The sequence below is a fragment of the Pseudorasbora parva genome, chromosome 20, assembly GCF_024679245.1.
Source record: "Pseudorasbora parva isolate DD20220531a chromosome 20, ASM2467924v1, whole genome shotgun sequence".
NCBI classification, from domain to species: domain Eukaryota; kingdom Metazoa; phylum Chordata; class Actinopteri; order Cypriniformes; family Gobionidae; genus Pseudorasbora; species Pseudorasbora parva.
This window is the reverse complement of record NC_090191.1, coordinates 18694200-18969401: the sequence shown is the minus strand read 5'-3', so window position 1 is coordinate 18969401 and position 275202 is coordinate 18694200. Positions and strand designations below refer to the sequence as shown.

The following is a 275202-nucleotide window of genomic DNA, read 5'->3' as shown; positions in this document are numbered from 1 at the left end:
AGAATAAACTAATTTCATCGATGCTTGCCAAATGAAGCTGAGATGAGCTCTTCTAGATAACTGGTTGATCATTGGTTGACGCAGACATTTACATTTCCCTTCATTAATGAAATTCAAAATTCACCAGTCAATGTAAAAAAATAAAATAATAATAATGTCTCCAATTGAACATTTTCTAGTGACTGATCACATATAAATTTTGCAGTTGGCCGAAATGAAATTCTGTGAATTGATGCACTGATTATCACTTCATCATGGCACCTGTTAGTGGGTGGGATATATTAGGCAGCAAGTGAACATTTTGTGCTCAAATGTGATGTGAAAAAAAGGAAAATGGGCATGTGTAAGGTTTTAAATGAGTTTGATAAGGGCCAGATTATGATGGCTAGATGACCGAGTCAGAGCATCTCCAAACCTGCAGCTCTTTTGGGCTGTTCCTGGTCTGCAGTGGACTATTAAAACTGGTCCAAGGACGGAACTGTGATGAATCTGTGACAGGGTCATGGGTGGCCAAAGCTCATTGATGCACGTGGGGAGCGAAGGCTGTCATGCAAGGAAGATTGTATGTAGAACCTGTCCATACATTGATATTGTATCAGTTTATTACTAACATGAGCATTTTCTGTCAGAAACTGGGTAAAACTGTCATAAGATGCATTTGCTGTAGTTATTTTATGATTCATGTGATTCTGTATTACTCTGTGAAATTCCCTTCTAAAGCCTATAGCTGACTGAAGTGCTGCGATACATAGCAACGGGTTCTTCATTGTGATCCTTCGAGAGCTTTTTACACATTTGTTGAATATATGTTAATTGCACAGTGGCAATGAATGGAAAGATGTTTTGCAGAAATCAAGAAAAGCAAACAGCACTAAATGATCTGAAGGGTTCTGCACTTAAACAACGGCTGCAATCATAACTAACATTACATTTTTATTTACATTTAAAATTACTGACATAATTAATAATTATATTAAGTGAGTGTTATGTAGTTCAAACAAGTGTCATTAATGACTGTGAGGACTGCTCAACTCTATGCTGTGTTATTTTCCTTGTTTTAACATAAAATGTCAATTGTGGTCAATATCCTGACCACTCTTTTCCATATTATGAAAGTCAATGAGGACTGTGGTTGTGAAGCTCCAAAACAGGCAAAAAAACAAAACAAAACAAAAAACACTTTAGAAATGTAATAGAATTAGTCCATGTGAGCCATGGGGTACTTTCCAAATATTTAGAACATATTTGATTGCTATGTAAGGAAGTTATTTGGATGTTATATAGATATAGAAATGAATAGGGTCCAATACAAATTAATGGCCAAAGAACATATAGGGGAGGCAAGGGTTAGTTGTCATACTGGTAAATGCACCATAATGGAGTATTTAACTACACAGTACAAACAAAATAAAAATAAAATAAAAAAATATTCATGTCTTCATTTGAAAATGGGGAACTGATTTTTATTATATATTAATTATAGTTATGATGTTATGATAGTTGTGAACGCAGCTTAAGCTCTGTAGCATAAGGAAATGTAAAAGGCGGCTGCTGTAGGTGTGGAGGTATGGAAGGTGTGTATAAGCTGACAGGGAGAATGCAATTCAGACCGAATGCAATGATTGGACAAATATTTTTTGGTCCTGAGACATCCACAGAATATATACATGTTTTAACATTTTGACTATTTCTATTATTGATTGCTATAAGGATGTGAATGGAGTTTCAACAAGTATAACAGCAGTGTTTATAAAACAAACATGTTACTTTTTGTTGTTGTTGTTGTTGTTGTTTTGTTTGTTTTTTCTTTTTATTATTTTTATTGTGCTGACTTGCCATTACAGAAATATTGTTTTATTGGAACATTGGCTCATTGGGAAATCATGTCTCCAAAAATGCTATTAATTTTCTAGTTTCTAATTTCTAGTTGAAATGAAAAAAGGCAGTAAAAAAGCAACAGCTTTCATTCCTTTTTACAAAAATTCTGATTACAGGGTTGTATTAAAGGCTTAAAACACTTTACCATACAGCATGATTTATAAACAGATATATTTTGACCTTTTCATCACATAACCAGCTCCATTTTATATCCTCTTATGATGCAGAACAGCCATGGCAATGCTTGGTTTAATTAAAATGGCATATAATAATATATATAATAAACATATATAATAATATAATAAACAGAAGAATACCATGTTGGTGTGGACACTATACAGTTAAAGTTATAGTTATCTTTATTTTTATCGCTTTTAGTGTGAATGGGCATTTAACCAATTAGTGCACTAAAACGGAACAAACCTAAAGTAGGAATGGGGTGTTTGCCTATACACACACCAAATTGGAATTCATTGAAAGTTTAGTTATTTATATTTAATTCACAAAACCTTCCAGTTTAAGACAGTATTGGAGTTATTCCAAACCAACATAAAAATTCACTGCTAAAGAAAACAAACTTTTTTTATTACTAAACTGTTACTGGAAACCTTTGTGAAAACTTCCTCATGTACAACAAACATTTCACTATAGATTACACGTAGCGAATGTGGATTTAAAAATAATTTAGTGTATTCTAGCTGTGTGTAGTTTGTCTCAATGTGCAGTGTGTGATAAAAGAAAGGAAAACACATCAGTTCATTATATCTTGTTGAACACCCCCATGCTTTTTGTCGAGTTTCTCAGCTGTTGCCATAGGGTAGACCTGAAAGCAATATCTCACAATATCATTTCAGCAGCAAATTAATTGTGCTCATCTCTTCATAGCGAGTCTGGATGTCATTGTTTTCTGAAACTGAGACGGAAGAGCAAAAATCTGACGTATCAGACAGATGTACTACATAAACGGATTGCACTGCACCACGTGCTCTTGGTGTCAGGCTGTGTTCAGCAAAACCACCACACCAGACTGTGTTCAGCTGACCACAAATAATTTGAAGTTTAGTCATGATGAAATTGTACAGTGCAAGCTGATAGGTTCTTTATCTTGTATGTAGCCTGTCAATAAGCTGTCTTGTGTTCTTCATAGTGTAAGCTGACACACTGAGAAAGATATTTGACTGTTAACATGGATAGGTGAATTCTTACAAAGCCCCTAAAGGGGCACGGCAATGTAAAAAGATGAGATGGTAAGTGGAAAATGTGATGATTTTGCGTTCTCTCAAATGTGTTTTGTGTTCCCTCGAGAAGCTTTGCATTCACTCACAAAACTTTTGAGTACTTTGCGAGTGAATGCAACATTTCTTGGGGGAACACAAATATTTTCCTAGTGGAATGGAAAGTTTCTCAGGGAACCCTTTTGCGAAAGAAAGCAAATGCATTGAAATATATTTTGTCCTCCCATCTCTTATTTATTACATCACCATGTCTCTTTAGGGGCTCAAATAACTTGCTACATCACACAGTCTGCAAGCTGGAGTGGAATGTGGAAGAATTCAGCTTTATACATCTAACAATTAAATAGTCTTCCTTCAGTGATTTACTGTAAGCCATCAGTTTTCTCCTCCTCAGATCCACCTTTCTACATCAGTTTACATGATTGTTGCAGCATGTCTGTGTATGTCTTAGCAGAAATATTTATACTTGCTCCTGTTATGTAAGCAGTATAAGCAGATCAAATCCACCAAGACCAGTCCTATGAACTGTCAAAAGCTTTAACATGCTAAATGTTTATCCCGACAGTTGTCATGACTGAACTACTCTAAGAGCCCAATATTGAGTATCAAGAACAGCAAGTACAGCCACCTTAAACATTAGTTTCACGAGTTTGCCCGGCCAACCAGTATTAATAGTTAATGGAAAACGAATTTGGCTTGCAGTCCTCAAAAGAGGCTCAAACCCAAGGCTCGAGTTCTGAGCTCAACCCCCATGTAATGGTATCTCGTACATAGAGGGAGAATGAGAGAAATAGAGGAGATGGGGAAAATGAGCGATGCCGGAGGAATTGTTTCTGCAGACAGTAGTGAAGTATCTTTATACTACTAAAGATACATTTTTACTGTGTACTTATTTTAAAAGTACATGTTTCAAGTATAAGTACTTTATTCGTTTTTTTTTATTTTTTACTTTTTACTTCACTACAGGGCCCCACTTTAAATTAGGTGGCCTTAAGTACTATGCACTTACATTAAAAACTAAGTACAATGTACTTACTGTGTTCAAATTGTAATGCAAAACACCTTTGCTGATATTGAGGTGGGATATGGGTAGAGTTAGGGAGAGGTGGTGGTGATATGGGTAAGTTTAAGGGTAGGGTTAGGTGTAAGGGAAGTGCCAACTTTGTAATTACTATACAGAAATTAATTACAGACGTAATTACATGCAGGCATTTTTTCAAATGTGAGTACAATGTAAAAACTTGTATGTACACAATATGTGCTTTGTATCAAATTAAAAATTACAATGTTAGTACATAGTAGTTAAGGCCATCTAATATAAAGTGGGTCCCACTACTGTAACAGTTCATTGTGTTTGGATCTGGTTTTTTGTTTTCACCCTGTCTGAGTTAGCTCGTTTATTTCTTAGCATGGTTTCTGATTGGATTAGTCATTGTTTTCAGTTGTTGCCTAATTCGTTCTCTTTGTTTTCTCCTGCCTGTGTTTCAGTCTTCTATGGTTGGTTCTTGTTAATGTTAGTTCTGAGTTTGGTCTGGGTATTCTTTGTATTAATAAAGTTTGTTTGAATTGATCTTCTTCTCCTTGCCTTCTGCCTGTACCATGCTGAGAAAATGTGACAACTACTTTCAAAAAGAATAATTTATATTATAATTTATAAAATAATAATTTCAGAATAATTAAGTATTAAATTATATTGAATATGAAATGTAGTTAAGTAAAAAATATATCTTTGGAATGTTCTGAAGTAAAAGTTTTTCAAAGAAAAACATTAATAACATTTTTGATAAAAAAAAGTTACTTAAAGGTGCAGTCCGTAACTTTTTGCACTCTGCATGCATCTTGCGGAAGAACATTGCAGCCGAAGCTACTTCTTTCTCAATCAATCAATCAACTTTATTTATATAGCGCTTTTACAATCACGATTGTGTCAAAGCAGCTTCACATTGTCAAACAGGATAATATAGCGACAAAATTAGATTTGGCTGTACAGTCGTACTGGAGAAAACAGTGATGTTATCAGCTTCTTTTAATTTATCATATAGCGACAATGTTGGCAGATCAGTATTATAGTTTATAGAATTAAATAAGACCTAATTCATACATTTTATTTGTATAATAAGTTGAATAACTTTAATCATATTTTTAGTGTCCCCAACTGAGCAAGCCAAGCCAAAGGCGACAGTGGCAAGGAAGCAAAACTCCATCGGGGCATGATGGAGAAAAATAAACCTTGGGAGAAACCAGACTCAGTCGGGGTGCCAGTTCTCCTCTGGCCTATTAACACACCATGTAAGATTATTATTCTGGCAACCTTAAAGGTCAGAAATCATATTAGATTGGAATATTCAAAATTTCAGGGTATCACGGAAGAGACGGATTTATTTAGGATGGGCCGTCGATTACACAAGAGTATGAATACATAAAAGATCGTAATTATTGCGCCGAAGACGGGTTTTGAGCATGTCGTGCCAGTGAGGCAAATTCGGAGGAGACACCATTTGACACGGCTCAGCAGACACTCCATGATGCGTTGGTCATGTCCAGGCAGGTCCACCATCCGATCCGGACAGGGCCCAGATCCGGGATAAACCTCGGGATAAACAGAGAGACAACATTAGCGTAGATGCCACTCTTTTTATGATGTAACGAGTACATTGGGTGTTATGGGAAGTGTTCCCGGTTCCGGCTGACCTAGTTACTGCAGCCTAACAATCAGTCAATTGATTTGAATAATGAAAGTAAAAAATGTTCTATGTGTATGCCATAGTAAAGAGATGTGTTTTTAGTCTAGATTTAAACTGACAGAGTGTGTCTGCTTCCCGAACAATGCTAGGAAGACTATTCCAGAGTTTAGGAGCTAAATAGGAAAATGATCGACCGCCTGCAGTTGATTTAGATATTCTAGGTATTATCAACTGGCCAGAGTTTTGAGACCGCAATAGACGTGATGGAGTATAATGTGTTAAAAGCTCGCTTAAGTACCGGGGAGCTAATCTATTTAGTGCTTTGTAAGTAATAAGCAAGATTTTAAAATGTATGCGATGTTTAATAGGGAGCCAGTGCAGTGTTGACAGAACTGGACTAATATCATACTTCCTGGTTCTAGTAAGAACTCTAGCTGCTGCATTTTGGACTAGCTGGAGTTTGTTTATTAAGCGAGCAGGGCAACCACCCAGTAGAGCATTACAATAATCTAGCCTTGAGCTCATGAACGCATGTACTAACTGTTCAGCATTTTGCATTGAAAGCATGTGCCGCAATTTAGATATATTTTTAAGATGATAGAATGCGGTTTTACAGATGCTAGAAACGTGGCTTTCAAATGAAAGATTGGTATCAAAGAGCACACCCAGGTTCCTCACTGACGATGAGGGCTTGACAGAGCAGTCATCAAGTGTTAGACAGTATTCTCGGATACTACTTGTGGAGCTTTTCTCTCCAATAACTAAAAATTCAGTTTTATCTGAATTAAGTTGCAGGAAATTACTATTCATCCAATTTTTTATATCAGCTATGCATTTCGTTAATCTTGTGAATTGGTAGGTTTCGTCAGGGCGTGAGGAAATATAGAGCTGAGTATCGTCAGCAAAACAATGAAAACTAACGCCATGCTTCCTAATGATATCTCCCAGTGGTAGCATATACAGGGTGAAGAGCAGTGGTCCTAACACTGAGCCTTGCGGTACCCCATACTGAACTTGTGATCGGTGTTACATCTCTTCATTCACTGCTACAAACTGATAACGGTCAGATAAATACGATTTAAACCATGCCAAAGCAGTTCCACTAATGCCAACATAATTTTCGATTCTATTCAGAAGAATATTGTGATCGATAGTATCGAATGCAGCGCTAAGATCGAGTAACACTAATAGAGAGATACAACCACGATCAGATGATAAGAGTAAATAATTTGTAACTCTAATTAGAGCAGTCTCGGTACTATGATACGGTCTAAATCCTGACTGGAAATCCTCACATATACCATTTCTTTCTAAAAAGGAACATAATTGTGAAGACACAGCCTTTTCTAGTACTTTTGATAGAAACGGTAGATTCGAGCTTGGCCTGTAATTGACTAATTCTTTAGGATCAAGGGTCCTTTTTTTAATAAGTGGTTTAATTATAGCCAACTTAAAAGTTTTCGGTACATATCCTAATGTCAAGGATGAATTAATGATATTAAGCAGAGGATATATGACCTCTGGAAGTATCTCTTTTAATAGCCTAGTCGGTATAGGGTCAAGCATACATGTTGTTGATTTTGATGATTTAACAAGTTTAGCCAATTCTTCTCCTCCTATAGTAGTGAATGAGTGTATTTTTTCCTCAGTGACACTACAATGCTCTGTCTGAAGTGATACTGTAATAGACGGCTGCATGGTTATAATTTTATTCCTTATATTATCAATCTTACTAGTAAAGAAGTTCATAAAGTCATTACTGCTGTGTTGTTTACAAACGTCAGAAGCTGAAGCTTTATTTTTTGATAATTTAGCCACTGTATCGAATAAATACTTAGGGTTGTGTTTGTTTTCTTCTAAAAGAGTTGAGAAATAAGCAGATCTAGCAGTTTTTATGGCGTTCTATATGCCATCATGCTCTCTTTCCACAAATTGCGAAAAACCTCCAGTTTTGTTTTCTTCCAGCTCTCTATATAAATAATCTCCATTTTTCTGGCTGCTGTTTTAAGGGCCCGAGTGTGCTCGTTGTACCACGGCGTTGGATTATTTGCTTTAATCTTCTTTAAGCGCCGGGGAGCAACTATGTCTAAAGTGCTAGTAAAGAGAGAGTCAATAGTTTCTGTTGCAGCATCAAGTTCCTCTTGGCTATCTGTAATGCTGAGGAGATGGAACTGGTGAGGAAGATTATGTACAAAGCAATCTTTAGTCGCAGCGGTTATCGTCCTGCCATATTTGAAGCGAGGGTATGGCTTTGCAGCCTTAGGTAAATTAAGTATACATGATATTAGGTAATGATCTGAGATGTCATCGCTCTGCTGCAGAATTTTAACAGTATCAACATTTATTCCATGTGACATTATTAGATCTAAAGTATGATTAAGGCGATGAGTGGGTCCCGATACGTGTTGTCTAACTCCAATAGAGTTTAGAATGTCTCTAAATGCCAATCCCAATGGGTCTTTTTCATTGTCTACGTGGATATTAAAATCACCAACAATTAGTACTTTATCTACAGCTAATACTAACTCTGATACAAAACCAGCAAATTCTTTGATAAAGTCTTTATTGTGCCCTGGTGGCCTGTATACAGTAGCCAACACAAATGTCAAACGGGATTTATCATGTACACTACACAGCGTTACATAAAGCACCAAAACTTCAAAGGAATTATATTTGTAGACTATATTAGACTTCTGAGTAATACTGAAAATATTATTATAAATTACAGCAACACCTCCCCCTTTACCTTTCAGACGTGGCTCATGTTTGGAACAATAATCTCGGGGGGTGCACTCATTTAAAGTAATGTAATCGTCAGGTTTTAGCCAGGTTTCTGTCAAACACAGCACATCTAAGTTATGATCTATAATCATATCATTGACAACAAGCGTTTTTGGCAAAAGGGATCGAATATTCAGCAACCCAAGCTTTATAAATTGTTCATCCATATTATATCTGTTGTTTATTTGTTGGACATCAATTAAATTTTTACTGTTGAATGGTTTTGATGTTTTTTTGTATTTACTAATTCAGGGAACATACACAGTCTCTATATGATAATATCTAGGTGAAAGAGTCTCTATGTGCTGGGATTTAGCTGACTTTTGTGACGTGAGACAGCTAGCAGATGGTTGGTTTAGCCAGTTTATCTGCTTCCTGACCTGGGCCCCAGTGAGTCAAGGTTTAGCTTTAAGACTATGTGCCAAATTACTAGAGAGAAGAGCAGCACCAGCCCAGGAGGGATGAATGCCGTCTATCTTCAACAGGTCAGGTCTGCCCCAAAAACTTTTCCAATTGTCTATGAAACCTATGTTATTTTGCAGACACCACTTAGACAACCAGCCATTGAGTGATGATAATCTGCTAACTATTTCATTACTCCTTTTCGCAGGGAGAGGACCAGAGAAAAATACGGCCTTTGACATCGTACTTGCAAGTTTACACACCTCTTTAATGTTAATTTTGGTGATCTCCGACTGGCGAAGTCGAACATCATTAGTGAATAATAATCTTAGAGAATTTACAATTAGCTTTAGCCAGCACTTTTAAATTTGCTTTGATGTCAGGCTCTGGCTCCCGAGTAAACATGTGACTATGGTGGCTGGTGTCTCTATTTTCACATTCCGTGTAATAGAATCGCCAATAACTAGGGCACTTTCAACAGGATCCTCAGTGGGTGCGTCACTGAGTGGGGAGAACCTGTTTGATGTTCTAATCGGAACGGAAGAGTGTTTTTTTGATCCGCAACTATGCTTTCTCATCGTCACCCAGCTCTGCTGCGCGGGCTCAGCCGGAACCAAACAATGAGTGTTCACTAAGCTAGTCGCATCCAAAGCAGTATCTAAAGCTGTTACATTCTTACTACTCTCACATAAAGCTTGGATGCGTGTCTCTAAATCTGAAATCTTCTCCGTCAGCCTGATTAATTCCTTACATTTATCACATGTGAAGCCCTGTTCGCCAACGGAGATAGATATGCTAAACAGGAGAAGAAGACATGGCTTACCATATTTGTTGATGAATCCAAAACTTACCACAGTTCTCTGATGGAGTCTTTTTAATAATCCAACTCACCACAGTTGTCTAAAGAACTCAGAAAACAGGAGACTCGGATGCTGGGATGGAAAGCTACCAGGCTAGCGAAAAGCTAACGTGTGGTAGTGATTTAGATTAAAAGCTAGTAATGTCGAATTTAAATTGATAGGCTATATTAAACACTATATGGTGAAGAGTAAGTTATATTTAGCAGTGTAAATCACAAAGAAAATATATCAAATAGAGATTCAAACATTTCTGTTTATGTCTATGGCGGATCACGCAGAGACTGCGCTCCTCCGCAGCGGTACCTACCAGTCTGGCCTGAAATAGTCCCAATATCAATACTTATTATAAGTGTACCATAATAAGATTCAGGGTAAGACAAAAACACTTTATTTTGATAGTCCACTTTTGACATTCTACTAACTATAAGTAACTTTGCAACTACATGTCAACTAACTGTCATTAGAGTATTTGTAGACTGTCTGATTAATATTTAGTAAAACTTTATTTTGTCGGTCCCCCAACATGCATTCTACTGACTATAAGCAACTTGGCAACTACAATTCAACGTATTCTACTAACCCGAACCCTAACACCTAAACATAACCTACCAGTCCACTGACAGTCTACTAATACTCTAATGAGAGTTAGCTGACATGTAGTTGCAAAGTTACTTATATTTAGTAGAATGTCTAAAGTGGACTATCAAAATAAAGTGTAACCAAAACTGGGTTTGGAAAATGGATTCATGTTGTACATTTTCATTATATGATTTTTGTGAATCTTGAACATAAAAAACGTTACGGACAGCAGCTTTAAGCAAAGTCAAAATACTTCACTATTGTTCGCCTCAATGGCTGCTGCTTTTATACATCCGTAATAGGAGTGTAATGGTACACATATTTGTAAATCACTGTTTAATAAAAATAAATAAAAACACATTTTGTAAAACTGCTGTAACGAACCGTACCAAAACGTGACTTCAATTGAGGGATAAAATGCTTCGGCCCAATAATGGCCCAAATCCAGCATGCCAAAAGAAATGACTATGTACTGAGCCGGTACTGCCGGTACTGGGCCAAATCTGGGTACTAATACTGTGCTGACATTGACATATCTCGCCCCAAATCAGACCAGCCCTTATGGTCCATAATTGGGCCGAATGTGGCTAAATGTGCCGTTTCTCAGTGAAACTTGGGCCAAATCCGCACATCCAAAGCCTAGCCAAATCTGGCAACCCTTACTGGGCCAGAGCTGGCTTTTGGTGAGCCACTGCCAGATACAGCCGAAAGAGCCAACACTCAGCCAAAATTGGCCCGAGTGCGCTGGTTACCTGGGGTGTTACAACTTGCGCCTGGTGTTTTAATCCATCTCTTTTGTCCACTTTCAACCACTTCTGTCCTGATTTCTTTGAAGGGAGGGTCTATGGGTGGGTAAATATATGTGTTTTTTAAGATCTTTCTGGAGACAATGGAAAAACATAAGGAAAGCATGTTCTTTTGTTTCTGCTCTGATAGCACGCATTGAGTGCATGTTAGAAATCAGGATTTTCTTTTTACTTCAAACCAAAGTTGTGTCTTCAGTCAACAAAGTTTAAATCATATCTGGCTAGAGCACTTGCCACATTTTTAATGCATCAGCTCAGTACATTTTTTTTATTTGAATGGAGAACCAGTGGAGAACAGACTTTTTACGTAACAGTGTAGTATCTACAGCATCAGCAAGGGGCTAACTGTCAACACTAAGCACCCAGAAAAAGAAAAATCCACATCCCTAAAAAGTGCAGCAGTCAATCATTGTCAATCAGTGCAATCACTCTCATTTTTCCATTTTTCAAAATTAACAAAATTTTGGTTTGTACTCTAGAGGCTCAACATTTTATAGCAGCAGATGAGAATACTAACAGCAGTAAGTGTTTACCAAAGAGCATACCATTTTTTAGAAGCTCAACATGAGATTCATTACCTTCAGAGAGGAGCTTTTGGCATCAGTCCATTCTAATCAGCCTATTAATCAACATCCCCTGTAAACTGCAATCATCAATCATACACATCCAAAAAACAAACTCTCTAAAACCAGCACGCCTGCCTTGATTCAAAGCTCTTTATTGTTTCACAGACTCTGATTAAATAAAGGAGAGATGGTTCTATTGTTGCCTCAGATTTACAGTCTTTGCATTACTTTGTCAGAGTTGAATAGAGAAAAACTTGTCACCTTTCTTCTGTCTATCAATTTGCTGAAGTTTATTAATGCTGTTAAAAAAGGATCGGCTGGTGACGGATAAGGGCCTTTGTGAGGTATAACTCACATACAGGATTATATTCACTGTATTAATAATTCAACATTTTGAGTACCTTTGAGTGCCTTCATAGTAAACATTTAGTATGTAATAAGATTAAAGACGTATTGTTTTTTTGGGCCTGAATTAAATTTACATTGTTATTTTTATTATATTAATTTTATTTTTACATTTAAAATTATATATATATATATATATATATATATATATATATATATATATATATATATATATATACAGATCAAAACGATCTTAAAGTCGCTATGAAATAAAAATGAACAATTCTTATTTGCTTATGGAACGACATATCTTATCTTTGATGACATGTTCATTCATTGCAGGACAATAACCTCTCCCCTCCATCAACCTGTCACTCACATGAGATTGCAGAAATAGCAAACAACAATGATCCAATGAGATTATCAATTCCAGATCGGCAAAATCAAGTCCCACCTTACATACAATAGGGAATAAAAGACAATCGCAAGTTTCATGCTGACTTTAAACTCAGCAAACTCGCTCATTAAACCTCAGGCAGTATGGGTTAGAGAATAGAATGGCTTATTGGGTTGGGCTGAGAGTATTCTTTATCTGTTTGTTTTTCTGTTCCTTTTCCTTTTTGTTTTCAACATGAAAATTATGTGTATGTGTGTCATTGTCTTTGTTCATGGTTATTTGGGCTGGTGTGATGTTTTCCCAGTGCCATCAGCCCCTCCACACATAATTAAAAGCCAGAAGCGTCTTCATTTCCTGTGCCATCAACAGCCGCTAACCAGTAGATCTATAGTTAGCAGAAAGCATCAGATGACCTTTTAAAGATATTTGCCTTGAATTCTCACAAGATGACAGTTCTTTGAGTTCCTGAGACCATTTATTCCCAATGTTTCTGATATTGCAGTAATGCATTATAATACATAATTTTTTGCTGTTTCTGTGTGTAATCAGTGCTGATGCATCCTTCACAGTTCAATTCCTTTATTCAAGGGGAATAAATAATGGGAAGAACCAAACCACAGCAGAGAAAACATCCCTAGATGGCTCATGCATATATTTGTTAATCATTTAAATTTAAATTTAAATGTTATAAATAATTATGATGTTTATAATTCTAATATGTCAGTTTATATATGTATATATATATATATATATATATATATATATATATATATATATATATATATATATATATATATATATATATATATATATATATATATACATCTAAGGGATTATTAGGAACACCATAATACTGTGTTTGACCCCCTTTCGTCTTTAGAAATGTTGGCCCATATAATAATAGGATGGCATCTTGCAGTTGATGGAGATTTGTGGGATGCACAAAGCTCCCGTTTGTGTCCAGGGCACAAAGCTCCCGTTCCACTAGATCCCAAAAACGCTCTATTGGGTTGAGATCTGATGAATGTGGGGGCCATTTTAGTACAGTTAACTCATTGTCATGTTCAAGAAACCAATTATTCAATCTTTGTGACATGGTGCATTTTCCTGCTGGAAGTAGCCATCAGAGGATGGGTACATGGTGGTCAGAAAGGGATGGACATGGTCAGAAACAATGCTCAGGTAGGCCGTGGATTTAAATGATGGCCAATTGGCACTAAGGGGCCTAAAGTGTGCCAAGAAAATATCCCCCACACCATTACACCACCACAAGGCATGATGAATCCATGCTCTAATTTTGTTCACGCCAAATTCTGACTCTACCATCTGAATGTCTCAACAGAAATCGAGACTCATCAGACCAGGCAACATTTTTCCAGTGTTCAACTGTCCATTTTTGGCGTGCTTGTGCAAATTGTAGCCTCTTTTTCCTATTTGTAGTGGGGATGAGCGGTACCCAGTGGGGTCTTCTGCTGCTGTAGCCCATCCACCTCAAGGTTGTACATTTTGTGGCTTCACAAATGCTTTGCTGCTTACCTTAGTTGTAACGAGTGGTTATTTCTGTCAAGTTGCTCTTCTGCCAGCTTGAATCAGTCGGCACATTCTCCTCTGACCTCTAGCATCAACAAGGCATTATCACCCACAGGACCGCCGCATACTGGATGTTTTTCCCTTTTACACCATTCTTTGTAAACCCTAAAAATGGTTGTGCATGAAAATCCCAGTAACTGAGCAGATTGTGAAATACTCAGACCGGCCCGTCTGGCACCAACAATTATGCCACACTCAAAATTACTTAAATCACCTTTCTTTCTCATTCTGACATTCAGTTTGAGGTTCAGGAGATTGTCTTTACCAGGACCACACCCCTAAATGCATTAAAGCAACTGCCATGTGATTGGTTGATTAGATAATTGCATTAATAAGAAATTGAACAGGTTTTCCTAATAAGGTGAATATATATATATATATATATATATATATATATATATATATATATATATATATATATATATATATATATATATATATATATATATATATATATATATATATATATATATATTAGGGGTGTAACGGTTCACAAAATTCATGGTTCGGTTCAAAACGATACACTGGTGTCACGGTTCGGTTTAGTTTGTTTTAGATACAGCAAAAAGAAAAAAATGGCAGATAAATTACCTTTTTTATTATTTTTTTAATTAAAACTAACAAAGTATGATTTTTTTTTTTTTTTTTTTTACATTGAACAATGATGGAGCTATACTTTACCCATCTTCTGGGTATACTTTAACCATTCAGGAATAAGATAGCTCTTTACATTATCGTGTGCGGTGCGTGTTGCATTGCGGGTGCGTTGCAGGAGCCCCATACCCTGTAGTGCTTTCACATATGCTGCGTTTGCAGTCCACAACTGATCCGCTGTTGCACACCACAAACACAGCATTTATTCATTATTTTTTATTTAAAATCCAAAAGTTTTTACTGAACATGCCTCGTCAGAATTCCAATTCTCTTTGTTTACTCTTTAATAGAAGTCAGGTTACGCAGCCTACTACATTTAAACAACATTTTATTAAATTCATTTATTCATATTTATATACTTTAGATTTAGCTCACACAAGTGGCAAAACATTTAAACAAAGTTTATAGCCTTAAATCACAAACATTTTAAATTAGAAACTTACAATAGTCTATTCAAAAACAGCCGACTCTCGTCTTTTCTTTCGTTTTTACTCTCTTTTAAAAGAAATCCTGCAGGTCAAAAAGAACTTTGCTTTTCACCTCCAAGAAAGTACGAGTGCTATCCATTATGGCTCTTTTTTTACCTAAATGCCAGGTAAGGTGTCGTTTTGTTGCTTTACTTGAGAAAAAAAGCCATGTCTTTGAAACAAGAGTATATTTTAAATTATATGCATCTGTGGTGAAATTACTAGATTTTCGCGTGAGTACATGTTTATTTTAATGCGAACAATGTTCTGTCGCTTTAATGCAGCAACGCAGCGCAGCAAAAAATAGACTTGGTACGAAAACGATCCATGCACTGCTGCAGTTGCAACGCTCCTGGAACGGACTGACGGACAGCATCCGCGTGCAGTGTGAAAGCTGTCATCCGTTAACATGGGTACGAAAAAAATCCGCACCGCACATGCACTGCAGACGGAGTATGTGTGAAACGGGCGTTAGGTCTCATATCCGCGGCTATAAATGGACCACTCGCCGCGGTGATGTCTTTTGCCATTTGAATAAGTTGGAAATGTCTGTCTAAATGCTGCGGGGATAGTTTGTGGGATAGTTTGTGGCTGTTTCTCCTTTTTATCGTCTTGTTGTCGGCGTAAATGAGTTGATTGACATGCATGAACTATTCCCGCTGCTGTACCATCAGCAAATGCGACATACCGTTGTTTTTTAATCCATCACTCTTGCCAACACCATTATAGCTTACAAAGAATCCAAAGTTCACCCAAACACCAGACATGTTGGTTATTGGAGGATCTTCTATTTCTGGTTTCTTAAACGCAATAGCCATTTTGCCACGAGCATTCAGCGCGTAGCCTACTGAGTAAGCGAGCACCTGACTGAGCAGCCTAAAACATATTTGGTGGGGGGTTTTTTCACTTCGGCGGTGTCAGGGGCATTGCCTGTTATGTCGTTTTGGTTATTGGGCTTCCTTGTTGAACGCATATTACTATATTTCACACACTTTTTTTATTTTCCAAATCTAATTAATTAGTCCAAGAACCGTTTGCTACATAATGCGTAGCGCGTACCGAACCAAAAGCCTCGTACCGAACAGTTCAATACGAATACGCGTATCGTTACACCCCTAATATATATATATATATATATATATATATATATATATATATATATATATATATATATATATATATATATATATATATATACATATATATATATATATATATATATATATATATATATATATATATATATATATATATACATATATATATATATATATATATATATATATATTAACCAAGTTCTCCCACTTCTAACCCACTTCTAGCCAAATAACCTTAATTTGGGTTACATATTATTATGCTAAATATGATGGTGTTTTTTTCCAAAATATCTTGTGAGATGTATAATATCATCATGTAAGCAAAGTCAACAGTGAATACAAGGTGTTTGGTTTAATTTCTTTGACATGTTCATGTTCTAGATGACTAGTCTATTCTTCGGCTGTGGTTAGACATCTATTACATTTCCACTGATTACATTTTGCCTTGTTTTAGTCAAGATGTCAGGGCTGTGTTTGGATGGATATTAGACGTCTTTTAAACACAAAATTGCTTGATGGGTAGTGGCAGTAAAACACCTCCCTTTTCCACATTCATTTCCTTTCACGCAAATTATGATTACAGGTGCAGGTTGATTAATGAAGACTTATTTTGCATGGCTTCTTGCACGATGTAATGAGCATAAAATGTACATGTGCATGATTTGAATTAATACATTTTTATGTTTGCGTCACCTTTTAGTGGCATTCACCAGACATTTTATTTCCCAAACTTTTACAATACCTCATACTACATTACAATGAGTCACCCAAACTTACAAGATATCATTTTGCAGAAATATCACCATAGGCACGTTTCCCCAATGAGCCTGCATTGGTTGCAAGGTAAACAGACTGGTAGGTTAAACATGTTGTGCTTACTGTCTTTTGGAAAAGCTCAGGTAAGTCCACAAATCTAGGTTAGTTAATATGTAGTATACATTACTAAGAAGTAAAGATGCAATTGTGTGGTGGAGGTAAATAGTTGGTTGTGCTCTATATACTGTGATTGACAAGACTAAATTAAAACAAAACAAAAACTTCTACAACTTGTACAAGTCTACAGACATGTTTAGAAAAGTTGTTTGTTGTTTTCAATTAATAATAATAATAATTTGTTGATTTATATAGTGCTTTTCAAGGCACTCAAAGTGCTTTACATTGAAGGGGGGAATCTCCTCAACCACCACCAATGTGCAGCATCCACCTGGATGATGCGACAGCCGCCATATTGCACCAGAATGCTCACCACACACCAGCTGATTGGTGGAGAGGAGACCGAGTGATTAAGCCAATCAGGAGAGGGGCTTATTAAAAGCAATTAAGCTTTAAGATCAATCTGGCTTGTTAAGGCTTTACATGTACGTCTTATCTTATGAATGTTGTCAGTACTGTGAAATAATGAACACATAATCTTAGTTAATTCATTTAAAATAAAGTTAAACAGAGGAACTACATTCCCTTTCCAAGGGAACTAATAGGGATCATTCTAGGGATCCAGGGATCCAATGCTTTGGGGTAAATCTCAGTGTGACAGGTGTCTGAAACTACTATCAAATCATGGCAATCCTATTGACCGGCAACCGCCCATGATGTCATCAGTGTGCAACCCAGAAGTATGTAAGGGCGCCTTGCAAACATAACTTTCATCTTTTCGTCTTCAGGGATTGTTCTGTCTGAAGCACTTTAAATTAAGATAATACAAATTCAATATGAAATGCACAGAGACCAAGTGTGTTTCCAAAAGTGTCCTAGATATTTGTCTCCTCTCTAAAAAAAGCATTGGAGGGAATACGTAAATTAGAGACTATGCTAGAGTATCAGTTAGATATTATGTCTGGCCCATAGGGCCTTTGACATTGTTTTGCCTGTGTTTTGTTTTGAGTGACTCTCTTTTTCTCCTGAGGCTGCTTCTCCTCTGAGCCTCATGTAAAGATCTATGCTTATAGGCTGGCCCTCACCAGGGTCACCTCGGTAGCTGGCCTATGCTATACTAGGAATGATGGAGGCACTTTGCTAAAGCATTGCTGCCGCTGACTCTTGACTGCATGATTGTAGTGCTTTCTAGCATCCCAAATGTCTGCCTCCTCTAATGATGAGAGTCCTTCAGCCAAGGCCCACCCCCTTTCTTCATTCTGGGGTGAGATGAGTCATGCAGGTTGGTGTAGGTGTTGGTGTTACAAAATTTGTAAGCGACCGAGCAGTGGTCATGGGGCAGGTTTAGGCCGTCTTTTAGACTGTTTGGTTTGTTTGACCCTGCCCCTCAGAGCTAGTTTCATGGATGTAGGGCGCCAGGTAGGCTCAACTCAGCTCACTGGTCTAATAAAGATCAAGGGACAGGTTTGATATGGTTGGTTTTTGAGAAGAAACCCACTCCCCTCGGCTCGATGCACATACTGTATAATTTCTGTCACAACTAGAGCCACTGGTAGGCCCTCACTCTGTAAAGTTCAGGGTTGTGTTGTTAGTAAACCAGGGTGTTTCTGAGTACTCCACTCTCAGCTCTGTATCATTCTGCTTTTCACCACTAGAACTTCATGCTGGTTCTAGAAGTACGCTCCCTTGAATTAAGAGCATTGCCATGAGCTGATACCCATGCATGCAGATGGTAGGCCCCTGAATTCAGGGCCCCCATTGAGGCATGGTGGCGTAAGTTGTACTCCCCTTGCTTAAAGGGTTTATTGTGTTTTGCTGAGTTTACTGCCATTGGAAATGTAGTTAGGTGTCAGGTCTATATATCAGGTCAGGTTAGGTATTAGCTGTTTAGAAGCAGATCTCCTAGAAGTGGTAAACTACTCACTCCTCTGTGGGACTTTTCCAACCGCCCTTAAAACTGCAATAGTTAAGCCTCTTCTGAAAAAGAGAAATCTGGATAACTCCATACTGAGCAACTACAGACCAATCTCAAATCTCCCCTTCATAGGCAAAATCATTGAAAAAGTTGTTTTCAATCAGTTGAACAAATTCTTACGCTCAAATGGATACTTTGACAATTTTCAATCTGGTTTCCGTCCACATCACAGCACAGAGACAGCGCTCATAAAGATTATAAATTATATTCGCTTAAACACTGATACAGGCAAAACATCAATTCTGGTACAACTGGACCTCAGTGCTGCATTCGACACTGTTGACCACACCATACTTCTAGACAGGCTGGAAAACTGGGTTGGGCTTTCTGGAATGGTCCTCAAATGGTTCAGGTCATACTTAGAAGGGAGAGGTTATTATGTGAGTATAGGAGACCATAAGTCTGAGTGGACATCCATGACATGTGGAGTCCCACAAGGGTCCATTCTTGCACCACTCCTGTTTAACCTGTATATGCTGCCACTGAGTCAAATAATGAAAAAGAACAATATATCTTACCACAGCTATGCTGACGACACCCAGCTCTACTTAGCACTATCACCTAATGACTACAGCCCCATTGACTCCCTGTGCAAATGCATTGATGAAGTTAACAACTGGATGTGCCGAAACTATCTTCAGTTAAACAAAGACAAAACCGAAATCACTACATTTGGAAACAAAGATGAAATTGTCAAGGTGAACGCATATCTTGAGGCTAAAGGCCTGATAACAAAAAATCAAGTCAGGATTCTTGGAGTGATTTTAGAGTCAGACTTGAGTTTCAGTAGTCATGTCAAAGCAATAACTAAATCAGCAGACTATCACCTGAAAAATATTGCAAGGATGTTTTGTCTCCAGGCAAGACTTAGAGAAACTCGTTCTTGCTTTCATCACCAGTAGGGTGGACTATTGTAATGGCCTTCTCACCGGCCTTCCCAAAAAGACCATTAGACAGCTGCAGCTCATACAGAACGCTGCTGCCAGGATTCTGAGCAGAACCAGAAAATATGACCATATCACACCAGTCCTCAGGTCTTTACACTGGCTTCCAGTTACATTTAGGATCGATTTTAAAGTACTATTACTTGTTTATAAATCACTCAATGAGCTAGGACCTCAATACATCGCAGACATGCTGATTAAAAACAAACCCAACAGATCACTCAGATCAGCAGGATCAAGTCAGATAGAAATACCAAGAGTTCACTCAAAGCAAGGAGCTTTAGCTATTATGCCAGCCGCAGTTGGAACCAGCTTCCTGAACAGATCAGATTTGCTCCAACAGTAGCCACATTCAAATCCAGACTCAAAACACATCTGTTCAGCTGCGCATTTACTGAATGAGCTCCGAGCACTGTATGTCCGACTCATTGCACCCTATCTTATCTCTTTATTCTTTTTATAATTGTTTTAGTTTACATTTGTTCTTATCTTTGGTTATTGTTTATTTTATATGTTCTTTCGAGTTAAATATGATGAGTGAAAACTGGGTTTGATGGAAATAGTAAGTTTGACAATAAGGTTTGAGTATGTGTAAATCTGTGGAGGGTATGATGAGTGAGAATGGGTTTAACAAGAAGGTTCCTGAGTAAAAATCAGGGAATAGTGATCAAAATGGATGTTATGAACGTGTTTGAGAAAGAAATGAATGAGAGGTGTTCTAATCAAGATGGTACATGTATGTAGGCTGTAAACTGAAGAATGTTTTATTTTTATATCAGACCATTATTGTGGATCTGACCATTTTATTTTATCTTTTTTTTTATTTTTTTTATTACTATTATTATCTTTACGAACTATGCTTGTTTTTAATTTTTTATTCGTCCATATGGTATTCTTTTTTTTCTCATGCATTTGTTACCACTGTTTAAATTAATTTCTATGTAAAGCACTTTGAATTGCCATTGGGTATGAAATGTGCTATACAAATAAACTTGCCTTGCCTTGCCTTGCCTATAGGTAATGCCAGCAAATTACCTATAGGCATTTGAAAAGCCACGTTTCTAGCATTTCATTTGAAAGCCACGTTTCTAGCATCTGTAAAACCGCATTCTATCATCTTAAAAATATATCTAAATTACGGCACATGCTTTCAATGCAAAATGCTGAACAGTTAGTACATGCGTTCATGAGCTCAAGGCTAGATTATTGTAATGCTCTACTGGGTGGTTGCCCTGCTCGCTTAATAAACAAACTCCAGCTAGTCCAAAATGCAGCAGCTAGAGTTCTTACTAGAACCAGGAAGTATGATCATATTAGTCCAGTTCTGTCAACACTGCACTGGCTCCCTATTAAACATCGCATACATTTTAAAATCTTGCTTATTACTTACAAAGCACTAAATAGTTTAGCTCCCCGGTACTTAAGCGAGCTCTTAACGCATTATACCCCATCACGTCGATTGCGGTCTCAAAACTCTGGCCAGTTGATAATACCTAGAATATCTAAATCAACTGCAGGCGGTCGATCATTTTCCTATTTAGCTCCTAAATTGTGGAATAGTCTTCCTAGCATTGTTCGGGAAGCAGACACACTCTGTCAGTTTAAATCTAGACTAAAAACACATCTCTTTACTATGGCATACACATAGAACATTTTTAACTTTCATTATTCAATTCAATTGACTGATTGTTAGGCTGCATTAACTAGGTCAGCCGGAACCGGGAACACTTCCCATAACACCTGATGTACTCGTTACATCATAAGTAGAGTGGCATCTACGCTAATGTTAGTCTCTCTGTTTATCCCGAGGTTTATCCCGGATCTGGGCCCTGTCCGGATCGGATGGTGGACCTGCCTGGACATGACCAGCTCATCCTGGAGTGTCTGCTGAGCCGTGTCAAATGGTGTCTCCTCCGAATTTGCCTCACTGGCACGACATGCTCAAAACCCGTCTTCGGCGCAATAATTCCGATCTTTCATGTATTCATACTCTTGTGTAATTGACGCCCCATCCTAAATAAATCTGTCTCTTCCGTGATACCCTGAAAATTATGAATAATCCGATCTAATATGATTTCCGACCTGTAAGGTTGCCAGAATAATAATCTTACACGGTGTGTTAATAGGCCAGAGGAGAACTGGCACCCCGACTGAGTCTGGTTTCTCCCAAGGTTTATTTTTCTCCATCATGCCCCGATGGAGTTTTGGTTCCTTGCCACTGTCGCCTTTGGCTTGGCTTGCTCAGTTGGGGACACTAAAAATATGATTAAAGTTATTCAACTTATTATACAAATAAAATATATGAATTAGGTCTTATTTAATTCTATAAACTATAATACTGATCTGCCAACATTGTCGCTATATGATAAATTAAAATAAGCTGATAACATCACTGTTTTCTCCAGTACGGCTGTACAGCCAAATCTAATTTTGTCGCAATATTACCCTGTTTGACACTGTGAAGCTGCTTTGACACAATCGTGATTGTAAAAGCGCTATATAAATAAAGTTGATTGATTGATTGAATGCAAAGACCGCGCTGTCACATAGTAGGCCTCAGCAGGGCTCCATGATGGCTGGCCCCAGAAGGGCTTGTTAGGCCAGCTTGCCACATGTGGTTGGCCTTGGCAGTCTGGGCAGTAGACTTGCTGACAAGTAGCAGGCCATAGAAGGCCTCTATGGAAGAGAGTCCCGACACTAGGGGGACATGCATGGCAGCTGTGACCAGGTAGCTAGCTTTGGGAGGCCTCCTCTGGGTGGCCCGATTTATTTATTGGTGTGGTATGCTTCCCAATGATGTTGGTATTTGTAGTAGAAAATTGTTATCAGATAGTAGTATCCGCTCATTCTACCAGGTCTCCCTGAGAATGAATCCCCAGTAGTGTCAGAATTCATTTTGTCAGCCAGCAGACGTACTCTCAGGTGGTTGTCCTTATCAGGCCATCCTGAGACTAATCTCCAGAGAGTCTCGGTTTATGGCAGCCAGTTTTAACTTGCTATCAGGTAGTAGGCCTCACCAGGCCTCCCTGAAGGCAAGTTCCCCAGTTTGGATGCTCTGGCAGCTAGCATGAAATTAGCTATCAGGTAGTAGGCCTCACCAGGCCTCACTGAAGATAAGTTTCCCGAGATTGGGCACTAAACTTTTCTGCTACTGGTTCCACCATAAAGGAACCTATTGATTTCTAGCATAAAGTATGGGTTACCTAAAGCATGGTCAGCCTCAGTGCTCCTCTCACTGAGGGTCACTTGTGATTACTCAGCCTCCTGATTGTGGTCAGATTCCTGTGAATCCTCTCAGTTAGATCAGTCCATAGGCCTGCCCGACTTCCTTAGTGCCTTAAAATAGAGGAGCTTTGTAGATCTTTGGATCGAACAGATAGACTACCCTCACTAGCAAGGGTTGTAAAGCACTGCCCTGAGTATTGTTCTCCAGGATACCAGTCTCTGAGATCCAGTCTGAGTTGTTTACTGGACGTTTCGCAGTCCCTCTGTCTGGAGGCATGTGTCCAGAGTCTCTGTTTCTAAACAGACAGGTTGTTGGCCAGACTGAAGTGTCCATTGACAGTGACACAAGGCCTACCTCCCTGCTGGCTTTCGGGTGAATATGTTCCCCGAGCAGTAATTGCACATTCCCTTAAATCAATCAATCAATGAATTTTATTTATATAGCACTTTTATAATTACGATTATTTCAAAGTAGCTTCACAGTGTTAAACAATAAAAAATATTGCAGTCGTTATGCAGAAAACAGTGATGATATCAGCTTATTTTAATTTATCAAATAGCGACAATGTTGGCAGATCAGTATTATAGTTTATAGAATTAAATTAGACCTACTTCATTAATTTTATTTATATATTAAGTTGAATAACTTGGATCATAATTTTAGTGAGCAAGCCAAGCCAAAGGTGACAAGTGGCGAGGAACCAAAACTCCATCAGGGCATGATGGAGAAAAATAAACCTTGGGAGAAACCAGACTCAGTTGGGGCACCAGTTCTCCTCTGGCCTATTATCAAAGAGTGTAAAGGGACCCCTTGTAATAAAAAGTATTAAAGGGACCCATTCTGTTGAAGTGGTTGGTTCTAGGCCTTTGAGCAGATTGAGCAGTCCTCTTGATGCTTGTAGCTTGGGCTATGACCGTAGGTAATGCTGTCACTGACAGCCCAGTGTGACTCGAGGGAGAGTGGTTCTGACATTTCAGTTGAGTTTGCTGGTTCTGACAGTTGTCACTGTTACAGGAATTAACTCTCCTCAGCATGGTGGCATGGGTATGTCGTTCCCCAAATTGTTATAGGACACAGTGCGAGTTCCCTCTGAGAACAGGGAACGAGACACTGCATCCTAGAATGCTTTGGGGAAAGTCTCAGGGGTCAGAAACTACTATTGAATTACGTCAATCCTATTGACCGGCGACAGCCAATGATGTCATCAGTGTGTGACCCGGAAGTATATATGATTGCCTTGCAAACATGACATTCACCTTATTGTTTGGACTGTTTGGTAGGCAGACCCTGAGGCATGACATGAGATGCAGTGTCTCTTTTCCTGTTCTATATAGTTTACATATGTAACCTGAGACATTTTATATGGCACGTTGACAGTATTAACTCCAAGATGATTGTTATATTGGACAGCACTATGTAAACAAAATGATTTTTATCTGTGATGCTACATGTAACATCACCTTGAAACAAAATACAGTACCTGAGTTCTACAAGATGTCAGAGAAACGCTACATGATATTTCATATGGGCTCACATTATTGATGTTCAGTGTTTAATCTACTGTGAGAGAGTACATTTGTAAGCAGTCACAAATTCAATACAAGTCTGATGTGATATAGTATAGCTCCACTCTAGGGATACATCAGTGTTCAAGAAGGTGGCCAAGAGTTCCCCTGAGATCCCACAAAAATGGCTCTCCACAGCACACTTGGGAGTTAGTGTGTGAACTGTAGCACCACTGTGATAACCAGTTATCAGGTAAAGTTAATATAAGTAGGTATTAACTGTCAAAATGTTTATAGATGTGAGGCTTTCTCCATAAGTTAGAATGCTACATGGGCATTAAAACAGACATAGACATTGCCTGTTGTAAAGTGTGTTATTGTAGCTCAAATGTTGGAGCATGGTGCTAACAATGCCACAATCCGTTTCTGGGATATATGGCAACCGAGCACTGGATACATATTGGACAGAAAACATGCTGAATTAACCCATTTGCTGGGATGTTTTTTGAAAGTGCTGGGTCACCCAATTTAATGTGAAATATTTTATTTTATTTTAAATAATAAAAGTGCAATATGAAATCTGTTTTAGCACAGGGAGAGGACATGTACAAATTTTCTTTAATATTATTATTACTATTCAATGGCGTCAGTCTTTTACAGTCATACAATACTTAAAAACATTTAATAAATCTTTTACAAAATGAAAGAAGCATCAATAGCAGCCAATGGGAATCTGTGGGTAGAAAACTGCTATCAGTAAGCTTTTCCAGTTCATTAAATGACAAGCTTATATATTGATTTTTGAAAAGTTACATTAAAAAAACAGCTTTACCTTGTGCCATCTCGTCGGTGAGACATTAATGTTTCAACCCATCAAACGCATAGCACTAGGGCACTAGCGCTCCTATTATAGTGAAGCACACCACAGCTTAAGACAGCGATGCCACGCCGTGCTTCAGCCCTGGTTGTGAATTTGTTTGGCGGGAGGTGAATCTTCCTGGTGGTGCTGGCACGTTGTTCGACTAGCGTTCCCAGCAGATGTTAATTGTAACTTACATGGTAACAGAAAAGTTAAACTGTGTGACTACAGATATTTTCCTCATTGTACAGTAATATTTTGATAGGAATACAATGTAATACAAACCTTAATTTTATTCAGGAATTTCTCCTGTTTTCTCTTAGAGCAGAACCGGCTTGTCACAGACTATCCAACATTGGGTTACAATGACCTAGTGGTGGGTAGGTATGTGATGACCCAGCAGCTGAGTTACAAAAAAACTGCACAGCACTGAGTAAAAATTATTAAAAATAACCCAATAAAATGACCCTGCAGGCTGAACCCAACATTTGGATTTAAAAATAATAGAAATAATAATAACCCAGAGAGAGCAGGATTAGAGGTTTGATACCCTGGAAATGCATGATAAATTGTGTTTCTTGAATGCAAATGTCTGCCCAATGTAATGTGATTGAAGCTGAGCTTCATCTAGCATGTTTGCACATAACTTGAACTACATTTGGACCTGCTGTTTTGCACCTGCTCTAAAAGAAAAAGTGATTTGCAATATGTATTTAATTTAATTGTATTAACTGCAAAGAAAGACTATCTGAGCTATATGGATAGTATAGCTCAGATAATTTGTTCTTTGAAGAATTTGATGAAAACGTTTGAGGAAAAACATCTGAAAAGACCTTTGGGGGAAAAAGAGACTTCAGCAACCATCTGCAAATATATGTTTAACACTCATTGCTGTCTTAGTAAAACAATTGAACTTTTATCTCATGTGTGATGTTATTGCACTGTTCCTGTATGTCGCCTGTTTTGAAATCAATTGCAACCAAGTCTCCTGTGTGCTCATATGAGATGAGTTCCTGCCTATAATGATATTGTCACGTGTGCTAAAACTGCTGTTTTTAAAAACAGCACCATGTTTTATGTGTTGTATAAGCATTGTATTTGTTGTGCATTGTTGGAAAAGTTTAGTAGATCTTCTATATTAAAAAAAGAAGAAACAACTCAGTTCATCTGTCAACATCCCTCCACCTTGAAGGAGAGACTATCTTAGGTGTTAAATTTAGCATCTGCACCCCGTGCCCTGGATCTTTTCAAGTTGCTCTGCTCTTAGCACAGTGAAAGCACAAAAAGACTTGAGCTTAAAAGGATCTGTCACAATAAAGGTCATCGCATACAGGTGCTAACAAGATTAAAAATGTACAGCCAGCCGCTGTGGATCTTTTCATCCTCTAAAGAAGCACCGTTTCAGACTTGCCTTTGACTCTTGCTGCCCCCTGACCTCACAAGCCCATTGCTGTACATTCCAGAGTCTTCCTGTGGCCGGCCTTTCTACTCCGCCTGCAGAGCTAGAACATTCAGCATGGGTTGTAATTGGATCTTTTCCTCAGAGTCTCTTTCAGTCTGTTGTCAAAGAGGGATAACTGACACAAGGTGAGTAAAACCAGCATAATAAGCTTACCCTGAGCGCTGGGAACAGTTCATAATACGCAATGATGACTTCATTCTCAAAAAACGCAGCTAGTGCCTGCTTTATGAATGTGAACAGATATGTATGTGTGTGCATTTCTCTCTTTCTGAGAAAAGTAGCTTTTAAAACTGTCATTTCTTTTACATCACAGAGGAGGGTGGTGTAACAAAAATGCTCACATCACACTCAGTTGTTTTATATCATGGTAAGTTACATATTATGAAATCATCAAATATTGTGTCTATTAAATGACATTGTGCTAATGTTATTTTTTTTTATTTAAACAAGAGTATGAAATACATTACGATAAAAGCTATTATTTTTTATTTTTTATTTTTTTTGGAACCTGTGGAGCCTCTATAAAATGACATGACTTTAGAGTGCTTTCATAGCTCTAGTTCGGTTCATTTGGTCCGAACCAAGGGCAAACAATTATACATTATTGCATTTTTCAGCTTTTTTGGTTCCCTTTCACATCACACTCATTGCTTTGGTCTGAACCAGTTGAAACAAACCATAACGCAGGCACGTAACAACATCCACATCACTCATTGGCCATGGCGTATTTCCTAAACTGCTTGTCGATTGGTCAGAATTTACGCGTGGGAAAATTCCAACAGAAGAGGAATAACAAAGCAAACTATAACACTATGGAGAAACCACTACACGGGCTGGTTTTGTCCCTCTACTACATTGTGTATATTTACCACGGTATGCAAACAATACATTTCTATAATGAAGTGCGGATGCGACGTGAAGACAACGTTTTAATGCATTGCAAACGATGAGCGCGCATCGCTCGTCACTTCAAGCGAAGGCGTGCATTATTATTATTCTTAACTCTGACATGCTCATCTTCCAAAAATATTGCCAATGATCTATCAGGTAATAATTTAATGCACATAATGTCAGCGCAGTTGACTACGGCAGCTGGTTAAGTTCAGAAATCATCAGTACTTTTGCAGTTGGTTCTGTTCGAGGTTGGATCATGTTCTCACCACAAACTAACCGCTCCAGAGTTCGTTTGAACGCGTACCGAGACCACCTCTTCAAGGAGGTCTCGGTACGCTTGTTTGGTCCTCTTTTGGTGCGCACCCAAGTGCGATTGCTACTTTCAAACCTGACCAAACGAACTGCACCAAAGAGGGAAACAAACTCTAGTACAATTCATCCGAATTAAATGAGGCAGGTGTGAAAGCACCCTAAGTATAAAGAAAAACGGTCAGTGCTGTACTCAAGGAGTTGGCATTATATTCTCAGATTCAAAATTCCTGAATCAATAACTTGTGAGCTAAACAATGTTATAACACAAATAACACCTCTTTCCAATCATAGTACGGCATAAGACAACATTTTCTTCAAAACAAGCCATATATTAACATATAAATTGATCTACATGAGCATGTGGCTGAGGGACAAGTCAAAAAAGCGTTAATCATTAACTTCAAAATCACACACTGTAGTGTCACCAAATTCAGTTTACACATCAATGATACTGGTCATACTACAACAGTTAAGTTTGATCAAGTGTGCTTTTGCAGAATGCCTTACAAACAACCTTATACTATGTTGTATCATCTGACAAATAATCATAACAACAGTTACAATACATTATTACCAATCATAACTTTTAAGTACAATGCATGCACTGTTAAACCATCACATATAGTAAGCAATTAGCATGCAAAAGCTATGGTTGTAACCAGTATGTTAGCCTGTATAACCAACAGAAGAGCAGTGATGTGAGAACTAAATTTGGTGACAATACAGTGTGTAATATTTAAGTTAATGATTAACACTTTTCGGTTTTTACACTTTGTAGACGGTCCCTTCGGACTTCGGACTAAAATATAAATTAATTAATATTAGAAGGCTCATTTTGAGAGAAAAAAGTTATTTTTAGCTTGTTGTCTACATTACTATGATTGAAAAGAGTTGTGTTTTAACAACATTTAGATCACAAGTTGTTGAACCGGGAAGTTCGAATCTGTGAATTTTGGCAACTTTACTTAACTCTGAAGGTCTGACTGCCAGTGGGACAATACACGGGAAATGTTTGTCCAAACAAACAACAGGCTTTGGAAAAGAATGCAAAAGTAAAAAAAAAAACAATTAAAAAAAACATGGATGTCCCTTTAGGGGGATATGCTATGCTATGCTCCGTATAGCATACAGCCATTATTTGTACATACTATGTGAAGGCACATCAATTACAAACAACTCAAAGCAGAGTTTAACAACACCCCTCAATAATAAGTTCTTCATTTTCTTCAGTTGATTGGAACACATCACATTCTGTATTGTATATTCATTACTCCATGTTTCTTCAGTTCTCTGACAGGTAAATAATGTAAAACAGTCCAATCCACTGACAGCCCAGCGAATAGATAAAACATATTTCAAATTCTCCCAAGCACCGTATATGAACTGTCATGCCACCCAGCTTTATATCATGGCATTGTTGAATTCTGAATGGTTGACACTGATTCATTTCTTGTAACTGCATGACTATATAATGCAATACAGTGCAGAATCACTTTGTTACTTTTCAGAATTTATAAGACTTTTTTGAACAATTAAATGCTGCTTTACACATGAGAACATTTACATTAAAATTTTAGAGAAGAAAATGTCTGGAGACAGGGTCCAAAACCAATCATACCCAGTGGGCGATTGATGTTGAAAATAAATCAAATTGACATCAAATATTGATGACAAAAAAAACAACAAAAACAAAACGGTAAAATATATACAAATTTAAACTGCTGTCAAAAACTTGTGATGTCGTATTCTCAACCAAAATAACAACATAAAGTAAAAGAATGAGAACATGAGAATATAGTTGAGTCTGATGCCTTAGGTTATTCTTACACGCTTCCTCTGCCAAAACCCAGGATTGAACCAGGAATCTTTAGATCTTCAATCCAATGCTTTCCCAACTGAGCTATTTTAGTCAAGCCAGCGTTTGACCTTGACGTGTCAAATGCATATATATATATATATATATATATATATATATATATATATATATATATATATATATATATATATATATATATATATATATATATATATATATATATATATATATATATATATATTGTAATGACAGGAAATGTACGGTAATTATATAGAGTATTATGGTATCACTGTGAATAATAATTAAAAAAGGATAATATACAATACATTATGTTAGGTTAGGTTACAGCAAAATTGCTGTTTGTCATTTTTTAAATTGTAATAATGAAATACAGTTAAATGTAGTAAAGCAGTATCATTTTTGGTGAATGTAATAATCACTCGACTGCTTCCATTTCAATATGGTAATGTAAATAAAATTACAAATCAGACTGAAATGTTGTTGTGTTTTTTTTTACTACTGAAGGTAAAGTCCATCCACAGCAGTTTGTTACAGTTAGGCACATGCACACATCCAACAGCTAAACACGTTTTAGAAGGATATGTGCCAAATAGATGCATTTGAAGCCTCAGTTAAGAAAAAATGCTGTACAAACCTAATGAAGCTGACAACGTACATGAAACACACTAATCATTGATGTCAATTTGACATCTAAAACATGACATTGATTTGATGTAATTTGAACGTCAAACATATTGGCCTAAACCAATATCTGTGTGGGATTAACTTCCTATATTCACCTGATTACCACTAGAAGAAATTGCCATCCAAGCTGAATTTAAAATGATGTAGCATTGATCAAGTCTTGACTAATATTTGATGTCAAATTGATGTCAATGCTCCTGCTGGGTTTGCTGGGTTGGTAGGCGCCACTAAATGCAAATGTTTATGGTGAGTAAATAAATGTCACAGGCCAGTTAATATGCTTGAAAAAAATAATGATTTAAAGTTTATTTATTTATTTATTTATTTATTTATTTATTTATTTATTTATTTATTTATTTATTTATTTATTTATTTTGTTTATTTATTTATTTAACACTTTATATGAAGCATTTATTTATAATGCATTTTAAGAGAATTTGTAATGCATTATAAATGTCTTACAAACAACCGTATACTAAGTTGTATCATCTGACAAATAATCATAACAATTACAATACTTCATTATACTTACCTATTATAACTTTTAGGAGTACAATGCATTATAAAACCAAATACACCCTGCATTTATAATGCATCATAATGGTATTCGTATTGTATAATACCTTTTAAACAACCTTTTAAACGTGTTGTATCATTTCCTGAATAATTGTAAAAGTAATAAAACGTCTCGGGTTATGAATATAACCCATGTTCCCTGAGAGGGAACGAGACACTGCGTCATCGTAGATGACACATCGGGGAACACCCTCGGCGTGACGCTGCTGAGTTCATATCAAAAAAGTCCAATCTTGATTGGTGTTGCGTAATGACGTAACGAGTGACGGCATACCCGGAGGTATAAAGGGACGCCGGCACAAGCAAACGCAGCTTACTGCTATGAAGCGGGCCGCTCTGTAGATAGGCGGGGCTACGAGACGCAGTGTCTCGTTCCCTCTCAGGGAACATGGGTTATATTCATAACCCGAGACGTTCCCTTTATCGAGGGAACTCGCACTGCGTCATCGTAGATGACACATCGGGGAACGAGTACCCACTAGTCCTCGCCTATCTTGCACCCCATGACATGAACCGGAGTGCATAATCAGGGGGCGAGCACCCTAGCGCCTGGCGTCGCCGGGAGGTGCAGACTATAATACCTCACGAAGGTATGCGGTGTGGCCCACCCAGCCGCCTCGCAAATCTCTTGCAAAGAAGCTCCGGAAAGGAGGGCTACCGAGGAGGCCATGCCCCTGGTAGAATGAGCCCTCACGGCTATAGGTGAAGGCAAGTTGCGCACCTGATAGGCCGTGGCTATTGCTTGGACAATCCAGTTACTAATTGTCTGTTTCGCTACAGGCAGCCCTTTCCTAGGTGGACCAAAGCACACTAACAACTGGTCTGACTTCCTCCACTGGGCAGACCTCTCCAAATAAATCCTCAATGCCCGCACCGGGCAGAGGAGGTGAAGCCTGCCCTCATCTGCCGTCACATGAGGCGGGGGATGAAAAGCCTGGAGAACCACCGACCGTACCGCATTAGACGGTACCTTGGGGACGTATCCCGGGGTCGGCCGCAAGATAGCTTTCACGTTGCCTGGGGCAAACTCCAAGCAATTGGGTGTTACTGCCAATGCCTGAAGGTCCCCCACCCTCCTCAGAGAGGTGATGGCTAAGAGAAAAGCTACCTTAAGCGTGAGGTTCTTGGCCTCAGCCAACTCCAGTGGTTCGAAGGGGGCCTCAACCAACCCTTCGAGAACCACTGCCAGATCCCACGCAGGGATCCTAGAACGAGCCACAGGTCTCATCCTCCGCGCTCCTCGGAGGAACCGTACAACCAGATGGTGCCTCCCCAGAGGTCCCTCACCTAATGGTGCGTGGAAAGCTCCTATCGCTGCCACATACACCTTAAGTGTGGACGGGGTAAGCCCGGCGGAAAACCGATCTTGCAGAAACTCCAGTACTGAAGCCACAGCGCAGTTCACTGGGTCTACTTCACGGTCTCTACACCATATGGAGAAAACTCTCCACTTCAAGCTGTACAGCTTCCTGGTGGAAGGAGCCCTGGAGCTAAGTATAGTCTCCACGACACCTGCTGACAACCCTTCCTCTATGAGCTCTGCCCCCTCAGGGGCCAAGCCCACAGGTTCCATAACTCTGGCTGGGGGTGAAATATCGAGCCCCCCGCCTGAGTCAACAGATCCCTCCTCAGAGGAATCTGCCATGGAAGGTCGTCTAGCAGGTCCATAATGTCGGAGAACCATACCCTGGTTGGCCACCGGGGTGCTATCAGAAGCAGGCGAATGCCTTCCCGGCGAACCCGCTCCAGAACTCCCGGGAGCAGAGCAATCGGGGGAAATGCGTACAGACGTAGCCTCGGCCACGCCTGTGACATGGCATCCAGGCCCAACGGAGCCGGATGCCTGAGGGAGAACCAAAGTGGACAGTGGGTCGTCTCTCGAGACGCAAACAAATCCACTTCCATTCGGCCAAACCTCTCGCATATTGCCTCCACCACCTCTGGATGGAGACGCCATTCCCCGGGCCTCAGCCCCTGCCTCGACAGGATGTCTGCTCCCTGGTTCTGGTCCCCCGGGATATAAACTGCCCTGAGAGAAGACAGTTTCCCGTGGGACCACAGGAGGACCTGATGCGCCAGTCTGTACAGAGGGCGCGATCTCAGACCCCCCTGATGATTTAGATACGATACCACGGCAGTGTTGTCGGATCGTATCAGGACATGGTGGCCGCGAAGGTCCTCGAGAAAACTCCTCAGAGCTTTCCAGACAGCCAGCATCTCTAGGCAGTTGATGTGCCATGAAGCATGCTGGGCTGTCCAAGGACCTCTCGCCCCTCGGCCTTCCATGACCGCGCCCCAACCAGTAAGGGATGCATCTGTTGAAACGGTTTTCCGGCAACACGATGCTCCCAATACTAGCCCCAGGGACAGAAACCAAGGTTTCTTCCATATAACCAGGGAACGAATGCATTTGCGCGTTACCCTGATCATACGAAAGGGATTCCCCTTCGGAGAAAACCCCTTGGTTCTCAGCCACCACTGTAGCGGTCTCATGTGGAGCAGGCCGAGCGGAATCACACTGGACGCTGCTGCCATGAGACCCACCAGTCTCTGGAACTGTTTGACAGTGATGCTGTGGCCCAACCTTATACTTGAGACCTCCGCCCGTATGGTCTCGATACGTGCGGGTGACATGTGTGCCCGCATCGTTACCGAGTCCCACACTATTCCCAGGAACGTAATTCTCTGGGAGGGCGTCAACGTGCTCTTTTTTACGTTGAGTCTCAACCCCAAACACCTCATGTGTGCTAGAACAGCATCTCGATGCTGAACTGCCATATCGTACGACCTGGCCATGATCAACCAGTCGTCGATATAATTCAGTACCCGGATGCCCTGGAGTCTTAGCGGAGCCAGGGCTGCATCCATGCACTTCGTGAAGGTGCGAGGTGACAAGGCTAGGCCAAAGGGAAGGACCCGATATTGGAACGCTTTGCCCCCGAAAGCGAACCTCAGGAACTTCCTGTGACTGGGAAGGATGGAAATATGGAAGTAAGCGTCCTTTAGATCTATCGTGACGAACCAGTCCTCGAACTGGATCTGACTCACGATAACAGGAATGGTTAGCATCCTGAACCTGTATCTCCTCAGAGACCGATTCAGAAGCCTGAGATCTAATATTGGACGCAACCCCCCATCCTTCTTGGGGACTATGAAGTACCGGCTGTAGAACCCGACCTCCCTTTCTGGCGGGGGGACCCTTTCTATCGCCCCTTTTTCCAGCAGAGAGCGTACTTCCTGCCCCATTACCCCCACTTGCTCGGGACCGACCACTGTCCAGACTATCCCCCCAAATTTCGGGGGGGGAACTCTGAACTGCAGTCTGTATCCCCGTTCTACAGTGCGCAGGGCCCACACAGAGATATTCGGAAGGCATGACCATGCGCCGAGATACTCTGATAAGGGGACCAGCCTCTCGAGGCTGGTCTGGGGTATCAACCGAACCTCTGCCTCGACCCCCTGAAGCGGATAACCGGCAGGGACTAATCGAGGCAGATTTTCGGTGTGTGAACGCAGTCGCTGCTCTGCCGCAGATTTTATATGTGCTGGCCAGAGCCGCGCGCGAACATGGGGAAACGACGTGGTCCGGAGCCCTTTTGACTGCGAGAGCACAACATCGATTTCCCGAGAGCCTCGGGGGGAGAACGACCTCGGTCGCTCCTCCCCGTGGGGGACAGCTCTCAGCGGTCCTGCCGCAGCTAGGACCGCTTGGAAGCCTTCTTGGCCTGAATAACCTCCCTCAGGTCGGTCTTCGGCTTTGAAGACTTCCCGCGAGAGCGTCGCTTCTTCTGCCAAGCTCCCTCAGGAGGGGCACGAGAAGCGACGCTCTGCTTCTGCACCTCACGGTGCGAGGAGCCCTCTGCTGGCCGAGACTGCCCGCTCGAGGCAGCCTTGCTGGAGGAGCCCCAGCGGCGAGGGATGAACTGGCTGAGAGCGGCAGCCTGCTTTTTCACCTCCTGAAACCTCTCGACGACGGTGCTCACAGCGCCGCCGAAAAGGCCAGAAGGCGAAACCGGGGAATCAAGGAGAAAGTGTCTGTCTCTCTCCCTGATCCCCGACAGGTTCGGCCAGTGATGCCTCTCCGCGCACACCAAACCCGCCATGGAGCGGCCGATATCACGGGGCCCCTTGTTTGGTGACACGAAGAGACAAATCCGCTGCCTTCCTCAGCTCAGTCACATCCTCCGGAGAGGGACCCTCGCCCTCATCGAGCTCCTTCAGCAAGTCCGCTTGGTAGGCCTGCAGAACCGCAAGAGTGTGCAGGCACCCACCAGCGCGACCAGCCGCACTATATGCCCTCGCCACCAGCTTCGAAGTCTCTCGGCATGGTTTCGAGGGCAATGCCGGGGTCTTCAATGAAGCTGCTGTCTCGGGAGAGAGGTGGCCCGCGAGCGCCTCTTCTACCCTCGGCAGCGCAACATATCCCTTCTCAGACGCCCCCAGCACGTTAGCGAAGTCAAGTGCAGGGGGCGTAGTCAAGCGTGCTGAGAAGGGTTTCTCCCACGCCCTGCACAGCTCACTGTGCAGGTCGGGGAAAAACGGCAGACCCCGGCGTGGAGGCTGGGCTCGACGCTTGAAGAAGCGCTCGTCCAGCTTGCTTGGCGGCTGGACGTGCACTTCCTCTTGTGGCCAATCTAAGCTCAGCTTGGCCACAGCGCGAGTCAAGACCTCCACAAGCTCCTCCATAGCCTGCGAGTGGGGTGGCGACTGCCCCACTGCGCCTGCTTCGGTGCTCATTGTCAACGATCCCTCGGAATCGGACAGCATGAGCACCTGATCCTCCGCCTCGCGGGAAGAAGCCGCAGCGCGGGCTTCCACACGTGGCGGAAGATCCTCTGAATCGTCAGAGGAAGAGAGAGATGCCTCAACATTCCCTAATCCCGCTGACAGATCCAGCTGCGAGCCCCACGACCTGCGGCGCCGCTCTGCCTCGGCAACAGCGGGCCCAGAACCGCGAGGCTCGCGAGGCTGACCGGCCTCGTCAAAGACCGCCAGCCGCGAGCGCAGTACTCTCAGCGGCAGCTTATCACATTCGCCGCAAGCCGCTCCCTCGAGAGCGGCCCGGGCGTGCTGCACGCCGAGACACTGCACACAGAGCTGGTGTGTGTCCGTGCCCGAAATAAAGCGCGGACAGGGAGGCACACACCGTCTGAACTGCTCGCTCGCCATATCTAATGATATAATAAGCCCTTACGGGACAAACAACACCAAATAGACAGACAGAACACAGAGCGCGACCGCTGAAAGCAGGAAGCTGCGTTTGCTTGTGCCGGCGTCCCTTTATACCTCCGGGTATGCCGTCACTCGTTACGTCATTACGCAACACCAATCAAGATTGGACTTTTTTGATATGAACTCAGCAGCGTCACGCCGAGGGCGTTCCCCGATGTGTCATCTACGATGACGCAGTGTCGAGTTCCCTCGATAAAGGGAACTTACCTATTTGTAGTTATAAGTATTAAGAGCATGATGATTTATAACCCAAAATGAACACAATCGTATCCACTTAAATTATAATAGATTAGATATTCCATCGTTTTATACCTTTTACTTTCCGAAGTCTCATGTCTTGTTTTTTTCCTGCTTTAAGTAAAGCCATACTATATCATTAAGTGGTTATGATCTACTTTCCCTTAAGGTAAAATCAAAGCTGTGTGGAAAAGTACAAATGAACAATACATTCACAATGCAATTCATGCCTTATTCATAAAAAAAACTGTTAAATTACAAAGTTTTACCTATTATAATACCTGTAGTAATGTAGGCAAAAGCATGTAGATTGAATATGTCACTTAATTTATATATACAAAAATAAACCAAATATCACAAACATGTTCAATGTATATTTACAAGTGCGATATATACTTGAGTATATGTGCAATGGGTTATTTTTGTTCTTGTCCTGAAAATGATAAGGAAAGGTACATTTATATATACAATATAAGTTTGTGGTGCACTAAAGTATTTTCTTTTACAGTCTTGTTAACCACATTCATTAAGTGGCATTTTCTAATGTCTAGAAATAAGGCAGCCGATAATGGTAGTACTGGCAAGCTTATAATTAAAATGATGTGTTCATAGACATAGACTGAGAATGATGAGTGTAAATGAAGAGATCTGAAGACATGTGTGCACTCAACAACCTGGTCATTGGAGGTAGTCTTTCCACACCATCGGATCCAAAAGACTACCGGGGTATCTCCACGATGAAGATTCAGATAAATCACGTCTCTCTATTAGCAAGATTAGGAGATCTCTGCAGGACATCAGGAGTATGTCAGGAAGTACTCAGAGTTAGAAAACAGCAGATTGAAATAGTCTGTAGATTACAGCAGAGACCTTTACCAAGCTAGAAGATGGGAAGAACAATCTGCAATTGGCAGGTGTGGTGAAAAGTTAATTGTCAACTGTGGTAGAAATGCAATAATTGACACCAGATCACTAAATTATTGAAATCTGTCATGGAGTTCATAAGTTCGCCTGTCCATTTAGTCTTGACGTATAGTAAAATTAACTTGGCTTGCTGTCCGCGGAGAAGGCTTGAACCCGAAGCTCAGCTCGAGCTAAAGTAAAAAAATAAAATAAAATAAAAACACTATGGAACTGTGCTTAGAAGGAAAGAGGGAATTAGGGAGGATAATGGGGTGTTTTGCCAGAAGAAAAAAAATTGCAATGGGATGACAAAGTGTTTGCCGCTTATATAGTAGGTAATGATGAGTGACAGGACTGGATGTTTAGGCTCCTCCCAAACCTACATTTGGAACTTCATAAAAATTGCATGACAGGTGTGCTTTAATTTTTTCTAAATTTAGTGTTCTACTGTCAATTATTCCTTGGTGTTCTATAATAATCTCTGAAGTAATCTCAACATGGCTCTTTTCTATAAATTTGGCATGGCCACAATTTTTTCAGTAGGCCTTGCCAAACACCCAAACATCTCTTGGATTCTTAAAAAAACTCTTCTGTTTTACATGTGGAACTAAGTGTGTGCCATCTGGTGACCTAACTGCTACCAGTTCTCTCCCGTTGAGGCAGTGCGTGCATGAACGCTTCACCGGGCATTCGCGGAGAAAGCACCAGCCAAAGAATAATTGAATATAGTACAGTCAATTTCTCTCTCCTTCTTGTTACACATTCAATGTATTCCAGCGCCAGTTGTGCAAATATTGCAAACATATTATGGCCTTACCCTATCTTGACAGTTCACCTCCTCCCCAAGCGCTCACTGCAGGGCATTTTATTATCTTAATGGATACAGACAGCAGTGGGCCGGAACCAATGCTGTAAACCAATTGCGATAGGAATCCACGGGGATACGAATTCATGTCCCCTCGCCTGTGACGGTATGTGTGTGTAGTGCATTCTTGGCTTTCATTTGTTAAAATGAATGAGCTAAATACTGTTGTCTTGGGTGAAGACTGTATCAAGGCATCAGAAAATCAAAACAGTGAAACAACATGGTCAGGTTTCAGGTAAAGGAATGTGGCGAGGACTCAGAAATGCAGAGTAATGGGCTTTTTTTAACAAAACATGACAACAGGAAAGCACATGGCTGATACATGAACCACGTGCTACACAGAATACAACACACAGAGACAGAAGATGGCGCATTTCGGAACAGGTCAAACTAACAGTAAAAGCTTCTCGGTTACGTATGGTAACCCTCGTTCCCTAAAGGAGGGAATGGAGACGTACAACGGACGTCACAGTTGAATTGGGATCACTTCTGGGAGCCCCTATCAGCTTCGAGATTAAAGAGAACAGGCCAACCCCGCAGCAGGGGTATAAAGTGGAAGCGACCGCCATGTACTACTGTTTTTCACTGAGGAGCCGAACTAGCGACTCGTCCTGGAGTGATGGTACAGCTACCACAAGTTCCACCAATGCCTACAAGCGGTAAACCTGGGTTGCGGAGAGCTCGACAGGGTTCGCCTGCTTAAGGGGAACTCTGCTGGAGCAGACAAGCACACGCATCCATTCGATGACATTTATAGTAATATACATTGCTAAGAACTTCATTTGGACAAATTTAAAGGCGATTTTCTCAAAATTTAGATTTTTTAGCACCCTCAGACTACAGATTTTCAAATAGTTTTATCGGTTTAGTATTGTTCTATCCTAAGAAACAATACATCAATGGGAAGCTTATTCAGATATTGAGATGGTCTATATATTTCAGTCTGTATATATACAGTATATGCTATTTTAAAGTTTCTTAATTTAGTTTTGGAGGTCTTCGACAAGAAGTTGTATCAATGGTCAAAAACACTTTCTTCTACTTAGAATATACATTGCAAATCCCCACATTGTTCAATGGTTCTCCAACAACTTGTCGGATGAGTCAGTCTCTCTAAATCCATCCTTTCCATGAGCCTGCTCTGCTCTGATTGACCAGACAGCTCAATCTGTTACGATTGGTCTACCGCATACAGCACATTTTGGCCTTGAAAGTTAATGTCCATTACCACGTACGTACGTCAGCACAGGAGGATTCCTCAATCCTCAGCAATATCAATCTGAGCATGAGTCCAGTGATTAAACATTGGAAGAACATCCGTCGAATTGAGCAAGGACATTTGTGTCCATCAACTAACCCATGTGTGTATTTCTAATTTGTTGCAGTGCACAACTGTATCATTAACTGATCAGTAACAGCATGTACCCAGCACTAACGTGATTAACTGTAACATTAAAGTTTGCAAAATAAATCTTTCCATAACCTTTATCTTTACAACTGATTTGCTGTAGCATTTCAATAAGAAATATTATCCAAAGTATTTAATATTATATAATATTAAATAGTATTACCAGTTATCCGGACACCTACACAATATAAAACACAGTAATACATATTTTGAACACCTGGTGACTACATACATCAGTATCTATATACCATTACATTACCCATGTGATTCTGAGGAGCAAGCTGGTCCAAATAAACAGGGTATTGACCCATCTTTCCAGAGCAAGCATTTTGCAAATCCAGTGTTGAACTCTGAGATTTGAGAGGCGGTCGTCAGTAAAATTATGTGTTTGTGGGTGTCTCAAGTTGTTGGATGACGTACAACATTGGTGAATGTGAATGTCTTTTCTAGGGATGTAGGATTCGAAACACAATTGATTTGTATAGATCTTTCAGAGTTGATTATTTATACAATAACTTTATTCATCATGCACTTTCGACTTTACAACGTTTACATTCACAAACAGCTATATTACACGCTGCATGAAAGAGAATATTAGAAAAAAAAAACATTATAGGGGTCACTTTAAAGGCCACATGCTATTATTTAAATGCAATGTTAATGTTTAAATGGGGTAATAAAATAATGAATAATGTTTAGTAAAATATAGCTGTGGTTATTTTTCTGGTATTGGTATTGACTACTGAAATCCTTATAAGATACCATGTCTGTATATGTGCATGTGTTTTAGTTTATAATTAGTGCAGTTGCAATAAGGTGAAGTCCTAATTGAGTTTAATACCTTGGTTTGAAGGTGTGTAAATGTTTATTAAAATAAAATCCATTTGTCATTCTTTTTTGCATGATAAATATTACATTGTTTTGGTTTTTGTTATTTCCCATCATACATTTGTGTGGCCTAATGTTTCCTGGCGTGTGAACGACAATGTTGCTGTGGGTAAACACGTTAACTTACCTGGACATTGATATTCCTGATCATATAGTAAGGTGTCCACAGAGAGGCTGAGAACATCTAATGCATAAAGAAATAAATGCTATTCAGAGTATCAAACACTTGACAACGTGTCAGTGAGTCGAAGGAAACGGGTCTTCTGAAGACAGGAAGTCTCACAGGAGCGCTGCATCCCTGGTGAGGTGTCAGCATCATCTCTCCCACTGCTTGAGTCGAAGGATAAAAGCTTGTGCAGTAAAGCATTTGTCAAATGGTCCACACACTCTTGTGATTTCCTCGTCATGGTGTTCTGAGGTGGTTACTTACATTTGATATTCTGACTGAAATATAATACATAAAGCGTGTTAGGGTTGATTTTAAAAAAGAAAGAAAAATTGATGAGGCAAGACTGATTGATAACATTTCTGAGTTTGACAAACCTAACACACTGCAGCTGTAAAGTTGTAACCTGCAATTGTTTGCTACATCAATTGTCTATTTTTACTTGATACTTGACTAACAGGATTTAGCCACTCTTCATTTTTGTCGCCTTTGGCTTGGCTTGCTCAGTTGGGAACACTAAAATTTCGATCTAAGTTTTACACTAAATGAAATTACTTATTTAAGTCTTAATTAATAAATACTATAATATAGATCTGACAACATTGTCGCTATATTAAAAATAAAAATAAGCTGTTAACATTACCGTTTTCTCCAGAACAACTGTACAGCTGAATCAAATTTTGTTGCAACATTGTCCTGTTTAACACTGTGATGCTGGTTTGAAACAATCTTCATTGTAAAAGCGCTATATAAATAAAGTTGACTTGACTCTTGTTGGTGTAACTTTACTATTGCCTTTCCTTTTTGAGTAAGCTTAAATGTTATTGGCTAGCTCTATTTCAACACGCTTCCTGAATTATTTTAAGTCTTAACGAATTAGTGGATAATTTGTTCAAATTTGTATCACCCCATTTATACATTTTTCATGTTTCATTCACCCCACTGACAGTTACTAGAGTGGGATTACGAGTGGACCATCGTTATATTTAGGCATTACATTTAACCTTACATTTCCACACAAATCACATTGTACCATTCATACATAATCGCCACCTCATTATTTTATTTTTCATTTTTTTCATGAGATCAGATTGTCAAATTGTGGATTAAATGAGCTGTGCTTGTTCGATAGTTTCTTCCCCTATGCTGTCAAAATAAGCTTAAATTGGTATGTTCACATGTCACATTTTAAAAGTTTTAGAATGTTATATCTATAATCATATTTTGATGCAAATGGTGTATGCAGTTGTTTGAAACACCAACCAGAATGCTAACTCAGACACTATTAGACATAATGAATGTGTCTGGGATTTAACACTCTTCTGGGGAATATCACGCTGACTTACATTACATAAAGCACAGACTGTCAGCGCTGAACTAGAGCTCTATTAACGCTGTGTAAGCTGTGTGTGTAAGAGGGATATTGTGTAGAATCATATCTGACACGGTGCAGTTGTATGAGAAGTCTAAAAGAGGACTAGCTTCACATTTTCAGGGGCACTTTACAGTCGTACTGAATTTCCAGCCATTTCTCCAGTTAAATTGTGGCTGTGGGCTACGCTCAGCCAAGGATCTTCACTCTGCTCGGTAGATGAAAGGCTAATTTCTCAGCGGGTTTCCTTATTGCCTCATCCTCGTTTATTAAAGTTACTCTAATTTCATTTATTAGGCAGAACGCAATCACATGCTTCCAACTACGCGTTCTATTTTATTTCTTTCCTCTCGCCTCACCAAATGCTCAACTAGCAGCATTTGTACATTTTTTTTTGTAAAAGGGATCTTATTTTCTAAACCGATTTAAAAAAAAAAAAAAAAAAACAATGTTAAGTTTGTAAGTTTTTGCTTCAGCCGATGTTTTTCACTTTTGATTACTTTTTTTTTTTTTTTTGATGGTCCACTTTAGACATTCTACTAACTGTAAGATTGTAACTACATGTAAACTATCTCTCATTAGAGTATTCATATCTGCTAACACTTTATTTGGTCCCACATTATATTAGGTGCCCTAAACTACTATGTATTAACCTTTAAATTAACAATTTGATACAATGCACCTTACATTCCTGTTTTTGCATTGGACTTCCATTTATGAAAAATACCTGCATGTAATTAAATCTGTAATTTATTTCTGTAGTTACATTTATAATTACACTGTTGACACTTCCCTTAAACCAAACACTACTATCACACATGTCCTTAACTTTACCCATATCCCATCTCGACATGAGCAAAAGTGTTTTGCAATACAATATTTAATGTATTTTATGTAATGTAAAAGTATCTTGTACTTATTTTAGATGTAAGTACATTGTAATTAAGGCCACCCAATGGGACCCTTTATTTTGATTGTCCCCCAACAGACATTCTACTGACTATAAGTATATTTGCAATTGCATGTCAACTTATCCTACTAACCCTAACACCTAATCCTGATAAAACAGTCTACTAATACTCTAATGCAAGTTAGTTGACACTGACAAAGATATTTATTCTGATATTCATACTGCTCCTGTTTCATGAATGAGACAAGAGGCACATGTAAAACAGGCTACATCTGATTATATATACATGTATTTGTTCAGAACACACTTAAAGAGATTTGCACACGTTCAAAGGGCTATGTTCCAAATATTTTATCAGTATGATGTGTGCTTGTTATCCAAACCCTTGACCTTCACCTTGCTAGAGCAAAGCTTTACCACTTGAGCTAGAAGGGAAATAGAATAATATATGATTGCATCCAAATGAATGCATAACATAACAAATACATAAATATCCCAGATGCCCTTGACTGTGCACTATTAAATAAAACATTTGGCCAAGAGAATATGGACAAAGCCCTAGAGACATTGTGGGCAAACGCATAAAGAGGAGAGCATTATGGATATAGAAAGCCTGTAAGTTCTTGGCAGCATTTCTTAGGATATACAGAAGTGTGCATTTGTCAAAAGGGATCAAGTCTATATATGCCCGACCTTCCTCTAACTCCCTGAATCATTGTGGTATAATATGGTGGTCTAAAGAGAGATCAGAATCATGTAACTGCCATTTGCTGTATGTATACAGATGCACGCGTCCACAGTGAGACGCCCAGGCAGACCATGCACTTAAGATGTGGTATTACAGCTCACTGCAGAGAGGACAATAATGGCCCCATCCATCAAACACAGTCACCAGGCATGGCACACCCTTCCTTAAAGCAGAGAGAGAGATAGAGAGACAGGTCATCATAGCTCTGTTCCAAAACCTAGTGAACTGTCTACTTCCCGCATGGACAGCAGCCTTCTAAGGCAGCGTCCTTACTGAAATGGAACCTCATAACACCGTGTCCTAACCAGATCCAAATAGTTTTCAGTGACAAGCAATTTATCTGGACTGAACACGAAACCGCTGCATGCCTGACAGTAACACTTTATTTTGATGGCCCCTTTTGGACATTACTCTGTAAGTAATGTCGCAACTTTGTCAACTGTCTCTAATTAGAGTATTAGTAAACTCTTTAGTCATCGTCCTCCAAAAGACTACTGACTATAAATAACTACATGTCAGCTTATTACCATACCCGTCTATTATGCCTACTGCATTTATTTGATAAAAATAAAAAACTGAAATATTGTGAAATATTATTACAATTTAAAATTGCTGTTTCATATTGTATTTTAAAATGTAATGTATTCCCAAATCATTATTCCAGTCTTCAGTGTCACACAACCCTTCAGAAATCATTCTAATATGCTAATGTGGTACTCAATTATTAAAAATTATTCTTTGTATTATTAAGGCTGAAAATATTCACTGTAAAAAAAAAAAAAAAAAAAAAAAATCAAGTCTCCAACTGAAAATTTTCTAGTACCAAGTATTAAATTGTACCAATTCACTGAAAAATGTAGATATGATCAGTCACTAGAAAATGTTCTGACATTTTTTACAGTGTTGCTACTTTTTGCTGCTTACTTTTTTTGTGCTGTTGTTTGTATAATTCAAGAGACCTTCTTCTTCTTCTTCTTCTTCTTCTTCTTCTTCTTCTTCTTCTTCTTCTTCTTCTTCTTCTTCTTCTTCTTCTTCTTCTTCTTCTTCTTCTTCTTCAATAACATCTAAATTAAGTGAAGTTTTATGTTTTGAACAGTGATGTAAATTGCATTACTTACCCTTTGGACATGCCTTCATGTTGGAATTGTGTCTCATGTTTCCACCAAACAGATTTTGATTTATTTTTTTATTTTTATGTAAATTCTGAATTTGTGCCACAGAAAAAAAAACAAAAAACAAACAAAAAAAAAAAACATTTTCAAATATAATTGGGAATTTTTAACTCACAACTATGCGTTTACATGTCACAATTCTGATTGTGTGATATTTACATGATATATAGAGACTTTATAATTCACAATTATGACTTCTTTTCTCAGAATTTTGAGATAAAAAAGTTATAGTCCAATTTTGAGGGGACATTTTTTTCTCAGAATTGCAAGTTTATATCTCACAGTTCTTACTTTATATCTCGTAATTGTGTGTTATTGTCAGAATTGTGAGATATAAACTTACAATTGCGACTTTATATCACACAATTCTGACTTTATAGATCGCAATTACATTGTTATTAAGCAATTTTGACTTTATAGCTCACAATTAACGACTTAATATCACGCAATACTTAATAGCTCGTAATTCTGACTTTATAGCTATAAAAAGTTTTTTTTTTTTTTTTTTTTTTTTTTTTTTTTTTTTTTTTTTTTTGTGGTGGAAACAAGCTTCCATACTGAAGAGCTTCAGAACAAAACTTAGAAAATAGGTAATTTACTTGATCCTTGACACACCATAAAGTTGGGCAACCTCAAAATAATGTGTATAATATTGTTATTGGAAATGCACAATGTTTGCTCAGTCAGTTCTTAGTCAGATTTTCAACAATTTAACGAAAAAATAATTGTGCTACATTTGAAATGGAAACCTAGCACATGCTGTCTTATTTCACTTAGTTTTGGAACTTTGCCACATACACAAACTGTTTGTGGCGTTACGTGTCAGACTGTCCCGTCCTGATTAATTGAGGCAGGATAAACTGCAATGTGGACCAGACTTTATGCCAAAAGTGATAAGGCTGGCTGTGCAACGAGTTATAGACTTGCAATTAATAATATATAAAATATATAATATATAAAACCAAATCCAGACTCTCTCAATATTCCTGATGGCAGACCTTTCAATTTCTCTCCTTCTGCCTTTCTTCCTTACTCTTCTTCGCCAGCAGGGATATCACATGCTAGATGATATACAAATAAATGGTGGGATTAGTGGGCCTTTGGTGGATGGGAGCAGATGTCTTTCGCAGATGTCACTTGCGGGTGCTTGGCTGCAACACTTCTGCCTGCTCTCCTGACTTGATGTGGCACAGACGCCAATTGAGCACCTGATTGGCAGCTAAGAATGCTCTGAAGAGACAGAGGGTAGCCTTGAATGCCCAAAATCACTCTGGAGACCCACTGAGAGTCTGTGGCAGGACAGGCTCACATCATCTCTACCAGTACCTGCTGACGTGTTTTTCTGAACAAACAGACCAAAATAAATACTCTAACTTCATTAAGGTAAACAAGATCGTTTGTGGTACATGATTGCCACCACCCAGTTTATGAAAATAATATTTCTTAATGTTTTATGAATGTTCAAAATGTCAAATAAATGCAAATGGCATGATCTGACACCTAATGCCCCATTCTATTTTTGATCTACTCCATGGAATTTTGCTACTTCCGACAACAGGACAAGTGGATTCAGCACTTTTTCTTTGGGCAAAGTGTTAAAAGCATAGTTCACCCAACAATGAAAATTACTTACCCTCATGTGTATAGGTGTATATGATATGCCTCTTTCAGACTAATACAATTAGAATTATATTAAAACATGTGCTGGCGTTCCATCATTTGACATGATTAAGTTCCGGTGACAAATGCAGAAGCACAGAGGATAGAGGATAACAATGACAAAACATGGTTCTCGTGAGAACTAGCATATAGCATGAGTGTCCTATGTCATACACTGGAAGGCCTGTCTCTCGCGAACGTGCGTACAACAGTTGGCGCAAGTTACAGATTACAGTTTGTAAAGTATAATAGTGTAATAGAGTAATGGTAAAGCATACCTTTGCTACTTACTAGTTATGCTTTTCTTTGCAAATTCAACTAAACAATAAAAGTCCCCCCAAAAAGTTCACAGTAAAACCAAGGGTGTTTTGTCTTTAAAAAAAATCATATGCTAATATTTGAGTGGTTAGATTAACATATTAAGTGTACATAAAACATAGTTTGAAATAATTTATTTCAGGGATTAATTGAGTCAGCAGGAGGGCAAGATGTAATGAACACTTAATCAAGCTCAAAACTGCTGAGCATAAAGGACAGAATGTCCTTAACTGTCAAACAAATCAATGTTGATTTAATGAAGAGTTGTGTATTCTGGAAAAAGAAAAAGAAAACAAAAAACAAACAATAACAAAAAACCAAGCTACTTTTATATCAGCCATTTTTATATCAGTACACTCTAAAAATGCTGGGTTAAAAACAACCCAAGTTTGAATAGGTCCATTCACTGGGTTCAAACAACCCAATTTCTGGGTTTGTCAATTTTCAACCCAACTTGGGTTGTTTTCAACCCAGCATTTTTTTAGAGTGTCCACTGTAAAAAAAATATTTAAAAAAAATAAATTACCTGGTTGCCTTAACATTTTGAGATAATTGAAATTAAAAATTAGATTTAATTCAATGACATTTTGTGAGAATAGACAACGTTTATTCAAATATTATTAAAATATTTTGTAAGCATATTGCGTAATTGTGTGTTTTATTTGTGATGACCCAGTGGAACATGCCAAATGCTTATATATATATATATATATATATATATATATATATATATATATATATATATATATATATATATATATATATATATATATATATATATATATATATATATATATATATTTTCTTTTTTTTTTTTTTTTTTTTTTTTTTTTACTGTGTAGATAATCAAATACATTAATTTGCTCTCATTACAGTGTGTCAGTTATTGTGTACAGCAGACAAATATTTCCAAACTTCACTCTAGGACAGAGAGGTGTAATGTTCTATCTAGAATAAATGTCTGTCTGTCTTTTGTATCGGTGTTAGAACAGCTGCACACTCCACTCTCTCTCTGATTGACAGTGCTGGAAGGGAGAGGCAGAGAGGGTGTTAGTGATGGATGAGAGAGAAGAAAAGCTAGTGAAGAAGAGTTCTGGAGTTGCACAGGAATGATAGATTTTACTTTGTAGTGCTGACAAGACTGTACAAGCATCAATGGCTGGATCACTAACAGGCAGGGCAGTGTAGAGCCAGAAACATTTTTGATAGGAGGGAAAAATTAAAAATAAATACAGTATACAGTGCATCCGGAAAGTATTCGCAACGCTTTACTTTTTCCACATTTTGTTATGTTACAGCCTTATTCCAAAAAGGATTAAATTCATTATTTTCCAAAAAATTCTACAAACAATTCCCCATAATGACAATATTAAAAGAAGTTTGTTTAAAATCTTTGCAAATGTATTCAAAAAAAAAAAAAAAAAAAATCACATGTACATAAGTATTCAAAGCCTTTGCCATCAAAATTGAGCTCAGGTGCAATAAGGAATTGTGTATAGACCTCCGAGACAAGACTGTATTGACGCACAGATCTGTACAGAAATATTTCTGCAGGACTGAAGGTCCCAATGAGCACATTGGCCTCCATCATCTGTAAATGGAAGAAGTTTGGAACCACCAGAACTATTCCTAGAGCTGCAAATTGAGCGATCGGGGTAGAAGGGCCTTCAAGGTGGTGTTTGCCAAAAGGCTCCTGAAGGACTCTCAGACCATGAGAAACAAAATTGACAATGTGTGTGTGTGTGTGTGTGTGTGTGTATATGTATTGCTAACAATTACGACAAACTTCTAATTGTGTTGATATAATGCCTCTATATTTCTGACAATATCCAACAACTGAACATGCTTGAGTCACACACAGAGTTCAACATTCAGCATACAAAACGTCTCGGTTACGTATGGTAACCCTCGTTCCCTGAAGGAGGGAATGGAGACGTACGTTGTACCAACGAATTGGGATCCCTTCTGGGAGCCCCTATCAGCTTCGAGATATAGAAAACGGGCCAATGAACATTGGCATGTGTGCTTTGCATATCGCACCCCGCCCCGCTGCATGGGTATGAAGCGGACGCAGTGATGGTACAGCAACTGTGGCGACGGGACTTATGTCTCCGTTCCCTCCTTCAGGAAACGAGGCTTACCATACGTAACCGAGACGTTCCCTTTCAGTCGGTCACTACGACATACGTTGTACCGACGAATTGGGATACCTATGGAAAACGCCACAGTTACTACCACTTCCAGCACCCTCCCGGGGTACCTCGGACCCCATCTAAGCAGGCGGGGAATTTCCTGCAGGGAGAGTCACACTAACATCCCACAAGACCCAACCAGTGGACTATTGGATAACGCTGGGAAAGCGTGCCCCTGGAGGCCGCTGCGGAAGCCACACTATCCCGAAAGGGCATACCATGTGGAAATTACACGTATAGACTGGCCGTGGGCAGTGCAAGATATGGGAGTCCCAGGGGTGGCCCGGCCCTCTTGGGCGGGGGACAGTCACCACACCGAGGGAAAGACACAGGCTCACCGTAGGGAGCCATACCGTGGAGAATCCACATATGGGACCGCCGTGGGGGTCACTACATATGGAACCCAGCCTAACACAAGTTCCACAATGCATACAAGTGTTAGACCTGGCGTCAGACGCTCCGCCACGTCTGACTGCCGCGGGTTGCGGAGGACTCGACAGGGTTCGCCATACTGGGTCATATAAGCGCACGTATCCGTTCCGTGAGGAAGGGAGTGGCGCAGCAAGCCGACACTAGAACGGGGAAGATACTGGCTCTACACGTAGGCTTTAAAATCTAGCGAATATATTGGGTGTTGCCCAGCCCGCAGCTCTACAAATGTCTGTCAGCAAGGCGCCCAGGATGAGGCTACACCCCTGGTGGAGTGGGCTCTAATCCCGAGCGGGCAGGGCACGTCTTGGTATTCTTATGGCAAGACAATGGCATCCACTATCCAGTGGGCCATCCTCTGCTTGGAGACAGCCTTTCCCTTCTGCTGTCCTCTGTAAAAGACAAAGAGCTGTTCTGAGGTCCTAAAGCTTTGCGTTCTGTCCACATAAGTCCGAAGAGCTCAGACAGGACAGAGAAAAGCCAGGGCTGGGTCTGCCTCCTTCAAAGGCAGCGCTTGCAGGCTCACCACCTGATCCCGGAAGGGAGTGGTGGGAACCTTGGGCACGTATCCAGACCAGGGTTTCAGGATTACGTGAGAGTCGTCCGGCCCGAATTCCAGGCACGATTCGCTGCCTAAAAATGCCTGCAGGTCCCCTACCCTCTTGATAGAGGCCAATGCAGTCAGGAGTACTGTCTTTAGAGACAGAATTTTTAACTCCAATGACTGCAAAGGTTCAAAGGGAGGTCTCTAAAGTGCACTCGGTACCAGAGACAGGTCCCAAGAGGGTATAGAGGGGGAGCGAGGCAGATTTAATCTCCTCGCGCGCCTCAGGAACCTGACGATCAGGTCGTGCTTCCCTAAAGACTTACCTTCTACTAGTTCCTGATTGGCAGCGATTGCGGCCACAAACACCTTGAGGGTGGAGGTAGACAGCCTTCTCTCCAACCCATCATGTAGATTGGAAAGCACGGCCCGATCAAACATCTTCGGGGGTCTTCTCGATGAGAAGAGCACCAGTCGACGAAAAGGTTCCACTTCAACGCATAGAGGTGCCTCATAGAGGGGATGGAGTCTCCACTCTCCCGGAAACACTGGCTGTCGTGAGAGCTCGTCGGCCGCACGATTGAGCAGGCCCGGAATGTGAGTGGCACGAAGGGACCTCAGATACTTCTGACTCCATAACAGGAGGTGGCGGGCGAGTTGTGACATGCGACGGGAGCGTAGACCACCCTGTTTGTTGATGTACACTACGGCCGCAGTGCTGTCTGTACGGACCAGAACGTGCTTGCCCTGGAGCAGCGTCTTGAAGCGGCTCAGGGCAAGATGAACTGCTAACAACTCTAGGCAGTTGATGTGCCATTGCCATCCGTGGAGACGATTTGCATGCCTGGATACTTGTTCTAGGGGCACCCCCGGCCGTAGAAACACAGGGTCCGACCACGGGCTGAAGGTTTGGCGGCACCTCGGTGTGACTAAGACATGGAGGGAACCGCTGTGCCACGCCCCCCTCGGGACTCGGTCGTGTAGCCAGCGTTGAAGTGGTCTCATATGGAGCAACCCGAGCGGCGTGACCGCAGCTACGGATGCCATATGCCCCATTGTTTCAGTGGGACTGCTGTCCTGCGTTTGAATGAATTCAAGCAGTTCAACACCGACTGGATGCGCTCCTCTGTGAGGCACGCTGTCAAGGAGACCAAATCCAACTCCATACTGAGAAAAGAGATCCTCTGTGTCGGGCAGAGTTTGCTCTTCTACTAGTTGACCCGAAGCCCCAACTGGCACTTGGTGCTGAACACCATGTGTTTGCACAACTGCTCTCATGACTGAGCTAGGTAGTTGAGAACACCACGCTCTCTCATGGGAGCAATGGCCACCTCCGCGACTTTCGTGAAGACACAGGGCGACAGGGAAAGCCCGAAGGGTAGGACCTTATACTGATATGCTCGTCCGTCCAACGCAAAGTGTAGAAAAGGTCTGTGTCGAGGGAGAATCGAGACATGAAAGTACACGTCCTTCAGGTCGATCGCTGCAAACCAATCTTGGGGACGAATGGACCTGAAGATGCGCTTCTGCGTTAACACTCTGAACGGTAGCCTGTGAAGAGACCGGTTGAAGAACCGCAGATCCAAGATCGGCCTTAACCCGCCGCTTTTCTTGGGTACAGTGAAGTACGGGCTGTAAAAGCAGGTCTTCATATCGGCTGGAGGGACCGGCTCGATCGCGTCCTTTGCCAGTAGCACTGCGATAACCGCCTGAAGCACCGGGGCGCCCTCCTTCGACACAGAGGTGAAGTGAACGCCCCTGAACTTGGGGGGACGCCAGGCGAACTGAATTGCATAGCCGAGTCTGATGGTGCGGCTGAGCCAGCGGGACGGGCTGGGGAGCGCTAGCCAGGCCCCCATCGACTGCACCAGCAGGACCAACGGCACCACAGACGTACCCACAAGGGGCAGCACAGCGGCATGTAGGGACCCGACCTGGACAGCGCGGAGGCGGCCCGTGGTGGAGTCTGCGTGCGCGTGGCAACACTAACCTGCTTCCGCTGAAGCCCACAGGCGGCCTCCACACTGTACCGCACCCTGCTGGCGGTTGGAGAGGCGCCTGAGGGTGACAGGGCATGGGGGCGTCGAACAACGCCAAGCTCGCTCTCTTGGCAACAAAGAGATTTTGGAAACTGCTCTTTTTGTGAAGTTTTGGGTACCACTGGCCGTGGGCCAGTGTAGACAGACAGGGGACAGATGTAAATGTCACAAGGGAGCCCCCCGGCCCTCCTCCGGGGGGAGGAAGTGGTGTTGCTGCCACTTCCTGTCGAGCACTTCCTGTCCTTTATCTCTAGGTCTCTTATGACGACGTTTGCCACCTGGCTTGGCAACGGTAGCCTGCCTGAGCGGGCTGGGCGTCCTTCCCGCGGCCGGCTCCATGCCTAAGCCCGGGTGGAGGCTGCTGCTGGGCTGCGGTGGCAGGATGTGCCGGATGGCCTCCGTCTGCTTCTGGGCGGCCGAGAACTGCTGGGCAAAGCTCTCAACCATGTCGCCAAACAACCCAGCCGACGAAATAGGGGAGTCCAGGAACCGGGTCTTATCGGTCTCCCTCATATCGGCCAGGTTGAGCCAGAGATGCCGCTCCTGGGAGCTCTGGGCCAGGACTACCCTCGTGCATGTCCATGAGTGCCTGTGCTTGGTACACCTGAAGCAACACCATGGCATGCAGGGCGGACGCGGCCTGGCCACAGGACCTGTAGGCCTTCGCGGTCAGACCGGAAGAGAATCTACAGGTCCTGGACGGGAGCTTTGGTCCCTGTGCCAGTTGGAGGCAGACGCCAGACACATTTGCATCGCGACGACTCGCTCCACCGGCGGGAGGCCCTCATACCCCCTGGCCTGCCCACCATCAAGGGTAGTGAGGAGGTGAGGAGCCACTAGGTCGACCGCGGGCGCTAAACATTGCTTTCCACGACCTATTCAGCTCCTCATGCACCTCCGGGAAGAAAGGCACCGGGGTGGGACGCTGAGAACCAGTGCCGCCCGACCTGAGAAACCAATCATCCAACCTAGAAGGTTTGGGACGTGGTGGAGGGTTCCACTTAAGCCCAACCTTTTTGGCTGCCCGGGAAAGCATAGCGGTCAACTCTGGGTCTGACTCAACCTTTGCCACTCTCCCAGAGGGAGGCAGTACAGCCGAATCTTCATCCCCAGAGGACTGAAACTCCCCCTCTGATGCAGCAATCGACATCTGCTCGTCTGCGGGTGCCCCAAAGGACACCGTCGGCCACCTATGAGAGGAACCAACGAGATCCTCCGGAAGCACCACCGGTTGCAGCGCTTGTGAGGGATTAGGGTCCTTCAGAGGCTCACTCGATGGGTTTGCCCTAACCGTGATCCTCAGGTCACCCCGGCCATCCGTCAAAGTTGGTCTGTTTTGCTGGGCAGGAATAGACCTAAATTGAGCTATGGGTAGGGGGACTCCACCCTCCTGAAGGTAGGTGAGTCTCGACCTAAGCGCCGAGATAGTCATGTTCCCGCACTGAGAACACGAGCTATCCACAAACGCCGCCTCAGCGTGCTCTAAGCCCAGGCACGTGATACAGCGCTACAGGCGAGCGACAGGGAAAGACCACATACAGAAATGGGTGGAAAGACATCCTGAAAAGGATGGCACATCACCCGTGTAGCTCTTTTGTGAGGAAAATTTGCTCTTTTAGTGCTGAAGCACCCAGGGATCGACCACGGCAGAATGACAGGTTTGGTGTGCAGACTGTTTCTGCTCTCACCAGAAAAGGAACACGCCCACCGAACCAACTGTGTGTGGTGTGTGTGTAATGCAATTTGCTCAGTTTCTCAAGTTTGCTGTGAAAACAGCAGCTCTCTCAGCAGCAGTGAGATTGCGGTCGCGCTGTCTTGTGCCGTCTGGCCAACACAAGAGCAATTTCCCCCGGCACACGCTCTCTCACTCTCTCTCTCTCTCTCTCTCTCTCTCTCTCTCTCTCTCTCTCTCTCTCTCTCTCTCTCTCTCTCTCTCTCTCTCTCTCTCTTTTTCTCGCTACATAGAAGGCAGTCAGATGCTTCATCAACGCCGATCGGCTCCGAAGTGAATGATAACAGTGCGTGGTGATAGCTTCTGCTTTATACCCGCGCAGCAGGGCGGGGTGCGATATGCAAAGTACGCAAGCCAATGTTCATTGGCCCGTTTTCTATATCTCGAAGCTGATAGGGGCTCCCAGAAGTGATCCCAATTCGTCGGTACAACGTACGTCGTAGTGACCGACTGAAAGGGAACAAAACAATGGTGAAAAATTGTTTTGTTTTACACTTAATAAACCTTTACAAGTTCATTTGATGTTATTATTGCACTGAAAAAAATTTGGAGTGACATTTACTTAAAAAAAGCTAGGAAACTTTTTCCACACAGAAAGTGCTTGTAATCTTTACTCGGGCTATTCTAAGTAATATTTACTTACTAGAACCACTTATTTTTTATGTAAAATACACAAGTAAATTGCACTGGCAATACTCATCTATAGATTGTAACTTTCACTCAGATTACCATTGCATCCAATTACAAACCCAAGTGAATATTGCTGATATTTCTTAGTTTTGCATGATGCTCCCAGAATGCATTGTGGCATGAAGCATGTCACCATTGTTGAGATTCTTAGGCTGAATCTTGATATCTGTGTGTGAGAAAAGCTTACAGGAGTTCAAAGTGCTTAGTGTACAGTCTGTTATAAAATGTATTCAACTTTTTCTGGTTAAAACTGTGCTGGATCTTTTCTAGAATAAAACAAGGTTAATAGTATATTGCTCATATTCACGTATAAGATTGGTGAATTAAGCCACTACACAATGATCATATTCTGATCATCAAGCGGCCAAAAGCATCTGATCATGTTTTCTCTGCTTTTCTTGCCATAGCAAACTCAGTCACAGCAGTGAGAGAAACATTAACATTAAAAAGTCGCCAAACTGCCCAACTAAAGAAAACACTAATCGCCATAATGGTGACATAAAAAAACTCTATTAATTCTCAATAAGAACTTGTAGCGTTGGCTACCGTTATTGTGATTAAAACTCATGTTCAGTGAAAAGTTAAAACTTATTGAGAATAAGTCAGCCACATAAAAGCAACATCCCAAAATGACCGTCTCTGCCACCACTGAACAAGTGGGATCTTTGCGAAAAATCTGTGCGCATTTTCAAATACACTTTGCTTTTCAGATTAAAATTTACTTAATATTTTAGGTGAATGTGCTGTGACTATAAAACATTAAATATTATTTGTAAATATATGATAAAATTTACTCTTTTTTCTCAGTTAATTTATTACATGAATAGACTGTGTACATTTTACTTAAGATATATAGTTCCAACTTAAACTTGATTTTACAATGTAATAATTACATGAATTAATGTAATAGATTTTACCATACCACAAAGTCATTTTTTTCAGTGTGGGGTTATACTGACAAAAGATCTTTGGATCGTAAGGGGTTAAGTATACTTCATTAGTTTTGCAATAGTTTTGGACTTCAAGTTTTGCCAACTACAAAATAATACGCTACTTTACTGAAATTTTTTAAGGCAATCAGTTTCCACACTTTTTCTTAGTAAAGTCAACTTTTTACATTTTACAGTGTGGTCAGGGTCAAGTTAAGACATATTTGATGAAAACCTGCTCCAGAGCGCTCTGGACCTCAGACTGAGGTGAAGGTTTACAACTCTACGCACACAGCCAAGATAACAAAGAAGTGGCTATGGAACAATTCTGTGAATGTCCCAGCCTTAGGATTGAACAGCTGATTGAACATCTCTGGAGAGATCTGAAAATGGCTGTGCACTGACACTCCCCATCCAACTTGACGGAACTTGAGAGGTCCTGCAGTTGAGAGGTCCTTGAGAGGTCCTGCAGTTTCTCCAAGGTCTGGGAGAAACTGCCCACAAATAGGTGTGCCGAGACTTGAGGCTATGATTGGTGCTAAATGTGCTTCCAAAAAATAAAAAAATAAAAATAAAAAAAATAATATATATATATATATATATATATATATATATATATATATATATATATATATATATATATATATATATATATATATATATATATATATATATATTAGGGCCGGGACTTTAACGCGTTAATTAAGATTAATTAACTACGGGACTTTAACGCGTTAATTAATTACGCAAAAAAAAAAAAAAAAAATTTAATCGCACTTATTTTTGCCCCGCGGAACGTTTTTCAATGAATGAGTTTTGACGGACCGATTATACTGGAACACCAACTAGCGCTCATGAGTCACGACTCACGACAACAACCATGAAAACAACAAACCATAGTGAACATGAACGAAGAAGCTGATGAGACCGCTTTGCTTGGCCCCGTGGATGGGAAATTTAGTTTTAAAAAACGAAATGATGGAAGCGTCGACAAGAGCATGGTTGTGTGCAAGCTATACAACAGGGGTATCCAAAGTCGGTCCTGGAGGGCCACTGACGTCCTGCAGAGTTTAACTCCAGCTTGCCTCAATACACTGCTAAAGTTTCTAGTATGCCTAATAAGACCTTAATGAGCTGGTACAGGTGTGTTTAATTGGGGTTAGAGCTAAACTCAGCAGAACAGTGGCCCTCCAGGGGCCTGTACCATGAAGCTGGTTTAGCTGGCTAGCCAGATTTGTTTAAGCTTAGTTTGTGCCAATCCTGGGTTTTAGGTACCATTAAAGTGGTTTGGCTTTTAGCTGTGTTCATCGCTATAGTAACTTACTCTCCACAGCTAACCTGATCTGGGGCAGGTTATGTTCTGGATAAGAGATCTCAAACTGACACTGGGCCAATCAGCTGTGAGTAAAGGGACACACCTCTGATGCAATAAAGTCACTCCCCCTGTTTCTGCTCCAAATTAAAGGTAACTGCATAGCAAATGGTTTTAAAAGACTAAAGCGTCTGGCTTTTAACAATGCTTATTTATAAAAAAAAATAATAATTTTGAATGATTTAGATATAATTTATGTAATTATTATACCTCTAATCAATTACACATTTACACTTTAGTTGATCAATCATTAATACTTTGTTTAAATTAATACATAAGTCATATAAATAACATCACCTGCATAAAGTCATATGAATAAGCTTTAAAAAAAGAAGCTTACTGAGCTTAAATGTTCAATGTTCTCTATATCAACTAAACTAACTTCATAACTTTTTCCTGCATTGACGTATTCTATTTTTTCTTTAAGTTGTCCTCTTTCATAGACAGCTTTTCTTCTTGCAGTGTTTTTATTTTATTTTTAATTCTTAATATTTTCAATCATGCAATATTCTGCAGAAGAGAGAAATTAATCTCACTGCTTGTCTCGCGAGAAGTGAATCTCAGTTCCACAGCGTCTGATTGGCTGTTCACTGCTGATGTCACAGCTAAACTCCTGAACTCAGGATCAAAGCCTGAGTTGACAAAGAAAGCTGATGATCAGCATCATGGGACCAACAAAGCCTTAAAACAATGGTTTGGTTTTGTCAACTCGAAACTAATCCTTTAACCCTGAGTTTGTTAAACTACCATCATGGTACAGGCCCCAGGAGCAGGATTGGACACCCCTGCTATACAACAAGGAATTAGCGTATCACCGCAGCACATCGAGCCTCAAATATCACAAATATGCTTTTGCTACACTTAATGGCAAACATTGCACTGGTCTGCTGGACTGAAATAAATAAACAATATTTTGTTGATTAAGCTTATGTATTCAGTCATTATTCAATGGTATACTAAAAATACATGTGAAAAATTACTTCTCATTGTTCTCAGGTAAAATATTTATATGCGATTAAAATGCGATTAATTTCGATTAATTAATTACAAAGCCTCTGATTAATTAGATTAATTTTTTTAATCGAGTCCCAGCCCTAATATATATATATATATATATATATATATATATATATATATATATATATATATATATATATATATATATATATATATATATATATATATATATATATATATATATATATATATATATATATTGGATTAAGCAATGGCTGTGAATATTTTTCTCTTTTTTTATAAATGTGCAGAGATTTGAAAACTAAATTCTTTCACGTTGTCATTTCACCTTTATTTTCATTTTAATTAGTGTTCCTATTGACACCACCATTGTCGTCATTTAAGTTCAATTACTTGACTTGACATTCACACCGATTTGAGAATTTTGTAGAATTTTGAGGAAAATAATAAATTGAAACCTGCTGTGAATACAGATGCACTGTAGGTAACAATAGTAAAAGTCGGAAATAGTATCAAACTTTATAAACCCTAAACTCTAAGAATTATGGCTGTCAAAATGACCATGTTAATGCCTGTTTTAATTAAAAATATTTATTTATTTATTTATTTATTTATTTATTTATTTATTTATTTATTTATTTATTTATTTATTTATTTATTTATTTATTTATTTATTTATTTATTTATTTATTTATTTATTTATTCATTCATTCATTCATTCATTCATTCATTTATTTATTTATTTATTTATTTTTAAACTTATATGTATATTATAAATGATTCTGCTCCATGTGAATTCTTTGAACTCACTTCGATGTACAGAGCTGATTGAAACTGATGGCTTTCCCATAGCACGTAGAACATTGGTCAGATGTAAACGACACTTATTCTCTATGACATGTTTCCACAAATCATTGTTATCTAAATAGCATTTCTAAATGAATGAGAGCCTCTGAGAATTTCAAAGCCCATTACATACAACTTATTTATATTTTCCAGGTTTGTTAATAGTTTATTAAGTGCAACTTGGTACTATATTATTAATTCATTCTGAACATTGCAAAGTTGTTTCAACAAATAAAAAATCTGATGTAAAAATCAAATTTAAAACAAAACCACATGGTATCACTGAAACAGTGGTGTGTGGTTGTGTTAAATGTAAATGTAGTAAGTTTATTTTTAAACTAATGTTCAGCTTTTATTTGTATTAATCAACATATTTTCAGCAGTCATGAAGCTTGCAAACACTGACATAGACACAAAGATGTACCTTTAATTTCCTTTAAAAAGCTGATTGCTTACTAAAACCCTCAAAGTCCTAATGTTTTCAGGCCATTTCAAGTTTTATTTTGGCATGACATAAAAAGGTGATATGTAAGTGGCTGAGTTATTTTTTATCAAAAAAAAAAAAAAAAAAATCAGTGTGTACTTACGATGGGGGATTCTTTAATTTGGACTTCTCTGTGTATGCTCTTTGAGGTGGTGACCATACAGTAGACCTGCATTATGTGAGGCACAGACAAGAACGGTTTGACCTAAAATTATCAAAATTGAAACTACTGGGGAAACAAATACTCCTACATCTCGGATGCCCATGAGGTAAGCTAAAACATATCAAAATGTAGTTTCAAAGTGAACTAGCCCTTTAAGTCGCTGACTTGACATTTAGGCCTGATTTTGAGAATGCACACAAAATCAAGAGGTGGGATTTATCACGTGAACCAATCTTATCCATTCATATCATGATTTTGTTTTAAATATTTGCATTGCTTTATTTATTTTTATAATATCAAATGTTTTCTCATCTAGCTATTTTTTTTTTCATTACCATATTTACACTTTCCAGACAACAGCTTTATATTAGTTTATAACTTTCAATAGATCAGGCCAGTGTGGCAATATTATCATAATAACCCTGTGTATAAAGTTATAAATAGTTACGTATGTAGTTACATAGTAATAACATAATTATAACATCATTATACAAGTACATAATGTTAATAAACTTATGTGCATTCATATGATTTAAAACATTGAGTATCTTTGAGAAAATTAAGGGTTTTCATACCAATTGTTATCTAAATAGGATTATAAACGGATTATTTGGTACATAGCTATTGTTTATCTTAACATTTATTCCATTGCAGTGTCTTGCCCATGGACATCAAATCTAGGTTTACAACTATATAAGGTTTTTTTTTTTTTTTTTTTTTTTTTTTTGCAATTAGGGGGGACAAGACCAGAAGTAGTAAACCACATGCCACAAATAATGTCCAAGCTTAATGTGTACTAAGCCTGAAACATTCATTTAATTTTCGAAAACGATCTGCTTCACTAAAAATTGTTCTACAAAACAGCTTCAGCAAATCACTCACCATACCTGAAGGTGTCACAGAAAAAAAGAAAGAAAATACCTATATATTTTGAAATGTTATGCACCAACTTCCTAAAATCCATTCAAGAGGAGCCCATGAGCATTCATCAGAAAACCACTTCACAGTCATATTGTAAATCATTGTTGAAATTAAGGTTAGGAAGATTTGCACTTTGATGGACTGGGGTCTCGGGCAGGAGTCATGACATTAGAGTCACTTGGCGTTCCAGGAACAGGGCCTTTCTTGACCATCAGCTATTTTCTGAACAGAAAGTGACATGCGGCTAAAGTAATGTATCATTTTCTCTTCTCTTGCCTCTGAATAAAAAGCAATGTCAACTCAGCAGTGGTGGTTGGTAGTAGACAGTAGAATCAATACTTTTGAAGGGCCCCCCTAAATGGGAAGAGTTTGTTTTGTTTTGTTTTGTTTATTCGAAAATCTGGTCCTTGGCAGGTCAGAAATTTTGGAAATATATATAGAGCACACTGTGTCATTATTTATATAATATAAAATAAACCCAAAATTGAAAAGCCATGGGTGAAAAAAGGACACCCTATAATTCAAGTGCTTGTAGATTCACTTTTAGCAGCAATAACTTGAAGTAATCATTTTCTGTATGACTTTATCTCACATCATTCTGGAGGAATTTTGGCCCACACTTCTTTATAATGCTGCTAAATTTTATTGAGGTTTGTGGGAATTTGTAAATGCACACAGCTCTTGCCACAGCATACCAGTCAGGATGAGGTCTGGACTTCGACTGTGGAACACATTGATTCTTTTAAATCACCTCAGCCATTCTGTTGTAGATTTACTGGTGTTCTTGGGATCATTGTCCGGTTGCATGACCCGATTTTTGGCAAGCATTATCTGTCGGACGGATGGTCTCACACTAAAATAGTTTGGTATACACGACACATCATGGTCAACTCAGTGATTGTGAGGTGCCCATGTCCTGTGGCTGCAAAACAAGTCCAAATCATTTCCCTATATGCTTGACCTTGTCTTATGGTTTGTTCAGATGCAACTTTGCAACCCTAAGTTATACTGTCATGTTCTTTTTAATAACAATAATTTGTTACATTTATATAGTGCTTTTCTGGGTACTCAATGCGTTTTACAAATAGAAGGGGAGATCTCTAGCCTAGAAATCTAGATGCAGCCTAGCGACAGCAAATCTAATCGGCCCACGAGTGTCATCTAGCAACTCTCAATACCCTTCTGAGCTGTAATCGCCAAACTCTTGCCGGGCCAATCACATCGTTTAGAGAGTCGGTGGGCGGGGCCATAATGACGACGGCCGAGTTGCGTTTGTGTGCTTCTGTGTCTTTCGAATCAGCTTTGGCCTCAACTCTGGAAGACTTGGAGTTAAGCTTTTCTTTGAGAAAAGAACAAAGAATGGCACTGAAGTCATTCTTAAGAAGGGAAGATGTGTTTTGCCGACCGGATACAGTGAATGTTTAATCTATCAACAAGCTCTGTTTCACCTTCGTTGCTCTGGTTGGTTGTAGCAATATCCTATCACGTGCAGAGGGAGTTTGAAAGACAACCATTTATCCCGCCCCTCGGATTGAGCCCTGTCAATGGTGAGTTTCCAGACCAAACATCTTGTCAGGCTAGGAGATCTCCTCAACCAACACCAATGTGCAGCATCCACCTGGATGATGCGACGGCAGCCATATTGCGCCAGAATGCCCACCACACCACCAGCTTATTAAATATGGGGAATATTAGCAGGCCCTGGTGGACAGAGGCCTATAGGCAAACTTGGTCAGGATGCTAGGGTTACACCCCTACACTTTTTCCAAAGGACACCCTGGGATTTGTTAGTGACCACAGTGAGTCAGGAACTCAGTTTAACATCTCATCCAAAGCACAGATTTTTTTTTTTTTTTTTTTTATAGAATAGGACCCAGAATGACAACAGGGTGAGCACCCCCAGCTGGCCTCACTAACACCTCTAACAGCAGCAACTTGTTTTCCCAGGGGGTCTCACATCCCGGTACTGACCAGGCTTTGCCCTGCTTAGCTTCAGTGGGAAACCAGTCTTGGGTTACAGGGTGATATGGCCACTTAGAGTGGAGAGGCTTCCTCCTGGCAACCCTTCCAAACAATCAATCAATCAATCAACTTTATTTATATAGCGCTTTTACAATCACGATTGTGTCAAAGCCGCTTCACAGTGTCAAACATGATAATATTGCGACAAAATTAGATTTGGCTGTACAGTCGTACTGGAGAAAACAGTGATGTTATCAGCTTATTTTAATTTATCATACAGAGACAATGTTGGCAGATCAGTATTATAGTTTATAGAATTAAATAAGACCTAATTCATATATTTATTTGTATAATAAGTTGAATAACTTTAATCATATTTTTAGTGACATACTTATCTGGTCTTTTTTTGTACTCTCATGTTTAGGTCTTTGGTTGTTTGCAGTTTCTCTGAGCATTCCACAGTCTGATCTTGGGATGAATTTGCTGGGATGTCAACTGATAGGAAGATTGTTGTCTATTTTTATTGTCTTCTACTTGTGATTAATATTCCTCGCTGTAGAATTTTGGACTTCAAATTGTTTGGAAATGGCCATATTAGCCTTCTCAGATTGATGGCAGAAACAGTTGCTTCTGTAAGATAATTGCAAATGTCTATTCACCTTGACATTGTGTTAACATACACCTGAATGTGCCATACCAGCACACTACCAAAACTTCTGCTTTTATAGAGTTGGTCACATTTGCTGCTGATTACTAGTTTTGAGACACCTGCCTTTACATGCACATGAACTTTAATAACATCCAATTTTAATCCATAGGGTTTAATAAGGAGTTGGCCAACCATTTACAGCTACAACAGCTTCAAATTTTCTGGGAAGGCTTTCCAAAAGGTTTAGGGGTGTGATTATGGGAATTTTTGACCATTCTTCTAGAAGCACATTTGTGAGGTCAGGCACTGATGTTGGACAAGAAGGGTTGGCTTGCAGTCTTTGCCGTAATTCATCTCAAAGGTGTTCTATAGGGTTGAGGTCAGGACTCTGTGCAGGCCCCTAAAGTTCCTCCACACAAAACTCATACCTTGCTTTGTGCATTGCTGCACAGTTATGCTGGAACCACTATACACTCTCAGAAAAAAGATACAGTGCTGTCACTGGGGTGGTACACAAAGGTACAAAAGTGAAAAGGTACATCTTTGTACCTTACTAACCCCTAAATGGTACAGTATTCTAAAATCAGTATTTTAAGAGTGCGTATTAGTACCTTAAAGGTACATATTAGTACCTTTTCGGTTTTGTACCTTAGGGTAAATCACCAGTGACAGAAATTTACCTTTTTATCTGACAGTGTATGTTGGATACCACTAAAAGTTGACCGTGGAATATTAAGTAGTAATTAAATTTTATGAATGGACTTATTGCACAGGTGGCAACTTGTGGTCTGATTGGTTGAAGGACTATCCAATTGCATACAGAGTCATTTGAAATATGCACATTTATAACGCCTCTTGTGCAGTAGAAAATACATAACAAATTGTTCAGAACAAAGTTCAATCTTAAATTGAGCTTGGTCTGGTGATAGCCAGACAAGCCATTTGTGTATTTTCATATGAATATCAAACATATTTTGGCTATGACAAAATGCCCCCTTGCCAAATTAGGGAAGTGACAGGCAAGGAGTTAATAAATGGTGTATGCATAATTTCACCTTAAATGTAACTTATTGTGTGTATTTAAAAACTGAATTGTGTGTATTAAATAGTTTTATCTATTGACAGCTATATATATATATATATATATATATATATATATATATATATATATATATATATATATATATATATATATACACTGTAACATGTGATCCACTGAAGAGGCGAGGTTGAGAACCCAAGTGCAGTTTATTGAAACTTAAAAACTTAACATAAATCAAAATCATAAAACAAAGACTTGGCAAAAACAAACAAAAGACTTGACTAAACTTGACTTGACTGGAACATGACTTGACAAACAAACACTCACTACCACCAGAAGGTTACATTGACAAGACAGACCAAGACTATGGCAAACAAGAGGGCTTAAATACAAAGGGCTAAAGACAAAAAAAGGGACACCTGTGAACAATGATTAACCCATAAACCAATGACAACATGACACAGGAACACATGATAGGCTTGTTCGACTTCACCTAGCGATGCGCAGACCGATCCGAGGCTGACTTAAATCAGTGCATGCCGGTTAGAAATTTTGTCCGACTTGAGACAGCGCAGACGGCACGTGACTGTGACGTATGTCAACAAAGTACCACGAGAGCGATTCGAGAGCAGCCGGCTGATGCAGCCGCTGCAGATTCTCAAGGGGGACTGCAGGAGGCTGCACAAGCTCTGATGACGACACAGCTGATCCACGATTGGCCGATTTGCTGTATGACAGTGATCATGTGCGTTTCGTGTTTATTCTAAAAACGTATGTCACGCTAATGCTCACAAATCATTTATTTATAACAGTAAAACCTCTTTTCATGTAGTCGCAATGTTATATTGTCATGTTTATCAAACTGATAAAAACCGTTGACACCACTTCATTGATAGTGTAGTTTTATATGTTGAACTTTAATCTTGTCCAAAGAGACGCTTTATTAAGCAGTATATAAAGTATTGGATGAAAATATAAATTGAAACATTGGTGTATTTGAGAAATATTGCTTTTATTTAACTTCAGCTGTGATAAAGTGTGCAGCTCCTCCCCGCCTGTACTCGGCTACTCTCGCCGATCGCATACATCCAGCCACAGCCGATGTCGAACACACCTGATGGCATAGAGTCACATGACAAGGGAACACATGACAAAACCAGGAAGTGCATGACAAAACATGACAGTGAACATGAAAACCTAAAAACATGAAACATGAACCTTCACCAAAACACCCTGTGACATATACACACAAATGTTTTATTAGATAAAGTGTGTGTAAACCAAGGTTTCTACAGGTGTCACTAAATTCAAACATTTCAGCATCTGTCGAAACATACAAATATATAAATTTTTGTAAGGGTTATACAAATACCTACATATATAGTATATCAAACTATCAGGGTATTTGAGTATAACAAAGCAATCAGGCTGGTTGGTTGAAGCTTCTGCAGAGGGTGTTATACTTTGAAGCTGCTTGTAAGGGCAATACAATTAATGTTTTACACATCTCCACTTATACATAAAGGAGGTTGTAATCACTGCAAACCCATGAACGTCCTGCTCGTAATTTTCCAGCCAGAGCAGAAACCCATCCAGGGACCATTTCAGATCCCAATGAAATATATTCATTACCATGTAAATTGGTTTGGGAATCGTTGACTAAAAGCATTCAACATACTTTATTTGAAAGTACGTAAAGGCAATTAATGGGACCATATTCAGAAGAAGCGAATTTGCCTGCAGATAATTGTTATTGTCTGGATCCCATTAAAAGTTTTTTTTCCCCCTTCTTAATTCCTAAAGAAAACATTTCTGCGCAGAAAGCCACTCTGTCATGTTTTTGTTGACACAGACTTCATTATACGATAATAATCCGCTTTTCATGTGGAGTGAATAATGCAATATTAACAACAGTGTTCGTAGAAATGATTTCTAAGAAGCCTGTTCATTTTCCGTCCACTGTACAATCAATGCAAACATCTGAAACAAATGCTGCTGAAGATATTTGCACGCATGTATACCTAGCAGCTTGTGAAATGAAACACAATATGTGAAAGAATTGATTGGTATCAGAAAGTAATGCTTGGTTGCACCTTTGGCTTGCGTGCAACATCCAAACCCTTGGCTATGGAAAACCTCATTTTGTTTTTGCTTTTGGCAGGATGTTTCTAGCAATAATTTAAGCTTTCGTAATGGAGCTGTTGCTGAAATTACTGTCTGAATTCCACCCAAGTAAACAAGTCAATAATCATTGCATTTCCGAGTCATGTAAAGGCTGCAGGCAGGATTCGATATTAAATGGATGTTAATAGTAAGTCCACAGAACTAATGATCAACTTGCTTGTTAGTCCAGTGTGAGAATGTTTCAATTGTAGTACCAATTACTCTGATTTCCCCACACTTTTTTGGCCTATGATTGGTGAAGAGGTACTAATCCACTACAAGTCATGTTTGCTAGATTCTGTGCTATTGCAATCGAGAATTATTTCAGCCCAAATCTCAGAGAACATGCTCTCATGTTGATAATGTGCTTCCATTAGAACTGGAAATGGCAATGCTTTTTCATACCACAGGCAGATATATCCTATTTCCACAACTCACACTATGGCCCTTGGAACAAGTCACATGCTGGAGAAGAAATTACTTTAGAGGGAAACTATCACAACCACTATAAAACAATGTAAAGAAATTGGCATTCTGGATGTTTTCTTATTCTGTGAATGAGAATGAACAAAACGTGGATTGACTGTTGATTCCTCTTGGACCTGACATGATCAAACTAATTGGGGGTCTTCCAGGGCAAAATTGATGGGTTAGGATTACCTCTTCTTGTACAGGATTAACCCTTATTTTACTATTCTACTGCCAATGTACATCAGAGCACCAATGAATGTATGTCTCAACAGATTATTGTTAAAAGGATAAATCCCCCTAAAAATCTAATTGTCTCCTCATATACTCACCCACAAGCCATTCCAAACATGTATGGATTTCTTTCTTGCTGAAAACAAAGGAAGATACTTGGAAGAATGTTTGTAACCAAGCAGATCTTTCCAGGAATTGGAATATTCCAATTATACTCCTTCTGTGTGATTTATAAGCTGTTTTCCTCATGGGGACCTAAAAATGTCCCTACAAGGACAAGGCTTTCGGATATTGCCATCTTTGTGGGGACATTTTGTCCCCATCACGTAGGGATTACCAGGTCGTACATACACACACACACACACACACACACACACACACACACACACACATGCTCTATAATAGTCAATGGCTGGCGAGATCTGCTTGGTTACAAACATTCTTCTAAATATATTGATATTTGAACAAATAAATGTATACAGGTTTACAACAACCTAAGGGTGAGTACATGTGTTTGTTTGTTTTTTTCTTGGGGGGCTGAACTTTCCATTCAAGTGACCCATAAAATGTTTACATCTTTTTTTTTTCTTTTTTTTTTTTAATGACGTAAACAGTAGCCTACTAATTACTTTAGGAAATTTCACAGTTTTTTCTTAAACATCAACATTTACTAAAGCGTTTTTTTTGTTGTTGTTTTTTTGAATGCCAGTCAACACCATTTTAACCCCAAGCTTGGAAACCATTCAGGAGTGAAATTCTTTGAACTGTGACATCTATGAAATTCCTTCTTCCTCAGAGTAGAAAAATACAAGCCAGTGGCACGTAGTCCAGGTTAGTTTAGGGATGGTAAACAAGCCAAAAACATACCTCCTTGTCATCATTTTTGTTATTTTAGTTCTTGAAACATATTGGTTATTATTATTTTGGTTATTTTCTCCACCCATAAACTTAGCTTTTCAACTGAAAAGTGGAGTATTTTTTATTTTATTTTTTTAAGAAGCAGAGAAGGTTCTTATATTTTTTTGAAAGAGTTTATCCGGTAATAAAAAATCATGCATTGTGAACCTGCATGGTTTGTTTTCCTCTGTAACACACAAAAAAAGATATTAGTCATAAAAGTTTCACTGTCTCTGTGGAGCCTTTGTCATTTCATTGTATGAATTCTTTTATTAAACATATGTTCTAGGTAACAAAGAAAATCATACCGGTTTGGATATGATTAAATAATAAGAGAATTTCTATTTTTGTGGTCAACTATAACATAAACACACACTGGTAATAAGATTTCCAAAAGTCCTTACTGCAGTCTCAGCTTTGCTCACAGTAATCTAGCTTTGTGTCTTTGTGATTTGGGACATTACAGTAAATAAAAGAGAAAAGACATAAGAGGAAAAGGCTCCATGCTGGAGTTCAAAGACAAATCTCCAGTCTGATACAGGGGAAGTAGAGTGTGGAAAGATCAAAAGAAGAGTGATGTGAAAGGTCAACGCTCAGTCGATCACAAGCGACTACATAAAGAGGCGTTCCTGCTAAGTAGTGCAATGCACAACCACAGAGAGCCAGAGCAGTGCAGACTCCTGAAAGGGACTTATAGTGGAATGAAAACGCACACTTTGAAGAGACTAGGGAAGGGTGAAACACCTCAAAGCACCTGAATGGTGTGTCGTTGCCTAATGGGAAAAAAGCAATGGATCTATTACAATATAATTGTAAATTCAGATCATGCCTCCACTAGGAAATTATTCTTATGCTGTGTATCTCTTTTAGAGAGTTTCAGTGGGTACTCTTACCATTATTTATGCGCTAATTAGAAAGAAAAGCAATTGTTTTGCCAACGTGTTCAGTTGATACTGATTTCATGTTATGTTTCGGGTCTCAGAGAGCCTTAAAATGCTGTATGTAAAAGTAGTATTACTAATTTTAAAATGGATATCTTACATCTCTCTCAAATTATTTTGAAGCAGATTATTTAACCAGCTGAACAAATGAGGATCAGACAGGTTTTCCCAATATATTCAAATTGTATTATTTCTTATTTCATCATTTTCTGGCATGTTCATAATAGAACATTATGCTGTCAAGTCACCTTTAATTTATATAGAGCTTTTTACAATCTCGATTGTTTAAAAGCAGCTTCGCAGTGTTAACAGGAAAATAATGCAACAGAACTTGATTTGGCTGTACAGCTGCTCTGGTGAAAACATCATTGTGATGGCATGATTTAAATGATCATATAGTGACAATGCGGGCTGATCAGTAATATAGTTGAAATTTCAGTGCTCTCTCTCTCTCTCTCTCTCTCTCTCTCTCTCTCTCTCTCACACACACACACACACACACACACACACACACACACACACACACACACACACACACACACACACACACGTGCATAGAAAAACTAGAACAGGTTTAAAGGTTTAACGATTTCAGAGAGTATCAGCACCAAAATGGACAGCTCCCACTATTGTACCATAATTCTAATAAGATCATATAAGGTCATATAAAGAATATACTGGTATGTCTACCTCATCTGACATGTAAAATATTTTAATTGGTGTAACACCAATGAAATACCCCAGTTTAATGTTTCATCATTTCCCCAAAAAGGAATAATAAAAGTTACATCCTATCCTATTCTAGGACAGTGACCAACCCATTTCAACCTTAATATTGTTAAGGTATATTACCAAAACTAATTTGTATGGGTTAAATCCGGTAGAAATACCCCTTTACTGTGACTGCTTTTAGTGTATATTTATTCATCTGTAATTGAAGCTTGCATTGGAAGCTTGTTATTGCAAGCTTGTTATTTTCACTTCAAAGGGTTAGTTCACCCAAAATTACAACTATTTCATAATTTACTCAATTTTGTTTTCTTCTGAATTCAAAAGAAGATATTTTGAATATCTGGAATATCTGGAATATGGATACAGTTGATGGACCCAACTGACATTCATAGTAGTCAGTGGGGTCCATCAACTGTTTTGTGTCTGAAGTTTTTCTTCCAAAAGAATAATAATAATAAAATAAAAAAATAATAAATTATATATATATATATATATATATATATATATATATATATATATATATATATATATATATATATATATATATATATATATATATATATATATATATATATATATATATACACACACACACACTGACCTAAAGGATTATTTGGAACACCTGTTCGATTTTTCATTAATGCAATTATCTAATCAACCAATTATATGGCAGTTGCTTCAATGCATTTAGGGGTGTGGTCATGGTCAAGGCAATCTCCTGAACTCCAAACTGAATGTCAGAATGAGAAAGAAAGGTGATTTAAGTAATTTTGAGCGTGGCATGGTTGTTGGTGCCAGACGGGCCGGTCTGAGTATTTCACAATCTGCTCAGTTACTGGGATTTTCATGCACAACCATTTCTAGGATTTACAAAGAATGGTGTAAAAGGGAAAAACATCCAGTATGCGGTAGTCCTGTGGGCGAAAATGCATTGTTGATGCTAGAGATCAGAGGAGAATGGGCCGACTGATTCAAGCTGATAGAAGAGAACTTTGACTGAAATAACCCCTCGTTGCAACCGAGGTATGCAACAAAGCATTTGTGAAGCCACAACACGCACATCCTTGAGGCAGATGGGCTACAACAGCAGAAGACCTCCTGAGTACTATTCATCTCCACTACAAATAGGAAAAAGGGGCTACAATTTGCTCACCAAAATTGGACAGCTGAAGACTGGAAAAATGTTGCCTGGTCTGATGAGTCTTGATTTCTGTTGAGACATTCAAATGGTAGAGTCAGACTTTGGCTTTAACAGAATGAAAACATGGATCCATCATACCTTGTTACCACTGTGCAGGCTGGTGGTGTAATGGTGTGGGGGATGTTTTTTTTGGCACACTTTAGGCACCTTAATGCCAATTGGGCATCGTTTAAATACCACGGCCTACCTGAGCATTGTTTCTGACCATGTCCATCCCTTTCTCAGCACCATGTATGCATCCTCTGATGGCTACTTCCAGCAGAATAATGCACCATGTCACAAAGCTTGAATCATTTCAAATTGGTTTCTTGAACATGACAATGAGTTCACTGTACTAAAATGGCCCCCACAGTCACCAGATCTTAACCCAATAGAGCATATTTGGGATGTGGTGGAATGAGAGCTTCGTGCCCTGGATGTGCGTCCCACAAATCTCCATCAACTGCAAATATCAAACCCTTGCAACTAATCCAGAATGCAGCGGCGAGAGTGGTCTTTAATGAGCCGAAGAGAGTGCATGTTACGCCTCTCTTCATCAGACTGCACTGGTTGCCAATGGCCGCTCACATCAAATTCAAGGCACTGGTTCTCGCCTACAAAGCAACCACTGGCTCTGCACCAATATACCTAGAATTGCTTGTTCAGACTTACACCCCCCCCAGAAGCTTGCGTTCTGCACAACCTGTCCTCCAAAAAAATACGACTCTATAGGTCGTTTTTTCAAGCACCTTATTACGACCTATATTTACATTTTAAAGTCATGCACCCTCTAGCTGGCGTAAAAATAATGACAGTGTCTCGTTACATCTGACGTCAGGAAATGACGTATGACTATCTTAACCAATCAAAATGCGTCTTTATTTTAATGCAATGTGTGGACTTTTTACCACCATTTGTCATATTTCCATTTAGCAAAAATATTGTTTTTAATTTACAACTACACCCACCCCACCCCTAAACTTGCTGTTTGTAAGTCTGTAGCCACTTTTAAAAATCATCATTAAGACACATCTTTTCCAATTGCACCTGACCAATAAAGACTAGCCCTTAACTATCCAATAAAATTTTCTGTTTTTTAAACTATCCAATTAAATTTTCTGTTCGTCAATATATATATATATATATATATATATATATATATATATATATATATATATATATATATATATATATATATATATAAATATATATATATATATATATATATATATATATATATATATATATATATATATATATATATATATATATATATATATATATTTTTTTTTTTTTTTTTTTTTTTTTTTATAATAATAATTGTTTGTGTACTGTGCACGATTAACTGAGACTTCTCTTACAGGTTGTTGGCCTTGTTTGTTTCGTTGCTTTTATTGTTCTCCCCTTTTTGTAAGTCGCTTTGGATAAAAGCGTCCGCTAAATGATCAAATGTAAAATGTAAATGTAAGATGCTATCCTATCAATATGGCCCAACATTTCTAAAGAATGCTTTCAGCACCTTGTTGAATCAATGCCACATAGAATTAAGGCAGTTCTGAAGGTGAAAGTGAGTCAAACACAGTATTAGTATGGTGAATCCTTTAGGTGAATGATATATATTCAGCCCATTCAGAAGTACTGGTACTTAGGTAGAAACCTATACCTGGAAGTCTGACAAAATGCTTATTTTAAAGAAAAACATTCGGAAGGACTTACAAACAGACGGATATAGAGGCTTTTGCATCTGAACTCTTCATATATATATATATATATATATATATATATATATATATATATATATATATATATATATATATATATATATATATATATATATATATATATATATAATAATATCTGAATGAAAAATTTCCATGTCATTTTTTTTAGGTCGAATTTAGTAGGCTATTTGATAAAACTGAATCAACATTATAGAGTAAGATATTGGAAAAGATAGTAATTAATACATTCCCAGGAAGAAATATAAGATATTTTATTGCTGTCATAATAATTAGAGCAAGAGTTAGATAAGGTAAACATTGCTCCATCTTGTAAATAAAATAAATAAAATAAAACATTGTCATTTTTACAGCATTGCAAGTGACTTAGATTCCTCATAGGGTCACTTGCGAATGGCAATAGTTTGAGTGTGAGCTGTCCACATCAAGCAGTTCTGAAATGCTAAATAGTTTGAGTAGGAGCTGTCCACATCGTGTGGTGCTGAACTGCTCAATAGTTTGAGTGGGAGCTGTCCACAACGTGTGTGCTGAAATGCTTCTTTGAAGCTTTGACCTGTCCTCTGAGTTCCTGCTCTAAGCTTTGCTGTTTGTCCAGAATTCTTTAAAAAATGTTGTAACAGTTTTATTTAAACACACGTCTATTAGCTGCACATCAAGAATAAATGCAGCAAATGAGACAGATGGATATAATATAAGAAAGAAAATAGAAAGGTAAAACGACCTGTATGCCAAATTAAAAACAGCATACTCCAACTTGATGAGACGCTTCAAAAGTAGAAGGTTCAGTTGTAAGATGTCTGCACTGCACTCGTAAACCGGTTCCTTAATCATAACGGGAGAGTGCTATTTTTTTTTTTTTTTTTTCCGCGTCGCTCGCATGCAGTGCAAGTAAAAGTTGAGGCGGCACGAAGTTTCAGTTCATGTTTCGGTCTGCGCAGCTTCTGAGCTCTCTAGATCTTTCCATTTCATCTGCTCACACCTCTTTATGATCCTCATCGTCTTTTGATCGAGACTTCGATTGCCTCTTAGCGAATATTTGGCAAATCCAGACGGTTTGCGATGGGATTTTTTCTCTGGGGGTCTGGGAGGAATCAAACACATCCTCGCAGACCAACTGAGCTGCTATTCCGATAGTTTTCACGGCGTTGCGACATAGTTTAATCTTTATCGTTGTTTTTTTTTTTTTTTTTTTTCTACTCGGAGGTTTGACGTGGAGGAAACCGTGCCGTCGACAGTTTGATATTTATGAAAGAGAGAGCGAGAGAGAGAGAGAGAGAAAAAATCTGAATTCACGTGCCTGTTTTGGATTATCCGTTTCCCAGGATACCGAACACTGAATCGATCACGCGTCAACTAGAGACTTTATTTTCGATTCCCTGGACTTAAAGACTGCTGAAGGGCTTTGGAAATGAGCGGTCCGTTTTCAAAATGTCCTTTTTAAGAATCACTCGTGGAGAGAGACGTTTCCTCAGAGGACGGGAGGGTTTGTAACGCTGAATTTATCGCCGATTTCACGACACGCGTTTCCATGGCTCCGGCGGTCAGATCGATTAAGCGTAAGGATGCGATTAACTGGCCGAGGATGTCGACAACTTTCTGGGCTGTGCTGCTGTTGACGGCGCTTCTGATCGTGTACTGCGGTGAGTTTGCGGTGTGTGCGATGCGTCTTACGTGTGTAAGGATGTGTAACACTTCATTGATGTGACCTTAAGGATAATGCATAGTGCCTGTCGTGTCACTCACAAATACACACATAAAAACAAAGTGGATCATCCAGACTCATGGAAACGGAAATGTCAAAGCATGTCCTAGACGTGACCATCAATATACATATATTTTAACTTGTGCCTCATGGACAGGATATATATATATATATATATATATATATATATATATATATATATATATATATATATATATATATATATATATATATATATATATATATATATATATATATATATATATATATATATATACTGGATAATACAGTATTATCCTTAACAAGAACAAATAATCCCTTCTAATTGCAAATATACAGGATATTAATTAACAAGCAGTCAAATATTAATTAACACTGCAATACTCAAACACAGAGATATGCAAAGGCAACTCATACAACCCCTATCAGAGAGAAATCAGTTCTGGCCATGAAGTTTATTCACCAAAATACTCAAAAGGAAAGTTGTGTGAAACAATTATACGATAATATATTGTCTATAAGATTATCACAAATGTAACAGACCCTTATTGACATTTACTATTAAACAACTTAATATTCAAGTAAAAGCTTAGTTGATTCATTACTTTATCTAATAATAATCTGAATGAAGCTTTCACTATCTCTTTTAAGACTGCAATAGAAGTCTGCACTAAAACCCACACATGACAGGTAATATTAATGAAATGCATGACTATGACACACACATCTGAATCAATTAATTGTACATCTAGAAATGTAGAATTATTGTTCTGTCCCAGGCCTGGCTGTGTGTGGCGGTATATTTGAGAGGTTGTTTAACCTGTGCCACTTTACCTGCTTTTCTTATTCAAGGAAATATGGAAATATGAATGCAAATATGTGCATAGATGTTTCTGCATTCGCTCAATTGATCTCCTGCGACGCTGTGATTTATTCTCTGCTTGGCTACAATCAATGTTCTGGATGTTTGTTGTGGTTAGCAGTCGATTCTTTTTTATTTGGGTGTCTGTTTCCCCATGTCTCTCTGAGCAAATCAGCTCCTGCAGCTCTGCCCCGACCCGCTTGTTGTCTGTGATATTAATCTTCATCTAGATGGGCTGCCCACCGCACGACATCTATGTCTGAGTTGCTGTCAAGACCCCAGACTGGCACCTTTCGCAGCTCGAGCTGGTATTACTCGCAGAGGAGATTGAAAACAAACGCAGGGACACAAACCGAGTTCTGATGGTTGATTTGTTTATTTATAGCTAGTCTTGTGCGATGCATGCACAAACACAACAGAAATTAGGTCTGCATTCCCACTAGTGAGTCATGCAGTGACTGCCTCTTTATATTAGCATCTCACAACAAAATACCGTCAAAGTATCCCCTACAAATGTCAACGCTGTACATAAGATTGGGTTTGTTTCAGAGAGCAACAGAGATAGGAAAGAGCAGAATGGTACTCGGGCTGTACTGCAGCTGTACAAATGAACATCAAACGATATGATATGATGACAAGGACTGTTTATAATGACTGTTTAATGAATGACATGGGGAGGGCTTTGTTCTGTCCGCTGGCTCCCTCCTCTGGATGCTACTCGACATACGGTTATTCTTTGTTAGATCCACAGATGCTTTGTTTAAACTTGCTTTCCAATTGCAATTTATTAAAAAAAAATATTAATGAAAATAAAATATATAATTTGCTAGATTAACCAACGGTAATATCACTATTCCTATACTAATATTGCTTAGAGTTAACCGTTGGTGCATAACTCGTTCTGTACCATTAATGCTGTGAAGATCAATAATACAAAGTGTTGCGAGTTGTTGAGGTGTGCGATTCCTTTACTAAGCAGACAGACTTATGATTTTTACATAGGATACCACAAAAAAAAAGAACAGATCTTAGGGTTATACTGAAGTAGGGCTGTATAGAGATCAAGATAACATTGAGAAATGTAGGGTCATGTCTTTTGGTTTGGTCTAGTAGGAAAGCACTCACAACAATCTAGCAGCCACATTGCAACACTGTAAAAATTGCTGTAGATGAACTAAATTAATAACTTTTTTACAACAGAAATTAACCATCACTTAATTTACTTGCTGGACTGTGACACTATTTTCTTCTAGATCTGCTGTACAGCCGAAACAAACTTTGTTGCATTATTGTCTATACTATATATAAATCAAAGTGACTTGACTTGGTCAAACATCATACATTTTTCTGTACATGTAAAAATGTAATTAAGTAATATACAGTGGTGGCCAAAATTATTAGAACACATGTAAGATCTGAAAATATTGACCTTTTCTTTCCTCCAAAAAAATAATGAGAGAAGTGAGTTACTGTTTTTATCCACTTTTAATTTTAATATTTGGGTTGTCCACATTTTGCAGCAGCATATCTCTCTGGCATAGTATATATATATATATATATATATATATATATATATATATATATATATATATATATATATATATATATATATATATATATATATATATATATATATATATATATATCCTCTGAGAAATTCAACACTAACGTTATCCGATGCTTTCGGCAATTGAACTCAAAGACTTTCGTTTGAATGTACAATAGATCTGTCCAGATTTTTATTTCCAACTCACCCTAAATGTGCTAGAGGTGTTCAGGTCCGAAGGGGTTGAGGTCTGGTTGTTCCAGCAGATTCCTTTCGTCACAGGTAGTTCCTGCAATGTTTAGAAGAATGTTTCGGGTCATTGTCATAGGAAAATAAATCCAGGCCCAATAAAACTACTCCCAGATGCCAATGTTGTATTTTCCCCTTATAAATAACCATAAACTATATATTTTTTTAGGTTTATATTATTGGTAAAACAGATTTTATATAATAAATCATATTTACATTTATATTTTTATATAAATATAAAAGGTAACACTTTAGTTTAGGGTCCAATTCTCACTATTAACTACTTGCTTATTAGCATGAATAATACTATGATATTGAATGTCTTACTCTGCATGACCATATTATACAGCCCTTAATCCTACCCAATACCTTAACATAACAACTACCTTACTAACTATTAATAAGCTGCAATTAGGACTTTATCGAGGCAAATGTTGTAGTTAATAGTTGGTTAATAGTGAGAATTGGATCCTAATCTAAAGTGTGAAATAATTTATACATAATGTATTATTAAGAGTAATAATCAGAAAATGCAGATCATACGAGCAGTAAAACCATTTGATGTATGTAAGGTGATAATTACGTTTGTATGATGTAGTGTTTTTTATATTACTGCAAATGTTCAGACAGCCTGACCATCATTAAAAGCAGATGATGCAGAGAGCATATGACTCTCTCTCTCTCTCTCTCTCTCTCTCTCTCTCTCTCTCTCTCTCTCTCTCTCTCTCTCTCTCTCTCTCTCTCTCTCTCTCTCTCTCTCTCTCTCTCTCTCTCTCTCTCTCTCTCTCTCTCTCTGTGTGTGTGCGTGCGTGCGTGCGTGTGTGTGTGTGTGTGTGTGTGTGTGTGTGTCCGCTTGTGCGAATGTACGTGTACGTGTACGTGTGCATATTTTGTTGGGGTCTTCAATCTGAAGACCCCAACTGTGTCTGACTTGTGTCACCGTGAGTCCTAAATTGAGGTCCCTATGAGGAAACAAGCTTATAAATCATTCTTAATTGTTAATTCTTTTGAAAATTTAAAAATGCAGAAGGTTTTCTGTGATGGGTAGGTTTAGGATTAGGGTTAGTGTACGGGGTTTGTACAGTATAAAAAACATTACACCTATAGGGAGTCCCATCAAAGATGTGTATGTGTGTGTGTGTGTGTGTGTGTGTGTGTGTATACATGTATATGTGTGCTGATATTCACTGCTGTGTTACTGTAAACAGATAGAGAGATATATAGAGGGTGAAACAAAATACTAATAGAAAGCAAGGTAAAACCGTTAAACAGTAAAACACGCACACAAAAAGCAGAAAGGGAAAGAGATGAGCACACTATGGTCTCCTCCTCCATCACACATCCCACAGGGTCAGTTATGTGCCCTGATGAATCATACCTGCTACAGGCCCGACCCGCATTGCCATAGCCCCGCCCACTGAAAGCATCCCACAATGCACTGCAGCATTCACACATCCCCCTCGAAAACAGCCCATGTAGTCTGACACATTGCTCAAACATTCACAAATGCACGCATGCACACTTTTTTTAGTCTGCGGTCATTATCAACACCATTTAAGGGCATAAACAGAAGCCGTTTTGGTAAGCATAGACAGCTTAGATGTTGCTGTAAGTTTTCGTAACTGAAGAAAAAATAGCCCAAAAAGAGATAGTGAGAAAGAAAGGTGTATTTATATGGTACAATAACCATTGCAGTCATTATAATATCCTTGTCTATTTTAAAGCTAGCCGAAGGCCCTTCCACTGCACGAGCAATTTAACCATCGTCCGCATCAAAGGGTAAAGACGTGGGCTTGTGGAACTTGTCAAGTTTCTGTCTGGGCTAGCAAGCACATCATGAAACTCTTACGACAATGAAGGCATCTTTATGGATGAATTTTTTATCAGGTCTGAGGACCTACAAGGAATCTTGACCATTTTTCTCATTTCTGTACAGGGGGAAATATTTTTGCAAAGTTGCAATGTGTGTAACACTTTGTTGAAAGGCTGGATGTATCATTCTAGAGCTGTATCATACTTCTGCATATGGTTTCCATCATTAATGGATTTAATGGATAATGGATTAGTTTTACATGTACTGTGTAAAGAGATGTTATACAACAGTACGCTAATTTGATTGGATAACAGCTCTGGAATATTTCAGTGTCAGTGTCCATTTCCAATTCATGGTACTTAACATTACTATCTGTACAAATGTAGTTTAGCTCTTCATCAAACAGGCTTGCCATTGCGTTACACTTTAGAAGAAAAAAAAGCATATTGTAATGTAGTGTGAAATCTTTTTTGTTTTGTTTTTAGAAAATATAAGGGGTCACAAACTTGTTTTCAGTGTTCAGATTTTTGGATCTTTTTTTTATTTTATTAAATTTTTGTACACTTTTACTGAAGTGTGTCCTATTGTGTGATGGAAATAATTTAGAATATAGGAGTATTCAGAAATTAACAATTTTATAGTGGTTCCAAAAAGTATTTGAACAATTCTGAGACAAAATCTTGCGCATGTCATTGGCTTTCACTGTAAAATTACCCTGAATGGTGCCCTTCAACTAACTGAACTTTTTAGTGGAATTGCCGATATATGATCAGCATATGGTGTCACACTGAAGGACATGGTTTTTAAGTGACAAAATGTATCAACTTCGTAAGATTTTATAATTATATGGATGAAAATAACAGTTGTTACTAAAATAGACATTTGTAAAATTATGCCTAAGGTATTTATTAACATGTGTATGCTTTTTTTAAAAAATAATAAAATGTTATTTATTGAACCATGCTTGAGACAGTCACCAATGAGTCTTTGGTTACATGCCTTTGGCTTGGCTTGCTCAGTTGGGGACACTCAAATTTTCAGTTTAAAAATAAATAAAGTTTTCAACTAAATTTACAAATAAAATGAATAGATTAGGCCTTAATTAAATGTGCACTATGTAGTATTTTTTCAGTAAAATATCCAAAAACCACTTGGCCAGTATTATATATTTTGTTCAGTTGAGTACTTAGAATATCCCAAATGTTTCCAACTATTTCTAAATTGTGAGGAAATTGCTATTTTAACCAAGGACCCGGGACGTGTCAGCATCGTGTTTGAGGGAGTCGCCTGTCAATTATCTACGTCATATCTATGTTACCCTCAGTTTTATTCTGCAGAAGTGCTTTTCTCTTAGCAGTGTGAACATGTCACAGCAGCGCCGAGCGAACGCACAGAGTAAACACACTTAAATGTAACTAATATGATTAACAGAGCTGCTTTACCTTATAATCATGACCGGAAACGTGGAAAAAATGTAGGCGCCCGGCGACTGTGTCCTGTCCCGTCATAATAAAAGTCCTGGTGTTCACGAGGCGGGTGTTTGTATAACAATCGCTCCAGCGGCCGTGCTCAGCTCCACAACACTCGGTCCTGCTCTGCTTTACACTACAGTAACGTTAATAACCGCATCCATGAACATGATTTCTGCCCGAGTCCTATTTTCCAAAGGCTGTAAGGTGAAGACCACATGTCCCAAGATGCTGTACTCAAACTTGGCATCATCCAACTACGCCTTTGTTTTGAATAGACGCCCTCAAATGGACGGAAAGTGGCATAGTGCACCTTTAATTGTATAAACTATAATAATTATCTGCCAACGTTGTTATATGATAAATTAAAATGAGCTGATAACATAACCATTTTCTCCAGGAGGACTTTCAAAATAAATTGTGTTGCAATATTGTCCTGTTTAACACTGTGAAGCTGCGTTGAAATAATAGTCATTATAAAAACGACTTGACTTGACCACTGTTAAAAAAAAAAAAAAAAAAAAAAAAAACAGCAGCTGTGGTTGATAGAACTTTACTGTAAAAAAAGAAATAATGGTGGCAACATTTTACATTTCACAGGACAGGACTTAGTTTACTTGTCTATTTTACAGCCCAAAATCATATAATTTAAAGGTTTATATTATAATAATTACATGTAGGAAAATTTTGAGATTTGGCTCAATTGTTTTATTTCTATATAGATATAAACAGCATTTTAAATGATGTATTTAAAATGATGACAATGCTAATTATATTCATTTTGACAATGTGACAGTGAAAATGCCATGCCCACGTCAACAACCCATATCAAAATGGCATCTGCAAACAAATGCTAGAATTTTTCTACCTTTACGTTTATGAGGCATGTTTTTCAAAGGGAGCCCCATTGTTTGCACAGGCATTTTAATGCAGTGCAGTTCATCACATAAACTGCATGTTCTTGTTTTGGAACAAAAAAAAATTGTGGTTTGTAATTTTTGGAAACTGCTCCGAAAGTGACTTGATTTGCTTTCAAACGTGAGATAAATGCTATTGAATTGAGCTTGTGTGTCAAGAAAAAGTCTGAATGCATGTAGTGAAGTTAGTGCTACAGTTTAGCATGTAGAACTTTCCTTGTATTCAGGTGAGATGTTTTGCTGTTGGTTCATGAGAAATCTGAAAATAATGTATAAAAAGACATGCTCAGCATTTAATGTGAACACGATCGGCAGACGTCTCCTCCAGGCTCTCATAAATTTGATAGCTAATTGCTGTTTAAATGTGCGTGTTAGACCATAAATTAATTAAAATTTGGTATAGTTTTAATAGGCGCAGTAGCATGCATAAAACATAACTTTTGACATTTTGCACAAGGGTCTTCTTTATTTAAGGGGACGTGTACGCTGCTAACAATCTGGCCTCATTCTTGGTTGATGTAACGATGAGGGTGTGAATTTTAATGATCAGTTGTAACCTCAAACACACACACACTGCTTGAGGGGCGGGGAAAGACAGGAAAGACTACTAACGTACTTGCAGCGGGCTGTTAAAATGACTTCACTTCTTTATTACTGAGGAAACCAATCGCTTGAAAGAAAATGCCACCCTGGTGTTTCGAATTCCTGGAGGGCTCCATCAACGTGTGGTCGCTCACGGGCTGTGACAGGAAATGTCTGGGGTGGAACTGTTGAGAAGTGAATGAAAGATAAAAAAAAGAAGGAAGAGAGAGAAGCGGACAATGAGACCGAAAAAGATGGTTAAAAATGTGCCGTCCCGCTATAAGCAGACATGGGAATACCATGCAACGGTAATGGAACTTTCCACAAATAGCGCACACTCTAGTGTCCCATTATGTTTGTAAAGCTTTAGAGGCAAATTGTTTACTGTATCCAACAATAAAATGTAATAATTTTGACATAATTTACAGTAAAAATATTATTAATTATTGACTCAACCCTGTTTTAATTAGTAACACAACCCTTATTACCTACTGTTTAAAAAAAATATTTAAAAAAAATATATATATATTATATTATATATATATATATATATATATATATATATATATATATATATATATATATATATATATATATATATATATATATATATATATATATATATATATATATATAAAAAATTGTGTTTCTGTTAATGTTGTTTGAATTATGGGTTTTGTTATTTTGTGCTCCTCCTTTCTTTCCGTTATAAGCTCTTTGTGTTTGTCAGTCTTTGTGGGACCATTGTACTGTCTATGTCTCCTGTTTCCGCATGTTGGTATGTTTTCAGTTTTATGTTTTTCCCCCTCGTCGGTTTTGTTTTGTGTTTATGTTTTATTTGTCAATTAATTATCATTTTCTGCACTTGAGTCTTCACACTAGTTTTCCTTTGTTGTAGACGTGACAACTACAACCCCAAAAAGTTGGGACAGTTTGGAAAACGCAAATAAAAAAAAGGAAGTTGTGATTTCTAAATTTACTTTGACTTGTATTTCAGTGCAGACAATATTAACACAAAATATTTCATGTTTCGAGCTGCAACACATTTCAAAAAAAGTTGGGACAGGAGCAATTCAGGGCTAGTAATGAGGTAAAAGGGTTAAATAATGATGTGATTTGAAACAGGTGATGTCAACAGGTGATTGTAATTATGATTTGGTACAAAAGCAGCATCCAAGGAAGATCTAATCCTTTAGGAGCAAAGATGGGCCGAGGATCGCCAGTTTGCCAACAAATACGTGAGCAAATTATTGAAATGTTTAAAAACAATATTTCTCAAAGAAAGATAGGAAAAGATTTGGATATTTCACATTCAACACTGCATAACATAATAACAAGATTCAAGGAATCAAGGACAAGGCCGCAAGCCTAAGCTGAACAACCGTGATCTCCGATCCCTCAGGCGGCACTGCATCAAGAATCGTCATTCATCTATAAGCGATATCACTACATGGGATCAGGACTACTTTGGCAAACCTTTGTCAAGTACCACAATACATAGTTACATCCACAAATGCCAGTTAAAACTGAACTGTGCCAAAAGGAAGCCCTATGTTAACAGTGTCCAGAAGTGCTGTCGACTTCTCTGGGCTCGGAGGCATCTGGGATGGACCATCACACAGTGGAAATGTGTACTGTGGTCAGATGAATCAGTATTTCAGGTGTTTTTTTGGGAGGAATGGACGCTGTGTGCTCCAGAACAAAGAAGAAAAGGATCATCCAGACTGTTACTAGCAACAAGTCCAAAAGCCAGGGTCTGTCATGGTACGGGGTTGTGTCAGTGCCCTTGGCAAAGGTAACTTGCACTTCTGTGAAGGCACTATTAATGCTGAAAAGTACATAGAGATTTTGGAGTATAATATGCTGCCTTCAAGAAGACATCTTTTCCAGGGAAGTCCCTGCATATTTCAACAAGACAATACAAAACCACATTCTGCACACATTACAAAGTCCTGGCTGCGGAGGAAGAGGATACAAGTACTTGACTGGCCTGCCTGCAGTCCCGACCTGTCTCCAATAGAGAATGTGTGGCTCATTTTGAAGCGCAAAATGCGACAACGAAGACCCCGTACTGTTGCCCACCTTAAAACTTGTTTGCAGGAAGAATGGGACAAAATTACACCTGAAACATTTCATCACTTGGTGTCCTCAGTCCCTAAACGTCTTTTAAGTGTTGTGAAAAAGAAATGGCAACATTACAAAGTGGTAAAGGCTTTACTGTCCCAACTTTTTTTGAAATGTGTTGCAGGTCTAAATGACAGGAAAGGATGCATATTTACAAATGACATGAAGTTGACCAGACAAAACATGAAATATTTTGTGGTCATATTGTCTGAAATGAAATACAAGTCAAAGTAAATTTAGAAATCACTTATTTTTTTTAACTTATTTGCGTTTTCCAAACTGATTTGGGGTTGTAGACAATATCACAATAATAAAAACTAATAAAATCAAACAGCTCATGCAATATTTATTTTGATATCCGGAGGCATACAAACAACATCCTGTTAACACTGACCGTTTGTTGAAGTACTGTCCAAAGACTCATTCACACAAAGGACAATAAATATGTATATATAAAAAAATATTGTTAAGAATGGGGAACACATTCACTATTAACTATGACTTTAACTTCTAATTTACTGCATATTAATAGTTTGTAAGGTAGTTTTTGTAGCATTTAAGTTTAGGTATTGGGTAGGATTAAGAGATGAAGAATAAGGTTGTGAAGAATAAGGCATTAACGTGCTTTATAAGGTACTAATAAACAGCCAATATCCTAGTAATATGCATGCTAATAAGCAACTAGGTAATAGTTCATAACTGAACCCTAAAATTTTTATAGCTGATGAATAATAAAAACATTGACAGCCAATCAGAATCCATCTTGCTTTAAAAAGACTGAGCATTTAAAGCAATTGATGACATAAACTGTGCTTTGAACAATATTGTCTGCTGATATGAATGCTAATATTCTTGCCGTTCTTGGTGTGAATGAGCCTTTACACTGTCAGAAAAGATTCCCACAAACAAATGTTACATTATAAAACGACAGCTGCATTTATCGTGCAGTCATAGAGGTAGTTACTTGTCTGAAGAAAAGAGCTCAACAAATGCATGTTATAGAAGAGGTAATTGTGTGGAAGTCAGCTACATTCAATCATGCAGATGTGTCTTTTGCCAAAACCTTAACAGGGTGCCAGATTGTGATGCATGGTTGAGACTGACAAGACATCTCAGAAACATGATTCAAAAGCTTTCCTGGCTTGATGGATTTCGGAATGCAACTGTATATAAATGAGAGTAGTAACACCATAGCTAGTATTTCAACATGTTTGACATTCGGTAAAAGCAAATCTTTAAAAATCAGATGCAAGCAAGTGCACTTAACGGCACTGGGAGATGCAACACGAATGACAGATAATAATATTGCAATTCTGTCTAATAATAAATATACAGCCACACGTGACCTTATATTACAATTATATATTAGTGTGTAAAGTTGTGGCATTTCTTGCCAACCATAAATGGCCTACAGTTATACAAATGAAGGCTAAAAGATATGATGATGATAGCCAATGAATACACTAGTATTTAATAGAATTAAAGGATTAGTTCACTTTAAAATGAAAATTAGCCCATGATTCACTCACCCTCAAGACATATGACTTTCTTCTTTCTGTTATATTATATTAGTTATATTACAACTGCTGCTTGCAATCAATTTAACAGATAGAATTTTAAAGTTAATTAATACAAAATAATAATAAAAATAGTGTTTAAAAAAATGGGTTTGTGCCCAATAAATGATATTTTTATAAATATATTTTTATTGTAGAAGCTATACAAAAAAAAAAAAAAAAAAAAATTACTTGATCTGATCAGTACTGTATTAAAGTAGCTCATTTAAAAATTAAAATGAACCCATGTTTAGTTACCCTCAAGCCATCCTAGGTGTATATGACTTTCTTCTTTCTGATGAACACAATTCGAGTTTTATTAATAAATATCCTGATGTTTCCAAGCTTTATAATAGCAGTGAATGTGGCTTAATTAAAGCTCAAATAATTACATCCATCCACCATAAAAATACTTCACACAGCCCTGGGGTGTTAATAAACGTCTTTTCAAGTGAAACGATGCATTTGTGAAAGAAAAATATCAATATTTTAAAGGTTATAAAGTAAAATATCTAGCTTTGCCAGACTGCCTTCCGTAGTCAACTTACAGAAAAAGTGTAACTGGCGGATGATGTTGGATGTAGCATAAATGTTTTAAACGGCGAGAGGTGCTACACTTTCTTTGCAAACTGAATATAGAAGGCTGTCTGGAGGAAGCTAGATATTTTACTTTATAAAGTTATAAATATGGATATTTGTCTTATAAAAACCCATCGATTCACTTCAGAAGACCTTTATTAACCTTTTGGATGCACTTTTTATGAGCTTCAAACTGTTGAGCCCCATTCACTGCGTTATAAAGCTTAGAAACATCTGGATATTTATTAATACAACTCTGATTGTATTGATCAGAAAGAAGAAAGTCATATACATGGCTTGAGGGTGAGTAAATAATGGGGTAACTTTCATTTTAAAATAAGCAATAAGCAAAATAAGTACACTGTATTAAAAATATCACGTATTGAGCTCAAACCTTATTTTTAATTTATTTTTTATTATTATTCTAACTTTAAAATTCTATCTAAGGAATTGATTGCAAGCAGCAGTTGTGTGTGAATTTCTACTCTGCAGCACGTCTCAGTGGAGAATTGTGTTCATTGATCATTATTTGATGTATTCACTGATTACTAATTGGCAGCATCTGTTTACATACTACAAACAACATGATTATACATGCAATGCCCATCTTCATCAGAGTTACAGATAGGGTTTGTTACTTTCATGTTACCTTTGTTTTTATTATCCCATATCACATTAACGTCACAACAAACAACAACCTGATGTACAGTACTGTCTGAGAACCAACTGCATCTGTTCAACAGCATGCACTGACTCAAGTAATCCTGCCACTGTGTTTACTTTCATACTCCAACAAGTTTGTTTCATGTACAAAGACACACATAGATGCCTGATGCCTATACACTGTCCCATTAAACCAATAAACCAATTTTTATTTTTATTTTTTATGTATTTTAATGATTATAGTGGTCTAGTAATGGTCAAGATGTTGGGTCTGGGAACTCACCATTGGCAGGGCTTAATCCAAGGGTCAGGATTAATGGTGGTCTTTCAAATTCCCTCTGCATGCAATTGGATAGCGCTTCAAACAACCAGAGCAACGTGACGTGGAGCTAGTTGACAAAATCTTCTCTGCTTAAGAATGAGGTTCAGTTCTTTGTTCTTTACTCAAAGTTAAAAAGCTGATTCGAAGACCACCGTTCGCCAGCTTCTTTTGTTCACAAGAAGCACATGGAACCTCAGTAACTCTGCCGTCATTATGTTAAGCCCACCCACCAACTCTATGCACGATGTGATTGACCTGACTAGAGTTTGGTTGTTCCAGCTCGCCAGTCTATGGAGAGTTGCTAGACGACACTGGCTGCAAAATTTGATTTGCTGCCACTAGGGTGAGTGTAGGTTTCTTGGCTAGTGGTCTAGCAATAATGTTGCTAACCAAAACATTTTTTGTCCAATCATTGCATTCGGTCTGAATGCTATGATAAGATGTCATACCTGCCTTTCAACATATGTATTTCCCAACATGTCCTCCAACCAATACGTCTATATAGGTTGTTTGTCACTTCCTTGAAATACGACCCATATGAGCGTTTACTAAAGTTGCGCCCCATCGACAATATTTTAATTAATTAAATACGACGCACAGGAGAGTATTCTAAAGTTGTGCTCCTATTGACAGCAGGACACTTTCATTTTAAAGCATTTTTCCCTTTTATCTGCTTAATATTGCAGGTTTTGCATAGCTCATTTGGTAAAGCATTGCACTATACAACAACAACATGTGATCAAGCGATCATGAGTTCGATCTCAGGGAACACGTGTGCTCATAAAGTGTGTATGCACTATAAATCACTGGGTAGGTTTAGGGATGGGGTGGGTGTAGTTGTCCTCCTGTCTTTCCTGTAGCTCAATGAGTAGAGCATGGCGCTAGCAACGCCAAGGTCATGGGTTCGATTCCCAGGGAAAGCAAGACTTGACAAAAATGTAAAATGTGTACCTTGAATACAATGTAAGTCGCTTTGGATAAAAGCGTCTGCCAAAATGCATAAATGTAAAATGTAAATGTAAATGTAGTTGTAAATTGAAAAAAAAATATTTTTGCTAAATGGAAATATGACAAATGGTGGTAAAAAGTCCAGACATTGCATTAAAATTAACACGCATTTTGATTGGTAACAACAGTCATACGTCATTTCATGACATCAGACGTAATGCGACACTGTCATTATTTTTACACCAGCTAGAGCATGATGTTAAAACATAAATATAGGTCGTAATAAGGTGCTTGAAAAACGACCTATAGAGTCGTATTTTTTTGGAGGACAGGTTGGTATTTCCACACCTACGGCACCTTCTCCCGCAGACATTGCATGTCATCAGCGCTAAGTGTAAAGCTATTCAGACTTGTAGACAGTCACTAAGCTGCACAAAAAAATAGCAGCTGCCTTTTACAGTTCCTCCTCAACCAAAACAATGAGCTTATGCTGCGATTATGCCATATAATGTCAGCCATGTAACGCCATGGCGGTCTACATGAAGCTGTTCACAAATTATGGGTTTCAATAGCAACACTATCAACGGCGAAATGAATTCGCAGCAGTCAGGGGGTACAAGTCCGAACTCTGTAAATCTAAATTTATTATTATTGTAATGTTATGTGCTTTGCGATATGAGGTAATTGAATTATGTCTCTCACCCCGCGACATTTTGAAGACTCTGCTGTGTGCCTTTTTGTGTTTTGGAGAAGGTGTGAATTTGGAAACACTCTGAAGGAAGTCTTACGCTTTCAAAGCTAACTTGCTATTGCTAAACTCTCTGAAATGTTATATTGTACCTTTATATGTATAACATTATTAAGAACATTGGATTATACTTCATTTTAAAGTGTTATTATAACAGTGTAATTACATAAGTAATTATAAGTACTGCGTTCTATTAATTCGTAACATGTACTTACTATGGGGTTGGGTATTGGTTTAGAGTCAGCTGGTTGTAATTATTACTTTACATACTTTACTGTTATTACTATATAGTACAAAATATATAAAGTACATAGTACAAAATATATAAGGACAATGTGAAATAAAGTATTACCCAATATTAATATGTAACAATTTCACAGTATGTGAACTAGCAAATTTTTACTGCATTTTAAAAATGTATTGATTTATTATGATAAATGTGTTAATTATAGTTTGCTGCTTGATTTTAACTTCATCATCATAATATTGTGGTCTTTCTATGCCATTTTACTGTCGTCACAGTATGGTACTAATTGGCTATTTTATCTTTTGTTGGTAAAAATTACTCTACTAAGGCCCTGTCCCAAAAGGAACTCTTGATATGAATTTGTGGTCCTGTGGCCTTCACTTGTGCATGTCTGTGAAGTCCACAAGATCATAGGGTGTCCAATTTGTCATTTCAGGCTTCAGTAGTGTGCCCAAGAGTGTCTCCATTGTAGCAGCCATGCACCCTTGATGAATCCTTTTCTGAAGCTTTCACTGAAGACTTCACAGCAGACTAATAACCAGTCTAGCAGTCTATGTGGAAAAATGTGGACTTGGGGGACTGAGGCTGTATGTGACAGGGTCTGATACAGTTGTTTCCAATAGAGTTTGACTGTAACAAGCTTCTAAGCTAATAACACACTTTAATAATCACAGAAACATACCACACATGCAAAATATTGGCAAAATATTTTTTTTAATTAGATTTGACACAAATTCTTGTCTATGTAGTCTGGATTTGCCTGGATCACATTTGGATGTTTTCTTTGCTTTGAACAGGTTTTACAATATAGGAGTGGGGATGCAATGGCTTAACATACTGCCTAAGTATAAAGGTCACTATGGTTTTTAACTGAGCTGCATATCTCGGTACAGACAATACACAAGGTCAGCGACACAACGAGAGTGATGGAAGTGTATGTGATGGTGATGCAAGACGCTCACACTAGACTATGATACCATCAGCCTCACCACATCAGACTACAATCCCCAACATAGATACGAGATAGACCCGATCAGACCATGGGCAGAGACAGATCAGGAGATGTACTGATGACGGAGTGAAGAGAGGAGTGAGCTTACAAATTCTATTTAAAGAGCTCATTGTTAGAGCAGCAGCTAGAGTTGCCAACTTTTGCTCACTGGCATACGACTTTATAGCTATCTGTACCTGTGGTAAATTAAAGAAATTTGAATATGTCGTACACAGAGATTCAATTAAACTAAATAACACTAGAGAATTGTGACATAAAGAGGAATAGACTGCACACGTTAAAGTTGTTTGTATGTTTGTTGTTTTAATTTAACCAGATCATTTCATCACAAATCCAATGAAAATGTGCATTGAAACTGACGGATTAAATGCAGGCATAAATGTTTCAACATGAATGGCATGTTGTTGTGTCTGTTCAGACCAATGCATAAAAAACAGCAGACAAGCTGAATATAGTCTCAGTCTCAGGCGTCACACCCACAGACTGCCCACACTCCATTCGTCTGAATGTCTGACGCATATGGCATACTAAACTGGAAACACTTTTGTGAATGCAAAAGTCTAAACTTGATTGGCTGACGTCTACAGGTTTTTTTTTCTGGAGCCTAGTGTATTGCTCTTCTTGACTAAGTGGGAGGTTTATAGTGGCTTTGTAGTAGTATGCTAATTGTAGTGACTAAACAGTCCAAACCTTATGCGGTCATTCAAAGATCTGACAACACCAGACTAAGCTGAATGAAAATAAATATTCCCTCTTTAACAGTCATTGGTACTTAAAAAAATATATAAATACCCCAGTTACACAAAGCAACTTTTTCTCTCCTACACATCTCCTGGGTGTTTAGCAAGGTGCCGACTTCATATGAGTTTATACAAAAGCGTATGATTTTCAGAAAACTGTAAGCATAAAAATCCATCCCTAACTCCACCCCTAAGCTCGTAAGCTGTAGCACTCGCTTATTACAAAGAAGAAAGGAAGTCACACAGCACTTACACATTTTCAAGCAGCTTTTCAGAGTTTTGTAGTTTTGTATGGTTTATCAAGCGCGCACATACACGCATCAATAATTACGAACTCTTGCATGCCTAATGTAAAACTCCTGTATGTCACTGTAATCTCCTTTACCTTGATTACAATCGTCATCTATCAAAACTTTTTCTGGCGTGACACTGGTTTGCTGCTTAACGGGATAGTTCACCCAGAAATGAAAACTCATTAATCACTCACCCTCATTTCGTTCCAAACCTGTAAGATCTTGGTTCATCTTTGGAACACAAATGAAGATATTTTGGATTAAATCTAAAAGCTCTCTTAACTCTCCATGCACTGTCAAAAAAAAAAAAAAAAAAAAAAAGTTACAAAAAGCTGTCACTGGGTCGTCACCTTTTCAAAAGGCAAACGTTTGTACATAAAGGGTGCATATTGGTACCTTAAAGGTATATATTAGCACCTAAAATGACAAAAAGTGTAACTTTTGAAAAGTTACCACCGCAGTGACAGCTTTTGTACCTTTTTTTCTGAGAGTGTAGGTAGCTATTTAATTAAAACTTTCAAGGTCAGGAAGACATCATTAAAATAGTCCATGTGACTCCTATGGTTCATCCTTAATTTAATGAAGCGACGGGAATACTTTTTGTGCATAAAAAAACTAACAAAAAATAATGACGTTCATTCTGGCCTGTGCCAGTCTCCTATGCAGTTTATGCTGTATCCCGCGGATGCATAGTTGTGCTCACGTGAACAGCGTAGGAGACTGGCATAGGCTAGAATGAAATTGTTGGTACTTTTTTTATTTTGTTTTTTATGCACAAAAAGTATTCTCATCACATCATAAATAAAGATTGAACTACTGGAGTCACATGGATTATTTGTTTTTAATACCTTTCCCGGACCTTGAAAGTGTTAATCTGAGAGCTCTAAAATCAAAAATATCTTCATTTGTGTTCTGAAGATGAATAGGTCTTACAGGTTGTAATGACATGAGGGTGTTTAATTAATAACAGAATTCTTTTTTTTTTTTTTTAACTATCCTGTTAACCAAGAAAAAAAGTATGATATTCTCTGCAGTGGTTGGGCACTTCACCGTTCAGTCTGTATTTTACACAGCGAAATGAGAAGTGGCTTGGACTGCTCACAGAACAGAAGGGTCATGCTTTGAAGCCAAATTAATAATTTACTGAAATCTAGATGTGAATCACTGTTCTCTCTGCCATCTCTGATGTCATCAGGCAGGGTATTCTCTACATTAGAGCTGTTTGAAGGCATTGGCTTAGTGGATGCTGGACTGAAAACTTTTCAGGAGTTTACCACTTTATAATAACCTGATCACAAACAGAGATGCGGAAACATAACTATGTCTCTAGTCCAAAAATCCATATTCTTTTCACTTTTTAATTTATTATTTTCACTGTAATGTATTGATTGAAACATGGAAAACCTTGTTTCAATCAATACAATACAAAATATTCAAAAATAATAATATTTTCCTTCCTTCCTTCCTTCCTTCCTTCCTTCCTTCCTTCCTTCCTTCCTTCCTTCCTTCCTTCCTTCCTTCCTTCCTTCCTTCCTTCCTTCCTTCCTTCCTTCCTTCCTTCCTTCCTTCCTTCCTTCCTTCCTTCCTTCCTTCCTTCCTTCCTTCTGTGAGCTCTCCTGATTTCCTCCTTGAAAACTGCTGTTTTAGTCTTAGCCCCTGTCCCAAATGGCAGCCTAAACATTTGCAGTCTTGCTATGAGTCTGCACTTTCGTGACGTAACGGCACTTTTGTGATGTAACACCTTCCCTCTGTCGGAAAAAAGTCTGCTGCAGTGCCTGCTTCTTTTAGGGCTCACAAAAAGTGTGAATCGACCGCAAAGAGGACGTTCAAAAGCACCTCTCTGACACCGAAAATCGCAAGTGGGAAACCCCACAGTTTCCCTATATAAATATATATATATATATATATATATATATATATATATATATATATATATATATATATATATATATATATATATATATATATATATATATATATATATATATATATATATATATATATATACACTCACCTAAAGGATTATTAGGAACACCATACTAATACTGTGTTTGACCCCCTTTCGCCATCAGAACTGCCTTAATTCTATGTGGCATTGATTCAACAAGGTGCTCAAAGCATTCTTTAGAAATGTTGGCCCATATTGATAGGATAACATCTTGCAGTTGATGGAAATTTGTGGGATGCACATCCAGGGCACGAAGCTCCCGTTCCACCACATCCCAAAGATGCTCTATTTCACCGTTATGCTTCACCGTTCAGTCTGTATTTTACACAGCAAAAAGTTGTAGTCTGTCCGCCTTTTGGTTGTGCTTGTTGTGGCTTCACAAATGCTTTGCTGCATACCTCGGTTGTAACGAGTAGTTATTTCAGTCAAAGTTGCTCTTCTATCAGTTTGAATTGGGTAAAATTAAGCAATAAGCAAAAAATCTTTCCCATTCTGACTTTTAGTTTGTAGTTCAGGAGATTGTCTTGACCAGGACCACACCCCTAAATGCATTGAAGCAACTGCCATGTGATTGGTTTATTAGATAATTGCATTAATGAGAAATTATCAGACAGGTGTTTCAGACAGGTTAAACAGGTGTTCATAATAATCCCCCCCCCCCTCATTCAGATTTTGATGATATATAAACAGAGTAAAATGTGCATATATTTAAATGGGTTGAATTATATTGAATGTACTGATTTTTATTTAATTGTCTTATTGTGCCCAAGAGCATGATATATTTAAGTCTACGTGCGGTCATGTAAGCTGTTAACATCCGACAGTTTTTTAGGGGTTAACAGTGCCATTGAAAAAAAGAAAAAAAGAATACTTCCTTAACACTTTCCCCGCCAAACACGGAAATTTCCGTTATTTGTGAGAAAACGCTTCCAGGCCAATAACGGAATTTTCAGAGTTTCCGTGTTTTCACTGTCGGACGCTAGGGGGCGCTATTGCGCATCTTCTGAATGAGAGTACTGAATCTCCTGATCAAAACACATGCGAGTAAGACGCAGTAAAACAAGCGATCACATGTAATCATATGCATATGAAAAATAACGTGATCATCGTCGATAAAACAGCATATGAATCAAAACTGCCTAATGTTACTGAATTAAATGTGGACACAGGACAAGCTAAATGACTGTGCAAGCATTAGGAGTGTTGATGGACTCGATCTACTCTATCTGTTTGATCATCGCTCTGAATCTGATCTGGAAACAGTCTTTCACAAATACGTGATTTTCTCAGCTTTTTGTTCAAAATGTAGCTTTTATTAATTTTTATTTTTATTTTTATTTTTTTTAAAGAATAGGGTCAGCTCTTTATTTTGATATATTGCATGCTCAGATATTCATTAAACAAAATATTCTATGGGCTATTACATTTTTGTGAAAATTGTCAAAAACCCTGGCGGTGGCTGGCAACTTTTTTTTTTTAAACGCTGGCGGGGAAAGAGTTAAATGCTTGAGAGTTGTAGTTCCAACTATGTAAGTTTGCTGTCTTGTCTTCATCTTACTTGATTCTGCTGTCAAGAGTCGTATCCATTTTTGCAGCAATAGCCAACGTTAGGTGTCTAGATTTCAGATCCATGTTGCGCAAACTGCTTTTCATTATAAATGTGTGATTTTCTCTTTATATTATTTTTACACTTTTGTGAAGCTTACTCAAATGCAAATACTGAAGCTTTCCCAGTGTGTAACACAAAATATGGACGAGCTAGCTTTAATACAGAATGCAATTCTGTTTTCTTAAATATGAGATGACTCTGTTTTATAAGAGGGCTGGCAACCACTGGCAGCAGTGGAAATGAACCCTAGAGGTATTTGTTAAACTGAAGCTGTGTAATTCCAGCATACATTCATGCTCACGAAACATGACTTTGTTAAGCCTCATTTCTAGCTTCCTGAGGCTAAGACTGTCTCTTTCCACCCTCCTCCAAGCGCTGACGCGTACAAGATTCTATTGTATCACTGACATGCATGTGAATTATATGAGGGGCAATTGGGGGTTGTGATATTCATTAGATTATAACAACTGTAGACTTGTTAAAACATGTTATACGACACTGGCAGGAAGATTAATCCATTGAATTGTGTTCTATAATACATTCTGTTTTAAGGCTCCGCCTCATCATTGTGACATCTTTCAGAAGTCCCAAAACTTAAAATGGTTGTAAAAAAGTGTTGTCAATGTTTCATGGACCAAGTTTCACCAAGTGAAAATCATCAGTCCAGCTGCTTAGAGAAGTGGCATGCCTATTCTTAACAAATCACACAATTTTAGATACAATTCATGTCTGTAAGATAAGCTGAATTTACTTTGCTATCCCCTTTTTTTGGAATCCCTCTTCTTTCTACTGTAAACATTGTGCATATTTTCCTTTATAGAATTGATTCCAATTGCTTGACACATTGATATCTATTGTTATCTTAATTTAAAAATGTATATTGTGCAACTGTGATTTGTCAGTTCAGAAGCAATCTAATATCTCAACTAGCCCGCTCCAGAGTTTGTGCATTCACTAGAAGCATTCAAAGGCTAACCATGCACAAAGATTGCATAAATTTAATTACTTAATTTGTCAATGTCAGTCGTCAGACACTGGTTGGGTTTCATAGAGCTCTAGCACAGGACTCCGAGACATACTTTACACGTGACTGCTTATTTAAATTCTCTTCAGCCTCTGAATATTTCAGTGCTCTGTAACTTAACATTGTAGCACTATTTGGCTAACAAGTCACCCACCTTTTTTTTTTTTTTTTAAATCTAGTATTTATCTAGTATCTAGTATATATCTAGTATCTAGTATTCTAATTTTAATTGTTCTCAAATAATTATTAGAGACAACAACAACAACAACAACAACGACAAACATTTGTGTTATTACAACAAAACCTAACTTTGTACATTTCTACTATTATGGTCCTATTTTGGATATGTTATCAAATTCCATCTACCACAAATGGATATATGTTTTATATAAGAACTCATGCAAATTCCTTCCATAGTGAAAGTTGTTTATATTATATCATAACATTTTAAATAGATAGGTTACTTACTTTTTTAAGTTAAACCAACAACAAAAAATGTACAGTGAGGGAAGTATTTTAGCAAAATAATATCCACATGATAATCCAACATATAATAAAAACAATACCTCCAAACAATTCACATTTTTGACAATTTGTAACTGATAGCTGACATTAAATTCGTAATGTGCTTGAGGAGGAAAAACACATATGTTGACTTTTCTAAAAGCACTGGGTGAATTACCGCATTGCATTTCTAGTTTGTTGACATGCTGTACTAGTATCTCTAATATTAGATCAACAGATGAACTTTTACTCAAGATGGCAAGATTCCATACAGAGATCTGTAGGCAGAGGTAGATCTGCTTTTTATAATTATGCTCTATATGCATGGAATGAGCTTCTATGTATACTTCACATGAAATATGTACCGCTAAAAAATATTCTAAAGTCTGATTTTACGGCACAGAGAAAATGTTTTAAAAGTCCATGGACATGTTAAGCCATTAACTACCCAATTACATTGTTCATTTTGACCTGGCATTCATTAATATTAATGGAGCTGTTTTGATGTCTGTCATAATTGTCACAAGTTGGACCGAGATCAGAATATTGCTGTTATTACTTGCTAATCCCTCCCACACAGAAGACAGATGTCAAAGTGGTAATTAACAAATCCATCAGCGCTGTTCTTGAAATCTTATGAGCAGAACGATAGAGCGATGTGGTCGTGGCCCAGCGTGATTTGTTAAGTCATGTTGGGAGAATCTAGAAAAATAATGAGTGTGGAAAGAAAATGGGAAATATAATTTCAGGGGTTGATAACTGTCACTGAATGGCTTGTAATTACCATAATAAGATGAAGCATGCCAACCACACGTTTATAAAAAATAAATAAAAATAAAATAAAAAAAAAAAAACTGTGCAGGTGCAAAAATGCTAAAAAAATAAAAAGGGAAAGAAAGGAAGGAAGCAGAGATAGTTTTCAACTCTTGACCTACAAGACAATATTGTTCGTCATGCAGTGTCTCGCAACATAAAAAACAAACAAACAAAAAAACACTTATTCAGACTTAAACTAGAAGGCAGGGCAAACTCACTTGTGCAGTGCCAAGGTGCATTTTACATGCCAATATTCATGTGTGTTGTGAATCGAATGCATTATCTGATGCAGAATAAATGAAATAAACAACTGGCCAGGAGCTCAGCAGGGGCATGAAGAAGGTGTGTCCGCTGGGAGAGGTGGCCCTAATCATTGTAAAGCATTTCCTCTCACACACAACGCCGGGCCAGTAATCTAATGCACGCATTATTCAGCCTGCATCTATTAAAAGAAAGCTGCGCGAGATTTATCGCCCAGGTTTAACTGTATGGTAAAATAGCGCATTAGGCAGATGATATCACGGTGTATGAAATGATTATGCATGCTTGCAGAAAAGTGGAAGAGGCCAGCTTAATTAAATGCAAGGTCTTGGTTATACATCACTGGCTCTCTGCTCAGCCCTTTTAACCAAAATGGCTGTTATTTTTAAAAGCAAAGAGCTGAGATGAAGCTTTTCCACTTTGCCTGTTCTACATACCCTTCTGTTTTGCAAAGGGGGTGGAGGACAGGGGGTGTGGTGGGCCAAAATTTTGCTTCCATTTTCTGCTCGACTGCTCACACGCACGCCAAGCAAGGCAATTATATTTCAGTCAGTATAAGTCTAAGTTTTGCAGATCTGTCAATCTGTCTAAATGGACAAATGGGAATTGTAATTGCGTCACCTTGGGAAAATACGTCCTTTGCGTTTTACTCAAAAATGAAGCAAATTCAGTAAGTGGCTTGCCTAGTTAAAAAGCTATTTTGTTTTCTTAGGTCTGAAGAAATTGTTCATCCAACAAATGGAAATTTTGTCATCATTTACTCATGTTATTTTAAACCTGCATGACTTTTTCAATTCAGCACAAAAGAACACATTATTCAGAATATCCTCTGCACTTTCCCATAAAAAATAAATGTATGGGAATTTGAGTTGTCAAACTCTAACAAAAAAATCAAACAAACTGAATCACATAAATGTAGGCCTGCACGATTAATGACAATTAACCTGAAATCGCACTTTAACCATTTTGGCTTATTGCAATTATGAAATTAATTATAATGTGCATCTGAAAAAGCAATATGCGTCAAACATTTATGAATCTCTTGTTCAACAAAAGACAACATTTAATAGCGTTCAACTCGCTTCATAATGACAGTTGGGCATCCTTCTGTGATATAATATGGCTTCTTAGACAGAATAAGGAACACAACATAGTATTTCATAGTATTCTATGCAGTGATAAAGGCTATGTTGATTAGCATTGGAGTATAAATATACTTTATTATCATGAAAATACCCAAATAACTCAGATATACTATATATTGTCGTAGTCGTGTGTTTATTGATCATGTTTAATCAAAGTGTTTCAGTCATCTAATTATAAAACGATAATAGTTAATAAGCTAATTGTTGAAATCCTAATTGTTAAAAGTAATCTAATTGTTCATTCAGCTACAGCGATAGATGCCCACAGGGATATCCTGGAATGACATGCATTATTGTACTTCTGCAGGGTATATTTGGAATTTCTACACGAGGGTGCCCGCTGGCTTTCAGATGGAGCAGCTTTTAATGCTGATCACAAAGTGGTGCTTCACTAACAAGTTGTGTTAACATACACGTAATACTTTTACTAGTAAAAGTAATCCATGAAACTATCAAATTTCAAAGTGCAAGTTTTGAAAACAATACCATAATCATCTCCATGTTAGCTACGGAAGCGTGATTTGTGAAAATGGTGGCGTCATAAGTATTACGTGTTTAGTCTGTTGGCACATAGTGTTTCTTTACAAAGTGACATTGTAACTGCAGGCCTGGCATGAAAAATACAGCATCTTTGTAAACTTGTAACTTTTTGTGGGTCCGTGTGAACAAGGACTGTCTTAACAATTTGTCATCTGTTTGTGAAAATTACGAAATAATCAATGAATCAATGAATCAAACAATGAATCAATCACTTAATCCATCCATCCATCTATCCATCCATCCATCCATCCATCCATCCATCCATCCATCCATCCATCCATCTATCCACCCGATCGATCAATCAATCAATCAATCAATCAATCAATCAATCAATCAATCAATCAATCAATCAATCAATCAATCAATCAATCAATCAATCAATCAATCAATCAATCAATCAACTTTATTTATATAGCGCTTTTACAATTACGATTATTTTAAAGCAGCTTCACAGTGTCAAACAGGACAAAATTACAACAAAAATAGATTTTTGCTGTACAGTCGTTCTGGAGGAAAAAGTTATGTTATCAGCTTATTTTAATTTATCATAGAGCGACAATGTTGGCAGATTAGTATTATAGTTTATAGAATTAAATAAGTATATAATATATTTAGTTGAATAATTTGGATCATAATTTTAGTGCCCCCAACTGATCAAGCCAAGCCAAAGGCGACAGTGGCAAGGAACCAAAACTCCATCAGGGCATGATGGAGAAAAATAAACCTTGGGAGAAACCAGACTCAGTCGGGGTGCCAGTTCTCCTCTGGCCTATTAACAAACAGTGTGTGATTATTATTCTGGCAACCCTACAGGTCAGAAATCCTATCAGATTGGAATATTAAAAATTTCTGGGTATCATGCAAGAGACGGGTTTATTGAGGATGACGTGCAGGTGAGGCAAATTCAGAAGAGACACCAATTGACACGGTCTCAGCAGACACAGGATGTGTTGGTCATGTCCAGGCGCAGGTCCACCATCCAATCCGATAATAACAATGTTATTGTGCAAATGTACCGTGAAACATATTAACAAAATTAGAGTACCGATAAATTACATGAGTTGTTAATCTGACACCAATTTTTGTTGATTTTATCAAAAAGCTCATCAGTGTATTTACAGGCATGTATTACAAAAAGTATCCTAACTAAGAATCCTATCCTATTTGTTTTGTAACCATGGTAATGTTCACTTAGGGAATAGAACTTTTTCAAATTTGAATCTCAAAAGCTAAAATAGGAAGTTTCTGTGTTCAAGCCACACCAGTTAGGTATTGGTAACAGTTTAAGCCTCAGATACTGAAACATTTATTCATCCATCTGTGCCTCTTTATATTGTATTTTTTGTTTCAAGACTGGGTTTGTCAGAAGAGGCGAAGGCCTTTGTACATTCAATCTGTTGTGGATTTGTACTGTGAGTTTCTCTAGTCACTTAATTTCAGCCTGCAGTCATAGAAGCACGCAGTGCAGCTAGTCTATTGTGTCCCACTCTCTCTTAGCCTGGCATAATTGAGTTAAATTCTGAGGCATGCCAAAGTGGAGTCTTGCAGCCTCTGAATAATGTAACGGAACTGCTCCTTTGGCATGTAGCAGAAATCTGGCAGTGCTCAAACAAATACAAAAAAAAAAAAAAAATGCACCCCCACCACCCTTACTTCTTATGTAATCTCAAATGTGTATAAAGATGGTGAGTTTGCATGCTTTTCTAATCCCATTAAACTCACAGTAAACTTGAGAGCACGGGAGACTTGACCCTTTCGAAAACGTCCATTCAAGGATGCAATAGATAGCTTTTTCCAGGCAATTTGCATTCTGGGATTACCTGCCTGCCTGATCTTCACTGGCAGCCTCAAACCCAATTTAGGCAGAACAAAGACTGCAAACTTCAGGCTGTGTGAATGCACTTTGCTAGCATGGGATTTATATTTAAGTCAATATGAGTTTTTTCTTTTCTTTTTTTCTTTTTTTTTATGCAGAAACTGTATGTCAGGTTTTTATTCTAGAATGTATAATGCAGGGGCATTTCTTGGCCTCCAAACAAAAAAGAGAAACAGTTCGGAATCTAAGAAAATGTATGGTATTTCAGACTAATGTGCAGAGGCAACTACCATATAAGTGAGCCCAATGGAAGACCAATGGAAGATGTGGGGCAGGGTGATAGGAGTGTTTGGGAAAGCTAGGAAAGTCATTATTCATAGAAATGGGTCATGGTGGATCAGGGTTGGGTGGTAAGATGGTATTCTGTGATGGTGGAAATGTTTGTATTAAAAGGCTATTTCCTGTATTACTCCTTCATTGTGCACTTCTTTGATACAGCCACCTGTGTCAATTACACACCTAGGGTCATTAGTGACCCTACAATTCGAACAAAAATTGAATGGAAAAACAGGCATTCTTTTATAATGTTGGTTTTTAATTTTTATATTGTTTGCAATGAATTAATTGAGGAATACTAAGAAGGTTGATGTCTAACTTTAAACAAATAATGGAGGAGGGTAGTGAATGACGATGAGTTTAAGGGACACAGATTTGACAAAAATACAAAGTTAAAGACTGCACTTTAGTGATGGAAAGAGCTACAATCCCACGAAGTATTGTAGACAGCATAATCAAAATAAAAATGATGGAGAAATATATTAAACTACTAATTAAAAAATGTATGTAACATTATATATATATATATATATATATATATATATATATATATATATATATATATATATATATATACAATGATTTGCGATTTATTACATCATTGTAATATAATTTGTTGTTATAATATAGTAATATAAAAAAATAATATAAAATAATATAAACAATTGTTTTTTTTTGTTTTTTTTTAAAGAAAACTTGTACTTTGTCAAGTATTTCATTAACTGTATAATTTAAAACTAAAGGTTTAATTTCCCAGCAATGTTAAGTACTAACTTCATCAGACGAAGAAAAAAAAAAGCAAATTGGAAAAACTAAAGCCAAGACAGTAATTATAGCCACTGATTTAACTGTAACAGTATGAGAATCCCCAGCATGGCCTAATTCTACTGCAGAAGCTTTTAGTCAATGGTATTAACAAAGGGATTCTATTGAGCAAATGGCAGTGTCATTTAGGCAGCCAGTGCTGTTTGGCACCACATACAATCCACTCCTTGCCGTTTCAGTCTTTTCATAATGATTTATCAGCCACAACAAACCTTCCGTATTTCAATGTAGCAAACAAGCCCAGGTCTAATATGCTTAGTTCAGTAGCTTAAACGGTCACGATAATTGCCATCACAGAAATCACCTGCTGTCGAAAGACTGGAATACTGAGAGCAGTAGAAAGGAAAATGGCCGCCAAGGCCCAATTATTATCTTCCCTTTCATTTACAGACCCAGCGGCAGACTTCTGTCTCCACTGAGATGGTTTCCTACTCTGGCGGTGTCACTTGTGCCTCTATTTTATGGCTTGCCTTGAGAACAGACTTGTGTGCTTTGCATATTGATGAAAACGAGACAGGTTTGGTTGAGTCAGAAGAGAGAATGTGCACATTTGATCCTTCAGGCGATAAAGTCCTTTTTGTGTAGCTCCTCCGACTTCATGTTGCAATGTTGATTGTTCCAGAAACTGTTGCTGTTCTGCATTTTCTTTGAGTCGGTTTGTTACTCATAGGTGAGGCAAATGAGTCACAAAAACATTTCCATGTAATATTTCACACCAAAATGATAAGATTATTATAAGTATTTATATTAATTATATAATTATAATTTATATAATTTAGTTTAATTTATTTTATATCATTATATGTTGTGCCTGAAGAATGAAGTGCCCATTTATGTTGTGCCCATTTATCCACATGACAGTTAAGCCCCCAATTTCCATTGCTATACTTCTTTGTATTTGTCATTAATTTCAGGGATTCTAAATAAATTATTATTACTGTTATGGTCATATTTCAACTGTATAAGAGTAAAATACTTCTGATGCTAGTATCACTAGTGATATTGGTGATTGTATTATTAAATTGGTATACTGTATAAGCAGTACAAATATTACATATTCTTAATTTCAAATATTACATATTGTTAATTGTAGATATTGTTAATTTACAGTTTACAGAAAATAAAATGTGATCCCAATATCTGAAAACATTAGTAACCAGTACAATAGATTCTTATCCTGGAAAAATAAATATCATAATTCTCAATTTTCTTTGTGTAAAAAAATATTTAGTTGAGAGATCATTAGGACTAAAACCACAAGTATACTTCGGTCTGCACACCCAGTCTGCGTGTAGACCAATTTTTAAATCCGTGTAGATGGTGCAAGTACAGCAGCCCATGCGCAAGAAAGACAGAAAAGACAAAAGAGTCAAGGCAAGCCACCTTTATTTATATAGCGCTTTTTACAATGTCGGTTATTTAAAGCAGCTTCACAGATCTTATCATATCTAGTCACAACAACTGTACATGTGTCAAACTCGGCCATCAGCGCTCCTCAGTGATCATCTGCGGACAAGACACGTCCACATGTGGAAAATTAAGTATACCTGGGCCATAAACATGACCTGGACCTGTTTTTGACTGTGTGTTGTTGTTTTTTATTGGTTCAATTACTGCTTGGTTCCTGCTAGATAGGACACTAATGAATATCTTTCACCACTGACAACAATATCATTATACATGTTCATCAAATGTCTGCGCTTTGACCACAATCCATGATGGAATGGACTTGGGACATTAGAGTTTTTCTCTTGACAAGATTTGATATTTCCAGCCCAGCACCTTTGGCTCCACAGACCTTTGATGCGGCAGGCTGCAGCGTCCCTACAGATGCCTCTGCCTAGGTCCCTTCACTGGGACACCTCTGATCCTCCAGCTTTGGTTGCCACCTCCCTGGCTGTGATAAAGGCTTGGCTTGAATCTCCCAGGATGCACCTGGCCTTGTGTTGATAATGGCCCAAGCGGGATTTCCCAGCATGCAGCATGATCACAGCCGGAAAAAGGGGGCGGGCAGAGTTGAGTAAACACATCTGGTCTGTCTGGCCAGGACGCAGCCTTGATGTGTCCCATCAACTTTGTCCCCTTCTTTAAAGGATGGGTCTCGGCTAACCCCCTGTGTGTGGCTCCAAAATTAGATCTGGATGATTGATTACACGCTCTTTTGAGTCCAACCAGGAGGAGAGGGGCAAGACTTATCGAATCCTTCAAGCCCATCCTTCGAACTGTCACGGATGTTTCATCAAAGTCATTCGCAGAGCCCCTTGATCTGTTTCATCAACTTAGCTCTCCAATGCCACTGTAGAAACGATATTGCAGGAGTTACCTCTCATCGATCCCTTTCGGTCTCCTCCAGCAGATTTTATCCTCCAATTGCACTGTAGCTTTAAAGACCTCATGTAGATCTGGCAGCTAGAATGCTCCAGAGACTTTAAATGGGCCACCGTGTTGTCTTCCACCCCAACCAAGTTTAATGTTTTTAAAAAAGAGAAGTGATTTTACATGTGAATTTGGGAAGTAAGTAACAAACTATCAGTGAGTACATAGAAGAGTCTATATGTTGAGAGCTGTGAATCCTCTGCACACTCAAAACATTAATTACCATTAACATTATAAATTACCATAAATTCACTTGTTGGAGGTATACCATGAAGCTCACATGATAAAATATTGGTAGTACATCTCTGTCATTTATTTATTTGCCAAATTAAATAAATTTTCTTAAAATCTGCCAGTTATGGAGGGTTTAAAGTAAGTGGATTAAATAAATAAATAAATAAATAAATAAATAAATAAATAAATAAATGGATGGATGGATGGATGGATGGATGGATGGATGGATGGATGGATGGATGGATGGATGGATGGATGGATGGATGGATGGATGGATGGATGGATAGATTATCACTGGCCCAAACAATTACTGCTTGTTGCAGAAAGTGCAATGTTCAGGAATGCTGAGTTTTGACATGTGAGAGTAGTATTTTGAATAATGATGTTTAGTCTTGTGTTGCCACTTGCAGCAGTTAGCTGATGTTATTAGCTGCTCAAATGTATGCAGATAATGTGGTAAGAACTGGCAAGCAGCTACTTAATCAGATCATACACCAAATTGCACAATAAACTTCCAATAAAGTCAGAATTGTGTGCTATAAATTTGCATTTGTATTAGTCAGAACTGCGAGATATAAACTCGAAATTGTGTTATAAAGTCAGAACTGCGACATATTAAGTCAGATTAGGTCAGAATAAAAAAGTCACATTTAACCATATCAATCCGAATGAATTGGCCACATACGATTGTCATTTTTTGAGGGATTGTAAGGGTGATTTAAACCTTTTCTAATCTGTTTGATGGGACATGTAAACACTTGATAGGATTGAAAACCGAAACTAGAAAGTTCTGCACTTGTGCATACGTCGTTCATTTAGTGTTCAAGTAAATGCTTAGGATTCATCAGTCGTAATGATTTCATTCGAAATGAAACACAAGGTGTCCTTGTAAACAGCAAAATGTAGATACTCAATACATTATCACATTTTAAAGCTGCCTCTTAAATGTTCCCAAACTGTGAAATTACAAAAATAATTAGCCAAATTAGTGTAAATGGCAATACTCAACAAACAAGATTATTCAATTGAAACTAAATGCTTCTAAACTGGCCACAATTAATTGTATCCATATCCAAGCGCTATACAGCAGAAATTAAATGTGGTCAGTCATGTATCACTATTTCAATTAGTTGTTTGTTGTGAGACAAGTGAGAAGTTTGTCAGTCATTATATTAAGAAGTTGGTCTTCAACATGGAATAAAAATGCAGTGATTGAAAGCGAGTCTTTGTCCCGCAATGTAAATAACTCTCATAGATTTCCAGTAAAGCATGGCTATATGCAGCACTCTTATCACATGTCTTGAAAATAAAATTTCTCCCTACTGAGTAACAATACTGCAAAATTAGAGTAAACAAATCTAGTCACTCAATCAGAGTTTTATAATATCATACATTTGTTATGTTTTTATGTTTATTGATTTATTGAATCAGTTCTTACCAGAAAAAGAAGAAAAAAAAAAAACACTGGATTTATGCCTGTACGGCTTTAAAAGTTTTGAGTAAAATGGATACAGGTCCATTCTATAAAATCTCCTGAATTGATTCTCAGTTGGATTTACTAAGTTCCTGACTCATCTACTATTTTGCCCTGGGAAAATGTAGCCAAAGAGATCATTATTTTGTACCATGCTGGGCGTCCCATTGCCCAGGCATAAAATGCACTTCACAGCATTAGGAAAGTGTGGACTGCAGATAGAGTACACACTTTGACTGTGCAGTGCTTTCCAGACAATAGGAACACCCATTATGTCCTTGACACACTAAGAAATGATTATAAGAAAAAGCATTACAGGCATCGAGGAGTAGATATGACATACGTGTTCAGACTTTCTCTGCTGCTGCAAGAAAACTGTTGCAATTAAAGCACAATTTAAAGTGTCATTTCCTATTTTTAAAATTTGTAAGCTACATACTGTAAACTTGTGTTGTAAATCCAGCAATAATCTACTTGCCAGAGGCACATGGAGAGCTTTAGATTCTCCAAAGCACAAATGAGATCTGATATTTTGCCTCCTGCACACTTCAAAGAAAAATACAGCAAATGTCCTGATGCATTTGGCCATGAGTAATGGCAGTTTGGTCTCATTATTTTCCTTGTCCGCAAATTAGGATCCGCAAACAAGCTCAGCTGTGGGCTGCATATATGCAAAATTCCCTCTTGGAATGTATTTGTGTGTGTGTGAATGAATTTTGTTCACCGGGGCCCATCGGGCCTCACGTCTGCGAGAGGATGTCTTATCAGAGGTACTCCAGCGAGGGCCTGACAACTTAAACTGAGGGCCACATGTTTATTGAGTAATTGAAACTGAGCAATGCGGGTATGAATTCAGCGTGCCTGTCAATCAGTCGGCTCAGGGGATGAAGTCGCTGACAGCCTGTGGCCTGACTAATGTCATACTGAAATTACAAAATCAACAGCATGTTATCCACCGCATATAAACAGCATTGCGTGCACTTCTTTGCAATAAAGCAGCCAGCATTCTTTTCTTCTTCTGTTTAGCTCCATTATCATCTTACCAACATTCTGCAAAGGTTCAAGGGCAGTTTCACCTAATTTGACCTGTTGTTATTTGAAATTTCAGTCCAATTTAGCATCTGTACCATCGCTGAAATCTATGTAGATTTCCACAAAATGAACATACACAAGTTTGCACACACTTGTTTGCCATTTACAGAGTGTCTATTTAGACCAAGTGCAAAGTGTTATTTGAACTAGTTCCGCCTAACAAATTGGTTGGGCCAAACCAGATAAAAAATATGCACATTTCAACATCTTCAATAGCGTAGTCAGTAAAGCATAAGTCTCAAAGATCTAGGTTTCGACGGGATCGATTCGGGTTTGAATACACCTTTTGCCGAGTTCGCTCTTCTCCCATCACATATCACATCAGAAAGGCATTTACTTTCAATAAAAATTAAGAACATTTTCTAAAAGTGGAAATAAATTGCCTAACGGAATGTTTAATAGGCTAATAATACAAGTATTTATTAGGGTAGGGGTAGGTTAGGGAGGGCTCTTATTGTCCCATTGAGGTGGCATCCATTTCAATCAATCAATTAATCAATCAATCAATTAACTTTATTTATATAGTGATTTTTCAATGGCAATTGTTTCAGAGCAGCTTCACAGTGTTAAACAGGACAATATTGCAACAAAATTTGATTTGGCTGTACAGTTGTTCTGGAGAAAACAGTGATGTTATCAGCTTATTTTAATTTATCATAGAGCGACAATGTTGGCAGATCCGTATTATAGTTTATTGAATTAAATAAGACCTAATTAATTATTTGTATCTGTATATTTAGTTGAATAATTTGGATCATAATTTTAGTTTCCATTTAATCATTTTAATAAATATAATAATTTACACTCTATGTTATTATTTCATACTCTCCATTTAGAACAATACTAAGGTGGAAAAATTATCTGTCAAAATAAAGTATACATAGCATCTAGTTTTTATTTACACATAGACCTGCTACTTTTAGATGGTGTATAGAATATATCACTATTTCCACTTTGTATGCTATTTCTTTTAGTAAATAGCATCTACAGATATTTGCACTTAGTGTAAATGTCATCTATCACTAAGAAAATATCTTGTTGTTTTTTCACTTAGTGCAAATGGCAATTATCGCTAAGAAAATATGCTATTTTAGCATCTATTGCTTGGTCGACCCACGCCCATCCACCACAAGTTGAGAAATATAGTGAGTGACCTTAAAAGTACATTTATTTTTATCCGAAACAGATGACATAAATTTGTTACATTGGTGGTTTTGCATATGGTGGCAGTTTTTTAAATGTCTGGTGAGATAAAGTTAGCTAAAAGGTTAATGCTCTATTGCCAAACTCCACCCTAAACCTTTTCAACAATGTTAACAAAAACAAAGACATCTTTTCAGGTATTTCAGATAAAGGCTTCGATATACTTCAAGCGAAATCCAATATGGAACTGGTGTAATAATAGATGTTATGTATAATGCACTTTTCATTCCAAAGAATCTCAAAGTGCACCAATGGAAAAGGGAAAATAATAATAATAATTATAACAAGTAAAAATTTTGAATAATACAGACAATCAACCAACACATAACAGTTAAAAGCTTTTCTGAACAGGAAACAGAGCTGATGGTGGAAGTCTCTGTAAGCTCCACAGTACACTGTGTTCCACTCCATGTTTTACATTTCTCCCAGCGCTAGAGGCTCTATTGCTACATATTCCCAATTCAGGGGTCAGTGTCCTGATGAGGTCGATGAGGCACGACAGCTGAAGACCAGATGGAGGGGATCACTGCAGCACCATTCCAGAGGCAAACAAAGTTTTCCGAGCACTTCTGTGGACACACCGGGGTCGGCGCAGAAATCCAAGCCGTTCCACGCCTGCAATGCAAGACGGAACAACGACGCAGCCGAGACTCAGCAGTCGAGAAGCGGAACATCTCAACATCATGCCGGACGCTGATGACGCTAGGCCAACCTCAGCCACCAAGCAGTTTAAGCCTGAGGGAGACCACCAGTGAGCAGCCGACACCCAGAAGTAAGAGCAGTTTTTCTCTGCAAAAACATCAGAGAAGCAGTGAAAAACGGCACACAGAGAACAACGTCCTCTGAGTGGCTGCCAGCAATCAGTAACAGTCCCAATTGTAGCTCTGACTGTTTGACTAGTCATAGTCATAAGAAAATAAAATTAAATCTAAATCTAACAGTACAGTTAACATGATTTGTGGGTGGAGAAGCGGCGAACAGACAACGCCAGCGACCTCTCCCCCACGTTGCTAGGCAACTAGAATAGTGTGACTCCATTTTTAACAAAATCAATCCAAAACTAAGTTTATGTGGAATTAATTTCAGAAATTCAAAACAGCTTGCCAAGTAGAACTTTCTTGAAAGTTTGCTCCAACTGGTAAATATATTTGAACTAGCATTGGTCTTTGGTAAGTACTTAATCATTTTGTTTGTTATTGAGAGGAAAGCACGCAGCACATATTTACACATATATACTCAAACTGATTTATGTTTTTCAATTGGACTTGTAAAAAAAGCGATATATAAATAAAGGTGACTACGTATAGAATTGCGCCAGAAAGCCCACACACACTAGCTTATTGGTGGAGAGGAGACAATGTGATGAAGCCAATCAGTATATGGGGATGATTAGGAGGCCATGATGGACAGAGGCCAACGGGCAATTTTTTTTCAAGGATACCTTGGTATTACTAATGTCCAAATAGAGTTAGGACCTCAGTTTAAGGTCTCATCCGAAAGACGGTGCTCTTTGACAGTAAAGTGTCCTCCTTCACTGGGGCGTTAGGACCCCCACAGACCACAGGGTGAGCGCCCCCTGCTGGTCTCACTAACACCTCTACCAGTAGCTACCTAATTTTCCAGGAGGTCTCCAATCCAGGTATTGACTAGGCTTAGCCTTGCTTAGCTTTAGCGGGAAACCAGTGTTGGGCTACAAGGTGATATAGCTGCTGGCCAATATGCGACAACAAAGTAGTCCTTGCAACATTCCCTTCAGCAATGATCCCTAAGCAAAGGTGAAAAAGAACTCCACTGCGAGTATATAAGGGCCCTGAGAGTTAATTAATCTCAGCACTGCCTATAGAAATTAAATAATTTTAAACGTGGTCTAGATATAGCTTGTTGTCATGGCCTAGTTAGCCCCTGCTAATAGATACCATAAATATGCCTGCTGGACCTACATGGATTACATTAAAGAATGGGTATTGTAAAAAGTGCTATACATATAAAATCGTATTGACTATTATGATAACAATACAGTATTTTTTGCAAGTAACATGCAAATTATAAATGTTTAATAACATTTTAGTAGCTGTTTTGTCTGTGCTGTTTTTGCCAATAAGTGTTTGTCAGACTTTAATCATGACTTAAAATGGACATGACTTATCTTTCTGCAGCTCTGAAGAGATTATAAGGAACATTTTTTATAGGGCAGATACTTGTCTTACTGTCACTGTAGGTGGAACTAAGGGCCCATGATCAAAAATGGCAGATTTTAAATCACATACTGGCAAATCCTGCACCAGTCAAACAACTGACAATGAGATTAAATGGAATGCTAGCATATCTCTCTCCTGGTATTATTCTCTTTGAATTTATCTAACACTTCCAATAATTAAACTTGTATTTTGGTGTATTTGGTCTCATCTTTATCCGTTTGCTGTATGCGTTCTGCTGCATACCCCCTACCTTTCTTGGGGTAAACAATCTGTACCATCTGTAGATGAGATAAGGCCGTTTTATCATGCATATCAATGCATTTTCTTGTTTTCTGTATTCAGATATTCTGATTTAGTCTGCATGGTGATATTGTAGCTCTTTGTCCTCAATAAATGCACCCTCATTGCTCTGTCTCTTTATTCTGTGCAGTGTTAACAGTATAGAGTATAGATTTCCTCTTATTTGCCTGCCTCAGTGTTTTTGTCCAGGGTTGTTGACATGCACTGAAATTCAGTTCTGAGAGTCCTGCATTTGGCCTTTGAATGATAACACAACCTGAGAGAAATGGGACATAGATGTACTATTCAAACATCAAGCCTTTAAACAAAAGTGATTGTGCATATATATAAGTGAATTTTAACACACATTTTAGATGAAAACACATGTTGGGTTTCCATGTTTTGTAGACATAATGATTTGTATACTGTACACAGGCAAAATGCAGGCAAAATCCACTTCAGCTCTCCACTTCTTACATGGTTTGGGAGCAAGGGAGGCACATCCAACCAACATTTTGAGGTGAAAATGGGAGGAGGATGATTTAATGTTAAAATTTCCAAGTTATGTTAAGTTCATGTCTCAGATGGGTATTTAATGTTTGTAATTTCACCTCTGTAACCACTGCACTCTTCCTCAAATGTGTCTGTGAAATGTGAAGAGATAAAGAAAGGGAGGCAAATCCATAGCCGGAGACTTGTGCCTCCTTTGGTAAAAATAAATAAAATGAACTTAGCCATTCACTGTTGAGTGTTACCACTTAGGAGTGTTGAGAAAAGAACCATGTCAGCGGAGCCTAGCCTTCCTTCGTATATCGGTATACCAATGCCATGGGCATGCGAGATTTGCTTGCATAACTGGGCGCTTCGGCATTGACTGTGAGGTTAATCCACTCACAAAAAGAGCTCACACACCCGTCCTTTTCAGGATGTCTCGCCCGTGTGCTTCTGTGTGCGGTCGTTCTCTGCCGCTTTCTGATGGGAACAATAACTGTCTGACGTGTTTGGGCTTTTAGAACGCTCAGGCAGCACTTGTGGATGAGTCATGTTCCCACTGCGGGGACATGGCCATCTCTTTGCTGCGGGAGAGACTCAATAAACTCTGTGTTTGAGCAAGAGTCCCCTCTGCCACACCCCGATCTGATGTCTCCATGAGAGGCAGCACTTCAGCTGGTGGCCAGGGTGACCTGAGTGTGATAGTGTGGAACAAAGCTCCAACACTCCTGCCTCGGCCCACACCCCCCTCTAGCGCACCGGTACCCGCGAGAGCTAGAATCAAGCCCGTGACTTCGGCCGCTCTGCGGGTTTCATTCAGTGCTCCAGAGGACGACGAGATATTGATCGCCGCATCGCAAGGTGGGCTAGAGTCCTCTGAGGATGATGATTCAGCTGAGTAGGGCCCAGAGCTGACAGCCATCCTTGCCCGGGCAGCCACTGCGCTTGGGTTGGAGTGGAACCCTCCGCCTGACCTGAGCACTCGCGGCTGGATGATTGGCTCTTGGGGGCTCTTGGGGGCGCCGTGTCAGGACACCCGTCCAGCCATGCCCCCAATTCCTTTCTTCCCAGAAGTGCATGAGGAGGTTGCATGGTCCTGGAAGGCCCTGTTGTCTTCCTGCGTTGTCTCCTGTGGCTTAACCTGGCCAATATGCGGGACACCAAGTGAACATGTTTCCTCGACACCCCGATATCCTGCTGCACCTAAACTGCTGCCGGCACAGTCACCTCAGCCTGCTCGCCACCGCGTCTTTGCGAAGATTGTTGAGGCAGGCCTTGCGCCACTCAGGCAGCAAGGGGTTTGCATCCTGAACTACCTCGATGACTGGCTCATACTGGGTCACTCTTGAGAGCGGGTGGCTGAACGCAGAGATCTGGTTCTCCATCACTTAGTCTTGGGCTCCACCCTCTGGGTCTTCGGGTCAACTGGGAGAAGAGCAAAAGGAGGATCTCTTTTCTCGGTATGGAGATCGACTCGGTCGCCATGTGCACAGCTTACCGGAGAGCGTGCCCAGTCAGAGTGCGGTTCCACTAAAACTATTTCAGAGGCTCCTGGGCCAGATGGCATCTGCAGCCATGGTGACACCGCTCGGATTGCTTCATATGAGACCACTTCTGCACTGGCTTTGCGATCAAGTCCCGAGATGGGCATGGCAGTCTGGCACGCTCCGGGTCCCAGTGACTCGGGCCTGCAGACAGACACTCACCCCGTGGTCAAACCTCAGCTTTCTACGGGCTGGTATACCCTTAGAACAAGTTTCCAGGCATATTGTTGTGTCAACAGATGCCTACACCACGGGTTGGGGTGCCATGTGCAAGGGACAAGGGACATGTCAATTGCCCCGAGTTGCTGGCGGTACGGTTCACCCTGCACGCCGAGCGTTGCTGAAGGGTCAACATGTACAAGTTAGGTCAGACAACACGGCCGTTGTAGCGTACATCAACCACCAGGGCGGTCCACGCTCCCACCGCATGACCCAACTCGTCCGCCATCTCATTTTATGGAGTCAGAAGCATTTGAGGTTCCCTCGTGCTGTCCATATCACGGAAATCCTGAACCGACAAGCTCTCCCAGCTTCAGCCTCTCCCTGGGGAATGGAGACTGTAGCCTGTGTCCGACTATGTACTCGCTAGCAAAAGTGGCCGGTAATGGACTAGGCTCTGGTGTCTTCGCTTGCTCACCATTCCATTCCACGAACTGGATACGTGCAATATTCTCCTCAGGTAAGCTTCCCCAGAAGCCCTGAGCTCCACCAGCACTGTCCATGCCGACACCAGTAAGTCTGCCCTATCTTGCCCAGACACTCGTGTCCGGTTAGGTGCCTCCATGTGCATGGTTCCCCCTCCAGGCGACCCCCACATGTGTATTTCCACCATAAGCCTCCTTGAGCAAGTGTCTTCCCTTGGCAAGCTTGCCACCCCCTGGGTTTAAAACTCCACCTTCGGCTGGTACCCCAGTCATCTTCCGTATGCAGCCCTTAGTGGGTCATATGTGTACATTCAAAGTCCTCCCTGCAGGTAGACATCTTGGCACATATCTCTACCTGGAATATGCTTCTCAATGTACCTTGGTAATTCCTGTGATAAGTGGGACTTCGTCCGTACTAGTCTTACGACAGGGCACTTGCGCTGACACAGGGCACTGGAAGACAGCCGAGTGGCGTTATTCAATTGGGACCACCATTCGTCAGTCACTGACATTACCCGGAGTGCCTGAACGAAAGGGAACATCTTGGTTACGTATGTAACCCTCGTTCCCTGAGGAGAGAAAATGTCCCTCTGCCACATCCGCTGTACCGCTGGAACGGCCGAGAGTTCAGCCTTGGCACCTCAGCAGGTAAACATAATGTGATCATGCCAGCTACTTCTTTATGTACCCACGTGAGTAGGCAGAGTTACCCATGCAAAGTTCGCATGCCCATGGCATTGGCACTGCCATTGGGCATTTTCTAGATCTTGAAGATGATTGGCTTCTAAGCCAAACCCCCATTCGTCAGTCACTAACGTTACATCCCCGTTCCCTCCTCAGGGAACGCAGGTTACATACGTAACCGAAACGTTTTCTGTATTCAGATATTCTGATTTAGTCTGCATGGTGATATTGTAGCTCTTTGTCCTCAATAAATGCACCCTCATTGCTCTAGCCTCCCTTGGTATATCAACTAATCATCGAAGAGAGATAAATGACATGATATTAGTTTGAAATGCTACCATTGATATAACAACTAGGTATTGAAAGTAGAGATATTGAATATTTGATCGCAACCAAATTGATCAAACTGTCAAACAACAACTGTAAGTTAAAAAGTTAAACTTTGCACAGTAAATTCCCCGGTGTTGAATTAACACCGGTCAGTGTTCATATGGGAACCACCAGCAGGGTGTTAAAGTAACACTGAATCAGTGTTAGAGTTAATAAGATACTTATTAATAAGATGATTGTTTGATTATTAACGACACCTGGTGATAATGAGCAGAATCACTGAAGGAAAGATGTTGCTGTTTTCTTGAAATGTTTGGTCACCATTATGGCGATCAGTGTTTCCTTTAGTTGGGAAGTTTGCGTCTTGGCTTCAGATGTCAGTTTGTGTAACAGTGTTTATCAAAACACAGTTATTACAAAATAAGTTTAAACAAAGATTATCAGATAATAAACCTTTGTTCATCATAAAAAAAATATTGATTGAACTCATCCCTGGCTCAAATTAGTTAACTCATAATAGATTATATTTAAGGACTTACTCACCACAGATCAAACATTCTGAAAAATAATCTTTTTTTTCAAGCACAGAAACATCAAGAATCAGCGAATGAATCTCAACAATGGTGACATGCTTTCATGCTGCAATGCATTCTGGGAGCCACTACAGTATAACAATCATGGCTCCCAGCAGGCATTGCATCATTTAAGTATGTCACCATTGTTGAGATTCATATGCTGATTCTTGATCTGTGTGGATCTAAAATAAGTAACACCATTTATAAAAAAAAAAAAAAAAAATAGTTACAAGAGAATCAGTTAAAGTTGTATTAGTTACAAGCAAGTATGTGAAAGTTGGTGAATATTATCAATTAACATCAAAAAACCTGTCTTGATCAATGAGACATTAAGGAAATATTTTACTTCATGATGAAAGCAATATTGCTGCCTTCATAACAAACTAGGTGTTTTAAAAAACCCAATTGCTTAAATCACAATCTGACCTCAAAGCCAAGAGTCAAACTGGTAAGGAAACACTGATCTCCATAATGGTGACCAAAAAATTCAAGAAAAAAACACCATCTTTCCTTCAGTGATTCTGGTCATTATCATCAGGTGTCATCAATAATCAAACAATCATCACTCAGTTAATCACTTCAGTATCTTATTAACTCTAACACTGCTTCAGTGTTACTTGCACCCTGCTGGTGGTTCACATATGAACACACAATTCAACACAGGGGAATTTACTGTGTGAAATTAAAAAAAATGTAAACATATATGACAATTTCACAGGTGCGCAATTAGCAAATAATTGTAATTTGAATTAATCTACTGTGGGTGAAAATAATAATACTAATAAATATTCCAGGACTCTGCTAGTCAGATCAAGCAGAACTTTTGGGGTTATTTTTTTTTTTTTATTATTAGACACATAGCTCACTGCATTGCTAATGAATGTTGCTTTGGTTTTGGTGAAATAAGGAGAAGCAGTAAGTTAAGTTATGGACTAAAATTCCCAGACTGTAAAAAATGAACATCTAAGAGGATTTGGACTTACATTATGAGTTGCATTGAATTAACATATTCAAATTGAAGAATGATGCAACAACAAGACAAAAAAAAAAAAAAAAAAAAAAAAACTTTTATAATAAATGTAGATACTGAGATAATTGAATCTACTTCTGATATGCAGATGAGCGGGGATTGCTCAATTATGTTACAGAAAATGAAAAATCTTATTTTGTGACAGGTTATTTTTTATTGTTTTATAATGAATTTATTAGCTCTCATTTTGGTCTATTACAATGCCACTGATATATTTCCAAAAGTTTTCTCTCTCCAAAGAATATCTTATCATTTTAATTGCTCATATACCTATTGCAGAAAACAAGCATTTAACATTTTCCGTTCATGGCCTTTTTTGAAAATATAAACTATAACTACATTTTTATCGTTCAAAGCACAAAGCAATTTGAAATAATCTAAGTAGACATTAAGACAAGTTTTTATAACATTGTAGCTGAACTGAATTTCAGTTCATTTTAAGATAATGTTTTGATAGTGACAATGTAATCCACACCAGATACAAATTCTGCATAAATGTTTCTTATTAAAATAATTCGATAACATTTTCTCTGATACTGTTCATATGTTTTTTACAATCTGAGAGTTTTGGACTGCGATGTACAGTATATCACCTTTATGTTTGATGCGGATTCGAAAAGTTTGTCTTTCATCAGAGCTGATTGAACAACATCAGTCTTCTTTGTCTATTTTTAAGCCAGGCAATTCGGTCTTTACACAGAAGTTATTTGAGCAGTTAATGAGCTGTCGACAGACTGAGCATTTAAGAGGCTAATGAATATTCATCAGACAGTGTGCAGAAGCGTGGAACACAAACACTGATCCACTCATGTATGACAGCATGAAAACTGGTGACAAATGGGATGAGAACAGGTGAGATCTTTGTCTCGTTGGTGAAATGGAAATGATGGATGCGACCAGAGAGGTGTGCGGTAAAAATACTTGGGGGGGGGTTTGTTCTATTGGGAGTTATGCGCCTCGCGCGACTCTTAACCTGCTAAACAGTTTAGCAGACTGCAAATAGGCTATTTCAGTGAGACTTAAGAAGAAATACTTTTTTTTATTATCATTCCTGCCTTTTCCCTTTTCCTCCTAATTAAACAACAGCAGTTATGAATTAACGATTTTTAGGTGTATCAAGATATATAAATTTGAGCTTGGTTATTATCTGAAAATGTATTATGTTATTTCGATATTTAGAGTAATGCATTTGTATATTTAGAATATATATAAGCAGATATGCTTAATGTTTTTGAGTAAAAGGAATCTACATAACCCATTATAACAAGAGCGGCTTAAAACCGAGTAAAAAAAAAACATAACTGGGCTGGATAAATGTAAGGAAATAAATCTGCAGGAAGCAGTTCTATTCAGAAAGAATAACATTTCTTGACTGAACATGTTCATGTTTCTGGCTTATCCTTTAAGAAAACATGCACAAAGCTGCTTGTAAAGCAGCAAGCTGTTTCCATTCAAATCATTGCTGTTCCCTTGTTTCCATAGTTGAGTTAGTTTGGGAATTGAGTGGTTTTATAGACTATTGTTTTCTTGGTGGTGTGCTGGCACACACAGTGTTTACCTTCCCTTGGAGTGTGTCACAAGCTCACTCAGTTGTTGAAAAATAGCGGTGAAGTTGTTAGGGTGCTCTGATCGGTTGGACGTTGATCAGAATTGACTGATAATCATCTCCTTGACTCCATAATTTTTCAGCTTAGCTGATCACAGAAGCCCATTTCAAGACTTCAGCATCACTCTTTTGTCATCATTGGTGTGATCATTTCAAAAGTGTCAAGACAGCATGAAAAATGTGTGCTCCAAAGTAAAAACAGCATAGGGGAACATTGGCCAAACAAACCTGATACAGTACTTAGATAGAGAAGACACCAAGAAAAAGAGGGGAAAATGTGTGTTGTAGAACATTTTTCTTGTTTAACCAAAGTAAATTGTTTTTGCAGTTGTTGTCACATTTCGAGTTGGATAAATTGTTTGAAACAAGTCATTTTGATTTACTTTCTTTATACAATACTTCGGGGCTATTCATGTAGCTTCATTTGATCATATCAAATTGAAAAGTGATTGTGGGCCGGAGGTTGGATGGGTATGGGTGGGGTTGTGGATGGGACATAACAGTTTCAATAAATAGGCTAAAGTAAACAAAAAGTATTGTATTTACCTGGAAATGTGTTACCCAGCAGTATGCAGATATAAGACCATAATAATAAAAACTTGATAATTTACAGCAGTGTACAGCTATTTTCCTTAGAACAAATATATGAATTACACAAGCTCATAGCTACGTCCAAATGATGATGCTTTTTATAATTATTATTGGTTTAAATTAAAATATTCTGACAGACTTGGTAACCACAGGTAAAAAAAAAAAAAAAAAAAAAAAAAAAAAATTCATGGCTACTCGCTACCACTGTCAAATTATATTATGTATCCGTATAAAACACCTAAACACAGGTAAAAAATTATACACAAATACGACAGTATACAATATAAATATCCCACATTTTAGCCTAATCATAGAAAGTACTACAGTACATGTCATGGTAAATGCTTGTAAGGGTGCCGATTTGGGGATTTAAAAGTCTTCTAACAATGTTTCTCCTCTTTTCCTCATCGGGTACTGTTGGGAATATTAAAACTGTTTCATCATTTAAAGTTAGCTTATTCATCGAGTGATGTATGGTTTGTAAAAGAGAGGTGTATTTCGAATTAAAATGCTTCGTTCTGGATGTCGCAATGCTGTTTAATAATGGTGTCTTGAACTGGGGGTAGACTCTAAAAAATTGCTGGGTTAAAAACAACCCAAGTTGGGTTGAAAATGGACAAACCCAGAAATTGGGTTGTTTGAATGGGTCTTGACTTTTAATCTTATTCTTGGCCAAAGAGTTTTTGAACTTAAATCATTCTATACAGACTTATGATTTTCAACCCAACTTGGGTTGTTTTTAACCCAGCATTTTTTAGAGTGTAAATGCTGAGTAGTTCAAAGTAAATTAGTTAAACAAATGTTCAGGAAATGACTTTAGTTAAAGTTATTACATTACAATAGTGTGTTACTCCCTAAAAAAGTAACTAATTGTGTTACTTAGCTACTTTTAATGGAAAGCAATATATTACATTACTTTTTTGTTACATTTTCTCACCTGGATGGGCTTTGTTTTTAACAACAACAACAACAACAACAACAACAAAATCTGTTTTCTATTTTTAGGCCCTTTCACCCCAAAAGTATAATAATTAAACATCTAGCTGAAATAAATACAAATTCACACCTGTACAGTAGAGGGCGCAGATCTCATTCTGTCATTCTGGAGTCAATAAATCAATCAATCAATCACTCAATCAATCAATCACGTTCTTTATATAGCGCTTTCACAATGACGATTGTTTCAAAGCAGCTTTACAGTGTTAAACAGGACCATATTGCAACAAAATTTGAATCGAGAATATTAAAGAAAAATAGGATGTAGGAGAAAAAATCAATATGCTTCAACAATATAAACTTAAAAAAAATTAAACAAATGTCATGTTTATCTAAAGTAATTTTTGCTAATTAGTAAGGATTGGAGCGAATCATCAAAGGTCAGCAGCAAAGATATTGGTTAATAAAGTGAGATTAAATACATAAAGTATATTTGTGTTTGTTGTTCTGAAATTGCATTTCACTGTTTTTAATAATTAAAAGTACTGAATGTGTTAGATGAGTAAATACTTGCTCACATGTATTCTAAATTACAATAAGCATCATAATTATACAGCGCCCACAATCTTAATCATGATTTCTCTCAGCATGAGGACAGGAGAGCTGTCAGTCAATAAATAATAGGTGAATAACACTGATGTAGAAGCACCTAACCCAGGTTGCAAGCGTAAGTGATAGTTCACTGAAAATGTTCAATTTTGTCATCATTTACTCACTCTCCTGCTGTTCCAAACATGTAGGAGTCTCTTTCTTCTGCTGAACACAAAATAAGATATTTTTAAAAGAATGGGGAACCAAACATCCATTGACTTCCATAGTATGGGGGGGGGGGGGGGGGGGTGCTATCAACCCATCAACTGTTTGGTTAACAAACATTCTTCAAAATATCTTCTTTCGTGTTTGGCAGAAGAAAGTAATTCAAACAGGTTTGAAGCAATTAGAGCATGAGCAAATGATGACAGAACTTTCATTTTTGGGTGAACTGTCCTTTTAAGCTTGACATAAATTGTAAACATGTCAATCAAAACTGATTTGTTGATTTAGAATGTTATTCCGGGATCAACAACGACATTGGTGAAATCAGGTTCACCCTTGGGATCAAGAGGCACACAAGCAACTGTGCCTAGATGTTTGTCTTCTTGTTAGCATTTCGGGCTCCCCTGCTCTGGTTCGAATCCCGCTCAGAGCGGTGCGATTAGGACCAGTTACATTGGTGCCGTGACCCGGATAGGAGTGAGATTTAGCGGGTGAGTGTAATGGAGGCCAGTGCTGCTGTGTTCTGGGCAACCCATAACCTGTTTTTTTTTTTTTTTCAGCCTTCTACCCATGACAGTGAAGTGGGATCGGCAGTCAAACCTGTGACTTACCACCCGTGAACTTGTATTATATCGATGTACTCCCAGTTACATGCTCTGACGTTACATAGACTGCGAAACAACAATAGCAGCCTATACGGATATACAAATAACATAAAATAAAAGATATAACAGCTTCAGTTGCTTTATGCTCTGTTTTTTTTTTTCAGTTTCCCTCAAATTAGCAAGGAGTAAGCCTTTGGCTATAGAAATGATTGTAAATGAGCCTATGTTTTTATGTAGCCACCACAATTCCTTTTTTGTTTGGCGTGACTTCGTCTGGAACGCTACAAAGTGGTAAGTCGTGATTTGAAGTTGTTAGTTACTTATTGGCTCAAAAACCTGCCAGGAACTCAACATAATAACTATGCAGGTAAATCTCACTCTCCTGGCCTCAAGAGGCACACTAGCAACACTTCCATTCCTGAAATGCTGGTTCGAAACCCGAGTAGTGCGAGTAAAACATTATATATACACTTTTATAAATAATGAATAATAATAATAAAAAATAAATAGATAAATAAATCCACTGCCACACAATGTTGCTTATACTGTAGAAATAAATGATATTTACTCTTATTGACTCTAAATACTTTAAAATGTATGTTGCAGAAGTTTACTCTCTAGCAAATGTGAATCATAACTTTAATGGCCGAAAAATCAATAAAACTTTCTGAGAGCATTTCTCCAGAGCAAAAATGTGTGTCTAGCACACATTGCACCATGCCAGAATGTGATGTTTAAAAGTGCCAGCTTTGTGAATAAACAACATATTAAATTCAGCTCTCATCTTTGTGGTCATCTCAGACCCTTTGACCACTCTCAAGTAGCTCCCAAAGGCACACTTGTGCTGAAACAGCAGGAGCGTGTCAATATAAGTGACAGGTGCTCTTTGAGTAACGCGACCAAGGACTGTTCATTGGCAATGTGTATCATCATCATCCTTAAGTTGATGCACCTGCTCTGCTTGCCTCATGCAGTCACTCATGGACAGATCTCCTTTAATTGCCATCCAGCTGATTGATGGATCACAATGGGAGAGTGTGTTACAGGCGCTGCAGAGAAATTAAAAAATGGACGCCCCCATTGTAAACACTGGCGAATGCTGATAATTGGCTTCAAAATAGCTTCGCAGACAGCGGTATTGATGACGCTGAGAATGTAATGCATTAGTGTTCTGATAAAATACCAGTAATGCAACTTTACCAACTTCCTAAAGTTTTTTTATCCTTCTTACTGTATATTTCTAGTTTAGGTTTCCCAATAATGTTGTACATCACGGCCTTGAGATCATCATAAAGTTACATGATGAGTTCCAGGTCGCCAAACAATGCCCTAAAAGTATGCTTGTTTTTTTGTTTTTGTTTTTTGTTTTTTGTGAATAATTTTTTTTAACACTTTAGTATGGGGAACACGCATTCACTATTAACTAAAACTTTTGCCTCAATAAACTCCTAATTTACTGCTTATTAGTTAGTAAGGTCGCTTTTGTAGCATTTAAGTTTAGGTATTGGGTAGGATTAAGGGATGTAGTAGAATAAGGTTGTCCAGAATAAGGCATTAATGTGTGCTTTATAAAATACTAATAAACAGCCAATATCCTAGTAATATGCATGCTAATAAGCAACTAGTTAATAGTTAACAACTGAACCTTGCAGTGTTAAAGTGTATAAAGTGTTACCAAAAATGTACATATTCCAGTGTGTAACAGAAGAATAGGCCAGTTTTGGTACATACTACCACATCATCATTGCGTCCTGCATAAAGTTGCAAGACGCAAAACTGGCCTGTCAGTCATCTCATCTCAGTGAAATTCCTCATTCCAGTTCATTTAATTTACTCTACAATTATTCCTACCGTATTGGAGAGTAAAGAAGAAGCACATTGATCTGTCAGCTGTGGGTCTTTCATGTGGAGGATTCTCCTCGTGTTTTGGCATAAGGATGCATTTAAAAATTATTGTTATCAAGTCAGATATTAATTATTAATCACTCAAACCAACCTCTTAACGAAGTTAAGTAGAGATGTTTAGATAGTATGTTAAAATGAGTATCCCATATTTATCCAGGATGGTCCACTATTTCTGGTAGAAATTTGAAACACAGATGCACACTCCAGTGGCTAATATTGCCCACAACCCATTGTGCTTTGGATTTAATTCAGAACTACAAAGATGTTTTAAAAAAAAAACTTAAATAAAAAAATGGTGATGTATGAAGCTGATGGTTAAGTTTTTTGTTTTTTTTCTGAATTAAATCTGAATTAAATCCAAAGCACAATGGGTTGTGGGCAATATTAGCCACTGGAGTGTGCATCTGTGTTTCAAATTTCTGCCAGAAATAGTGGACCATCCTGGATAAATATGGGATACTCATTTTAACATACTATTTGGAAAACACTAATTCAAGTTTTGGATGCGACTTGAGATGCAGCAATAGTTATTTTGTGACCTTTTTTTCCAAACCAGGATTTTGATTTATTGGATTTATTGTCAGAACCAAACATTTTTGTAGTTTGTATTTGCAGTAATATAAGAATGTACTGCAATCAGTTAGGCCTACATTTAATCTTATCATTGAATAAATTCATGCATGCGCAGACATATAACAATTATTTATGTTTTTGTTTTGTTTTTAGTTTTTTTCCATCTGCAGTTATTAAAATGCTTGTTCCTTTGTCTTTGGGAAATTGTGAAAGCAAGGAGAAATATCAGTTTATACTGCAAGTATAGTGAACTCCAAGGCTCTTGTTAATTTATTAATGTTTGTTCATTTCTACTTACAGAGTATTTTGGAAATAACATGTGATCAAACATTCTGCTTAGTTCTATACTATATATAACCCAATTAGGCATAACATTATGACCACTAACAGGTGAAGTGAAAAACACTGATTATCTCTTTATCACAGCATATGTTAGTGGGTGGGATATATGGAAGCGAGGAAACATTTCGTCCTCAAAGTTGATGTGTTAGAAACAGGAAAATAGGTGTAATGTGAAAGGATTTGAGGGAGTTTGTCAAGGGCCAAATTGTGATGGCTAGACAACTGGGTCCAGTCTGCATTGGTCATTGTCTATCATGGGTGGCCAAAGCTCACTGATGCACGTGGGGAGCGGAGGTTGGCTAGTGTGGTCTGATTAAAGTCATGGTCCGAGCTACTGTAGCTCATATTGTTCAAGAAGTTAATGCTGGTTCTGATAGAAAGGTGTCGGAATACACAGTGCATCACAGTTTGTTGCGTATGGGGCTGCATAGCCACAAAACATTCAGGGTGCCCATGCTGACCCCTGACCACCGCCGAAAGCACCAACAGTGAGCATCAGAACTGGAACATAGAGCAATGGAAGAAGGTGGCCGGGTCTAATGAATTACATTTTCTTTTAAATCACTTGGATGCCTCCAAATTCCGCAGATCTCAATCAAGCATCTGTGCAATGTGCTGAACAAACAAGTCCGATCCGTGGAGGCCCTACCTTGCAACTTACAGGACTTAAAGGATCTGCTGCTAACATATTTGTACCACAGCACATTTGTGGAGTCCATGCCTCGTCAGGTCAGGGGTGTTTGGGCAGCAAAGGGGGACCAACACAATATTAGGTCATATTGTTATAATGCCTGATTGGTGTATATGTGAAATCTGGCCAGTCTATCACAGGGCTAACAGGAACAGACAGACACATATTTCCACTGACATGTATAGGCAATTTATGGGCAAGTCTTTATTTAACCTAACCGGCATGTCTATAAGCTGTGGGTGAAACCAAAATAGGCTGCATGAAATCCCCGCCAACACAACGAGAACATTCAAACGCCAGTGAAAGACTTCTCGAGTAAGCTAGGAATCAAATCAGGGACTTTCTTTCTTTATATATATATATAAAGATAATTTGCATTTGTACAATAAACAGAGCCAAATATATGTGTAGGTTAAACATAATACAATTATAATGGCAGTAATGTGATTAAGGTGTATCATGCTTAATATTAGTAGTAAGTCATGTGGACACATACAAATTCTCAAATTAATAATAATTAAAAAAATAAATAAAATAAATAAATAAATAAAGTAATGTGGAGTGTCGAACACCAGCTCAATGCCCTCAAAAGACTCTAATCCACAAAACTTCACCTTTGATTTCATGGTGTCTTTAAATCCTGCGGTTTACAACATTTCTGAAAGATTGAGCACATAAAGGACACACTCACAAAGAATGAACTTAAGACTTAAACTCTGACGTCAGACTACAGGAACATGCGCTCTGACGCATCCACCGGCGAGCGCTTCTCAAACGCGAGCGTATGCGTCAGAGCGGAGAGAAAGTGCGCTCGTTAAGAGAAGAATCAAACCCCGGTGATTGCACAGACAGAAGAGAGAGATACAGACTCGACATATCATCAACTCCACACACGCGTCGCGGTTGGGACATTTTTAAACGATCATTCGAACGAATGCGGGAATTACGGCTGTTTCAAAGCTGACTTGTTTCTCCTGCCTGATACACAGACCAGCCGACAGCACAGAGAAGAGTGACAGTTCTAGCGTTCAGCGCAGTTCTCCAAGTGCGTAAAACAGAGATTTTGGAGAGGATGGTTGCGCGTCACTCGACTTAGATCCACGCAACAGACGAAAAGGAAAATTCTACAATTTTTGCAATGGGCGGTGGAAGCTCCAAATTATCAACTATATTATTTTCCTAAAGTTGGCATCTCTTGATAAAGAACGGATTCCTTTCTCCTGAATCTGTGAAGGGGGAAAGCGCAGCAAAGGTGTTGGTTGTTGTATGGCAATAGAATGGAGATGTGGTGTGGATGCTGAAGGCAGTCAGGATGCTGATGCTGAGAGTTGCGTGGGCTCTAGCGGGAGCGGCGATCTGCTGTTTCCTCATCATTCTCATCCACTCTCGCTTCCTACGAGACGGTAAATGTGTGTTAATTAATAATATGCCGCATGTTTTATTTACCTATACTCGTAAAACGCACCTGTAGGATCGCTTTAGTCTGTTGCTTGATGATTTGGGATACTGCAGATTTAATATCTGTGTACTGCTGTTATAGTGCTCAGTCATACCCATATTAACATAGAGGATGCGTTTACTGATGAAAAAAAAAGCAACAGCAACAGCAAAACCACTATTGTGCTTTGATCATACAGACTATTATATAATGTATTTTCTCTCATTTGATTGATGTATTTTTATGAACTCATCTTCAAAAGTGGTAGAATGTGATAAGGATCACATTAGATGGTGCTGTTTTATGAGTTTAGTGATTTATAGTTATGTTTTTCAATAGATGGCACTACAGTCTATCTTAAGGGTAAAGCTGAGGTCAAAAAGTGATTATTGTCTCGTACTAGTTCATCTGAGATTTATCTTCTACACATCTAAATTCAACTCCTGGCTTGTATAAAGTATTCATAATGCCACAGTAATGCATCATTGTGTCATACATACTCATAACCAAGGTTATGTCTTAGGGTTAAGATATATTACATTTAAACACACACTAGCACATATTTGCATGTTAACTATATGTTGCAATGCCTTAAAAAGTTTTGCAGGGAATTTCAAATTATACTTCATGTGGTGACATTTCAGTTCACATTAAAAAAAATATATATATTATGTAACATTATTTAATTAGACTGTTTTGATTAGGCTGCCTCAATAGCAGTATTATTATTATTATTCTTTTTCACATTTAGACACTGAAATTGCTTCTTAATGTAATAGCTGCACATTTTCCCTTTTGATATACCTACCAATACCTACCATGAATTTGTAAATAGTATTTTAAATGTATTATAAAATAAGCCCAAATATATTATATAGTTACTATATTATAACTGAGGTTACAATTACTCACAATAACTGACTGTAAGATGAAGGCATTCATGAAGAAGATAGGGCATTCGAAAGCAGGCTTTATAAAGTGCCTTATATAGGGGCTTATAGTAGTGATAAACTGAAGTATTTTCTCTGCCAATCTACCATCATATATTTAGAGGTTTAAACAACATGCCATGTATTGTCCTTGCATTATTGCACCATACAAATACAGACCAGCTTAAAATAAAACTGCTTTGTATACCGCATGGAGTTGAAGGGGTAACGTGTCAACATGAATGCTGAAAGGTGAGAAATGGGAGCCACACAGACAAGTCAGCTAGATACTGCTGCTTCACCTTTTCCACACTGACATAGTAGATATAGGATGTCCTTTTCAAGAGACATCTATCCTGGCTTCTGCGTGTGCCTTAAGGGAAGACAAGAACGGTTTGTTTATAGATGAGACAGAAGGTCAGCTGGTTTCTCTGCTTATCTGTGGGGATTGGAGCGTGTTTTCAACCTGCCCCCTGTATTCCTGATGTAAATATAAAGATCAGCCTGAGAAGAAAAACACATTTAGGTGAGAAAAAGAAATGACTTTACAAATAAAAACATCTATCAAAAATAAATGAATTATACAAACTTTTCATGAGATTTTAAAGGGGAAAAAACAAATATATTTGGTGTTGACATCAAAACAGGAACAGACGTGCTCACACCAAATAAGCTGCCATAATGCTATATTAGAAAATCAAGAGTAGTCTATGCTGATCAAATTTTCCTGAAGCCGCTTGTTATGACCTTGCAGTGTACGGTGTGCGATTGTTCATAAAAACACACGTGTATTGACATGATGGCATGTCTGAAGAAATCAAACTCTGCCTTTTTCTGGTATTGCTGCTCTTTTTTGAAATAAGGACTGGAGTTTTTTTTTAAATGAATAGTTGTCGCATTCCAGACTGATGCATGCATAAACACTTTATTTGGTAACACTGAATTTCACATAAATTCAATTTGGCCAACTGAAAAATCTAGATGTGGTCAGTCACTACAACATTTTCAATTGGATACTTTATTTTATTTTATTATTTTTTTTATTTTTTTATTTTTTTTGTGTGTGTTACATGTACTTACAATAGTAATACAGTAAATTGTGCATAATTACATGCAACTAACCCTCAACCAAACCCTAATCCTACAGTAACCCTATAGTAAATACATGTAGTTCGTTAATATTACTCAGTACTTAAATATATAATTAAACTGTAACAACGACACCATAAAATAAAGTGTAACCCTTTATTTAAGTGTCATTTAATTTTTACAGTGTAAGTATATATTTAAAGGGATAGTTCACTCAAAAAGTTTTGTAACCAAGCAGATATCAGCAGCCACTGACTACCATAGTATTTTCTGCCAACATCTGCTTGTTACAAACATTTGTCCAAATATCTTCCTTTGTGTTTAACAGAACAAAGAAATGTATACAGGCATGGGAATAATTTGACTAAATGATGATAGAATACAAATTTCCGGGTGAACTATTCCTTTAAGTAATGAGTAATATTAATTAACAACATGTACTTTCTACGGAGTTGGTGTAGGATTGGGGTCTGGTTGAGGGTCAGTTGCATGTAAATATTCATAATTTACTGTTAATATGGTAATTAATACATGTTCAGGGACATGTAATATATGTAACAAGGACACCATAAAATAAAGTGTTACCAATTTAGGTTACTGTTGGATCATAAAGATTTAGAACAACATGAGAGTGAGTTAAGAATGATAGAATGTTCAATTGTGGGTGTACTATTCTTGTAAAATGACAACACAAGACAACATTAAATCAGTAAATAGTGATGTAGATAGTTAAATGTAAGTCTATTCATCACAAGAAGTTTAGAAGACTTGTTTGAGTCTTTTTTTTAACTTAAGTGCTTCTCATGGAGTTTATAAAAGTTATTAAATAAGTCTCTTTTTATGTTCCTCAATCAATCAGTTTAGAACAATTTTTTTTCATTTGTGGGCGAACTATTCCTTTAAGATTACCACTAAAGACAACGTCCATGTTCACTTTATTCCCCTTCAAAAAACAGACGCGTGGAACAGAAATAACGAATCACCTGGGCTGGGCCCAGGGACTGGGCCCTGTGCATATTTTTTATTTTTTTTACATTGAGATGCAATATGCCAGAATGTGTCCGTTCATTGCAAGGGCACATTTTGATCTGAGTGGGAAAAAAAAAAACCTTGAGACACGGAGGTGAGAGTGCATTTGCTTTGGCTGCAAGGTCATTGTTCAGACTGGAAGGCCAGGCAATTTATGCTAAGAGGCACTGAATAAACTCCACTGACCACAGAAGTAATTCAGACGAGCTAAGGGAGTCATTTATTGGACAGTCCTTTGAAATAAAGTTGAAGTGGTCCTCAAAGGCTTTAATTTTAATTTGTATAGAAAACCCTTGAAATGAGCACCAGCATCAGCAGTATCAGTATCAATGTTGTATTGTGCATCAAAGTGGTGGACAATATTTTTGTTATGTCTTATGAGAAATATTGTACTTTTCAGACATTTGTAGACTTTGATAGTCACTATTAGTATACATTTTAAGCAATATCATTATTGTAATTGTGGTGGTACTCTCTGCAAAATTCTTGATTTCGAATGGTCAGTCACAACAATCAGCAGTCAGATGATGCATATAATTTTTATGCATGGCAACATTGTATTCAAGAGCCACTTATCAGAGTTACTGAAACCAGTGCAATACTTTTGTGTCTCTGGCATCACACTGCAGACTTGTCGTCTCCTTTGCATTTCAATTAATGTTGTACATTTTTCACCTCGAAAGCTTTGCAATATTATACAAGTAAAGTTATATTTCAATAACAATGTTTCATGTCCATATATTTGTTTATTTGGTAAGTAGCTGGGTAATAAGCAGCATAATAAGCCCATCATTATCGCATAATGAAACCAATCAGGATGTTCTGAATGTTGCTGATTCAAGTCCCACAAGGAACTATAAACCCTTGTCCATGAGCATAGCGCTCATAGACTCATGGATTTATTTTGCACATTTTCAGAATGAGTTGCTTTGAGTAAAAACTTTGTTAAAACTTTATTTCACAGTCCTGTTTTCTATGTACTTAATATGTAATTTTTAACCCCAAACCTACACCTAAACCTAACCTTAACTTTATTAATCAGTACTTTCTTAGATAAGTACACTAAAAGTACATGCAATAGGACTTAATAGGGGTGTGACGAGACACAAGATTGGGGGCACGAGAATGAGACGAGACAAGATTTTTGCTAAGTGTTTAGAGGGGTCATTGGAAAATGGACTTTTATATGATGTTTGCATATAAATGTAACTTTGCAGTGTATGGACACAACCAACCTACAATGACAAAAATCTGTTTTTAATCCTAAAAAGCCTAAACACTCTCAATCATGTCATTTTAATTTTCTGAGCTATATACAGTAATGTCATATTGCTCATGCTCTTCCCATGACCGCTGAAGGACTATCCCATATTAGCATATTTCCGCCCTCAGCCAGTTGTACATTGTCCGCCAAGGCGGCACTTCCTGTGTCTACACACCCCACTGAAGAGAGTGGTGGGGTGAACAGTAGCTGATTATCATTTAAATAGATAAGCAACAAAACTGGTGTTGTTTAAAATAATGTGCAGGAGCACACTCATTCATTTTGAACAATCATCTTGAAATGAATGTCAGTTTAGTTCTACTTACTGATTATAAATTATCAAATGCATTGAAAGACAATAATTCTCAAGCACTGTAAAAGATTTTGCTGCAAACTCAACTGACTGGCTTGATTTCACATTCTCTTCAGACCTTACTGTACATGATGAGATTCCAGAACTTCTGACTGAAGCTGTGTGTGACCTCCTAATTCAACTCCTTTTCACAAACTGACACAGAAATAAAAATACATAATTAAATAAATAAACTTAAGTGCAAACCTGCCCGATTTTAGCCCTGATTTTGACTTGCTGACAGGTTTTGCGAAATTGCTGACAAATGCCCGAAATCATAGGCAAATCAGTGCTCATGCAAGTGAGGGACAATCACGCAGTGTGAAGGATCAAAGACGTGATCCGAGAGAATCGCAGACGAGACGCAGACGTCCCGCAAGATATTTTGCATGCTAAATATCTGGACCTGTCGGCGATTCAAACTCCTGCTGTGTGAAATTTGTCCTGACTGAAAATGTCATCGATGATGGCCGACAGCCAATGAAAGAGTGAGATACAGGGCAGCGGGAGGTTCAGGGAAGAGTTATAGACTGATTATCAGTATTTTAATAGATATATTTACAACTCTCTCAAACAGAAACAAACCCCAAACAATTGCGCGTCCAGCTGCTGCAGCAGCACATTACAAAATTATTTATTGACTACCACCTCAATCTCTATTTATAGAACACAATCCTTGCTCCCTCTGTCTATACAACAATTTCCTCCGCCATAATCGTTTTGCATTTTTCTCCACAAATCAGCACACAGAAAATTTGGAGCTAACTATTTCGTTTATTATTTTTAATAACAATTCTAAGTCTCGCGCAAGTTCTCGCGTTGCACACGTTGTTTATTTGTCACGTGTGTTGAAAATTGTGAAAATCAAAGTACTCTCTCAATATTCAAAGTGCAAACAAAGACCACAACAGAGACCAGCGCTAAGAGATGGTTACAACTACACAGCCCAGCAAAAGATAGCTTTGATATTAGGAGACAACTGATTTAAATGGTTATATATATATATATATATATATATATATATATATATATATATATATATATATATATATATATATATATATATATATATATATATATATATATATATATATATATGGGTTTGGGTTTGAGGTTTAGTTGCATGTAATTATGCATACAATACTGTTTTTAAGTACATGTAACATATGTAACAATAACAGTCAAATAAAGTGTTACCCTTTATTTGACATCTTTGTTACACGTTACTGTAGTTACTGTAGTAATAGCTATACATTACATGCCATTAACCCTAACCAACCACAATTCTAAACCTAAGTTAATGTATTTAATTATTATTACACAGTACTTAAATGCATAACTACACTGTAACACGGACACCATAAAATAAAGTGTAACCAGAAATTCAGCTACAAATATCTTCCAATAGTTTTGAGCCCTGTTCTTTAAAATATACATTCACTTTATCGTATATTGTAAATATCAGAAATTTAACAGTTACATTCTTCAAATCCTGAACTGAAATTCTGGATAGCATTCCACTTACCAAACCAAGCCTGGCAGCAAGATCCCCAAAAGCAACAGTTAATGAGGATTTGGTGATCTGAAACCCCCAGTGTTGTTTGTTTGCTGTGATGATGCACTGATTGCATAATTTTAGTCTACATACTGGTGAACAGTAGTGCAATTAGCAAGTGTCGGTTGTCTGGCTGGCAGATGGCAGACTTATTCATCTAGTGGCCTTTTCGGAAGGTGCTTAAACTGATAGTGTGGAAAGATTTTGCAATGTGAACCTGGAGTGGCACGTCAGTCTGAAGTGGCACTTCAGTACTACTCAACACTTAACATGCTGGAAATACCCTGCAGTGAAAACTTATGAATGGAGTCATCGTCATTGTGGGGTGAAAATCCTCCCTTTTGTCAAACCCCAAACAAGTTGAGAGGCAGGATCTCTTTCTCAAGGACTGCCAAAACATAGCTTAGAAGTGGAACCATAGAAATGTGTCAAACAAGAGAGATTTAACAAATTTACTAAATGGACAACCTTGTTGATTAAATGGCCAATGCCTGGCTAATGAATGAAAAGGTAGACTTGAAAAATCCAGCTCTCCCAAATTTGCCTTTTAAGCACTTGCTATACACCTTAATGAAAATAACAATTTGTATTAGTAGGCCTTGCCAACAAGCACTGTCTTCTTTGTCAGAATCATAGTTAAGAAGTTACCTTAAAACCTTAAAAATACTACAAATTTAGTGTTTGAGGTATTCAGAAGCATGCAACAAAACTATATTACCCACAATCATCTGTGCCAGAACTTCCATTACTTGACCAAAAGCCTTTGAACACACATCACATTAAAATTACAATTCCTGAACTTACGTTTCCAGGAGGACTGATACGCAACATAATCTCTGCTTCATCTTACTAACTGCTGGAATCCCTTCATGGCAGGGCTGGTTTTACAGGAGAGCTAGTGTGCTAATAACCCTCTAGTCTCAGCCTCAGACATCATGCCTGCTGAACACCCGCACTCTGTTCATTGAACGTCTGATGCGTATGTCACACAAAAACACTTTCGCGAAGGCAAAAGTCAAAATGTTCTTACTCCCAACAATGTTTGTTGAGGTCCCCTGTCATCACTTTTTAACACACAGGGTAACCATTTAGAGTAATATTTTAATGTTCAGGGTACTTCATTGCTTTTAGTTGTTTGTCTTATGCGTCAGATTAAGATGCAGTTCATTATTTGCTTGCCTTTGTAAAAGTACAAAATTAATGTATAAATATTTATGCTTTCATAGATATTTTGAAGCACTTGACTCTCACGCTAAACCTGCACACTTCTCAACAATATAATACACGTAAAAGGCAAATAAATGTATAGTCATAGGTATTTATTCCGAAAACGTATCCCATTTAAAAGATATAGCATGACGCAGTTGGGCCACGAGACACTCGAGAGCCAATGCAAGTTCATTAACAAAGCTGACGTAACACTTCTTCTGCCAACAATTTTTAAGTGTGTGAAAAGGATCTGAGTTTTATGCCAGATGGAAACTAGGATCGCTTTTGAGGCCTGTTGCTCACACATATAAATCGTTTGTTCCTGGAACACGTGGTATATTTTTCTGAATACATTGTGACTGTAGATGTATCTGCCCATTATATCCTGTATTTTATATTATAATATACAAATTCTTAGGTTAAGGGATACATGCTCAGAAATGTCTAAATTGTGCAATGTAAATACAATTATTGTGGCTGTCCATGTATTGACACTAAAGGTTTCTCTTTGAAAGCAATCAAGTCTAGATGTCGAAAATTGACTCTAAAGGTGTACCATGTGTGTTAAAAAGTGACATCAAGGGGTCCTGACCAAACGTCGATATGTGATGATTTGGGTTTGAGAACATGTTGCTAAAGTCTTATCGTGTTGAAATCTGATTTCTAAAGGATTTCCAAGTCTGCTTAGTGTACGCAATCTTTAAAGGTCTGTCAGAAAACACAGCCATGTTTAACAGTTTCAGTACAGCAGAAATGAATGCTTCAGAGGAGCAACTAAACACTGAATTTATACCTTTGTGAAGGTCACGGCATTGAAACTTCAAGATGTTTTGTCTGAAACACTTAAAAAAGATGATTTGTTCACCGACAGGTTATGGAAAAGTACTATTTTCTGAGATTGACCTACCCTTTAATTTCCCAAGTGAGTTCTCTGTCCTCTCACATCTATATAAATGTAAGATCAGGTGAGATACTTTAATGAGAAGGGAATATCTGTAGCATATGCAGCTAAATATGAAAATGGCCTATAATAACATGCCGTCTGTTATTGTAGCAACTAAGTGGGTGGTCCTTGACCAAATGCAGTGTCTATAGAGCCCATATCTTATAAGGCTAAGAAAGGGTCTGGTGTCACCCTCAAACAAAGACCGCCCTCAGTTGAAACTGTAATAGCAGAGCAGATTTTTGTAGACTGTGTGCCCGCCAACACATGCACAAAATCCCTAATCAACACTAGTAATTGAGAATGATCTTGCAAATCAGTATTCTTCTATCATGCATCCAACATACGCATGTTAGTTTTTAATTTATGTCTTCATGATTCATGGGGAATTTGTATTGGAATTATCTCTATCAATCCACTACTGCTATGCTTCCTATTACGATACTTGCATAAAGCTGGCCAGTTTCCCATAGCTAATTCTAAACCTTAACTATTAATAGAATGTAAAAACAAAATGACTTTTGATAAGATACTGTACATTGTCTTTACATGTTCAACAATACTTTATTCATATGGAAAATCTACCTTAGTGTAGGTGTAATTTGAAATGCCTATATTATGTCTGCTCTTTAACTTGAGCACTAATTTCGGAAAATGTGTTTTGCTCTGGGACTAGGACTGCTTCATGGCAACTTGTTCCTCATGTTGCTTTTAAATGCTCCTGGGAAACTGGTTACAACCTGCCATGCATTCAAGTTGGAGACAAGATAAAGAAGTAACCGATCTGAACCAGAAAGTACTAATTGTAGTAATGCAGTGGCGCCACTACCTTGCAGGGTTTTGCTCCAATCCATAATTGAACCAGCTAATCAAGGTCAAGGTCACTAGAAACTGAACTCTGCATTGAACCTCCAGGAGCAGGGTTGGACACCCCTACACTAGTTGATACACATTACTAAATATACCTATTTAACCTATATCTTACAAACAACATGAATTTGTATCTTGACAAAACATAATGCAAGTTACTTGTGGCACTAGGACAAATACTTTAGAAAATGGAAGGATGGATAGCAATAAGTTTGCTTGCCCAGTGGCTCAGTGGGTAGAACTGCAAGAAGGTCCAAGGTTTGAGTTCTGGATGGAAGGTTCCTAGTCCGAGTCAGGAGGCATTTCTGTGTGGAATTTGTAGGCCTCTTTTCATGTTAGTTTCCTCTACGCAGCATAAATGAGTTGGAGACATTACATAATGCAAATAATAATGTGGATAATGCAAGTTCTGAAAAGTGTCTATTAGCTTTTTTTTCCCATTGTAAAGTTGGATCCTTCCTTCAGTTCATTGTATATATTAGACTATCCGGTTTTCTGGTTGAAGCCACTACTTCCTTTGAGAATCCAAAATCTATAAGTTCATGCCCCAAGTGCTGATGTAACATATTTGCTACATATAAAGTTGTTTGTGTAAGCAGTATCTGATGATGTGCTTCCTACTGATACATTGATTGTGGATATGTTTCAGTTTGATATATGTACTAATTTATATACATATCTATTCATGCTATATGTTAATTTTATGTTAGATAACAGTTTCGTTTTCACAGCGAAAATATAGAAAATGTGTGCCTCTGATGCTCAAAAATAATAAGAAATAAGAATGGGAAGCTAAAGTGTGCACTATTTAGGAAAAAAGCACATATGCGTTTTGTTGGTTTCTGGATGTTTCTGCAAAATTTTCCATATTTCCATAAGTGTCATAAAAAAAAAAGGTCCCCTCTAAGTATAATAGAAGTATTATTCATTGTAACTTCGACTGTCTTAGTCATTGTCATTGTGAGCAGTTTGTGTCGAAAAGCAATCATGTAGTTATTACTGTCGCCCGACTCGTAGCAAAACAACATCCACTTTGTCTTCCATCGCACCATGATTGGTATTCTTATTTTCAATTGAAAATGGAATTAAAGGCATTGCCGTTTAATGAATACCTTATAATGCAGGACGTCACATTCTTTTAGCCTTGCATCCTTGAATAAATTGCATGCAACTAACAACACCATAGCAAAATATTATTTTGGTGAGCCATGAATAAAAAGGAGGAAAAGCAATAAGGGTTTCTCTGGAGAATGTATTCATTTACCCTTATATTTCATTACAAATAATGATGGTCTTGGATGCTGTTGTCCTACAAATCTTAGTCATGGAGGACAGCAATAAACCTTCATCGCATGATCAAACACTCGAATGAGACTGTAATCAGTTTCCTTCTAACAAATAAAAGCAAACGTAAGTGAGGACCAAGATAGTTCTCTAGTGAGCAAATTACAAGGAACATGATTATCTCTTGCGCAGTAAAACATCAACTTAATCTCATTTGATTTTATAAAGGCTCATAGTCTCTTACCGTGAAGAATACTTATTTATTCTTTAACATTCCAGTTCAGTTTCTTAATTCAGATTGGATTTAAGTTGAGGTAGCAAACAGGAACTATAATTTAAGTAAAATTAATTGAAAAAGGGGTACGATTTTTAGAACATACTAATTAAATTATAAATGAATAAAAATAAACAAGGCTTTAGGGAGTTGAAAGTGTTTAGAAAGTCAACCAAAACATGACTTACAGATGTATCTGCACATTAAACCATGCTAAAAAATGAAACATTTGTGCATTAAATAAGAGTTCTATAATGCATAACATAGAGCTAAGAAATTGTAGGAATTATTTTAGTAGTGCCAAGACACAAAGACAATATCTTACATAATATTGTATACATTTATCCTTCAATATATCAAGCTCAACAACAGATGATAAATATAAAACTATCCCTTACCTAAATATCATTCAGAAAATAAGTGGATGAAGCCTCCATAAAAGTATCTTGCCGCTGGCAAGCATTCAGCGATTTAACAGCAGTATACTTCCTCACTGAAATAGCTGGATCAGGAAGAGGACAGATTTCCGCACAAGGCCAATTAATCTTTCTCTCAAACAGTTTTCGTTTATAGGGACACTTCATAACGCCCTTTATAATCAGTTACATATAATTTTGTTACTGTGTATGAATGTCAATGGCGGACAAACCCATGAATGCTTTATATAAATAAGCTAGGATTTACAACAGATCTGAGAATATTTCTCAAAGGTCAGGAGTCACTTTATTTCAATTGAGAAGCAGACAGCTGTCAAAAAATGTAGCAGTACTATTACAATGATAGCTAAATTTAGATTAGATATATATGTATAGGTCCTTTGCCTGAAATCTGCAAGCTACCACATCATTAACACATGGCACAAGCTGATTGGTCTCTGCTGATCCTACAGCCAATGAGATTTCTTGCTCAACTTTTTAAACAGTCGGGATTTTTTTGCAGCAGGTACTCTGAACCCTTTCACTTCCCCAGTTCCACCTGTCTAGATACAGCAGCAGCATATCTTAAGCCGTGGTCACACAAATGCAACAGTTGTGATATGATGTCACTCTCTGAAGCGTCTTATTTAACATACAACAAATAGTTATTAATTCAACATGTAAAAAAATAATAATAATCTACTCAACTTTACTGCAAAAATATCCTTTTTTTAATTCAGCAAAAAGTATCAATCTTTACTGGTCACGATCATCACATGGTGCAAATTCGCTGCTCAGAGTTAACCAAGCGTGTACTTTGGAACGCAGCGAAATGAGAAACTTTTAACATGAGTTTGCTTTTCCGGTTTGGCACATTCTTGTGCATTTGAATGGAAGTCAATGGAATGAAAAGTGCAGTGTGACCGCCCCTTTACATGCTCACAGCAGCATATCTGTGTATCTATTAGCAGTAGCAAATCCATACTTGTTCTGCAGCAGCAATAATCAACATAAGTAGCAGATTTAGTCTGCCAATACCAAATACATTAGCATATTCTATCATGATATGGCATTGCCATATTCAATAACATGCTAAATAATCTGAGTTCTGTATTGTATGATTAAAAAAAAAAAAAATGTTTAAAAGAGCGATACGCTGCATTGTTGTCACATGAACTCATTACATGAAATTGTTTAGTCAACTGAGTTGCCTCCAGTTAAATCCAGTTTTTATGGTAGTCTGATCAAATAATAATTCATGAAGAAGCTAATTAAAATTGTGGGGGTTTTTCACACTTGAAATGAAAGGTGAAGTCAAGCATGTTGCTTTGTGGGATACTTCTGTGCAGTATGCATTGTTCCAGTATCAACATACTTGTATACTGTATACATAATACATATAAACATATTGTCAGTGCAGAAACAGTATTGTGTTATGGCAATGTGTGATTCTGAAAATAGCATATGAACCTGTACACTTAGAAAGAGATGAAAAATGCAGCTGGCCAAAAGTTTGGCTTTTTATGGCCCACCTGCTGTTTCAAATATTTTTGTTAAATATTAAGTGTTCATTTATTTTGCATGGGCCTACATTAGAAAGTTCCTAAAATAACATTATATTTAATTTTATTCAGTCCCTCAGTCCACTTATTCACAGTGCATATAATTTTAATGATAATTAAATGATTTTTCACACTATCACAAGTGGGATATGAATCAGAGAAATATGTTATATCACAGACAAAAAGAGAAAGAGGAAACTGTAATAATGTTATTTATTCAGCAAATGAATTTGCCAAGCTTGCAAAATTTTGCCTTGCTGAACAGACAATAAATTATACCTTTGGTAGCTTCATAAGCCCAAGGATAATATTACGACCACTGAGATGTGATAAAATGCTAGAGTTACGCAGCTGAATCGCTCATGTTTGCATTAGAATGGGCGCTAGGGAGGAAAGAAACAGTACATGGAGGTCCTGTCAGAAAACTTTGATTTAAACATACATTATACCACACACACACACACACACACACACACACACACACACACACACACACACACACACACACACACACGTTTGTTTTTGTTAACTGTGGGGAGATTCCATTGGCGTTATGGTTTTTACACTGTACAAACTGTATTTTTTATCCCCTTACACTGCCCCTGCCCCTAAACCTACCCAAACATTCTGCATTTTTACCTTCTTTTGAAAAGTGGGGACATGGGTAAAATCCTCATATTTCACCCTCTCTTTGTAATACCTATGTCATACCCATGTCATTATACACATTTGTGTCCTGATACACACACAAGTGTACACACACACACACACACACACACACACACACACACACACACACACACACACACACATACACACACACACACACACACACACACACACACACACCTGTATCTCAGGATTCCTATGTATTAGCATTTGTTTCCACATCTTACATTCATAGATGGATAGATACTGCAGTGATGCCCAGAGGAAAATTACAGACATTTATCTGCACTACGCTGACACACACATTAATTTCACTCAAACATATGCACATTTGTACAAACTATGACGCTGGGGTCTGTCAAGAAATATAAGATACTCTATCACCCCATATTTAAAGATTACTATATTAAAGGCACTAGCTACCGACACTTATGTCCACACACACACACACACACACACACACACACACACACACACACACACACACACGTATATATATATATATATATATATATATATATATATATATATATATATATATATATATATATATATATATATATATATATATATATATATATATATATATATATATATATATATATATACACTCACCTAAAGGATTATTACGAACACCTGTTCAATTTCTCATTAATGCAATTATCTAATCAACCAATCACATGGCAGTTTCAATGCATTTAGGGGTGTGGTCCTGGTCAAGACAATCTTCTGAACTGGCATGGTTGTTGGTGTCATACGGGCCGGTCTGAGTATTTCACAATCTGCTCAGTTACTGGGATTTTCACACACAATCATTTCTAGGGTTTACAAAGAAAGTTGTGAAAAGGGAAAAACATCCATTATGTGGCAGTCCTGTGGGCTAAAATGCCTTGTTGATGCTAGAGGTCAGAGGAGAATGGGCCGACTGATTCAAGCTGATAGAAGTGCAACTTTGACTGAAATAACCACTTGTTACAACCAAGGTATGCAGCAAAGCATCTGTGAAGCCACAGCACACACAACCTTGAGGCGGATGGGCTACAAAAGTAGAAGACCCCACCGAGTACCACTCATCTCCACTACAAAAAAGAGGCTACAATTTGCTCACCAAAATTGGACAGTGGAAGACCGTAAAAATGTTGCCTGGTCTGATAAGTCTTGATTTCTGTTGAGACATTCAGATGGTAGAGTCAGATTTGGAGAAAACAAAATGAAAAAATGGATCCATCATTCCATCATGCCTTGTTACCACTGTGCAGGCTGGTGGTGGTGGTGTAATGGTGTGGGGGATGTTTTCTTGGCACACTTTTTAGGCCCCTTAGTACCCATTGGGCATTGTTTATATATATATATATATATATATATATATATATATATATATATATATATATATATATATATATATATATATATATATATATATATATATATATATATATATATATATATATATATATATATATATATATATACTATAATGCGCCCTGCCACAAAGCAAAAATGGTTCAGGAATGGTTTGAGGAGCACAATGAGTTTAAGGTGTTGACTTGGCCTCCAAATTCCCCAGATCTCAATCCAATCAAAAAATTCTACCTAAGGAGGCCCCACCTCTCAAATTACAGGACTTAAGGGATCTGCTGCTAACATCTTAGTGCCATTTATCACAGCACAACTGTGTGTGTGTGTGTGTGTGTGTGTGTGTGTGTGTGTGTGTGTGTGTGTGTGTGTGTGTATATATAACAGTTGGGGAGAGTAATTAAATTATTAAATCATCTTTTTTTCTGAACTAATGATGAAGCAAGGGATAGATGACCCTCATGATGTTGAGGTTCACTCCAGATTTCACTCCAAATGTTAAAAAAATAAAGCTTAGGCAATAAATTCTCATCCTCATAATTAAAAAATCTCATTACTGTAATGTAAAAACTATAAGGCATTATATAAACAATTAAGTATTTATACATTATGGCTGCATTTGTTTGCAGATTTAAATTATGCATCCGGACAGTAACATAATACATGAATGAGAATCTCATTATTGGAATCATTATTGGGGATAATAAAAATCTCATTATACAGACACATACGGATAATGAGAATGTTTGTATTTGTGTGTTTATTTATTTATTTGGCCTTCATTACATTGCATTTCGTAACTACAGGTGCAACAAGAGACAAGCTATTTGTCTATGTACAGTGAATGTGAAACAGTGTGTGCAACGTGAGACAATCACAGCCAATCAGGATATATTTGAAGTTTAATGTAGTTTTGAAGACTGGGAATTTGGAGTTTTCACAGAAGGCAGGGATACCCGGAGAAATTGTTTTTGTATTACAATAATGAGGGAAAATGGGTTTAAATGTTGTGAAAATAATGTCATGATGTAAAAACAAACACACACACACACACACACACACACACACACACACACACACACACACACACACACACACACACACACACACACACACACACACACACACACACACACACACACACACACACACAAAAACATTCTGAACAAATAAACTTTTACTTGATTTATAGGGGTGAAATAAGAACCGGACATGTTCTTTGTAAGATGGACAAAGCACAAGCTTGTAGTGGGCACATTAATTGTGGTGACTAATTGATGAAAGAAAAACCCATCACTGTGTGCTGTAGCGTGTAAAACTGTGAGGGCTGCGGCTGGTGACGAGCTGTCCAGACTGTAATGAAATAATTGGCACCATTGGATACACATGGCTTGAATACATTGAGAAGCTTTACTCTCTCATCAGTACTATAACTGGTGGCTGAACAGACAAACTGATGCAAAAATGAACACAACACTAAGTACAAGTTCAGTGGAGCTCTGGTGCTAGAAGCGTAACAAGAACATTCGGATATGTCTTCAGCTGCTGCATTTTATAGAAAACACGCTCCCTTCGCTGGATATACATGCCTCATTGGAGAATCCATTTTCACCACATCTCAAAATATTTGTGCTTGATATAGTCTGTGGTGGAAATGTCATTTTAAACATGTTTTGAAATAAATGGCTGCCTTTTGTTTGTATACAGTAAAGGTAAATTTAATAGCTAGCTATTATGTATTATAAAAACAATTGAATATTATTCTCACACAATAACCTTGTTTTTTTGTTTGTTGTTTTTTTGCACTTTGAGGCAAAATTGTTATTGTTATTGTTATTTTTCATAATCATTAGTTTGTGTATACACACAATCAAATCAAAAATGATTCAGACACCAGATATATATATTTTTTTTTTACTAGTGGGTACAGAACACTATAGTTCATTTATGTAAGTGCAGCAAAAAAAAAAAAAAAAAAAAGAAGTAAACCCGACATATATACAAACATTCTTCAAACAGTGGACCAGTAAAATGTATAACAATTTGGGACCAAAATTATTCAGACACTTTGACCTGACCATGTTTTGGTTAAGTGTGTTTTCTTTAATTGCTAATACGACCTTTTACACCATAGACTGAACAAAATGAATCATTGCTTGGTAATTGGTCAACCTAAATCTGTGTTATTTAAGTGTGTATTTAATGTAGCAGCTGACAGCTGACTGGTTGATTGTAATCCATTATTACATGCCTTTTTATCAAAGTTCTCAGACATTATCAAGCTAAATCTGTTCTAACTCTTGTCATATTTTATAACCATTTTCTAAACAATAATAGCGATAATGTGAGAAAATGATGAAGGTGTTTGAATACATTTTGGGTTGAGTGTATATTGTTTTTCTTTGTTTTTTTGTATAGGTTTCAATCAACTCCTGGGACATTAAAAGTGTCTATTGTTGAAAAATCAAACTAATTTGAATATTTTTTCTTTATTTGTAATCTCTTTTTTCTTTTTTTAAAGACGGATATTGCTGCTATTTCTTTTTGGGAAGTTGCCATGGAGACAGTAACCCATGAAAAGGTAATTGAAGGAGAGCATGGGTCGTACTCTACCCTGTGTGAAAAGGGCGAGAGAGAAAGAGAGAGAGAGAGAGAGAGAGAGAGAGAGAGAGAGAGAGAGAGAGAGAGAGAGAGAGAGAGAGAGAGAGAGAGAGAGAGAGAGAGAGAAAGAGAGAGTGACAGAGAGAAAACAATTTAAGACTAGACAAAGGAAAATGGAAAAAAAAACATAGAAGTTGGGATTTTCTCACGGGTTTCTCCATCGCTCTCAGAGGGAATGTTGGGTAGTTTCATGTGAAAACAGTCTTTAATTACTGACCGCACAGTGTCATTACTAACAGCGGGGGACCAGTAGCCAGTTATTTGTGGATGTGAGTTTCGAAATAATTAACTGTCTTCCTGTTTACTAAGGGGCAATGCTAGTCAAACAGACAAGCTTCTGGGAGCACGGCACAATGGAGTGGCTGTTAATTATGGAGCAGACATGATCTGGGTGTAGCAGACCAGTGTGAATTTGAGAACTACAAAATGTGACAAAACATATTTGGTGGGATGTCCTTATATATATATATATATATATATATATATATATATATATATATATATATATATATATATATATATATATATATATATATATATATATATATATATGAGCAATATCACACAAGTAGAAGTGTGATATTGCCAGGCCCTTGCTCAATACCGACATATAATTTATATAAAATAGAAGGTAACACTTTAGTATGGGGAACACATATTCACTAATAATGAATACCTTTTTACCCCAATAAGATCCTAATTTATCTAATTTACTGTTATTACTAGTTAGTAGTTGTTAAATCATTTAAGTTTTGGTATTGGGGGTTGTAAAATATGGTCATGCAGAATAAAGCATTGATATGTGCTTTATAAGTACTAATAAACAGCCAATATGCAAGCTAATAAGCTACTATAGGGTAACACTGATATTGATAGTCTATTTTGATAGTCCACTTTTGACATTTTACTAACTATAAGTAACTTTGCAACTACATGTCAACTAACTGTCATTAGAGTATTTGTAGACTGTCTGATTAATATTTACAAAAAACTTAATTTTGTTGGTCCCCCAACAGACATTCTACTGACTATAAATAACTTGGCAACTACAATTCAACTTATTCTACTAACCCAAACCATAACACCTAACCATAACCAACCAGTCGACTGACAGTCTACAAATACTCTAATGAGAGTTAGTTGACATGTAGTTGCAAAGTTACTTATAGCTAGTAGAATGTTGGACTATCGAAATAAAGTGTAACCACAACGGGTTGAAAGTAGTTGCATATATCGCATTTTACATGAAAACATGCTTATCACGATTTGGCTTATCGTGATTATCAAATTGCAAAGGCTGCGACGATCTTTTATGTGCAGTTTGTCAGTGTAGGATGGCTCTGTGATCAGTAGTAAATGCTGTTCCATCTAAAGGCACTGCAAGTTTGAGTTGCATATAACATGCATTTGAAAAAGCAACACACGTCAAACATTGTTCCAAACATGAGAAGCATGTTTAATCAAAGTGTTTAAATATATATATTCAGCTCACAGATAGTATGATGTTCATCATAGCTATAGCAATTTCCATGAATGACTTGAGCTACCGTACTTCTGCGGGATATACTTAGAGTGCCCTGTGCGAGAGCGCCCTCTGGCTTGTGGAGCAGCGTTTACTACTGATCACAGCCGTGCTGCTCTGAGAAGCTGCGCATGCAATTATCGCATCCTCTGCCAAATCGTGTGCGATTTTATTGCGATTTATCATGCAGCCCTAGTTAAAAGTGAAACTTGGGTAACACTTTATTTTGATAGTCCACTTTAGACATTCTACTAGACATTCTACTGACTATAAGCAAATTGGCAACTACAATTCAACTTATTCTTCTAACCCGGACCCTAACACCTAACCATAATCTACCAGTCTACTGACAGTCTACTAATACTCTAATGAGAGTTAGCTGACATGTAGTTGCAAAGTTACTTATAGTTAGTAGAATGTCTAAAATGAACAAAATAATGTGTAACCGAAAATTGTTCCCCATACTAAAGTGTTAGCAAAGTGTTATGATTTTTTGAACAATAACATTTAAAGAACAATAACAATAAACCATTATTAAAATTAGTCGAGTCAGCTTTATTTACATAGTGCTTTATGCAATACAGATTGTTTCAAATCAGCTTCACAATGATAAAAAAGAAAAAGTATGCATTTTAGCTGTTGTTCAGCAGGTCATTTTAGTGTTGATTCAGTTCCATTGTAAAGATCATTAATTACAATTGTTAAAATTGTATTAAAATTCATTGAGTTAATTAAATATATAAAGCAGTTTTGCAACAACAACAAAAAAAAATGTCATCATCATCATGTCAAGCAGTTCAGTTCTCATCAATTCAGTACAATTAAGTCAGTAATGTTGTTGAATCAAGTTGCAAAATGGAAAGAAAAACCTTGGGAGAAACCAGGCTCAGTCGGGGGCCAGATCTCCTCTGGTCAACGAATGAACACGGTGTGATTATGATTCAGGCTGCATCACAGAATTCAGATCAGGACTAGTAGCATTCAGATATTCATCCAGTTGCTTTTGCTTGAAGAGCGATTTATCACGCCGGTATGGAGCCGAAACTGCCCATAGGGTCTGTGCGGAGGACCTGTCTGGTTCTTGTGGTCTCTGCTGACGATCTGTGCCGATGGCTGTCCTGGCAACGAGGCCTTCACAGAGGATTTGTCTAGTGGACATGGTCTCTGTTGACACTCAGGGCTTTGTTTTGATCGTGTCTAGGTGCAGGTCCTCCATCTTATCTGGATACAGACCGGATCTGGCTTACTATGGTAACCTCTTATAAACAACCTCTTTTAATAAGGCTGGTTATGACCAGCCTCATAAAAAGTATATGAGAAGTTTGTACAATAGGACATAAACACAAAGTGTGTACAGGATTTAAGTTAAATACAAATAGAAAGTTATGAAACTTAACTTAGCCTTTAGCCAAATCGATTTGCTCTGCAACAAGTAATAAGACCAAAGAGTGCCCATGCGATTGCCCGCTTTCTAGCAGCAAATTCCCGAAGAACTGACCGAGATAAAGCTGTGGGTAGTTGTGGGTATCTCCATAAACAGTATCTGCATACATACATACCTTACGGAAATTAACCATGGTTTTACTACAAATAAAAAAAAAAAAAAAAAAAATAAAAAAAAAAATAAAAAAAAAATATATATATATATATATATATATATATATATATATATATATATATATATATATAATATATAATATATATATAATATATATATATATATATATATATATAATATATATATAATAAAAACATTATTATAGTTAAACCATGGCTAACTAAATTAACCATTGTTTTAAAAAAACAAAACAAAAAATGGTTACTACACTTTTACTATGATAATAATGATTAATTTTTGTAAGGGAAGCACACACATAATGCATGTAACATATTGTGTACTTGGAATGTTCTTATATTAAGACAAATTGATTAGAATGTGGTGATAGAATCAGGAGAAACTGAGAGAGAGAGTTTTAAAATGTCATATAGACAGGAAGAGAGAGATAGATGAGAAGGAATGATATGCCAAGCTTCTTTATCGATTACTTTATAAATACAGACATGTTTCCGTTGTTTGTCTCATAATAACATCTGCATTATGGCATCATATTGATCTAGCTGATTGAGTCATTCAAACTTAAGAACATGTGATTCAACCAAAAATACAAATTATGTCATCATTTAGTTGCTCCAAACCTGTAAACATTTTTTTTTTTCTTCTGAGGTACATAAAGGAATATATTTGTATAAACGTTTGTAACCAAGCAGATCTCGGCCTTCATTGACTATAGGGGGAAAATACTACGGTAGTCAATGGCTGCCGAGATCTGCTTGGTTACAAACATTCGTCCAAACGTCTTTTTTTGTATTCAGCAGAACAAAGAAATCCATACAGGTTTGGAATAACTAATTGATGACAGAATATACATTTTTAGGTGAACTATCCCTTTAATAATGTTAACTCATTATTGCAAAGAAAGCTGAAACTTAAAAACAGTGTACTTGTTTACCAAAAGAACAGCAGTGTCTGTAAAGAGCATGCTTGAGATCAAAGCTGCATCTCAAAGCTAAGACAGCTGCCTTTACGCATCACTGCCTGGTCAGTCAGTGACAGAAAGTGTTTTTGCGAACAGGTTTGTCCTAAGGACTTACAAGACACCATAACATCATGTCTGATCACCTAGAACAAATTCAAGCTTTAGTTAATAACCATCATAGGCAGCAAAGGATACATTTATGCTGCTTTCAAAGTAAAAAAAAAAATAGCATTAGCAAGAATCTAATTTCCACAGAGTGCATTAAAACAAAATATACAATTTGTGATTTGAGAAATTACATTTGATTTTGGCAGTTCTCATTTTGATGTTTAACCACTGTTGGCCATTGTTAGTGGATAAAAGTTGTTTTAAAGTAACTTACATTTCCCCATGTCCCATGTCCCAAAAGAGCCCATAGGTGAATGAACACAGCTGTAACTGAGAACAGTTTTGAAAACTAACCTAATTCACACTATCTATTTTTATATCCTTTTTTTTCTCGTTTTTTCTCACCTGCAGTATCAGCACAGACAACTACACAACAATGAGTCTCTAAATATTAGTTTCAGTCACTTGTGACTCACATAGTGAAGAAAACAGGTGATAAAGTGTTGATGCAGTTTTTTTAAAGTCTATTTGCCACAATTTGGCTAGAAAATAGATGGGGGAGGGGGGGTGGGTGGGGGAGTAACTCGCAAGCTGTCAAACTCCACAAAGCCTCAAGTCAAGAAGAGAAAGTTAAAGTGCTGGTGTTGTACTCAACTGCAGGAGAAAAACAATGTCAGGCAATATGCGTTTTTGAGGAGTATGACAGGCCTTGTCTAACCTTGGAGTACAAAAAGAGTTGCATTAAAATCACAAGCAATGTGTTTAAGCTTAACTATTGATCTTACATGTATGTTTTTTTATTTTTTTCTCTGTTTGATTGATTATATTTAAATGGTCTTCATGCAAAAGGCTTTAAGCCATTAAAAAAACATTATTATTTGCAGGTTGTGAATGATCAGTATACAAGAGTAAAGATCTTCGCATCATAACGTCTGATTATTGTCTGAAAATGTGAGTGATGCTTGCTTGCACAAAAGTCACTGACACAATGTCAGGGTGTTGTGAGTGGTTGCCAGTGGACTGAGAGACTCTGAGTGCATTTCTATGTGGATGCTATGGAGTTCTAGGTGTTTGGTAAGTGGTTTCTTGCTGGTCCAAGTCAAAAGACACTATACACAAGTAATAGGCACTTCAACAAGCCTCGATAAGTTGACACATCATTCGTCTATGTTTCAGATAGACATGTGAGAAATTTACACACCAAAATCTAATACCTAGGGGGGAATTCAATAAATTGCTGTGCCACTTTTGCACACATCTTTTCCTATTAATGTTTGCTGACTCAGTGAATCTTCAATTTTTAGATGAAGTATTTGACTTTACCGTTCACACAAACAAATGGTACCTTTCTCGAAGGAACTCGCACTGCGTCATCATAGATGACACTTCGGGGAACGCCCCTTAGTGTGACGCCACTGAAGCTTGAATGAAAAAATGCCAATCCTGATTGATGTTGCGTCATGACGTAGCGAGTGACGGCATACCCGGAGGTATAAAGGGACACCGGCACAAGCAGTGTTAGCTTTCTGCTCTTCAGCATTAACGCTATGTGTTTTGTCGTCTATTTGGTGTTGTTCGTCCCGTAGGGCTTATCATTATATTAGACTGTGAGAATGGCGAACGAACAATTCAGACCCTGGTGGGTAGGGCATATGGTGCGACTGGTCATGCTGGTGGGTGTCTGCACACTCTTGCGGTTCTGCAGGCCTACCAAGCCGATATGCTGAAGGAGTAAGATGAAGGTGAGGGACCCCCTCCGGAGGATATAACTGAACTGAGGAAGGCAACAGACACTTTCTCCTTGATTCCCCGGTTTCCCCTTTTGGCGGCCGCCTTCAGTCAGTTTCTCCCTCGCAGCTGGGGCTCCTCCAGCAAGACTGACTCGAGTGGGCAGTCTCAGCCGGCACCAAGCTCCGAAGACCGAGGCCGTTTTTCCCCCGGAGCTCTCGGGGAATCGATGTTGTGCTCCGGCAGTCAAAAGGGATCCGGGCCACATCGATGCCCCGCGTTCGCGCGTTACTCCAGCTGCCTCTAATAAAACCTGCAGCAGAGCAGCGACCGTGTTCGCACACTGAAAATCTTCCCCGAATATTCCCTGCCGGGCATCCGCTTCAGGGGGTCAGGGGGGAGGCTCGGTTGATACCCCAGACCAGCCTCGAGAGGCTGGTTCCCTTAGCAGAATATCTTGGCACATGGTCATGCTGTCCGAATATTTCTGCGTAGGCCCTGCACACTGTAGAACAGGGCTACAGACTACAGTTCAGTATCCCTCCCCCGAAGTTCAGAGGGGTGGTCTGGACAGTGGTCGGTCCCGAGCAGGTGGGGGTAATGGGGCAAGAAGTACACTCTCTGCTGGTAAAAGGGGCGATAGAATGTATCCCCCCGCCAGAGAGGGAGTTCAGGTTCTACAGCCGGTACTTCATAGTCCCCAAGAAGGATGGGGGGTTGTGTCCGATATTAGATCTCAGGTATCTGAACTGGTCTCTGAGGAGATTGAGGTTCAAGATGCTCACTATTCCAGCCATCGTGAGTCAGATCCAGTTCGAGGACTGGTTCGTCACGATAGATCTAAAGGACGCATACTTACATATCTCCATCCTTCTTTCCCAGTCACAGGAAGTTTCTGAGGTTCGCTTTTGAGGGCGAAGCGTGCCAATATCGGGTTCTTTCCTCTCGCCTCGCACCTTCACGAAGTGCATGGATGCAGCTCTGGCTCCATTAAGACTCCAGGGCATCCGTGTACTCAATTATATCGATGACTGGCTGATCCTGTCCAGGTCGTACGATATGGCGGTTCAGCATTGAGATGCTGTTCTAGCCCATATGAGGTGCTTGGGGCTGAGACTCAACACAAAGAAAAGTGTGTTGATGCCCTCCCAGAGGAATACGTTCCTGGGAGTAGTATGGGACTCGGCGACGATGCGGGCACAAATGTCTCCCGCGCGTATCGAGACTATACTGGCGGAAGTCTCCATAGTGAAGCTAGGCCGCAGCCTCACTGTCAAGCAGTTCCAGAGACTGCTGGGTCTCATGGCAGCAGCGTCCAGCGTGATTCCGCTTGGCCTGCTCCACATGAGACCCTTGCAGTGGTGGCTGAAGACCAAGGGGTTTTCCCCGAAGGGGAATCCTTTCCGTATGATCAGGGTAATGTGCAGGTGCCTTCGTTCCCTCATCGTATGGAAGAAGCCTTGGTTTCTGTCCCTAGGGCTAGTATTGGGAGCATCATGTTGCCAGAAAACCGTTTCAACAGATGCATCCCTTACTGGCTGGGGCGCTGTCATGGAAGGTCGCTTTGCGAGAGGTCCGTGGGGGACCCAGCATTCGTCCTGACATATCAACTGCCTGGAAATGTTGGTGGTCTTCAATGCTCTGAGGAGCTTTCTCCCGGACCTCCGTGGCCACCATGTCCTGATACGATCCGACAACACTGCCACGGTATCGTATCTGAATCGTCAGAGGGGTCTGAGATCGCGCCCTCTGTGCAGACTGGCGCATGAGGTCCTCCTGTGGTCCCAGGGGAAACTGTCATCACTCAGGGTGATGTACATCCCAAAATCAGGGAGCAGACATCCTGTCAAGGCAGGGGCTGAGGCCCAGGGAGTGGCGTCTCCATCCCGAGGTGGTGGAGGCCATATGCAAGAGGTTTGGTCCAGTGGAAGTGGATCTGTTTGCGTCTCGAGAAACGTCCCACTGTCCACTGTGGCCCCGTTGGGCCTGGATGCCATGACACAGACGTGGCCGAGGCTATGTCTATATGCATTTCCCCCGATCGCTCTGCTCCCTGGAGTTCTAGAGCGTGTCCGCCGGGAAGGCGTCCGCCTGCTCTTGGTAGCACCCCGGTGGCCGTCCAGAGTGTGGTTCTCCGACATCATAGACCTGCTAGACGACCTTCCATGGCAGATTCCTCTGAGTAGGGAACTGCTGACTCAGGCAGGGGGCACGATATTCCACCCCCAGCCAGAGTTATGGAACCTATGGGTCTGGCCCCTGAGGGGGCACAGCTCATGGAGGAGGGTCTGTCAGCGAGAGTCGTTGAGACCCTGCTCAGCTCCAGAGCTCCTTCCACCAGGAGGCTGTACAACATTAAGTGGAATGTGTTTTCCACTTGGTGTAGAGAACGTGAGGTGAACTCAGTTAACTGCACAGTGGCTTCAGTGCTGGAGTTTCTCCAAGATCGTTTATCCGCCGGGCTTACCCTGTCCACACTTAGGTGTATGTGGCAGCCATTGGGGCTTTCCATGCACCTATAGGTAAGGGGCAACTGGGAAGGCACCATTTGGTTGTACGGTTCCTCCAAGGGGCGCGGAGGATGAGGCCTGTGGCTCATTCCAGGGTTCCAACCTGGGACCTGGCAGTAGTGCTCGAGGGGTTGGCTGAGGCTCCCTTCAAGCCGCTGGAGCTGGCTGAGGCCAAGAACCTCACGCTTAAGGTGGCCTTTCTCCTGGCCATCACTTCTCTGTGGAGTGTGGGGGACCTCCAGGCGTTGGCAGTCACGCCAAATTGCCAAATTGATCATAATATTAGGAATGTGTGGTTGAACTTTATTTTTAATTAAGTTCCAGCTCATGTGGGAAAGACATTATACGTGTGTTTGCTTAATTTGACAACGAAACATTTGTAAACAAGTTTCAGGTCAAAGCTGGATTTGCAGACATATTGAGTTTAAAATACACAATGCTGTTTCTTCTATATTGGATCCGACATAAATGGTGCAGCACACTTACGTGAGTAAAACATGTTTTTAATATGAAATAGTATTGCCTTGTTATAGATTGTTTTGATTTACATGTCTAACAGAACATACCTTTAGCATGCTGGACTCAGACATGTATGGGCCAGGGCTCGCAAAGCCCAACGTCCCGGGGCTTTGTGTTTTCCAGATGGGCTACCAAAACGTAAGCCCGTCTGCAGGCCAGTGAATCTCAAATAGTGAAATATTATTCCTTTGTTAATCTGTGCTCTTCACTCTCTCTTGACATGACATTTGAAGGACACGGTTTGCACTTTTATCTTCACCGATGGTCGAACAGAAAACATCAAGCTATGATCGCATTTGCCCCTGTTTTAGGAATTTGTATTGCTATTAGAACGATTTCAAATTCAAAATCACAAACAGAGTTGCTGTCTCAGATGTTATTTCAGATGTGTTAGAACATTTTCAGACTTGAACATAGTTATGCTAGTTATTTATTTACAATTATTTACTATTTTTACATGACTACCATATCTAGTGTGAGGATATAAGCACAGAAACACCAGATACAGAGCTGCTGTGTGGTGTTAGCACATGATCACACTCCCCATCCGCCTCATCAAAGTAGCCGGTGTAATCCACATCTGGTGGCCAAGTGTTGTTCTTTGCTCTGGTTTCCCAGGCTCGGTTAAACCCTAAAGATTGCATTTCTGTCACAAAAATTGCCAGCCACAATTTGCATCATCGCAAATGAAACCAAACAGGAAATAAACATAGAATTGGTTATACTGTATAAAAAAATAGTATTATTTTTATTTTTTTTAATTTTTGAGAGCACATTAGCAATCATGGCAGTGTTAACTGAAGGCAGGAAAAGATATATTGTCTGGCCATCACCAGACCAAGTTAAATTTAAAATTGAACATTGGTCTTTGGTGTAATAAACAAGCATTATTTGAATGACTCCGTATGCAATTGAATAGTCCTTCAACCAGTCAGACCACACGAGGCATGATCAACTTTATTTTTATTTTTATTTATTTTTGGTTGGGGCAAAATAAGGTTGCATCCAAAAATTCAAAATCCCCTACTATCCTTTTTTCTATGCTCCATGATGCTTTGTGCAAATTATGAGAATAACTTCTGGTAAACTGTAAACCATCAGCGAAAGGTTCGCTCTATGAACACAAAAAGGTACATTTTAAAAACGAGTGCATAACACAGAATTTTAAAAATTAGACACTCAAGTTAAAAAGTCCTTCAACTGTTCAAGACTTCACACTTACAAATAATCAGATTGAGTAAAAGAGTATGTGTATTTGGTGTACTGTCCGAGGTGAGGGCTCCAAACTCAGAATGTGGCAAGAACCCTGAGTACTACCCCCGTATCGCTCAGATAAGAAACAGCCAATAGTGAGGAGTCGGGGTGGTTGAGGGATGCCGAAAAACTGTCAAGGAGCATAGGTGAGTTGACTATGTATATACTGGCCTCCTGACATGATGATTGGATTGATCATTTAAATGTGCTCCTCTCAAACCTTGTTAGATTATGTGCTTTCTTTTATCCAACTGACCTGCATTTCATGCTTTTAACGGCAAAAAATGTGTACCGTGTGAACCGGCCCTTAGTGATTCTGGATTCTGCACTTTAACTATGAACTAAGTCCCACAAGGACCACAATTGTATTACAGTCCCATGAGTTTTTGCAGCACAATGTTATTACTCCATGTACCTTGGAGTACAAATGCCATAGTATGCTGTATCAGCATTAGTCTGGGTCAGATGTTAAGATGCTGCTGCTTTCTTTCATTGGGACATTATATAATTATACATGTCTAGTTAAGTTACTAATTTCAGACATAAATAAATTAACTGACACAGTTAATCAATCCATCATTTGCTAGCATACTTTTGAGGAACTTGTTTCAAAGTAGACAACACACTCCACCTGAGGTCTAGAACATTGTGTGTAGCTTGTTTTCATGGCTCTGGCAGCTTGCATTCTACCTTTTAATTATGTCTCATGCACAACCATAAATCTACATCAACAGAGCCACTTCACCAACTCAATGCATATTCATGATTAGGGCTAAATATTCATGAGCAAATGGCTGTCTGAACCTGTGCATAGCCATAATTATGAAATATAATCACATGCCAAAGTAATACAGATATATAGTGGCTAATGAATTATATAACTCCACCCCACTGCTGTCTCACTTTTCTCAAAAATGCAACCACTATAGAATGAGCTGTCTTTTAATAATGTAGTTGCATGATTTTACATTAATTCAGCAGGCACTGTCATGCAAATCTTCTTAAAAAGGTAATGGCTTATATTCATGCTTGTCCATGGCTGAATATTTGTGGTGGTTTAACTTTTGCTACTGTTTTCTACTTAATAATTGTTTGAGGTAACGTCAACATGCAGTGTTATAGATCAGTGTCAATACCACAAGTTACAAAAACATTAAACACAAAATCATTATGTTTTAATAATCACTTTGCCATGCTTTAAAGAAGTAAACTTATTTTGATGTGTTCACTAGCATACTAAAGCACATGTAAAGTACTTGACTGTAATTTGAACTAATTTAACATTACATTTAAAAAAACCTTTAAAAAAAACACCAAGGGCAAATAGTGCACCTTCTTGGGAGAGAAGCCACCAATGTGCATAGGGTCAACCACCAATATCACCACCAATTTCTGACAAAATTACAAAAAATAATCAGACACAAAGAGCAGTGGTTTGGAGAGTAAAGCGGGTGGTGTTAGCATTTTTATGTGACTAACCCAGAACAAATAGTCTCTGCTACTGTTTGCACTGAGTATAAATTCTACTGGATCGAGCAAAATAATGTGAACAACTGGCCAGTAACTTTAAAGATGTAGGAAGGAGGAAATCTGCTTCTCACTCTTCTCTCCAAAACAGTATTATTTAAGTCAGGTGATTAAGCTGACCAAAGCAGATGATGAATTTAATCTTGATGCTCCACCTGTCTGGGTTTTATGATCACAACACCATCAATTTTTAATTTTAGCAGTGGTGGGATTAAAGTGGGTCAAAAAAGTGAGTCTCTTGTTTATCAAATTGCATAATATATATATATATATATATATATATATATATATATATATATATATATATATATATATATATATATATATATATATATATATATATATATATATATATGTATTTTTTTTTTTTTTTATTATTATTATTTTTTTATTCTAAATAAGCAATTAAGTGTCAGAACACTGCATTCAGTTTGTGCTTAGTATATTCTTTCTGTAATAAGTACTCTTGTATAAGTATGCTAAAGTCTACTGTTTTCTGCTGAAATATGAGAATTAGGTCTTCAGTGGCTGGCTTGCGTAGTAATTACGCCATAAAAGAGAATTTTTAAATAGCTTCCTTTTCACTGATTTGAACTAGTACTGGGAGGCCATTTTTGTTTGTCTGAGCTCTGAATAAACAGATTGGGAAACAAAAATGGGACAGCACAGATGGGAGGAGATTGCAGATATTGCTGAAGTGAGATGACTTGTGTCTTCAGCTCAGTGTGCAGTTCATTGTTATTTCAGTCAGCATCATTAATTTAAGAAACAGAAACAGAACATGTACATAATATTAATTAATAGTTCACCCTGACTTTAAAATTAAATTACTCACCCTCATGTCATCTCAAACACACACACACACACACACACACACACACACACACACACACACACACACACACACACACACACACACACACACACACACACACACACACACACACACACACACACACACACACACACACACACACACACACACACACACACACACACACACAATTTTACTTTTTAAGTAATTCTGCAGATGCTCAATTGGATTAAGATCTGTAACTTGACCACTCTAGGACATATTTTTTGTTGTTTTTATAAGCCACTGTATTGAGGGAAATTAGCAAGCATATTTCAGGTCACTGTTGAAGATAAATCTCACCATTATTCATGATGATCCACACCCTTCCCGCATACAGCGTTCTGACAATAAGTATTTTACTAAAGTTAAATGATTATTGTTTTGTATGAATATGTGATCGAAATGGATTTCATAAAAAATAAATAAATAAAAAAACTCTAGGCAACAACACCCAGTTCTGAAAAGCCTTGATCTGTTGCAATATTGTCCTGTTGAACACTGTGAAGCTGCTTTGAAACAATCTTCATTGAAAAAGTGCAATATAAATAAAGTTGACTTGACTTGACTTGACTTTGTGAACAAATGTTTAACCTGTGTTATATGGCCTGATTTCAGTGATTAAACTTTTCTATTTTCTTTTTTTAAATCTACAAATAAACCTTATTTTCTAAAACTAAAACTACAAATTGTATGCACATGTTGCTCATGCATTTCTCTAGCCCAGTTTGTGCTGAATACAGTGTAATCAAACTTAATGAAAATGAAATACAAATCTCAGAGCATGTCAAACTTCTTCAGGACCACAAAATAACCCAAGGGTCTAAATGATTAAGAGTTTCTTTCAATTGAGCTAAGAGGCAAAGCCCAACCCCTGAACGACAACTCCACACCATAATCCTCTCTCCTCTCTTTACTCTTGGCACAGTGCAGTCGGACAAGTACCGTTTTCTTGACTCTTCCATCAGATTGCCATCTGGAGAAGTGATTTGTCACTCCAGAGAACACATCTCCACTGCTCTAGTGTCCAGTGTCATTGTTTTTTTGTTTTGTTTTTTAATTTTGTTTTTTGTCCTGTAATTTCCGTTATTACTGTTAACTATGCAAAGTCATACAGAACTTTAATGTGATCAAGAGAGCTGCCTTGAACTACATTCGCTGTGCGTTTCCCAGAAAATAATTGCACACCTCAAAACGTTCATAAGCCAATCAGATTCAAGCATTCAACGGCCCCGTAGTATACGCTTGAATCTGATTGGCTGATAAACGTTCTGAGGTGTGCAATTATTTTCTGGGAAACGCAGTTGTTTGTGAGCTAATATTTTCAAGGTATTGTGTGTACATTTGGAGAAACCATTGTGTAGTCTTAAAACGTAATAATTGTACGCACTTTGTTTTTTGTCTAGCTTGGTTAACCAAAAAAAAAACTAAAAAACTAAAATAAAAACTAAAACAGCTTTTTAGTTGAGTGTTTCTCACCCAAACCCCCCAAAAAATGTCACACATTCCTGAGTCAAATTTAACAGTCACCACCAGGATCATGAGGGATTTGTGGGGCACAGCAAGAGTTCGTATGATGGGAATGAAGAGGTGGTGAGATAGAGGGAAGTCTAGAGAGGACATGGAGGAAGTGGCGGATGAGAGGATGTGTGGTGTCTTTATCCTGCATCACACCCCGCCAGCTGAGATTAAAGACAGACCATCTCAAGGCGGCATTCACGCTCTGAAGGCGAAATGTCTTCCTCACTGCATGCTGATGAAGCACAATGAATGGCCTCATGGACCCCGAACCTGCTCACAGATTATAGCCCCTGTGATCCCACACAAACTCATGTAAACCCCCCACAAGTCCCTGAGGGTTGAAACCGGGTTGTGATGGTTATTTGGGTATAAAAGCACTGCGAAAAGCACCATAAAAAAATACTATATGATTTGATTAATTTATTCCATTTATTTAATGTTAATATTATTCAGTAAAAAAAACAAAAAAACAAGCACATTCAAATAAGTAAGTGTAAGTATTGGATTAAACAATATGTGTGATTAAAGAGATGAATACCTAAAATTAGATGGGAAAATGGGAACTGGGTCACTTTTTTTTTTTCTTTTTTTTCTCTTTTGAGAAACACAGGGCATTTTCCATTATGAAATAATGATTTGATTGAAGTTGGTCTGGAATACAAAAAAAAAAAAAAAAAAAAAAAAAGGCAAATGATACACTTGCTCACAAAGCACACAATGTAGACACTCATCTAGTATCATAAGTTGTAACAAGCTTATAGTGCAGTAAAATTAAACATGAAACACAAGAATACCAGATTTCTGTGTAAATGGTTCTTAAATTAATTTGGTTCTTAATTTCATTAATATTTTAAGTTTAATTGTATGATGGTGTTGTTTCAAGGGATAGTTGTCCTAATGAGTAAGAGATAAGAGAATCTCCAATTCAAGGTTTTTAATGTCACAGGAAGATGTGAAGCAGTAACATATAACACTTGTGGGATTTGTATTGGTCAGATGAAGTCGAAAGTGAAAATTTGCTCTTTTAGGGTATGTTTCCATTATAACAATGTCCTAAAACCAAAAAATTGTCCTTTTGTACTGACGACAACATTGTCAAAATGATCCCAATTCACAGGCAAGTTGTTGATGTCACTTTTGTAAAGAAACACACGCCTGCACACAATTTTTTTTTACAGAACATTTACACCAATCAAACATGACTACTGACTAAACACATTGCTGTTTTTTTTGTAGTTTGCATGTAAATGATAACAATATTGCACTTTGAAACCCATTTTTAAAATTTTGCAATTTCAGGCCTCCAAAATGTTAACATGTTAACGTTAATTGCATCACTGTGTCTCCTGTTCCTGCTCTTCTTTGGCTTTCTCTGGCTAACAAAAGACTGTTAACTATTTCCCTGCCAGCATTTTGCAAACAAATTACAAGCCACCTCCAGTCATTTTGATCATTTTCACAAAAGTTTCATTGCCCCAGTATATTTTGTTTAATGAATATGCAATATGCAATAGATAAAAAGAAAGAACAGAGCCGCTACTTTTAATTTAGTTTTATTGTAGCTTCATGCATTTAAAAAAGCTACATTTGGAGCATAAAGCTGAGAAAATCATGTTTTTGTCAAAGACTATGCCCGGTTCTAAATCAGAACAATGATCAAAACATAGATGGAGTGAATCGTGTACTCAACACCCCCAAAGCTTGCATAGTCCTATAGCTCACCCTAGGCAGTTTTGATTTATATGCTTTTTAATGTTGATGATTGTGCGGACCCTATTTTAATGATCTAGCACACAGCCCAAGCTTGCACCATGGTGGATTCACTATTTACATGGCAGAATATGTGAGTGGAAAGTCTGAACACTTCTCCAGAGAAAAATTATTTTTTTATAAAAATATTGTGTAATCAGAGTGTGTAATAAGCAAAGTGAATGCACTTTGTGCACCCACCTATATGTGCATATTACTAGCATTCCCTTTAAATAACAAAATAATACTGTGTTTTCAGTTGCCTTAAAATAGCAACGCACCAACAATGCACCTGAACACACCACATTTTCAGACCAGCACTCCCTTGGGCGCAAATATATTTGCTATTTAAACAATGTGGTGAAAGGACCAATGAAAATAATAACTGTGTCAGGCTAAAACTAGCAAAAAACACTCTTGGCGTCGCATTATGTCGGGTGTATGGAGATGCTAGCTTACATATGCTATTGCTTGTTTCTGTTTCTTCTTCACATGTATTTTGATCAGGAGATTTAGTACTCTTTCAGAAGATGTGTCATCCTACCACATAGCATAAAAGCTGAAAATTTCCCTCTATTAAAGAGTTAATAGAGTTTTGGGTACCATACAAGACTTAGTGTTGACAGGTTTTTCTGGTCTTGGACACCAGACAAAATCGAAATCTTTTGATAGGATCTGAGATCCAGGGTAGTATTTGATATTTATTTCATGGATATCCATCCAATCTCCAGGGTGTTCTAACATGTTTGTAATGCTTTGCTATTAAGGTGTAAAGGTGCTAATTGTGCTAGTTGTGGTCTATGATGTGAAGCCCTTCTTCAATGTAAGCCTTTATAAATATATATATATATATATATATATATATATATATATATATATATATATATATATATATATATATATATATATATATATATATATATATATATATATATATATATATATATATATATATCATAATATTGTCTTAGTTTCTTATAAAAAATAATATCAAAAAATAATCTCCTGCGTTTAGCACAGACATACAGTATGCATGAGCAATAATGAATTTATGATCATTAATGCAGAGTTGCAGACAATAATTTTTTCACATATCAACCATCCCCCATTTGAGTGCCATTTTTTATTGATATACTGAATGCTTTCTGCAGCAGATTCAACTGTCCTGCAGCAAGAACCCCAACAGTGTAACTGAAGTCGACAAATGGATTGGCAGCAGTCGGATGTTGCTGAAATGAGGTGATGTGTTGTGTTGGGACGCTGTGCTGGGTCTCACCACTGATTACGCTTGTTAAGGGCATCGTTTAAAACTACCCTGCTGGCTAGAAGTAAGACAAGACCATCGAAGAGTCACACGTAGAGTTTGTGAAGGCTATTTGGAATCACAGCTTGCTTAATTGAGTGGCTTTACATTGATTTTAGTTCACATGAAGGTTCTGAACGATCGATGTCACTAGAATACAGAGGAAGCTGGAACTCAAGCACCACTATTAACTTTATTTTGATGGTCCACTTAGACATTCTATTAACAATAAGTAACTTTGCAACTACATGTCAACAAGCTCTCATTAGAGTATTACTAGACTGTTTTCTTATTATTTGCAAACACTTTATTTTGATTATCCCCCAACAGACATTCTACTTTGCAAACATGTCAACTTTTTCTACTTATAGGGGTACTTCAGAGCTGGGAAGATTAATGTATATTTAATCTGGGTCATATATGTAGCAAAAAAGTGAAATTATGTTTTTTGGTGCCTTTTAGACAGAAAAGACAGAAAATGTATTTTTGGCTCATGTGGATGAAAGACAACAACTCCCAGGGTGCACTTGCTTCGCTGCCCTGGCCACTCCCAAATTAACCATTACTTGCCCACCACAGCAACGCCCCTACCATTGTTTTAATTTTCATAGTAATAAAATCATTTGGTTCCGTTTGAGAACAGACACTATAATTACAAACTGAATGTGTCTGTTCAATATAGTGTGAGTAATACCGCAAAATACAAACGTAGCAGGAGTCAGATTACATTCATTACGAGCAAAGAGCTGAGATGTGCGCAGCCGCGGCATACATTCATAGCACATGTTCAGTCTGGTGCATTTTCAGTTCTTTGGAAGCTTCACTTTCATAGGAATTCATTTAAAAAAGTTTAAACACTCACTTTGCTCCGATCTATTTACAGGAATGCCGGCAGCTGCACGAGCCGAGTGCTGTGAGTGTGATCCCTCTCCCCGTGGCTGGGTTGAAAACATGTGGAAATAGCTCCCTCTACTGGCTGTAGTCTTTAGCCTCTGGCCAAAGATTCCTCTGATGACGCAAAATGACGATGTTTGCGTCATCTGAGAATTTTGTCCAGAAATTAAATACTGAAATCTCTCATCTAAGGGGGGTATGAGGGGGGCATGATCATTCAATTATAGTCCCGTGTTTCTACTGATACAAAGTTTAATGCTAATCACTGAAGTAACCCTTTAATTAACCAAACCCAAATACATAATCCTAACCTAACACTCTACTAATACTTTAATGAGAGTTAGTTGACATGTAGTTGCAAAGTTCTTTCTAAATTTCTGAAGTCATGGCACAACATAGCATAAAATAGGTGTTGTTAAAGGGGGGTTATAGTAAAATCAGTCATGAATAATCAATAGTCCCTTTTAGTCAGTCACGTTCAACCTCAGAATGTGAACCGAAGAATTGGGATATTGCATGAGAGCCCTATCACCTTCGAGTGTGTACTAAACAAGCCAATGAACATTGGCGTGCAAGATTTGCATGTTGCACTCCCCCCTGCAGCGCGAGTATAAATACAGAAATGCATGCAAACACACCTTTGTCTTTTGATTCAGAGCTGAGCACAGTGTTGCTGAATGTCTCGGGAGAGTGTGACTACAAGAGTGAGTGACCACAGAAGTGGGAAGTTCGTTGTGTTGGCGAGAAGGCACTACAGCAGCTTATGTGTCTCGCTTGCTTGATTTTGCTTTTAACAACACATAGCATTGGCCGGTCTGAGAAAGTGAGAGTGCACTGTCAGGCTGCACTACATCCTACAGCAGGAACACAGCTGCTCCCCTGTGTGCTTCGGCACATCTAAAATAGCTTTTCCTTCGGCCAGACACTAAATGTTTTTTGTTGTTGTTTTTTTTTAGATGTCACTCCGATGTTCACAATCACTGCATCACATATTTTGGCCGTTCAACACACTGAAGCAGCTTTTGTGGACAGTTAATGTTCTTATGCTCCCTCTGGTGGAGACAACCTCCATGAGCCCCTATTCCCTCCAGCACACTGCACCCTTCCATTCTTCCGGAAGAGTGTGGTGGTCCCACAGCTTTCGGTGTAACTGCTGACAATCAGATGTAGATCGTGGCATCAGAGGGTAAGCTGTCATCGGGAGATGATGACTCGGCTTCATTGTCTCCTTCTGGAAGAGTAGCCCGAGCCAGATCCCAATTTGGGAGCTAAGCTATCCTGGGCCACTGAGCAGGTCGGGCTCAAGTGGAACCCTCCACCATATCCCGAGCCCTCTCGAATCAAGTGTCATTTTCCCCGTTACTGCATGAGGAGTTAACACTGTCATGAAAGACTCCGCTTTCCACAAGGCCTTCACCACCCTGGATAGACCAGGCCAAGAGGTAGGCAGGTATCTCCCCAGTTGAGCGTGCCATCGTGATGCAGCTGTGTCCGACGGCCACCAAATGGAGGGGTAATCTACGGCACCCATCCAAAGTCTGTAAGTTCTCATCCAACCTAGACAAGGCTTACAAAGCTTGTAGACATTCTGCATCCTCTCTCCATGCCATGGCGTTGCAGCAGGTCTACCAGGCCAACACAGGGTCAGGGGATGGCCATGATTATGTTGCAGAACCACCACTTATGGCTCAATTTGGCCGACATGAGGGAAACGGACAAGTATCAGTTCCTGGACTCCCCCATGTCACAGATGGGCCTTCACCCAATAGTTTTTGGCTGCACAGAAGCAGAAAGAGGTTATCCGGCACATCCTGCCCGGCATCTGTTGCACCCCTCCGTCCACCCCTGCCAAGTCTGCAAAGCATGGTGGATCGGGAGACTGTTCTTAAGGAGACGGTGAAGGCATTGCTCCTTCCCCCGGAGGAGGGCCGGGTGGGGAGGGAATCTTTTTTTTCCCTTTTGTTTTTGTTCTGCCCAAATTCTCAAAAAAATAATAAGTTTTCTTGTCACCCTCAGCTCTCTTTCATATCGCCAGCTGGCAGCACTGGCAATCTCACACACCACCTGCCTCATTGTTGAACCAGGGTGCTTGCAGCATGCAGACCTCACTTCAGGCACTACTCACTATTGGCGAAGGATGTGATTGAGCTGGTCTCTCCAGCCAAGATTAGGGTGGGGTTTTACAGCCCTTATGTAACCAAGAAAAGGGGTGGCTTACAGCCAGTCTTGGACCTCTAAGTCTTGAATCGGTTCCTTCACAGGCTGCCATTTAAAGATGTTGATGCAAAAAATGCATTTTTGAATGCATCCATCCCCGAAGATTGCAGCTTTTAGCCTGAAGGATGCATATTTTTGTCTTGAATCTGCCTCGAAAAAGACTCTTTCTTGGGGTATGCATATCAGTACAAGGTCCTTTTCTTCGGGCTGGTCCTGTTGCCCTGTATCTTCACAAAAGTCAAGGAGGTGGCCATTGCTCCCTTGAGAGAGCATGGTGTTTGCATCCTCAACTATCTCGGTGACCATGGTGATCCTTGCCCAGTCAAGAGAGCAGTTATGTAAACACAGTGATTTGCTCAGTCACCTCAGCCAGTTAGGTCTTTGTGTCAACTGAGACAAGAGCTAACTCTCCCCTGTGCAGAGGATCTCTTATCTTGGTATGGAGTTGGACTCAGTCAACTGAATCGTTCTGCCAGTGCTTAGGGCTGAGACTCAACATGAAGAAGAACATGTTGACGCCCTCGGGGATAAGGTTGGGCCACAACATTACTGTGAAGCATTTCCAGAGGGTGCTGGGGCATATGGTGGCAGCGTCCAACGTGATACCATATGGCCTGTTGCACATGAGACCTGTATGATCAGGGTAACGCACAGAGGCCTTCGTTCCCTAATTATATGGAAGAAACCTTGGTTTCTTTCCCAGGGGCCAGTGCTGGGAGTGTCCTGTTGCCAGAAAACCGTTTTTAACAGATGCCTCCCTCACTGGCTGGGGCACGGTCATGGAAGGCCGCTTTGCGAGAGGCCATTGAGAAGACCGTCATTCCTCCTGGCACATACAATGTCTGGAGATGGCAGCCTACAAAGCATGGGGTTGGATGCTATGGTGCAGTCGTGGCCGAGGCTGTGTCTGTATGCATTTCCGCCGATCGCTCTACTCCCAGGGGTCCTGGACAGTGTCGGGGGAAACGATTTACAAAGTAACGGATTACAGTAACGATATTACTTTTTTGAGTAACAAAGTAAAGTATTACACTTAAATTATCGGTAACTACACTACTTTACTAGACTATAGGAACGCGCTTTCGTGCGTTACCCGAGTCGTGTTTGCCTGTGTGTTAAGTCTTGATCTGTTTACGTGAGTTTACGTGACATAGAGATCGATTTAAGTGACGTAGCTCCTGGTGCGAGGAGAGAGGGAGACGGGGACAGTGGCAATCTTCACATTACTTTCACTTTAGATTAACATTTTCACTTTTCTATTGTCCAGTGATAATTTGGAAAGAAAACAGAATATAGCAACAAATGCAACCTTACTTGCGTGGAGAGGGGCAAATAAATGCCACATTGCAGGATGTTTTTTTTTTTTTTATATATTCCATTGCGTTACTTTTCTGTCGTTTTTAATGTAAACATTACCAGGCCGTTTGACTGTTGCGCTTGTATCTCTTCCATACGACTTTATAAACACGGCACCAAAGTAAAAAAATAAAAAATAAAAATCTCATCTCTAGACCTGCATAACGCATTTTAACCACAAAATGCGACCTGTGAATGGCCCTACAATGATTAAGAGATAAACAGCGCATTTTTATTTCAGTGCTTTTATTTAAACAGTCAGCTTGCCTCGTAAATTCAGTTTACTGCATTAACACACAAACTAAAGAAGGCAAGGTTTCAACTGAACTATGCTTTGCATTTAAAACACTTCTACATTATTTTTTAGCTTTGTCCATGTAATAAATGCATGTTCTTAAATGAGCGAGTTTTCAACTTTATCTGCAAGATTTGGCTTTGACCCAAATTCATTATCTGTCTTAAACACAAAGTGACCTTTATTTTTATACTTTTCTTGACAAATTATTTATTTTTATTTTTGTGTGTGCCATGAATCTAATAAAAAGCTGGTTTTGTTCTCAGGAGAAGAGTTTTGTTCTCACGTTTCCCAAAGCCTGTGTTTTGAAACTTGTCATTTTAAAATGACCCCATTATTGCCTCCTCTATCCTGTTGTTTGTGGATTTTACATGAGGCATATTTCTTTGTGCAGACAGAGATATTGTTCTTTCATATGGTTTTACGTGGCATTTTGTAAACATTTATACAATAAACACTCTGCTGAAAGGCACAAAAAAAAAGTGATGATAAAAAAAAAAAAAAAAAAAGTGAAAGTGATGATAGGGCTATGATATCTGTCCATGTACTCTAAATTAAGAAACGTGAAAGTAAAGTAATAAGTAGTGAAGTTACTTTTCAAATGCAGTAATTAGTAAAGTAATCTTATTACAATTCACAGAAGTAACTAGTAACTAATTACTTTTTTTGAGTAACTACCCTAACATTGGTCCTGGAGAGGTTCCGGCAATGAGGGGGCAGTCTTCTCCTGGTGGCTCTTCGTTGGCCGACTCGAGTTTGGTTCTTGGACATCATAGCTCTGTGTGTCAGGTCCCCCATGGCAGGTCCTTCTGAGGAGGGATCTTCTGTCGCAGTCGGGGGGCACAATATTTCACCCCCGGCCAGAAATTTAGAACCTGTGGGTCTGGCCCCTGAGGGGGCCAGATACCTAGACGCCTGGCCCTCCTTTCTGGAGTCCCAATGCAGGATATCTGCTTAGCGGCTGGGTGGGCCATTCAACACACTTTCATAAGATTTTCTAGGGTGCTCCAGTCCTAAATGTGCCTGGTCTCCAGCTTCACAAGGGGGCAGGCTTACTCTCCGTGTGTCCTAGTGGGTACTCGTTCCCCAAATTCGTTGTTCCGACGTAATACAAAGTTCCCTTGTAAGGGAACTGCTTGGGTTATGTCTATATAACCTTTGTTTCCTGAGAAGGGAATGAGCACTGCATCTCGTCGTCACACGTCGACTTGCCTGGAGTGCTTGCTTCATCGCAATAAGTGACGCTACTATCAATCAATCAACTTTATTTATATAGCGCTTTTACAATCACGATTGTGTCAAAGCAGCTTCACAGTGTCAAACAGGATAATATTGCGACAAAATTAGATTTGGCTGTACAGTCGTACTGGAGAAAACAGTGATGTTATCAGCTTATTTTAATTTATCATATAGCGACAATGTTGGCAGATCAGTATTATAGTTTATAGAATTAAATAAGACCTAATTCATATATTTTATTTGTATAATAAGTTGAATAACTTTAATCATAGTTTTAGTGTCCCCAACTGAGCAAGCCAAACCAAAGGCGACAGCACCGGTCTCCCCTATGTAGCTTCCGGGTATGCCATCACATCTGCGTAATGATGCAACACCAATCAGGATTGGAATAGTTTCATTCAGCCTTCAGATATGCTGTTGCCAAGGGAGCGTCCCTAAATTCGTCGTTCCGACACAGTGCTCGTTCCCTTCTCAGAGAACAGGGGTTATAGACATAACCCTGAGGCGTTTTGTGCTCTGCAGGTGACTAAAAATCAGTTTTCCAATATATTGCAATATATTGAAAGGTCCGGCTGTTGCTGAGGCAGAGTGGTGGCTTCAGTCATGGGGTTCACAGATGGATCTTACAGAGGGGTTTGAGACGGGCCCAGCCTTATCTCAGCCCTCACCTGTAAGATCCAGTGCCTCGTCTCTGGGTTTGGAAGCCCGCCCTGCGGTTTCTTCCTCCCCGGGCAGGGCACCGGTGCTCCAACTATCCAGTTCTGAGGAGAGGTGGACGTTGAGAGCATCGCGACTGAAGAATCGCCGATTCAGTCACCCGCTGGTGAGGAGCTCGTTGAGGTGCTCACAAGGGTGGTGGCCAGGTTAAATATTGACTGGCCAGTAGAAAGATCAGAGACTCATCACAAGAAAAGCAAACTGGATAAGCGCTTTCTACCGTCCCGTGCGGCAGAGCCTCAACGTCGGGGCTTGCCGTTCTTCCCTGACCTTCACACCAAGATGTCTAGGTCGTGGAGGAAACCGGCATCATATAGAGTTTTCAGCCCACAGACATCGACATATAGTAATATATTAGGGCTGAAACAATATGGTTATGGGGCGATGCCGAAGGTAGAAAAGACGCTTACAAGCCATCTCTCACTTTCAGCGGCATCGTCCCTGAAAGCCCCGACATTACCCACCAAGCCGCTAAAAACAACGTCTACGTTGGTGGGTAAGGCGTACTCGGTGGCAGGTCAGGCCGCGGCGTGTCTGCATGCAATGGCAATAATGCAGGCATACCAGGCCGACCTGCTGAGGGATCTGGATGGTAGAGATGAGGTGGGGGGTGATGTAATCAATGAGCTAAGGCAATCAGCCGATCTCGCTCTTCGTGCCACCAAGGAGACGGCCAGATGTGTGGGCCGTTCTATGGCAGCCCTGGTGGCTACGGAGAGACACCTTTGGCAAAACCCCACCAAAATCAAGGAGAGGGAGAAAAGCTTCCTGCTTGATGCACCGGTTTCTCTTGCTAGCCTCTTCGGTGACACCGTACAAACTGTCATCGAGAGGTTTCAGGAGTTCAAGAAACAGGCGGCGGCGCTCAAGCAGTTTCTCCCTCTCTGCGTCCAGGTCCCAGGGGCTGCTGCAGCTCAGCAGTCCAAGCCGAGTACGAGCTCCTCGCACAGGGCGGAGCAAAAGCAGAGCGTTGCGGCCCGTGCTCCCCCACAGAGAGGCTGGAAGGTAGGGCGCTGCTCACAGACATGGCCTTCGAGGGGTAGGGCTGATCTGAGGACAGTCATTATCGCCAATAAGGCCTCGTCCAAGAAGTCCTGATGCCAGACGGGTCAGGACGTTGAGGGTGTTCCCCTCCTCAGCACACGGTACCCGACTTTCTTCGGTGCCCTCAGATCATGACAGATCGTGTCACAGATCAGGTCCGAGGACTGGTTTGTGACCATACATCTCAAAGACGGTTACTTCCATGTTTCCATCCTTCCACATCACAGGAAGTTTCTGAGGTTTGCCTTCAGGGGAGAGGCATACCAATATCAAGTACTTCCCTTTGGTCTAGCACTGTCACCCCGCACCTTCACGAAGTGTGTGGATGCAGCTCTGGCGCCTTTGCGCCTGCAGGGCATCCGCATACTCAATTACATCGACGATTGTTTGATTTTGGCTCAATCAGAGCAGATGGCGGTTCAGCATCGAGATGTTGTCCTCGCACATATGACGAGGTTGCAGTTGAGGTTAAACGCAAAGAAAAGTGTGCTTTCTCCGGGTCAGAGGACCACCTTTCTAGGCGTAATATGGGACTCGATAATTATGCGGGCGCAATTATCACCGACACGCGTAACATCGATCTTATTGGCGGTGAAAGAACCGAAGCTAGACCGATTTGTCAATATGAAGCAGTTTCAGAAACTTTTAGGCCTCATGGCAGCTGCGTCCAATGTAATACCTTCTGGCCTGCTGAATATGAGGCCGCTGCAATGGTGGCTCAGAACCAAGGGGTTCTCCCCGAGGGAGAATCCGTTTCGCACGATCAAAGTCATGTGGTGATGCCTTCGTGCTCTGAAGGCATCGCCGGCTGGAGACACATTAATCGGCTGGAGATGCTGGCTGTGTTTCTTGCTTTGAAACATTCCCTGCCAGACCTCAGGGGCCACCATGTGTTGATCAGGTCGGACAACACTTTGGTGGTTGCCTCTATAAACCACCTGGGGGGTCTGAGGTCTCGTCCCTTGTACAAGTTGGAATGTCAGATCCTCCTGTGGGCCCAAGGGAAACTGCGTTCCATCAGGGCAGTTTACATCCCGGGGGTCCTAAATCAGGACGCAGACATACTGTCGAGGCAGGGGCCAAGGCCCGGGGAATGGAGGCTCCACCCCGAGGTGGTGGAGCTCCTGTGGCTGAAATACACCCTGCCATACTCCCGGCATGCCAGTAATCACTTACTTCAGGCTTTTTTGAAGCTAGTTTCTGCTTGTGTTCGAGGGTGCTTTATAGTTTCCGGTCTATGATGTCACCCGCCTATGACGTTCCTTCTTCCGATTGGACTGATTCGACACATGCTTCATGACGTAATCACGCAGAGGCGCTCTCACAGCATTTCAACGCAGCATCTCGTTCCTTCTTCAGGGAACTAAGGTTACATACGTAACCGAGACGTTTTCTCCACTCAGATATAAAAACTGTCCAGTTTTATGGACATTACCATCTTTGATTTTACTTTAGTAAGTCAGTGGCTTGACTTCTGTTACAATTAGAAAGTTCTAATTGGGTAGTGCAAAACAATTCTAACCGCCCAGTAAGAATTTAAAGACCTACCAGCAATGAGATTTTAAAATGCCACATCCTTCCATTTAATCCATTTCTCTCCACTCCCTTTTTCTAGTAAATGGATGAATAACATGTTTTTTTTGTGTTTTTTTTTTCTAAATGACTCAGCAATTATAGAGGCATCCACGTAAGTGACTTCCAGCAATGCAGCATTTTACTTTTTTTTTCAACAGTAAAGCACTCAAGTTATAAATAGAGCTCAGATTCAGCAAATGCCTGTCATTAACATGAGCTTTTAAGATTTGTCTGTATCACAAGGACTGAAGGAACTACATAAATGCATTGACACTAACACCTTTACCGTCAATAATCACTAGAGCCTTCAGGCTTTGGAAAAACCCCAAATCAATTACAGTTTTATCACAGCTGTTCATAGTGCGGTTGAATATTTGTCTAATGATGATGTACAAGGACGTGATCTTATAAGCTTGGGAAAATATTTAGATCTAATAGAAAAGGGAGAGCAATGCTGTGTGACTGTATGTAACTAGTATGCGTGACAGAATTATTTTGTATACATTTTTTTTTTCTAACATGCAGAGGTCGAAACTGAAGTCACATTGTCAACAAAACAGAAATCTGTATGCACAGCATAAATTTTCTTTGATTTTACACAAAATGCATTTTCAGTTTTCTGAATTAATTTGTCACATTTCTCCAAACTCAGATCACTGCTCTCAGAACAATTAACATGGTGATCTGAACACTTGTCCTAAACAGATACAGTTACAAATTACAAAACATATGCATAATTTTCTCAAAATATTGTGCACATAATTCACAAATACGTTTAACAGTTTACACAGCCACGGGTTTCCTTTAAAAAAGCAGGTTTAATATAAAATAAAAAGCTTAAAAGAGAGAAAATGGTGACAGATTTTTGCTGCATGTTTGTGTTTGCAGTTTTGCGGGTAGAGGAAAAAAAGCTTTTAATGATAAACATGTATTTTCACTAGAATATGTGAGTTTATTATGTCATTGTCAATCAAGCTTATTTTGAGACATACAATTTAATATTGTGATTTTGTGGTGAGATGAACTGGCTATTCATGTTGAAATGTAGACGTATGAAGAATTTTCATGGAATTTTGACTTTTCATAGAAAGTGGCTTTGGTACTGGCCAGTGCTGTCCTGGGTTCCTTTGTACAGTTTTTAGCATTGGGCCCTTGGTAGGAATAATGAGGGAAATCTGGGGATTCTATGAACCCCCAGTACTCAGTTGAACCTTTTCTTTGCTACTGACACCACTAGTATGAGCTGATGCTTGTTAGTAGTTGAAAAAACTGTACGCCCTGATAGGAACTCAAGCTAAATCAATAACTGAATGCGCATTGCAGTAAAGACAGCAAAGATTAATTTATTTCAGGGTCATTGTTTACGTAATATATCTCAATATCAAACCAGTTAAGAAAAGCTGAGAAGAACGGAACATAATAATAATTTGTTACATTTATAAAGCCCTTTTCTAGACACTCAAAGCGCTTTAGAAGGAGGAATCTCCTCAACCACCACCAATATATATATTTGTGTGCGTGTGTGAGTACGTTTGTGTGTTCGTGTGCGTGTGTCTGTGTGTGTGTAGAAAAGCACCATCTCTACTCCGCATTGAGGGAATGCCTTCTTCCACATAGATATGTGCTGAGAGTCATAGTTTATATTTTCTCTGAGATGTACTGATTAGGTAGGGCAGCATTTTGTTTAGGTTTTTTCACCAAAGACAAGCATAAAAAAAATGTTTCAAAATGTTTGAAGATGTTCTTTTTTTGAGACATTTTATTCGTATCATTAATGCATCTGGTCTTTAGAAATAATAGTATCTATCCTGTAATTGGGCAAGCCATGGTTCCGAACACCTCATATGTGTCTTACATTTGTAAATGTATGTAGCATTGACATAAATCGAGATGTTTCCTTTTAAACCTATTACATTAATAACTGCATCTTTCCACATTTATTGCTTGGTTGATCTTTGCATAATACTCAAGAAAGAGGATGTTAAACGCATTTATACCTACATTTCAGTAATAGGAGTTGCAGCTAATGAAAGCTTGAGTCATATGTTTCTATATGACTCAAGCTCTTTTATAAAAGATCAAGAAAAATGTTAGCCCTTTAAAGATAAACAGAAGAGTAGCTCCAAAAGAATGCAAATGTTCAAGTAATATATTAATTCAATACCAGTGGAGATCATAATAACAAATCGTAGTCTAAACTAGGACAAAAAGCAACAATGTTATTCAGTGTATAAATGCTGATAAAGAAATTGCTGACAAAAAGGAGATTTTCAAAAAGGGCTTCATCTCATCTGTTAGTGTCTTACTATGCTTATAGCAATGTAAGGGGAAGGTTTTTTGCAGTTCCTTTTGGGGATTTTCAGATCTGGCAGACAAATGCAATCTCTGCAGAAATGAGTGTTAAAGAGAAAGATGGATTTCCCGCTGCTACGCACATATGACATATCATTATCCGACATCATCCAGAAGTGTATAAGAAGGGAAAGAATATAAATGAAATGAGAGTTGATGCAAAGAGAAATAGAGAAATATATATATATATATATATATATATATATATATATATATATATATATATATATATATATATATATATATATATATAATAGAGGGAGAGACAGTCTAGAGAGGACATCTCCTGGTCTTTTTAACATAGGTCATTCTAAAGATTTTTTGTTTCAAAGTGTTCATGCTTTTATGGTTTGAAGGAAATGGAAATCAGTGGAAGTAAGGAAACTTGCACAACCACAAATTTTCGCATGGCTTTCGCGTGCTGGAAATCTTAAATAACATTTATGTTTTTTTGTTTTGTTTTTTGTAAGTTTCAGACTTCTAATTGGCTCCGTTTATTTTAATTTCCATGTGTACTGAAAAAGTAACCCCTTTCGAATTTTAATTCAATCTGAAAGGAAAAACATGGGTGAAATTATTTCTTAACTCTTTCCCCAAAAGCGTTTTTGACCATTTTCAGGTCAAATTTTCATTTTCATGGCCCCCAGAATATTTTGTTGTACGAATATTTAAACATGCAATATAATAAATAAAAAAAATAACAGACACTCTGGCTAAAATATAAAATAAATAAATAAATCATATATATATATATATATATATATATATATATATATATATATATATATATATATATATATATATATATATATATATATATATATATATATATATATATATATATATATATATATATATATATATATATATATGATTGCATAGGATATCGTTTGTTTCTGCATATTCTCCATATGTGTTTTGATCAGGAGATTCTGTACTCTTTAAGAAGATGTGTCATAGTCCCATTTATAATAGCCAAAACACAGAAAGCTGTGTAATTTATCAGAGTGTATGGCTTTATGGAAGAAAAAGAAGAAGAAAAAAGAAAAGAAAAACAGCAGCCAAATTACGAAATATCAGGGAGTTGTTTTTATCATCACCTGCAAAGCTGAAGAACTCTCATCTAGCAGAACACACTGGCAAATGGATTTTTACATAATCCAACTCATACACTCTTAGGCTAAAGGTTGTCTAAATTCCATGAAAACACAAACATCTTGTTAAGCTTGATGTTGTTTCACCTTTGACCACACACACACACACACACACACATTTGTCGTTGCAGTACGGCTGTGTATCTTAAGATTCTCCATTAGCCTGGCTGTGACCTGTGCGTTAAGTTAATTAACCTTGTTCTATCTAAGCACACTGACTCTGGGTCAGTTTAAATCACAGCTCTGACTCACTGCCAATCAGAATTCTCAGGTCTGGAGCAGGAAGCAGATTCCCAGTAGACCAGCTTCACATAGACAGGTTAATCTGAGGGTTTCACAGTGAGGCAGAAGGTGACAAAGGGCCATAACTGAAGCTTGGAAATGCTTTGAAGTTGTGTGTGTTTTTATTTTATTATTATTATTATTATTATTATTATTATTATTATTATTATTATTATTATTATTATTATTATTATTATTATTATTATTATTATTATTATTTATTAAAAAATAATAAATAAAAAGCATGTTTTTGATGGTACAAGCTTAAACTGAATATTCAAGAGATAAAAACAATCTTCAATAGTAACTTGTGCTTTTTGTTTGACTCTTTTTAATTAAATTGTCTTTGTGGTTGTCCTACAGTTGCACAGTTGCAATATGTTTAGTTTTTTACAATCACTTTTCAAAACTCTTCGCACAGTTCTCCTAATAAACTTGTACGCTTGTACAATTTCTTTGCCAAACCAGAATGACACTTCCTACTGTTGAAATATGTTATAGCCCATGTTTACATTATAGTATAAAATTATTTTTTTAAATCATCTTTTGAATGGATGGTAATGATGCAGAAAGGGAAGGTTAAAAATGACCAATTGTTTCTCAGAGACAACAAGATTGTTTTTTCTGTGATTCAGTGTTACTTCACTCCCCTCAGTATGGGGAAACAGTAAAAACTGTCTGCTCTAGAATTGCTAAAGAAATCTCAATCATTTCTCATTTTGACATTTTATTATAAAACCAAACATTTCTCATCAAATTCAAATTATTCCAGCTTTGCAACCCAAATTACATTACTCGTATTGCATGTCTACAATTGTCTCATCTGACTCAATTTTTTTTATAAGATAATTATGCATAAAAGTTTATACCTATACAAAGCACAACTGAGAACCCCATTAAAAAAACAAAACAACAACCAGATTATGCAAGAAAGCTGACTGCTATTGTATTTTTGTTCAAAGCTTCCTTCTGAATCCCTCTTCTATCTCTGGTTATGTCCTGCAGGTCAACTGGCAGCAGGCACCTGTGAGATTGTCACTCTAGACAGAGACAGCAGTCAACCACGCAGGACGATTGCCAGACAGACGGCCCGCTGTGCATGTAAGAAAGGACAGATTGCTGGGACAACGAGAGCCAGGCCAGCCTGTGTGGACGGTAAGATTATATTTGGGGATTTATCAATCAAAACAATGTACTTACCCTTAAAACTATTACATATCAGTCTTTTTTTGTTTGTTTTTTGTTTTTTCTTCATCAAAGCTCTAATAGCTCATGCTCAAGTTTATTTCGGGGATATGGCCTCTCAGCCCATAGCTGCAAAGAATCACAATAGCATGGCAGATGCTCTTTTGTTTATTTAATGTTATATATATTGTTCCAATCTCCATGCATCCTCTACAAATGTGACATCAATACAAACATCACCAACAAGAGTGAGATCTGCATGCAAAGAACAATCATACAGGAAATGCTTCTCATTTTCTATCGCAGGTAAAGTTAACAATATTTACAGATTATCTCTGCCACTGGTATATTACTCCGTCTGCCTGTTTCTATAGCTAAATAACTACCCGAGCATCTAAACAGGAACAGATGCAATGTAGCTCTCTTGTACCTTTAAGGACTTGCATTATGATTTTCTACCTACTTCCTATAACTGAAATAGCATGTTATATACAATTTTCTTGGATAATGATAATTAGACATGGACACTAATTGTATCTAATACATGATGACAACCTCTAATATTTGGTGTATGGCAGGCTATAATTGCTGCCAGCTATTTTCTTATTTATTATAAGATTGGATGGTTGTGTTATGAATGTTTCTAATAGTTCCCTGTAAAATACCAAGAGAATGAATGCAAATCCACTCCATTGCAGATGAAACAGCCTCAGAAATAAAGGCAGTGGACAAAATTGCCTTAGACATAAAATAATTGGATAAAGGCATCTGACAAAACATAAGAAATGTGTCATTCATTACCCGTCTAGGGGTGAGTTTCCCGTACAATGATGTAATCAATGAAGAAATTGATTCTAGCAGAATCCATCAGGTTTTGATTTTTTATCTGTTGGTATTTGCTAAAATCCATTATTCCATGTATCTGAACAAGATGTCTAGGACCTCCAGCAAAATAGGCCCACAACATTAAAGATCCGGTGGTATTTTTAACCGTGAACATAGGGTACATTTTATCCTGATTGCACCAAATCCATCGGGTGGGTTTGCTGCTAAAAAAATTATATTTATATAGTTTCATTTGACCACAGAACCAGGTCCCTTTTGAAGTTCCAATCATGTTCTGACCGCTAAATATGTTTCTGGATGAGCAAAGAAGGTTTTTCTTGAAACCCTCCCAAACATGTGGTGATTATAGGGGTTGCTATTTTTATTTGTATTTATTTATTTATTTATTTTTTAAAGGCGGAGCCCAAGTCTTGGGCTTTCGGAGCCCAAGACTTAACTAATCTCTGTGATTCTCCATCTGTGATCCTTAGATAGTCTTTGTCCACTTGAGCTATCTTCCTCACCATGTATTAAGACAATAAGACATGAGTCCTTTTTCAGGTATTAGTAACATCTTTAGTTGGTTAGAACTTCTTAATCATTAATCATTGCCCTGATGGTGGAAATGGGAATTTTCAATGCTTCAGCTAATTTCCTTGATCCACTTTTTATTTTGTGAAGCTCAACAATCTTTTGCTCCACATCAGACCTATATTCTGTGTTTTTATTCATTTTTATAAATGGTTAAGGGAATTTGGCCTTTGTGATTCCTCATATTTATACTTCCGTAAAACAAGACATCATAGCTGGAAATAAAAATAATGTTCCTAGTCACCCTGGTGTGCTTAAACATTGTAATATTAATGGAAATATACTTCAGAGATATTTTACTCATAAAATATTCTAGGGGTGCCAGTATTTGTGGCCAACATGTTTTTGTCAGGTCCCAGTGGTGATGAGAATGCACACCGAAGAAGATGAAGAAGGATGAGGAAGATGACTTTAGTAAATAACACTTTAATGGAACTTCACCACTGGTAACACTGACTTCTGTCAGGACAGATAGAGACGGGTGTGCTGACGACGACGGACAAAGACAGAGTGAACACAGAGGAACTAAATACACACACTGATGAGGAGGATAACAAGGGGGACAGGTGATACAGATAATAACTAATTAACATGACAGGGCTAAACTAAACTAGTGAAGGATGGCGGTGGCAACAGACAGATAGACATGTTACAGTACGCCCCCTCCGAAAAACGCCCACCGCGTATACGGAATGCTGATGGGGTGGAGCGAGACAGAAGACCTCGGCAGCCACGATGGAGTCTCCACAACGACCCCCTGAGATGGAAGCAGGGATCCGGAGGCAAGAGGTGGAGCGGGAGTGACCGAGGGCGGAGGTGAAGCCTGAGGGAAGGCGGAGCTTGCCGAGGCTGAAGGGGTGGAGTCCGGCTCGCAAGTCTGTGGCGGAGGCATGGCAACGTCTGACTGAGGTGGAGCCGACGTCCGAGGGAGCCCTGCAATGCCGAATGGCCGATGGTCCTTGCTGGAGCCGAGGGAGGGAGGAGTGAGGCGTAGGAGCCAGGATGATGGGTCGAGGTGGAGCGGAACCCCCGGAGACTGGAGGCGGAACCACTGGCTTCAACCTTCCAGGGATTAGTGAGTCCCAGCAGATCTGAGGGATGACCGTGCCACTGAGAGGAGGCAGAGGTGAAGATGAGGGACTGATGGGAGGAGACAATGACTGGTCTTTAGGAGTAGTAGGAGTCTGAGGAGGAGACTGAAGATGACAGACGGTGCTCACAGGACTCTGGCAGTAGCTGGCAGTTTGGAGAGGTGGTGGGAGAGGGAGGATGGGTGGAGTTAACAAGACTGATGACGAAGGTTTAGCTGTGATGAGAGATCATGGGAAATTGTTCTCTCCACAGGAAAGCAAACTATCCAAGATGATCCAGTACTCACTCTCAGTGGCGGGAGGGTGGGCGGGGCTCATCTCCATTCCCTTGATGGACTCCCTCAGCAATGGAAGGGCCAGTCTGCTCGCACACCTGGTCAGACGGATTCCCCTCAGGTTTCGCTTGCGAGGTCTTCTTTCCATCTGCGGTGGGCACGTCCTGCCAAAAAAAAAACGAAAAAGAAAACACTGAACACGAAAAAGAAAAACTCCTACAAACACGAATCTTGGTTGACTTTAATTGGCTTGTTTGGACCATCTTTCTGTCAGGCCCCAGTGGTGATGAGAATGCACGAAGAAGAAAATGAAGAAGGACAAGGAAGATGACTTTAGTAAATAACACTTTAATGGAACTTCACCACTGGTAACATTGACTTCGGTCAAGACAGTTACAGAGACGGGTGTGCTGACAACAATGGACAAAGAGAGAGTGAACATAGAGGAACTAAATACACACACTGATGAGGAGGATAACGAGGGGGACAGGTGATACAGATAATAACTAATTACCATGACAGAGCTAAACTAAACTAGTGAAGGATGGCAGTGGCAACAGACAGATAGACTTGTTACAGTTTTCGTAGCAGTCTGCAAACACCTGGGGACTGAGGAGACAAGTTGCTCAAGTTTAGGAATAGGAATGTTGTCGCATTCTTATCTAATACAGCATTCTATCTGTATAACTGTCTTAGGTCTTCTTTTTCACATCTTCCTCTTTATGATGCACCAAATGCTTTAGGTGAAACAGTTTTGGACTGTAGGCCTGCAGATCTTTCTTCTTAAAAGCCATGTTGTAATTGATGCAGTATATCGTCTGGCATTGTCATGTTCGAAAAATGCAAGGTCTTCCCATCCAGAGATGGGAGCCTATGCTGTTCTAGAACTTGGATATACCATTCAGTACTGATGGTGCCTTTCCAGATGTGTAAGGTGCCCATGGCCACACACACTCAGGCAACCCCATAACAACCCCATACCATCTTTAGTCCGGATGACATGGCATCGAGTTTTCCAAGAAGAACTTCAAATTTTGATTTGTCTGACCACAGAACAGTTTTTTAGTTTGCCAAAGCAGTTCATTTTGTACTTAAAATTGCCCTAATTAATTAATTTTATTTGTATATTAAGTTGAAAAACTTGGATCATAATTTGTGTCCCCAACTGAGCAAGCCAAGCCAAAGGCAACAGTGGCAAGAAACCAAAACTCCATAAGGGCATGATGGAGAAAAATAAACCTTGGGAGAAACCAGGCTCAGTCGGGGTGCCAGTTCTCCTCTGGCCTATTAACAAACAGTGTATGATTATTATTCTGGCAAACTTAAAGGTCAGAAATCATATTAGATTGGAATATTCAAAATTTCTGGGTATCACACAAGAGACGGGTTTATTTAGTATGGCGCGTCGATTACACAAGAGGATGAATACATGAAAGATCTGAGTTATTGCGCCAGAGACGGGTTTATTGAGGATGACGTGCCGGTCACGTTGATATTGTATTAATGCGGGCAAATCAGTAATATAGTTGAATATTCAGTGTCCCCAACTAAGCAAGACAAAAGCCAAAGGAGACAAAGGTGATGGTTACATGAACTCAAAACTCCCATTAGGTGACAGACTGGAGAGAAAAAAAATACAGTCATACAATGTTTGCTTTATAATAGTCCATGTTTATAGTGCAATACAAAATTATCATTAAGTTTTCCTTTTTTGTATAGATGGTGAAGTTAAAAGACTGACACTGTTGAATGAAATTTCACTGTGTGAAGAGTTTTAAAAAAGTGACTTTTTATTAAGAAATGTGTCCTAGTGAAAACAAATGCAATTAAATAGGGCTATAATATGTTGAACAATTTGTCTATGGTGGTCAAGGCCCTGGATTATTGCAGTGCATTTTGTGGCACAATTTTCTAGTAAACTGTGTAAAAGCATCCATTTGAATGTAACTCGTTTTGAATTCCCTATTTCTGAGATTTGGTCTGATGTCCTTATGTCTGAGGCTGTTTTGTCTGATTTCTTTATGTCTGAAGGTGTTTTCGACAAATGCCTAATTGTAGAGGATAGAAGACACCTGACATTTTTCATGTGACCTGAAGCTTTTTATTAGGTCTAAAAAAGTCCTATTATGTACACCATACATGTAGCTTGTTAAGAGCTATCACTTTTGAAAGCGATCAGATCTATGATTTTTAATAAAACAAACAAAAAAGAGGATCCTCGCCTTCAAGTCGAGTGTGTTTAACAGTTTTTCTCAGTCGCTTTGGTGCATTTCTCACATCACTATTTACATTTGCACAACAGTTAGTTCAACCTCCACAACATTTAGTCATTTGTGCACATCATAGTAGCAGTTTCTCATTTATTTCAACAAATTGCATACTTTTGAACATGGATCAGTTGCTTTTACAACTCACTGCTGTTTTCTAACATAACTTTCAGTTGTCAAAATTGGTCAAGCTAATTTTACAAAAAAAAAAAAAAAAATCTTTTTTTCTTTTTTTCTTTTTTTCTTTTTTTCTTGAAAATGTCTCCTAAATTGAAAGATTTCTCACCGGTGAATCTCAACTTTTACTGATGAGAAGGGGTGTGCTCCATCTCCTCTTCATACCAACTAATCCTGTCCCCTAATCTCTTTTTACCTCTTCCATTGTTCTTATCCATTTTAATATTACTTTTCCTCTATCCTCTCCTCTTACACACTCTTACACTTTTCCCATTCTGTTTTTTATTATTTATTTTTTTTAGTTTTTGTAATTGAGATAGTTGTGTTAACAATTGGGATATTTGCATTTCCTGTGTTGAGTGTATTACTAACGTATCAGATATCAATTTGGGGTAACAGATGACAAGTTGTGGAACTGACTATTTTACAATTCACAGAGTTTTGTTTGTTGAGTTTTGAAAATGGTACAAAAATGCTTGTTACAGTTTTTCTCAATCGATTTGACACATTTCTCCAAATGAATATAGTTGCTCTCAAAACTATTAACACAGCAAACTAAACACACTCTTATGTTGGCAAAACATGTCAGTATTCACTGCATAATGAAGCACTGCAGTTTATTCTATTAATGCATTTATAAATTATTAATTATTAATAAAAAAAATCAGCTGTAGATATACATGAATGAAAATACAAATTTTTCATGTTCTTTATTTGTGTTATTCAAAGTTCTTTAATGATTTTAATTGTATAACACAGAATATTCTCCCAATAAATTACTAACTAACTAACTAACTAACTAACTAACTAACTAACTAACTAACTAACTAACTAACTAACTAACTAACTAACTAAATAACTAAATAAATAACTAAATAAATAAATAAACAAATAAATAAATAAATAATCTACTGAATTCATTGAATCAGTGAACTTTTTAGATCTTACCTCTCACACTGTAAAAAATGCTGTAAAAAAACGGCCACATTTTGACAGTAATATGCTGTTTTCCATTAAAACAGTAATATACTGTAGAAAACAATGCATTCCGGGTAAAATTTGTCATTTTCGAGAAAATAGCCAACTGTATGCTGTGAATATGCTGTAATATGCTGTGAATTAACACGCTTAAAGTCGACACTCAGAGGCTGTGTTCAAAATCACTCCCTATCCCCTTATTCACTATTCCCTATACTAGTTCACTGATATAGACCACTCGACAGAGAGAGAGGAAAGAAGAGAGTGAATTCAGACACTGATGAACACCTGCTGTTATCACTAAAGCAAAGAGAAACATGATTTCATCAACTGAAGATAAAAGAAGACATTAAATCTCTGAAGATCTCAGCAGAGGATTAAACAACTCCACAAACAGCATTACCAGCTTCACATATTACTAACCAGACTGACTTTATTTCTGTCAGACGACTACAGAAGCTCTTATTGAGAATTAACAGATGATGTTTTATTGTTTCTTCTGACGTTACCATTATGGTAATCAGTGTTTGCTTTAGTTGGGCTCTTGAACATTGACACAATAACATTAGTTTTTCTCTCGCTACTGTATGTGTTTTCAATACATTTGTTATAACAACCAAAGCCGAGAAAAAAAACATGAGTTGGTTATGTTGACTATATAATAATGGTTTAATTCACGAGTCTTATCTATAAACATATAGCTGATGCGTATTTTTTTGTAAAATTTGAACCCTATAATTTTGTAACAAGTTTTGCAACAACCAGATAATTTGAAGAGCATGGAAACAGCTTGTGTCAAAAAAATCTTGATTAAGCTTACTCACATAGACATCAAGAATCGGCGTATGAATCTCAACCATGGTGACACTCAAAACTCCCAGCATGCATTGCGGCACGAATAAATTATGCTGCTGAATAGCCTGGTTATTTTCTTTAATTCTTACTATTTACCTTTATTTTTGGTGCTGTTGTTGTGTTGACTTTAAGTAATGTTTTGTGATATTCAGAGTTGATCTGTTCTTTTTTGTATTGATTGTCACCATTGTTGAGATTCATGTGCTGATTCTTCATGTCTATGCGAGTCTAAATGACAGCAGAGAGCAAACAATTTTTTAAAATCATGACTTTATAAATCATTAATAACTCATTCCTAATCAGTGGTTGATAATTTCAAAAGGCTCCCAGTTTAATAAAATAAGGATCAATGTATGTGTTTTTAAAAGAATGGCTTTGTTTAGGGAAGAAACACTGGACAAGATTCACAAACTAAACATCCTATTACAATTATAGCAAAACATAACCAATAAATTCTGAGCACTTTTTTTCTTGGCTTTTTTGCTACAATAAATGTGTTTAAGAAACACACAGTTATAGCAGACAAAGAAAGACTATCATTACAAAGTCCAGGGTCAAGAGCCCAACTGAAGCAAACACTGATCACGATAAGGGTGACCAAATATTTTCTATTAAACATCAACACCTAAAGAACTGTTAATTCTCAATAAGAGCTTCTGTAGTCGTCTGACAGAAATAAAGTCAGTCTGGTTAGTAATGTGTGAAGCTGGTAATGCTGTTTGTGGAGTTGTTTAATTCTCTGCTGAGATCTTCAGAGATTTAATGTCTTCTTTTATCTTCAGTTGATTTCATCTAAAGCTGTGGCTGAAGTCAGTTGTAGTTATTGTGTTTCTCTGTCTTTCAGTGATGCTTGTTAACAGGTGTTCTCAGTTATCACTTAATTAATCTCTTGTTTATCTCATGAACTTCAACAATGCTTCAATTACTCTAACACTCTGTAGTGTGTACACTCTTCAGTGTTCATTTAAAACTAAAGATTTTGCTGTGGTGTTAAAAGGGTTAAAGGGGTTAGATGAAAAAACCCACAGTGGGAACCGTAAATTAACAGTAAGAAACTGTTAATTCCTTTATGGAAAAGTACTGCAAAAAAACGGCACTTTACTGGCAACCAGAACTGCCAGTAGATTACCGTTAAATCAAGGAAAAACAGTAATATACTGTAAAACGTAACAGGCAAATTTACCAGATGAATCAAGATATTTTCACTGAAATATTAGGGAAAGTTATTAGAAAAAAGTTGTGCAAAGTCAGTAACTGATAAGGAGAGTAAATATTAAAATGACCTGTGTTTATTTGTTGTTGCACAAGATGACATAGAAGAGATCTTTCAGTTGAATTCATTAGTTTTGTGGGTTACCATTGCGGTGAAGAGTAGAGCCTGTGCTTCAGTCCAGGATGAGCAGAACAACATTGGTGATATGCTGCCTGATGCTTTATTTAATGACAGTGACTGTGTTTACTGATGCAGTTATGAGCTTTTTGTTGAGTAATTTGTCACATACGTGTGTGCTATTGCTCACAATGAACCTCAAAGATTGAAGTTAAAGTCATGTTTCTAAATAATTGTACTACTACTCCTTACACATTTGAAATGACTAAAAAGAAAGTTTTATGATACAAACACCTATAAATACTTGTTTTAAAATAAGAACTGTTTGAAACAATCAGTTTTCCAGATGAAAAGTTTCAAAAGTTTCAGTACACTTTCATGGTATTATTACGGTAATACTGTAAAAAATGAGAGCTGTATATAAACAGTAGAGAGCTGTAAATTAACAGTACATTGCTGGCAACCACAGCTGCCAGTAGATTACCGTTATTTTACAGCCCAATTTTTTACAGTGCAGTTACATCTTGTCAAAGAATTTCATCAACATGCATCATAGCATATTATATTTGCATGAGTCATGCATTGTGGGAATGCTGAATCCATCCTTGCATCTCAACTTCTCCACAGGCCTCTTCAATTGCTTGAAGAAGACTTACTTGGTTGTAAGGGTTGCGATATTTTCATCTCCAAGAGGAGAATATGCTGGAAGGAACATCACCCTGATATCTGGGTGATGCTTGAGCCACTCTTGCACCAGTGCTGAAAGGTGAAATTGGATATTGTCTCATAACACTACAATTTCGCTCAATTTGCTCCTGATCACTCTGCATAAAATGGATTTCATTGAGGGAGTTTAAAAAATGTAGGAGCCTTTCTGTGTTGTGCCACCCCAATAAAGCCTTGTGTGCCACAGCACCAGTGGATTGCAGCACACATTGACTGTGGCATGATGTTTATACTGGGCAGAACTTTCTGTCCAGTTTCTCTCAAGTCAAGACCATAATTTATGAAATGGTCTGTAAGGGTGGCTCTGATTTCATTTGAAACCTGTCTGTACCCAATGCTACCTCTCCTCCCTCCTGTTACATTTTGCTCTCCCCTTCCCCTCTCTCGTGTCTTTTTATATTTTATAATCTTGCTCTTTCCACTAATGCCATTGCCTTCCACTCTACAATCTCTTCTCACTGTACTCCTCTTCCTACATCCTCAGCTCTTCTTGCTCCATCTCCCCTTCCTATACCAACTATTCATATCCCCTAATCTCTTTTTTTTTACCTCTTCCCCTATTGTCAATATTACCCTTCCTCTCCAAACTATCCTCTCCAAAACCTTTTACTCTTACACTTATTCATCTTCCCATTCGTATATATATATATATATATATATATATATATATATATATATATATATATATATATATATATATATATATATATATATATATATATATATATATATATATATATATATATATATATATATATATATATATATATATATAAAACAATGCTTGTGAACATCAATGAAAAAGTTGCAAATGCTTTTCCTAATATATTAAATATTTGGTTGGCTGTATGAACTGCTATGATAACATTAGGGAATTTAGTGCACAGTGTTTTGAGAAAATTATGCTTTTGCTTTGTAATTTGTATGAAATGAAAGAGAATTTACTATCTGTTTAGGACAATTACAAAGTGTACAGATCACTGTGTTAAATGTTTTGAGAGCAGTTACCTGAGTTTGGAGAAATGTACCAAATCAATTGAGAAAGCATACATATTCATTGTCTTGTACTCAGTTACCTCAAATACAGTGTTACTTTACTGTATTTTTCAAATTGCTGTACATAGTGCTGTCTTGAGCATTTTCAGGTAGTCACCAAGATCTGACTTGTTTTTGCACTGGAAAATATTTAAAGCGGTCATAATGAGAACATGAGAAATCGTGATCATAAACAATGGTGTCAGGACTTTTCATCTTGATGACACTGACACTTTCGTTGACATGAATAGTTGCTATTGAGGAACGAGGTGTCTATTTTGAGCAAGTGACACACTTTTGCAGGTTATAAACTAGGTTTTGCAGTTTGTACTAATTGGTTTGAAAACTGCATTAACTGTTGTGCAAATGTAAATATTGAAGTGAGAAATGCACCAAAGCGACTGAAAAAAAATAAAAAACTGTAATGTTGTAGTGGTATTGTTTCGAAGCAGCTGGACAGCCTTACAAGTCCAATATTGTTCTAGATATAAGTGCCCAGAGGCAGGACACAGTCCACCAGAGAGAAAAAGAGGGAGAACAGAGAAAAGAGAGAGGTAGAAAAAAGACAAATGAAATTTCAATCAGATTAATCTGCTTGAGTCCTTAAGGTCTCAGCACAATTGTCATATGTGATGAGACATGCTGTGTCCTTCAGTATGTGGAGGTCAGTCCCCCCACAGGATAATCCACAGAGCACAGACCCAAAATGCTTTGCTCCTAGGGTTGGAAATTGAGGACAATTTCTTTATTATTTGAGTATTTGGCACCAACTTTCTGTGCAAACGGAAGCCTTTCCAATTCACACTCGGCATGAACATACATTGCATTTGTGCTTGTGCTTGTGTGTGTGTGTTCATGTTTTTCTTTCCTGGTGTGGGCTTCAACCTGAATGCACACTCATGGGGACTCGTATCACTGTGGGTCCAAAATTGAGGTCCCCATGAGGGAACATGCTTATAAATTATATAGAATTTTGTAGTTTTTTTTTTTTTTTTTTTTTTTTTTTTGTGAAATGTAAAAATGCTGAAAGTTTTCTGTTATGGGTAGGTTTAGGGGTGGGGTAAGTGCAAGGGGATAGTCCTGGTAAACCCTATTATTAGGACAAAATGTCTCCACAAAGATGGTAATATCAAAAATCCTTGTTTTTCTGAGGACATTTTTGGTGAGGACAATGTTTGTTCTTTTTTTTTTTTTTTTTTTTTTTTTAATGAAAGTTCCCTTTCAGTGGGTCTCATTTTATGTTATATCGACATCACCAACATATTGGAATCACTTCAGGGAATGACATAACATCTCCTTTCCCTCCTTCAGGGAACGAGTGTTACATACGTAACCGAGACATTTTCTGTGATGGTTAGGTTTAGGAGTATGGTTATTGTAAATGGATAAAATATACAGTTTTTAAATCTGAAGTCTAAAAATCATGATGTTTATGTAATGTCCCATTAAACATGAAAACACAGCGGTATATATGTATATATGTATACCATAAAAATGATACATTTATATTTAACTGTCCTTTTTGAACCATGGTAGTATATTGCTTAAACAGCTTTTTTCCCTTTTGTCCCTAGTGTTCCTTGCATTGTTAGCAATCTAAAAAAAGAGGGAAACATGTCAAATTACATGTCAGTTTTTTTTTTTTTTTTTTTGTAATCAACTCATTGGTTATACATTTAGAGGACATAGTCGCAGTTGTTGACTTTCATGTTGCATTAATGTGGGCACTGTTATCAGTAATTTCACGCCTTCTGCTTTTTCTTCATGTGAAACAATGTGTCATCCTGGAAATATTGACCTATATTAATATGGGGAGAAAAGGAAAAATGAAAAAAACGCTTTTGTCACCCTGAGCAGTATGAAATTATATTTCCATCAAACATCACTCATTCAGCTTTTGTCAAAGAAGTGTCAGATATTTGTGCAGACAAGAATTGTGATAGTGTGGAGGATTCTGGGAATATGAATTGTTTGAGTTTGGCTTATGGTATGGAGACACAAAGTAATTTACTTCTGAAATCACAATAACACCAATGGAAGCTAATGCTACATATACATGATTCCCATATAGTTGCTTTCCCTAGACTGAGTGCATAAAAGCTGAAACACTAAAAGCATATGGAAAGCTGATGGCAAAATTAACCAGAGACTTCACACTGTAAAAAGTAATAAGTTGACTTTACTTGGAAAAGCTGTGGAAACTGATTGCCTCAAAATTTTCAAGCAAATTAGGTCATCATTTTTGACTTGATAATACTTACTACTACTTTGTAGAGTTATCTTGTGTATTTGTAGAGGTAACTCAATTTCAAAAGTTCAGCCAACTTACATATATAAGTTGGAGTTTGTAAGCAGAACTCAAACAAAATAGTTATTTTAACTAGTTCTTTTAATGTCTGCTTGTTCATTTTACTAGAAGAATGTGTGGAAACTGATTGCCTTAAAATTCTCAAGTAAGCTGAACTTAACACTCAGTTAAGTAAGCTTAATTGCATCAAGTTGATCTTACTTAAACCCTTCAAGTTGACATAATTCTATCTGTGAGCTGAGGAAGTGTACTCCCAGAATGCATTGCAGCATGAATAAATTAATCACAGGGCAATCGTAACTCTGTTTTATTATTTTTGGCTTTATTTTACCATTTAATTTGCTGTCTTTTGTCAGTATAACCCCAATAATGACAGCAAATGAACTTGTAATGGACTTATTAAGTGTAAAAAAAAAAAAAATGTTACCATTGTTGTGTTTTGCACGCTGAATGTTGAAGTCTGTGTATGACTCAAGCATGGTAAATTGTTGGATATTGTCACAAATATAGAGGCATTATATCAACACAATTAAAAATTTGTCAGAAGTGTTAGCAATAAAATGTTAAAATATCATTAATTGGTATCACATATATATATTTGTGTGTGTGTGTGTATATATATATATATGTGTGTATATATATATATATGTGTGTATATATATATATATATGTGTGTATATATATATATATGTGTGTATATATATATATATATGTGTGTATATATATATATATGTGTGTATATATATATATGTGTGTATATATATATATATATGTGTGTATATATATATATATATATATATATATATATATATATATATATATATATATATATACTTATTACTTCCCTTCCTTTGAAATCTGTGATTTCGTGTTGCATTGCTGCATCAATAGGAAGAGATTTATAGTAATATAAATTAAGTTCCAAGTGCCCAACCAAAGGGACACTGATCACCATAATGGTGAGAAATTTTAGGAAATCAACATAAATTTATGAAGTCAGCTTATGTGATGCTTTCCCAAAGTATTTAGTTGTATTTTTAATAACATTCAAGATGACTGTAAAATGAGTGAATGCAACTAAGAAGAACGATGACTGCAGAAGTGGAGGAAATGAGTGAAAAGTCTATTAAGAATTGCCCCGCCTCAATCTTTTGCCCGCCCACCTGTTTTTTGTGTGTGTTTTTTTCCTTTGGCAAAATGGTACTCAAACCAGTCAAGTAATGTTTACTTGGATTTTCGAAGTAACAAAGGCATAGCATGCAAACAGTTCAGATTACTAAATAGTTTTAAGTAAATTCTAATTATTGTACATTAAGTAAGTTTACTAAAAAGTCTTAGTAAGAACAGCTGTTGGATTTAACAGTGTGAACATGCATTTAGTACAACACACTCAACATTCTTAAGTACAATGTACTAAACTTGCATAGTTTAGCTATCGCATCCACCTAAAAGTTCACAATACTCAGTGTATTCAAGTTAAATCAACAAATTTTCCAAAATCAGTTAATTTTACAAGTTTTTCTTTAGTAGATTCAACAATTACTTTTTACAGTGCAGATGAACAGAAATGCATTCTGGAATTGTCTTGCTGTTGACAAAGATGTCACAAGCTGCAAGCACAACAAAACAATAATTAAACATTATAAACAAAATAAAGTCAAATTCAACATCTTTGAACACAAAAGATAGATTGCAAATTCTTTGTAAATCCAAAATGCATACCTCAAGAGTTCGCTTTTTAGAAATTGCCCATAGCTACATTATTGTGCATCTCCAAAAAGTAGAACAGCATTTCAATACTTACATGTACTAATGAGACCTCACTGAAGCAACTACTACTTTGTGCCATATTATACAGTTAATTTGATTACCACCAGTGCTCAGTTTGTAAATTAATAATTGCAGGATTAAAAATGCCTCATTCATGTATTATTCTCTCATGCATATATGTTGATACGGTGAGACCAAATAACATTCTGTTGATCAGTGATATCACAGACAACGTTGTTGCATCTACCATTACAGATAATTTGTACTGATCATACACATGTTGCTCATTTCTCCCACTATCTTGATTAGTTTTAGCAGCGTATCATCCAGGGGTGCAGTTCCCTGTTCTCGGGATCTCTTTTAATCAGAAACACCATCAGCGTTACTTGTACAAATAAAAATTCAAAAATTCAAAAAATATTTTCTTATTTTTAGTGAAATAATGCTTCATGTAGGCCTATATACACTCTCATAAAACTTGGCGCTCCTCACTGCATAAGCAGCAATAAGCAGTAAGTGATTTTGAACTTAAACTGATCAGTTAAAAATATATATTTATTGCAAGTGCAACACAAATTAGAGTCTGATTTAAAACATGTTTTTGGACGGTAAATAATGGCAAAAAAAAACTGTAAATTGACAAGCGCAAACCTTAGTAAATCACCTTTTCGAGATGTATTTGCATACTCTCCTCCCATAAATTTTACCTCTGAAAGGGAAACTCACAAATACATATTCTATAAGATCAGCCACAAAAACACAGCATTCCGATGCTAATATCACTGCATGTCTTTAGTATATTTTGACAGTAGATTTTTAACATCAAAATATGGTTTGAGTTAGTGCAAGATGTTCGGCTATGTTCAGACTGTCAGTCCAAATACTTTTTTTTTTTGCATATCCGATTGAAATCCTATCAGATTTAGCAAATCACATGAAATGCGATTGCATAAATAATGTGTTGTTGCAAAGAGCTAATGTTGTTGCTGTTTTTGTCTTATGCCTACTAATGCAACATCATTACCAATGCAGATATTCCAGAAAACGTCTCGGTTACGTATGTAACCCTCGTTCCCTGAAGGAGGGAACGGAGACGTACGTCGCACTTAGACCGACGAATTGGGATCACATCTGGGAGCCCCTATCAGCTTCGAGATTTAGAAAATGGGCCAATGAACATTGGCGTGCGTGCTTTGCATATCGCACCCCACCCCGCTGCGCGGGTATAAAGCGGAAGCGATCACCACGCACCGTTGTTTTTCACTGAGGAGCCGTACCGTGGCTTGAACTGCAGTGATGGTACATCAACTGTAGCGACGGGATGTACGTCTCCGTTCCCACCTTCAGGGAACGAGGGTTACATACGTAACCGAGACGTTCCCTTTCAGTCGGTCACGTTCAACGTACTTCGGACTTAGACTGACGAATGGGATCCCTATGGAAAACACCACAGTTACTACCACAGCCTTTCCCTTCTGCTGTCCTCCATAACAGACGAAGAGCTGTTCTGAGGTCCTAAAAATTTGTGTTCTGTCCACATACGTCCAAAGTTCTCGGACAGGACAGAGAAAAGCCAGGGCTGGGTCTGCCTCCTCCGAAGACAGCGCTTGAAGTTTCACCACCTGGTCCCAGAAGGGAGTGGTGGGAAACTTGGGCACTTATCCAGGTTAAAACCTCAGGATCCCGTGAGAGTAGTCCGGCCCGAATTCCAGGCACGATTCGTCGACTGAAAATGCCTGCAGGTCCCCTACTCTCTTGATAGAGGCCAATGCAGTCAGGAGTACTGTCTTTAGAGACAGAATTTTTAACTCCACTGTATGCAAAGGCTCAAAGGGAGGCCTCTGAAGTGCACTAAGCACCAGAGATAGGTCCCAAGAAGGTACAGAGGGGGGGCGAGGCAGATTTAATCTCCTCGTGCCCCTCAGGAACCTGACGATCAGCTCGTGCTTCCCCAAAGACTTACCTTCTACTAGTTCGTAATGGGTAGCGATTGCGGCCACATACACCTTAAAGGGTGAAGGGAGACAGCTTTCTCTCCAAAACACCTCTTGTAGGAAGGAAAGCATGGCCCTGACCGAGCACCTTCGGGGGTCTTCTCGATGAGAAGAGCACCAGTCGACGAACAGGTTCCACTTCAACGCATAGAGGTGCCTCGTGAGGGAGCTCTAGCGGAAGCTATGGTGTCTGCCACAGCCTGTGGCAGACCACCTAGAACCTCCGCGTCCTGTCCAGGGACCAGACATGGAGTTTCCAGAGGTCTGGACGCATTTGAACGAATTCAAGCAGTTCACCGACTGGACGCGCTCCTCGGTGAGGTGCGCTGTCAGGGCTACCGAATCCAGCTCCATACCGGGAAAAGGAAACCTCTGCATCGGGCAGGGCTTACTCTTCTCCCAGTTGACCTGAAGCCCCAACTGGCTGATGTGCTCGAGCACCAAAAGCCTGAAGGGTGGGACCTCGTAATAATATGCTTTTCCATCGAACACAGAGCGTAGAAACGGTCTGTGTCACGGGAGAATCGAGACATGAAAGTACGCGTCCTTCAGGACGATCGCTGCTGACCAATCATGCGGACGGATGCATCTGATGATGTGTTCCTGCGTTAACATTCTGACCGGTAGCCTGAGAAGGGACCAGTTCAAGAACCACAGGTCCAAGATCGGCCATAACCCGCCGCTTTTCTTGGGCACAATGAAGTATGGGCTGAAAAAGCCGGTCTTCATATCGGCTGGAGGGACCGGCTCGGTCGCGTCCCTCGCCAGTAGGACTGCGATCCCCGTCTGAAGCACCGGGCGTGCTTCTTCAACACAAAGGTGAAGTGAGCACCCCTGAGCTTGAGGGGATGCCGGCGAACTAAATCACACAGCCGAGTCTGATGGTGTGGATGAGCCAGAGGGACGGGCTGGGGAGCGCTAGCCAGGCTCCCAGCGACTGCACCCGCGGGACTAAAGGCACCACAGACGTACCCGCAGCGGGGCAGTGCAGCGGCATGCAGGGACCCAACCCGGATGGCGCAGAGGCGGCCCGTGGTGGGGTCTGCATCCGCGTGGCAACACTTACCTGCTTCCGCTGAGGGGGCGTGGTACAGAGGGGAGGCCGCCTGGGCATCCCGCGTACCCCCTGCTGGCAATTGGAGAGGCGCCTGAGGGTGACAAGGCATAAAAGCGCCAAACACCGCCAAGCACTCTCTTGGCACCCAAAGATTTTGGAAACTGCTCTTTTTGTGAAGTTTTGGGTGTAATTGGGGGAGGAAGTGGGGAGGGGAGAGGAAGTGGTGCTGCTGCCACTTCCTGTCGAGCAGGATCCTCTATCTCTGGGTGGCCCGTCTCAGGGTCTCTTGCAACGGTGCTTGCCACCTGGCTTGGCAGCGGCCTGAGTGGGCTGGTGGACGCCCGGGTGGAGGCTGCTGCTGGGCTGCGGCGGGAGCGGGGGCGGTGGCGGGCGGATGCCCTCGGCTACGCGCAGACGGAGGTGCTGCCGTCGGCGGCAGGGTGGAGGCAGCAGTGGACCGCCGGGGCAGGATGTGCAGGAGGGCCTCCGTCTTCTTCTGGGCGGCCGAGAACTGCTGGGCAAAGCTCTCGACCGCGTCGCCGAACAACCCAGCCGACGAAATAGGGGAGTCCAGGAACCGGGTCTTATCGGTCTACCTCATCTCGGCCAGGTTGAGCCAGAGATGCCGCTCCTGGACCACCAAAGTGGACATCGCCCGGCCAATAGTACGGGCGGCGGTTTTCGTCGCCCATAGGGCGAGGTCCGTCACCGTCCGGAGCTGCCGGAGAAGCTCTGGGCCAGGACTACCCACGTGCATGTCCATGAGTGCCTGTGCTTGATGCACCTGATGCAATGCCTAAAGCATAGTTGCATCGCGACGGCCCACTCCACCGGCGGGAGACCCTCATACCCCCTGGCCTGCCCGCCATCAATGGTAGTGAGGAGGGAGGAGCCACTAGGTCGCCAACGGGCGCTAAAAGGTGCTTTCAACGACCTAGTCAGCCCCTCTTGCAACTCCGGGAAGAAAAGCACCGGGACGGGACACTGAGAACCAGTGCGGCCCGCCCCGAGAAACCAATCGTCCAACCTAGAAGGGTTGGTGGTGGAGGATTCCACTCAAGCCCGACCTTTTCGGTGGCCCGGGAAAGCATAGCCGTCAACTCCGGGTCCGACTCGACTGCTGCCACTCTCCCAGAGGGAGGCAGTACAGTCGAATCTTCATCCCCAGAGTACTGAAACTCCCCCTCCGATGCAGCGATCGACATTTGTTCGGCCGCGGGTGCCCCAAAAGACACCGTCGGCCGCGCATGTGGGGGGCTGACGGGGTCCCCCGGAAGCACCACTGGTTGCGGCGCTTGTGAGGGATTAGGATCCCGCGGAGGCTCACTCGACGGGTTTTCCCTAACCGTGATCCTCAGGTCACCCCGGCCATCCATCAAAGTAGGTCTATTCTGTAATTCTGGAATAGACCTAGATCGAGCTATGGGTAGGGGGACTCCACCTTCCCGGAGGTAGGCGAATCTCGACCTAAGCGCCCAGATAGTCATGTTCCCGCAGTAAAAACACAAACTATCCACAAACACTGCCTCAGAGTGCTCTAAGCCCAGGCACGTGATACAGTGCTTGTGACCGTCAGCGGGCGACAGGGAACGACCCCATCCAGAAATGCACAGTTGGAAAAACATCCTGAAAAGGACGGCACGTCAGTAGCTTTCTCAGCAGCAGTGAGATCGCGTTCGCGCTGTCTTGTGCCGTCTGGCCAACACAAGAGCAATTTCCCCCGGCACATGCTTTCTCTCTCTCTTGCTAGATAGCAGGCAGTCAGATGCTTCATCAACGCCGTTCGGCTCCGAAGTGAATGACAACGGTATGTGGTGATCGCTTCCGCTTTATACCCGCACAGCGGGGCGGGGTGCAAAGCATGCACACCAATGTTCATTGGCCCATTTTCTAAATCTCGAAGCTGATAGGGGCTCCCAGAATTTATCCCAATTCGTTGGTCTAAGTCCGACGTTCGTCGGTCTAAGTCCGACGTTCGTCGAACGTCACCGACTGAAAGGGAACAAAAGAGCTGCCTGGACACACAGATCAGATCTGAACAGTACACAGCATGGACGCAATAATAAAAAATAAAAAAATAAAGGCCAGATTCCAATCGGACACACAAATAATCGGATTTGGACTGACAGTATAGCCTCAGTAAATCTGGCCCTTGGCCTCACTCATGTGCATGTCCTGTAACAGTCAGGCACTTATAAAAGCCAAATCATTAAAAACAATTAATGTGACGCAAAATCCAAATCGGAGATTTTCTGGAACAGGCTCCAGCAGGGTCCGGTTGAAATTAAGCACTGGTTATCTCCATCAGGAAGTAGCAGACGGTTTTCTGATATTAAAACTTTGTCATGTACTCCTCTAATTGCCAAAATGCAGAGGTCAGGAGGTGAAGTGATGCTTGACAAACCTAGCCGATTGTTAAATAAGATTAACGTCATATTAGATTGAATCTGCGAAGATAATAGAACACGATCATTTGAATATACTCCCAATTTTCTACTCATACAAAGCTGAATGCTTTATCATTGAAGTAACCCTTTAAATCTGTCTGTCAGCTTTGCTTCATATCAAAAGTATAGGATTTTTTTTTTTTTTTTTACTATTCTACTGAAAATTGTAAAGCAAAGAGCCCTGGGACATTTAAAAAAAATCCCCTCCATTGTGAATTCATTGCATTGACTAATTTATAACAGCAAAACTGGAAATAAACTGTCAAACCTTACTAGTCACTAAACATTCAAACTCAAGCTCTTCTGGAGATTGTATATGTTAATGTAGTGTTGGTAATGTTAATTGTAGTGTTATTTTATTTATTTATTTATTTTTTATAAATGTTTTAAGGATTGCTTGTCAGTAAGTAATGTGGCTTTGGATGGCTTTTTAGAAATTATGCACTCAACAGTGAACAGCTCTCCAGGCAGACGAGCAGCACAAACATTAGCATAGAAATTACAAGATTTGCATGGAAGTATACATTTTAAAAGACGCCTGCCACCTATACCATTCACTTAAACTTATGTTAAAAGTAGATTGTAGTAGCATAAATATATGCAATTTCAGCAGTCAGATTATGCTGAGTGATGGATGCCAATGGATGCATATTTGTATGAAAAAGTCTATGAACTAAACCGTGGTGAGTAGTAGAATAATGCAAATGTTTTGCATTGTAATGGTCCTGTGATGAATTTTCTGAAGACTAACGATAGTATGATCAATTATTCTAAGCATTGAATATCGCATAAAAGACGTGGTGTGGTTGAAAGGTGGGAGAGAAAAAAAAAGAAGAAAAAAAACTTTCTTCTCCACCCTATGAAATTGGGAGACAAGAGAGGGCAATGCCACAAATTCCTTACAAAAGTTATTTCAAAGGCTGTATTTTCCCTATGTATTTATTACAATAACTTTTATAAATAGATACAATTCTTTGGAATTCTTTCTATATTATAAGTGCATTAATATGCACTATACTATTACTATACCATTACTGTCCAACCTTTAATGTTTGTGGCAGGGAATTCTTCAAAATATATTGTATATTTTACAAAAACACATTAAAATCTGCCTTTGTATTTTGTAGATTTGTGCAAATAAATCCATCTTGTGCTGTAGAGAAATTAGCTGAATGTGCTGGAGTTGTGGGGTTGTGTGCAGTTTCTAGCAAATGAGTGTGGAAAAGGAAGGTACTTACAGCTGTATGGCAGCACTGGCCAAATGATTTCCTCTTTAATAAATGCCGTTACCTCCACAGCATCTAAACCCCTCATCTTCACGTTATAGCAAACCAGGCCATTCTCATGATAAAGCACTACCAGGTGTACGGAGGCTACCATGCTGTTGATTACATCAATTGTTATTGATGTTCCATTAAGTACCATTTCATTTGTTTCTTTCTTGTAATTAATCATTAACTACAGTTTTTTTTTTTCACTTGTAGTTTTAGCGTACCACCGTGCTTAGACCTTACCTGTGCTTTGATGACTGAAGCAAAAAAAAAACAAAAAAAACTATAAAGACAGTGAAATAATTCTGAGGAAACTGTGTGATAAAAAGAGCCGAGGGACTTTTCCCTTAATGCTATTTTTCCAACCAAGTATACTTAATATAGTTATATAGCCCACACACAAAATTAAATAGATCTGTTTTTTTTTTTTTGTTTGTTTTTCATGGAACTCTATGCTTGATTCTTACCGGTTAATAGATCAAGTTATTCAGTAATTTCATGTTGACTGGCATGGCTATGGAGTAATTACAATTTTATTGCATAGCATCACTTAAAGCATTAGTTCACTTCAAACTGAAAATTACCTGCTAATTTACACACCACCATCTAATCCAAGAGGTTCATGACTTTCTTTCTTCAGTTGAAAAGAAATTATTTTATTTTTTAGGAAAACATTCTAGGATTTTCCAATGGCAACCAAAGGGTTGAAGGTCCGAATCAGTGGAGTTTCGAAGGGCTTCAAAGGGTTCTGCTCGATCCCAGCCAAAAAAATAGCAAAACCATCAGTCATTTTCTAAAAAAACAACAAAATTACTTTTTAACCTCAAATGCACGACTGTGTTGTTTTTCTTCACAAAGTATAACCTCATCACGGTGGAAAGGTCACACACATGACGTACATTGAATTACTGTCCCAGTGTTAAAACAAATGTGCAAAAAACTAAATCAAACCCTTTACAAAAATAAAGGTAAATCAACATTTTCAGACAATTTTAAAGTTGGAGGAAAACAAGTTTTTTTCGGCACTGGGTTTACATCACCTTTCCGACATGACGTCATACGGCGTGAAGAAGAACATCTTTTTTTTTATCTATAGCAACCTTTTATCTATAGATTTTTAAACTATAGTTTTGCTAGATAAGACCCTATTCCTCAGCTGGGATTGCAAAGAGCCCTTTGAAGCCACATCAAAGCCCTTTGAAATGCATTGATTTGGACCTTCAACCCTTTGGTTGCCATTGAAGTCCATTACATGGAGAAAAATTCTGGAATGTTTTCCTCAAAAAATGTAATTACTTCTCGCTGAAGAAAGGATATAAACACCTTGGATGAGATGGGAGGTGAGTAAAATATCAGGAAATTTCGTTTTGAAGTTAACTAATCCTTTAAAAGAACAATAATATATTACAAAAATTACAATTTATATCATTTTCATATATTCTCTCTTTCCCTCTCTCTCTTTCTCTCTCACACACACTTACACAACCGTGGTGTAAGCAGAATAATTGATTCACTTTGCATTGGGTTGATTTACCACCTCAGGGTGTGTGTTAATTTTTAATAATTCAGTGGTCCATTGTGAATTATTCCACATTCATTCAATTTAAAAACGGTTGGTGTATGCCACATCAGAAACTGTGTTGAAAATGTTTTTATAAGATACAATTATACTTCAATGTCAATCAAAGGTTTCTTGATTCTTGTTGCATTCTGTCAATGTCTTCAATCTGTATGCATGCCAACTAGAGTTGATCAAAATTAAAGCAAAATTAAGTTGTTAAAATATTGTTATATTATATTTATATTTAAGTTGTTAAAAAATAAAAGTTATGTACATGTATACTTCTAAGGACCTTTTATTTTGAACGCCCATTGAACTCCCTGTGGATGTTGGGAGTCTTGCAAATTATGTATATATACTTACAAGTGATCAATTTTATATCATAAAAGGGACTTCATTTTTAATTAGGGAGGTCAGTTTACGGTTGCCAAAATTCCACTGAAAGTGCAAAGTGCAGAGAAGAGGAAAATCAACTTCTTTGAGAAGAAGGATTTAACTCAGCGATCTGGATATAAACATCATTAATATTGAAGTTTGTCAGACACGGACTGTTGAATGATGAAGTTGAAAAATGGACTGTTTTCAAAATGGGAGCATGTGTCATAAATCTAATAGAGAAATAGATGAGGAGAGTCAAAGCTGGAAAGTGTTTGTTCTTCTGCTATTCTCTGAGAAAATGTGTCAAGGCAATCTTAAGTCTGGATTCGCTTGTGCTCATGTTCACATCTACTCACATAAAGAGATTAAACAATGTATTATAATTTAAGAATTTATCTGTTATTTATCTGTTTAATCTTCCGTTTTGTCATCATTTATCTACCCTCATATAATTTCAAAACCCCTGACATTTATTCTTCTGTGTAACACAATGACAAAGGAATCACAAAGCTGTTTTTTCCATATAAAAAAATGCTGCCAGGCTCCAAAAAATACAACTAGTATCATAGGTATATTGAAAACTACTTTTGTCAAAATAAATCAATTACGATAAAGGCATTTGCAGATGAATTGGCAGCTTGTTCCAAATTGGCCCTCAAGAATACTATATATTTGAGCCACCATTAGATACACTTAGGAATCGACTTCATCTATTTTTTATTATTATTTTTTAATTATTTTTTTACCTTGTGTCCAATTTTTCCTCAACATTTTTTTTGTACATTTTGTACATTACCTAGGGCAGTTCTGCGCTCCAGCTCCATTTAGAGTCTTTATTGTATCAAATCTGTCTGCTTTTAATTTATTCTGTCCAAGTACTGAATTACAGAGGTCTTCATCTTCTCATAGAGTTCTAGAGTACTTCCACTGCATTTTCCGCCTTTGTGATATGTACTCAAGTGGTGATGACAGTCCACTGGCCCACAGGGACTTGTTTTACCTCCACTGTACACCTATAAACACTTGGCTGATGGTCCTGCTGATGTGCTTCTGTTACTATTTGTGCACGTGCAGAGTGAGTCTGTAATTGGACTAGAGAGTTCCTGTCTCTGCCAGATCTTTACTGTAAAGGGCCATGGGTTGTTTGGAACTACTCTGATCCTAATAAAGCAGAAGATAGTGGAGCTACAGTATACCAAAAGTGGACTTCTCATTGCACTTGGTACTGTGCAAGCTGCAGCAGTGTTTTTCTTCTGGCTGACAGCCTTTGGTTGTCCTGTCCTTTGATGTAATCTGCAATTTTCTGTACCTCCAGCTTCTCATGTGTTATTTACTACTCAGCATGGATTTGAAAGCAATGCTTGTGCACGATGCAATCATCTGAAGCCCATTCGGCTGAAAGAGACTCTTACATCAAGTCTTTAAAAAGGAGAATGGTTATTTATTTGGTGCTTCAAAAAACCCTTGTGAAAAAAGTACACTATAATCAACTTTTAAAAAGAGAAAGATACATGTGAACTGAATCAAATTGTTTCAGACACTTAATTGCATGCTATGCATGACGCCTGTAACAATTAATACCATGATTCATATTAATGAGCTTGTTTTCAGAGTTGTAGGATAATAACAATGTGCAACGCGGGTTTTCCCATTTAACTGGTAATTTTCTCTAGCTAAAATTCTACAGTAAGTTATAAAACTTTAGATGAGCTCACAAAAATCGTAAACTGACAACTACTAAATGTTTTATAACTACATGAAATAATAATGAATTACAGTACTTATTACATGTTATTAAAGCATTTGTTACAAGTAAATATTACATCTAAATAATATTGAAGTATAAATGTACATTTGCCGCAAAATGTACATTTATAGTTTATTAATAATTTACTTTCTAAACTACACTTTCTAACTGATCTTATGAATCACTGACAATTCCAAAATAAGTGTTTTGTAAATAATTTAACAATAATGATAAATCATTAATAAAGTATGAAAATACAATTATTAAACACATTATACATATGCTTATAAAGAATAAAGCATTTACAGCTGTATTTTTAAATTGTTTGCTAATGTTTATTAATGTAGGGACAACGCTTTATAAATTATGAATTAACTATAATAATTGAGTTATTATAAATCGTTACCAAAACCTGTAATTGTTCTTTGCTATGTAAAAATTGAGGTCATTCAATTTTGAGGTCAAAATGAGGCAAAAATGGTGAACACTTTAACTGCAGAACAAAACAAAGTCAAGGCATAATGTGTTTCTTTAGTCATTTGTGTCCGTCTTTATGCAGTGGGTAACTCTGGTCAAGTTTGCTTATTCTGGCAAAGGACCATTCACTAAGCAGGACGAGACTGTCTGATCAAAAAGTGAAATTATCTACCCGCAGCTTGTTTAATTTTTAAAGGCCGTTGTTTTATTTAAATTTTTAAGTACAGCAGTGTTGGTCCATGACTAACTACACAGGAAAGCTCAAAAAGCAGGACAAGTATAAATGCATTTTAAAAGAGTTTCTAAAAGAGTTTAAGGCATATAGCCCTCTGTCCTAAAGTACTAAATATTGTTTCATAGACATAACTAAAAAAGGGATGGGAATATATAGAAAAGAGGGGGGGGGGGGGGGGGTGAATATATCAAATTGGACCTAGAATTGCAAAGGAGTATGGTTTACATGCTCATGGAGTATGGGTATGCCATCTGAAAGTTATACTTAGAAAAACATGACAAAATATCAATTAATTTGCCTTTCTAAATGTAGCAAACTAAGCGCAAAGGAGTCATCCAAGGCAAATGAATGCATTAAAATGCATTCATGCACCAGAGTAGCAAATATCGCTATACTGGCATTCCTTCATCCAGTACCCGAGAATCACATACATTGTTTGAACTAACCGGCCAATTCTTTAAAAGAATGTTCTGCTATGTAGCATTGCTGGGCGATATCAACAACAAGGTGACAAGCATATGAGAGGAGCAAAAGAAACAAATCTGTGCTCCAAAAGGAGACACAAATGAATACAAATGACATCTCTCGCTGCAAGCAGGGGGCATAAATCAGGTTTGGATTAATATTGAAGGCAGACTCCCATTTTTTACATTAAGTTAGATGCTCAAAGTGGGGACCATTATAATAACAAACTCAGTGCTTAGTGTGCTAACTTAATAGTGTGCTCCGTCAGTGTCAGGTTTGAGGTGAACTTGAGGAGGAGGACAGGGTAGAGGAAGAGACGATGAACGCCCTTGTAATCCACCTCTATATCCACCCGTATATGGAACACTTAGCCTGAATACATCTACTCAGGAAGGTTTTCTCTAAATAAATGAACCACAGCATAGCTACGGTTTATTCGGCCGTATATCGTTCCATAATGAGGTTCCATAGACACATAGTCAGTCAAAGCTTTTTGTAGGCTTTTAATTGTGGCAATCTTTGTAAAAGAGGAAGTGACTGCTTCAGTGATGGAGACTCACACACTGTCACACCACAATGTCATGTCACGGTAAACCGCACGCTGACCGAGCATCAAGTAATTAGCCCTAGTTTAATACCTCTCTGCCTCTACCCAGCCAAGATATTCCCTGCTCCTAAAAATAAACGCTGAGATGTCCCTCTGCCGGAGATCAAGAACCCCGGTGCCATGGTGTGACGTGCTGCCGAAGGCTCCAGCTGTCTGGAGCTAGTGTATATCCCCAGTCGTCTGTAACAATTACTACCATCATTAATATTAATGAGCTTGTTTTCAGGGTCGCAGGATAATAACAATGTGTAACGTGGTCACAGCCGTGAAAGTCATATTTTCCCAAATTTGTACAAGGCGTCCCACTTTACTGGTCATTTTCTCTAGCTATTTAATGCATCATGGGGGGGGGGGGGGGGGGGTTGTGCAAGCACGAGAACTTATTAAGCATTTAATTCTGAAATTATTGAAAATCTTCAAGAAAAGATTACAGTTATAATTTATTATGATGTCAGCTCGTGGACGAAGATCAGGGGTCAACAAATCTGTTATGATAAATCTACTACAAGTTTTATGGTTTTATGCATGATTTTTTTAATTTTATTTTTTATTTTTTGCACTGCAAAAAAAAAAGAATAATATGATGACTTATTGTAAATCCAGTTGCCTTAAAATGATTATGTTATAAACTTAACATGTAATTAAATATATAACTTTATTTACAATACTTAATAATTTAAGCAATGGATGTCCTCACTTTTTTAAGTTAAGTCAACTGATCACTTTTTACAGTGGGACGGCTATGTCTCTAGTCAAAGTTTTGTTATTGTGCAATATCTTCCAATACAAATTCCGCTCTGACTTGATACAAGCTCACCACATATGGCAGATGGAACAAGTTTTTAATTACCTAATTAGAAAACTACAACCTATGTAAAGTAGAATAAAAATTACCAGTCAGCATACACAGGTTTAATAATGTGTTGGTTTAACGATCTTAGGGTTGTACCTATTCTCTTAAAGCTGGGGTACGTGTTTTTTAAAAACCATTTTCCAAAACAGACTCGGGCCGAGTCCAATAACAAACTTGTATCCAATCAGCAGGTAAGGGGCGTGTCTAATAATGATGGTGAGAAGAGAGTGCTCGGTGCATGTCATTATTCAAAACACCAGACACACATAATAACAGACATTATCCGAGCGAGGAGGAGGAATATATGCTGGCTTTTGATTTAATATTTGCTTGTGTGTCATGATTGCTTGTTTGTCCATTTGCGAGTGTATTGTGGCTCACTTCAGTGATGATAAAGACCTGTTCATTTTCACACCGTATGGAGCATCTAAATCTCCTCACTGTTTCCTCTTTTCATGATCTATAACCCTTATCCGATCAAAATGGTAACATGTCGTTAGCTGGACTGTTGTGCTTGCGTACTATCGAGTTGTTCATGAGAACGGTTTGTTTTTTCGATCGCTATAACTCTAATCTTGTCATAATTGTAATATGTTCGTTAGTTGGACTGTCATGCTCGTGTACTGTTGAGTTAACATGAGAACAGTTTGTGTTTTTGTGATAGAAGGGGTGACTTTTTAATTGAATATTCGACCTGGATTAGTAACACACAGATTCTGCCATAGTTATTGCCTGGGTTACATATGTGTGGGGCGGAGCTACCAAAATAGGGCTGAGACCCTTTTGGACATAATTTATAATAAATCAATCAGAGTCTCATCTCCCATTCCCATTAAAAGCTAGTTGTGCTTGCACCATGGCGGATTTGCTATGTACATGGTGGAATTTGTGAGTGGAAAGACTGCTTCCCCAGACAGGAATGTTAGTGTGCTGACATTGTGCACCTTCCTATAGATGCATATTTCTAATGTGCTCTTTTAATAACCCCCAAAAAATATTGCGCTATAGACCAGGTTTCAGTTGGTCAATATTGCATTAGTTTTCAGTTTCTTCAAAATAGAAATCTGCCAATAATGCGCACAAATGGGTGCAAATGCATTTGCTATTTAAACAACATTTGGGACGTAAAAATGATAACTGTATCGGGCTGAAACTATAGCAAAAAACAAGCCAGATTGCATCGGGTTTATGATAGAGCCCTTAATATCCAATGCAAATTCCTGAAGCAAAAATAGTTTAGAACCACATCTGAATCTCTGACGATATTTCTGACAGGAACACATCTAACCAGTTGAATATGTTTATTAGACAAATGGGGTTTTGATTGATTGAGTTTAGGAATATAATGTACACATGCCCCTTAATATAATTTCAAACTTACCTGATGAGCAAGCTAAAACTATATTTAATATTACTCAGAAGAGTTTATAAGACGCTAGAGTGAATTTGATAGAGGCATAAAGGCAGGACCTGAGGGAACGCACCTCCATTGTGAACCTCTGTGTGGCCCACTGAAGGTTATTTTCTAATCCTCTGTAATGTATGGGGAGCATGATACAGCAACTGCTGCATGTGTTTGGTTTGCAGTCCTTTTAGTGAAAGAGCTCATGTCAGCTCTGCAGAAAGTATGGTTCTGTTGCCGAGGCAACCCCGAGCTACAGTAAGTCTGGTGATTGGACTTTGGGGAGTGGAGCCAGTTGTCACCGCAGCTTTAGTGAAGATTTTTTTTTTATTGTGATTTCCACACTAATGATCTTTTTTTTCACTTCAGATTGTACAAGGAATAATAAAAAAAAAGGTCAGGAGTTCCTAATAAACCACTTATTTTTTGCCAGATGCTATAGACTAATGCCACATAATATTTGTGTGAGCAGCAACATTTGGAGGTAACTAAAGTGGTGATTCTTAAATTTAATATATATATATTTTTTTTTTTACAATTTTGTGAAAGAAAAGAAAAATGTAGTTCTTACAGCAATGAGCCATTTAGCCTTAGAAGAGTAGCTTCTAGTAAAAAAATCACAATTACCTCTTTTTTTATTTTAATTTTATTCAGCGGTGGAAACATGCTGCCATACAGAGATACATTTTATTTGCACCAAGTATAGTTTGCAAAAAAATAGCATCTTATTGATAATAAGTGTAAAAAATAATAGACGCTTTTCATACAGAATGGAGAAGAAATACAAGTAAAATTCTATTTGTATAAAAGAATAAAATATCTGAGTAATAGTGGATTTAGTGAGAAAATAGCCTTTAGCAAACAAAGTCATTCTAATTGTTATAATTGTATAATTAGTCCTTTATTTAAAAATTAATTTCCCTCTTAAATAACTTTAATGTAGTTTATATTTTTGTTTCACGAGTTCATGTGCCCATATAATCAGGGTTGGCTTACTGTCTGCTATAGAGAGTCTCAGATAGGATCCGATTGCCCCCGTATGACTCATGGCAAAATTGTACAAAAGGAGGACAAGAGGAGGATATGGATGGTTGCTGAAAAACTACCAACAGGAAGTGGTAAGAGGCTGTTCTTTATATTATTTGAAAGATTAGAGGGTTGTACTCCTCCCAAAATTATGTTTAATAACTTGTAATGTATCTAACTGCTTCTCTTTAAGAGTTGTGTTACTGCACTGCAGACATGCAGTTCACTGTGTTATGGTGCCCCCATTGGTGCTTGTTTTGTATTGCAAATTTAAAACATTATAATGCAGTGCAAAATTTACATGTGGATGCTACAGCAACTGGTTGTAAACTACTTTAAATTATGAGCTTGTAGCTTGGCAGGCTACAAATTTAAAAAAGCTACTTGAACACTAATATGTCAACCCCTGCCAATATCAGTATGGGCTTTGCTTTTCAGTGAAGAGCGCTATGACCTTGACTTAAGAGATTGAAAGCTTGTGAGATTTAAAACAGCATCATTCTTGAATCTCTGAGCTTGCTTTAGTGCATGTGTGTAAGGGGGTTCGGGATAGATGATGTTAAAATTTGAAAAGATAAACATGCAGGTAGTTGACCTAGGGAGCTCCTTCTGTTCAAGTGGCTGAGTTGCCTTTAAATTTGTCCAGGGACATTGTAGTGAGAGGTATAATACACCTGCCAGTCCCGTTAAGGGTTGGGCCTCTGACAGGAACATTCTGTTCTCCATTTAAACACAAAGTGCCATCAGAGTGGAACAGAGCCGGAAAATGCTTCCCTTCTCCTCAGAGTATTTCAGAAGACCTCTCCAGAGAGAAAGAGATAGCTCTGGCATATGGAGAGAGCATTACAAAAGCTTAGAAAGAGAGAGCGCGCAACAGAATGAGAGAGAGACAGAACACAGAAAAAGAAAAACACATCTAACTTCCATCTCTCTGTGCGGGGTCTCAGTGGAAGGCAAATTGATTGCCTCATCTGGTTGGAAAAAGTGAATCTCTGAAAAACTTTTTCCTAAGACTCCATTGACAAATGAGCTATTGATTAGTCGTTTGCAATTTAGAGAGCAATGCCAAGATGGTGCATGACAGAGCTCATGATGGCCACCCAATAACAGATAAACATGTCCCAGACTCACAACATTGGTTGAGCCAATGCTGCTGTTTTGGTCCAGTCCAGACACTCAACCAAAAAGAGCAAAAGAGAGTGCCAAAGAGCCAGAAGCAGTTGTGTCCTATAAACAAAATGTGCCATATCACTGGCATAAAGGAAGGTGCATTTTTTTCTTGCATTTTTTCTTTTTTTTCTTCTTTTTTTTTTATAATAAAAACTAAATAAAAGCTTTTTGGATTTAACACTAACTTTCCGTGGCCATTATTATCACAATTATAATTGTGTCAGCAAACTGTGCTGATGTTTTTAAATCCAGCATATTCAAATAATTCTAAATGGGGAACCAAAAGAGAAACCATATAAGAGTATGTTATCTCACTTTCTCAGTTCACAGTATTTCAATAGGTTTACATATGTAACTGAGACGTTCCCTTTCAGTTAGTCACGTTCAACGTACATTGGAACTGACTTACAAATAGGGGATTCTACCAATGTGAATGACTAAAGGAAAATTATACAAATATCCTTATGAAATGAAAGATTTGTAATATGTTTTGTTGTTTAACTTAATAACAGGTTAATAATGCTATGTTTAAATATCGCCAAAAAGTCCATATTTTAAGATTCAGCACCAATCCAAACATACAAAAACGTACATTTTGTCTTTCATGTCTTTCAATGTTATGTATTAATACCTATGTATCAATGATGAGACCAGACTGTATAGGTTGTTCGGGCTGATCTTTTCAGAAGGGAAACATCCTCCAAGCCCAATTGGGAGATAAAAGGAAGCCAAGGGAATAGGGTCAGAGTTAAGGAGTAGATTCTGATCTAGAAGCTCAGCACATTTTCACGAAGAAGGATTGTGGCCTGATCCAGAAATGCAGGCATATAATAGAACCAAGATTCGACAGAGAGGCTTAGCGAAGCATTACTCTAAATACATAAATAATGCTCTCTTCCCATGCAGCCGCATACCATGCTCATTTATTGTCTCAATAAAGCTTGTCTGTGACTCTGAGCCCAGGTCATCAGTCACAGAACATCTTAACTGGGTCAAGACCACAGGGGCCTATGAGACTGGTTCAGCCCATTCTCCATCGTCAGAACACCAAGGGCAGGTGGGACAGAGGCAGAGCATGATGCCTAATAGAGATCTTTAGAGGACTGTGTGTGCCGCAGCACATTTATGCAATTTAGTACCTTTGAATTAAGTTGAGCAGCAACAGCAGTAAGATTGCAAGACACCTAAAGGATTTTTCTTTCAATAAAAAATAATAAAATAAAAATAATTAAGAACAATCCATGTAATTTGTTTAAAGTGTATTTTTTATATTGGTCTAATTGAAAATGAATCCTGGTTTGCTCAGTTTGACTGAAGGCAAATAATGTTACACATTGAACAAATTAAAATAACCATTTATTTTTTATTATTTAACTTGAAACTAAAGTTTTCAGAAAATCTTTACTGGCTGCAAAAGTTATTGTGGGTTTTATTAAATTGTCTGGTGCTTTTGGCTTAAGAAAATATATTGATGAAGTATAATATTTATAATAAATAACTACATTTGGCCATCTAACCATTTTTGGAGGGATGGGCTTCATAGAAGCAGGAAGCAAAGGAGCTGTTCAAAGGACAGTGGAGACAGCAGTGTGGAATAAAGGTAAAATATAAGAAAAGAAAAAAAAAAGTATTAAGATATGTTATACTGCGCCCCATAAACACAACCAAGCCTAGAAGAAAAAAAAAAAAAAAAACATGGAACCACCCCTTTAACAAAATAGGGTAATTTTTTTGTTGGTTCAAAAATTCGAAAATATTTTTTTAGTTGATTAGCTACATGGATGAAAAATGTATTAATATATACAGTATAGGAATAAGATACTGCATTAAAAATACTGCATAATAAAAAAATATATATATTTATAAAGGTCTGTTTTTTTTTGTTTTTGTTTTTGTCTTAGTAGAAGTCTAACCTGAGTCTTATAAGTTTCCTTTCACGGGAACTCGCACTGCGTCACCACTCTAGGAAAGCCTCTGCATGATTGCGTCGTAAAGCACGTATGTAATCAGTCCAATAGAGAGACAGAACGTCATAGGTGGGTGACGTCATAGACCCAACTATAAAGCATCCCGGCAAACACACGCCTCCAGCTTCTGTTGCCTTCAGCAAGCTCTCTATGTATCATTGTCTCTGTCAGTTCTGTGTTTGTATCTGAGTTCAGACTTTTGTTATTTTGTTCACAAACACATACACACTGACATCAAAGAGATTTATATAATGGCGAGCAAACAGTAATACAGAAATTGTGTCTCTCGCTGCTCTCGCTCTCGTCACGAGCGGGGATACACACGAGGGGCCCTATTTTAACAATCTGAAATGCAAGTGTCAAAGCGCGAAGCGCAAGTAACTTTGTGGGCGGGTCTCGGCGCTGTTGCTATTTTCCTGGCGGGATAAATGACTCTTGCGTCCGGCGCAAATCTAAAATGGGTTGGTCTGAAGTAGCTTCATTATTCATAGGTGTGGTTTGGGCGTAACGTGAATAAAACCGATCAGAGCGTCATCCAACATTCCCTTTAAAAGCAGGTGTGCAAGTTCCATTATGGATTGCTATTATTATGGCATATTTACCAGGCGCACGCCAGGAGCGGTTCACAGCCGAGGAGACCGATGTTCTTGTAAGAGCAGCCCTTACGAAACAAAAATATATTGCAGTATATTAGAAAATTTCATGCAATACATTAGGCAATATATTCACATATATGGGAATTAATTTTTATATTTTTCAATATATTGCAATATATTGAAAGCGGCAATCATTTGCATATATATATTTACATGTAATATTATTTTGCAATATATTACATGAATATATAATATATTTTATAATACCATCAATATATTATTCCATATATTTACAATATATTAAAATATTATTCAAGTAATATATTGGTAACTATATTTTCCTTTCATAAGGGAGTGAAAGACAGAGAAACCCACCCAAAATAGCGTCGGTTAAACATTTTTTTCAGTGTTTCAGTCGATTTTTTTTTTCCTGGTTCTTGACAGACAAACCAATTTGTCAGATGTCCTTATATACGTATATGTCTTGCCACTATTGGGCAAACAGGTCTGATCCTTAATTACTACAATTAGCCTGAATAATTTGTAAGCTAGATTTATGCCTATTTTTTCACATCTTCGTGGCACACCACAATGTGTTAATATTTTTTTTAGTGTATAATTTATGATTTGCAAAAATAACTGTTGCATCTGTGTAGATTTCATGAGCAAAGTGTATGCGCATTGTGCACGCTATACATTATGGTCAAGCATGCGCCCTTAAAATAGCATAATGAACAACGCGCAACGCGCCGCTGACTTTAGACTAGGTTTTTTCTGGTCAGTGGCGCAATTGTTTAATGGAACAGCAAAATAGCACCAGGGATTGTTTGCGCCGGAACACGCCTGCTTTTTTGCGCTGAACCGCCCAGGGAGCACAAGTTCATTCACTAGTTTAGCGACGTGCTTCTGTGGAGGGAAAAGCATGCTTTGCGCGGGTGCAAAATAGGAATGACACATGCGTCGGTGTACAAAGTCAATTGCGCTGGGTGCAAGATAGGGCCCTTGATGTCAGTTGTTTGTTTGGGTGAGCAGCTCGCGCAGTCGGCTCTCGAGGGTCCTGGCTGCAAGCATCGTGAGGCGCTGCCTCTTCACGTGCCACGATCCGCCCGGTGGTCATCGAGCTGGTCGCACTGTGGCCGAGGCTCAGCAACGACTTATGTCGTTTCTCCCGCCCAGGGGAGGGAGGCTGTGCTGCTACAGTTATCCAGTTCTGAGCAGGTGGATATCTGTAGCATCGATGCAGGGGTTGAATACTTGCCACTTCAAACCCCTGCTAGTGATGAGCTCATTGAGGTTTTGAGCAGAGTAATAAATGGACTACATTTATATAGAACTTTCAACAGACCTATGGCCATCCAAAGCGCTTTACATATTGCTTCACATTCACCCATTCATACAGCTCGTCGGGAGCAGCTGGGGTTGTATTGCTCATGGACACTTGGTCATTGATTATATATATATCAATCTTAATTCAATTAATCTTAACTCTTTCCCCGCCAGCGTTTTTTAAAAAAAGTTGCCAGCCACCGCCAGGGTTTTTGACAATTTTCACAAAAATTATATATATATATATATATATATATATATATATATATATATATATATATATATATATATATATATATATATATATATATATATATATATATATATATATATATATATATATATATATATATATATATATATATATATACTATCATACTGTATTTAACAGGGAAAAAAATCTTAGAATAGTTCTTTTTTTTCTATTAAATACAGTATGAATACTTGGTTATGTTGAATACTTGGTGAATGTGATTTTAGCTTATAAGCTAGCAAACATTCCTAGGGAAAACATCCAATGTCATTTAAATAATGTTGACAACAAGAATTGGGTTGGTTAGTTAATTTATTTAAGAATAGGCTACAGTGGGAGTTTGCTAAATATGGTTTTGTCACAGATACGTGTTAATGAACATAGACAGGTAATGTGTAATTATTGATCGAAATGTTTTTTTTCAAAGGTAATTTTAAATCATACAGCTCATTTCACAGTGCCTTCATTCCAAACATATCAGGAAGTAATAAATCACAGGAAATGTGTACTTCAGGTCTGCACCCTGCAATACAGGAGATGTGTGAATGTGTGCTGTTCACAGCTCAGTAATGTGTGAATTGAGCTGTGAAATGTGCATGGACATGGGGTCACGGGGTAGATTTAGAAATTCTCTGCCCATGGGGCAAGAAAAGAGAACATACGAAGTCAAAATGTATACTGGAAAAAGAATCTTACTCCAGACATTTTTTTTATTATTTATTGTTGCATTATGTTGTATTTGTGGAATCATAAACCTGTTTATATAGAGTATCTATATATATATTTCTATATAAATTATGCATTGCTTGATTTGAATGCTGTTTTTTTGTCTGTTTAAAATGACTATGGGAAAAAAAAAAATCATGGTTAAAAGGTTAATCCAATCATGAATATGATGTGTAGTAATGTTTTCAGTCTACATAGGTGAATGTGAGTGTGTCGTTTTTCTGACTTTAATAACACTAAAACTGTGTATGCCACAGGGAACTTAAAAAAGCAAAACTAGACATTATTACTTTCCTTTAATAATAACAAACTGCTTTAAAACAATTTCATTGCTACCAAGCCTAAAACAAACTGCTTTAAAACAATTTCATTGCTACCAAGCCTAAAACAAACTGCTTTAAAACAATTTCATTGCTACCAAGCCTAAAACAGGGATCATATAGCTCTAACATTACCGCAGGGTACTGCTATTGAATTTCTATATGTAAATTGATCCTGGATATAGCTGTAAAGTAGTCAGCATCTTAAGGCAGATAAGCATTAGACTGCACTGCAGAAAAAAGAACCACCAATAATCATTTAATTATATATATATATTTGGAATGAAAAGTGCGTTATAAATAAAATCTATTATTATTATTATTATTATTATTATTATTATTATTATTATTATTATTATTATTATTATTATTATTATTATTATTATTACCATTGCAGCACCAAATATTTTTGGTGAATATTCTTTATTTTTAGCTTTATTCAGTGATGAGCTAAGTCAAACGTTATTCTTCATGACATATTTTGTTTATGGCTTCTTTGGTTTTTAACAGTTGTGTTTTGTTTACACTGTAACAAAAATCATAAACTTACTTAAAATTCCAAGTCAAACTGCCCACCTAAAGTAAACACTGATCTCCATAATGGTGACCAAACTGAACTACTATAGATGTCTTTCAGGGTTGGAACCAAACTCTGCAGGACAGTGGCTCACTAGGACTGAACTAAGGAAAAACATTTTTATAGTTGTACCCTAAGAACCAATTGTGTACCTTTAAAGGTACGGTTATACGGTTTGTTCCCCAAGGAACAAAATTGTACCTCCACTGTACCTTTTTTTCTGAGAGTGTAGGTGTACATGACATTCTTCTTTTAGACGAATACAATCTGGGTATATTAAAAAATGTCCTGGCTCTTCCATGCATTATAATGGCAGTGAATGACAGCTATTACTTGTGCTATTTGCTTGTCAAACTAAGAGTTGTAATGTAACCACACTGTCAGAAAAAAAGGTACAGTTCTGTCACTGGAGCGGTACCCTAAGGTACAAAAGTGAAAAGGTACATCTTTGTACCTTACTCACCACTAAATGGCACATATTAGTACCTTAAAAGGTACATATCAGTACTTTAAGAGTGCAATTTAGTACCTTAAAGGTACATAGCAGAACCTTAAAGGTACATATTAGTACCTTTTCTGTTTTGTACCTTAGGGTACCGCCCCAGTGACAGAAATGTACCTTTTTTTCTGACAGTGCAGCAGCAGAGCTGAATTTCGTGACAATAGGCTACAGTGCCTTTCAGTGAAGTTAGCAGAATATTTTCATAATAAAAAAAATCCTAACAATTATGCAAAAGTTATTTTATAAAGTATTATAGTATGACAGCAGGAGACCATTGATGTGTAAAGTGAATGTTGAGACACTACAGTTAAACTTCAATAAAAACATTGAAGTTAACAACGTTAAGCTCACAAGTTATTTATCCGGGAAGTTTGATAACTGTGATTAATTTATTTTTTTATGTTTTTATGTTTATTTTTTTGCCAATTTTACCAAACTCATTGAATTGAGCACTGACTGTATTCATTAAAACTAAAACTAATATAAGTCCAAGTTCAAAATAAAATTCTAACTGCTTCGTTGTTAATACTGAGCTGTTTGAAACAGCCAGTGGGACATTATATTTGTGAAGGAACACAAACGTTTTGTGTGGGAACGCAACGTTTCTCAGGGAAACGTCAAAGGAAAAAAATCCACCAATTTTCCACCACCACATCCCTTTAGGGGCTAGATATGAAGGTCAGTAAATCATGGGGTAATATTTTAATTTTTGGACTATCCCTTTAATATCTTATTATTATTATTATTTTCTTGAAATGAATATGTCTTGCTTTAAAATCACCATGAAATCAAAATTTATTTTAATGGAATATGTATCCATGCACATTGACATCTCTATGGAAGTTTTTACTGGTGCAAGGGCGGGACAACCTGTCACTCATATAAGATCCCTGCAGGAGCAATGATCTAATTAATTCCTGATTAATTCCTGATCTACCATTTCTTGTCTGAAAAGCCATTTCACTCAGCTAGTACATCACAATAGGGAAGTCTATTCAGTTTCTTGTTGACTTTGAAGATGTTAGGATATTTTTGGAAAACAAACAAAAAAATACTAATTAAGGACATAACTTTTCACAGCGGGGCTTCACACTGGAGTCTCTTTTCTTGCAGACACTATGCTTTGCACTAACAGACTTTTAAATGATTTCATTTCCGTGTGGCCCATGTAGGGGTTGACATTTCCACCGTTGGCTCGGAGCTACTCCTGCTGCAGGGGGGAAATGTCAGCACGCATCTGTGAGTCCATGATATCACTCAGAGTGAGGTTTGCAGATGCCGGGCTGCATGCACCAGTCCGCACGGACCCACGGCGGAACTAAACAGACAGACCGTCTCGGCAAATAGCATTGTGCCAAATGCACCTGCCAATTAGGGTTCAGCCTGGCATTTACCAAACAGCAGTGAGGATAAATACACTGTCCCCTCCGTACAGAACAAGGGTCTGTAAACAATAACTATTTTTAGTCCACAAAACAAAATTGTCTGTAAATAGGAATAGAAAGGTTTATTAAAGGGTTAGTTCAAAATAAAATGACAATTCTGTCATTGATAACGCACCCTTCCGCTGGTCCTAACCCATTAGACCTTCATTCATCTTCAAAACACAAATTAAGCTCTCAGGACCCTCCATAGACAGTTATTTAATTAAAGTTCAACCTTAATTTTATGAGGCAACCAGAATACTTTTTGTGCGCAAAAAAACTAACAAAAAGAACAACTTTATTCAACAATTTCTTCATGTCTTTGTCAGTCTTCTATGCAGTTTACATTAGCCAACCCTTATGTCAGCATCACATGCATATGTCATGGTGCTCACGTGAACAGCTTCAGCCAATTAGCTTCAGCCAAGCTGGCGTTCTGGCTAAGCACTGGCGTAAATTGGAATCGCCGCACTATATTTACTATATCAACAGCGTAGGAGACTGATGCAGACATGAAGAAATTGTTCAATAAAGTATTTTGTTTTGTTTGTTATTTTTGCTCATAAAAAGTATTCTTGATGCTTAGTAAATTAAAGTTGAACCACTGGAGTCACATGTACTATTTTAATGATGTTTTTAAATCCTTTCTGGACATTGAAAGCTGTCTATGGAGAGGTCAGAGAGCTCTCCGATTTTGTGAAAAATATCTTAATTTGTGTTATGAATATGAAAAAAGCATTACAGGTTTGGAACGACAATAAAAGTCTAAATTAAAAGAAACAATTTCGTAGAACTTAAAACAATGAAACAATTCAGATTTCTTAGAATTGTGAACTCAACAGAAATAGAAAGTTAAAATAAAAGTTAACTTGATTGAATTAATTTGTTTTATTTTAGTTTGACTACACAAGCCATTTAAAACCCTTTAAAATCAACGTTAATCAGGTCATTATTTATAATCCTTATTTTTTTGTTCTTTGTGTGAGTGAACAGGATATTCAATGAGAAAATATAGGAAGAGAGATTTATATATGTGAGGACTCAAAATGTCTCAAAATGAGACAAAACAAGATTATTATTTTTTAAAGGTGTAGAAAAATATGAGGCATGATGAAATTGATGATCAAAGATTCAGGTTTGGCTGGTTATGGTCTTGTTAGCTCATCCTTGTAGATACCATTACTATACCATCTGGACACAAGCTTTCAAAATCAGCCATATATTCTACCGCAAGATGTATGAAATCTACAGTCTTTGCTTATGGCGGCTCATGGGTGTTTAGTTCTGCTGTCAAGTTGTTTTAAGCCAGTCGCCTGAGCCTAAATGCCATATGACTAATGACTCTAGAGCCATGGGAAAATGGAGAAAGATGCTATTTGCAGCTAAATAGTGTTGTACAACATACTAGCCATAACTTTGCTATGCTAAAAGATGACCCCAAGATTTTGATAAGAAAATAAAAGATTAAGAGAAAAAGAAAAAGAAAAAGAAAAAGAAAGGAAAAAAAGCACTCACCCACAAGGAGAGGATAGAGTGAACTGAAAATGGCACGCCATGTTGGAATGCCTGTGCAAAAATGAAGACACACTAAATTTGCTTAAAAGGGTCTTTGAGCTGTCATTACTGCGCAGCGGTGCTGCTGCGAATCTTAATGCATGAAAGCAGACAGGATGGGCAACTGGCCAGGGACATGGAGAACATGCGCAAGGCTGAAAGGCCCGAGACAGGACCAGACCACTGGAGCATGGCGGCACTGTGTCTTTGAATAAAACTACAAACCTAATCTACAAACCTAATACAGAGGCTAACGCACTGTTATTAATTATTTACCAGAAATTAGGTTATGAATTAGAAAAGAGCTCTGAAGTGTCATTACTAATAGAAAGTCATAAGTACAGCATAATTCTATGAATTAATTGGGTCTATATTGTCTATAGAAATGTATTGCTGCTTTTGCACTCTGTAATGATGGATATGATGTGACAGTATTCATAAATATCCTGGCAAAGTTTCCAGATTAAAATTGTATTGCTCAGAGATTGCTTGTTTATAGCTTGGGGTTCTCAATTTAATTTAAATTGCAACATTTTCTCAAATGTTCCTCCTGATGCTACAGGTCATAGTAAGATCTGTAACTTTTGATTATTATCTATGTTAAATCTGGTTTTGAGAAATTATCCGACCTTGAGCAGAAGTTTCTATGGCCCTGTTTACACCTGGTATTGAGAGTTTTTAGATTTGTGGGATGTATCCATCTGACAATAAAGGCTTTTTAATCTAAAAGCCACCCTAAAGTTCATGGTCACCCTAAAGCAGGGGTCCCGATTCTCGGTCCTGGAGTGCCACTGTCCTGCAGAGTTTAGCTCCAACCCAATCAAACACACCTGAAACAGCTAATCAATGCCTTTATAGGCCTTTATATGCCTAATTATGTTTGATTGGGGTTGGAGCTAAACTCTGCAGGACAGTGGCCCTCCAGGACCGAGATTGGGGACCCCTGCCCTAAAGTTTTGTTTGATGTACTACCACAAACCCTAGACCATAGAGCACCTTGACTGTACACTTTTCCCTTAGATGCGCACTTTTCTATTGGACTTTAATGTTAATATGTGTTTTGGTTGATCGAATCACATATGGGTGGCGCTAAATATAAGTAAATTGAGTCTAAAATGTTTTGAGCTTGTCCACTTTCGACCACTCCCAGAAGTTGTAAACTCATTTGACCGGATTTCTTTCATGACAAGTTGAAATAAGCTAGATGGCATCACCGTTATCTCCTATCTGTACAGCTGAATCAAATTCTGTTGCATTATTTTCTTGTTAACACTGCTTTGAAACAATCGGCATTGTAAAAAGCGCTATATAAATAAAGTTGACTTGACTTGACTTGATAGTTTAAACCAGGGCTATACAAATCTTACCCTGGAGGGCCAATGCAGTGCAGAATTTAGCTCCAACCTTAATCAATCACACCTGAACATGCTAATCAATGTCTCCAGGATCATTAGAAAATCACAGGTGGGTGTGTTTGATCAGGGTTGGAGTTAAACTCTGCAGTGCATTGGCCCTCCAGGGTAAGATTTTAATATCCCTGGTTTAAATGCTCATGTGGACTGCAACGATTTGGTCCACTGGAGGCAATCTTGATGAATCCAAGTGCAGTTTTATTCAAAACATCCAAAACTTAAAACAAAGACTTGGCTTGGCAAAACAAGAAACAAAGACTTGGCTAACATGGCACGGTTAAACAAGAAAACACTCACTGAACAGCAGGTTACAACATTAATACCAGACAAGTAAACAAGGCAAAAATGAGGGCTTAAATACACAAACGATAGCCTGACGGGATTTAAATTTTTTCGGCCGAATGTTCTTTTGTCATTCCTAATTTCTAACACACACTCGCAGTTGCCGCAGTCTTATGGCAGAAGCTGCTGCTCCATGCGCATTCATATGTAAATTGTGTGTGCTTATTTTATCCATTAGATTTAAAGATCTGAAAAAGCCCCTACATTTACACACACATCTTCTTTCTCCCCACAAAGAAATCAGACGTGGGGAAAAGTGAACAAAAGAGATGGATTAAATCACCAGATGTAAATGGGAATGTGTCTGCCTCGTCTGCTTGTGTAAAACACATCTTAATACCAGGTGTAAACAGGACCTAAATGTCTTCATTTATTCTCAGTGCTGTCATTGCTCAATCAGAACAGTTGAGCTATTAATGAAATGTCATGTGTAATTGTTCTTTCCTATGCATTGAAGCATCATGCCATGAATCAAATTCCTAAACATCAGTCCTTTCAGATGACAGCTATTCCAAGCTCATCCATTTACAAACTGATTACTGACTAATACAAATTATACTTACTGGTTACTCTTAGATCAGATGGCTATATCTAGATTCCACGTTTTAAAATGCAGAGATCTAGCTCTTGCCCTCTTGTATATCTACCCTCTCCTGCCAGACCTTGCTTCTCTACAGCATTAGATAAGATTTATTACCCAGGGTTCCTGGCTGTTGACGTGAGTGTGATAAAGCATTTCAACAAGATGAGTGTCCCAGTGTGGGTGTAATGATGTTATACCTTCTCTTATCGCCTCCAGATGAACTGTGCGTCTAGCCCCATCCCAGAGGCAGATTACATCCAGGTTGTTTTTATTTTATAACGTTGAGTTGTCCTTGAATCCTTCTACTCGCACCTGGAGAGTAGTAACACATCGGCAGAAAGTGTCTGGAAGTTTGAACGGCCCCTTGTGGAAGTTGTGACCCTGCATGAAATTGATTAAAATGTTGCAATAGCTCAAATTAACTGACAACAGTAGCATGTCAGTGATGTATGACATCAGATTATGGTCACTGTGATTACATGCACTGTGCAATGTGGTGTTTCTTAAATGATGTGCAGTCTGGCTGGGTTTGAGCAAGCGTCCTTTCCTTTTAAGTTCAGTTGGATTAATAATTGGTGCTAACAGGCAATCTTAATTAAATTGCCGGACATCTCACTTCCTAGCAGGGCATAATACAGTATTAAATTGATCGCACTGTTCTCCATTATCAGTTTCTGCAGGAGTTTTCACCCAAGCAATGTTGTAATTAAGGCATTGGCATACATGGATCCAATCTATTATAATACTTACTACAGAGTGCATAGTGTATAATACACTGGTCAGGCATAACATTATGACCACCATCCTAATATTGTTTTTGTCCCCCTTATTGCTGCCAAAACAGCCCTGACCCATCAATGCAAGGACTCCACAAGACCCCTGAAGTCGTGCTGTGGTATCTGGCACAAAGATGTCAGCAGCAGATCCATAAAAGAGTTCACTTTAAAATGAAAATGTTATTAATAAATATCCTGATGATTCCAAGCTTTATAATGGCTAGATATTTTACTTTATGAAGTTATAAATATGGATATTTTTCTTACAAAACTCAATTGCTTTGCTTCAGAAGGCCTTTATTAACCCCCGGGAGTCATGTGGACTATATTATGGATGGGTGTGCTTTTTTGAGCTTCATGTGTTCCCACAGTAACACTGCATGAAAAAAGGTGTATACGGACACCCGTATACTCCTGTATACACTGCTAAAATTCGAAAGAATCCAGGAGTATGTGATGCACACACATCTGGCCATCCACGTGATGTAAAAGAAAATGTGATTCATCAGACCAGGCCACCTTATTCTATTGCTCTGTGGTCCAGTTCTAATGCTCACATGTCCACTGTTGCCACTTCTGGTGGTGGATATTCTGACGCCATCAGAACCAGCATTAACTTCTTGAGCAATTTGAACTACAGTAACTCGTCTGTTTGATCAGATCAAACGGGCCAGCCTTCGCTCCCCACGTGAATCAATGAGCCCTGGCTCCCTATAACCATTTTGCCAGTTCACCACTGTTTCTTCCTTGGAACACTTTTGATAGATACTGACCACTGCAGACTGGAAACACCCCACAAAAGCTGCAGTTTTGGAGATGGCTCTGTTTTTTTGGCTCTGTTCTATAGCCATCACAATTTGGCCCTTGCCAAACTTGCTCAAATCCTAATGCTTGCCCATTTTTTCTATTTCTAACACATCAGCTTTGGGGAAAAAATGTTTACTTGCTGCCTAATACATCTCACCCATTAACAGGTTCCATAATGAAGAGATAACCAGTGTTATTCATTTCACCTATCAGCAGTGGTGGAATGTAACGAAGTACAAATACTTTGTTACTTTACTTAAGTACATTTTTCACGTATCTGTACTTTACTTAAGTAGAATCAATAGTGCATACTTTTTACTTTTACTTCGTTACATTTTGCAGCAAATATTTTACTTTCTACTCTACTACATTTCTACAATGTTTCATTATATTTTTGTTACATTTTCTGATCAGTTTCAGGGCTCGAGATTAAGGTTTGTTCGGATAATTAATGGATAATAATAGGCTAATATATGAACTGATGGTTGCGCTGTTGACAATCGCGCAGCCTCTCGAGGAGAAATGAAAACAAACCAACGCCGCTCATACAGAGAAACTCAGTAACATACTGCAGTAAATATTCAAAATGTGAAGGTTTTTGTATTTTATAACGTATAATACAGTTAAAAAACATCACATGACACGACCAAGAGTGCTGTTTTCCTAAATACCATCACAACTGAAAATGTGACACTGATTTCATGACAGTCCCATAAACAATTAATTAAAACTAGACCATAATAGCTGCTAGCAGCTATTTAGGGGCCAAGCCCCTGTTGCTTTTGTCTTAGGCTATTTAGATATTTTGGATGCATGTTTTTTTTTTCCATCATGAATTTCATTATACGGTTCACAAGGTTTAAAGCTTAATAAACACTGGATTTGACCTGTAATCGGTGCTGTTCCCAAACATGGCATGGATCCTGAAAGTATGGGTCCGCTGAAGCGGACCAAGTTTACTTTCGATTGATCAATGTTTGGCTGAGATACAGCCTCAGAACCCATTCTGGCTCGACATCGGTATGGATCCTGAGAGTATGGGTTCGCTGAAGCAGACCAAGTTTCAAAGCTTTAGCCGGTTGCTTTAAACAGCATGCCACTCATACAATGGGTTGTTTAATTTTATAAACGCTTGAGTTTTTAAAGGCAGAACCGCAGCTTTTGCCACTAAATGACACAACTTTATAAAGCTGTCCCCCACGGGGCTCGAACCCATAACCTCACGATCCGGTGTCTGACGTTCATCTCACTGCGCCACAGGGAAGACACGTGTTTGTCGGTATGTCGTATGTCCATAGTTCAAATTAGAAATCGACTCAAAATGAAGAATTTTTGATTTAATGAACAACATTATATATTTTTAAAAGTTGGTTTAAATCATTCTCAGAAGTAATTCATGTCTGGAACGGAAGAATTTTTTTGCAAATAACCATTTAGAATGCTAAGCTAACTAGCATAAAGACACGAACACAGGCAAGGTCAACTTCAGAGACGGATTTCTCCGAAACGGTAGCGAATATCAAAAATCGGTTCAGTCATTTCTGTGCGGCTCGGTCCGAACATCATCTGAGCCAAATTTGGACAAAATTGGACAAAATTTGTAGGAGGAGTAGCAAAAAAACTGTTTTTCCCTTGTTTCATTATGGCGGACAGTTACATGTTTGGAAAATGAAAAATTATATATCGTCTGAATCTGCATAAGCCAGGGAACAAAATGACATAAATTATATCAAATTTGGACAAAGTGTTCAAAAATTATAAACGTTTTAGCAAAAAATCTTATATCTCTGGAACGCTAGGTGGCGCTGTTCTGAAACTTCTCAGATACGTCCGGGACATGCCGTCGGTCACGCATACCAAATTTTGTACAGATATGTCAAATATTTCAAAAGATATCACATTTTATGACAAAATTCAAAATGGCGGTCACGTGGTTCATCCGATCCTGACATATCCGGTATCCTCGGATTCGGCATGTCACGAGGAATCCATAGATACCAATAATATGATTTTCCGACAAAGCGTTCGGAAGTTATGGGCAAAAATAGCCTTTTTTCATATCTCACGACCCCTAGGTGGCGCTGTTCCCAACTTTGGCACGTACCCTCAAATCATGGGTCTGATGAAGCATACCAATTTTCGTTTTGATTGGTCAAAGTTTGGCCGAGATACAGCCTCTTAACCATATTTGGGTCGACCTTGTTAAGTTTACGAGAGCATAACTTTTGAACAAAGATGAATAAAAAAAATCTGTTCAGTCATTTCTATGCGGCTCTGTCCAAATATTATGTCTACCAAATTTTGTGAGAATTGGACAAATTTTGAAGGAGGAGTAGCAAAAAAACTGAATACTGTACTTTTCAAAATGGCCATTACTGTAATGGGCGGAGCATTAATGTAAGATGCTAAATTTGATCAGCATGATGAGAGGAATCAGGTGAACTAAGTTTGATTTCTCTATTCCAAAGGGTTCAAAAGTTATAAACGTTTAAATGTTGAATTTTTGGACTGGTGGTGGCGCTATGGAGTTGGTCTTAGAGACTCCAAATTTGGCATATTGACTATTGATGAACATATCTATGACTATGCCAAATTTCATCATTTTCCTACTTACGGTTCATAGGGCTGCCATTGACTCCCATAGTAATAATAATAATAATAATAATAAAGTAAACTAACGATTGCAATAGGGGCTACAGCCCTTTCAGGGCTTGGCCCCTAATAATAATAACTAGACCATAATAGCTGCTAGCAGCTATTTAGGGGCCAAGCCCCTGTTGCTTTTGTCTTAGGCTATTTAGATATTTTGGATGCATGTTTTTTTTTTCCATCATGAATTTCATTATACGGTTCACAAGGTTTAAAGCTTAATAAACACTGGATTTGACCTGTAATCGGTGCTGTTCCCAAACATGGCATGGATCCTGAAAGTATGGGTCCGCTGAAGCGGACCAAGTTTACTTTCGATTGATCAATGTTTGGCTGAGATACAGCCTCAGAACCCATTCTGGCTCGACATCGGTATGGATCCTGAGAGTATGGGTTCGCTGAAGCAGACCAAGTTTCAAAGCTTTAGCCGGTTGCTTTAAACAGCATGCCACTCATACAATGGGTTGTTTAATTTTATAAACGCTTGAGTTTTTAAAGGCAGAACCGCAGCTTTTGCCACTAAATGACACAACTTTATAAAGCTGTCCCCCACGGGGCTCGAACCCATAACCTCACGATCCGGTGTCTGACGTTCATCTCACTGCGCCACAGGGAAGACACGTGTTTGTCGGTATGTCGTATGTCCATAGTTCAAATTAGAAATCGACTCAAAATGAAGAATTTTTGATTTAATGAACAACATTATATATTTTTAAAAGTTGGTTTAAATCATTCTCAGAAGTAATTCATGTCTGGAACGGAAGAATTTTTTTGCAAATAACCATTTAGAATGCTAAGCTAACTAGCATAAAGACACGAACACAGGCAAGGTCAACTTCAGAGACGGATTTCTCCGAAACGGTAGCGAATATCAAAAATCGGTTCAGTCATTTCTGTGCGGCTCGGTCCGAACATCATCTGAGCCAAATTTGGACAAAATTGGACAAAATTTGTAGGAGGAGTAGCAAAAAAACTGTTTTTCCCTTGTTTCATTATGGCGGACAGTTACATGTTTGGAAAATGAAAAATTATATATCGTCTGAATCTGCATAAGCCAGGGAACAAAATGACATAAATTATATCAAATTTGGACAAAGTGTTCAAAAATTATAAACGTTTTAGCAAAAAATCTTATATCTCTGGAACGCTAGGTGGCGCTGTTCTGAAACTTCTCAGATACGTCCGGGACATGCCGTCGGTCACGCATACCAAATTTTGTACAGATATGTCAAATATTTCAAAAGATATCACATTTTATGACAAAATTCAAAATGGCGGTCACGTGGTTCATCCGATCCTGACATATCCGGTATCCTCGGATTCGGCATGTCACGAGGAATCCATAGATACCAATAATATGATTTTCCGACAAAGCGTTCGGAAGTTATGGGCAAAAATAGCCTTTTTTCATATCTCACGACCCCTAGGTGGCGCTGTTCCCAACTTTGGCACGTACCCTCAAATCATGGGTCTGATGAAGCATACCAATTTTCGTTTTGATTGGTCAAAGTTTGGCCGAGATACAGCCTCTTAACCATATTTGGGTCGACCTTGTTAAGTTTACGAGAGCATAACTTTTGAACAAAGATGAATAAAAAAAATCTGTTCAGTCATTTCTATGCGGCTCTGTCCAAATATTATGTCTACCAAATTTTGTGAGAATTGGACAAATTTTGAAGGAGGAGTAGCAAAAAAACTGAATACTGTACTTTTCAAAATGGCCATTACTGTAATGGGCGGAGCATTAATGTAAGATGCTAAATTTGATCAGCATGATGAGAGGAATCAGGTGAACTAAGTTTGATTTCTCTATTCCAAAGGGTTCAAAAGTTATAAACGTTTAAATGTTGAATTTTTGGACTGGTGGTGGCGCTATGGAGTTGGTCTTAGAGACTCCAAATTTGGCATATTGACTATTGATGAACATATCTATGACTATGCCAAATTTCATCATTTTCCTACTTACGGTTCATAGGGCTGCCATTGACTCCCATAGTAATAATAATAATAATAATAATAAAGTAAACTAACGATTGCAATAGGGGCTACAGCCCTTTCAGGGCTTGGCCCCTAATTAGTCACTTACATTTTATATGCAATATAAACTGCTTTTGTTCTATTACAGCAGTGAAAATATTTCCAAGATCAGATCATATTTCCACATCAGAACCACAATGCTTCTCACAGCAATAGTGTGTTAAAGGAGCACTAGGTAACTTTTCAACCTTCATTATATATTTTCAAGACTCTTGTGATGATACATCGACTTACAATAGGTTGAATGACACGTCTGCCATAGCTTGATGGGGTCTGTATCGTTTTTAATTGTACTTTTAAACTTCAGGTTTCGGGTAGTAACCCGAGAACAAAAAGAACTACAAAATTCGACTGTTTTACGGCATATATGGCACTTCCACCAACACCCACACTTCCTTACATTAGGACGTGTGAGCCCAACTTTGTTCGTCGGATAATATAGTCATGTCCGAAGCAGCACAGACAAATAAGAAAGAAAAGGTTTTGTTGGAGGAAAGCAATAAGAGGAAACAAAAAAGTGATGGGATTAAAGGCAGGACTAGGATCAACATTGGACCAGCGTTTGCTCGTTGGCGCTGTAGGAGGCGTGCCCGACCGATGCTGTCCTGCTTGTTATAGTGATTACCTACCACTCAAACATTGAATTGAAGTATCATATAGATTCTGTAAAACGGTTACCAATAGACTACTATAATGACGCTGGCTTGTAAACGTGAGCATCGTGATTATTTGGCGTTTGAAAAAAATAAAACCCATGAAATTATATTCATATGACATGCTGAAACATATGCCACTGATATAAAGATTTAAATACATCAAAGCTGATGAAAATGTTACTTCTGAATATTGATATTTAACTCTTCGGATCGCCCTGATATTGGTAGTCAGAATGTAAACTGGGCAACAGATGATAAGCACAATTAGCCACAGCCCATACTGTTTTCTTCTTTTTAATTATTAGAATATAGACTTTAGAATAATAAATTGTTATACAAGTACTTTTACTTTTAATACTAAAAGTACATTTAAAATCAAGTACTTTTACTTTTAATACTAAAAGTACATTTAAAATCAAGTACTTTTTTACTTTTACTTAAGTAGGATTGTCGTTGTAGTACTTCTACTTTTACTCAAGTAAATATGGCTCTGGTTATTTGTACTTTTACTTAAGTACAGAGATTCATTTCTTCCTCCACCACTGCCTATCAGTGGTCATAATGTTACAGCTTGATCAGTCAACAGCTGCCCGCTGCTTTTTGTTTTGTTTTAAATAATGCAGCAATACACATTTTAAATAGTGTAGTATGTTACATTGCATTTTTATTTTAGCAAGTGGAGTTTAGTTTTCATCAAGAAAATGTAAGCAGTTATTTTGTCTTCAATACGATGGCATGTTATTTAACATTATAGCTATTTTATTTTATTTATTTTGTGCTTTGAGTCACTGTTTTGTTGTATCAAATAACTGTTGTCCTAATATTCTACTGCAAAATGTCTTGATACTTGAATTCAATGTTCCTTCAATGACTGAAGTGTCCAGACACTGAGGCAGCAAAGCAGTTCTAAACCATGATGATACTTTCATGCTTCACGGTTGAGTAAAGGTTTTGGTGTTGTTGTGCATGCAGAGCCCAACTGTCCAAACTAGATTTGGAGGAGTGTTGCAGAACAACCAGGTTTTCTTGGACAAACATAAGACAAGCCTCAATAATTTTTTTGTGGTTCTTTGTGGTTAATAAGTGGTTCTACTACTTATTCTTTCATAAACACCATTTGTGATTAAATACTTTCACGTCATAGTTTTCTGGAGGTCTTTTGCTGTCATCTTTCTCACCTCTTTTAACATTGTCCATTGTGTTTTTGGAGTGATGTTTTGCAGGATGCCTGCTCCGCAGGGAGTAGCAAAAGTCCTGAGTTATCTACATTTGTAGATGCTTTATGGTGGATTGATTAACAGGTCTTTATCAAATATTTAGCTTTTTTCAGCTTTGTGTTTTTAAGGTCATGTGAATGCTTTTGAATTTAAAGCAAGTTTCACATTATCTTGTCTTTCTTGAAAAAGAACACAACTTTTTCAGTGCGATCTTAAGGACAGGGCATCTTTACAGCCAACACTTCCAATCCAATCCCATCTCCTTGACTGACTCCAATTAGATTTTGGATAACCACAATTTGTGATTTGGGAGTTTTGAGAAAGAAAATGGTCTACAATTTTGAGAACTGTGACAAAAGACTACATTTTATGAGTAATAAGTGTAGACGTCTATACATTTTAAATGGGTCACAAACTTAAAGGGGGGGGTGAAACACTCAGTTTCAGTCAATCTCATGTCAATCTTGAGTACCTATAGAGTAGTATTGCATTCTTCATATCTCTGAAAAGTCTTTAGTTTTATTATATTCATAAAAGAAATATAGGCTGTATCTAATCTTTCTGGAAAAAAAACGAGTGCCTGGAGGCGTATCGTGTGGGCGGAGCTAAAGAATGACGAGCGAGCAAAGCAGTGACGTCCTCAAGCGTGGAGAAACCCATGGCTATCAATCTCAGCTAATCGATATATGATCCAGAATCAAATTCGGAGGCTGAAATAAATTGAACAGGAGAAACAACAACAGCAGGTCTCTGTGGTATGTACTGTATTTAGTGCCCTGTCAGCATTTGTGTGTCTTTACTCGCAGTTTATAAGGACATGATTCGGTTTATGGACTATTGTATGTGACTAAACCTTAGCAGTAGCAAGCAAAATGGTTTTGCATGTCAGACTAGTGTAACGTTATACATAGAACAGCAATGTAGTAAAGTGCATTTGAATGACGAAGCACGCGATCGTGTCAGTGTCGTGTCTGAGGATGTTGCTAGGCAACGTGGGGGAGAGGACGCTGGCGTTGTCTGTTCGCCGCTTCTCCACCCACAACAAATCATGTTAATGTACTATTAGATTTACATTTTATTTTATTTCCTTATGTTTGTGACTAGTCTAACAGTCAGAGCTACAATTGGGACTGTTGCTGGCAGCCACTGAGAACTCGTTGTTCGTCGTTTCGCCGTTTTCAGCCGCTTCTCTAATGTTTACGTTTGAATTGCTGCGGTTGGTTTCTGGTTTGGAGGACATTTGATGTTTCTCGCCGCGGGTGCTCACTGGTGGTCTCCCTTGGGCTTAAGCTGCATGGTGGCTGAAGTTTGCACCGGGCTAGTGTCATCCGGGCTCTCGTCGTCGGCGTCCGGCATGATGTTGGGATGTTCTGCTTCTCGGCTGCGCCGCTGTTCCGTCCTGCATTGCGACCGTGGAGCGACATCTGCGCCGGCCCCGGTGTGTCCACAGAAGTGCCCGGAGGAATGTTCTGCCTCCTGCATGGTGCTGCGGCGATCCCCATCGTTTGAATCATCATGAAGAAGACCCATTATCTGGTCTTCAGCTGTCGTGCCTCAGCGATGTCATCAGGACACACCGCTGGGAGAAATTTTAAACATGGAGTGGACCACAGTGTGCTGCGGAGCTAACAGAGACTTCCACCATCAGCTGTTTTCTGTTCACCATCAGCTCTGTTTCTGTTCACCATCAGCTCTGTTTCTGTTCACCATCAGCTCTGTTTCTGTTCACCATCAGCTCTGTTTCTGTTCACCATCAGCTCTGTTTCTGTTCACCATCAGCTCTGTTTCTGTTCACCATCAGCTCTGTTTCTGTTCACCATCAGCTCTGTTTCTGTTCTGTTTTCTGTGTTGGTTGATTGTTTGTAGTATTCTATATTTTTACTTGTTATTCATTTTTTGTGTTACCCCCCCCCCCCTTTGTTGCACTTTGAGATTCTTCGGAATGAAAAGTGCATTATAAATAAAATCTATTATTATTATTATTATTATTTACTGATGTTTACTCACATGACGATAGCCAACATTTGAAGCAGTTTTACTCACCGGCTGCTTCCAAAGCAGGACCGAACCTTTATCGCTGGGACCGCTCCGTCAAAAACACACTTCTTTGGTATGATTTGGTGAAGTCCTGTGACAGCAGTGACCATGGAAATCCACTTTGCAACGCGACTGAAGCGCTGTTGTGAAGCTTTCCCTCATTTCTGCGTTCAAATCGGTTCAAATGCAGCGCTGCCTTCCGGGAATGCTGTGCTGAAGCGTTGAAGTCGTTTGATGCAGCTGCAGCTGAGCGAGTGTTTATGGGTGTGCATTTCCTCTCTCGCTCTAGTCACGCGCCGCGCACCCTACCGGTAGAAGAGCCCGTACGGCCCATACAAGGACCTTCCGCTCTATTAACATCAAGCCGACCCATACTCGAAAAAAACTCCGAAACTTGTGAGAAAGCGGAAGGAGTATTTTTGACACAGAAATACTCCATCAAACATCCAATATTAATTTTTGAAACTTTGTCTATGTTTAGGATGGGAATCCAAGTCTTTAACAGTGTAACAATCTCAGTATGCATGAAACAGCATTTCACCCCCCTCCCCCCCTTAATCTTGCAAATGTATTTTAACTCCATCCCCTCTAAAAACCAAATACATTTGATATACTCATTCTTTATTTTAGAATGAGGTTGTCAGCAGTGTAACTACACAAATACTATGTGATATCAATTAACATGTACTGCATAGGGTTACACTCTGAAAAATGCTGGGTAAAAAACAACCCATGGGTTGAAAATGGACAAACCTAGAAATTGGGTTGTTTAAACCCAGTGAATGGACCCATTAAAACAACCCAATTTCTGGGATTGTTTGTAACCCAGCAATTTTTTTTAGAGTGTAGGGCTTGGTTTAGCGTAAGTTTGCTTGTAATTGTGCATGATTTACTGTTATTTTTTCATGTTAAAAAAGTGTTACCTAAATCTCCCCTCTAAAGACCCAAACGGTCAAAATGTCAGGCAAAGAGTACCTCAAATTATTCTGATTGGCTGAAAAATAGCATCCAGCTCTTGATTGTTATTTTATGGTTGAATAGCCCTGGGCTATAAAAAAAATACAGGTATGAATTTACAGAAAATCTATTCCAATGATAACTCTCTATAGGGACATTCAAAATCTGATAATCTAATCAAATAATGCCTCAAGAGAAAGATTAAAACCAATAGCTGGTTGTTTCAGTTCATTTATCACACAGGACTTGAAGAAGGTTTGAACACATTGCACAAGGTCAACTCCAAAAGGTCCAGTCTCCATGCATTGTAATTGTATGGAAAAGGGTGACCAGTACATTTTACAAAGTTTCTTTTGTGACCCATGAAAATTCAGAAAAAGAAAGTCGTGCGTTACATGGCACAAGGGTCAGTAGATGATAACAAATGTTTTTTTTGTTTGTTTTCTCATGCTTTCCGTAATACTGCATTTAATTATCATTGTATGTGTATTGACCATGACTCATGCAAATTGCTTTTGTTTTTGGTTTATAGTCTAATGTACTGTGTGGTTGCTATAGTGTGCAAAATGTATGCTAATGCAGACGTGCAAAAAGATAATTCTGCTATCCGTAGCAAGATTTGAGGATCATTGAAGTAAACGGTTTAAGCTGCTCAGCTGTCTTGATTACTGCCGCATTGAATTCCTCCATTAAACCTACAATTAGGCCTGATTGCGCCCCCTTTTGTCTCCTCATGGCATTTGAAATTTGCTAAAGAGTCTTCAGTGGCAAACATGCAAATCAGCAGGTAATTATCATGTGCTCTGATTACTCTAATTCTCTTCCTGCCTCTAAATATTGCACTCAAAGATGCATTACAGCAAGAGCCATATAAGAATAAATATTGTAAAACACGGTAGAAAAGTAGCAGTTTATTCAGACTTGACAGATGTGATTTTTTTTTCATATTAAAAAAAGGATCCGACATGTTGAGTTTTATGAAAATAACTGATGTTGATGTCTGTGTGGAGGGCAATTACATTTTTGTCTGTACATGATGTCATTTTATGATGTACTGTCAATCAAATATAGAGGCCAATAACTTGACTAAACTAATTATCTTCCGTTTTTAACACTGCAAAAAGAAAAGAAAAAAAGAGAAAAAGAAATACATTTATAGTATTATACATGAGAAGAAGTGTACAAGCCAAGCTATTTTGAAAGGTGAAGATTTCCACACGGACACATATATTATCCAAACTCAAAAGAAAGATAATATTTCTGAAATTACATAAGTATGATACTGAATACTGTATTTGTATTCATTATTTCCAGATGTAAAAAGTATCAGGCATGACTACATACTCTTTATTAATGTGTTTCCTGAAACTATGACCTTATATTTTGTTGGATATAAATTATATGATGCATGGCCATTGTTACAGTTATGTTAGCCTATTTGCATACATAACATACATTTTGAAGGGCATGTAAAGTTTGAAATATAAATTTCTAAAGCAATGGGTATATGATTGTAATGTCTAAATAAGTAAATAAGAGACAGCTCTGTATTATATTTTCCTGTAAAACGGGAACTGTCTCTCCCAAGGGACTAATGCTAATGCAGGTATGTTAAAGTGACCTACTTTTATATAAAAGTGATCATCCATGACAAACCTCAAATACATCTACTTGAGAAATCTGTGACGAACCTTTCCTTTAAACTGATGACCATCCTTTTCGTTTAAACAATTTGTCCCTGTAGCATAAGATGATTGAGCCCGATCTCACGAAAATGAGCATGTCATATGCACGCCATAAAATGCGTATCACATGCACGCGAGAAACTGTGGTTTTTAGCGTATCCATTCCACGAGATTTTACACTCGTACTATTGATATGCATTACCATGTGATCGTGTTGAAAGCTTTCATAGGGCGATGTCTCATTTTATGTCATACCCAATGCTAGTTTAGTGTGTTACAGTAACCTCTTTTACACTTGACTGGCAGGGACAGCTCTGATGGGTTGAAAACTAAAATCTTTAGACACATGCTTGTAGCTAAACCACTAGAAATTGAACCAAAAGTGATGCATTCAGTCTGAAAATGTTGAGATATTGTACTATAGTGTTTTGGCATTGTGTGGTTACCCAACTGCTGTCAGTGTGATTTTTATTGGATATAGTTAGTTAGCCCTTGGTTTGACTTGACATTAATAATGGACTACTCCACGATCATTTATCAATCAGAATGTGTACAGTATATATGGTTGATTATTATAATTTCCAACCTAACAAACAGTGTTTTCTGAAATTTGTTTTCTTGAAATGCGCTTGTGCTGTCTTTATTTCAAATAAATTACACTGGGTTTCATATTTTGTCATTCATACATTCTAGAAGCCTTTGGGGTTGCGTATTATTGTTGTGTTTGTGCTTGACTTCCTGATCATATCATCTTAACCTTTTCTCTGGTCTTGATCCACAGCTCGTATTGTGAAGACCAAGCAGTGGTGTGACATGGTGCCCTGTCTAGAGGATGAAGGCTGTGACCTGTTAGTAAATAAATCCGGCTGGACTTGTACACAGCCCAGCGGCAGAGTGAAAACTACAACGGTGAGACTTACATGTTTTCATTGCTGTTCTTAAAGTGACATGAAACTTTGTTTGCAACTCACAATTACATAATTTTGCATACATCATGTTAGAGTGAAATGGAATGTTCAATGAGAGAGAAAAAATGGAGCAAGACTTGATGTTATCCATTGGGAATGGATTAGGGTGTGAAAAATTAGCTTTAATTCCAGAGTGGAGGTTAGCAGGAAAGAACAGTGGCTTGAGAGGGGGTGCATATTATATTTAATTAAATATAATAAATAAATATAATGTATAAATATAATGACAGTACAGTAGTTTTGTATGTACACTGTCCACATACTGTAAAAGAGCAAGTGCAACCATTTTATTTTTGCATTAGTTAGCAGAAAGAAAGAAAGAAAGAAAGAAAGAAAGAAAGAAAGAAAGAAAGAAAGAAAGAAAGAAAGAAAGAAAGAACGAAAGAAAGAAAGAAAGAAAGGAAGAAAGAAAGAAAGAAAGAAAGAAAGAAAGAAAGAAAGAAAGAAAGAAAGAAAGAAAGAAAGAAAGAAAGAAAGAAAGAAAGAAAGAAAGAAAGAAATGTATTGATTTATTGATATACTGTATATAACATGCATTTCATTTTCATTTTATGTTGACTTTAATTATGCACTCAGAAACCTTTTATTTATTGTATATTGGTATGGCAGAGTATGGCAGTGGAAGTCAGGTCAAATAAAATGCTTTATAAAATACAGATTGTTTCAAAGCAGCTTTACAGAGATAAAATGAAAATTATGCATTTCAGCTGTTGTTCCGCTGAAGTCAGTTCAGTGTATTGATTCAGTTCTATTGTAAAGATCATCAGTATTCAGATCAGGATTGGTAGCATTCAAATATTCATACAGCTCCTTTTGCTTGAAGATTGGATTCATATTATGGACTGGTGTTAGTATAAAACATGTAAAAACAACAGACATATCTTTGGCCAGGCTGTTATGCAAGGACACTATGAACACATGCAAAGGCAATGTGTGTGTGTGTGTGTGTGTGTGTGTGTGTGTGTGTGTGTGTGTGTGTGTGTGTGTGTGTGTGTGTGTGTGTGTGTTGGGGGGGGGGGGGGGGTAGTAAAATCAAACCTGTAGTTGTAGTTTGCCCTTTTGTCAAAATGTTGTCAGATAAATTCTTTAACCAAGTCTAGTGTTTTGTCCCCTTAGGGCTTTGCAAGCCTTACATTAAAAATGAGTGACCGAAACAACTTTTATTTGTGGATTTCTCTTATTGTTGAAAACTTCCCCTCAAAACCACATATCACATTGACCACTTTTAACCATCTAATCAATTTCCAACTCACAAAATCAAGGCTAAGTCTAACAAACAGAAGGGGAATATTGTTTGTTCAGTTGGGCATGTGAATCAATCATGTGAATCAATCATGATTTTTTTTTTTTTTTTTTTCTCTGGAATCACTATACTACTGGAATGTGTGCATGTAGTGTGAAATCCAATATAAAGAAGTGCAGAATGACTTATAAAATAGTCTTTTTTTTTAAACACTAAGAGCGACAACATCACATTCACATCCACTTGAAAGCAGAACACTGAACTGAAGCAACTGGGGGCTTGAATACAGTAAGACAGGTAATCAAAGAAACAACCAGAAACCATGGTAACAAATAAAAAGACAATGAAAAACCATGGGCGCTTCTCATTTCTTATTTGTGCATCCTTGTTTCCTTCCCTCACATCCTTTCACTTATCCTTGCTCAGCTTCCTCGCTCCTCATTCATTGCCTCGTCGCGGTGCAATTAGAGAAATTGGGTATCCGTCAAGATAGCTGAGTTTGATATGTTTCCAGGTCACTTTCTTGAGGAAGCAGGATCAAGGAAACTAGGAAGCATCAGTATGAGTATTGAGAAGCAGCTCATAAACCTAGAAACTAACAGATTAAAATGACATGCATGTGACACTTGGTAGATTTTAACTTTCTTTTACGCTATATGAAGCCTGTATTTATAATGCATAATAAGGGTATCAGTAATGCATTATAATACATGCATAATACCGTATAAACAACCTTATTGTATCATCTGATAAATAAACATAACAAAAGTTACAATACATTATAACCCTTGAAAGAAAGAAAGAAAGAAAGAAAGAAAGAAAGAAAGAAAGAAAGAAAGAAAGAAAGAAAGAAAGAAAGAAAGAAAGAAAGAAAGAAAGAAAGAAAGAAAGATTAGAGTTACAGCAATCACAAAAACACACACAAACCGTTCTTATGAACAACTCAATAGTACACAAGCACACAGTCCAGCTAACGACATATTACAATTATGACAAGATTAGAGTCATAGCGATCACAAAATCACAAACTGTTCTCATGAACAACTCTATAGCACGAGCCGGCAGTCCAACTAACGACATATTACAATTAAGTTAGGACAAGATTAGAGATATCGATCAAACTGTTCTCATGAGCAACTCTATAGAACACAAGCACGACAGTCCAGCTAACAACATATTACAATTATGACTGGATAAGGTTTATATAGATCATGAAAAGAGTAAGCAAACATATATTAGGAGTATTATCTTACTTGTCGGAGACATTGTGTGCTGATGCTTGAAGCACACAGTGAGGAGATTTAGATGCTCCATACGGTGTGGAAATGTACGGGTCTTTATCATCGCTGAAGTGAGTCACAATACGATCGCAAATGGACTAACAAGAGAACATGACACACAAGCATATTCAAGCAGCATATATTAGACTAGTTGTTGGTCTGATGTCCGTCATGTGTGACTCATGTGTTTTGAATAATGACGTGCACAGAGCGAGAGCGAGCGCTCTTCTCATCATCAATAGTAGACACGCCCCTTACCTGCTGATTGGCTACAAGTTTGTTATTTCACTCGGCCCGTGTCCTTTTTCTAAAACAGTTTTGAAATAAGACTTACCCCACCTTTAAGGGAGTCTTATAGCAACTTTTTATATATGTTTAGGTAAGTATTATAATGTGTTGTAACTGTTTTTATGATTATTTATTCGATGATACAACATATTAGAAGGTGGTTTGTATTATAATGCATTAAGAATACCCTTATAAAGCAGTATAAATACAGACTTCACAGAAAGGTTTACTTTTTTTCTTTTTTTTTTTCTTTTTTTATATATAATATCACTAAATTATTAAGTGACTCACCTATAACAAACTGCTAGCACTAATGGCCAACTACTGGCATAATGATATAATCTGCAGGAAGGGTAATTGAACAAATATGTTATAAATTATAATGCAATTTAATGGGCAGTTTCAAAAGATGTACTGTGATGAATCGCAATCCCCAGCACTAGTCACATTACAGAAGTAAAATGGACAGCAAATGTTGGTTACAGTTGATTTTAACCGCTTCACTTGGTGAAGTCCCTATAGAGCTCTTCAGACTCTATCATAAGACATGTAGAACAGTTCTAAGCTGACTGCTCTCAACGAGAAGAACGGTGGGATATGTTTATCAATGGTAATTAGATCATGCTTAGGGCTAATTATGTGAACAGATGGGTAATCACGGCAGGTATGTAGATGAGACATAGAAGAAATAGGAGGAAATGAATAGGTGGGCGCACAACACTTTAGCTCATGTCTGCTGTCATCAGCTATTAAAGTCTTCAATTTGATACAGTGCACTTATTGTGCACATACATGTTTTTAGATTGTACTTACATTTTAAAAATATGACCCTTTAACATAATCGAAACATCTCCATGATTTGTGTGTGTGTTCACATGGCTAATGCAACAAAATTCACCAAATTTCATCCCATTCCGCTGAACCAAAAAAATAAATAAATAAATAAATTCAGACCGTAAAATGTTTCTGTCATTTTTGACCAAAGAGGACCTGTCGCTAACTTTACCCGTATCCCACCTCAATCTCTCTCTCTCTCTCTCTCTCTCTCTGTGCGCATGTGCGGGCGTTTGTTGAGTTGATTGAGTGGTGAGTGCGTGGTCTTTTCGTGCCCGCTGTGGCTTTAAAAGATTATTTCTTTTTCTTATTTTTCTTTTTTTTGTTATTTGTTATTTGGGTAAAAGGTTTATGTTGGTGTAAATTTTACAGAGAAGCCTAGTTAGAGCGCCTAAATCAGTCTTTGTACTGAGAGGCATGGCGACTCATGGAGCTAATGATCTAGATTCACTCACGCGGCGCCACGGAGTGAAGGTGGTGGCTGCGGGAGTGTGGAAGAGTGTAGTGTGGCGGTTGGTGATGTGGTGGGGCATGAATGTGTCTTAGCGGCGTCTAAAATGAACAACTCAATTGTGCTGTTTTTGAGTACAGTAGATAAAGCAAATGAAGTGGTTGGAAAGGGAATAAACCTGCGTGGTTTATTTACCCCGGTACTACCTCTTTCTACCCCTGCTAAAAAAGTCACAATTTCTAATGTACCCCCTTTTATTAAGGATGAGATGCTGACTAAGGAGTTGTCACGCTTTGGAAAATTGATTGCTCCCATAAAAAAGATCGCGATAGGGAGTAAATTGGGGTTGGTGAAACATGTAGTGTCGTTCAGACGATTTACGTATATGATACTGAACGGAAATAGAACTGATCTTGACTTAAATTTTAAATTTAAGGTGGATGATTTTGATTACACAGTTTTTGTTACTACAAACACGATGAGGTGTTTTGGTTGTGGCAAGTCTGGCCACTTGATCCGTGGGTGTCCAGAAAGCATCGCTCATCACAGTGAGCAGAATGATGGCGTTAAAGATAACACAGCGCAAAACGAAGACGGAGAAGTCGCCAGTACTTCTAATGCGCTGACTTCTAATGGTCCAACGTTAGTTTCACCAGACGAAAATGTTGAATCTGACCAGACAAGACAAACTGTAGAAGTTGATGAAAGAAACGCCAAAATATCTGACATTGTAGAGAGTGTTGATTGCAATAGAAATGATGGTGGTGAGGTTTTGGAAACAACGCAAACATGTTTTAATCATATATCTGAGTTGCAAGAGAGTGTAATTCAAAATGATAACATGTTAATGGACATGGATCAGGTTGTTTTCAAAACACCCCTGAAGAGGAAAAAAAATGATAAGGGGGTGGTTTTGAAACAGGCCAGAAAGAATCAAGAAGAGAATAGGGTGGATAATGAGAGTAGTGAGAGCGAGTGCTCTGATTCAAATGTCTCAGTTTGCTCTCAATCTAGTTGGTCATGTTTTGAATATGGAGTGGATGAGATTAAAAAGTTTTTGAAAGTGACCAAAAATATGAGAGGAGTGAAAATTGATGAATATTTTCCAGATCTCAAAAGACTTCTGGAAAATATTAGGTGTTCAATGAATGAGGGTAGATTTTCAGATAAAGAAGTATATCGTTTAAAGAAAATTGTCACAAAAATTCAACTCCAATTGACTAATGATGATGAAATGGTTTAGTTATGCCCTAATTGCATGTATTGCTCTCTGTAGTGTAGTTTCTTTTTCTTTTTTAATGATGAGTGACATTCGCATTGCATCTTTAAATGTGAATGGGGCTAGAGACTGCAGAAAGAGAGCACAAATATATGAAGTATTAAATCAGAATAAAATTGATGTCCTGTTTTTACAGGAGACACATAGTGATGGGAAAAATGCAATTGAATGGGCTAAGGAATGGGGAGGTCTTCTTTTTCTGAGCCATAATACTTCAATCAGTGGGGGGGTAGCAGTTTTGTTTAACAAAAATTTTGCTCCCTCATCCTTTTCAGTCGAGGAGATTGTAAAAGGTAGATGTATGAAGATTAAAGCTGAATTTGAAGATCATGTTTTTGCTTTTATTTGTGTATATGCACCAACCTCACAGATAGAAAGAATGTTGTTTTTAGATAAATTGAATACAGTAATAGAAAAGTGTGATAATGAGTTTTTGGTATTGGGAGGGGATTTTAATTGTGTTGAAAGAAACATAGATCGAAATCATGTAGAGCCACATATGGCTTCACGTCGAAAATTGATACAAATAATAGAAACGAATGAGCTTTGTGATGTATGGAGAAATTTTAATCATGATGTTAAACAATACACATGGACACATGCTCGCGACAATTTGTTGTCAATGGCACGTTTAGATAGATTTTATGTCTTCAAACATCACCTTAGTTTCTGTACAAATAGCTCAATTATTCCAGTCGGTTTCTCTGATCATGGTATGGTTGTGTGTAGAATGTTTATTAGTTCTGTTAAGTTAAATAGTTCTTACTGGCATTTTAATGTGACATTGTTGTCTGATTTACAGTTTAAAGATGTTTTTAAGTTTTTTTGGGAGTCTTTTAAAGAACAAAAAGATCAATTTTCCTCTTTACAAGAATGGTGGGATATTGGGAAAGTAAATATTAGGCAATTATGTCAACAATATACTCTAAATGTCACAAAAAATTTAACTCAGTCTATAAAGAAGCTAGAAGATGAAATTTTAAGAATTCAAGTCTTAATTCAAGAAACAGGAAATCAAGACCATTTAGACTCTCTTATTATGAAAAGATCAGCTTTGTCTGATTTTTATAAAAGAAAGGCACAAGGGGCATTGGTCAGATCACGTTTCCAGAATGTGGAGCAGATGGATGTTCCATCAAAGTTTTTTTTCGGATTAGAAAAAAAGAATGGACAAAGACGGTATATACAGAATTTACGCTCTGAAGCTGGGGTTCTGTTATCAGACCCAGTTGAAATTAGAAAAAGAGCAGTAACATTTTATAAAAATCTTTATAGTTCTGATTATAGGACAGATGAAGATGGTGAGACTGTTTTCTTTGAAGATCTGCCAAAAATTTCTGAAAATGACAATGTAAAACTTAGTAAAACTATTACCTTAATAGAATTGTATGAAGCCCTCCAGAGTATGCAAAATGGGAAAGTCCCAGGTATAGATGGGATTCCTTTTGAATTTTATAAATCATACTGGAGTATTATAGGCGAAGATTTGCTTGCAGTTCTAAGTGATAGTTTAGTTTGTGGTTCTTTACCCCTGAGTAGTCGGAGAGCAGTTCTTACTCTTATCCCAAAGAAGGGAGATTTGAGTGATATTAAAAATTGGAGACCGGTGTCATTATTATGTTCTGACTATAAAATACTGTCTAAAGTATTGGCGATTAGGTTAGGGAAAGTGTTAGATGATATAATTAGTCCTGACCAATCCTACTGTGTGCCTGGAAGATCTATATTTGATAACATTTTTTTAATTAGAGATCTGATGGATTTTTCAAAGATTTGTGGTGTAAATTTTGGCTTGATTTCCATTGATCAAGAAAAGGCATTTGACCGTGTAGAGCATGATTATTTATGGAAAACTTTAGATGCCTTTGGTTTTAATTCAGTTTTTAAAGGTTATATTAAATTATTATATAATGATATTGAGAGTATGTTGAAAATTAATGGTGGCTTGTGTGTTCCTTTTAAAGTTCAGCGTGGAGTAAGGCAAGGTTGTTCTTTATCAGGTATCCTTTACACATTGGCAATAGAACCACTTTTGCACAGATTAAGACGGGTTTTAAAAGGCCTTACACTGAAGAACTGTGAAAGTACTTTTGTTTTATCAGCTTATGCTGATGACGTTATTGTAATTGTGAAAGAGGAAAATGATGTGAATATTTTAATGAAAGCGTTGGAAGATTTTGAAATGATATCAGCTGCAAAAGTAAATTGGTTAAAAAGTGAAGCTGTTTTGGTGGGTGAGTGGCTAACAGTGACCCCCAAACTCCCTGATGGTCTGATATGGAAAAAAGACGGTTTAAAGTATTTGGGAGTTTATTTGGGAGATGAGTCTTTTCAATCAAAAAATTGGGAAGGAATGATTGAGAAAATAAAGGGTCGCTTGGATAAATGGAATTGGATTAAGAAAATTTTGTCTTATAGGGGTCGAGCCCTTATTGTTAATAATCTTGTTGCCTCATCTCTTTGGCATCGGCTGACATGTGTTGACCCTCCACTATGTTTTCTTGCTAAGATCCAAGCGATGTTGATAGACTTCTTCTGGGATAATATGCACTGGGTGGTCCATAACATCTTGTACCTACCAAAGGATGAAGGTGGACAAGGTCTTGTGCACTTACAAAGCAGGACAGCAACCTTTCGAGTACAGTTTATACAACGTTTCCTGACAGGCCCAGAGTCTGTAAGTTGGAGACCAGTGGCAAGTGCTATTTTAAAAACTGCTGCAGATCTAAGTCTGGACAAATCCTTATTTTTAACAGATCCAAACATTTTAAATGTGGAGAAATTTCCAATTTTTTATCGGAATCTTTTCAAAGTATGGAGTCTTTTTAAACTCCAAAGGGTAATCAATCCCACATCCTTGTACTGGCTTCTGGAAGAGCCATTAATTTATGGTGCAAGACTGGACATAACAAATGCATCAGTTTCATTGACTGAAGCCTTTATAAAGGCTAGAGTGGTGACTCTTCGTCAACTAATAAGTCTGGCAGGACCAGATTTTATTAAGGTGAATGCAGTGACAATACAGATGGGGTTTAGATCTGATCGAATGATTGAAAAACTACTACAAAAGTTACAGACTCTTCTTACAGTAGAAGAGACCGATCTCCTCCGAAAATATTGTCTGGGAGAAATTACTCCCAATGATAAAGATGTTTTTCCAAAGTTGATGATTTCACCTAATTTAGAGGAGGATGGTGGAGTTTTTCTAGAATCAGAAAAATTAATGGACATGGACTTTGAAAAAGTAAATGGAAAGAAATTGTACAAGTCATGTGTGAAATGTTTGAACGAAAAAGCACTATATGGGAAAATTGATACACCTTGGCGAAATGTTTTGGGTTTGGATGATGTTGTTAAGCCAAATTGGAGAACATTTTACAAGCCACCATTAGTTAAAAAAATTGGAGATTTGCAGTGGAGGATTTTACATTGTATTGTTGCTGTAAATGCTTTTATATCTGTGTTGAATCCTAATGTAAGCCATGAATGCCCTTTTTGCTCACAGAGGGAGACTGTTTTTCATGTTTTTATGCATTGTAATAGACTTAAACCTTTATTTGAGGTTTTACAAAATTTGTTTAGGTTTTTTGATGAAGAATTTTCAATGCATACTTTTATTTTTGGTGTTAAATATACAAAGACACGTCAGAGAGAGTTTCAATTGTTAAATTTTGTGTTGGGCAAAAGTAAAATGGCAATATACATGAGTAGGAAAGATAAAATTGAACAAAATCAGGATTTTAATCTTGTGTCCATTTTCGGTGCCATGGTTAGATCAAGATTGCTAATTGATTTTAGTTTTTATAAAGCTATTTCATGTGTTGCAATGTTTGAGGATGTTTGGTGTTATGGAGGGGCATTGTGCTCTGTTGTAGATGATAATCTTTATTTTACTCAATTTGTGTAATTTTTTTAAATAGTAGTTTTTAATGTTTTTCTGTGGAAATCATTTGTAATAAAGGTGTTTTCAAAATTCAAAAATTCTCTCTCTCTCTCTCTCTCTCTCTCTCTCTCTCTCTCTCTCTCTCTCTCTCTCTCTCTCTCTCTCTCTCTCTCTCTCTCTCTCTCTCTCTCTCTCTCTCTCTCTCTCTCTCTCTCTCTCTCTCTCTCTCTCTCTGTGAGTGAAGGCAGGCCCATGTGGCCATTAAAACAGATGAGTGACTCTACGATGTAGCTTAAATTACTCAAGAAGTTAATGCTGGTTCTGATGGAAAGGTGTCAGAATACACAGTGCATCGCAGTTTTTTGCAGACCAACCAGGGTGCCGCTCACCTCTGTCCATTGCCGAAAGCACCAAGAGTAGGCACATGGGCATCAGAACTAGACCACTGAACTAGAGCAATGGAAGAAGGTGGCCTGGTCTGATGAATCATGTTTTCTTTTACATCACGTGGATGGCCGGGTGCCTGTGTGTCGGTTACCTGGGGAACACATGGCACCAGGATGCACTATGGGAAGAAGGCAAGCTGGCAGAAGCAGTGTGATACTTTGGGCAATGTTCTGCTGGAAACCCTTGGGTCCTGCCATCCATGTGTATGTTACTTTTACAAATACCACATACCTAAGGAGTGTTGCAGAGCAAGCACACCCTTTCATGGAAACTGTGGCTGTGGTACTGTGCTCTCTTTCAGTAGGATAATGCACCCTGCCACAAAACAAAAATAGTTCAGGAATGGTTTGAGGAGCACAACGAGTTTGAAGGGTTGACCTCCATCTGTGGGATATGCTGAACAAATAAGCCCGATCCATGGAGGCCCCTCCTCGCAATTTACAGGACTTAAATAATCTGCTGCTAACATCTTGGTGACAGATACCACCTTCAGGGGACTATAGTGGAGTCCATGACTTGATGGGTCTATTTTGGCAGCAAAAGGGGGACCAACACAATATTAGATGCAAGGTCATAATGTCTAATTGGTGTACCAAATCAAAGTCATTTAACAAATATTGAGAAAATCATGGTGATGTTAACCCTGCCGCAGCTGACACATCTTGCACAAAGTGTTTTAATTTTTATCTCAGGTTGTTTAGAGCAAGTGTCGGGCAATTGTGGAGCTATGCGGTCTTGTAAACACATTCTTAGATTCAAAAATGAAGAACAAGAATGGAACAAAACACTGGGTTCTTGAGGCACATTTCTCTATTTCTATTGTTAAATTTCAGATGGTTTCTTGAAAATGTGGTGCTCATTGGGCGAGACGATGTAAAAATATTTTGTCTGCATGCATACATAGAAAAAAAGAAAGGCCTCTGTGTAAATGGACAGATATGTTTAAATCACAGAAAAGTATAACATGTTGGATATGTGGGACATGCTTAAATTGTCATGTGGCAGTCATGTTGTGAATTTTGTTTTTGATTGACCATTTTAATTGACCAGCCATTGTCAAGAGACAAAGGAACTCATCAAAAACTTTCCAGTAGGCTGAGCTAAAATGAGTTCCTGCAATTCAATATGAGAATGATCACTAATCAAACTAAGAGTCCCCGTAGGCCTATCCTGTTAGAATAAACAGTCATTACCACTATCATGTTTGTGATTTGCTCATTCTTTTCTTTCCCTCCTGAGTGATTCATATGATTGTCATCACCTATGTTTAAACAACAGATTTAACGAGCAGTAGTCATCTCTTGTGCTTTGCCGGTCATCTCTGGCGGACGGCTCAGTGCATTATACAGGCACTGACAAAGCTTTACTTTATCTGATGACATCTTACACTGTTTAGTTAGAGGAACAATTGAAATTAGTCAAATGAGGGGGGTGACGAGTGAACGGATGTATTACAGAATAATGAAGGGTTTCAAAGGACAGTAAGAAAATGTCCCCACATTAGCATTAAGTTTAAGTCATTTCCGGTTATTTTTGAATCTGAGCAACATATGGGAGGGTTCTGTGCTCTTCTAGATGAGAGGAAATATGTGGAAAATATAACCAACATCTTTATAATATAAAGATGTTGGTTACAGTTTGTGTGTAACAGTTAGGATGGTCGACTAGTTGTACAACATCTGGTTGGTGAGATTCTAAGGGGTTTGAATGTAGTTACACAACTGTTCACAGTCAGAATGCCAGAGTTGTAAACTAAAACTCAAAATTACTGTTTTAAAAACATTTTAGAACTAAAATAGTTTTTTGTAAATAAAACGAAATGGAAAAACAAACTAATTCAATTGAAGAAAAACATATAATCTGCAATAATTATGTTTAAACATTGGGATATGACTGACCTGTAAGGTCACTGCCCGACTGAGCCTGGTTTCTCCCAAGGTTTATTTTTCTCCATCATGCCGTGATGGAGTTTTGGTTCCTTGTCACTGTCGCTTTTGGCTTGGCTTGCTCAGTTAGGGACACTAAAATTATGATCCAAATTATTACAACTAAATATACAAATAAAATTAATGAATTAGGTTTTATTTAATTCTATAAACTATAATACTGATCTGCCAACATTGTTGTCACGCCCTCACAGCCATCAGACAATGCCACACCCACTCGTTCCCCATCACCGGCATTCTGATCACCTGCGCACCATCACCAGTCACCACTACATAAGCACTCCTCACCTTCTGTCTGGTCTTGCACCGATCCCACCATTTGACTACCTGGTCCTCCAAGATGCCTTCACCTGTATCCATCTTCGTCTTCATCGTCATTGTCATCTTCGTCTTCACCTTCATCATCTTCACCATCATTGTCCTTTGTCTGAGTGTTACCATCCACCTAAGTATCACCTGTGTCTGTAACCTCTGATAATAAACTTTGCACTTGCACTAATCCATCTGTGTCCTCGTCTGTGTCTGATAGAAGACTAGTCCAAATGCAGAGCTCTTCGGACACAGGCGGGGACCGCACCGCAGACCACTTCAACACGCTGGTTCACGCTGGTTCACGCTGTACGGTCCTCACTGGTTCACGATACTCCCTCCACCGCTACCCAAGCTAGCATATCATCACTTGCACTACGGTCACCCACTACTTCGTCAGCTGCCTGCGTAAGTCCCATGGCCCGACCAGCAACCTACAGCAGTGCAGCGGAAGATTGCAGCGGGATTCTCTTGCAATGTTCCCTGTATATGGAAGCAAATTCCCATCTGTTCCACAACGAGAGAGGCTGGGTGGCATTTATCATCTCATTACTCTCAGGCCGAGCCCTTTAGTGGGCACAGTTGCTATGGGAAGCGAATGCCCCCGTCATCGGCTCAACCATCGGCTCAACCACAATGGAATGAATCAGCCCTCGTCACCGCCTTTTGCCACGGCCTCCTCGTTGACGTCAAGCAACTTATTGTGGTCTACAAGGACGCCATGGGCTTGGAGGCCCTCATCCAGAAAACCATCCGCGTGTCTCAATGGTTATCTGCCTGTGGCCTCTCCTCACCCGCTGCCGATCCTCCGCCCGCTCAAACCCCTGTCGCACCTCCAGCACCTGAACCCATGCAGATCGACACATACCATCTCACCACCACCGAACGCCAACGCAGGATATCACAACATCTGTGTCTGTATTGTGGGGGAGATGGACATGGCATTATGACCTGCCCCGTGCGACCCACTCGGCCAGCGGTAAGTACCATTCAATTGCCTCCTTTAACGGCAAACCTTACCAAGACACCAATATTCGTTTGTAATTCTCACTCATTTGTTGCAGCACAAGCCCTCATCAACACCGGGTCGGCGGGAAACTTCATCAGTCAGCAAACCCTTGAAAAGCTAACCGTCCAACGTCAACGTTGTCCCATCGACCTCGGAATCACTACCATTCAGGGAACACCACTGGGCAGAGGTCGTGTCCGCCATTTCTCCCCCATACTTACACTACGCATTGGTCATATGCATGAGGAAACCATCACGTTCATGGTGCTGGAGGAGTCAACTGTGGACATCATCCTGGGACACCCTTGGCTTATATTACACCAGCCGCATATCAACTGGTCCACCGCAGAGATCCTGCAATGGGGTGAGAACTCTGTCCATCCCGGAACAGAAGGCCATGGAGGAGTATGTGCACAAAACGCTACAACAAGGGTTCATCCGTCCATTGACCTCCCCTGCCTCTTCAAGCTTTTTCTTCATGGCCAAGAAGGATGGAGGCTGACGGCCATGTATCGACTACCGTCACCTGAATTCTCAGACTGTCAAATTTAGTTATCCTCTGCCTCTGGTCCCATCAGCCCTAGAACATCTCCGTGGGGCCACCATCTTCTCCAAGCTCAAGCTCAGAAGTGCATACAACCTCATTTGCATTTGCAAGGGAGACGAGTGGAAGACAACCTTCATCACTCCCTCAGGTCACTATGAATATCGGGTGATGCCGTATGGGCTGTCCAACTCACCCTCCGTCTTCCAAAATTACATGAATTAGGTATTTCATGAATTCTTACATAAGTTTGTCATTGTCTATATCGACGATATCCTCATCTATTCTAGTGACCTGAGGGAGCATGAGGAGAATGTCTGTCAAGTCCTGCAAAAGCTATGAGACCATCATCTTTATCTCAAGCAAATTACAGCCTGCTCAGCTCCTCACTCTCCACTCTGCTCCAGAACCGGCCCAAGTCTCTGTCCTGGACTCCATCAGCCACGGAGGCCTTCCACCAGTTGAAGAAGGCCTTCCAGTGCGCTCCGATCCTTGTCCACCCCAATCCTCATCTTCCGTTTATCGTCAAAGTGGTTGCCTCATCGACCGGGGTTGGAGCGGTTCTGTCTCAGCGGCAGGGGACATCCTCACGACTCAATCCATGTGCCTTCTCCAAGAAGCTATCCCCGGCGGAGCAGAATTATGACATTGGCAACCGGGAGCTCCTGGCGATCAAGCTCGCCCTGGAGGATTGGAGACACTGGCTGGAGGGAGCAGAACATCAATTTGAAGTCATCACCGACCATTGTAACCTTGAATACCTTAGAGACGCCAAAAGTCTAAATCATTGTCAGGCCCGCTGGGCCCTCTTCTTCACCAGATTCAATTTCAAGGTGACATACCGTCCAGGGAACCAGAACAACGGGGCGGATGCCCTTTCTCGTCTCCACCAAGCCGACCCTAATCCTGAGCACCTTGAAACCATCCTCCCTCCAGCCATGGTTGTCAGCCCGATCCAGTGGGTGCTCCACGAGCAGATCCGACAGGAGACCGCCCAACAGCCTGCTCCGCCGGGAGGTCCAGAAGGGTGCCTCTATGTCCCGCCTCGCCATCGCCTGCCCCTTCTGGACTTGGCTCATTCTTCACCGGTCTCTGGACACCCAGGCAGGAGAAGGACCCTCTCGCTCCTTAGCCACCGTTACTGGTGGCCCGCCATGCCTCGGGACGTCTCCCGATTCATCAAGGGATGTTCAGTCTGTGCCACTGCCAACACTCCTAGGAGACTCCCCGGGGGCAAGCTGGTCCCTTTTCTGATCCCCGAGCGACCCTGGAGCCATCTGAGGATCGACTTCATGACCGACCTGCCATCATCCCAAGGTTTCACCTGTTTCCTAGTCGTTGTCGACCGATTTTCAAAATCCTGCAAACTCATCCCCTTCAAAGGCTTACCTACCACGTTGGAAACCCCGGAGGTACTCTTCAACCAAGTCTTCTGACATTTTGGGTTTCCGGAAGACATAATTTCCAACGAAGACCCCAATTAATCTCTAGAATGTAGACCACCTTCTTCCGTCTCCTAGGGATATCCGTCAACCTCTCATCAGGTTACCATCCTCAGTCCAATGGCCAGACTGAACGGAAGATCCAGGAGATCAGGAGATTTCTGAGGGTATACTGCCACCAGAATCAGGAGAGCTGGAGCCAGTATCTGCCCTGGGCCGAATATGCCCAGAATTCACCCCAACAGTCCACCACAGGGCTCACCCCGTTCCAATGTGTCCTCGGCTACCAACCACCACTCTTCCCCTGGACGGGTGAGCCCTCGGAGGTCCAAGCGGTGGATTACTGGTTCCGCCGGAGCGAGACGGTATGGGACTCAGTGCACGTGCAACTCCAGCAGTCAGTCCGGAGACACAAGCATCATGCTGACACCAAATGCGGACCCATGCCGTGATACCAGCCAGGCCAGAAGGTCTCCCCACGAGGGACATCTATCTCCGGCTGCCTTGCCGTAAGCTGAGTCCTCGATACATCGGACCATTCACGGTAGACAGGCAGCTGAATGAAGTCACCTACCGCCTTAACCTTCCACCCACCTACAGAATATCACCATCATTTCATGTGTCATTACTCAAGCCCTTCACTGAACCCGTCCCTTCTTCACCCACAGATCCTGGTGATGGTACCGTACCTCCTCCTCCTACCATCGACAAGGACCCATCAGTCTACCGGGTGAGAGCCATCCTCGACTCGTGGCGACGGGGTTCATCGTCTTCATCGTCTTCACCATCATCGTCCTTCGTCTGAGTGTCACCATTTACCTAAGTATCACCTGTGTCCGTGACCTCTGATAATAAACTTTGCACTTGCACTAATCCATCTGCGTCCTCGTCTCTGTCTGACAAGTTTCGCTCTATAATAAATTAAAATAAACTGATAACGTCACTGTTTTCTCCAGAACAACTGTACAGCCAAATCAAAATTTGTTGCAGTATTGTCCTGTTTAACACTGTGAAGCTGCTTTGAAACAACCGTCATTGTAAAAGTTGATTGATTGATTGAATACACTTTTACCTTTAACACCCCTGAGTAGTAAAGCACATATACCCCCACATGGCATGCAATTATTGCAATTTGTTCATGCAATTTCTGAGCAGTTGTTCCTGCATTTATCCAGGTCTTTGGGATATATAGGGTGAATTCAGTTTGATTGGGACATTTTATTCAAGTCATACCAATCGTAAAAAGTGTCCCAATCAACCTGAAATCACCCTAAATATCTTGTAATTAAATAAAAAATTAAATAAAATAACAAAAAAAAAAAAAAAACATTGATTCCAACCAACATAACCAGCCCTTATCCTTTGAAATGTGGAAGGTTTTCTGGATTCTGTTAATTAGGCTCATTATGTTTCCTCTTTTGTAAGGTTACACCACACTACTCTTTAATTCTCTGATTATACCATCAGAATGAGAGGGCTCTTAATCAACTATTCTATTAGCTATTAGGTTGATTGTGTAGTATTTAACCACAGAAAAGGGTCCTTAAATCTGTAGTATCAGTGGAGTTTGAGACCTGAGAGAGAGAACTACTGATTGCAGTAATCAGCCATCTTTCACAGGCAAGCAGAGAAAACGTTTGCTCATCAGTGATGTCTGGCTTTCAAAATGTAGGGGCGTCCCTTGGTTTGAAGTGCCACAGATTTATGTGATTTGTTGGTTAACGGGGAGTGAAAAGAATAATTCAACCAAAAATAAAATGCTGTCCTTTACTCACCCTCATGTCTTTCAAAACCTTGTGTGCTGTTATATAGGACACCTATATAACAGACCCTATTATTGATTTAAGAGCTTTGGTGGAGAAGAATATGTTGTTGGACTATTTTCATGATAACTCTATGTTGATTTTATTTTATTTTTGGAGCTTTACAGACTTGGTCACCATGAATTTTAGTTCTAAGATATATAAATATTCTTCATAATTTTAGTAAGGAACAAAATGAGGAAGAGTACTTTTTTTAAAACCTTTTTTTTTTTCAACCTTTTTTATGAAGCGAAAAAGAAAAGTGAATAAACTGAGGGTTCTAAAGAACATGGGGAGGTCACGGATGACACATGCCAAGGCATTGCTGCTGTGGGTGTTGGGGTCTGCGTAATTGATCCCAATGCGCCAATGTGGCACCGCAGGACACATCCCTGCCCGGGCTTGGACAACATCACCATGGAGATGACAGCTGTTCCTCCAAGCAAGCACTCGGACTCCGCAAACTATTAGCACCCACTGCCAGCTCCTGTCTGAAGGAGCCAAATCAGCACTGGAGACCAAGTACCTCCATTTTGAATCCTTCCCAACGAGAGAAACATTGACCGCCGTTTACTAATGACTGGGGCATGTTTCAACGCCATGCAGTATTTATGAGCACCAAAAAAATAATCTGAAAATAATTTTCTAAAAAAAATAGCATGTTGTCAGATGACTGAACTGAACAGAACTGAACTGAACAGTTGGTTTCTGTATTGCGTTGCTGCCACTCATATGTATATGAACTGCTCAAGCTGGCTATTTCATCCAGACAATCCAGACAGCCATTACAAGGTTTCTTTGTTACTTTGCCAACCTCCCATTTCCAGCTGCCAAAAGAGTCTTTTCCAAGACTTAATCAGAATACCAGTCTGAGTAATTTGTTAAGAGACATGCTACTAATCTTATTTTGAGTCTTCACCACACAAAACATCATATTTATATAGAAATAAGGTTACCTCTTTTTTTTAATTATTATTATTATTTTTTATGATGGTTGTCACCTCATGGGGCCTGATGATCATGGCCAGTATATATTTCCTGAGAAATGTTTTATTTTTGTTCAAATGTATTTAGATAAATATATTGCACTTACAAAATTTACACTTAACTGGTGTCATGTTGTAAGAGTAGAGATTTAAAATTTATATGGTGGGTAATAGCTCAGATACTGTATGTTGATGAGAAATGTTTGAGATTTTTGACTTTTTAACTATATGTTTGATGTTGTTGAGATTTCTTCTAAAACCAAAAAGCAGAGAACATATGGTATTAAAATGGATTTTCTCAGGAGAAATATGTGAGAAAATTAAGCCTTTTTTATTTAATAATATGATTAAGGGCCCTATTTTAACAATCCAAAACACAAGGTCTGAAGCACATGGTGCAGGTGCACTTCCACTTCTAAATGCACTTTTGCTTAATGGAGAGAAAAAAAAGGACCAATAAAAACAGTCAATGTGATAGGCACGTGGTTCAAAAGGGTTGTATCTAGTCTCTTATAGTCTCTTAGTCATGGGTGTGTTTGGGCGTATCATGATATAAAGCAATCAGAGTCTCATCTACCATTCCATTTAAAAGCCAGATATGCTTGATCCATGGAGGATTCGCTATTTACATGGAATTTGCGAGTGAAAAGGCTGAACACTTCAGAGAGGAATCCTTTTATTTCTAACTCTCCCTTTAAATAGCACAAAAAATACTGCGCTATTGACCTTAGACCAGGTTTTTGTTGGTCAATGTACTTATCAGTTTCCTCAAAATAGCAATGTGCCAATAACACACCTGAGCACACTTCGTTTTCAGAGCAGCACGCCCATGGGCAAACAGATTGGCACGAGTGCATTTATTAATAATTTTTGCTAGTTTCATCTCAATGCAGTTATCATTTTCACATCCAGCAACACAACAGATAGTGTTGGCTGGGTTGTTGAGAAAACCCAAAATGTAGTAAATTTTTACCATTAATGGATGTGCTATTCTGGGTTATTCTTGCTGGGTTGTTCTTAAAATTTCCCCTGTGCATTAGCCTACTGTAAAACTAGACAATCATGAAAGAACAAATGGAAAATGCATGTTTAGACTGTTAAAACAATAATTTTTATTGCTTGTCAAATGGTACAACACACAAATGTGTTTAAATTGGCAACAATGACAACTACAAACCTAATATATTCTGTTTATTCACGTTTAAATCAAACTTTTATTTTGACGGGTTGCCTTTGAGTGTCTGTGTTTATGATCTGACAGTTTTCTCAAATGAAACGGTAAATTCTCAGGAAGTGATGCTTTATGCATGCATGTCCTCAAATAGTGACATGGCAGAGGCTAAAAAGACAGCAAGTGTGTGTGTGTGTGTGTGTGTGTGTGTGTGTGTGTGTGTGTGTGTGTGGCGCACGTGTGTATGTGCGCGTGCGCCTTTGTCATTCACACAGAGACGCAAAACATGGAAGAGTAATATTTAAATAGTATTTAATATTCACAGACACTCATTTATATATTCATGCTACAGTCTGCAGCCCTGCGCTTAGATTACTCACGTGACGCGACTGAACGCAGCTGCAGGACCGAATATAGTCTACTTGTCGATGCTATACTATTGTCACATTTTTAAAATTTCAGTATGTACTTGGTACCGAAGTACCAGTACTTTTGACATCCCTACATAAAACCATGGTTAATTTTTGTAAGGGGATCGTGGTTCCGTGTAAATAATCACAAACTGTTTGAATCTATCGTCTCAAATAGGCCTACCTAAACTAACACGAGTCAGTAACGTTACATTGCATCAGATTCTGAGGTAAAACTTTTGTCGTCTTAACGTCATAAGCTAAAGAATTGTTCCCGCGAAGAAGAAAAAAAGTCTTGGTTACGTATGTAACCCTTGTTCCCTGAGGTGGGAACGGAGATGTAACGTCAGTGACTGACGAATGGGGGTTACGCTTAGAAGCCTATCATCTCAGAGTCTAGAAAGCGCCCAATGGCAGTGCCAATGCCATGGGCTTGCGAGATTTGCATGTGTAACTCCGCCTACCCACGTGGGTATATAAGGAAGTAGCTGGCATAATCGCATAATGTTTTACCTGCTGAGGAGCAAAGTTGAACTCTGTTCCAGCGGTACAGCAGATGTGGCAGCGGGACGTTACATCTCCGTTCCCTCCTCAGGGAACTAGGGTTACATACGTAACCGAGACGTTCCCTTTCATTCAGTCACTCCGACGTAACGTCAGTGACTGACGAATGGTGGTCCCAATGTAATCTCGGCTGTCTTCCAGTGTCCTGCGCAAGCGTGAGTGCCCGGATGCAAGATAGGACGGTCAACGGCCTCTACTTAACGCAGGAATACCAAGGTACACTGGGAGGCATATTCCAGTTGGAGATATGTGCCAAAATGCCTACCGGTAGGGAGGACTTAAGGATACACGTATGACCCGAGGGGCTGCATACGGAAGATCACTGGGGTACCAGCCGCAGGTAGATTTTTAACCCCAGGGGGTGGCAAGGTTGCCAAGGGAATACACCCGCTCAGCGAGGCTTACGGTGGAAATACACATGTGGGGGTCGCCGGAGGGGAACCATGCACATGGGGTACCTGGCCGGACTCCGAGTAGAGTGTGCCCTGACCCCAAGGGGGCATGGACGCCCCTGCTGCTGGTAAGGCAAAACAATGGTGTCCACTATCCACTGAGACAACCTTTGCTTTGTGAGAGCCTTCCCTTTCAGCTTCCCACCATAACAGACAAAGAGCTGGTCTGAGGTCCTGAAACACTGCGTCCTGTCTACGTAAGCGCGTACTGGACAGAGCAGTGCCAAGGCTGGGTCTGCCTCCTCCAAAGGCAGCGCTTGCAGGTTCACCACCTGGTCTCTGAACGGAGTGGTGGGAACCTTGGGCACATATCCAGGCCGGGGTCTCAGGATCGCGTGAGAGTCACCCGGCCCGAATTCCAGGCACGCTTCGTCAACCGAAAATGCCTGCAGGTCCCCTACCCTCTTGATGGAGGCCAATGCAGTCAGGAGCGCTCTCTTCATAGACAAGAACTTAACATCTACTGACCGCAAAGGCTCAAATGGGGCCCTCTGCAGAGCACTTAGAACTACTGAGAGGTCCCAAGAGGGTACGAGAGGAGCACGAGGAGGATGTAGTCTCCTTGCGCCCCTCAGGAACCTGATGACCAGGTCATGTTTACTTACCGGTTTACCGTCCAAGAGGTCATGGTAGGCAGCGATAGCGGCCACATAAACCTTCAGGGTGGAAGGAGACAGCCTTCGATCCAACCCTTCTTGGAGAAATGAGAGCACAGACCCGATCGGGCATTTCCAGGGGTTTTCTTGGCAGGAAGAACACCAACTGACAAAGAGGTTCCACTTCAACGCATAGGCCTGTCTCGTGGACTCGGCCCTAGCCGGAAGTGATGGTAGCCACCACCACAGGTGGTAGGGTACTCAAAACTCCCGCATCCCGTCCACGAGCCACACGTGGAGGTTCCAAAGATCGGGATGCGTGTGCCACAAGGTGCCCCGTCTCTAAGAGAGGAGATCCTGTCTCAGAGGAATTGGCCAGGGAGGGGCTGTCGCAAGGAGTACTAGTTCTGGGAACCAGGTCCGGCCGTGCCAGTACGGGGCGACCAAAATGACCTGCTCCTTGTCCTCCCTGACCTTGCACCAAGGCTCACTGGGAGAAACGCATACTTGCGTAGGCCCTGCGGCCAGCTGTGCGCCAGAGCATCCGTGCCGAGCGTGCCCTCGGTCAGGGAATAGTACAGGCTGCAATTGGACGAGTCGTGGGAGGCAAACAGATCTACCTGTGCATCCCCGAACTGATCCCAGATTCTCCACTCCCCGGAGTCTCCACTCCCCAGGGATTGGCTGAATCCGTAAGAGCTCGTCGGCTGCACGGTTCTGGATCCCCGGGATATGGACACGAAGGGATCTGAGGCGCTTCTGACTTCATAATACGATATGGCGGGCAAGTTGAGACATGCGGCGGGAGCGTAGACCGCCCTAGTGGTTGATGTACGCTACAACGGCCATGTTGTCTGACCTGACTAGAACGTGTTGACCCTTCAGCAACGCTAGGGCGAACCGTACTGCCAGCAACTCGATGCAATTGATATGCAGGCGCAAATCTCGCATGCCCATGGCATTGGCACTGCCATTGGGTGCTTTCTAGCCTTGGAGATGATAGTCTTCTAAGCGAAAACTCCATTCGTCAGTCACTGACGTTACGTCGGAGTGACTGAACGAAAGGGAACTGTAATTATGCTAATTAAAATGATTATTAATGAAAACATTATATGAAATTATCTTAAAACATCTGCAACCAGTGGCTTTGCCTTTTGCATTGTCCTTTCAAAATGACAGTTTGGGAGCGAATTTAAACATCAAGGTGGGAAGCACGTGAAACAACCAATCGCTGGGTAGAATCAACCAAGCATTGCGACCCACCAGGTTTAACCCAATGGAAATTTTAAACTACCCAATGGTGTTTAAAATGTGATCAAATAAACAAAAATTACCCAACAGCCTTAACCCAGCATTTAGGTTTAAAAAACAACCCAGCATTATTCAGAGCGTATGTATCACACAGTCCCTCAACTATTTTATGCGATTCATTTCTTCATATGGAGCTGCAATTCCCTAGATGTTTATTGGGAAAATACAACATGAAAAGCATGATTAAGATAAATGTAGTCATAGTTTTGACTAGCTGCATAAATTACCCTTAAGGGGTAAAGCTGCATATTCTGCCAGAGGGAGTTTAGCATGCTCAACCCCTTTACACTACACCAACATTATTACTTCTGATAGATACTGCATGGGTTCAGCAAATATTTATCACCTTCCAATCATCTAAACTTTCTATCTGAACAATATTTAGCAGTTTTGTATGTTCTGACTTTAACCTTCCTAAAACTTGTATAGGATGAATTTTCTAATCAAGAATGCACGGACAAAAAAAAAACAAAAAAAAACGCTTTCTTTGTCCGTGCATTCTTGATTAGAAAATTTAGGCACTATATTCATAGCCTGACGGGGTCATACTCAGATCTAGTCAGAATATGAGTCTGAAACTGCTCCATTGAGCTGTGATTATGGGCAGAGGTGGTAAAAGTACTAAAAAGTTATACTCGAGTGAAAGTATATATACCTAAATAAAAAAATACTCCAGTAAAAGTAGAAAGTCCTCCATTCAAACATCACTTGAGTAAAAGTACAAAAGTATCAGATTTAAAACGTACTCAAGTACCGAAAGTAAAAAGTAAATATTCAAATTAACTGTAAATATCAATAATTAAGCAGATAAAATCTTTTGGGACTGATATGCAATGCTTTAATTAAACAAATGATAAGATTAGATACTGCAATTAAGAATTTGTTAGATTTGCAATTAATAGGAGACAATGAAGCACCTTAAGGCAGTATAGGGGTTAAACTTAAAATAGACATGTTCCATAACATTAGCTCCATAAAACAGATGAGGAGCAAGATACTATTAACTAATTCAAAATTAATTCAAATCCATAACCACAATGACATATTACGTAAGAATTAGTTAATAGTCATGTGCCTCAACAAGTAAAGTCATACTATAATTTTGCCAATTGTTATGATTAATTATTAATTAAACAGACAACTGAGAGTCGGAATGCATGGCTTTGAATACATGAATTTACATTATTAGTTAATGTAATATGTTATTAGGGAATTAATGATGTCATTTAATTAATAGCAATTCATATATTACTTAATCTATTAATCATAGAGAATGTTCATTAGTTGCTGATGCAGTAATCATTAATAAATGGTTTAGTTCTTCAATAGTAATACATTAACTCATGGTTATCTGTGCATTAGTTAGGCATGAATTATAATAGTGCACCTGTATTGTAAAATGTTACCGATGTTTTCATAGTAAATTGTGTGCCGCAAAATAAAAAAGTTGGGGAAACACTGAGCTAACGTTAGTGTGGCAAACCTGACTTGTCAGCCTTGTCAAGTCTATAGGCTACCCGACTGGATCATCCATGAATGACCAGACCGGTTTGGAAATCAAGTGTAATAAATACTTAATACTTGGAGCGGGCATGGGGAAATGTATTGGAGTAAAAAGTAAACTTTGTATTTAATATTGTAGTGGAGTAAGAGTAAAAGTAGATGCAAATAAAATATACTCAAGTAAAGTACAGATCCCCGAAAAAAATACTTAAGTAAAGTATCAAAGTATTTTTACTTGATTACTTACCACCCCTGATTATGGGGCTACCGAACCAGGAAAGACCTCAATTGGATAGGCCTAGAACCAATCAGAGAAACGAAGCGACGTCAACAGAGCTCAACTGCACTGTGTTGCCAAGTCCGTGTTTTTTTTTTCCGCAGGTTGTTTTCTATGTCAGCGGGTTGAAGCAATTATTGTGTGATATAATAGACTCATGAGTGCGAATTTTAGCAGGCAACCTTGCCAAAATAACACACATTTTACCCCCCAAACACCATTTTTTTCCCGGAGATACTTTGACCTGACCATGCTTTGTTAAAGTGTTTTTTCTTTCATTTCTAAGGCGACCTTTTTGACCACAGACTGAACAAAATAAAGCATTGCTTGGTAATTGGTTGACCTCAATTGGTATAATCTAATTGTGTACTAAAATTTAACAGCTGGAGGCTGATTGGTTGTCTAAGACTTGAACATGTCATCATGAATTATCAGTTGAAATAACTTAAAAGTAAATTCACCACGAACATATTAAAACTGTGAAGAACCCATATCCATTTTTATGATTTTTTTTTTTTTTTCCAGATCAAAGCTCAAATAGCCACTGCATACTATAAAATGTTTGTGCTAAAATTCCCTTCTTGTGGATGTCAAAGCAGTATGACATGACACTGCATAGAGAATGATCTACTGTTTGCATTTCCATTCATCTTAAGAGCAGCTTCCCAGTATATCCAATATCCAATTGTTGGTGTAAATGATAACAAGGATAATCTGGATGAAAATTAACTTATGCGATTTGGCCATTCATTTACATGACAATGGAGTTTTAGTGGTCAGAAAATAAAAGGGTTTCAAGTTTTTGAAAACGACTCCATTAATCAAACGAAACATACTTTGTTATATTCCCATCGTTTCAGTTAATTTTTATCCTGATTATCCCTGTTATTACATATTCAGACTTGCTAATGTTTTATCCAGCACCTGCTAAATCCATGAATATCTGCTCCCCATGCAAGTGTCAAGAGTTCATTATTATAAATTAAACAGCAGCCCATGTTGGCAGCATTTGGTGCCTTTTTTCGGCCTGGCAATAGACCATTTAGCAGATGGTGCTGAGATTTCTGAGCATTTTCTATGGCAGGTGCTGAGGAAAGCAACAGTTTTCAAATGTAGTTTGATTACAACAGTACTGTAATATATTTGACAAACTTGCACCCATAGGTCTAATGCCACTTGTCCTGTCTAAAACGTTTAAGATTCACCTCCCTCTTTTTTGGAAAAACACCAGCAGGTTACCTGGTTTAAGTGTCTCAATTGGGCACTTGTTATCTACTCAGGCTGGATTAGAGAGCAGCCAGATGGCCAGTATAAACACTAGTTTGGTCAGGCTGGGAAACCAACTAAACCACCTGGATTAAGCTTTTATTTATTTTTTAACAAACATTCAAAAAATAATTATGTTTCAAAGTATAGATGAGTTTCTTTCTTATGTGGCTCACAAACAAACAAACAAACAAACAAATCCATCCTTGTGAGTCCTGCAAGTGGAAAAAGCCCTCAAAGCTGTTGTTCAAAAACCACAAAGATGAACAATAACCCTAGTCGATGAAACAATGTCTTTTGAAGCAAAACAATAACAATATAATATAATTTCCGGCCAACTGTCATGCACAGGTTCATGAGAGTGTCGTGAAATGCTATGTCAGCAAATTGTGAAGCATGAGTGCATTCTGAAGCTCATGTGAGAAGTGATATGGAAGCACAGAAGGTATCACTTTTCAACGTGTTTTACAACACACTTACATCAGGCTTCACACCGTACTGATCAAACGCAAGCTCATTAACATGCATATTACATACAGCTTTTTGCGAAGCTATGGTTTATAGTTTAAAAAGTTTAAAATATTAGTGTTTTTCTCACACAGTTATCGTTTTGCTTCTAAAGACATTGGTTCATACATTTGGGGTCATATGGTTTGCCATGCTTGTTATATATATATATATATATATATATATATATATATATATATATATATATATATATATATATATATATATATATATATATATATATATATATATATATATATATTTATGGTTATGAAGCATCAACTTTGAGGGTTCCATCTCCTGACATTATATGGACTCACAGAGATTTGAGACATTTTTCCCTAAAAATCTCTGTTTGTGTTCCACAGAATAAAGAAAGTCATATACAACAGAAACAGCATGGGGTGAGTAAATAATATTTACATCTGAAAAGCACAAAGAAAAAAAAGAACAAGCAATAGCCTCTGCCCCATGGTAGCATAGCCAATATGTTAAAAGTAATCCTGCTATGGCTGGCAGCTACTTTTGCAGTTCTCAAAACTATTAGATTATGTCTGGATGTGCCACCTTTCATATCATCCCTGGAATTGCATTATTAATTTTGATTTCCTGTGTGTTTCTGGTTGATCTAGGTGTCCTAACAGTGGGAGGGGTTCCTGGAGTGCTACGAGACGAGGCCTCTTGCAGCTTCGTCTACCTGCTGTAGATACTTGCTATGTCTCATTGGCTTAACACCTGCCTCTGCCTACCTGTCTGCGTCTCTGCTTTGTAAATGAGCAGCACCCCCTTGTGCCACGGAGAACATACTGTACGTTCACAAAGCGCCTCAAAGACTGTGGTACATTAGGAGCCTTGTGGACTTTAAGAGCGCAGCACGGGACAATGAGGCGCCTACCCTGTCTGAGACTGAACCAGACACCAGGCTTTATGGAACTCCACCAGCGGTTCCGACCCAATCCGAGACTGTGAACATAACGGCTCTGTGAATCAGCTTTCTGCTGGAGTACGTTTTTGGCGCTCATTTTTTACAGACCAAAGAGGAAAATTATACAGAAACAAAAAAATTTAAAAGACTTTGACTGTGTGAGAGCTGACTGAGGAAAAGACAAAAAAAGGAACAATTTTGGCAAAGAAAAAAAATATAAACCTAAAAGTAGAGAGAGAGATACAGTAGATATAGATATAGAAAGACTTGGTGGCAGTGGTCTACAAATGGAAACACTGACGTGGAACATTGGAACGACTGAGTCGAACATTCCCATTTATCACAATCTGAGGAGAACCTTTAATACATTACAGACATTTCCTTGAACTGAACCAAGCACTGTATTCCAAGGACAACAAGGATATAGATACTGTACACATCAACAAATTTAATTAGCATTTTTCAGTAGCAACATTTTGGACAGTTTGCATTAAGCATAGAAGGTTATATGGAAGAGTACCCCATTGCTTATCGTCAGAAAATATAAAAAAAATAACATAAAAACTGTCATTTCTGATTATCAGGAGTGAGATATGTCAGTATATGTATTTTGAAAGGCCTACGAGTTATATATTTAACAGTTTTATATGTTGTACCTTTGTAGAGAATCTTATTTAACATGAATAATGTTGTGGAAATGACAGATGTAGAATGTGGGTAATGCTCTGCTCCATAACGCAGGCCAGTCTTATAAAGTTCAAACTCAAGTAGCAATTTTCCTTTTACAGGTTCAAAATCAAGTCTGCTAAGGAAGAAAACGGACAAAACACAAAGGAAAGAAATTATTATTTGCAGAAAACATGGAAACTACTTTTAGCTTTTGTATTGTAAAGGGTCGGAGAGAAGCTCTTGTATTTAGCTTTTCTGAGATTGATTTTTGTGCTTGTGTTTGTTTGCACAGTGCTCACCTCCAAGTCTTGACACCTCCAGAGACAGTTCAGAAAGTCTTAGATTCATTTACATTAAATACTTTTTTATTATGAACTATTTTAAGAATAAATTAAATAAGTGAAAATATCAAGTTGCTGAAACAAAATTGTAATATCATGATGTCTTTTTGGCAGTTTCTTTCTCTTTTTAAAATGAACTACACCAGGTTTGACCGAGATGTGTATATTTGGAGGCACGCATGATGAATTGATTTATATTTGGGAGGAAATGAGACTGAGGGGTGAATTCACTAAAAAGCGCATAATCTTTATTAAGCAAATATTTTATTTTATTTTTTATTCACTTAGCACCTGCAATCCAGTTTAACCAGAAGCTAAATGATGATAATAATAATAATAATAATAATAATAATAATAATAATAATAATAATAATAATAATAATAATAATAATAATAATAATAATAATAATTTCTCATTCTTTTCAGTACAAACATACTTTTTCTATGCAAATTAGACTTATTTTTAATTCCACATAATTCAGAAAATACATTATTAATTTTATACTATAAATAGCCTAAAGGATACCCTATGAATTTATTTATTTTTTATTTTTTTGAAAATGAAATGCCTGTGTAAATGTTATGTTGATCGTGGCAGCAGTAATTTATGTAGAAGAGAGTTAACCAAGCATATATCAATAAATGCTGTGTAGACAAGCACACTATATGCATTTAAGAGAGACAAGTTTGGTGCCTGGATTGCAGAGGTGGAGTGATTCTGTAGAGGCCCAGAATTGTATACTGGTAGTCATTTGCAAATTCCACAACCTGGCCTGCAAGATGGGGAATCGGCATGCAAATTGAATTCAGCACAAATTTTTGGGGTGTGTTGTGGCGTTACATGTTTTGCATAATTGCTTGCTAAAACAATGCAGACAGAGTGTGCAAATAAGCAACACTATTAACGGCACAGTTAATTCTTAGTGAATTCCCCCTTGAATGTTTCATTAACACAGCAATACTTGAATTCGATTTTTTATTGATTTTATATTTTGCTTGTAAAAAGGGAAAAAGCTCAGCTAAGCCCAGTAAATTGGCACATGATTTTCAGTGCAGATGTTGCTCTCTATAGCAATAACAAAAAGTACCATGGTATTACCATGCTTCTTGGATTTATACCGTGGCAGCTATATAAGATTCACACCAAGAATGATAACTATAAAGAGAATTATTACACTAGTGGGTGATCAATATAGTTCTGTTTATTACTAAGCTTGTGATTGTTCTTCACTTTAAATGCTCAAGCTTGTTACAGCAGAATGGATTCTAATTGGCTGTCAATGTTTTTATCGTTCATTAGCTGGATAAAATCGTTCTGAAAGTGATTCCAATGATATTGTTTCTCTGTGGCGTTATCGTTATAAATGTGGTGTGACCTCTGCTATTTTTAATATTGAGAATGATTTTTAGAACTATATCTTTATGGTCATTGCCCTTGGTGTGAACGGGCCTTAAAAGTATAACTTAATACATACCAATTAATCGAGTAATTAATATATTCATTTAAATATGCACTATATTGCCAAAAGTATTGTGACACCCTTCCAAATCATTGAATTCAGGTGTTCCAATGACTTCAGTGTGCCAAGTTCCTAGGCACGCATACTCCTTCTACAACATTCAAGTTTGGTGATGTGATAGGTTGCCACCTGTGCATTAAGTTAATTGATTAAATTTCCTCACTACTAAATATTCCACGGTCATCTGTTAGTGGTATTATAGAGTGTAAGCAATTGGGAACAACAGCAACTCAGCCAGGAAGTGTTTGGTGACGTAAAATCACAGAGCACAGTGCGTAGAAATTGCCAACTTCGTCAAACTTTGTATGACCTTCAGATTGTCTCAAGAACAGTGCATAGAGAGCTTCATGGAATGGCATACCAAGACATGCTGGACAAATTCATGCTCCCCACTTTGTGGGAACAGGTTGGGGATGGTCTCTTCAACATGACCGCTCACAAGTGCACAAAGCAAGGTCCATAAAGTCATGGATGAGCGAGTTTGGTGTGGAGGAACTTGCCTGGCCTGCACAGAGTCCTGACCTCAACCCAATAGAATAACTTTGGGATAAGTCAGAGCAGAGACTGGTCAAACATTCCCATAAACACACCCCTAAACCTTGTGAAAATCCTTCTCAGATGAGTTGAAGCTGTTATAACTGCAAAGGATGGACCAACTACATACACCCTTACAGATTAAGAATGGGATGTCATTAAAGTCTATGTGCACGTAAAAGCAGGCGTCCCAAATCATTTGGCAAAATAGTGCATTTATAATCATGCATTTATACATGTTTTCATTTCAAAATTTCAAAAAGTTGCATAACAATTGATTTATTACATTATTGTTACATTTTCAACTACCTTGACAAACACAATATTTAAGTCAAGTCATCTTTTTTCTTACAGAATTTATTAATCTAGGTTAGTATTAACTTTGATTCTGGCTTGAGAAATCCTGAATAGAAAGTTAGTAAGAAATTGTACACTGAAGAAAAAAAGTTCGAAGTTTTAAGGTATATAATATAATATGCCATGGCATCATTTATTCTTGTTAATGCTAATTACTAAAACACTCACCTATATTAAAATGTATATGAATTAATAGTAAACTAAATTAATATATGCTGTAAAAGTAGTTTCGATTGTTAGTTCACGAGACCTAATGCATTAAAGTTGGGGTAAGTGCTATTTCAAATCACCAAAACAAACACGCCCCTACCCCAAAAATGGTCTCGCCCCTTTTTTGATAGCTCGGCTCCACATATACAGAACCCAGGCAATGACTACGGCAGAATCTCTGTGTTAATAATCCAGGTCGAATATTAAATAAAAAAGTGACCCCTTATATCACAAAACACAAACTGTTCTCATGAACAACTATAGTACAAGAGCACGAGTCCAACTAACAAAATATTACAATTATGACCAGATTAGAGTAATAGCGATCACAAAAACACAAACCGCTCTCATGACAACTCGATAGTACAAGAGCACGAGTCCAACGAACAACATATTACAGTTATGACCGGATTAGGGTTATAAACATCATGAAAAGAGGAAACAAACATATTAGGAATATAGTATCTTACTTGTCGGACTCATTTTGTAAGCCGATGCAAACAGACTGAGGAGACTTAGATGCTCCATACGGTGTGGAAATGAACGGGTCTTTCACATCGCTGAAGTGAGCCACAATACGATCGCAAATGAACAAACATGCAAACATGACACGAGCATATTCAAGAAAAACCCAGCATATATTAGTTCTCGGCTAATGTCCGTCATGTGTTGTGTGTTTTGAATAATGATTACTTGAACTAAGTGTGAGCACTCTCTTCTCACCATCATTATTACTCCTACCTGCTGATTGGCTACAAGTTTGTTATTGGACTCGGCTCGAGTCCATTTTGTAAAACAGTTTTAAAATAACACTTACCCCACCTTAACTAATGTTGTTAGTACACAAAACATAATGCATTAACTATTGTTCAATTTAATATAACTACTTTATTGTTACAATTTTCCTAATTAATAATTTAATTCATTTTATTTTAATTTTGTAATTTAATTTTGCACATGTAAATACAGTAATATAAAAGGAACATGGTATTACCATACAATACCTGGACTTTAATATGGTACCACCACAATACTTTTTGTAGGAGAGATTTCAAAATGAATGGACATGCTGCGACACCCATGCATAAAAATGCTCTTACCATTCTAGCACTTCTGCTGGCTAATACAACAGAAGCAAGAAACAGCTGCGTTCATATATAAAATATTTGTTTTCATTTGACATTCCATTGACTGACACATTCACTGTAACGGAGTCTACAATCAGTGCTTACAGTATGTGGTTCAAAGTTCTTACAAATACATGAAATACAAACACACCCTGGTAAAGATATCTGTGCATACAATGAAAATGATAATATAATTTTGGGTAATAACATCCCTCAGAGCTTGAGTGTATGGAATATTGGTTACGCTATTTACAGGAATATTTGCTGGGGCTTTCCTATTATGCATTTTAATATACTGAATACAATATTAAACTTAGATATTTTAAAGGTCAAAAATTTTGATAGAAATGTAGCTTTTTTGTTCTTAAAAAAATACAATTAGCACAGTTATTGTAACAAGGCTGAGTAGCATAAATCCAAAGAAGATGTGTGATGTAGAGTGACAGAAACGAGGAGATTTTAATGAACACAAAGTGATTTAAAGTACACAGCACAAATACCATTAAAAATAATTAACAAACCTTAGGGCTTATATGTTACTGGCAATGTGTGAAAAGCAGGTATTGCATAGAATGCCTAGGGAATATATAGAATGCCTGACCTTTGTACACTGTAACGCTGCGTTCACACCAAACACGAATTGAGTGTCAAAATCGGTTTGACACGTGCACTATTTGAATCCATTTGCGTGTCCACAGCTAATTGGACGCGTGTAGAAAACGACCATTTGAAGCAAAATAGACGCGCATTGAAGGCACTCCAGGTAAAATATTTTAAGCATTAACAGCCACACATGTGGTTCAGCCAACGCACTACCTGGATTATCTTCACTGCATGTATATTTAAATAAAATATAAAGTTATGAAACTTTAATTTGCCCTCAGTCAAAATGATTTGGTAGGCAACAATAGATTAATTGGACCAAAGATTGCCCATTCGATATACACAAGACGAAGTATATGTTATGTTTAACCTCTACATAGACAACCGAGCCAGAGGCAAATGCCAGAAGGACTGGCCGATGAAAGGCTGCTCTTGCTGGGGTTAACGAGCGCTGAGTGCATGGAGAACGCCTGGATCTCACAACTCCAAAAAGGCAAGAGTGTTCTTTTTAAAGAGGCACTGTCTTTATAGGTAAACCACATATTTTAGATTTAAACAACTACATTATCAACTGAAAAGCATACAATTTAGTAACAAAATATCAGGATTTTTTTTTTTTTTTAATTATTAGCAGGGTTTATCACGTCACTTTATCACTTGACTGCAGCAAGCAGGCTCCTCATTGGTTAACGTGGCGCAAATTGACGCCAAAGTTCAAATTTTTCAACTCGGGGCGTAGACACAAATTCGCTTCAAACGCGTGAATGCACAAAAAGCACCATTCGCGCATAACGCGCGTATCGAGCAAGACGCTCAATTTGCGTCTATCGCGCCACAAGACCTCCAGACGCACGTCAACGCGCCTTTCCATTCACTTAACATGAAATAATTTGCCCCAGAAGCTCTATTCACATTTGGTCTGAATGTACCTTAAAAAATTGTGCCGTAAAATAACGGTAATCTACTGGGAGCTGGTTGCCAGCAATGTACTGTTAATTTACAGCCCTCTACTGTTTATATACAGCTAACAGCTATCCTTTTTACAGTATGTTACCATAATAACACCATGAAAGGTAACTTTTCATTTGGAAAACTGATTGCCTCAAAGCCTCAAACTAGTATGTATACGGTGTTTGCACTGTAAACTTGTTTCATTTGAGTAATTTCACACGTGTAAGGTTTAGTAGTGAAATAATTTAGAAACACGACTTTAACTTCAGTCTTTGCAGTTCATTGTTAACAATAGCACACATGTATGTGATAAATTACTCAACAAACGGCTCATAACGGCATCAGCAAACATAATCACTGCCGTTAAATAAAGCATCAGGCACCATATCATCAATGATTCTCTGCTCATCCTGGACTAAAGAACAGGCTCTACTCTTCAGCACAATGGTAACCCCCAAAATGAATTAATTAAACTAAAAGATCTCTTCTATATCATCTTGTGCAACAACACATAAACACACTACATTTTAATATTTACTCTCCCTATCAGTTACTGACTTTGCACCATTTTTTTCTATTAACTTAAATCTGACTGTTACGTTTTACAGTCTATTACTGTTTTTTCCTTGATTTAACGGTAATCTACTGGCAGCTGTTTTTTTTTTTGTTGTTGTTGTTGTTGTTGTTTGTTTTTTCAGTACTTTTCCATAAATTAATTTACAGTTGCTAACCGTTAATTTACGGTTCACTCTGTTTTTTGGGTTTTTTTTTTTTGTGTGTTTTTCATTTAACCCCTTTAACCCTTTTGAAGGTGCACTATGTAGTATTTTTGCAGTAAAATATCCAAAAGACACCAGGCCAGTGTTATATATTCTGTTCAGTTGAGTACTTACAATATCCCAAATGTTTCCAACTATTTGTAAATTGTGAGAAAATTGCTATTTTAACCAATGACCCGGGACATTTCAGCATAGCATTTGAGGGAGTCGCCTGTCAATTGCGTCATATCTGTGTTACCCTCAGTTTCATGTTTTATTTGGCAGAAGCGCTTTTTGTCAACAAGTGTCAAAGTAGCCATCGAGCGAACGCACAGAGTAACATAACATCATTTTATAACACACTTAAATGTATCTAATATGATTTTTAAAAAAGAGCTGCATCACCTCATACCAATGAACGGAAAAGCGAAACAGTGCCATTTCCCGCAAGGCGGGTGTTTGTGTAACAATCGCTCCAGTGGCCGTGCTCAGCTCCACAACACTCGGTCCTGCTCTGCTTCATACTACAGTAACGTTAATAACCACATTCATGAACGTGATTTCTGCCCGAGTCCTATTTTCCACCGGCTGTTAGGTGAAGACCACATGTCCCAAGATGCTGCGCTCAAACTTGGTGTCATCAAACTACGCCTCTGTTTTGAATCAGCGACCTCTAGTGGATGGAAAGTTGCATAGTGCACCTTTAACCCCACAGCAAAATCTTCAGTTTTAAATGAACACTGAAGAGTGTACACACTACAGAGTGTTAGAGTAAATTAAGCATTGTTTAAGTTAATGAGATTATTAAGAGATTAATTAATTGATAACTGAGAGTTAGAGATGAACACCTGCTGTTAACAAGAATCACTGAATGACAGAGAAACAAGAACTATAACTGACTTCAGCCACAGCCTTAGATGAAATCAACTGAAGATAAAATAAGACATTGAATCTCTGAAGATCTCATCAGAGGATTAAACAACTCCACTCCGAACACATCTTCCCTTTTTAAGAATGACTTCAGTGCCATTCTTTGTTCTTTTCTCAGAGAAAAGCTTAACTCCAAGTCTTCCAGAATCGCAGTCAAAGCTGATTCGAAAGACCGCCGCCATTCGCCAGTTTCTGTTTACTAGAAGCACGCAAACGCAACTCGACCGTCGTCATTATGGCCCCGCCCGCCGACTCTATACACGATGTGATTGGGCCATCCAGATTTTGAGGAATACAGCTCAGAACGGTTTTGAGAGCTCCTAGACGACACTTGCGGGCAGATTAAATTTGCTGCCGCTAGGGTGCGTCTAGATTTCTGGGCTAATAACTGTGTTTCTTAGACACATTCACTGTAACAAAAAAGGAAAGGGAAAAAAAATCCAAGAAAAAAAAAAAAATTTGGTCAGAAGTTATTGATTATGTTTTGCTTTTGACATGATCATAATGGGAATCTCATCCAGTGTCTCTTCACTAAACAAACCCATTATTTTAAAAGCACATACAATTACCCTTATTTTGTGTTATTAAGCTGGGACACTTTTGAAAACATTGATCTGTGATTAGGAACTAGTTATGAAGGATTTTTAAACTTCTGATTTACAAAAATTGTTTGTGTTCCAGTCTTATTTAGACTCACAAAGACATGAAGAATCAACATATGAATCTCAACAATGGTGACAATCAACAAAAAAGATGAACAGATCAACTCTGAACATCACAAAACACTATTAAAAGTCAACGCAAAAACAACACCAAAAATTAAGGTAAATAGTAAGAATTAAAGAAAATAACCAGGCTATACAGCAGCATAATTTGTTCATGCCGCAATGCATGCTGGGAGTCATGGAAGAATTTTGTACAATGCATTGCAGAATGAAGCTTTTGAGAGCCACCATTGTTGAGATTCATATGCCGATTCTTGATGTCTATGTGAGTCTGCTGGTCAAAAGGTTTTGACCACAAGTTATTTCAATGATCTTCAAATTAACTGGTTGCATCTTGACTCCTGAATGGCTCTCATGCTGTAAAATCATGGGGTTCAATTTTTTCAATTAAAAAAATAACAATAATCATCTATATCATTACAGATAAAACAAGTGAAAGTGAAACAGACCATAAATAAATAGTCAACATAATCTCCTTATGTTATTTCTCAGCTTTACTTGCTATGACAAATATATTACAAACACAACATTACAGCAGCAATAAAAACTAACGTTGTTGTGTCAAGGTTCAAGAGCCCAACTAAAGCAAACACTGATCACCATAATGGTAACGGCAGAAGAAACAATACAACAACATCTGTAAACTCTCAAGAAGAGCTTCTGTAAGTCAGTCTGGTAAGTAATGTGTGAAGCTGGTAATGCTGTTTGTGGAGTTGTTTAAACCTCTGCTGAGATCTTCAGAGATTTAATGTCTTCTTTTATCTACAGTGGATGAAATCAACTTTTTTTCTATTCATGTTTCTCTTTTCTTCAGTGATAACTGCAGGTGTTCATCAGTGTCTGAATTCACTCACTTATTTTCGCTCTCTGTCAAGTGGACTATATCAGTAAACTAGTGTAGAGTAGAGAATCGTGAATAAAGGGATAGGGTGTGATTTTGAACACAATCTCTGAGTGTCGACTTTAAGCGCTGTTACAGTGTAGGCAAAGAATTAAATGTCTGATTTTTGTGATTATGTTACATATTTTTCCTAGGCATTATATACATATTATACAGAATGACAAGTACACTCCGCGAAAAGTATCAAGACACACCTTTATTGGCATTGAACATGTTTTTGAAAATAAACAAAGAGCTACGACATAATGTAAAGGACGTTCTCTCCAGAAAACACAAACACAGAAATGGAAGGCTAGAGTGGCATTTTGAATGACACTGCTCATTCTTCCTGTTCTGACATTGTGACACAGCAACCATCCGGGAACAATAGGGGCAAGCCACTGTGGTGGGAGTGGAAGCTTGGGTGTTTCACTACCGACACGGCACCGCTGAACAAAAACCCAAGAGTGAGTAGCGGGAGCATTTTATATTCTGCCGGCTGGCCTATTGGCTTTGTATAGCCTTTGTAGATTGCATAGGAAATGTGTAAAAAATGCAAACATTTCATACCCTGCCTACAAACTTCAGGCATTCTATATAATACTGGATTTCACACATTGCCAGTAACATAAACACTGAGATGAAAATCAACAGAATAAGAAACAGGTGTAATTATTTAGAAACTATGATAACAAAAAAGGGACAGTTTATTAGTAAAACTTCCAAATGTTTCTTCATTACCTCCTCTAAGCTGGAAATGGTTTCTTTGAAATATAGGTTTTATTGCCTATTATTATATAGGTTTTTCCTGTGTGCTCAGGTTCACTTCACTTTTAGTCTTGCAAAATCCCTTTAACTAGCAAAAACAGATCCTTAACATTTGCTTTTTTCTATTTATAGAATGGTGATTTTTGTTTTATGGTTTAAAAAAGAATGTCTGTGCTCAACAGCAGTTGGTGAGGCTATTACATTTTGTTTTACAACATAAATTACACAATGACGTGCATTGATGAATTTAAGAAGTTAAAGGTTTAGTTCACCCTTTGTCGTTAATTACTCTCATGTCATTCCAAACCCATAAGACTTCCGTTCATCTTCAGAACACAAGTGAAGATCTTTTTGCAATACCACTTTCAAGCCCTCAGAAATGTAGTAAATACATATGACTCCATTGGTTTAACTTACATTTTTAAAACATTATTTACCACTTAATATTTACACAATATTTGTCTCCAGTGTGCATTAACACAACAACGTCTCTCGTGTCAACACAACACACATGCCCTTGTGCTCTTGTGAACGCGTTGGAAATTGCATAAACTTGCATTTGATAACAAAACACAACAGCTTCAAAATTCATGTTTCTTGTTTATGACTGTGTGAAATTTATGTTGAACAAAATGTTCTCTTGAAGTAATATCCTGACCCTCACTGTTGTCCCTCTGATGTCCTCCATACCCCTTCCTACAATCCAATTCACTTCAGACGTGCCCCCTGCACTCTCCTGCTCCTTGCCAAATGGATATTAATAAACTTATTTTGACTGTGGACTTGTGGAGATGAAAATGATATCTTGGAGGCATGCCGGGGCTGCTTTGTATTAGTCTGATAATCCACAGTAGATATCTGGAATATTTAGTTATCAGCTTAATGAATTCTGGTAGTATACTCTATATGTTTGAGGACACTAGACATGAAACCACTGAATTCATTTCCATCAGAAAAAAAAAGCAATACATAATTTCCTAAGAGCAATGCTACATTCAAGAATAAAGACATCACTCCTCAAAAAGGCAACATGCTCCAAAGGGAGGCAAAGTAGGTCATGTGTTAATTATGTTGTGTGAGTAGGCATGAATGTGTTTCTGCACACTTCTAATTATGTTTTTTTTAAACTTTATTTTGTGAGATCTGACAGATTAAACAACATAGATGTTTTTTTGTTTTGTTTTTTCATTGATTTTCATTGACAAAGAAGACAAAGAGATACATTCATTAAAAACAACCTCTCCATAGTCACCATGACAGAGTGTTTGCTTAAACTTTAGAGTGCAACAGTTTGGATCCGTAAGTAAAAATCCTATTTATTTTATGTCTGATAGTGCCTATACACTTCTGCTACTTAAGGAAAGCTACAACAGTTAAGTGCAAGAAGATTCCAACATTCCACTTTGTTTCTTTCTTCTTCTTTTTTTTAAATAAATAAACTGATTTTCAGCGTGTTACCTTCTCAGGTTCTGCGCACCGAACCTACGGGGAGCCAGCTGGTTTCAATATAATAACTTGGCTCGCAGCAGGTAACTTGCATCTAGTGGTCCGGGGCTAACAGAGCCGAAGCACAAAACAGTGAGACGTCAGTTACTTTCAGCAATGAACTCGGGCTTTATTCCTCACAGTGGAAACGGTACACATTCACGGGCATAACTGCACTCTGCTTGCTAGCATTCACTGGAGCATTGACTGCGTCACCACTTAATTAGCACTGTAAAACTCGAAACTTATTATCCCGCTATCCTTTGTTTATACACTTCCTACCCCTCCTGACCCACTACGTCACATATATTTTAGGCATATTTTTCTCCACAAAACCACAAGAGGGGGGCAGAGATAGCAACAAGTGTCAACAAATTACACACACTATTTGCTATATAATAAAAAGCAACAAATGGTGCATAAGTATGCAAATTGGGACAGCAAAGAGAATAATCTACATAGACATCTTTATTTCTCTTTGTTGCATCAAATCAATGTTTGTAATGGTGAATAATGTGTGCTTATGGGTAAATTAAGGGGTTAAATGTCCATTAAGAGGTGCATTCATTTTTGAAGTAAAGTGTACTCCAGCATATTTCAAAGACTTTCAATTAATTTACAGTCTTGACAGAGGTGCCAGTTCTTGTGTGAAAATGATTCTTCATTCTCCATTCCAACCATCATTTGAGCCTGACGAATCTTGACATTGTCATCCTGGAATGTAGCCATGATTTGTCCTCCTGCATGGTTGTTTAAGAAATAAAAAGCTACAAACTCAATCAGTTAGGGTTAGAAGAGCTGTGGCCAAACATATAACATGCTAGAAACATAATAATCACTGCAATAATTATGCCATTATAGACTCTTTAGCATTTGCCTATTGAAATCCAAACACTAACCTTTATTTTTATTTTTTTTGGCCAGGCAGTGTACAATTTGAATTGAGTGTGATTATAGTGAGTGCCCCAAAACAATGCATAGACAATCATTTTCATTTCACCTATTTATTTATTTAACACTTCATAAAGTGCCTTAACAGTAATGAACAGGAAAATAATAGTTAATTTTGCAAAACTGATCAGTTATAAAACAGAGTGGGTCTTAAATCCACTCTACGAAGGCACATCATATCTCATTTAAAAGATACACTGACTCTTTAGCATGACGCAACGTACACACGAGTCGTTACAATTAAAGTTGACACACTCCAGAATCACAGAATCCCACTCCAATATGTCATAAAGCCAAAATCATGACCAAATACATAATTGCATCATGACGATAACATTCCCATGCCCAACGCATCTGTAATAGACGTTAATTAAGTTAATTAATTATGAAACAAGTTTAATTTAGCCATTTAGTTCTACACGTAATTTTTCAGTTGAAGTCAGTTCAATAATGATCCAGTTAAATGTATTATTTGATGTTGCAAATATCATCAACTGTAAAAGGAATTTGATTCAGCTATAAAAAGCAGATTTACAAAAGACAACACATTATTATATTGCAACCCGATCTCACGGGAGTTTGTACATATTTTACGAGGTGGCTAATTTGTACGAATTTGTACGACCTCATTTGTAGGAATTTGTATGTTTTTTGCTAAATCGAACGTATTTAACGAGTTACCAAATTCATATGAATTCGCACGAATGACCTACCTCAAACCCCGCCCCTAAATCTACCCGTCACTGGGGTTTAGACAAAACGTACAAATTTAAATGAGTGAGGTCATACAAATTAGTACAAATTAGCCACCTTGTAAAATATGTACAAATTGGTCGTATAGGTAGCATTGTATATTGTGGTGTCATCCTTGCTGGTTGCATGCAACAAAAACAAAAAACACAACAAAAAAAAATAGTAGTCTGATTTATACATACTTCCTTCGATTCCTCTGAATCGATTCCTTTAAAACAATTGACACAATTTAGTCTCAAGCTTACAAGATATCAATTTGACTGACTAATTTGTATTAATTAAGAAACACTATAACAACTTTCCAAAATGATGGGATGATAGGATTCTGATTATCTGGCTATTAATTAGGTCAAAATTACAATTCTAGTTAACCTTTCAGGACCATTTTTTAATGTATACCTAGTCACTGTGAAAACAAAATCCTGCAGGAAACTGCACTGAGAAATAGACGCCTCTCTCTGCCAGTCCCCTGTTAACAGCACAAGTAAATCTCTTTCCTGTGACAGACCAGCCACTCCCACAGCCAAATATTATTTACTTTGATTGATAACATTATCTGCTGAGTAAAATAATGTATTGTGAGTCTCTGTTTACAATATAAATCTAATTAAGCGCTCCCACTGCGCTGCACAAGAGCGATCAATACGTAATATGGCTGTCGCAGCTGCTTCCTATAGTGCATGCCTTCCATCACTAATATTTTCAACCAATAAAACTGTCCAGCTTCCATTTTTTTCCACCTACAATAGGCTTGTAAATGAAAACAAATAATGCAGCTGAATGCAGTAGTGTGTTTTCGCTGCCAACTTTAAACGTAGCTATAATACAGTTTTTGGTAATTCAAAATTTTAATTTCCATAACACTATAGTTAGAATCATTACATTGCTGAATGTTCATAAAGGGTAACTTATTCCATCAGTTTGTACCACAGAGATTATGATTCCTCAAATTGTGTGATATCCCACCTAGGATTATTTCTAGCAAAATATAAGGGGTCCTATTTTAACGATCTAAATGCATGATCCGAAGCCCATGGCAAAGGTGCACTAGGGAATGTCCAAATCCCCTTTTTCTAGTTTAACAATGGAAAAAATGGTCGGTGCGCCAGGCAGATGCTTCAAAAAGGGTGATATTCTTTTAATGATCCATGGGTGTGTTTTGGGTGTAACGCACAATAAACCAATCAGAGTCTCATCTCCCATTCCCTTTAAAAGCCAGTTGTATGGTGCTTGCATGGTGGATTCGCTATTTACATGGGGGAATAGGCACCCTCAACCTGACGAGTGTACATGTCTTGTGCACCCTCCCACAGGCGCATATTATTAACACGCTCTTTAAATAACACAAAAAATACAGAGTCATTTTCAGTTGCCTCAAAATAGCAACACGCCAACTATCAAAACAAGAGACTGTTGCAACTATTGCATCTGTATTAAATGACCCAGTAAATACTAGGACATTTTGGAAATGGCTTCCAGGCCTCCATGAGACCTTATCTAGGGCTCTGAATAAATGAATTCTCCCTTGAGTGTGGTTTCACATCTGCTCATGGCTGTGTTCAGCTCTGGCGAGTAGGGACCGGCTGCCTACATGTAGCCAGGACAGCAGGGACAAAGTGGTGTAGATGGCTTTGGCATGTATCTGCCTGGAGCTTTTATTCACTGCAGAACATACTGGCAACAAATTGTGAACAAATTCAGACAATAGTGTTTAGCAAACTATTCAGAAAATGTTGATAGCTGAACCAAAAAAAAAAAAAAAAAAGTCCTTTCTTAAAATAAACTTGGTACTTTAAATTGCTTTATAAATGTGAATTATTAGAGATAGCCAAAATGAAAACAATATATGATTATTAAAAAACAAAGCAACAACAAAATAAGCACACTGTTAGAGACAAAGCATCTCTGTACAATTATTATTTACACAATATTAATTTTATATTTATATTGTAATACCATGATACAGTGATGGTAAGAGGAATACCGTGCGTGGTACTTTTGATAGTTTTAAATTGAGCGTACTGTTCGTTTTTTAATAATATTGTAGTGAAAAAAAGATTATATCAGATTACACTGCTTAAAATTATGACCAATGTCTTATACCAATGACCAATATGACCAAATAAGGTTTTGTAAATAAATATGTGTTGTAAATCGTTTAGATCTTTAGTTTTAAACAATTATAAATCTAACATTTCATTGGAGAATAAGACTTTTAAATGGGGAGATGTTTTTCTCTAATGCTCACAATTAATCATGCCCTTTTATTCTTTCCCAAGATTAAAGCTCTGAGTCTTCTTTTATAATGCCTGATGAGTTTGGAGAACACCTGACAAGAGATCAGAGACTATTCCTTTCTACAGAATCTCTCTGGATCCTTCAGATTCCCAGATCAAATGTTGGTGCTTCTCTTATTTTACCCCCTATTCATCTCCTATGTTCAGGCAGGTAACTGGGATGGCAATGGCAGAAGCTTGATTTAATACTCAGTGACATTTTTCTTCTTTTTCTTCTTTTTCTTCTTCTTCTTCTTCTTCTTCTTCTTCTTCTTCTTCTTCTTCTTCTTCTTCTTCTTCTTCTTCTTCTTCTTCTTCTTCTTATTATTATTATTATTATTATTTTATCACTGTCCTGTGTGAATCCAAACTTGTCCACTTATTTGATTTCTACCTGAGACAGTCAGATTTTATTTTTTGTATCTGTTGGCATTTAATAGAATCCCATGATACCATGTATAAAAAGCTTCGTTTTTTTAATCTGATTATTGAACAATTGAAAAGTAATTGATACTACAGGAACTTCAGATGTGGCCTGGTTCTGTGGTCAGATGAAAAAAAAAAAAAAAAAAAAAGCTTTTTGTCAGCAAACACTCAAGATGGGTACCCCATGCCCACTGTTAAATATACAGCTGGGTCTTTAATGTTGATCTAATTCTAAATCCATGTCATTTGCTTTCTTCTGTGGAATACAAAAAGAGTAATTCTGACTGTTTGCTCTTTTCCGTTAAATGACACTCAACTGGGAAAAGTACCATTCAAGTATCTGTTAGGAATGACTCTTTGTGAGTGTGGTCCCAATTAAATTATTATCATTTTTGAAAAGTCAGGATTCTTTTCAGATTTATTTATTTATTTATTTATTTATTTATTTATTTATTTATTTATTTATTTATTTATTTATTTATTTATTTATTTAATCCCTTAAATTAAGAGACTGTGGAAAATCACCCCAAAAGTGCTAGTACATTTCACAAACAGTTACAAGGAAATTTTTGTAGAAAAAAATGTTTTTTTCTTGTAAAACATGCTCTAATGTTTATTTAATTTGCAACTTAAATAAATTATTTATTTTGCATTTAATTAATTATTTCTATTTCTCTCCATTTTAAATATTTCTCTCAGTTTATTTCGACTTTGTTGAGTGTGCCTGTGAGTCTACGCGCTGATTTAAGCAAATATCCAATCATGCACTAAAGTTAGGGGGTCTTTAGCCGCGTTTTAAAGCCTTGCTGGTTAAACCTTTTTATGTTTTCGTGTTTTACATGCGCTGAGCGCACGCACCTAACAAACACACATGATTACTGGACTAAGTAGTCTTGCTAATACTGTCAAATACACACAAGGGTAACATATATAAGCACAGTCAGATATGCTTAAAGTGAAAGTACAATCGCGTGTGTCTGTATATGAGATACAAGCAGTTCTTAGCCGCGCAGTGATTGTGAACACTTGTCCTTAAATGGACAGTTCACCTTTAAAATTTTGTTAATAATACAACAAAAGACAATATTTATATACATTTTATATTATACTAGGAATGTGTACAATGGGTTTTTCTAGTAAAGTTAAGTTTAAGTAAGATTTTTTTTAAAGTCTTTTGAGTAAAATAAAGCAAGAGTATTACTAATAACTTTCTGTTCCTGTTGCCCAAGAATAGAATAAAAAGGAAAAATAGAAGAGAAAAAAACTGTCTAAACCGAAAACCATGGTTAAAAACCGAGGTATGTATTGAACCATGGAATTACTGTATTTACTGCCCAGCACTTTCATTTTCATCACCACAGCAATTCTTTCTCTTTCTCTGTTTTATTTAAATTTCCACTTTCCAATTCTCTTCAAGGAGAGACAGTCGGTTGTAATAAAAGTCTTGATGTTGTGATTTGGGCTGGACTAACCGA

General features: G+C 38.3%; 1 protein-coding gene and 1 long non-coding RNA gene across 6 annotated transcripts; one reads left to right on the top strand and one right to left on the bottom strand.

Moving 5' to 3' along the window:
- Positions 1-40711: 40711 nt before the first annotated feature.
- Positions 40712-74129, bottom strand: LOC137049509 (uncharacterized). 2 transcript variants are annotated; one of them, XR_010899624.1, is made up of 4 exons: positions 73990-74129; positions 70927-70983; positions 45142-45281; positions 43836-44380 (listed from the first exon to the last, which is right to left on the bottom strand). It is a non-coding gene; the product is annotated as an uncharacterized lncRNA (long non-coding RNA). The 2 variants fall into 2 exon arrangements; XR_010899623.1 differs by lacking the exons at positions 43836-44380; positions 45142-45281 and adding an exon at positions 40712-41465.
- Positions 73548-258116, top strand: tafa5a (TAFA chemokine like family member 5a). 4 transcript variants are annotated; one of them, XM_067428032.1, is made up of 5 exons: positions 73548-74332; positions 174270-174419; positions 230552-230679; positions 256907-256942; positions 257171-258116. In XM_067428032.1, the coding sequence occupies exons 1-5, from the start codon at positions 74221-74223 to the stop codon at positions 257177-257179; spliced, it is 435 nt and encodes a 144-aa protein (XP_067284133.1). In that variant the 5' UTR covers positions 73548-74220; the 3' UTR covers positions 257180-258116. The 4 variants fall into 4 exon arrangements, with proteins under 4 accessions (XP_067284133.1, XP_067284134.1, XP_067284132.1 ...); XM_067428033.1 differs by lacking the exon at positions 73548-74332 and adding an exon at positions 124847-125511; XM_067428031.1 differs by lacking the exon at positions 73548-74332 and adding an exon at positions 124847-125517.
- Positions 258117-275202: the final 17086 nt, after the last annotated feature.

Bases quoted from the DNA above. Each gene is read 5' to 3' on its own strand.
- tafa5a (XM_067428031.1), top strand. From the start codon at position 125,403: ATGCTGAAGGCAGTCAGGATGCTGATGCTGAGAGTTGCGTGGGCTCTA. The intron at 174,420-230,551 runs GTAAGATTATAT...CTTGATCCACAG, and splicing joins CAGGCCAGCCTGTGTGGACG to CTCGTATTGTGAAGACCAAG. The intron at 230,680-256,906 runs GTGAGACTTACA...TGTGTTCCACAG, and splicing joins GCAGAGTGAAAACTACAACG to AATAAAGAAAGTCATATACA.